The sequence below is a fragment of the Festucalex cinctus genome, chromosome 7, assembly GCF_051991245.1.
Source record: "Festucalex cinctus isolate MCC-2025b chromosome 7, RoL_Fcin_1.0, whole genome shotgun sequence".
NCBI classification, from domain to species: domain Eukaryota; kingdom Metazoa; phylum Chordata; class Actinopteri; order Syngnathiformes; family Syngnathidae; genus Festucalex; species Festucalex cinctus.
Genome location: NC_135417.1, coordinates 22,281,402 through 22,569,759, shown reverse-complemented (window position 1 = coordinate 22,569,759; position 288,358 = coordinate 22,281,402). Strand labels below are relative to the sequence as shown.

The 288,358-nt window shown below is 39.4% G+C and overlaps 1 protein-coding gene and 6 long non-coding RNA genes across 7 annotated transcripts; 3 read left to right on the top strand and 4 right to left on the bottom strand.

Annotated features, from left to right (window-relative positions):
- The first annotated feature begins 94,833 nt into the window (after positions 1 to 94,833).
- LOC144022255 (uncharacterized) lies at positions 94,834 to 187,744 on the top strand. The gene is made up of 3 exons (XR_013284293.1): positions 94,834 to 95,826; positions 186,370 to 187,343; positions 187,620 to 187,744. It is a non-coding gene; the product is annotated as an uncharacterized LOC144022255 (long non-coding RNA).
- On the bottom strand, positions 159,440 to 209,426 carry LOC144022257 (uncharacterized). Its single transcript, XR_013284295.1, has 4 exons — positions 209,175 to 209,426; positions 191,924 to 192,065; positions 162,758 to 162,825; positions 159,440 to 160,017 (listed from the first exon to the last, which is right to left on the bottom strand). It is a non-coding gene; the product is annotated as an uncharacterized LOC144022257 (long non-coding RNA).
- On the bottom strand, positions 187,562 to 189,334 carry LOC144022254 (uncharacterized). The gene is made up of 3 exons (XR_013284292.1): positions 188,985 to 189,334; positions 188,536 to 188,622; positions 187,562 to 188,457 (listed from the first exon to the last, which is right to left on the bottom strand). It is a non-coding gene; the product is annotated as an uncharacterized LOC144022254 (long non-coding RNA).
- Positions 209,427 to 209,857: 431 nt separating the features above from the next.
- Positions 209,858 to 224,347, top strand: sall3a (spalt-like transcription factor 3a). Its single transcript, XM_077526922.1, has 4 exons — positions 209,858 to 212,047; positions 218,425 to 221,550; positions 222,143 to 222,483; positions 222,658 to 224,347. The coding sequence occupies exons 1-4, from the start codon at positions 211,966 to 211,968 to the stop codon at positions 223,087 to 223,089; spliced, it is 3,981 nt and encodes a 1,326-aa protein (XP_077383048.1). The 5' UTR covers positions 209,858 to 211,965; the 3' UTR covers positions 223,090 to 224,347.
- LOC144022256 (uncharacterized) lies at positions 214,796 to 229,211 on the bottom strand. The gene is made up of 3 exons (XR_013284294.1): positions 229,085 to 229,211; positions 228,903 to 228,993; positions 214,796 to 215,194 (listed from the first exon to the last, which is right to left on the bottom strand). It is a non-coding gene; the product is annotated as an uncharacterized LOC144022256 (long non-coding RNA).
- Positions 229,212 to 285,058: 55,847 nt separating this feature from the next.
- On the top strand, positions 285,059 to 286,313 carry LOC144022575 (uncharacterized). The gene is made up of 2 exons (XR_013284366.1): positions 285,059 to 285,284; positions 286,019 to 286,313. It is a non-coding gene; the product is annotated as an uncharacterized LOC144022575 (long non-coding RNA).
- Positions 286,314 to 286,860: 547 nt separating this feature from the next.
- LOC144022526 (uncharacterized) lies at positions 286,861 to 287,943 on the bottom strand. Its single transcript, XR_013284351.1, has 2 exons — positions 287,696 to 287,943; positions 286,861 to 287,248 (listed from the first exon to the last, which is right to left on the bottom strand). It is a non-coding gene; the product is annotated as an uncharacterized LOC144022526 (long non-coding RNA).
- Positions 287,944 to 288,358: the final 415 nt, after the last annotated feature.

The window sequence follows — 288,358 nt, the reverse complement described above, 5'->3', positions numbered from 1 at the left end:
TCTCAAATGAAATTAGTAATAAATATAATCAGCAAAAAAACAAAACAAAACAAAAAAAAAAACAGAAAAAAAATGACTTAGGCCATTATTTTAGGAAGGGGATAATTTGTCACAAACATGTAGATTATGATTATAAAAGCAACAATTTTACAAGGGTCAAGTTGTAATGTTGCTGTAAAAGTGCACACATATACAGGCACCTGCATTAATTAAGATGCAGAACCATATGCGACTTTGTCAAATTACATTTTTATGTAAAGTTCATAAACAATGAAATAATAGTTGGAACCTATTTTTCTAACTGAATAAACTTTGTTGCACCTATGGTTTGGACTATGTTATCCATCTTAAATTTATGATGATCTGGTAGATATCAAATTGACCTGCTCAGATTCAGGCCGCCACAGTGTACAGCATCACTGATTCTTTAATATCTCTCACTAAGTCCTTCTCATCCATACTTCCTGATTCTTTCTACACTGGTTTTGAAGTGTCCCTCCTCATCGCTTTCGACGCTGTCTTCCCAATGCCCATTCAATCCTCTTCGAACGTTGTCGCTCTACTGCTCGCTGCGTGGCCTCCTGTGGGGAAGGAGTTGAGTGGGCTTGTCTGGGGTCTCAAGTTGGGGTTTGATTGGGGAAGAGGTGGCTGTCACAGTGTCTGATTAATGACCCGTCTGTGGCGTGTCCAGCCACATTAGGACTCCATGTATCTACCAGCGTTCACTTGGGGCGAGGGGCTTTGTTCTGGGAGGAAATGGTGTCAGTGGCCCACAGCCGTTTGCCTATAAAAAGATAAAGATTTACTGTCATCAAAGGGCAGATTAAAGCCAACAATAGTGACATTGATTTTTTTTTTTCTTTCCCAAACCAAAAAATTCACATTTTGGAAAGGCCATTCCACGAGTGGAGAGCGATATGATCAGCTTATTTGGAAAGGATAATATGGAATCTTCTCCTAGAAAGAACTTTGAAAGAAGTAAATTGTAAATATTGATTTCTAGAATAAAGTGTCAATCTTGGTTGGGCCAAGATTATTCCCATCATGTGGCTCAACCTCCAGCACCAATAAATTCAAAACTGCTGACAAAGTGGAGTGTATAGGATTTCTGTTAGGAGCAGTCGGCAGCGCCTTACCGCTTGGCCGGCCTGAGCCCCTGCCGGTAATGGCTGTTCAATTTTATCAGATAACAAAGGAGATCTCATCAGAGGCGAAAAATGAAATGAACTGTGACTCTGAATCAGGATCCCTGTTCTTATCCCAGCAAAAATCATCGGTGTGGGGCCCAGGGCTTTCCATTATTTCAGGTCACTTCATTACGGCCCTGCACACAGGACCCAATTGCTACAAACAAAGCAGGCCCTTCCTGTCTCACCCAGGGGTCGAATGTGAGGGGCACTTTGATAGGCTCTTGACGTGTCCAGGGTTATCCCATTACCACTTAAGAGGGTTGCTGAAAGGCAGCAAATCTCACCCACTTGTTTGTTATCCTTTCTCACCCTTATGTATCATGAGAGGTTTTATTGCTCACCTTTTGTCTCATGCTAGAAAATAATTCATTTTTTCCAATTGTGGTTCAGACTGGATTTTGTTGTCAGAGTGCTCTTTGTCTCATTTTTCCATATAGACGTTAGTGTTAGTGAAGGTGAGGTGAAAGAAGGACAAATACAGATGAAGGACACACCATATAAAGTTGTTTTGCTGCTGAGATACTATGGAGCCTGTTTTTATAGTAATTTAGTAAACTTGCATAGCACCTTGAAATCACTTTAAATTACCTTTCTTCTTTTTTTTTTGGGTAGCAAACATCAAAGTTTTCTTTTTCTGTGTGCATTTCTATACCTTTATCCTTGCAGTAGTGAATGAAATAAGTTACCGCCAAGGAATTTGGAGCATTGTGAGCCATTACAGTTTTTGTTCCAGCCTCCAAAGGCTCACTATTGATCTCCAGGAGGAGGGTGGTCGATACACATGGGGGTAGGGGCATTTGATAGCTACACGGGAGAAAAATGATGTAGATCAAGCAGAGATATTTGTAATAAAGTAAAGACTTAAATGAAGGAAAACAAATGGGGCTTCTTATTCTTTGAAAACCTCTGCATAGAACTTTGCTAAAATAATAATAATTAAAAAAAATCTTTCCAATTGAAAACAATATAGTTTTCCTATCATGGTATATGATGGCACCTTTAAGTACTGGATCCTTCGTTCACAATCCAATTATGATTTCACAAGGTTTCTTTCTCTCAAGGGTTTCTTGTCTTTTCATCTCCATCATTTCACAAGAGCTTAGAGAAAATGTTCAACCAAGTGAAACTTATCTGATCTCCTATGAGCTCCAAGCCACTAGATCCATACATTGACCTATGTATACAGTCTACAGTTGTATCCTGTACAGGTTGCTCTTGAAAGGATATTTTACACTGCACTTGATGTTCTTGGTGTTTAACACTAACCTTGCTCTCGCAAGATGAATTCTCACGGTATTTGTGAGTACACAAACTTTCCCACGTTCCTGCAGATAACTGCCGTTCGGACCAATCACAGAGCAACATTGTGTTTGGGGGCGGGATATGCAACTGTGACGAAACCAGGAAGCCAGCGCCAACGCCGGTGCTAACAATCAAACCCAACAGGGACGAATGGACACTACAATTAATTCTGTTCTCGCAGAATTACTCACCGTTTCCTTGTTGAATGTTGAACAGCGAGATGCGCTTCGTGTATTTCTACCTGGTAAGATGGTCGTGCTTTTCCCCCTCTTCGACAAGAATGATTAACGGACACAAACACATTTTCATCCGTGGTTGTGATTGGTTAAAACAAACGTGTAGAATGCCGCATCGTCCAATCAGCTCGAATTATTGTACAGAATGTCCCGCCTTTTCCAGACGAAATTACTGTGAGCGGTATCTGGCTATTGCCAGGTTAGTTCAACACAGGTAAGGGAGCAGTGACGACTTAGCCCCGGTACAAGCTTGCTAATGGAATACAGTGGCGTGTGGTCATATTAAGCTATTAATGCGGTGCAGCCCTTCAATAAAATCATTGAAAATATTTATCTGTTTCTGAATGTGCGCCTTTTGAATGACAAAAAAGCTGTCAATAAAGGCTAGCATCATGTCAACGGGCGACTTGAATGACGCAAACACGCTTCTCTCGTAAGCACATATATATATGACAACTGACGTAATCATGCGCTTGGTGATGTGATGAGCGCACGGACTTCCATATTTTATGTAAGTCCATGGACGAACAGCGTTCGCTGGAACAGCTTTTAGGGATCAAAAGATACATTGTCAAGCGTACAGGAATGCTGACAGACTGTAACAGTGCGTTCTTTGCTCGTTGAGAAGTACCTGAACGCTCAAGGGAGATTTTTAGAAGTGCCAGAGCTCCGTACCGGTGCGTTCTGACCCACTTAAAACAAGGATTCAAGTTCAACTTGTTTTCCACTCCTGACTAGGGTTGGGCATCGTTTGACTTGAACAATTCTGGTTGCTCATTTTGATTCCGGTTCCAAACAATTCTCAATTCTGGTTCTTTTAATGCACAGGGGCAAATCAGTTTGCATTGTTTGAATTAGGGGTGTCCAAAGTCCAACTATCCATTTTTTAGCAGTCCGGGACATAGACAAAGATCACACTCACACTAGGGCCCTTTCTTTCTTCCGTACCGTACTGAAGCCTGATTGCCCTCCCCCTTTCGGAACACACTCACATTACTGTAACCAAACAGTGTCCAGGCCCAGTTGATTCCGAAATACACATCATCACGTTGATTCACGCAAGAAGACGACGTTATCATAGGGAGACTGTTGTTTAAGACGGCTCAGCAGCGTTATCTAGAGCGAACTCGACAACACGGTTGCACTTCATCATCAGGCCAACGTGAGCCATTTGCTGCTGCCATGTCTTTGCTTGGGACGCTCTGGTTGTTGTATGGTCAACAGTTCTGGTCACTCGCTATATACGTCGCGACTGCGCGCATGTGCGGCCAACTGTACCGTTCACTGGCCCAACTCTCCCAATTGTGCCAAATTGGGGATCCGAACTGTACTCAGGTGCGGGTCGATTGTGTTCACACTACCTATAGAATCCGGACTTTAACAGTAAGTGTGCTTGGGCACGGTAAAATGGCCATAGTGTGAGCGCGCACTAACGCCCAATTCTCACTGACTGCAGAACGGATGGGGTGCGTTTTCCGTATGGCATCCGCACGGACTGCAATTCACACCACTTGTGTTGCGTGTCCGGAAATCTGCACCCTCCAGACCACAAGATTACAGGGGTTCACGCTGGAGAGTTGAGTTCACGTGATAACAACCGTGTGTGTATATAGAGTCCTATTTGTAAGCAATTCCCACGCTTGCCTGTTGTCACATTGATATGCTTTTTGGACATTATTTCAGGGAACACTTGCGGAAACCTTCCACAGTGCCGCATCCGTTTCGCACAGCAGAAGCACCGCACTGCAGCTGGTGTGAATTGACACGTAGATGTGAATGCGATCTATTCTTGCGGCGTCCGTACGGAACACGCACCGTGTCCATTCCGCAGTCAGTGTGAATTGTGCGTAAGATGCATATTTGACACAGCCCGTGTCGTTTATCTGCACTGGGTGGCAAGCCCAGAGAAAAGAAGGTTGTTTTCAACTCTTGACTCCGAACCTCGAGCACCAGGATTGGGGAAGTCTGGTCTCCAGTATACTGCTGTCCATATGGTACACAGAGGCTACTTTACTGATCATGACTAGCATGTCAAAAAGAGTTTCTGAAGAGGTAGTCTTTCAGCTTTTGAAAGTTTGAGGAATTAAGTCTTTTATGTCCTGTGATGCTTCAATGTAATCACAAGGAAGACAAAATTGCACCTTATCTCATTTCAATACAAAGGAAAAGGGAAAAAAGTCTTTAAAAACAAAGTTGGCACCTTTGGTTAAATTTTAGAGCAGAGGGCAATTTACAAAGATTGAAATGTGGAATTAAAGTGGATTTGATGCATTTCAATTTGACAAATGGGGACACCACGCACCTTCAGGCATTATTTAAGTAATGTCGTTTGGCATGTTTGAGGCATTGGAAACAAGGGCTCAGAAATGAGGGATTTACCCTGATGACATTGCAGTGGTTTGGTTTTATCGCTCTTCGTACCCACTCCACTGAGTGAAAAAACAAGCAGACATACAAGAAGATTCACATTATACAGCCTCCGCATTTGAGCAGTGGATATTCGCTTTAAACAACACCTAAATCAAGCTGTTCTCAACGGACCTCATCCACTTCTTATCGAAACACAGGCAGTGCCAGATAACTTGATTTGCTTAAGGAAAGGAGGAGATATTAACAGCACTTGACTACGGCAGCGGGCCCTTCTGTTGTTCGTATTAAACCTATCCACCACTTCATTATACCTTCACTCTCTGGAGAGTCTCAACGTACAGTCCCTCTTTATCTCCTCTTTTCTCCTGTGTTTTTCCCTCCTTCTCTTACTCTCGCTCTCTGTCTCTCAACCTCATGATACCAGCAGACAAGACCATCATCAACATGCGCTGTGCGCCCGTGTCATGCAGATAGCCTCCGTGTTAGTAATGGAGGGAACAGCGATCGATAGGGAGAAGGAGACGGCTGCATCTAAGCGGGCTCTGTTTGGCTAGGCCTAATCCTGGTGACTAATGTTGCTGTCATATTAGAAGGGATAATTTAATGCTGACACTTTACTCGTGCTGAATGTGCCATCACTGACGTCGGGCTAAGTCGTGCTTCAAGCAAACATTTTGAAATTGTAATGTCTTTAGTAATTCAACAATGGTGTAATTCAAGAAATTGTTGTTTAAATGTGAGACACCTTGTTGTTTTTGAGGCATTGCATCTAGGGGTGCGACAGTTTCAGATTTGGGTGTACGATTATATTCGGAGAAAAAAAAAAACGCGGTTTTTACGGTTGTTCTTATAGACATAATATAAATAAATAAATAAATAATCACACCAGCATTCTTTGAAAATGTATATTTTTAACAATGAATAACTGATTTTTTTTTTTTTTAAAAGTAAATCAGATTAGACATATACAGCTCTAATGCTCTTAAAATAGGGCATGGGCACTATGTATAACAAGTGTGCCTCCTTTTCTTTCATCTTAAAATATCTTTTTCTTTCATCTTTTAATTTATTTTACTTTTAATCATGCTTTCAAGTGATATGTTCGTCCACAACCTTTAAAATGGCTATTTGTGCAGTTTACCGTCACATATAGACATTTTGCAGCCAAATGACGAGATGTGTTTCTTGTGAGTACCAAGATGGCCACCCCGCGGCTTCAAAACTCTCTGCCTATGGCCTAACCAGCGTGCGGCTGTGGGTGGGGGTGGGGAGGCCAGAACGTCCCGCTCCGCGGTGCCTCCTAACAAATCAACCAAAAATAGAAATGCATTTCTGGACCTATTGACACTTTCACATTTGATAGAATTGTTGACAAGACCATTAAAATATCTCCCGGTATTATTATTAATGTGGCAGCCCATTGGTAGTGGAAGTTGTACTTTTACCACTATATTTGCATGTACATTACCAATTATTTTAATAAAACATTATGAATTTTACCTAGTAAAGTAAAATAAATAATTGAAAAAACAAAAGTATTTTGCTGCATTTATTTTAGTACTAGTTTCTTGAAAGATATGTCTTCTTTTTTCCTGCTAAAATGATTTCAGTCAGTCACACTGGTTGTAGGAGATTTACATCTCCCATGTTTCCAAACTCATCCATTTATCCGTTTCCAGTTACTGGGCATAGAGATGGTTTGCTACTCCATACTCTGCAGGTCACACTGGGATCTTGTGTACAGCAAGTAAATGTATTTTGATTCAACTCCCTTATCTGAAATGTTTAGGAACAGAGTATATTTTTTTATGATTTATGGCTTGAAAGTCATAAAGTCTCTTGTTGACACATGACAGAAACACACTTCTTATCCTGGGCAGCATCTGTGTGACCACAGATGACTAGCCCCACTCCTGCACATTCTTAAGTCATAAAAATGCCATTTGGATTTTGTTGACAGGGGTTGAGTGCGGAAATAATAGAAAAGATAAAAACTCCAATTATGATTTTTTTTTTTTTTTAAGAATTGCTTCAGTTGGATAGACAGTTGTCCAAGATATGATGAGCGCCAAAAAGGTTAACTTGACCTTTTTCCAGAGATGCAATTGTTTTATATCATGATGACGTCCTGTTTTTGATGCAGGAGATTAAATAAAGTAATGTGGTGAGGAACATCTTCATCTCCTTTGTCGTCATTTTTACCGTTTTATCCAAAATGTGACATTATCTCATTTTGCTATCTGGTATTTAAATGGTGCACACATTCCCATCATAAATAAATTCACAAAGCTGTCCCTTGCTCTTATTTTGATTTGTGTACATACTGCCGAAAACGTACAGACCATTATAGCTAAAGCTGCAAAGGACCAACACAGCCAGTTGACCTTGGCAGGCCTATTTGCACCAGAGAGACTAAATATTTACCTGTCATTGTTGATGATACTCCAGGCCTGGATGCCCTTAACAGTTTTGATGGAGAAGCAGGGCTTTGCAGCAGCGGGGAGGTGGAATTACAAATTTAAGAGCAGTGAATTGGACTATATCTTTAGGACGATGTGGTCTTAATTCTGCACCTTACAACACAACTACCTTAATCTGTAAAAGGATGGAGCAAGATTGAGAGGAGTAGTAAGGAATTGTAATGAAAACAAGACACTGCACATTGCAAGTGTCTTGGTCTCGAAAATAGAAAACGAGCTTTGGAAAACACATTTTTATTACTTGTGAGTTGTGAAGAATAAATGTGTATATTTAAACCTTATAACGCCAAATGTATCATATTAAATACAAGACATTTTGAGCCCTCTATTTAATGAGTGTTTATTTTTTCCAAATTAAAATCCTGACGTATATGATCTGACACATGCATTGAACGGATAAGTATTGGTTCTGGCTCTTCCAGGTCATTTTTTTTTGTTTGTTTGCTTTTTTTTTAATTACTGCACAAAGTATTTTGATGTAAATATCGACTTTAATGGTGAAATTCCACTTAAGTCGAAATTCGGGTTACATCGCTAGCGTAGGAACAGAACTCGGCCCTAACTCAAGAACTCCCTGTATTTCATGGTTCAGTCGCTTTATAGGGTTAAGCATAGGATGAGTCTCTCTTTTTTGTTTATTTTTTTAAATGGTTTTGGTGCCCATTCTAAAAATATGAAAACTAACTTAAAACACTATTCGAAGCTACAGACCCTGTGTGAAAAAGTGCTTGCCATCTGTGTTAAATAATGAATTTACTGTGGCTGATCACATTAGTGGTGTGTGATACTGCAAATTTTGGTATCGATCCTATTCCAAGTAAATACACATACTGGCCCTGTATACTATACTGATACTCGCTGATACTGGCCCTGTAATCAATACTTTTTCAAAATTATGTCATAGGCTATAATTATTTTCTTAAATTAAGGTAGCTGTATCACTGAATTGCTTATTCACAATCAAATTTCAACCTTTAAGTGTTTTTGTGTTGTTTTTAAACAAAGGACAAAATTAGGACGACGTTTATTGATACATAGGAAATACTTTATCAATGTTTTTTTTTTTTTTTCCTCAGAAACATTCCAACTATAACAAAATAAATTTTTAAACGTTCTTAAACAAAGAGCACAAAGTGATCATAGGAAAAGAAATTTTAACAAATTTTTTCCTTTAGGCTTTTCCGTTTAGGGGTCGCCACAGTGAATCTGTTACCACCATCTAACACTGTCCTCTGCATCCTTTGCTCTCACACCAACTACCTTCATGTCCTCTTTAACCACATCCATAAACCTCCTCTTTGGTCTTCCTCTTGATCGTCTGTCTGGCATTTAGAAACTCAGCATCCTTCTGCCAATATAATTTGAACATATAAACAGATGAACAGCAGAGATAAGGAAAAACAAAACAAAACAACAACAATCAAAAGAGAAGAAAATCCCACTAAAATAATCATTCAATCAATCATAACTTACATGTTCAAAAGGGAGTAGGAAGAAGTTAGAAACTTATCTAGTCCTACCCCTTTTACTAAATATATTTAAACTTATTTCATTATACTCACTATCTCTCCTCAGGACATGCCCAAACCATCTCAGTCTGGCCTCTCTAACTTTTATCTCCAAAGCTTCCAACATGTGCTGTCCCTCTGATGTACTCATTCCTGATCCTATCCATCCTGGTTACTCCCAAAGAGAACCTCAGCATCTTCATCTCCTCCAACTGTCTTTTCCTCAGTGGCATGTGTCTCCAGACCAAACAACATAGCTGGTCTCACCATAGTTTTATGAACCTTTCCTTCTATCTCTTCTATCACACATCACACCTGACACTTTTCTCCACCCGTTCCAGCCTGCCTGCATACGCTTCTTCACTTCTTTTCCACACTCTCCATTGCTCTGGACTGTTGACCCTAAATACTTAAACTCTTCCACCTTCTTGGTCTCTTCTCCCTGTAACCTCACTTTTCCACTTGGGTCCCTCTCATTCATACACAGATACTCGGATACGGCTAACCTTCATTCCCCTCCTTTCCAGGGCAAACCTCCACGCCTCCAGCTTCTCCTCCACCTGTTCCCTGCTTTCACTACAGATCACTATGTCATCTGCAAACATCATAGTCCATGGTGATTCCTGTCTATATTTGTCTGTCATCCTGTCCATTACCGTTGCGAACAAGAAGGGGCTCAGAGCTGATTCCTGACGTAATCCCACCTCCACCTACAGCACACCTCACCACTGTCTTACAGTCCTCATACATGTCCTGCACCACTTGGAAATACTTCTCCGTCACTCCAGACTTCCTTATACAACACCACAGTTCCTCTCTGGGCACCCTGTCATAAGCTTTCTCCAGGTCAACAAAGACACAATGCGGTTCCTTCTGACCTTCTCTGTACTTCTTACTTCTCAATCAACATCCTCAAAACAAATACTGCATCGGTCATACTTTTTTTTTTTTTTAGCATGAAACCATACTGCTGCTCACGAATGTTCACCTCTGCCCTCAGTCTAGCTTCCACTACTCTTTCCCATAGCTTCATTGTGTGGCTCATCAGCTTTATTCCTCTGTTGTTGCCATAATTCTGCACATCTCCCTTGTTTTTAAAAATGGGCACCAGCACACTTCTCCTCCATTCCTCAGGCATCTTCTCACTATCTATGGTCCTGTTGAACAACCCAGTCAGAAATTCTACTGCTACCTCTCTTAGACACTTCCATACCTCCACAGGTATATCATCAGGACCGGGTGCCTTTCCACTCTTCATCCTCTTCAATGCCCGTCTCACTTCATCCTTATTAATCTTTGCTACTTCCTGGTCCACAACAGGTCTTCTATTCTTCGTTCTCTCTCATTGTCCTCATTCAAGTACTCTTCCCATCTTCCCATCACACTACTGGCATCTGTCAACACATTCCACCACCAGAATTGCCCGCTATAGGGACAAACGCATTTGGACACATTTGCAGCTCGTGCAACAGCATGCGCTCCTCTCCTGGAATTTTTGTGGAAAGCATGAAAGAAAGTCTCGAAGAAGAACGGAAGGAAGCATAATGACAAGAAGGTTGGTCAAAATGGAAGGAAGAAATCAATAAACTGAAAATGAAAACAGAAATTAGAAGTGAAAAAGAAGGAATGCAGAAAGTAGTAGTCAATAAAGCCTATCTGCTAGGTCAAAAATAACTTAATATTGGTATAAAAAATAAAAAAAATGTACCAGCCCTCGAGTTGGATCACTTTGATCCAAATTTCTGGGTTGTTTTGTACAAAACATGCCTATTTTTTTATTTTATTTTTTTGTATAAAACAACCCCAAAACTTGGGTTGTTTTGAAACAAATCAACCCAAAGTTGGGTCGAATACGACCCAAGAAACATGTCCGTCCAATTTCTGACCAAAATTGACCCAGTACTTTTAAGGGTTCTATTATAATTGTACAATTACTTTGTGCTCATGTACACAAAGAAAAAGCAAAAGTAATACTTTTTGAAAATCATAAATATAAGCAAACTAACAAAAGGTAGCTATAGCAATTTTTGAGTCTCTCTCTCTCGCTCCCTCACTCTGTTTTTTTTTTTTTTTTTTTTTTTTTTTTAAAGTGGTGGAGTTTCTCAGGTGGGTAAATTTCTTACACATCAAACTCCTTCAGGAACTAGGGCAAATTCATGCATTGGAGCAGATTACAAGGTGAGATTCAGGAAGAATCACAATATAGAGTTCCTCCCTTTAGGATCAATTAATTGAATAATTGATCCATAGAGTTTGCATTTAATGTGTGCTCTGGAGTCAAACAGATGCCCACCTGGTGCAAGCAATGGCCCCAATGCACAAGATAGTGTTTCTCTACTCCTTCGTCCATACTGTGGTGCTCTGAAGTCAGCTGCTTTTGAGTCTTATAGCCATGTACCGTGGGGATTGCTGATCCCCATTTCAGATAGGCGCCTTCAATCGCTTATCATTTACAGCTGTCCACCAGTAAACAATAAAACAAAACAAACAAAAGAAGGAAAAAATGTTAGAAACAAATGAAAAGGGGGAGTTAAGTCCTTTAATCCCTCTGAGGTTTGACACCCTCAGTACCACTGTTGGCCTCTTTATTATGATAGCCATCAAAATCATAACTGTTTACACTGCTGTCACTTTCTTATCCTTTCACCAGAAGTTTTCAATTCCAAGATTGATTTGCTCGGTCCACTTATCTTTCTCAACAAAGAAAAAAAGGAAGAAAGCTTTTTTTCATTAAACTTTTGATTGCTCCTCAAAGCTAAAGCGTTTTAAAGAAAGGCACAGAGGTCGAAATGTGATGTCTAAACTGCCCCTCCACAGTTGTTATTACTTCATGTAGAAATCTACCCAAGACACGACTGTTCTCATGGAGATGTACACACAGAATGGATTATTCAACAAAGAATCTGGCAAACATTATACGATAGTAATGTATTCCAACCCCTCTAATGACCTAAATCATTTGATTATTATAAATATTAGCTATCTGTAATAGGGAACACTAATTCCTTTGACTCGGCTCAGGATTCCCACCTTCAAATAAGCATGCTAATCTAATTAGAAAGGTAGCAGAGCTGAACGACTACATTTTCTTGTACTTAGCGTTGGAGGACCGCGGCTTTGTGGAGCAGATGTGAAATTCATTTCCTCTGGTGTAAACGGAGATGCTCGTCTCAATGTCTCTGTTATGAAATTTCCATTTCACAGATGATAACCTATTATCACTTTATTCAAGGCAAACGTGCTAATAGCCAGAAGGAAAATTGAATTATTCATATTTGCTCATTTCTATTCTGCACCGCGGCTCTGGCAGGGCCGCCCTGCTCTTTTCATGCACTGAGAAAGGGCTAATGTAAACATGACCAGAATCCTTGTAAATTGGCTTGTAGAGAAGGCTGTTAGCATAGTGCCTGGGGACTGATGCTGGACGGGATAACAGCTGATATCTGTAAAGTACAGGCTGTGCATGTCTGCTATTAAAAAAAAAAGGGCAATGGACGCGTGTCAGAGTGGGTAAGACAAAGTGTGCTCATGTGAACTTTTTTTTTTTTTTTGTCAACCAGGTTAGATAGATCCAGGTAGCAGCTGCTAATGGAAGCTAATTGGACCAGGAAGCAGTTTGTTGTAGGCTATCACAGGAACTTTTTTTTTTTTTTTTCCAATAACATTGCATATTATAAATCATCAATGCAATTTAAAAAAAAAAAGAAGCTTCCACAAACATTTTTAGTAACCACTTAAAAATTATTGAATGATTAAAATCTAAAAGTCATCAGAGGTCAAGAGTTATTTTACAAATAATAAACGAAGGACAGTCTTTGTTTCAGTTGTACGTCAGTTGTTTACAAAATATCAGCGAAAATATATTCCCTTATGTTTTAATGATTGGAAATTAGTTATATATCAACCATCATTGGAGCCATATAAATATAATAATATTAAAATGTCATAATTTGCTGAGGGTCAACTATTTGGGAACATGAAAATTCCACACAACAAAAAGAACAAAAAGAAATAGAATGAAAAAGAATGGCGGTATAAGGTTTAAAATGCATGTTGCCTTTATTCAAACCTCCCAAATATAACAGAAAACAAATTGTGCCATTTTGACAATTTATCATGTCATGTCATATCTCATATTAAATTCAGAATGTAATCATCATTGAGCAACACAGTAACATGCACACAGTTGTGGGAGACAATATTGACGAGTACAATAATCACATACTCAATGATCACTAGGTGGCACTATAGCACACATATTGCTTGATGTGAATATGCCTCTGAAAGATCCACATTGGAAAAGTATATGACGTGACCCGACTCTGACATTTTCACTTGACTTTTACAGAAATAATTGTAAAACTATTTTACGGTAAAAATTCATTGCTAGCAAATATATATATATATATATATATATATATATATATATATATATATATGGGAGTGTTTGTGCTACTAAACTTTGAAGAAGAGACTCAATCATACCATTGTCATCTCTAACATATGAGACTCCGTGCCCACAACAGTCCTCTATTATACTCCTGCTTAAAACAATCCATAGCAATCTAAATCCTTATCAATATCAATTTACTCATATCAATAAAGATCAAGCTCCCTCTGGATCAGTCCTCACACTGGCATCTGTCTGACATTGCAGGTCCAGACGACTCCCACACCTCAGCACAGCACACACACACCAGCACGCACACACTTGACTTTGGCGTCAATAAGGCTGACTGTCTTTGTGAGTGTATCGACAGTTATCAAAAAAAACGCCCTTGATGTAATTTCATGCCTGTCGACACACGCGGACCATATGCTAAGGATTATGGGATGCCTGTGTACCACATAAGGGTAAGAAACTGCAGAGCCACATGCCACCAGGGCCTTGGTCACTTTATAGGAACATTTAATGGCCTTAAGTGTTAGTGGCACAGTGGCCAAATACAACCAAGTGTCCACTGGGGGCTGCCGGTGTTGTCAGCTGTAGACCAAGCAGGGATCTCCCACCCCTCCCATGCGTGACACTCACCGCATTGTCACAGCATATGCTGATCCTCAATGACCGAGGCTTTAATGTCGCACTACGATACTCCATTCTCACAAATGCACAGTGGAACAGAGCGGAGCTTTTTATGACTCTTTGCTTCTTTTAAAGTGTCATTGCAGCAAGAAATGCAACTCTACAAAACTGACAATGCTGCAGTTATGTACGGTATTGTAGTCATAAATGATAACACGCAGCTGTTAAAATAATATGTAATAATAGGCTACATGAGTTTATGATTTCTGGTAAAGAGAAGTGTATCTATAATACAACTCAACTCAAAAGGTAATAAAATAAAACCTTCAAAATACACAAACAATTGTGCCTGTTTGAGGTGGTCAGAACTTCAGCGGTAACAACCTATAGGATTATTTAAGAGTAAAATAAATAAATAACGAAATAAATGGAAACAGTTGTTAGTTCCTGTGGAAAACTTGACTTTCTGGAAATATGTTGCACTAAATCCTAAAAGCTTTGAGGCACAACTGATGTTTATTTCCCTTTTAAAACCAGTTTAAATTCAACAAATGGTGCATGGGAGGAATTTGAGCATACCCACAGGCTGTATCGCGAGCAAAAGACAGACTTTGGTAGACTTGTGTGTATTTTACAAGACAAACAAACGACTTGTACATCGCTTGATTTTTGTATCTTTGCATCCTTTTGTTACCTTGAGTTCAATCAGTGCTCCTCCGTCCTTGTCTCTCTTTCGGCTTTGTTTTTCTGCTGCGGGCAGTATAGCTGAAACGCCTCTGCTGTTTTGTAAGCATGTGCACATCCTGATCTCTCATAATATTAGTTAAAATCAATGTGCTGCTTTTTTAATTATTGCTCATGGTACAAAGCGGGGAAGGCTCATTTAAGGGGGGATCGATATGGGAGAGCGATTGGTAGATGGAGGAGCTGTACATCAGGCTCCTTGATGTGAAAATCATTGGGGCCTGTGCAGACTGTGGCTCGCGCTGATCATCCTGGTTAGCCCCCCAGCTGGCTGCAGGGCCTGGGTAATGGGTGAACCCTCCGTGAACCAGCATCCTTAGCCTCCGCAACACCCCTCAGAGCTGCGCACGCCAGCCTAGAGACACTGCACAGGGCGACCATAACGCATCATAAACTCTATAGCAAATAGAATCAAAAAAAGTGAAGTAGCAAAAGTGCTTTTCTTACTCACCTTTCTTCATCTCTTCATTGATTATTTGTGCCTGGGATTATTCTCTTTTTATTTGGACTTGTTTTCTCACTTGGGCTACTCCTTTGCTGCATCCCTAGATACACCAGTGCATTGTTCCTCCAAGTGCACTTCTATTATCTCTGTTATCTGTCCCTTGACCACAGCGACGACTGACTGGAAGCTTGCGTTAGGCTGCTCTATGGCTTTTAAAGAGGTTAATAACTTGGGCCTGTGGGCATTATTTCAGCATGACCACAGAAATGTAACATTCCCGTTTCTTTTGCTTTAGATCCACCTTTGACCTCCGAGTCGTCTGTCCCTTCCGCACCCAAACCACCCCCCGCCACCCCCATGTCCTTATGGCAAACACAAGTTTGCGTCCTCTCACTTTCTCCTCATCTTTACACTTGTCTTCGGTTCCGTGAGAGGCCAGCTCCATTCTCCTTCATCATGCAGTTTGCCCCCTCTGCTGCTAAACTGATACAAATGACGCTAATCTGGGAAAGTGTGAACGGCAGCGTTTCACAGACTTTTGCTCTTATTTGTCACTATTTCAGCCTCCAATATGGCCCTGTTCTACAGACGTTGTAAGTGTGCAGTGTAATTGCTTTTTATTAAACTGTCACAATGTATTTATCATATATCTGTCTGTCTGTCCGTCCGTCCGTCCGTCCGGCCAACCGCCTATCCCACTCTCCTCATAAAACTTGGTACATAAATGTTATAACAAAAAATGTGCTAAATAAATTTATTACACCACCACCCAATAAAGATTTTATGCAACAGTAACCTATCCTAAATTAAAAGTATTGTTGATTACAAAAGTCCAAGCTTTGTTTCTGTAACACTTTATACACTGGGGGAATGTCTCAAAAATATTACACATGTTGAATGCTAAAATATACTTATATAATATATAATTACTCAGAGAAGCCCACTGAAACTGGTAGAATGTTCAGATCTTACTTAAAATAAAAGAGCCTGTATTATAGTTTCTCTAAGTTGCTTGGATACATTTCTGAAAACTCAACATTCACTCTTCATCATTTTTTGCCACTTGTGCACAAAAAGATGTTTGTCTGCATTAGATGAAGGAATGATCAACCAGTTTTATGAAATCGCTAGTGAAGATAATTGTTGTGATGTGGCGGGGAATTTGTGGCTCAAAGCAGTGTTAATTTTGACAAGAAATTTATATTTAATTTTAGTTGTAGTATTTTGACTAAAATTAATTAAAGTTTTAGTCATAATTTTGTCATCTGATTGTGTTTTAGTTTTAATCCAATTTTAGTCGACGAAAATAAAGTGCAATTTTAGTTGACGAAAAAAAGAGCAATTTTAATAAACTAAATTGACAATTTATTCATATTTTCCTTCAGCATACATTTCAACTATACAGAAAAATATAACACACCTATTTATAACACGCAAGAAACATTTAATACGTACAAACGTGTTGTTATTAATTATTACAATGGAACATGATGATAGTGACTTAGTTTTCACCTAATTTAAAAAAAAGTGCATAATTGCTAGGGATTAATCTTACAGCTGCACAATGAATGTAAACATGTTTGAACATTAAATAAATTGCAGTGAACACTGAACAGTTTCCGAGTGGTTCTTTTCTCCAACCCGCGTTTCATTCCTTCTGATTGGATTGTCTGAATTTTCGTCACTGTTGTTTTCATTTTCATTTTAGTCATTGACGAAATTGTCAGTCAATTTTAGTTATCGTTACAGTACAAATGAATGGCTGATATTTTTGTTTTTAATTTTCATCTGAAAAATCATTTTCATGATGAAAATTATGACAAATTAATCCTATAATCCGGACAGTGTTGCATGTACAATTAGATTGTCCCATGTTTACATTTCTATTTTTTTGTGGTTCCCCCCCATTTGTGCTATGCTATTCACCTTTTCCTTTCTGTTGAAAAATTACAGTGGCAGTCGTATAATAGAAAAAATGAATCTTGCCTAGTCTCTTGCAATCAATCTTCCATTAAAAGGAAGGAAACTTTGAATTCAGACTACGGAATTTTGTCATCAAAACGTAAGCATCAGTTTGCATCAGAACACAGACCATGAATGGTAAAACACAATTTACCATTACTACCGTTATTATTGACAACATGGCTATGAAATTTGTCTTATGACACAAAGCATTGTTCTGATGGCAGTGACATGGTTAGTGATGCAAACATTTACTTTAATACTAAGTACTAAGGATTGTGAGAAAGAAATGGCTTTTACAGGAGAACCATGATGTTTTGCTATTTGTCCGAATTTTTTATTTTTTTTGTTGCAATATATATATATATATATATATATATATATATATATATATATATTAGGGGTGTTAAAAAAAATCGATTCGGCGATATATCGCGATACTACATCGCGTGATTCTCGAATCGATTCAATAAAAAAAAAATCGATTTTTTATTTTATTTTATTTATTTATTTTTTTGTGTGTGTGTGAATCGATTTTTAAACTTCCATTTTTAATGGAAAAATATTCAACAAAACGTCTGACTTCGGGTTAGGATTCACACCTTGAGCATGGAAGAATGTTATATGAACGGAACATTAAGCCTTAATATTTTATTTTAATGCTGTTCAAACATGAAACAGATTACAACCTCTATAAGCCTGAAATTTCAGATAAATAAATAATACATTTTCATACAAATCTTACACTCTACAAGCTTACTGATTAGTATTTTCTAAATTTGAATGAAAAAAAATCGCAACGATCGACTTATAAATTCGTATCGGGATTAATCGGTATCGAATCGAATCGTGACCTGTGAATCGTGATACGAATCGAATCGTCAGGTACTAGGCAATTCACACCCCTAATATATATATATATATTTTGCCTAAATCATCTCCTCATGATGCAAATGGTTGAATTGTTTGTGTTTCCTGAAAAATCTGAAAAGATGAGTTAGGTGATTATTTTAAGAAGGAATGTACCAAAGCACCTGGGGAAAAAAAAATACTGTTATTTGTTTTGCTGAATGTTCTCTTATTCCCATTTCAGGTGGCATAATAATACGTGAAACAGAAAAAAATAAATCTCTCTTATTTTTGGAACAGAATGTAATTCCAGCACTGTGCATTTTTTTTTTTTTGCATGTATCCAAAAGGCACTGTCCAATCATTTTGCCCCATTGGCTTCTTTTTGACAAGTTACCAGTATGTAATATGTCCAATTAGGATTTAATAATGGTTAGATGGAGTGACCCTTCCATCTCTATTGCTTTCTAAAGCACTAATGTAATGGTTGTTTTTCATTTAGCTGATGATGGTTATATATCACCTGCATTGTTCTTATGCTTACATACACATAAAGCCCTGACACTTATTCACTCACACTGACGGGAGTTACTTAGGGGAACATATCAATCATATGTCCATAACAGAGGTTCATTTACTAATTAAAATCTTGAAAACAGACCGCAATTGACAAAGCACTAAATTCCTAATCACAAGTTTTGACCAGCGACTGACGATACAATCTATAGTGAGACATTAATCAGAGCAATGCAAATAGCTTTTATGAAGCAGCGTTTTTGTCTAATCACCATGGTCATTTATTTATTTATCCTCTGGTTTGCTTCTCTGTGCAAAACATTCAATCATTTAGATTGTGTTGTGAAGCATCTGCATCCTTTTCCCCCGCGATGATGCTGTATATTACATATATGCTTACAGTAAGTTTCCTGGCTTGTCAGTGCGGATGCCTGTCAAATTAGAGTGGTCCATGTGCTTTATTCTAATGAAAGAGGCGGAGAGTGCAACACTTTTTCATTCAGTGAAAATCTTCTCTTCGCCAGATTTAAGATGAAATGATGCATTTGGTTATTTACGATGCAAATGTCAAGGGCATCTAAATATGGATGATGTCTTTCTATCTTCACTGTACTAAGATCACATGCGCATAAATGTCATCCTCCAGTCAACAATAACGTGGAACAAGTTGCAGAAACATAAGAGAATATATCCTCTATTTGATTCATGTATACGTAATCACACTGAAGAGGTGCACTTTGATGCAAGAATGATTAAAATACTTACTTACTTACACACAAACTTTGTATTCTCTACAGCCTGTAATATTGTGAATGAAGTTGAATTTTGTATATAACATTATGCACGGTCATTCCTAGTTTTGTGTTTGATAAAAATGTTTTTGTCATTTATATATTTTATTAAACTAGTATGACCTTAACCTAAAAAAAAAAATCTAGTAGGAAATCATGCAAAAAGTTTCGTTTGAAAATTTATGACATGATGTCACTGCGTCCGAGCTATTTCCAGAAAAGTAAAAGTAGGAACGCCACAAAGCAAAAATTGCCATAAAATTCATCAACATGTCAAAGGTATATTGCAGCTTCATGGATAAATATTAAAGACTACTGAGAAGAACATAAACCACTTGAGTAAGAATATGAGAAAGTCTATTTTATTTTTAATTTTTTTTTAATTTACAGTAGCACTCTGACTCTTGTCCAGAACAAATGCGGGTAAAGTTTATCTGTGGTGGGTAGAATTGCCACTGTGACTAGCCGCATTGGTGGGTTGAATTTACATGCATTGTGGTGATGGGGCGTTATAAAGACAAGAAAGAGAGACTGTCTTTACTCCAATAAGCAATAGCTGACGCTTGCCACTATTGTGTATACGTGCAAAAAGGATCTACTCTCCTGCTCCAAAATCAAAACATTGGGGAAACACGACGGGCTTCAAATTCTCAAACCCTTACTGGGGCGCCAGGTCGGCTGGTGTGCTCAGACGACTTTGAACAAGAGGCATTTTTTTTGGCCCATGAGGACCATTTAGCCAGAGCTAGTCACAGTTATCCAATAACAAAATTGTGGAAAGGCTAGGCGGCTAGTACTCTGGAAAATCATGAGCCACAGTGGCTGGTGAGGAAAAATTATGCTGATTTTTCACAAAGAAGTTGTTTTCTCAACTCACTAAGCTGTGGTAATATTGTTTTTCACTGAAGATAAAGAATACATGCCTGTGAGTATTGTTGTATTGTCTGTATATGTCACTACAAATATGTAACTACACCGTTTGTGTTCAAATAACCATTGCTTAAAGCAGTGCTTCTCAATTATTTTCTGTCATATGCCCCCCCAGTAAGAAGAACCCCCCCGCGACTATAAATAGAATTATTTGTCTATAAAATTGTTATAAGCATACCTCTGCATAACACTGTATGCGTATTAAGGTATAAGAGAAATAAAAAAGAAAGAAATATGGACCAACTTACAACAAAGAATAGCTTTATTAACTGTAACAGAAAAGATTTAAAGTGCATCTGAAATTCAAAAATAAAATTAAATCCTTAATTAAACTATAAACATTTTTTGACTGACCATGTCAAACCATATGATAAGGAAAAATACAATTAAATAAAATCAATAAATAATAATGCATTCAAACTGATCACCAATATTAACTCAGGAGCACAATATTAAAAAAAAACAACCTTTAACCTGCAAAACAAAAATATATAAAATAATTTGTGCTGATTTTTTTGCTGTGTGCAAATCGCTCATGCTTTGCAAACAAAACCCCTAACCACCATTTTCTGAATCACTTATCCTCATGAGGGTGGCAAAAAATAAATAATTAAAAGTAAAATAAAATACAGTTTGAAGCCAACACACAGTTGTGAATTTCGCAGCAACCAACTAACGCTCAAAATTCTAATTTAAACCAAAATTAAACCATTATTCTCTGTAGCGATGTAATTAAGAAATTTCTAGACATCCATCAAAAGTTTTCTACTTTTTTGTATGTCATTTATACATTCATCCATATTTTTTTGTTAATTTTCTAGTTCATGTATTTATTCACTGTGTACATTGGAAGTTGTTGCTTTCTTCTTTCTGTTTTCTTCATTCAGTTACTAGAATGTAATTTCATTTTTAGCAATGTCAGAAAAATAATTATGAGACCTGTGCATAATTGTGTTAGTGTTTGAGAGAACTGGATGAAAAGTGTGTGCTACACAATCAAGAAGCAGCAACATAGTTCCTTTGAGAAAAAAACAACAACTTTATACCCATAAGATTGCATCTTTTTACTATTAAAAAAAAAAAATAAAAAAAAATAAATCCTAAAAAATACATTATGACTTTCACCTCGTAATTTCCTTTTTCCACTATTTAAGTGTGGCCATTTTGAAGGAAAAAAAAAGTGTCGTAACACCCCCCCAAAATTGTGTTTCTTTTTTGTATGACATTCTTCTAAATTGAAATGAGATAGGGCTCCCATATGTGTCGGTATATTGTCTTTGAGCGTGCACAAAATCGAGATCGGTGGTTGCTTTCATCCAGACTGAGACAGGTTTGTCTTTGATGGGAAAATGTAAATGTGTCATTTATACCTGTCTTGTCTTTTATCATGATAAAGCAGTTCATACTCTGGGAAAAGGGGAAAAGAGAAATGCAAGCAGGAGCTTCATTCATCGCCTGTCCTGTTTCATTCACACGCTTGTGAGTCTCCATCATGCTCCTCTCAGGAGCCGTCAAGAGGCCGGCTTGCATTGAAACAAATTTCTCATATTCTGCTTTTTGATTTCATTCTTCCCACTTGTCGTCTCCCCTATTAGCTTATTCATTCTTCACATGTGACTGCTGGCCTGTTAAGGTCATATTAAACCAAAGCAATCCACTTTAAATGGTTATCTACGACGTGCATTAAAAAGCTCTTTGCTGCCCTTTAAATATTGTGATTGGGTTATAGGGTGGGGGGAGGGAGGGATCGCTGTTTCGGAGCGCTGATCGCTCTCCCAGGAGCCTGCTTCAGAATATAAATTGAGTAATATTATAAAGGCGGGCACTCCAGAAGGACTGGGTAATGAATAGGATTCATGATCTGAGCAGGAATAGGAGGTCATGCAACGAAGTGAAATACACTAATAACTCCAATCCAAACCCACTCAGATGATGATACATTAACTGAGAGACCCTTGTGTTCCTGTTTTTTTTTTTTCTTCCTCTTTTGTCACACTCTGGAAGCACTACATCTATTACAAAGTCATTAAAATGATCTGGGTTGCAGTGCTATTGGTTATCAACCAGGCCCAAGTTCTTATTTTGACTTGGAGGTCACCTATAAACAGTAGGAGGTCAGATCAAATCTTGGCAAATCTTATAATCTTCTGGCAAGTAATGAATACATCAAAAACAAGATTTGTATTATATGACGCATGCAATATCAAATGTATCAAGAAGTGTACCAAGCAGATCAGAAAACAGATTACTCCCACTGGAGGCCTAAATACAAGATTTTAGATGTAATCCCCTGTGATTATGATTTATTGTTCTCTGCAAGGAATTACAGTTATCATCTCACATTGTAAGATGTGTTTCTCTGAGGTGGCCCGTGCAGTTTTGCATGTTATCCCTTCACAGACAGATCTGGTCTGAATCTATTGATCGATTGATGGCCCAACGCATCTCTGAAGGACCACACCAGAACCTGAAGTAGGACTCTTTGCATGTTATTTAACTGTGCTAAACTGATATGAATAGTAAGCTCCTTTGTCATAATTCAGTGATTCTGATATTCGTTTGACCCAGACTGTCATATCTACCTGTCAATCATTTGAAAATTTGATTTAGATTTATTTACTTCTTTTTGAGAACAAATCTTTACTATGATCACAAAGGAGTAAACTTAATGGTGATAACAATTTTTATGTGCACAAATCTTTATTTGTAACTTAGTTGATTATTTCCTTTAAAAAAAAAAAATGTCTTGATTTCCAAATAGTTCAAGAGAGACCACCATACAAATGAAGTTCCAAAGTTTAATAAATCCGGCGATGGCACCACACTTTTTTTTTTTTTCAACCAACATTTTTTTTTCATTAGTTACTTGGCTGAAAAAAATATTTCACATCACTGAAAAAAGGTTGATAACCACTGTCATAATATATCAAAAAATGCCCTTACTGCAGTATTGAATTATTTTGATTGGCTCAAAGTCTATTCCAGGAATCCAAGAAACATGCATGTTATGACAGTGTTTTGAGTTGGGTCATGTGGGGTCATTATCTTGTCAGTTGCTTGTGCAGTTACCATGTCCCTTATGACGGTAATGTATGATGATTATGTATTAGCCACTTTTCTCTGGTCTTATGCTGTTATTCTATCCCTTATGATGATAAAGTGATAATGTAGAGACTCTAAGGCCAAAACCAACTGAAGTCCCACAAGACCCACAAGTCCAAGTCTTTAGGTTCCAAGTCAAAATCTTGCTGGATAAAGTCTTTAAAAGCAAAAAGCTATAACAAATGGCAGAGCTGCAGCAACCTGTTTGCGCCCAATTTTCCGTACTCGTGATTGTTTGTGTGTTATTGTCGCATTTGTCTATTCTCCGTTATTAAAATTGGACATTGCTCAGGAGCATGGAAAGGTAGGTAGGTAGGTGGGTAGAGAGATGCACACATAGGCATTTGGAGTAAGGAGAGAAAATGAGAGCAAAAAAAGTCTCGGGTTTTTAGTTGTCAAGTATAAGTCGAGTTGCAAGTCAGAAAAGAGCAACTTAAGTCACTAACAAGTCTGAGTCCGGGTTGCAAGTCCCCATTTCTGAATAATGTTATCAATTGCTATGCAGTTGCTATGGTCCTGTTTTAGTCACTCTTATTTTGACTTGTCACTTATGTTATCATATAAGCCTTTATTCTGTCATATAGAATTGTGCATTACCCTAGCGAGAGTTACTGAATAACACTTTTATCAGCATGGTGGGGTTCCTTAGCCAAGGATTTTCTATGAATGTCGAGGTTTCCCATCCCTACTCTTCCATGCATGCTGTCCTTCCATGTGTTCAAGGTCGTTTCCATGCGTCCAGGCCACACAAGGTTCTTAGTCAAGGATCTTCCGTCCAGTTTTTCGTCGAGGCAATCTGAATCCAGCCCTGGTCTCTGTTGCTACTGTGTATTTTTGTCGATAAAAACTCATGTTTCCTAACTTGTGAGTCTTGTCTGCGTGTGAGCCCTTACTCAGCACCTAGCGCGACACAAAAAAAAAAAAAAAAAATGTTGAATTACAGTTATTTGTGTAAAGTCGTGCTCACTGAAACCAACATGCCACTTCAGTTAGATAAATCTTTAAAAAAAAAACATTCATAGATGTTGGTGCTCTATAAAAATTAAAGCAAAGATATGAATTAAACAATAGCAGCATATATGAGACTGTTTAGCACAAAAGACTTTCATGCTTGATAGCGTGCATACTTTTCCAAACATATCCCTGACTAAATTGTCACCTAGTGAAAACAAAGAGATTCACGTATGTGAAAAGTCCATTTAGAAATTTAGGGCTGAGGAAATTAATGACACCCTGTCCAAACATGCCCTGCAAAAAAAAAAAAAAAAAAAAAATAAAAAATTCTGCTAAATCATACTTTATTATTATTATTATTATTATTCTTATTATTATTATTATTATCATTATTATTATTATTATTATTATTATTATTATTATTATTATTATTATTATTATTATTATTATTATTAATGTTTTTAATAAAGCCGGGTATATGTCAATGGACTTGGATGGAGTGTGGGAGTGTTGGAATGAGGCTGGCCTCTTGCAATCAGACACAGGGAAAATGGTTAATTCCACTTGTGATGACACCGGCACAGCAAGCACAACAGTTTTCAAGTGCTGACACTGACCAGTAATGACTCAACGAATGGATGGAGAATAGAGAAGGTGTGTGTGTGTGTGTGTGTGTGGGTGTGTGGGTGTGGGTGTGTGTGTGTGTGTTTCGAGGGAGACGGACGAAAAAGGATGAAGGAGTCAAGAAATGGAGACAGTGTGAAAGTATGAGGGCGAGAAAACGGGGGACTAAGAGAGACACAGCTGCTTCTGCACAATCTCTTTTCAACATCTACAGTCCCGAAGCAAAATACCATTAATACATGTGTCAGAGGAGTGAGCAGAATCAGCCACAGTGTGATGGCATTGAGTGGCTTGAGAAGAAAATGCCCGGGTTCCTTCAGAGACGTGACACATCCAACGCGACCATCGATTCTTCTGGCTCTTTTGTGCTGCTGCCTCCTTGTCCATCCTCCTCCTTTTATTTTGTGCAAAGATTAAATTGCACACAAGCTCTATATATTGGGCCCTCTCCTTGTGGCAGGTCGACGACCTCCGTGTGGCTTACATAATAGATACATCCTCTGTTTGTCTTGTGTTGAAACGCAGGTCCGCCACAGTCCAGTAACCTTCCATTGTCACACCGTCTGAGGCAATTAAGGAAAATGGTGGCTCATTCTTCAGTGTGTACATGTAATATTTATTACATGATCTTTGTGAAAACCTATTTAGCCACTGTATCTAAAATGATCACTATTGTACAACTGCGTGTATAATGTACACTTGCTGTAATATTCACACCGCAGTGTGATGCTCCAAGAGAAGGTTTCAAGCATTTTACGTACACTGTATACATTTTCTGATTGTTACTACAATTATCTTATCTTAAATTAATAACACAAAATACAGGAGACACCATAAAACACTGAATCAATTATATTAATAAAATAATATAATATAAAATTTAAATAATATAATAAGCAAATGCAATAAAAATACAAATAAATAAATATGCCCTATATAAAAAATAATTTATGTACTGTACTGTACTGTATGTAATGTATAATATCCTGCATTATAAGAGTTTTACACAAGAGTTTTTATGCTGAACTATCAGCATTTGACAACAAAGTTGTCATGATCTGTGTTTAATTTGGTTTAGTTTTGGTTGTATTAGTTTTTATGTTTTCTTTGTGTCTCTCTTTGTGTCGCATCAAGTTTGACTATGTCCACCTGTGCTTGTCATCCTCGTCCCTCGTGTCATCCAATCAGCTCCCTCAGCCACGCGTATCTTGTCCAGGTGTCTCTCGTTAGTAGGTAGTAGCCAATAGTTCCCTGCTTTCTTTCGGTTATTTTGGGTTTATTGTTGATGTTCGTGCAATATGATATTAAGCAACACCCCAGAATAAAGGTTTACTTTTTTTTTTTTTTTTTTTTTTTTTTTAAATAAAATCCAATTAAATGTCAAGTTACAAATCCATATTATTCTACAATGTTTGTCTTCATTCAGGTTGCATAGGTTGTAGCCTATCTCAGCTGTCTATTTGCCAGACAGTCACAGGGCATAGTTGACAAACAATCGTTCACACTCACATTCACGCCAATGGAAACTGGAATATCTGAAGAAAATCCATGTAAATCAATTTAAGCACAGAGAACATAAAACTTAACAGAAGACAGGGGTTGTGCCCTGGTGCTGCCGCGGCTCCCCTCTTTGGTTGAGGTTTTCATGCATGCCACATCCACCACACCCCTTCCTTCCTTCCTTCCTTCCTTCCTTCCTTCCTTCCTTCCTTCCTTCCTCTCTTCCTTCCTTCCTTCATTCCTTTAGTCTTTCCTCTGGTCTCTTGAGCTCTCCCTAATTGGGAGTTTGATGTTTCTGGGGTTGGTAAAAGATTCTGGTTTGGTAACTGTGGGTGGTAGCTGGTGTCTGGTTGGTGCTGACTTTGTTTAATCTTTCTTTCCCTTGATCCTTCCTCTGGTCTCCTGACTTCACATCTCTGGCGGTAGTCTGAGGTATCCGGTTAAGGTGAAGGGTATGGGATTTATAACAGGTTTCAGATTAATTAAAGAACACACAGGCACAAAGGCTGCCAAATTAATAATACTGAACTCTCAAAAAACCCCAAAAAACAAGACGACAAAGCAAAGAATCAAAGGACCCCTTAGCAGAAAAAGAAAGTTAGATATCCTTTAACTCATTCACTCCCAGCCATTTTCACAGAAGCAGTCCCGTTCGCTCCCGGCTGTTTTACTGGATTTTGACTGATTTTGCAAGGCCCACAGAATATTGTGTTCTATTGCTATAAAAGCATGGAAATCAAAAGAAAGAAAGAAAGATTAAAGTCTCTTCTTTCATCAGGAAAAAAAAAGGTATTTTTCTATCTGTTTCCGTTTTTGCCGCAATTAGCATTAGAAGAGAGCTAAGTTTCATCAGTTTTCACAAATCTATTCAAAATTGTAAGTAATTGAGCTTTTTTTCTACATGGCCCTGGTTGATCTCCTTTGCTCTGCTGCCACCTGCTGGCCGTTTGTGTAATAACTGCCATTTCTGCAACCATTCTTTGCAGTTTAGAGGCTGCATCAAAGCCTTCTGTATGCTCTAGCATAAAAACAAAACAAAACAAAAAAACGTATAAATACGTCTTTGGGACACTTAGAACATTAAAAAAAACGTATTTACACGTTATTGGGAGCAAATGAGTTTTAATTACAGGAACTGAGAAACAAACTAATGCCTGTATACAGTGATAGGTCCGTCGGCACTGACCGGTGACAGACAAAAACCTACTTCCGTTGATACGTAGTCTGTCAGATTTTTATTTCCCCCCCCTTTTCATCATTCGTCAGCAAAACAGGCATCTCAGTGACGGACTTTCTGTCAGACTGACAGAATGCCCGCCGCTGTTCATTTCCAATGTTCTTGTTCATTGAAGTTATATCACCGAGAAAGGCGGGAGGGGGGGGGGGGGGGGGGGGGGGTGGTTGAAAGGCCTGTCATACACCTTTTCGGTTATTTTTGATTGAAATCATATTGGATCATAACATACAATATTAAGTATTTAAAACGACAGAAAGTGCCCACCAACTGGAGACAGCTTTACCTGAAAGCCCTTTCCACTGCAGACTGGAACCAGGGGCACCAAGGTGAAGGACACATTACAGTGAATATTCCATCATCCAAGCACTCACTCATACATTGATTCTTGTGTGTCTGGAGCTTGGTTTTTGAAACCAACTTCCTCAAGTGAGAACCAGTCTGCTGACAGTTTGGAGCCACCCAACCCCTCCACCTCCACCATCTCAATCCCCCACCACCCAATTTCTCTCTTTGTCTCTCTTTGTCTCTCTCTCTCTTTCTCTCTCTCTCTCTCTCTCTCTCCCCCTTCCCTCTGCTCTCTCTTAATTGACTTCCCAGTTTGATAACACATGCCTGTCTGATTGGAGCCGGGCTGTCTCAGTGATGCTCAGAGGAACGTGCCTCTTCAATAGCAGATCAATTAGTCTATTAAGGTAACTGGGGACATAGGTCCTCTTCTATAGTTCCTCTTGAAAAGGTACACATTTTTAGGTAATTCTCTCCAAAAAGAATTCAATCGGTAACAATAACAATAGTGACTGCATTTTTATATTAATATCTTGAATTCATTGCATGGTATGTAAGACCTCACAGATCAATTTATTTAACTAATGAGATCAATATCATTTTAGAGGTGTCATAAAAATGTTGCATTTTTTCTTTCAATTTCAAGTGGTATGCATTACCCTAATTGTGTATTAATGCTATGCGACACTGACAGATGGCCTGTCCCATATCATTTTGCATGCAAGTGATTCATCTTGTGCCAAAGCAGGTGGCTCAAAAATCATTTTGAAGATTTCCTCAGATTACTCCCAAGCAGTCGCAATTCTGCATGTTTCCTGTAAGATTTTATGTAAACATATGCAGGTCCCATCGGCCGTACGTTTGAAAACAGAGAACATGTGTTTGCAAAGGAGAGCCAGTAGGTATCTTTAATGTATTTCTGATGTCAGCATGATGACCGCCATGTGATCCCTCCGCTATGTAAATGTGGGCACTGCAGCGAATGATGAGCAACGGTTTCTGTTAGTGTTGTCACAGTGCCAACAAACTGTTGATACAAGAATACGGCTGTGCCATACAGGGCAAAGAGTAAGTGTTCCTCTTCTACACAATAACCAGGACAAATAAAGGATAAGCTGATGCCACATCATTTCATCAGCGCCTCATCAGGGTTTCTCACCCCTGCCCATTGAAGCAAATCCAACAATTGGGTCCTTCCTTGAGTTACTTGGACAGCGGGTCACAGAAAGCACCCAAGCCCAGAGGTCAGGGGCCAGTGTGCTGATGGCTTATAGGGTTTCACCACGTCTGATGCTTGTTGACAGGTTTTATTGTTTGGGAGGATGAGCTTGTATCCCTTTATATAATTATTGTATTAAGGCCAGGTGGCCGTGCCTTACTGGCTCTTGTCCCCGAATCAATGTGGAGATAATTCCAGAAATGAATTGTTAGTATCGACCAGCCCGCACCATGATGGACAGGCCATTGTAGATCATTGAGCCATGCTCATTTATGACCTCTGTCATAGATGTGTATTTTTCTCTCTGTAATATTGGCTCAAGTTACAGTGTATTTAATTTAATTTGCAATGGATTTCACTTTCTGAGTTCACTGTGTTCAGTGCTTCATTTTCTGCTACACAGGAAGTAATACATCACTAGTGTTTGCATTTTTATTTTTTGTTATTATCTCTTATTCTCTGGTTGACACCAGAGACCTGGATGGTCTCCGAGGACGGGTGGGAGGAACAAGTAAGCATCAGCATTTGGCCTCGGTGAGGGATTGTGGAAGATTTGGTTTCGACAAACAACCTGACCTTCGGGTCCGGTGTTTGTAGAGGGGGCAATTTGTGTTTTTGTTAAGTAATGGTCTTCATATTGTGTGGCTAAAAAAAAAAGAAGAAGAAAAAATGGTATTGCATGGTATTATACGCCATGTCCATTTGCGTATACCAAAAATAATGAGGAAAACATATTGCCAATCATCACATAATTTTGGATGCCATTTTGGTTTGAAGGGGTAAAGACTCTGTGGTGTCATGTTTCTTCTTTTCCCTTCTTGTCTTCTAAATGGTGAATGACAGGATGTATCCATCAAAGGGCTGGAGCTCGATTTCAATAGCAGCTCACAGGGGCTCATTCAGAGAAATGTAATTTACTCACTATTGGTCAGTTTGACCTCTGACCGCAATCACTTGACATGGTTTCCATAGAAACCACTGTATAAAAAAAAAAGAAAAAAAAAAGAAAAAAAAGAGAGCATGAGTCAGACACTATCATATTTTCTGCTCATCCAAAACATACACTAGGCTCCCACACACCCATCATTACATAATTACATCAACACAGCTATTTGTCATAACTGTCAGTGTAATCATTCCCCCCTTTGCTGACAGATTAATTACAGCCAATAATTCCAGAAGTGCTCATGCAGTAATTAGTCATACAGCTACACAATGTTAATAGCGCAAGGATCAAAGACAGCAAATGACTATCATACATCATTTCTATTAACCGGCAAGATGAATTAATTCTCACGCTGTCATTTTAATGCTCCCGGGGAGCTTAATATGATAAGGGATACCCAGAGGAGAATTTTCATTTCAGTGACTGTAAACCAAGAGCAGTCATGCCAGGAATATGTTTTTTTTTTTTTTTTTTTTTTTGTAACTAGTAATGTGTTACTATTTCCAGACTAGTAATCAGATTATAGTTATCTATCTATGTCAATCAGCATTCCTATTTATAGATTCTTCTGTGAAAGTTCATTAACAAGGTTGATTTGATTGAAATAAAAGTGTCTGCTACTACATAGACCCATCTTGCAAAAATGCAAAATAGTACATTGCATTTGGTAGGACAGGCGACTACGAAGCAACAATTTGATGCATAGTCTTGAAATTAAGTACAATTTTTACTATTTGTTGAGTGATTGATGAAATACCACTGTTTCAATCAGATTCATAAAAGTTTGACATGTGGGTATGCGTGACGAGGAGAATCTAGTGGTAGCCTCTGCTGCTGTTTGGCGTGTAGCGCCATCTAACTGTGCGAAGGGATCGGCTACAATACGCTTTCCTATTTTTGAAGATGCACACAGTTTGGCGCCGATGGCTTGGGTGTGGGCGTTGTGGGCGTGATCACAGGCGACTTGCTTCGCAGACAAACTGTGTGCAGACAAATTGTGTATTCACGTAATATAAATACAAAATACAGTAATATTTGCAAACATTGATTAAATGCATGTACGCAATTGGATGCATGCGTCTACTGCTGGAAACGCAACAGCATCATATCAATTGGGTGCAATTCAGCAATTATTAATTAATTAAACACAAATTACTTTTGTTTTATCTAAAGTCACGTCGGGGTGTCTTTAAAGCAAAAATTTTACCACCGAGCACACCAACTGGAGTCACCCCGTTCATCTTGGAACAACAGGCGTAGGAAAAAAAAAGTGCGATTAATATGCGTTAATACGTGATCAATGCAACATTTTCCTGTGATTAATTAATCTATTAACGCTTTAACTTTGACAGCCCTAATATATATATATATATATATATATATATATATATATATATATATATATATATATATATATATATATATATATATATATATATATATATATATATATTATATTTGGTAATGCAGTTTAACAATGAAATTAAATAATTTTGATACAGACAATACTGTATTAAAATCTATTATTTTGGAAAATCTTGACAAAGCATCCTCATGCCATGCCTATGTTATCAATATTATCATTACGCTGCTTTTAGCCGAAACAGCAGAAGCAGAATTTGTTCGTCCATGACAGTTGAGATCAACGCTGAGCAAGGCCTTCCATCAGTGTGCATGTGCAACTGAACATTCATCAAGTGAAGACAGGAAATGAAGCTTTTACGTGGCTAATTGATGAACCTGCCAGCTTATATTTCTAAGGTCAGCTCTTTTACTAACATCAAATCAAAAACAGCAAATGCTAATTGACGAACATCTGAAAGACCTTTCTGTATTCCTGACCCCAAAAGAAAATTGTATTTGAGATATTGATATATTCACCTGTGAGGAAGAACCCATCTGCACAAGAGGAAGACAACAGACCGCAGGGGGCAGGACCACGACCCATCACAACTTCCTATGCTGAGGTTTTCCTTAGAGGAAACTGAAGGATAATAAATAAATAAGCTTTAAAAATATATAACAATCAACTCAGTCAAAACTGAAATGATTTCAAACCTAAATAACAGACCACAAACTATAAAAACGAAATAACGATAAAATACAGTGAATTATAATAAAACATTCAAAATGAAATCATTGAACTGGGCGTTGACCTTTGAAGTGAGTGTGACAATGATTTCTAATACATTCGCCATTGTGTAAAGTTTGAGTCATGTCCAATGTTTGAAGCTGCAGGCCACAGTTCTCCACTGCCTAATCCAACTCAATATGGCAGCCACACTCACTCTTCATTTAAACAAACAAAAGCAGCACATAATGATCAGCACTGCCATTATGGCCGATTGATTTGATCTGGTCCAGGGCCCTGTGGATTTATTTTCTTTTATGCCTGTATAGATGTGTGTCACAGCCTCAACATGCATCACAAGAGTGCACGTGTGTGTGTGCATGTGCACACGTTTGTCCCTATCCAAACAAATGGAGGCGGTTAGGCCTAAAGAGCCTGGAGCAATGCCCGTCCTTTAATTGCCATTTACATACTGGCAGAATCATTAATTTCTAATTCCCCTATTATTTGTCACCTCCATGTCCCTCCTCCCCCTTTTTATCTAACACTTGTGTCAATGTCAGGGTGTGTCAGTGTCATCTGTCCTACACTCTCTGCTCTATCTCCCTTGTTGTTGTCTCTCCCATTACTGCTCATCACTTAAAGTTATTTTGTCAACTATATAGCTGCTTTTGAACAATGAAACCAATGGAATAGAAGAGCTAAAACATGAGCCTTGAAAAAGCTAATGTTCATTTTGGAGTGACATAGGCCTATGAGAGCTGTATATTTACTCATTATGATAATCATAATGATGATTCTGATGATGATCATTATTGTTGTTTGAACTGGTTAAAGGCATAGTGTGTAATAATTAGCACCATCTAGTTGAGAACTAATCATTCATTTTAAAAACCCACTATTGATTTCAATAATATGCAAACAAAAAAAAAGTCCTATGTCCACATCAATATACATTTAAAAAAAAATATATATAATCGTAGGTCTAGTAATGAGTAATTGTTACATGGCCTGCACCTTACAAGAGGCTGACATATTTCGCTGCAATCGTCCTGCTACGGATGCCCAAAAGGACAACTTCGCAAATGTAGTTAGCCCTGCTTCTAGCTAGCGTCGGACTCAATGTCCCTTACCTTCCACAGCTGGCACCTGCAGGTGGTCGTCGTTGAGTCCCATGATTTGGGCTTCCGCCGCTTGTCGCCGTCTGCTTTGCTCTCGAAAGCTTTTACTAGCTTCTTCTACTGCTATATAAATAAAAATGACTTGACAAGCCGTTCTTGTTAGCGGCTCGATCCAGCCTATGCCTCGGCTAACTCTAACTTGCCAATTTTGTTAGCTGCTCTGGCTAACTCCAGCTCAGTCTTTGGACGTCACTTGCCAAGTCGCTGTCGTTCGCCGAGATGTTTCTTCTCTCACGCCATATAATAATATTGGTGGTAGGCTTGCAAAGTGTAATCTCTCTGTGTCATAATGAAATGCATGCGATTTGGCTGTATTCTATTGTTTGGCGACATCTAGTGCTCAACTTTTACATACTGTAGCTTTAAGACAGCATTTTACACACCTTTCAAATATTGTGGTTGCCTAATTATATTCAGAAATTAGTATACTAAAAGTTCAACTATGTGAGGCATGTATGGCATTCAGTGGGAGGAAAATATAGCAATACAGGATTCCATTTTCCTTTTTGATATTGTTGAATACTGATTTTGGTGGCAAATTTAACAGAATTTTAGCTGCCCTATACCCTGTGCATTCGGTCTTCTATGATAATGACAGCAATGCTCGAGAGTAGGAGGTTACCAACTAATATACTGTCCTGGGTTGGATATTTTGTGTGCAGTGCTCATAGAAGCATTGTTGACATTTTAAAATTGCTTTCAAATTTTCAATTTTTTTTTAAGAATCCAATTTTAAAAAGTCTTTACATTGAGCTTATTGCGCTGAAACTTATTGTCTCAACTCTCACTTCACTCGATCCCTCCCTTCAGTTTGCTTTGGGCTTCAACTGCTCCAGAGAGGATGTCTTCCGAAGCTTGTCTCATATGGAGCAGAAGAAAACAAACACATGTGTGAATGCTGTTTGTAGACCAGCTCAGCTTTGAATACGGTCACCCCAGCACCTGGTGAGGGTGTCAGCACCCTCCTGTGCATCTGGCTGTTGGAACGTTAGTGTGCGCGAGTAGGGAGCACCAGCTCGCCTCAAGGATGCGTCTTGGGCCCGCTCACTCTAATGACTCATAACTGTCAGACTAGAACATTTTCACAGTTGTTTAGGAGATTCCAAGTATGCTTCTTCAAAATGTTGAAACCAAGGCTAGATAACACTGCCACACCGAAAATGAACCAGGGCGGTTTCAGCATCATGCTTTGGGGCTGTTTTTTCTTAAGCTGGCAGCGGGCCCTGTATCAAGGTAGAGTGAATTGAGAACAGTTCCAAAAACAGTCAGCATTAGCACAAAACCTCAAATTCATTTGAAGTGAATCAGAGGGACATCAAATGATGCCAGGTGTGTGCTGACTCCAACTTAACATGATGTTGAATGTGATTGGTTAATTCTAAAAATAGCCACATCCACAGCTACAAGGGTGAATGTATGCACATACTTTTGTAGGCACATTATCTCAATTGTTTATTTTTAATTCCCCTCTTTATTTTTTTTTAAATATCACAACTACTTGGCAGACATTACTCTGTAGTTTTCTGTCTGTCTGTCTGTCTGTCTGTCTGCCCGTCCGTCCGTCCGTCCGTCCTTGCTTCAATAACCAGGGCCTGGATGTGAGCTGGGCCATGTGTCTGTCTGCCATGAGACCTGTAGGCTGTTAGGTTTGCGTTTGTCACGCCGCCACCAGAGTGGCGGTTCATGCTTTTGTTTTACAGTCATGTTCCTGTTTTATTTTGATAGTCCTGACTCTACTCTCACCCCAGGTCACTTACCCTTCCTGCAGCTCAATGATTACCGGTCCACGCCCATGATCAGCACCACCTGGTTCCAATAAACCCGGACAATAAAAGCCACCTTCATTCGCCAGTTGGTTGCCGAAGTGTCACAAATCTCAGTGCATGGAAGCGTCCTCCCAGTCCTCGTACCACAGTCCTTGTTTGATGTCTTGCCTTGCCTTGCCTTGCCTTGCCTTGCCTTGCCTTGCCTTGCCTTGCCTTGCCTTGCCTTGCCTTGCCTTGCCTTGTCTTGCGCCTTTAGTTTGCCCTGGTTTTCCTCCCTTGTGGAGCGCCTTTTGTTGTCCCTGTTTTTGAGTGCCCTTTTTTGTATCTCCCGTTTGGAGCTCTTTTTGTTCAGCCTTTTTTCCCTCCTTGAGAGGCGATTTGAGTTTCGTGCGATTAAAGCTGCAGCCTTGTTGGCCAACTTACACTCTGCGTCTGAGTCCTACCTCCTCTCGTCGTGTCAGTGTTATCCCTTTAGGCATAGATAAATCACCTGTGTCACAACACAACTTGTAAATATGAAGACACCAGCTATAGAGCAATATTATTTCTCCCTTGTACATTACTACAAGAATAAAGTCATAACCTTATGAGAGAAAAGTGCCGTTTTTTTTCTCGCAAGACAAAAATAATATTGCATTTTTTTTTTAAATTGAAGAAAAGCAACTGAAATTAATTACATAATGACCTTCAGTAAAAGAGGGTGATTGAGCATTTTGTGGCAGCCGGGAAAGAATTCATCGAACTAAATGGGGCTGTTTGGATTTTTACATGATGCTCTTTTATGGAGTTGTTTATTAGTGACAACAAACTATGAGCACAGAAGTCATTAAAATCTGTGATGCATGCTTTCATCAAATAAAATGAAACACTGATTGGTACGTTAAAATAATAATTATATGTAAGTCAATGACACAATGTAAATACTACAACTGAGTGTGAGTATGGAAGGTTTCTAGATTTGTGTTTTAGAACGAACAAAAGTGCTGCGTGGAGACATCCTCGTTTGGACTGTTGCTGGCATCAGAAGGTTAGCAATTACTGCTTGCTGCAAAGTGTACCAACGAAATAGTCTTGCTTTTAAACGACATATCTGTAGATATATGTGAAGTTTTTTATTTTATTTTTATGTTTTTTTAAACTTAAACATGTTTTGTGTGTGTTGAACACAGAAGAGAAATCCTTATAAATACATGGCAGCAGCAAAATTAATAACTGATGCTGCAATGTCAACATTCAATATGAAAATATTGTTTTTGTCCAAATCTTGTTTCATACAGATGGCATAAGCAGGCTGTTATTAAGTCTTACTCTTTTTGCACCACCGTGCTTGAGAGAGATGCAAGTCGAAGCCCACTGGGTCATTTCTACTCCTCAGTGGACAGACGATTAACTTTTTGATTGGCAGCTCAGCTGACACTACTTGTTCATCATTGAACCCTGTCGATTCCACAGGACGTGGAAACAACCCATAATTCAAAGGCCGTAGTATGAACAGTATGCCTCAGCATCCGAGTAAAAAAAAAAGAAAAAAAAATATGTAGCATCTCACTGACAGTGATTTCCTTGCTGGCAAAAACAAATGAGTTGGAACAGTGCAGTAAAGGATACAGAGTGCTGACAGTTCTTCTTAAGGTTGTTTTGGTCATTTTTTGCTTTATTTCTAAATCTATCAGCTGTTGACAGGAAATAAAGTCGCATCTGAAAACGGGATGATTTTAGCAACTACTTTAGAAAAATGGTGACGCCTCACCTACAGTGGGGATATTTAAGAGATAGAAACTTTCCGAACCTTACTTCAGCCCTCACTTTAATTACTTGTTAGTCTTTTTATTGTGGAAGGAAAATATGGCTGTCGAGCTTTATGGTGGGGCAGGAAAAAAAAAAGGGCTGACCTGTTTTATCTGCCCTTGCACACACGCACCAGCGTAATGATGACAAAACGGGATGTTAACTAATGATTAGTAGAAATGGTTGCAGTTAATTAGTTGGCCCTTCGTTTATCGTTCCATTTGCACATTTTGGGGAGCAATCGTTATTAATTAGAGCCATCATGCCGAAAGGGTTGAGGTGGAACCCTACAGCCAAGTTAATCAGGCTGCAATGAAAGCTCCATTATCCTGCTCCGTCCTGTTGGCCTGTGATCTATTAGCATTATCTAAAAGCTGCAACGGGATCAGCGACAAGCTGGGAAAAAAACAAAAAAAATCAAAGGGACGTAAAAAGGCTAGCTTTGATTGGCCCAGTTCTGGGGTCACTGATTATATGGGAGAATCTCACATGATATTGTGTGGCTTTTTGTGTCATTGCATAAATCCAGGCTGATGGTATTGAGTGGACTAAAGTGGTGTTTCGTATGCTCAGTAAGTGTGACTGTGGCTGTGATGCAGCTGAGTTTGAGGGGCAGAGTTTAGTTTCGGTTTTGGAGTGAACAGTAAACGGATGGTTTAGGGACATCGATCTGACTGATGTACTTCCAGTATGTATTTGCAATGCAATTACTTATTAGGTGGCACTTTTTTTTTTTCATATCATAGCAACTTAATTCAAAGGGTCACAATATGCGATATAAAACCCAGAAAATGAATCTAAAAAAACCCCCAAAACAAAACAAACCCCCCCCAAAAAAAACAAAAAAACAACAACATATCAACCGTTACCTAATTTTCGGCGTCGAATCAGGTGAGTAATTTGTATGTCTGTCCCCATGCTCACATGGGTTTTCTCTGAATATGCCAGTTTCCTCCAATTTTTGCAACACATGCACGTTAGATTCATTGAAAACTCTAAATTATAAATGATGTGCCCTGCAAATGGATAGTGACCATTCAGTTTGGATACCCTCCAGTTCACATTGCCGAGCTCAGACTACACAATTATTATTATTTTTTTGTCTTTCACGACATATATATGATATTGACATGTTGAAACCCCCTAGTTGTGAGAAAAACGTGTTTAAAGCTTTGGTCCTTGCATCTTTCAAATATATACATTTGGAAAGAGATTTCAACACCAAATTTTCAGAAACTGTTAAAATGTATAACTGGAAAGTCAATTCAATAACAGATAAGGCCATCATTTGAACCCTTTCACAGTTTTGGAAGTTTGACCTCTCAACAGATGAAATCAGCCTCAACTTTCTCAACTCAACTCAACTTTATTTATAAAGCGCTTTAAGAACAGGCATTGCTGCATACAAAGTGCTGTACATAAACATAAATATCAGTTTTAAATATCAGTTAAACAAGAACAAAGCAAACATTTTGAAGTGTGACTACAAGTTTTTTTTTTTTTTTTTGTTTTTTTTTTACAAGATCACATTACGCTTACAATTTATCTTCTGAGTCATCACCCAAAGTTTGGTTATTTTATTGTTGCTCCTTGTTGAATCTTCTTGCTTAAATTAGGTCATATTACCGCAGTGAGAAATTTTGTTTTGTGTCAATTAAAAGATTATTTGCCATTTGGTGTGGCCTGTGACAAGTTGTTGATGGATATGTTATCATGGATATTATATTTCAAATGTTATGATTCTTCAACACCGTTTCTTTTTTTGTTTGTTTGTTTTTGTTTTTCGTTGCTACAATTACACACACCTGGATTAGCTGGCAACCAGTTCAGGGTGTACCTACTGCCCGAAGCCGTCTGGGATAGGCTCCAGCACCCACGCGACCCTTGTGAGGACTAAGCGGTTAAGAAAATGGATGGATGGATGGATGGATGGATGGATGGATGGATGGATGGATGGATGGATGGAAACAATTACACACAGGACATGGTAGAGTAAGCAGGATGGTGATTTGTTAGAAGAAAAATAGACAGGACTAATGAAATACAGGTATAGAAAAAAGATGGAAAGAAACAGGGAGTATAATTTTACCATGATTAAATTAATGTGAAATAAGCTAAAAAAAATAAGAACAATTGCTAACCTCTCAGCCTTAAAAATATATTAAGCGCAAATTACACTGGTTATATGCTTATATTTCGTATAAACTGTGCAATCTAAACAAATATCGGGCTCATTTATTACTCTGTAGAACATCTGCTCCAAAATGTCAATGTGCAAATATTAATTTCACGCTACTTATTTGAAGAGCATTGTATTTTCATTATTTTTTTTTGAAATGCAAATGACCACTGATATGGTTGAGGCAAGGTTACAAAAAAAAAAAAAAAAAGAGGATGGCGAGTGTCCTTAGAAATCAATAGAATAAACTTGAGAAATGATTTAGATAGAGCAGATATGAACAATGAAATAAACAAATGAGCTTAAAGGAAATCAATCATATAATTTAAAGAGTAAAAGGCCTGAACCAAGGTGATCTCCCTCTTGGTTTGGACAAATGGAGGATTTTTAATTTCATCATTGATATTATGCCAGACTGGGAGATTTTGCAGATGGCTGCAACTAGGAGGAGGGGAGAAAAATCAATTGAGTCTAGTTCTGCGGTCTTAAGAGATGTTAGATATTTACAGCATGGAGGTATGTGGAGCTTGGTATAAATTTACATTTTAAGAGATAAAGGACCTCTGTATTTTATCTTGTTATTGATAATAGAAACTGTCGACTTTTATCCTGTCCCATCTCAGGGAAGCCTTGCTGTCTGGCGAATGTGTTTGTGTACGTGACGGAGACATGGGATGAGCGGGCGTTTACTCGCGAGGAGGGAGAAACGACGAGAGACAGAACCGGGGTCTGAAGGCAATTTCAAGCCTTTATTTTCTTGATACACAAAAGCTGCGCTTTGTGTGCTTTTTATCCTGCTTCCACGTCAAGGCAATCGAGGTGGCATAATTGCATCAGAGGTCCAGAAATATAGGCTTGCAATTTAGAAGGAGCCTGAGAAGAAGAGGAGGAGAATGAGAAAAGAGAAAGTGTGTTCGTCTGTGTGGGGATTGCAAGAAAGGCGACTCAGACAGGTTCATTTATGGCCAAAACAGGGACAGAGAGGTTAAGACATTGTGACAAGAGACAAAGTAAATGTATATGTAAATGTGAGAGGTTGTTATCACTCCTAAAGTGCGATGGAGCTTTTCCACTCTTCGGAGACCAAGATTACATTTAGGCCACGTAAAAACCAATTGTCCAACTGTGACCCGCTGCTATGCAAATAGTTCAGGTAATTCCTAAAACACTGCGCTGGTGGCCAAACGGTCAGAGCAAATAACAACAAAGTGTTTACATCATTTGAATGATTTCGGACTACTTGCTGCAATCACTTTAATGGACTCTTGTGTGCTGGCTCAGACTCGCAGCTTTTCCTGCTTCTCTCTGCTGCTCTTCCACCTGCCGTGATGCACTTGGAAAGAAAAGGGGACGTGGATGTGAAATCTTGAGCTCACCTTGTATCATTTTCATAAAGTATATAATGATAATGATGATGTGATGTGACTAACCTTTCTTAATTAACATTACACAAGCTGAGAAGAGTTAACAACATGGCACTAACTAGAAAACCATCAGTGGTGAGTAGTTTTTTTCCGACCTGGGGCTTCAGTGGGTATTTAAAGTGCCCTAATCCACCTCGTCATAAAACCATCATCAAAATAATGTTAAAAAACAAAACTCTATCTAACTATATGTGACATTGACAAAGAGAGTGAGGCTGTGGTGACTTTACCCAGGATTCAGGCCTACTCGTCGTTTAAAAGTCCAACTTTTACCATGCAACAGGTGGCAGGCTCAACTCATTACTGCACCCACTCTTGACAAATGAGGTGTGAAAGCATCTATATTATATCCACAAACAATAATTATACACAGTTCATGTTCAACATTAATCCAAGCAGTACTTACTTAAAAAATAAAATATTCAACATATATGTGTACTAGGGGCGTAAAAAGAAAAAAAAATAACTGCGAGCGCATCGAATTGAACAGAATTGCTCCTCTTGATTGATCTTAAAAGGAAATGGCACATTTATTTACAGTACTGACAGGCTCATTCAAATGTATGTAAAATGACAACAAAAAAGTCATTCCATCTACCCTCTCGAAATGAGCTGGACCATATTGAATCAAATCGTAATCCCACAGCGTCAGACCGAATCAAATCATTTCACTTTCAAATTTAACTGTCCTTTTAGCTGTTCATGATAATTATTTATTAATATAAAAATTTTAATTAAATACACTGTACTCACCTCAGGTACTGATACTAACACAGTAGACCTTTTTTCTTATCCTGCCTGTCTGTGTAAGCTAACTGTCACACTCATTTTTACTGCTCAGAAAGTGCCTAAAAAACAATCACGGCTTTAAATTAAATAAGCCGGCCCGCAACAGTATAGATTGACCTAGCCTCAGAAAACCAGTTTTTCTCCCCCCCCCCCCCCCCAAAAAAAAAACAAAAAAAAAAAAAGTGCCTTGAACATGAATTTCTAATTATGTCTGACATCATCCTCATCAAGCTTTCATGCACATTTTAAGCTCAACCATCAGGGGAATGAACATAGATGAAGCGTGGAACTCCGGAACGCGGACTAAATATTTTTGACTGACAAACAAGGTTATTTAAAGAAAACTAACAAATTAACAAACACAAATAACAACAACAACAACAGCAACAACAACAACAACAACAACAAAAACATTTTCATGAACAAAATAAAATAAAATTATAGTGAAAATGTCTTTCATTTTAGTCTTTGGTAAATAATTTAATGCATGAGGCTTTGGGGTTGATTTTAAATGGGATTTTAAGTATTTATTTTGATTATACCCAGAATAAGGATGTTTGAAAGTGTGTCACACAGAAGTGACGTCATCTAACAGCAGCCAACTGAAAAGCACCTTCAGATGACATCGCTCCGAGGTGACAATTTTTGTTCTTCACTTTTGGCTCCAATGGCTCGCCTCACCTACTTTTACATTTAACTTAGCCGAAATGCAATCCTAGGTAAGAAATGTCATTTTATCATGGTGTTTAATAATTATTGGACACAAGAGATACATATTGGTTTTAAAACAAAAACTACACTACAAACTAAACTAACATGAAGCATTTTTTTTAAACTAAAACTAATAAAAAATTAACAGAACTGCCCCGAAAACAAATTAAAACTAACTACATTTACGTTTTTGTGTGTATTATATGTTCGACACCAGCACTCAGGAATATAAAGGAGTTGGGCGACTACTATTTGCATGGCAACGCATCGAAGCTAAAATGGGACTGGACAAAAACCTGGACACAAATTAGTGTAGAAATTGCACAGAAAAGACTGATGGAAATAATGAAAATTTGAAATGGGAGTTCATGTTTCTGATAGTGTTAGGGCCAGCAGAGGTCTCTAAAGGCCCTGACTGCATGCCACTTGAGAACAATTTGCTTGTATTCGTCAACCCTCCCATCCCAAACACAACCACATTAATAATTGGATACCTCTTTCTGTCAATAAAGGCCATCCATCCATCTTTCCATCATCCATCCATACTGTTTATCCTCTCTTGGGTAGTTTTTTTTTTGCCCCGAACCTATAGGCAGAATTGTTTTGAAAGACACTCTTGTACTGAACGTCATCAGATTGTGCAGGTCTTTATAATGTTTGGTGGCATGTCCTGACACAACATTTTGCATGGTATTATCACCACATCTTCAAAATGCACTATTCATATTCTTCCTCAGGTTGTCTTGTTTTGCATCTAAGAAATTTGGGGTGTTAATTAGCAAACCAACAGGCTTCCATTCTGTTTCTCTCTGCTGGCCATTGTTTTCTTGTTCCCCTTGTTTTGTGAGCATGCAGACAAATTCCTTGTGTGTTTTTCATACTTTACCATTAAATCAGACATCCAAAGCAACACCAATTTTTTTTAATTTTAAATATCCATCCATCCATCCATCCATCCATCCATCCATCCATCCATCCATCCATCCATCCATCCATCCATCCATCCAAAGCAACACCATTTTTTTTTTTAATTGTAAATGTCCATCCATCCATCCATCCATTACCATTACGCACAAGGGTTGCGGGGCTGTTGGAGCCTATCGCAGTTGAGTTTGGACACCCTGAATTGGTTGCCAGTCAATCCAGGGTAATTGTAAATAAATACTATTATATGCATTTCAAAGTAATTGATATTTGCTAGAAAATAGAAAAAAAAATGCTACAATAAAGATTACAATTTTTTAATTATGTCACTTCGTCTCACCTAAAACCGTGATGGGAAGAGCGCCAGTGAAATGAGGTCATTTGGGCTGCTAACCATTGTGCTTTTTGCGTTTCCACCCCAGTTGAACTGCTGTTAAAAGAGGTGTATCCAGCCACCTCTTGTCTGCTTTAATTTTTAATTACCATCTTATGCTCACCTTTGTTGTAGTCATGGCACGCTTGTGTTAGAATGTGTAAAACATTCAAGCAGATTGGAGGTTGGGGTGGAGGTGCAGTGGGGGGCAGGCTTGTTCCTCTGAAGAGAGTGGCTGGATTATGCAGGCAGACGCGCATGTGGGCTGAACTCTGGTACTAACATGTGCCCTCCGACATGAGATCACAACCTGTGCTGGCTGACAGGCAGACTGGCGCAAATAAAAAAAGAAATATTTATCTAATGGTTTTCTTGCATTAATGGTTAGTTTTGATAAATATTGCCAATGATCTATAACCTTAACAATTTTTTTTTTTTTTAATTATTATTATTATTTGCAGTGATGTAGGGCTGCATTGCCTTCATACTAATTTTGAGCCGCTTTGGTGTAACTAAATAACCTAATCAACCTACAAGAAGCATCTTTCAGTTTGATGCAGTGCAGTTCTACACCACGTAATTTAGCATGCGGATGAGCACATCTTGCTAAGCATGTATAATTGATATGAATTGATCTCTGCGTGCACTGCAGCAGCAGCCAATGACTATTATGTGTGTGTTTGCATAATAAATATACACACACAGCACAGGGAAGTTTGGAAGCGAGAGATGTAGCAGTAAACTGCCAGTAGTGCCAGCTAGTTTGATGGAGATGGTAGTTGATGGGTCAGCATGTTTTAGAGTGGCTGCTAAAGCTCCACTAATTGTCATAAGAAGTTCAAATTGATTGGCCTGCTGCATTAGCGCGTTCAAGATTGATTAATGTTTTGCTCGAAAATGAATGTGTGTAGTGGATGGGGTTGGTGTGTCACTTCGTTTATTGCATTCATTAATGCAAGCCTCAGGACAAGAGTGATGCCACTGGCCAGGGGTCTGTGTGGGTGTGTGCGTGTGCGTGCAGGACAAACCAGATCACTTGGGTCAAATTTTAAAAAATGAGATAAATACTGTACATATTGTGAACGATTCAAAATGCTTTCCAATGATGTACAAATTGTGTAAATTGGGTCATATTTGGTGTCAATTTAAAGATCAGGAATTTAGTAGCTGGAGAGCAGCAGATTTCAAGAATGCATTCCTACAGGAGGATGCCATATTCACGCCGTATTTTTTTTCTTTTTTTAAAAGAAAGAAAATTCCATCATTGTTTCGTAAATGTCATGTTTTAAGGCTTCAATTACTATGAATAAAATATTTTTCTTCCATCTCTCTCTCTCTCTCTCTCTCTCTCTCTCTCTCTCTCTCTCATATATAAATATATATATATATATATATATATATATATATATATATATATATATATATATATATATATATATGTACCTATGATGTTTTCACAAAATCAGGCGTATGTTACGGAAATTAGTTTTCAGTCAATGACAAATATACATCATTTGGACAAAAATGTCAATTGTGAGACTTTGCAAAAAATAACCACCTTAAGGTCTCAATTTTCATGTTCCAACAGCAGAAAAGTTTAAATTGTAGTAGAAGTTTATAAAAATAAATAAATAAATAAATAAATAAATAAATAAATAAATAAATAAATAAATAAATAAATAAGCAATTAGTGAGTGATATCCATCATAACTAGGCATATTTAGCCGAGCTGCGAGCTAGCACGTCTCTGCAGCACTAAGGTACTGGTTGCTATGGACCTTTGTGAGATGTAGGTGCCCAAAACTTTAAATATCTTTTTCTCAAAACGAGGAATTTCAACCTGCCAACGTTGAAATTACTCTAACATCGTCAATGCCCCCTGCAAAATTCTGTTTTTTTCTTCATACACCCTCCACAACCCCACTTGCGTACTCAGTGCTCCAATCATGAGATTGCAGTAATAAATTTACCATGAATTGAATTAACAGACAATTGGACATGAGTTCAGTTTTTGGACAAAAGACTTAAATCCTTCTATACTACTATACTTCTGTACTGTATATAATGTCAGTCAATAATGTAAAGTTTAGGCTATGATTGGAGAATTGTTCTTCTACTTCCTGACTACTGTCATAATACCTTGAAGCAAGGGACTGACATCCCTCTCAGAAGGATACATGATGATCAACACTGGACTAGCTCATTTTTTTCCTGTCAATTCAATCATTAATGATGACATCTTAAATGTTTCGTATTTAAAACAGATGAAAATATGTGCTAGAGCCTAAAAACTCGGTTTTATAGTTAGGTTTTATAGTTAATGTGGTCCCTTGGACCACCACAAAACCAGCATGGTGATGGAGATTAAGTGCTTTAATATAGTATAAACACAAGGGTCACATAACTGCAGATGTACACACTTGTCACCGAGGTGTTTCCAGGTTAGGTTTAATCCAAGTCATTATTACATTTTACATAATTTACTATAGACTAAGAAAGAAGAAAAACAATTCTAATGTGCATTCTGTGTGCAAACTATGGCCTGGGATCCATTTGTGGCCCACCGTCCAACTGTAAGCGGCCCGCTGCATACAGTGTTCCCTCGTTTTCCGCTGGGGTTAGGTTCCAAAAAATACCCGCAATAAATGAAATCCGCAAAGTAGTTAGCTTTATGTTTTACAATTCTTATATATGTTTTAAGGCTCTAAAATCCCCGACCGCACAATTTATACACTTTTCTCATTGAGGCATTTACATGTTCTCACATTTCTCTCTTGTTCAAACTTTGACAATGTTCAAACCTTCATAAATTTTATAAAATGGGTATATTACTGTAAAAAAATATGCAAAATCGCACTTAAAAAAAAAATCCGCGATACAGCGAGACCGCAAAAAGTGAACTGCGTGGGAAGACTGTATACTAAAAATGACATTTGCAACTAATAAGTTTGTTTTATTTACTGTAGAGCTTTTCTACATATGCAAAGATGCAAATAAATTATTTTCAATTGAACAGGTAACAATGTTTCTCTTCAAAGCACAGTATAATTAATGAGGAATTTTTACAAGGGAAAAAAAAAAAGGTTAATTGTGAACATATCACATGAAGGATTCCCAAGTTAATTCTATAAAAATGGCCAACTTGCTCTAGTTTTGGTTCTGAATGTAGAGATGGGATTGGACTGGTGTTCAGTGTATTGATATTTTCTGCTGGGTTCTTAGGGTCTCTGGCCTCTCCCAAATAAGGTGAAATCCTTAACTGTTTGCGTTATAAAAAGCTGTTCAAGTAGGCGTTTTTCAAAAGACACTAATACAATTTGAACAATATGCAATTGCTTGACTGACTTTTAGTACGTTGATGAATTAAAATTAAAAACAAAAAGTCCAAGCGGCCCTTGCATTTCTGTTTTTTTCTGGATGTGACCCTCAAAGGGAAAAGTTTGGGCACCCCTGGTTTAGACGAACCCCATCAGAGAAGTTTCTCATGTTGTGCTCATGAAGCTAAATAAGTGCGAAATAGTAATGTAAATATTGTTCCAGTATGATTCAGTGCAGTTACAACCTGTAAACAAATGATAAATCAAAATGAATTATAATGCAGGTGAAGCTTATTGTGTGGCCCTTGAGTATGATGCAAATATTAGACACACAGATTTTAATATTATTGAAATATCTTGGCACAGAGCTGAAACGGGCTGCTGAAGGGCTCCCCTCACTAGTACACTGACAACAATTACATCACATAGTTTGGTGACAAAGTGTAACAAAAAGGAAAAAAAAATAAAAATTCTTCCAAATGACTTTGTCACTGGCCTTATCAATGGCACCAGAGAGCTACACCTCTCTCAGGTGCTCCACCTATTACATCAGAAGTGTAACACCATAATAACGCCCTCTTGTCTTTGGACAAGGAACCGATTTGTATGCATCTGTGTTTCCTCTCCACACAGAAGCATGGTCGGACGCTCTATTAATCTTTCTATATGAACAGTTACTGGCGGTGATGAAATTGGGCCCAATGAGGCGAGCCTCTCGTGGCCGGGATAGGCCCCATTCATCTTGATTTGATTCGCATGCTGACACAGGAGCACTCTGATGACAGAGGTTAAGTCAGTGAGTGGCCGTCGCCTTCTTGTTTGCTCTTTCAGCTCGCCACCTTTAACCAGCCGCTGCGCTGTAGCACTGAGAGGTGGGACAAGCTGAGGGTGTCTCGTGTCAATTTTACGGGGGCACAAACTGGAACATCCGATAACTCCTACATGGCTGATTTCACCCCCTGTCACCAGCCCGCACATCTCCAACATATATATAAATACAGCAGCGACAGATCTCCTTGATGGTGCGTGACTAGGACAGATCGCACAGAGACGGGAATAGAATCAAGTGCCGGACAAGGGGCACCTTCTCCCATCCACCAATTTCACATGTCATTTTGGGATTATTTCATTACTCGCCATGATCCATGACTGAAACTCATTTTGGCCCTGAGTGCTTTGAGAAAGTGTGTGACATGCAGCTGAGATGAAGTGTGGGAAGGTAGCACGAAGCAGAAAAAGAAGTGGGGAAAGAACCTCTTTTTCTATTGAGCAATTTGAATAATTACATCTAAACTTCTGGACGCATTCAGAGGAAAACTTTTTGCAGTCACTATATATTCTTTGCACAAAGATGCTTGCTTATTACCTCCACCAAGGATGTTATGTTGACACAGATGTGGGTTTGTTTGTTTGTGTGAGGCAGAAAGTCATATTTTGCTTTTAGTATTTGTAAGATAATGCAAAATTCAGTAGGGCTGAGAAGCTGTTGTCACGTTTCATGCGATAGTATTACAGTCGTTGCTGCTGTGCAAATCAAATTGTTTGTTGGTATTGACGAATTAAAACAGCTGCTCTAAAGTTCCTAAATTTTTCCCTGAAAAAGAAAAGTATGAAAAATCCAAGGAGGGAACAGTAATTTTCCATTCTTCCAGAATCCAGCTCAAACCCATTGTCTCACATCTTGCGAGATTATGATTATTATTTGTTATTTTTTTATAACCAAACTGATCCTGCTTTCACGTGCTATGGGAAAGATTGACCTTACCACTTGGGAACTCCTAATTACGGCCGAGTTCTGTTCATGTGATTTTGTTGTTTTAGCAAAAAAAAAAAAATAAAAAAATAAAAAATACACATGGAATCTGACGTACTCTTCCTTGTAAAATTGAACAATTACAGCAAATAATGTGTTGTAAAGGACAGGACTTTTAATTATGTATGCTATCTAATTGTAAAGCTTCTAAACCTGCTAGCGGACGATAACGCCCTTATAAGTGTAAATATTTCTTGCCGTTCACGAATCCTTCTGCGCGCTCCAATAATTTTCTCAGCTCGGAAACTCGGGTATCAAAATAAATTCCCAGTTGTCCAGTGTAAAATACGACATGAGGGGGCGTTCACGTGCAATTTTCTACTCAACATGTGGTATTTACCATAATTTCAATACCACATGAAGGGAGCATAAGAGCCCATTACAACAGAGTTGCACAACTGCATGAGGAACAAATAAATTTTGCCACCAGAAGGCACGGATTTTAGCACAACATAAACAAACATTTAGCAAAAATTTTTTCATGAAGGAACGTTTCAAAGCTACTACCAAGACCTTACGCCACAAATGTCAATCTTAAGGTCGGGGTGCCAGATCTGGCCCACCACATTATTTTATTGGGACCACGAAAGCAATTCAAGCATGTCCGCTTCCATGATGTTTGCTAAAATTTGCCCCAAAATTTCAAATTGTCACATCTAATAAATGATCATGTTGAGATTTTGCAACCAGTTTCTTGTTACATTATTAGAGTAACTTGAACAATAGTTGAGCAAACTATTATTCTTGACTTCTGATTTCAAAACTCATCCGTCAATGAGTTATGTGCCGTAAATTTGATATGAGGAAGTGATTAAACATTTATATGATTTCACAGTTATAAAGGCTCTCCAAGGGAAACTGTTAACTACAATGTGACCCCTACAAAAATTAGCTTTGACACCCCTGCTTTACTCCAAGGTAAACAAAATCATACTGCATTTGAAATGTGCATAATTTGTGTGCTCAGTGTTAAAATGTACACTGTATAAAAATTCTGTTGTTTTTACAAGGAAAGGCCGACAGCTTTGTAAAGTTGTTTGCATTTCACCACTGTATTTTTTACAGAATTTCCCTGGTAACCACAGCTGCCGGTCTTTCCTCGTAAAAACAACGGATTTTTTTTCAGTTCAATTTGAAATTTTGGTGTGATGTGTTTGTGCTTGCTGAGTGGTAATTTAAGTGATGTGTGCTCTTTGTTTTTAAATGTGAACTGTTAAGGTAAGGGTTTAGAACTTTGTTTAAAAAAAAAAAAAAATCACTTTATTTCTGTAATGTGATTGTATTGTATTGTAAGTCAAAATATACTCCTAAAAAAAAATTAAAGGAACAAAGTGTTCCCTAAATTCTTTTGAGCAGTGCATATGTTATGTATATATGTACTGCAAAAAAAAAAAAAATCAAAATAAATAAATAAATAAATAAATAAAAAAAAAAAAAAAAAAAAAAAAAAAAAAAAATATATATATATATATATATATATATATATATATATATATATATGTATATATATATATATATATATATGTATATATATATATCCATCCATCCATTTTCTTGACCGCTTATTCCTCACAAGGGTCGCAGGGGCTGCTGGCGCCTATCTCAGCTGGCTCTGGGCAGTAGCCAATTGCAGGGCACACAGAGACGAACAGCCATCCACACTCACAAGCACACCTAGGGACAAAATATATATATATATATATATATATATATATATATATATATATATATATATATATATATATATATATATATATATATATCAAAGCAATTAACGGAGCACTTTGTTCCTTTAATTTTTTTGAGCAGTGTAGTTGCTATTATGGTAAAGGCATGGGGAGGGCAATGTACATTGGGCAATGTATTTGCAAAACCCCAATTTTTGTGATAAAGGAAAGCAAATGTAACATTTCGATTTTGTTTGACTATGCAAATCAAAACATTTTTGGGTTCGGACCTTTGCTCTGAGATAACCATTGCAACAGAATTTAAGTTACTTACTATATAAGTTTCAATACACACAACCATCTTTTAACCAAATGGAAATACGGACTACTTTTCAATAAATATGCGCTGATTTATATTATACAGGCTACCCTCAGATATCTTATACTATAGGGCAGAGATTCCTAACCAGTGTGCCGCAAGAGATCATCAAGTATGCCGCGGGAAATTACCCATCAATTGTTTTGACAAAATATATTATTTTCCAATAAATAACAGTTTTTGCTAATTCATCTGTGCCACCCACATACAGAAACAGGCAAAACGATCAAAAGTTCTTCCACTAGATGACAGAAGGTACATAATTAACCTGTATATCTACTTTTTGTGAATTGTTGAGCGGGAACAAGGGACCTCTCCGTCTCAAATTCCCAGGCTGAATTTGTGACTCAGTATGCCTGATCCATGCTAAAGCAGGTATAGGTAAATCCTCACTCTGACTGCCTCTTCTGCCTCAGGGAAGTGCAAGAGCTTGATTATGGTTAGTAAAAGCATAGTGGGACTCAATGGGGTTGGCTCTGGTCTTCCCACATCCCTGAGAAGAAAATAAGATACAGATAATACATGGACTGTATATCTGAAATCTGTTATGCACGTCCAGTATTACTTCTTGAGGTGATAAATGGTAGTTTTGTGTTCTTTTTTCCCCCTTTTTTTTTTTTAATAACTGTATTGTATTATTAAGCAGCTAAAATTATACTGTAGCTGAATCCAGTTAATGTAAGCAAATTGTCTTAGTCCATGCTTGATCAAGCCTAGACCATCCGTTCAGCCAGTCCTATGATGTCAGAAAGATCAGTTCCAAAAGCCCGAGGGTACATGTAACACTTGACATTTACAGGTTCATCTCAGGTTACTGAAGGATTCCAGGCAGAGGATCCCAGGCAGGAAGTGTTGGTGCATTGGCCCCATTGGATTAATTAAGAATGTTTGATTTCTAAAATGGACCATGAAATGGAGACATGACTCACAACCACGCTGCCAGACAATCTTTGAATAAAAACACCTAATGGTTCTGCATGTAGAGTGGAGATATGGTACTTTCCTTCTCAGTGCATAGTACTTAATTACACTGTATATAAAATAAGACAGTAGCTGCAATCCCACATGATCTGCATGGGATCTTCAAAGGACCCACACTCCACAGATCATTTTCATTTTTGTTCAACTCTTCATACATTCATTTTCCTAACTGTTTATCCTCATGAGGGTCGCAGGCATGCTGGAGCCTATCCCACTCATCCTAAATCAGAAGCGAAAAACAGGACCTCTATTGGCAAGCAAGTCATTTACATATTACATTTCTCATCATAGAACTCTTGATTATTGTAAAATCTCATGATTACCGGTACTCAATTTTTCACATTTTATTGACTAAAGTTCCTAGAGGTTGAAAAAAAAAAAAAAAAAAAAAAAACATACTTACCTTCCAACATGACAGTTAATGTCAATGTTACAAACATATGTAATACAAAATTTAGATAATATTTATGGCTAATTATTTATGCAATGGAAAATCAGAGTCAAGAGTCAGATAATGTCAATGTGAAGAGGTTGGAGATGTTGCATATAAAAATCACATGCCAGTTTAAGAACCATTGCTGAATGTGAACCATGCCTTGAAAAAAAAAACCTCTTAGAATATCTACATTAATGAATTGTTAACTAGAATGAAACTGGAAAGAGTCACAAATGTATCTTTAAAAGTATGTGAAGTCCATAGTAAAATGCAGCCTTAAAACTGTAGGCCGATCCCAGGACAAGTAGGGGCCGGAGTCCTGCAAGTTTTGGATCTTTCCCTGCTCCAATGTCCTGATAACAGGATCGTTATCGGGCTTATGCAGAGCTTGCTGATGAGCTTCAGGTGTGTTGGCGAAACATCCAAAAATGGAAGTGAAGGGGCCCTGGATTTACTTTGCATACAAGTATTTAGCCCTCCTGATGGTTGCAGGCAGCTCTTTTTCTGGCTTGCGTGCTGATGCTACGTGGGCCCCAGTTTCTCTAACCTTCAGCAGTGCTCTTACCTCTGATTTCAACCATTGGAGACATCATCAGCACATTTTGAGATGAAGCCCAGGACAGATGAACTACATTCTCCTTGGTCCACTTCTCCTTCCTCAATAGCTGCTTCCCTGAACATTTGCAGTTTGCGCATTGAAATAAGTCTTAAAGCACAGGATAGAATCACTGGGCCACACCTTGACGTTCCTCGCTGCGTCAATCATTTTCCCATTACTTTGTAGGCTGGGGCCAGCAATATGGAGAAGTGGTTGGAGATGCCGAGGTGAGATTTTAGAAGATGACTACACATGGATTACATTTTGTGCATTTGACATAATCTGGAGGAGGTAACTGACTGTAAGGTAGTGGTAGGGAGAGTGTAGCTAGACAGTACAGGACGGTGTGTGCAAAATAACCCTGTTGTTGGTGAGGAAGATGAAGAAGGCAGAACAGAGATCCATATGGTGGAAACTGAGAAGGGAAAAGAGTCATTTGGCTTTTCAAGAAGAAGTTAGACAGGCAGGAGAGTACTTGGAGTGTCTTCTGGTAGGAAAGGGGATAAGGAGACTTTGTGATGCGCTCAGAAATTGCAGGAAAGCATACAACAAAAGAGGTTAACTAAGTCGTCGGACACTGAGAGGACTGAGGAGAGGAGACAATATAAAAAGAGGTGATGGACAACAGTGAGGTGGCAAAGGCCAAAGATCACTGTCGCTTCTCTTTCTCGGAGTGGCCATCCCGTAAGAATGACTGCAACAGCACATGCCAAAATTGTAAATGTGCACCCCTGGTTATAACCCTGAACTGAGATATTTGCAGTATAATAAAACAGGTTTACAAAACTCTTAACAGTCCCCTTTGGCAGTGCCATTAAAAGTTTTTCGAATCAAGATTTGGTCATCACTTCACACATTTTTGTCTTCTGTGTTTGTTAAGATATTTTTACCATCTGGTCACCATGTTGAAAAGAGCTGAGCCAAAGCCAAAAACAGAACACAATATAGAGGGTGGTGCTTCAAGGGAGGCCAAGCGCAAATTGCACAGTGAGAGAGGTTATGATCGTCGTGTTGCTCAATCTTTCAACATACAACAAATGTTGAACAAACCATGTGGAGGGGTGTGACAGCTTGGCAAGCCACACCCACTTTCTTGAAACTGGACAAGACGCCTTTGACCGCTCAAAACGAATCGTGCCATCAAATTTGTTTATTTGCAGTGACGTATTCATCGTGAGTAATGTCATTCTTTGGCGACGGAAGTCCATCCTCGTAACATTTAAAATTGCATGCGAGAGAGATGATAGTTTTCATTCAGCATTAAACTCCGTTTTAAATGACCAGAAACACATCAAGTCATTAAAAAACCAAGCAGCTGGCTTGACGTGTGTCAAGACCATGGATTTATATATTAATTGGACTATCAATGCCGCTTACTCGCAGTCGCGAGAAATGAAGCAGTAGGCGGCCATCTTATGTTGCCGCACATTAAGGCTGCCCAACTTGAATACATTGATGTCTCCGCGGCTTGTTCACATTATTGTCATTCCCGAAGGTGAAAATGCCACCATGTACGGCTAATGGTTGTACTAAGAGTGGGAGAAGCGGCCATAATTGTTCACCAACTTTGTCAACAACAACTATGTCAAAATATGTAGGAAACGTCAGTGATTTGTTCTTTCCACTGTCTGTTTGGTCAGGTTTGCCCCAACTCCAGGTATACAGCAATGAGTCTGGTTACCAGACTTGACACATGGGCCATGTTGAACTGATATCTATATTGGTCGAGATGTGGATAGATTTACTTAATTAGAGAGTTTTATATTTTTCTGGACTGAATGTGACCGTGATAAGCTACTAAAATGTGATGGTGTCTTCAATTCAGAAAATGATGTATTTGTCCTGCCAAATTTTGACTCACTTTATTGACTTGAACTTCTTAGACCACCCTTCCTTTTTTGAAAAATGTATTAAAAAGATACATGATTTATGTTTCAAAAATGCACTCCAGATTTTTATTGTTGTTAACTGAATTGGCAGGGGAATTAGTCGTAAATTATCATTTTATGATGTGTCACCAAAATTGGGTTTGGGATTAGGACACCACATGGTTTGTGGTTTAGTTAGTTGTGAAATGAGTGAACTTGAATGCCCTGGCTCCCAAATCCACAAGTTCATCTGTTGCTATTGTTAAAACAGGAGTGGTATGAGTTTATTGTGGGAGTCCAGTTCGCTTTTTTGTTGGCAAGTGCTAAAAGCATGCATCAAAATGTAGCCTACTGTAGTAAGCAGTGATGCAGACATGCCAGAGAGGGAAGTACGTTTGGCAGCTAGATTCACATTTGAATTGAGTTTTCACATAAAACCCTTGTTTAACTGTGACACATGCAAGGTCCAAAAGGCATGCTTTGAAAAATGACTCTGTTCAGTGTTTTCTTTGTCATTTCAAGTTCATTTTAAAGTAGATCCAGTTCACTTTAAGATCAGATTGGACAGTCTTGAATGTGGAAATAATGCAAATATTAACACATAGTTTTCACAGTCTTTTTAAAAACTTATCTCAGTCCTTGTAAAATGGTAGAAGAAATTGATAGTTTACACATTCCCAATAAAATCGAGTTATCCTAGTACCCACTCTGAAGACATTTTCATCCTCGAGTATGCTTTTTATTCATTCCTGAATGTTGTTTGATTATGCTGGCGGATATTTATGCAAGGGCATGTTGTATCTGTGAGGCAATTATTTGTGCGTTGGTGAAATGCATGAGCGTTTTGTGATGTGACATCTGGGCCAGGAAAGGAGTGAATGCTGGCCCTTTGAGGTTTTGCTGTTCTGACTGCACTGGGCCAGATGGGGATAATGGAATGTCATTCTGTCAGCTCCTCGGCTGATTAGGGAGTGTTTGTTATTTATTGATTGTCTTTCATGGCAAATTATCTATGCACAGGTCAGCACTAGCGTTTTATTCTCAGAGCTCTGATTCCCGTCCACACACAAAATCAATGAGCACAAATAAAATGGAATTTAAAAAAAAAAATACAAGGGGAATTAGCAAACATCCCAGCATGGCTGCTGTCATGCATATGTTAGTGGTGATCCCATGCTGCCTGACACCATGTCTTTGGTTTCCACCAAAGTACACTCTCACCAAGTATGTAATTATAAGAGCAATCATGTCTCATTCTCTTTGTTTTCCATCTGTTGTGCAAGGTTTTGGATCACAATGTCATCATGTCTAAGATTAATTACAACAGTCTGACTTGGATCAACTGGTAATTTATAGCATTACTTTTTTTTTTCCCCTGGTGTCCCTAAAAGCTCACAAAAGACACACCATCAGAGTCCACAAACAGTTTTTTTTTTTTTTTTAATGCCTTCTCCTCAGTGAATGGCCTCATGTAATTGCACTCTATCTGCAATCCTCTCGTTCTTATTTGGTTCATTTCTCATCGACATAATACAGTGACTATTCCTGGTGCTCGATTCAACAACTGTCACACCCGTGTCCCCCCCATCCAAACATCCTCTTCTTTTTTTTCTTCTGTCTTGTGTTGTTGCTGATGTTTGTGGGCTTGACGTGGTTTCAGTCCTTTTTATTAGATAGCATCAGTCTTTTGTCAGGCCACTAGAATTGCACAGTGGCGGCTGTCTGCACCGCCGCAGTAGATTTCACTTCAGCCCCTGAGGCCGATTGCTCAGAGGCTTTTTGTTTAACCTGGCGGCCATGTGATGGGCCCACTTGGCTTCGTCATCCCAAACATAAAAGACGTCGGTGCACGGCCCTCTTCTCTGACCAAACGGCTGTCCGAGCTGCATTGACTTTCTGTCAGTGCTTCCATGCGTATTGTTTGTGAGTTTGATTAAAATGAAAAAAAAAAAGAAAAAAAAGAAAAAGGAAGGCGAAAAATGCAATTACTCAAGTTGGAGGAAACTGAATGCAGACCTCATAGAGATAATCACAGACTAATGTGACATTCCTCCATCACCACAGCAACCAGAGAACAGCCTACAAGAAGCACAAAAGTAGTGCTGGGTGGGGGTGGCGCTGTTGTAGTGATGCAGACAGATTTTCTGTGAAGTGGTTTTGCATGTCCTTCACTGTTGCAGGAGTGTAATGGCTTGTAGTGAACAAATGGATCTTTATGAAGCATCACAGTTACATCTGCTTCATTTTGCATCTATTAAGTCGAAGCTACAACGTTGTGCGCCACATCTGGACGCTAAGAAGCGTTTTGACTTCATGACTGGAGACGCAGTAAAATCAGAATCATAGCTTTCTCTTGTCAGCATGTACACAATCTTGAACAGTAAAAGTGGGTAGGGCAATTAAAGAAGAAAAAAAAAAACACGTGTCTCTTACTCATACTCTCTTAATCCGGTGACTGTGTGTGGTATATCTGTGCATGGTGGATCTCTTAATTTCTGCAGAGTAAACAGCTTCCAGATGTAGGTTTTCTGCTGGTCCCGCCCCATCCAGATGCCCAGCCTGCCAGCAGAACCTGCCTCAAATTGGGCACGTTTAAGCAATCATTTCTTTCCTATCTTCCTGAAGGGCTACTTTTATTAATAAAGCCTTTTCATCTCTCCACGTTTGATTAGAGTGAATGATGCTGGTGTTTGGATAGAAATGAATAATGGTTTATCCCTGCAGGAGGGAGGGGGTCACTGAGGGGGGTGTTGTTTTATAATGTGTGCCATAGTGGAAGGAAACTGACGATAAGAAAGAAACAGGACATCCTCTGTTGTAAGTGGTTCCAGGTTATCCAGCCCACATACTTAGTTGAGCATGTTGCCCACAGCCACAAACTCAACAAGGTCCTATGACCACAGCCTCCTATCATAGGCTTGAGGTTTTAAAATGTGAAGTTGGTGTATAGGAAAAAAAATACATCTTTGTAAAAGCAGACCTTTAAAACAGCTTTTGTATTGGTGCTCATTAGATTGTAAAATTAGTCATAAGATGGTTAGCAAGGACACAGATGGGAAGATGGGAGCATTTCAGTGGCTTGATGCTCGATAAAAGAACCGGTTGGCCATAAGTAACCGTTGTGTCAGCAATTTCCATTTTGACCTTCTGATACTGTATGTTCAAAGGACATAAAGTATACATTATTGCATTGTTTTCCAACATTACTATAGTGTTTGTGCCACACTTGTTTCAGCCGTGAAATTTGTGTACTTTCTGCCCCACGTGGTTGTTAAATCAGAGCAAGTTGAGAGCAAAACAAACAGTAATGTGACTCAACATCCAGCATACATGGCATTTGAGGAATTGAAATGCACCACAAAGCTTTTTGTATCACTGTTTTCCCATATCTAAAGAATGTGCGGATTGTGTTACAACCTTTGGCGCAGAAATGTTCATACGTAGGTTTTTGGCCTCATTTTGATCGTACGCAAGCTTTATAAATGAGGCCCTTGGTATTTGGAGCCAGAGGGTCACAGGTTTGACTCCAGCTGTGGACAAAAATGATGCTGAATGTTGGAGAGATTCTAGCCCGCATATTGGACTTTATCGAGGTGATCATGAGCAAGGCACTGTCCCCAGTTGAAGCCTCTTTCAATCTCTGTGTAAATTGAATTTCCCTTGAGGAATTATTTGAGTTGAATACATTTTTAAACATCATTGAGAAAATAAATTGTAACCCTGCAATGTGTGCATACTGTATGAACCTTCTCTATTTAACCAATGGAATATATTATGCAACTGTTGACTTACCTGCAGTGCCTTTTGCACAGCTGGTGAAAGCATTGCTGACCATAATGCAGCCCATTGTAAATCAAACTGATTACATCTCAATTTCCTTTTGAGGGGTTATTAATATATAATTAAAATGATATGTGTATGACTTACAAAGATCATAATTACTCTGCTCCAGGGAAAGAGGCTTTACACAGATTACATCCATCATGTTTTGTTTTTCCCCTTGAAGGCCACAGCATGGCAGAGGGGGACATTGATTAAGATGTGCTTAGTGGATTATAAGATGCTGTTCCTTAGGCAAGTCATAAAGAATAAAAACAATCTTTGACCTTTCTGCTAAAGCCTCCTACAGTTTTGAAATCATAGGAGGCCAGGAGGTCTTGACTCACATTAAAGGCATACTTTACTTATTTAGCCATTTTTGGCAGTCAAACATTAATATTTTGCCTATAATAAATTTGGTATTTTCATTATTTTTCATGTACAATTAGTACCTTTAAAAACACATTTTGCAACTTGCTGTCGACTGAAAATGACATCACAAGGGCTCAGGTAACCAGTCACAGCTCAGCTTGTGAATGTCACATGACCAAACCTAGAAAACAGGTGAACTGTGATTAATTATCTGAGCCCTTGTGATGTCATTTTCAGTCGACAGCAAGTTGCAAAATGTGTTTTTAAAGGTACCAATTGTACGTGAAAAATAATAGTATCAAATTAATTATAGACAAAATATTAACTTTTTACTGCTATAATGGGCTAAATAAGTGAAGTATCCCTTTAAATGAATTATCTAAATATATAAATACGATGCGCTGTATGTAAAATAAGTTTCAACAGATAGCGATGAAACCCTTTTCATCATTCATTTTGTGAAACCCCCAGGTACTGCCTATTGGTAAATGTCTAGACAATGTGAATATATTTTGTTTCTTATAAAGACCCCTTATAATACCCCAACGCCAACAGCCCCTTGAGCGTATTTCACAGGATTTGACAGTGTTTCTAACCAAAATGAACTGCTTCATTGTTGCTGATGTTGTTTTATAACTCAACAGAAGCCAAATTTAAAAAGTACTGTGAACTTCTTTCATGGTAAGTTGACAAGGGGAAAGCACATCAGCAGTTACCAGTCAAACAGAAAATGGGAAGTGTCAAGCAGTACACCAAATCAAGACAGATCCTGCAGTGAAATGTGTTTGGGCATTATACCAATTTCACTTTACCCGTCTCGCCTCTTTTCCTGCTCCCTGGGCCAGGAGGGGAGGAATTAGGCATTATGATGGCTCCAGTTTGCCATCTCCACTGATGGGCAGGGAAGTCTAGCCCTGTTTTCGTCACCTGTCTCAGCTTCTGGGATTTAACACGGCTTGGTGTCTGGCAGCAAACAAGGCGAGGCGAAGGACATGTGCAAGGGGGAGAAAAACAAACAAACAAACAAATAAAAAAAAAATTCAACATGCTTGTGAACAAAAGAATTAGATGTGTAGGCGTTGTGAGATTGCTTTGCTCTCTGGGACACGTTTTGACAAGCAGCATTTTGCTTGGTATATATTTATATATGTAAGCCCAGGCGGCTGCCTGTATAGGCAGTGAAACTTCAGTATGCTTGTTGCGGTGGAGCAGAATTAATGTTCCAAGGTGTCGAATTGATCCCCTCCACCCCCTCCACTATTCAGCATGTAAAGGTCACTTTGATCAATGCTGCAAAACAGGGACTGTATAAGGATCGCATTGGGTCACTTTACAGTTTAATGATGAAATATTAAATATTGGTGAGCTAAGATTGCACTCATCAGCGAGCTCTTTCATTTAAAGCCATTTAATTATTTGAACCTGACCCCCGCTCCAATACTTTTGACTGTGCTCACTTAAAAGCACTCTCTGAAGAAACCACAAGCTCTTAGCCAATTGGATCCACTTACCTAACACACACCTCACTTTGTTAATGGACATGGGAGAATACTATTTGCACTTTAGTAAATAATATACCTCTAATAATAGGATACTGGAAACCCCAAAGGCAAATCTTGATTATGATGAATTGCATCCTGTGTAGCTGTTTTTTTTTTCTTTAGCACATCATATACATGTATCTGTGTTCTATAGACTTATTTATTTATTATTCTTTTGCACCGTCACTACAAAGGATTTATTAGGTATTTCAATGAGAAGCCAGACCATGTTAAAATCATAACATGGCGCACTCAAATCGAATTTGACTCCATATTGCCACCAGACTCTCATTTAGTTTTTTCCCTGTCTTCATTATTAGCCATGATTAGACATAAAGACAATATGTGAAGAGTCGTGCCATTGTGTAGATGAGTGCTCTTCCTGTAAATGACTAGCAGTGGGCTGCTAAAGCAGTGTGAGTGCTTCGGTGCAAAGGGAGGACAGTACGACGACTAAAAGCACTTTAATGACATGGCTGGACTCGTGTTTCCTAATGATGCACACAAGATTAATTAGGCTTCGCGTATGGGTCATAATTATACGAGCACTGATCCTCTCCACCGGCTATGGTCAAGCACTCTCCATTCATGCCTTGAGTTTCAGATAATCTATCTCTGCATTAACATATTCCTTTCATTATGTGTGTTACATATGTCATGGTTATGCATTCATATGTTTGACATAAAAAGAGAAAGGCAATATACGATACTGAAGAGCATTACATTAGCATTACTCACTACGTTGACTCAATAAATATAAACTCTTTAGTTCTCTGGTGCTCAAACATCATTAAGTTTGTTTCCTCTAAATGTCAGTATTGGTATAATTGACCACATAAAAGATTTACAAAACAGTCACAAAATAATGCGCATCGTACTCTCGCTTGTAATGAGGAAAATAGTATCTGTCATTATTCTAGCAATCCTGCATTATCTTTAGAAGTTATTTGAGAAGACCAACCCCTTACATTTGCTAGTGTTATATGCATATCAAGATACAGAATTATAATAAAATATTGTGTTGCATTGTGTTAGTGTCATGTTTCGGTTCTGTGTTTTTGCTTTTTCTTTGGTTTTGGGTGTACTTGGTTTTTGTCCATGTGATCTGAGTTTTGTTATGTTGTCCTTGTGTCTTTCCCCTGTCTCGTCAAGCTTTATGTGGTCCACCTGTGTTTGCCTGCCCTTCCTCGTGTGTCAACCAATCAGTGTCCTCAACCATGCCCAGGTGTATCTCGTCATGTCAATTAGTGTTGGTGTATTGAGGCCCCGGCCACACGAAAGTCCGTTTCAATGTATCCGCACAAGTTTTTTACCGTATGGGCAGTTCGTCCACACGGCGGCGCGGTTTCGGAGCTTAAAACCGATAAATTTTGGAACCGGGCTCCAGAGTGGAAAGATTTCGAAACGCGCCCTATATGTTCCGATGTGATCACCATAAGTGGGATACTCCTACAATGATGATGTAATTCTCGCGTTGTCGTCATTTTGCGCAACCCCCTTAGCTTGTTTATGCTTTTACAGCAAAATGTTTTGTGTGATGTTGTTGTACTTGAATCATCCGGCATTGTCATCTCTCCTGTGTTTGTCTCACAGAGCTGTATATATAACTGGATAGCCGATAGCCCATACACGTCCATGCAAGCCGTTGAAGCGACAGGGCAGCCATCTTACTCCTCCCATCTCGCAAGCAGACTATTGTTTAAACTACTTTGAAGAACCTCTTTTCTTTTATCGCTGAGTTGCTAGACCCCTGTTGTTTCTACTAAGTACTGTCTCAATTCGAATTTCGATACTGTAAATGTATAGGATCGTATGCCGAGAAACTTTTCTTGGGAGGAGTAATATGGCGGCCTCGCGGCTTCAAAAGTTTTGGTATCTTTCTTGTCCTTTTGCCAAAACCGGTCACATTAAATTTGTTATTGAAAGATTCCCGTTTCCGTATGACTTAAGTTTGTCACATGCAATGTTGTCTTGAAATAGTCATAATGCTGATGCAGGGCGTATTTTTGCCGAAGAAGTGTTCTTTAAATTTAAGTAGGGACTTAAGAGGATGTACCAAGGACAGGAGGCAATTTTCCCTGCGGTAAGAGACAGTACTTGATTTAATAAACCTCTATGAGATGCTCCCATCTAGGATCTTGTGATAACAGAACTGGTGGTGTTGAGGGAGCGAGTGGTGTGTGCGTGTGTGTGCGTGTGTGTGCTGAAAGGGATGACGGTTTAACTGGGATGTCTTAATACCTTGACATAAACATACACACAGATTAATGAAGCCTTGGGAGATTGCAAGGAAAGGGATAAGATTGCTTATCGATCCATATCAAAATTTTCATGCTAATCCCTGCCAGGAGACAGCGTGTCTTGTATCAGAGTTAATAATCTGATTTCTAGGCTGTCTCGGACAATTCCAGCCAACGTGAGGCCCTAATCACAGCGCCGTCTTCCCATTTGAAAGCAGCTGCCTTGGTCCTGCAAAACGCCCCCTCTCTTATACGTCCCACCATCCCACCCGCTTGGCCCTCTGGCCCCTGCCACCAACTCGGACAGTGATGGAGCGCATGATAGAAACATGTTGACAAATTAAATTTTTGAAATTTCAGAGGAGATTTGCAGAAGTGGGAATGGTTGGGGATGGCGGTTATTTGGGAGGTGCTGATAGAGGCATTGCTGAACTTCGTCATGACTGTGTTCAGAGGATTTTCTGTGCATTTCCACCATCTGGTATTTGATCTCCAGAGCAGTTGTTGGTAGCAAACTGGAAAGTTACAAAGTCTGCCCAGGATACAGTGCATTCTCATAAATTAGTTTAGTTTTTGTCTAGAAATACAGTAACAGTGTATAGAGAATATGTGCAACCATTCAATTATAAAAACTATTTCCCATAGGTTTGTAGCTTAGTCTGGAAGGACTTTGACTTTGGAGTCGAAGGACTCTGGATTGCATCCCAAAATGGATGACAAGATGGAGAAAAAAAATGGCAAACAGTTGTGGGAGAGATGCTTGCTGGTTACTGTCGAAGTGCCCTTGACCAAGGCATCCTTCTTGCCACCCCAGCTCAAGTGGTGCAGCACTCCTTGTTCTTTCACTGTTAATCTTTCCTTGCATGCCTGGTTCTGGTTCTATGTGTGGCATGCCAAACAATTGTATACGTCAAACTGGAGTGGGAGTTGAACTTCTCCTTGAGGGACACCAATATGTATGTTTTAGTGCAGGTGTGGGTAAATAATTTTGCGAAGGGGCCACATGAGAACATGTACAAGTAATGCTGAAGAGGACTAAGCCAACATGCTAACCTCAACTATGAGTCTGTATTTAGAAAAAACATATCGCCTTGTTTCAATAAATTGCTGCATGTGTATGTGTTGCTATAATTAGGAAATTCACACGCATCCATGCGTTTATGATCTGAACCACTTATCCTTACGAGGGTCACTGGCAGTAGGCGGGGTACACCCTGAACTGGTTGCCAGTCAATCGCAGGGTACACGCAGTCACACTGTCCTTCACACTCACAGGATCACACTAGGGATCAGTGTTCATGCATGTTTTTATGAATGTAGGAGGAATCCGGAGTACCCGGAGAAAAACCATGCAGGCACCGTGAGAACATGAAAATTCCACACAGGAAGGCTGGAACCTAGATTTGATCTCACAACCTCTGCACTGTGAGGCAGACGTGCTAACCAGTCATCCAAGAAAATACCCATTTTAAAGAAATGTAAAAGTGGTCATTAAAAATTATTTCGTGCACCAACCACCAGCTCATTGTAGCCGGTCCTGGTTAGGAATTCTAAATATATACATAAGTGACCAGAGGTCAGCATCCTGTCAGTACTGAGGTCCGTAAATCCGTGAAAAAAGAAGAAAAAAAAAAAAATGACGGGCAAAATTTACTGACACACCCACCGCTGTTATTGCCTATGATGTTTAATGAGAAAGTGATGACCCAATACGTATAGTACATGAAACTGTATATTTGCATTCAGTATTATCAGGCCCAATCCTCTTGGCTCGTCCCTCCACCTTGCAGGAAATAAAACGGAACACTATTGTCAATTTTGCTAGTCTCTTTTTGGGACAAATTGTTGCCAGAGGGGTCAGAAACATCGCTAAGTTGGGAAGTTAGCTTAGTTGTGCACAGATAATATAAAAGTGCTTACCACTGCTTTCAAAATAAAAGCAGCACATACAGTACTTTGTTTTATTTTGACTTCATGGTCATAAAAAGGGCCGTCAGCTACTGTCGGCGGGACATATTTTGCTCATGTCTGTTATTGTTGCACGCTTGGCAAATATTTGTATTTACCAACTATCATATATAAGCCAACCACCATTGCGCTCCTTCCATCTCACAAATGATCTTGTGTGGTGAAAACCTCGTACTGACACACTCAAGGATTTTGTCAAATGTTTTAGAACTACAAATGAGGAAATGAAATAGTGTCCATGTGGAGATTTTTTAAGTCGCTGCTTAGTGAACAATTACAATCACTTAGAATGCAGAAAAAAAGAACATAATTTTTTTTTGTTGGATGTGATTCATTGTATTCTATCCTCAGCTCCAAATGTTTTTTTTTTTTTTTTTTTTTAAGTCTCAGTAACATTGGAATCAGTTCTGAATCAAAACACTAATTATCATAATAATTATGGGCATGTTCTCCATTCATTAGGAGAAGTGTCTGAAAAGGTTATATACATGAATATACTGCTTGATTAGCATTTCGGCTGTTTCGCACTGGTCATAATAGCCTCCTGCTGCAATAGTACACATGAGGAGATGGGGTGGAGCACCCTGAGGAGCGCTCACTGATGTATCTCAGTTAGGCTAATATCATTGTCTCACATTTTTCTCTATTAAATCTTAATCAAGGACTTGTCGAGTGTCACTTGACATTTGCATTTTCGCTGAGCAGAGCCGTGATACAAAGTGTTGGTTGGACAGCTTGCTTCCATCAGGTGCTTTGTTCAAGCACCAGCTCTCCTCCGCACAGAGTCATGGTGACTGACCGACAATCACAAAATTGTTTCTGCTGTTCTTCGTTATAAGTCAACATAAACATGGGGAAACCTCCGTGAGATGATAAACTCCAGCAATTGAAAGCATGAGCACTATTAAGCTCAGCAAGACAAAGACGTGTAAAGAAGCAGTCAACACTGTTTGAACTTTTCTCAATAATCAATTTCCTTGTCTTGATGTTAACAAAAAAAGAGTCGATAAGTAACGCGAGCTTTGTGATTGGCTTTGATTTCTACCTCCAGGCCAAATCAGACATGATTGTCTATTGAGGGTTATCTTCTTTTCTGTATGACATTGATGATGGCTAACATTACAAGGACTTTCCACATTGATCAAACAGTCACACGTATTGCTTTACTCAAGTCAAACACTTTTGTACTGGAAAGGCTGATAAAGAAAAACGCTTGGGGGAAAAACAAACAACAAAAAACTGCTGATGTATCCAGGAAGGCAAAACAGTTCAAGAAAAATGACAAAAAATTATACCAGTCACAATGATTATCCAGTGTTTTATTTTATTTATTTTTTTATAATCTTTGTGGTGTAAAATTGTGGACTAAACTAGATGTGCAGAAATTATGTGCATTAACTTACAACAGTTTGTTTTACATTTGTTTTTCGAATCCTCCTTGCCCAACAAAATCCAAGTAAAAATGGGCAAGCTGCCTTTTTTGCAGGCTACTTTTGTTGGTCAGAAATAACAGTGATTTTGAAAGGTCTATTTTGTCATTAATCTTAAAAAAAAACATTCCAAATATAAATAAGATGTGATCTGATTGGCTCTCTGTGTAAATCAGCTCTGCTCTGGTTATTTCCCAATATGTGGCCATCTTGTGCCCACTGTGTCTCTTCAGTCCACCATCAGGTGGCCATGGCAGGACGACGCCTTGGTCCCCATGGTAGGACTTTTTTCCCCCTTCGCCCTCAATTGTAACACCACACAACCTCATGGCCATACAGTGAGCACTCTGAGGGGTACTGAGCAGCGTCACTTAGCGTCCTGTAGATGATGATGTATCTCTATGAACCACGATTTTGGCCAAAAATCTGGATTAAAAGACCAGCACCCATTACAGTGAATATTGCTGTGGCTTTGTGCCCTTTCTCACATCTGATGATGAACCTCATCATGATCACTTCAGCACTAGAGTCTGACTTGACATATGAAATACTTAAGGACATGACGGAAGTAGTGAGTGTCAGGAGGCATAAAACACCCAATCCGGGTTTCTTCTATTCCATTTTACATGGATGCTGCCTCTGTTACATTGAAATTGAAAGGTAGCTTTCTTCAAACCCCCCACATTCCATGTTGGTACCTTTCACACGGACCAGTGACATGTAATAGAGGTTTGACATCAGCCACAAAGAGTGAAATGGCAAAAAAAAAAAAAAAAAGTGATCAACTCAGATACATGACAGTGATAATGAATATATTATTAGGCACGCAAGACTAATGTTTTATAGTAAATGGTGTTGTGCGGTAGTGTGGATGGTTGTTCGTCTCTGTGTGCCCTGCGATTGGTTGGCAACCAGTCCAGGGTGTCCCCCGCCTACTGCCCAGAGCCAGCTGAGATAGGCGCCAGCAGCCCCCGCGACCCTTGTGAGGAATAAGCGGTCAAGAAAATGGATGGATGGAGGGTGTTGTGCGGTTCTAAAGGTCCACTTTTGTGATAATGATAGTCTATTATGATGCATCAAAAACATCAAAGGTTAAATCAATAAATCAATTTGTGGCATGGTTATGGCTTTGTTATGTGCATGTGCTTTTTACATGAATGGAATTTCTCCAGCTGTTTGTGTATTGTTCAGTGAATGTTGGCATCTATAAGTGTGCGTCTGCATATCTGTGTGAGTATGCAATGTAGTTGCGTGTAAATAGCTTCCTTGCAGTGGCTGCCAGTATGAGCAATAATTTGACAGTAATGTTGCCAATAAACAAACAAAACCCGGCCTCACTTATCTGAATCTGTTTGGGAAAGCATAATGATGTGTTAGCATGGCCTGGTTTTTCTATTGTGCTCCGGCCTTGTCATGGTGGCTCAGGGGAAGACTTATCCATATGAGAGGCTTAGCGAAGCCTGTTCAGATCCGCCAGGATTAGGCCCAGGCTAATACACTGGGTCAACAGCATGGTTCTCCTAATGAAACAGGTGTACAGTACTTAGGACTGTCTCTCCACATAGAGGAGGCTCAAACAAAAGCTGATATCATCCCTCTCGGATTAGACCGACTCGTATGATTTCCCACTGTAGTAAATTCAGTAGCTGTATCAACCTTCATGCAGACATCCAATACGCTCAGAGGTGTTCTGGACAGCGCAGTGCAAAAGGGGGATAGGATATAAAGCACGGGAAAAGAAGCATTTAGCCTTTGTCTCTTTTAAAGCCAGCTATGCATTAGCACACCATTACAGGCACAACCGGGAACAAATGGAATGCCTGCAAGCTTAGCCAAAATGAATTTCATTCACAACAAATCCACTTCCATCCATATGTCATGTATTAATGATGTCAATGACAATGTTCTCACCACTATCCATTAGAGATGTCACGATAAGGGCAATATCGTGATATCGTGATATTAAAACTGCCACAATGTCGTTGTCATGTTCACAATATTTAAAAGGAACACATCTGTTAAAAAAAAGTCAGTTTGATTTCCATTTGTGCAGATATAGCACCCTCTAGTGGCTATTTTATTAGTGCAATTTAATTCATTAGGGATGTTTTGGCCTTCTATGTTTAAAATCTATGGTAATTGTCAGATGACAATGCTTGTGAAGCGATCAATGTGTGCTTGCATTAGCAAATAATTGCCTCACTATTGTTATTAGAGATTGAAGATGGTTTATATGCATTGCTGTTAGAAGCTCAAAACAAGAAAATTGAAAATGCTCTTTATGGTCAAATTGCCCAGTTGACATAAAAGTGAACTAAATGATTTTACAGTAATTGAATATCAAACAGGGCGGCACGGTGGAGACTGGCTAGCACGTCCGCCTCCCAGTACTGAGGAATCGGGTTCGAGTCCAGGCTCTGGTCTTCCTCGGTGGAGTTTGCATGTTCTGGGTCTTCTCCGGGTTCTCCGGTCTCCTCCCACATTCCAAAGACATGCTTGGCCAGTTAATTGAATGCTCCGAATTGTCCCTAGGTGTGAATGTGAGTGTGGAGGGTTGTTTGTCTCTGTGTTCCATGCAATTGGCTGGCAACCAATTCAGGGTGTACCCCTCCTACTGCCCAAAGCCAGCTGAGATAGGCTCCAGCAACCCCCGTGACCCTTGGGAGTTATGAATAAGCGGTCAAGATAATGGATGGATGGATGGATGAATATCAAACTTTATGTGGCAGCATAATCCACTGTTGGCTGCTTGTGTTTCATTCTGGACAAAAATGAGTTGAAATGCAAGCAACAAGCAGCGACCCCGTTTTCAGAAATCTGTTGTCCTCCAGGCATGACGTAAGCACTTGACAGTTGCATCTCCCCAAATCTTTAGTGGCATTCATTTTAAGAAAAAGAGATTCAATACCAGTGAGTTTTATCACCCACTTTTCATTGCCTCACCCTTTCTTCTTTAACACCTCCCCCTTAACCTCTCCCACCCTCATCTCCACTCCCCTGTCTGCATGTCAAAACATTTGCAAAATCCTATTTTCCTTTAATAAAGTATTGCTGTGTCCCGCGGACAAATGTTTGGATAACATGTCATACTCTGTCCTTGTTGAGAATGGCGCTCCGCTGATGTTTTTAGGCAGTAAGAAAATTGCCTTATTGAAAGACGTTGCTGGGAGTGAATATAATGCCATGCTGAGGGCCAGCATTATGCACATGACATATGCAGGACCTTGCCGTGGAAAAACTATGAATATAAAGTAATCACTGAAGGCACCTACATGTTCTCAGCCATGATAGGTTTGCTTTTCCTCTAACCTTTGTCAAAAATGATGATTTCATGATTTCACACAAGCAATGCTGTCTAACCTTATGCGCGCGCACACACACAAACATATGCATACTAGAAAAGGGTTTTTAAAAAAATTATTCATCAAATCAATTGTTCTTTCCATAGGCAAAGAAGGATTCATAAAACCATAAATTGATCCTTTTAATTTGTGTTTTTCACCCGAGTTCATGTGAAAATATTATTTCATTTAAAGTGAATATACCTAATACCTAAATGGGTTATTTTGTATCTTGCTGTTTTCTTGAAATATACTATTCATTTTCTTACATTTACCAAAAACCTGACTTAACGTGCTTACAATGCATCATCTTTTTAATTTATATTTGCAATTATTTGAATAAAATACATTTAAATTAATAATGAAATTTAAAATACATAAAATAAAATAAAAGATGTAAAATATAAATGTTTTTCACATAAATGCATGAAATCTTTAATGGAATCGAAAATCAATCTAAGTGATTTGTGAACTGAATCAAATCAGGCCACTGTGAACTGAATCAATTACATAAGAAATTTGATCACTGGGTATAAAAAAAATTATGAGGGATGTTCGATACCACCTTTTTTCAGACCGGTACCAGTACGAGTATTCAACTCCTGTGTCACCGATACCAAGTAAAGTACCGATATCATTACGCCGCGTGATACATAATATTTAAAAAAAAAAAAAAAAAAAGACAGATCATTTTAAACAGAGACCTATACATCCCAATATTAACAATTTTCCTTAAGAATGCATGCAATTGACAATTTTACTTTTCTCGAATCTCTAATTTCTAGTTCCAGAATTGTAAAATGGTCACAAGAGGGCGAGTACCTATGACTTGAAATAATACCAATTAAAAAAAAAAAAGACAAAGACAAGTTTAAATCATTTTAATCAAGGTTATTATAAATGTCCAAAAATGATATCATGTTCATGTGCGTACAGATAATGTTGCTATAATCCCACTCAGTCCAAACACTTTGAGTTTAATGGGGCAGGCGGTGTTTATGTGTGATTCAGCGTGCATGTGTGCAAGAGAGAGAATGTTCTGGGGAGCTGTGTAAACAGAAAGTACTAAGCTACCCCAAGAGTCTACTTCCTCTGTGAAGTTAAGAGTGAGTGCACATGTTTATTACAATTTCAAACAAAATGCAAATGCCATTAAACAAATGGGCTTGTGGTAAATTACCCAGGAATTTAATATTCACCAAGTCTATGATATAGGACACGCTGTTACGAGACAGTGAGCTGAAGTATCCGTCATGAGCTGAGCTTTTCATCCCGCCTGCTCTCTGGAGGATATTTGTAATTAGCATCATTTGCCTAATACTTCAGGTTAATTAGAATATTTAATTGAATAGCTCTAATCTTCGGAGATGACTATATTATAATCAAATTAGCACCGCCACTAGGCTGGCTATTGAACGTGGCAGACTGCCTGGCTCCTGCTCTGTTATCTGCTCCATCTCCATAGAGCATTCTCACATACTTAATGGTCCATTTGAACCATGCTATCAACATTTGATTATTCCTGAACAACAAAGCCAGCCACAACCAGTAGGCATAAAAGAAAGGATGATAAAGAAAGGCGCTATGGCTCCCATATGGCAGGTTGGGGAGCGCTCGCTCTGTGTGAAGCAGCAGCCGAGCCAGGCAGCGGGGCCTGCAAGGCCATCAGGGAAGGGAGTCGAGTCAACTCTTACTTGCCTCCATCCGCCCCTCATCTACCGTGCCAAGTGTTTTCCAAGATAAGCAGATGAGGAGACATATGCTTGAGAGGCTTCTGGAGAACTATTGAGAGACTTTTAGTAGTTAAACCAGATGAAAGGCGGTCTGGAAGCCTGCGCTATTCACGCTACTGCGTACAGTAACTGTGCATTTCAGCCGGAGATTGGGTTTGAATTCCAGACTATGGAACCAGAAATGACTTTCTTTTTTTTAATGTATCCCAAACAAAGTGCTCAAACAGCCATTAAAGGCTCCGCGCAAGTGCTGATTGTAAATCAGTCATCCACAATTTTCATCAAACTCCAAGCAGCCGGCTTGCACACAATGATTTCTCTCTCACTGAGCGAAAAACAAACTAATGAAAAGCTAAATATTACAGTGTGTTCAATTGCCACAAGCAGATGGCAGCTAAATTAAAAGAAATCACGTATACATTATCTTCCGTTTATTGCTTTGCTCTAATTGAGACGATTATAACTCCTACCTTTCTACTCTATAATGAAGTGAATTAATTCATTTTGCTGGAACGTGTTGAAAATGTACTTGCCAGTATTTTGTGTGCAGTGTCTAAAGTGATCATTTTTGACAGTGCCATATGCTCCTTCGGCAATATTTCTTATTGGTTGAGTTTTATTACATAATTTTATTTGTCCCTGTGCTGATTTCTTTATATATCTGCAAATGAACTCTTGTTGCAAATAGGTAGCCATATGCCATGAGGATACAGAGAAGAGGATAAAAAATATTCCTTAGGCCTTCTGCTAATTTGTTTTTTTTGTTTGTTTGTTTTTTGTCCCGCTGTATTACATCTGAATCTGCATGTTGGCTATATAAAATGATAATGAATAGATGTATCATTAATTCAACTACATCTTCAGTAGAGTCACTGAACAATTGCCACAAGGAGGAATGAAAACATAATCGTGTCTTTTCACACACTGTTGGATTCAAGTGACAAAAAAACAAAAAACAAGTCACATCTTTTTATAGGGCATACGTTTTCATTTAGTTTCTTCTATTACTTCTCTAGTTTTATCTCATTTCAACTTTATTTTGTGATTCAAGTTTACTCACCTATTCTACAGCTTGCATGTATTCATCAGACTTTGCTAAACAAGCACAATCTACTGAGCTCCAACACAAAAGTGTTTTTCTTTTCAAATAGGATTGTAACTAAAGTCATATAATTAGTAGTAACTGATTATTTCATGGCCTTTAGAAACTATACTTTATGATGTACTTAAATTACTTTACATCAGATATAAACAAAATATTATGACATCATAGGCAGGGCATGTTGTAATATGAATATATGTACTTAGAAAGGTCTAACTGAATTTAGTTAAACCGGTTTAATTTTGTTTTTTTAATATGACTTTCTGCAACTTATATTTGTGATTTATAAGCTTCAGATTCAGCACTTAAGACTTTTGACCAGTTATAGCAATCTAAATATCTGAATATATTATATATATATATGGGTTAAAATGCAGTAAAAAAAAACAAAACAAAAAACCTCAGTTACAGTGCTCAGCATAAATGAGTACACCCCAACAGGTTTGTAATAAACATCTTTAGTTTCCTTTCAGAATCAAGATTTTCGATGTGATACTATACATCAAAAATACTCCCACAAATGTGGGCTATTGATTGCAAACATGTTTGTTAATTAGTACACACAAAAAGTAGTTTTCTTAACAAATGTATTAAGGAATATTTTGTACTTATATGTAGACCCCGAAAAAAGATTGACATGTTCATTCCATGCCTAGCAGACATGTTGCTATCCATAAAGGTCATAGAGGTAATATAAAATACTAGATGTAGACATTTTTGTTGTTGTGGGATGTATTAATTTTTTTGCATTAGTTAATTTGATAAACTGATGAAACAAAGTTCCATACTCAAATTATCTCCACGGGACCTTGCAAATCAATTCTGCTGGAGCATGGTGTTCATGAGGAGAGCTGAACCTGAAAGCAAGAATATTTGAGAATTGTTTCTATCAGAAGAAAGATGCCCATGAAGCTGAATCAAAGCTGTTTTGTTCTACAGTTGTATTTTACAGGAAGACAATTGTATTCAAGGATCAAAGAAAGCAATTCACATGTCAATCAATCAATCAATCAATCAATCAATCAATCAACTTTATTTGTGTAGCACATTTAAAAATCCACAGGGGAACCAAAGTGCTGCACATAAAATAGGAAAATAAAACCAGACTAAAAAAAAAAAAAAAAAACATACTTAGAAATCACCAAACACATAAAATAATCTAAACAGATTCATGCCAGTTTATATTTGATTATTTTACATTCATTCCAAGACTTACTAAAAAAAAATATATATATATATATATATATATATATATATATATATATATATATATATATATATATATATATATATATATATATATAAGTATGAATGTGATTAATTGCGATTTAATTGTGATATTTTTTTTTTTTTTTTAACAGATCAATACCAAATATTAATACCACTGGTAAATACAATTTCCGCCAAAAAAAAACAAAAAACAAAACAAAAAACAATGACAGATTTTTTTCTTTTTTTCTTTTTTCTGACCAGACACCACCTACTACCCACAGTTGCAAACCAAAATATTTCACCAACCCCAGAAACATCTAAATTCCAACAAATTAGGGAGACCTCAAGAGACCTGAGGAAAGATTAAAGAAAGGAAGGAAGGAATGAAGCAGAGTGAGAGCCACAAACACCAGCCTCCACTGATTCAGTGGGATAAGCAAATTTCAGTAGATGCTGGTGTGGTGGATCTGGCATGCATGACGACCTCCACCAAAGAGGGGAGCCGTCGACCACGGCCAGACAGGGCAAGCAGAGCCCCCAGGGCCCCCCAGACCGCGGCAACGCCACGGCACGACCCCCGGGCCCCGTTGGGGTCAGCGGCCAAAGAGCAAACCCAGGAGCCCGAAGTGCCCCTTACACCGACACGGCCCGCGCCTAAAACCCAACGCAGCACAACAGGAAACGGCAGGCCCACACAGAACCCCACTGGCTCACAGCCACCGCTCCCCACACGACCCCCTCTCCCCCAACCCACACCTGCCACCTACCATAACCGAGCCCCCGCCGCCCCCCTCATTTGATGATTTTTACATTCACTCAAAGAGTTTACTCAACAAAATATTTGATACAAACAAAAGAAGTACAAAGATGATTAATCACGATTAATTATGATTTATTTTTTTCCCCCCAATCTATACCGATACCGCTGGTACATAAAATTCCCGCCAAAAAACAAGAACTGATCATTTAAAAAAAATACCTATAAATCTCAATATAGTATTTTTCCTTAAAATTGAATGAAATTAGTGGCAATTTTCTATTCTTCTCATTTCTAATTCCTGAATGTAAAATGGCCACAAGATCGTTGCGAGTACCGATACCTCCAAATAAAGCTGATAACAGTACCAATGCTGATACCTAGTATTGGTACTAGCCAAGGTTATTTGTTATTTTATTTTATTATTATTTATTTATCTTTATTTTTATTTATTTTAGTTAATTAAAACTGCCGAAAAAACTAAAATTAAAAAAACAAATTCGTTAACGAAATAAAATAAAAACGAAAATGCTTTTTAAAAAATGAAAACTGAAACTACATTTTATGTTTACAAAACTATAATTATAGCAAAAATGTCCTTCATTTTCGCCTTTGGTAATTAATTTAATGCATGAGCCTTTGGGGATGATTTTAAATGTGATTTTTAGTAGATTCATTTTGATATTAACCGGAATAAGGACGATTGAAAATGTGTCACACAGAAGTGACGTCCTCAAGCAGCAGCCAATAGAAAAGTACCTTCAGGTGACGTCTCTCGCATGGTGGTTTTTGAATATTGCGCACAAGTAATACACATTTAAAAAATAAAATAAAACTAATACTGAAAATAACTAAGCTTTTATTAAATAAATAAAACTAATACAATCTAACAAAACCACACTGAAAACTAATTAAAACTAAATTACAAAAAAAAGGAGAAGCTCAAAACAAAATAAAGGCTAACTGAAATGAAAAATTCCAACCCTGGTACTAGCCCATTCCTTAAACTAAAGTCAAGTCAAGTCAAGTTTATTTCTATAGCCCTTAATCAAACAAAAGTCTCAAAGGGCTTCACATGCCCACAGTTGACAAATAGCAACGACATCCCCTGATCAAACCACAAACCGTCGTTATATCAGCCTGTCATCGACGGATGCCCATTTTTCAATGCTTCTGTATTTCCTGCGAGCACGCTTTATGATGCAAAACCTCGAAAAAATACATGGACTGAGAAGGGCCGTCTGTACGGACCCGGATCGACGGATGTAAACCTGCTGCATTGGGTGCTCAAGTCCAGGTTTTGTGTTATAAAGCACTCGCTCAAAATGCAGAAGCACTCCTGGAAAGGAGTGACAGAAGTGCCCACCCGTGTTAATTATATTTGCATGAGATTGTACATGAGAATTTTATTGTAATTTGTAATATTGAACAAATTTGAAGTGAACGACTTGTTTGAGTTTATAAGTTCCTCAGAATCATCACGAATACTTTTTGCCTTTGACAGATTTGTTTTCTGGATGTTGGCAATTAACTCATTTTTGTTAGTGGTTGCGGAAAAACTGTTTGTCGCCCCAAGTGGTTGGATGAGGAAAGGTTTCATGTCAACATTTCCAGAGGACTGCCAGTGCGATAGTTGCAGTCATATCCACCCATCTAATACTCTTTTACTGTCCATTATTTTATTTCAGGTAGCAATGGTACATAGCATGAACTAGCAAAACTACTCAGCATAGTAAAGGCCAGTGAAGCTGCTCATTATCTCTCCATTAAACTGTAAAGGTAACTCAGTCAATCATTTATAATGACTATTAAACATATGCATGCAATATGAAGTTAGCTAACATAAATTGGTGCTATTTCTCTCAAGAATGTTGAGTAAAAGGCAGCTGATGGTTTGAAGCACATCTTGACTGTAAACTTTTTTTTTGACCATTTTCCTGTTGACATTATAAACCCTCTCATTCTCACACCTTTTATATTCTTCCCTCCGGGTGGAAATGACTAAAACATACACATGAGCTTAGTGTGCGTCCTTAATTATTCAGCGTAATTATAATGTTGCTTACAGAGTGGTGATCGTTCCCACAAAAATGCCATGTTCTTGCATACATCTCAATTTTACAATATCTGTGGGTGATTACAGATGATTAAAGTGAGCACCAATATTTAACTACCTACAGTTTTATATGGAAATATGGTATTTTAAGTTGAGAGGTTGAGATCAAAAGCCAAGAGAGCCTTGATGCCACATGTTTTTATATGAAAACACTAAATAGCATGGCAGCTTAGCAGCTCCAAGAGTGTTATTATGTGGTTGAACATTCAGCACTTTGTATTTGTGAAAGTCAACCCTTCAAGCCCCCATGCCCGTGCTTTAAAGTGTGCATGCTTCAATATATATACACGTTAAAACAAATAACCCAGGATGACTTCAAAAGTTAGTTGAGAACTCTTCTTCCAGAGAAAGGTGTGAAAAAGTGCCCTTTGTTGTTCTTTATTACGATTGTTAACAAAAAAAAAACATACAAAGCCAGCACTAGCCTGCTTTGTGATGTCCGAAGCAGTCAGACCCCAGTGTATGGTCAGAGACGCTTTGATGCTGGGTTTGATGGAGTATGTCAGTCCAATCAGCCCGGCTTCCAGAGTCTGATTGGGTCTGCCAGCCACAGAGGCGGCCTCGATATTAGCTTTACAGCCAGCTGACAGCCAGCATCGAGCGTGGCGATACGACACACAACAAAAAAGTCAACACACTGAGGGAATGCGCTTTGTCTGGCCCAGTGTAAAAGATAGAGGACTTAAAAATAGGAGAAAGTGGTTTTCAAGAGCTGAATGTAAGTTGGAGTGAAATAAAAAAAAACACAATTTGCCTCTTTGTCCATCCTCTGTACTTCAATATGCTCCGTTACAGCTTCAATTTACTACCACAATAAAAGACATTATACAGTTTCATGCATATCATAAACAGTGTGGGGTTAATGTGTTGCAACACCATTACCATCCTGTCTGTAGGACTCAAACAGAAGTTTTTTTTGTTATGTTTTTTTTTAGAGAGCATCTCTCTCGTGGTAGGTGGAGATTCGGAGGCTTGGAAAAGTTCTGGGGGAAATTTTCTCCAAGGTTTATGAGCCATAGCTGATGAGTAGATGACCCAAGTTAATTATTATTGAATTTGTTTTCCCTGCTTCACTGATACTTACCTATACTCGGTGCTCTCATTAAAGCAAAGGATGTGGCTTTTATTGGGAGAAAAGCTTTATTTATGTACAAGGTAACATATATACAACTATCCTGAGTTATAGTTTTATATAAAAAATATGACTTTCTGTTTGATTAAGCATTTCATGCCCTTTGAAAACTCCACTTGAAAATGTAATTAATTGAAAAAGGTTACATTTATTTAAATAAATGTCATAGTGAGACAAGTAATGAATATGAAACTATACCATAATTTAATCCTTGGGAGCATGCACATGGCAGATATATTTATTCGGAATATTCGATGCTACTTTCTTTCAGAACAATACCAGTATGACTTCTCAACTCTTTTTTTGAGTATAGTTACCGTTACCAAGTATACGTTTAGGAATGTAGAACTAGTACAAAATAAACATAAAAAAAAAGACAGCTAATGTAGCATTTTACCTTTAAATAGCATAAATTGGCAATTATTGATTCTTCTAATTTCAAGTTCCTGATCGTGAAACAGCCGCAAATCCTACCGGTACCTGAAATCAGTCCTCGCCCACACCTAATATTAGGGATGTTCGATACCACTTTTTTTCAGACCGATACCGATGCCGATACTCAGACCCTAAGTACTCACCGATACCGATACCAACTGCCGATACCAGTAGTACATTTTGACAAATAAAAAAAAAAACATCACGAAAAGATATTTTTTAAACAAATATATTTCCTTTCATTTTGACAAAAAACAAACAAACAAACAAACAAACAAAAAACAGCACAGTCACTCTTCAATAGTCTTAACGCTCAAAATAAAACACAAAAATGCTCTTTTAGTTTAAGATTCACAATTTTGAAGTCTTTCCAAACCGGTGAAGTTTTGGTGAAAAACTGCTGCAAGCTAGCGCCAGTTACAGGCAAGGAGGACTCACTTAACGTCTTCCCCCTCTGCCATCGGTCGCTTGTACTCGTCTGCGTCACGAGTACTCGAGTACTTGAAAAAAGGCTGGTATCGGCCCGATACCGATACCTGGTATCGGTACTCGCCCATCCCTACCTAATATGTAGAAATTGTTTTACAGTTATATAAGGCCACCTTTCAAAAACTAAAACAGTTCAATCCAGCATCATGACATGCTTTATAATTTACATTTGTATACACAAGTTTGAGTTAATAGGATTAAAACTCTTTGACATGCGGATTTATCAAACGTTACATAAATAAAAACAGTGATTTGGTATTTATAACATTTGTGAAAAGTATATTTTGGGTGCCCGTGGTGTAATATAACAGTCTTATATATTTGTTATACACTTTATGAATTCATTGAAGAAAATTGGAAATGAGAAATGTTTGTACGTTAGGTCTAAAAATGTGGACAAATACTTTTGATATTATTATGCCATTCTAACACCATCTTATGAATTAAATTTGCAGATTTTGTGGGTAATACAGTGGCCACATCTAATATGATAGACGTGCTGACGTATCACACGCAAGCATCCACCCTGCTCAGGCAAGGTTGGGAAAAAAAGAAGAAGAAGAAAAAACGATTGTCATTTTAGATGTCAAAAGGGAGTTGTGGCTCCCGTGTGGTCGTTTCTGTATGAAACCAGTTGAAATGGCACTTACTATCATGGTAATGATTGACATTATAATATGTCCCTCCTCACTTGCCTGAGTGTGTCTATTTGTATGTTTGGCTTGAATTATTGACAAATGCCATTCGTTAGACAGACATAATCTTCATTACATAATGCTACACACAAAAAAACAATATCAACAATATCTTCCATATAAAGCCCTGACAGACTGTTTAGATTAAAATTGTCCATCAATCAATCAATCAAAATCACATTGTTTCTTCATATATGTAACGTCTTATTGATAAACTATTCTAAATGAATATTTCTTAACACAAAAATAGCTACTACAATGAAGCACAATGACAATTAAATTAAAAAAAATATGTTATTTTAATTCATGCTTCAAAAAGTGTGGATAAGTGGAGGATTAGCTGGGCAAGAGCATTTTGTTGGGCTGTCATAACCCCCAAAGTCCCACCCATAGTGAAGAGTGTAAATCTGAGCTACCTCCAACATCCTGGGTCAGATGTTTTTTTCAAGTCATTAAGTGTCCTTCTCGTCCATCAAGTTTTCAGTGATTGTACCAAGAGAGGATTTATTTTAAAAAAAATAATAAAAAAATAAAAAGGCCCTTGAGAGATATGCTCAATACCGTCAAAAAGTTACTGATAGTTTGGCTCAGAACTACACGTTTATGAGTGCTCAATAAAAACTTCCTGCATACGTGTCACAAATCCTATGTACTCCCGCGGTAGAACAGTACTGTAATTTGATTTGTTAACTGTGCAAAAATAATACTCAAAGTCCTCCATATTTTTTTGCAGAGCAATAAAGAAAATCATTAATAGTTACAGTATGCTAACATATTGGTTAGGACTTCACACACCTGCCCAGGCTATTGGAACCAATTGCCGTGCTCTATTTTGTCTTTTAAAAAAAGAGAGAGAAAGAAGAAGTGTCTTTAACACTCTTCTCTCCACCTGCTTCCATGTGTCCTCCACACATCTTGGCCCATGTTTTTCTCACATCTAAACATCATTCCTCTGTATTGCGCCTTTGCTCTGAGACAATATGTGGGTGCGTTTGTCACGGGTTATCAGGAGGATGATGTATAGTCTAGCCTGCAGAGAAACATGTGTTGCGCTTTAATCTCCAGTGCATAGGCCAGTATTCATGGCCAGCAGCTGGAGAAAATCACAGGAGACGAAGAGTCCACCGTCGAGAGAGGAGACATACAGCCTGCCTGCCTGGCAGATGCTGGTCCTTGTTATCAGCCCTACCGATGCCTTATTTATGTGGCACTTAGAACCGTAGCCCGCACACCACACAGACACACGTTTATATGACTAGGTACCTGTTTTGTTGCTCAGGGTCAAAGGTTGCCTTGCTAACACTTCATAAAACTATATGTTGTGGCCAAATATTTGCATATAATTGAGGTTAAGTATGCACAACTGTATATAATAGCTCACGTCAGTTCAAATGTGAGTGTGATTCTTTGCCCGTTGCTCGTGGACAAAATTACATTTATGATAATAAACTGTCAATCTAAATGGTTTGACTGATATTATCTCAATGGTCTAGCATGAGTCAGTTTTGATTTCGGGACTATTTGTGGCCTACACATTCTGAAAATGGACGATAGAAACAATTTACCTTGTGGACATAGACTACTACAGTATTTATTTATGAGCATTTAATTATAAATTATGCCACCTTAGAGAAAATATCAACCATGAGAATTGCAGTAATAGTAATAGTCATGTCATTATGGACACAATGAAATCGTTACATTACCTTGTTTAAATCAAGAAAATGAATACCATACAGTAATTAGCCTGATTTAATTTGCACACGTTAGCTAACTAATGCATGCTGTGTATAAAAAAAAAAAACAGTCGCCATTCACAAAATGTATTAATGCTCAGTTTTGAATTACACTCTCAGAGATATTAATTAAATGTGTTTAATCAGTTTACTCTGACGTCTCAACTTGCATGCTGTGATATCCTGCAACATGTTGATCAGAAGTATTCAGCTGTCCTTTTGATTTCTACTGACCATTTCTCTTTCACGTAATGGCATTCTGCTTGACATTATTATGATTTTTATCCATCCAACAATGGTGCATCAAACTGAGATGAGTTCATAAGGGTTTGCCCCATTTGAAGATTTTTCCTCTCTCTCGTGGGATCTATATATCTAGATCTAGCTATAGTATCTCACAAAAGTGGGTATACCGCTCACATTTCTGCAGATATTTTGTTATATCTTTTCATGGGTCAACACTGAAGAAATGACACTTTGACACAATGAAAAGTAGTCATTGTACCGCTTATAACAGTGTCGTCATTGCTCTCTCATAACTACAAAATACAGCCAATAATAGCTAAACTCCTGGTAACAAAAGTGAGTACACCCGTAAAAATGTCCAAATTGAGCACAGTTAGTCCCTTCCCCTCCTCACTGTATCTGACTTAGTATTACACCGCTTCAGGCGTGACCTCCGTAACATTGACTAATTAACACTTTAAAATCAGACTCAAAACACATCTATTCCAGCATTCTTATTTAACATTGCCCATATCATTAGCTAATTTTAATTGTTTTTGTGTAGTGCTTTTTCCCCTCTTTATTATGTTGTTATGTTGTATGGTGACCTTACGTGTCTTGAAAGGCAAATATAAATTAAATGTGTTATTATTATTATTATTATTATTATTATTATTATTATTATTAGTAGTAGTAGTAGTAGTAGTAGTATTACTATTCATCCATCCATCCATCCATCCATTTTCTTAACCGCTTGCTTCTCACAAGGGCCGTGGGGGTGCTGGGGCCTATCCCAGCTGGCTTTGGGCAGTAGCCGGGGTACACCCCAAATTGGTTGCCAGCCAATTGCAGGGCACACAGAAACGAACAACCACTCACACGCACACCTAGGGACAATTCAGAGTGCCCAGTTAACCTGCCAAGCATGTCTTTGGAATGTGGGAGGAGATCACAGTACCTGGAGAAGACCCACGCAGGCACGGAGAGGACATGCAAACTCCACCCAGGAAGGCCGGAGCCCGGACTCGAACTTGTGACCTCAGCACTGGGAGGCAGACGCGCTAACCAGCCTCCACTGTGCTGCCTATTATTATTATTATTATTATTATTATTATTATTATTATTATTATTGTTATTATTATTATTATTATTAATAATAATAATAATAATAATAATAATAATAATAATAATAATAATAATAATATTATTATTATTATTATTATTATACTGGTCACTGAAAGTTCAAAATGGCATCTCCGCAATGAACTTGTTCAAGATCTGGGGAAAAAAAATGGAAGGTGGAGGATCATAAGGTCCCAAATACCTGCCATATCCATGATGTCATCGTCGAGCAGTGGAAGAGGATTCCAGTGGCAACCATTGAAGCTCTGGTGAACTCTATGCCCAAGAAAGTTATAACCGTGTAGGATGGCCACACAAAATATTAACACTTTGAGAATTTTCACTTAAGGTTGTACTCACTTTTGTTTCCATGCTGTTACAATAAATTCACATTGTTATATAAGCTGCACCATGGCTACTTTTCTTGTGTCAAGTATCTTTTTTTTTTTTTTTTTTTGTAGTTTGGTTTTCCATGAAAAGACAATTAAACATCTACAGAAATGTGAGTAGTGTACTTACTATTGTAGATAATGAAGTAATAATATCTATTGGATAGACGTAATCTGTATTTTGGTGGTCAGGGAAGGTTTAATATCCAAACTCTCCAGTGGCTTCTTGTCTCTGAAGGAGGAAAACATCTGCTCTCATCTCAGCCTGACCCATACATAGTTTGTTTTACACCCTTGTTTTGTGCTGGCGCTATCTTATTGACAAGCCCCTACCGTGATATTTATGTCACATATTTAATATGGACATGGGAATGATTATCAAATCCATAGTTGCCAAGAGAGTCCAATCGTCCTTAAATAATGGATGAGCAAAGATGCGACTCAATTTGTGAGGCTGCACGGAAAGACAGGGCAAGCGCCGCCATCGACCCCCTCACCTACCTCATCACTTTCTCCCTCTCCGGAACGTCATTATCACGGTCGATTTTTTTCGGCCCTCGCTTGACATTATTCATTGTAATCATCCTTCAATAAAAAAAAGAAAAAAACCTGCTTGTAATAAAAGGAACAACCCAGGTCAATACAGCGAATATGGAGAAGGATGACCCTGTGCTTGGAGACGGCGTATAAATGGAGCTCTTCATCAAAGCGGATAGCCAACTGGTGCTTTAACAGGAGTTCGACCATGGCTAGAGTTATCATTACTGTTACCTTTTGTATCATTGGTGTTTGTGCTGTGTGAATATGAGGAAGAATGATGGTTGCATTAATGAATCAATGGTTTAATGAAGCAGCCATTGTGTTAGTTTATTGAAATACACGGACGTAAATTGGAGACTTCTGCAAGCATTTCTGTGATGGCGTGGGTCATTGCTCACCACCACCACCACAAAAAAGACTACAAAATAACATTACCATTTTATATAAACTAAGTAACTTGGATATATAACATCTGACAGTAATATTTTAGTAAGATGTACGTGCATGTAGAGTCGTGACAAGGAGGGATATAAACACATTGTCGCTTCTTCAGCGACATACAAACTAATCTAAAGGCACTATGTGTGGACTAAGGATGGTGCGAGGGTCAAATTAACTGTCAGGGTAATTTTGTAAGGACGACATGCAGAGCTGCTGATTATCCCTGAGCTGGCATCATTTTTGTTTATCAAAAAATGTTAATTGCCTGTTTTTACGAGTGGGAAGATTAAAAGTTAATAGAAGAGACTAAATAAACACAATGCAATTGCACAAGGCTGTAGAAGATGGTAATTAATTTGTGGCCACCCCTGAGCTAATTAGCTAATATAAAGCAGGAAAAAAGAAGTTAATGAGGCTTAATGTAACTGATACTCTGAAAAGTTTAGACTAATGGATTTATGAATGCATGAGAAATCAACTGCAGGCTCGTGCCAACTTTCACGTTGTGCGGCCCCGCTCTTTGATGGGAAACGTTGTTGGGGTTCTTCAACTTGATCACCTTGAATGTTCAAGTTTAAGAGTACTATAGTGTTGTTTTAAAATGTCATAGCTCTGTTTGATTCAGAAGTACTGACTCCATGCCGAGTCAGAGATGGTGGACCATAGGAGGGCTCCTACCCTTGCAGCAGCGAGTTTTGTTTTGTTTTGAATCTTTAAGGGTGTAGCTGGTTTGAGGCTACAGCTGAAGCACATAAATTGGGAGGTGCAAGGAGGCCAGTCTCCCTCAGATAGTATGGAAAATAACCTTCTGCTAGTCTCACGTGGGGGTACTTATGGCGAAGCTGGTCCAGTGGGGTTGTCAAGAACATCAATGAGCTTTAAAGCAGTCTGTGTTGGCTCAGTGTCTTCTTGCATGTTTCAACTCCATTACCTCGCTCTATTCTCATGTGAAGCTGGTTTGAAGAGACACCTTATTATTGCACTTATGACTGTGACAACGCAGACGACATTACTTACACTCAATCGTCTCACAATGACATTTACTGGTGACACTATGGGTGAAGGTTCATGGGTAATTTGAATAAAATTATAGGGGCGTGATGAATCCTGTGATGAAGTGGCGAGGTAATCAGGTAGTTGCAGCTTTCATAAATGTAATTTATCAGGAGGGCAAAGACCAGCGTCGGTAGCCGGCGAGTGTGCACGCCTTCAAAGACTGACCTGCAAAGCTTTCACCTTGTGACATATGATTTGATGAGCTCTAGGGAGAGATAAAGGTGCTAAGGTAAAAATACCTGTCAAAATTACTGTCGCATTACATAAATCAACACCAAGGGCTTATTTCAAATAAGGTACTTGGTATAGAGATGATTTATTTATCACCTTTGCTATTCCATCCATCCATTTTCCTGACCGCTTATTCCTCACAAGGGTCGCAGGAGCCTATCTCAGCTGGCTCTGGGCAGTAGGCGGGGGACACCCTGAACTGGTTGCCAGCCAATCGCAGGGCACACAGAGACGAACAACCATCCACACTCACAAGCACACCTAGGTACAATTCGGAGCGCCCAATTAACCTGCCATGCATGTCTTTGGAATGTGGGAGGAGACCGGAGTCCCCGGAGAAGACCCACGCGGGCACGGGGAGAACATGCAAACTCCACCCAGGAAGGCCGGAGCCTGGACTCGAACCCGAGTCCTCAGAACTGGGAGGCGAACGTGCTAACCACTCGTCCACAGTGCCGCCCTACCTTTGCTATTAATGACTATAAATGTACTTGTGTCACAGGTTATATTGTGGTGCTGCAAATTGAGATCTGATGGATGAGTGACTGTTATGTAATCAGTACATCATAAAAGCATACAGTTTTGTTGTCATGGAGAGATAATTGTAGTTTACAATGATGATACTCGCAACACAAAATGAGGATCACGGTTGAGCTGGAGATGACTTGGATGAAAGATGATTTTGATTTATTATTATTGGTTATTTTCCGACCTAATGTTTGAAGCAAACTCGTAAGCTTTGGCTTTGGGCTTCCTTTAAAAATTAGATCTGGTCATGATTGGAAGTGCAGTTTCAAGTTTTTATGATATGCCATTTTGTTCTCGCAGCCTGGCTAAGTAAGGTGCCCACTTGCCCATGTGAGGGCAACGTTCCCATCAAAGGCGGAACCATAAATGATGTTGGCTGATGCGGATCCATGCATGGGGGCAGAAGAGTTTAATGGTAACTCCGTTTAACATTGCATCATGGTGTTCAAGTCTTGTCCTGCTTGTTAGGTGGTTTTGTTTCAACCTGTGCTTATTTTTTTAGTGTTGAAATGGAATGTTTTAATTAAAATATATCTCCATGTAACATAGTTCTTTATAACCTATTTTTGTAACAAGCAATTTATAACAAAATATCTTCAACAGTCAGTTTCAAGCAAACAAATAAGCAACATAGGGACAAATGAACCCAATGGCTTAGTGGGCAAATAAATTGAATAATTTCTATCCTCAGTGTGAGTCTGTGGTGGACAGTGAGAGCATCGCAAAGTCTTTCATTATATGTCACATTCTGATTTCATACGAGCCTCCTACACAAGACTGAAACATGATAGGTCAAATACAGGTCTAAATGCCTTTTCCAGTTTTCTTATTTTTCCATTTCAACATATCCGCCTGGTGTCCACGCTCTCCCGCTTCTGTAATGGAACACTATTCCAGAAGCATTTCTCTGTCAGACGGTGTCAAGAGGTCATCACTGATGTCACTGTCAAAGTAACCAGTGGCAAATAGGTCCTGACATGCACTCGCCAATGAGAGAATGAGAGTGGACAGCTCCTCTGGCTCGGCCAACTGATAAGCTATATAAGCGAATATGTGAGGCTTGGAGCATTGTAGCCATGCGCTGCTCCTTCCTTTTGAGAGAGTCAGACAAAATGTTTTAATTTTTTGCCATTAAAGTATTCCATTGTACCTAGGGCCTGCCTGGCATCGATTCTAATTTCCCCAATAGATTCGATTTCAATTCACAAGCGTTCAGTTTGAATCATTATAGATTTTTTTTTTAAAATCAGATTTGATTTGATTCAAACCGGTATTGATTAATTATGGCACAACAGTTCTTCTTAAATGTCAAGGACATAATAAAAACTCCACAAATATTACATTTTGCGGCGGCAGTTACTGGTCAAATGATGTAGTTTTATTAATGAAAGTAACACATGTTATCACTTACGTGTTACACAAACATTGACATGGATGAGATGAACATATTTCATAATCTAATTCATCAATTGTAAATATTAATTAAAATCATTCTCAATTGTCTTAAAGTTCAATAAATCAGGTCTTTCATAAATCCAAGAATATACTTTTAAATTCATGTTAACTGTAAATTTCAAGAAAACAATAAGGTACAAAAAATGTCCATTAAAATTCAATTTTCTTAATTTATGGGGAAAAGATATATAAAATAATTGATTCATGGTTTTATAAATCGATATTGGACATGAAAATTAAAATCAAATCGATATTAATTATTCCATTTTTTTTATTTTTTTTTTAAAGCAGGCCTAATTGTTTACACACATTTTCACACCATATCAACCCGATCACTCTCATAGCATCTCAGGAGTGCAGTGTTAGAGCGAGACAAATTCTTCTTGTTGCATGTCATGTAATGCAGCCCTCGCAATGCATGTCGAGTTCTGATTTCCACGCTTATTTGTTTTGTACGACCTCACAGTGTGACACCGTCATGCTTATCTGTCTCCTGTCAGGACAGAATTTAAATAAGGAGTGGCATGAGATAGAAGAGAGGAAGAGTTAAAACATAAAACTATACTACTCATATCAATCTGACCTTTTACTGAGAGCCCCAATTCTTGTTCCTCCACTAACCCCCATCCACATCTCTACTTGACTTCCTCTCCCTCTTTCTTCCTCTCCACACCAGTAAGTCTGACAAAGGATGACTGAATGAGCAGGAGAGTGGCGTTTTCTGATAGAGTTGCACACCACAAATGGAGTCAATCAAGGGCCGGGCGGGGGGAAAAATTCATTTTCTGGCAGTGGTGTCAGTATGATTGTCAGGCCTCCATGACAACAAATCCATAGCACTAAAAAGAAAAAAAATGTGTCGGGGAAAGATGGAGGAGTTAAGAAGAACTGAGAGGGCAGACGCAGTGTGAAACAGAAATCCTTGGAGTGTATTCACAGTCAATCAGAGCACTTACCTTTCAGCTGTACATCACACTATTTCATAGCAATTATTACCCCCAGTGAGCAGGTGACAGCGCCGTGCAAATGTCTGGTAATCCTGAAATGACGGATTGGGAGGGAAACCTTGCAGTGAATTGTGACAAAGTAACCCAACGTGGACTTCTGTACTTAGAAACGTGAGAGTAGTTTGTGTTCATGCTTATGGGAACGTTCAAAGTTGATTTGATGCAAAGGTTTTAGTCCATCAGTGCCAACAGTCGGACTTAGGCTTTTTAGTACTATTCAAGTTCTAAATTGAAAAAGCGCTCTAGGGTGTCAACTGCCGGCTTGCAGTATATTATTCAATATATACAGGTGCATGTCTATAAATTATATGGTGGAAATTTTTATTTCAGTTGTTCATCTCTTACATGATATAGATTCACTTAACAGATTCAAATAAGTCATAGCTTTTTTTTTATTTTATTTTTTTTTAAATATCATTTATATGATTAGAAAGGAAACCACAAAATTACTCTCAAGCTCAAAATCTCGAATTTAGAATATTACACATTTGTGTACGTGATGTTTAAATGAATTCTTTACTCTTTTAATTTAGGCTGATTTATTTTTAAATCTAATATTACTGTCTTTTAGTTTTTGGCTGCTGTTATTGTTATCTCTTAAGTTTGTGCTCCAAAGGGCATGAGGGGCTCTGCACCATGTCAAGGGTCTACCCTGGTCCATCTGGGCCGTGGGTGTCTGGGATGTTGGCGCCTGGGCTGTCCTCCCTCTTAGTGTGGATGAGCTCACCTTGGGTTCTTTTCCTTACATGGTTTCTCTGTGCCCCCACCATTTTTTTAAACATAATTCTACAGTGTGTGTGTGTGTGTGTGTGTGTGGGGGGGGGGGGGGGGGGTATGTAACCCTAACCCTTCGTGATGTGGGGGGGTGCAAGAAGAGAGCCAGAGGGAGGGATTTTTCATGTTCCCGTAATGTGTGCTTGTGAGGGCGGGGGTGGGGTATTCTTTTTTTATTATTATTATTATGTATTCTGTATGTTTTTTTTTCATTGTAGAAATCTTTGAGTTGCATTTTTATGTATGAAAAATGGTTTGGTATAAGGGCCAGTGGCCGCAAATCGACGTCAAGTCAAGTCATCTTTATTTAAAGAGATACTTTACTTATTTAGCCATTTTCGGCAGTCAAACATTAATATTATGCCTATAATAAATTTGATATTTTCATTATTTTTCATGTACAATTAGTACCTTTAAAAACACATTTTGCAACTTGCTGTCGACTGATAATGACATCACAACTGACTCAGGGTTTCAATCACAGCTCAGCTTGTGACTGTCATATGTCCAAACCTAGAAAACAGGTGAGCTGTGATTGGTTACCTGAGTCCTTGTGATGTCATTTGAGGGTCGACAGCAAGTTGCAAAATGTGTTTTTAAACTACTAATTGTACATGAAAAATAATGACTATCAAATTTATTATAGGCAAAATATTACATTTTTATTGCTATAATGGACTAAATAAGTGAAGTGTCTCTTTAAACAGCGCTTTCAAACAGCCTTAGTTGTCACAAAGTGCTTTACAGAAACACAACAAAACATAACATAAAACATTAACAGCAATACAGATAGATGAAAGAGGACAGAATCAGTCTCCTTTCAGCAGTTGATCAGACGTGATCGTAACATGAATGACGTCATACACGTTTGCTCCAAGCTAAATTTGCTTACAAGCTAGCTCATAAACAAGCAGCTCCTGCGTCCGTGATGAGCACCATACACGCAATACAATATTACAATTACCATCCAGTGCAATTACATACAGTATTTTTATAATAAGATACAATCAAAGTGATGAGTGTTTTTAATGAATGAAGACGAGTTCCACTTTTAAATTTGTTCATTGAGATGCACCCGTATAGTGCTTAATTTAGGCCAAAAAAACAACAACAAAAAACTACTTATTACCATCTGCCACTATTGGTGATATTGCGATAAACTTTGTCAAATGTCAATGAAAGTACAAAGGTCATATGTTAGATGTTTGATCGATGCCACTTTTTTTCAGACCAATGCAAATACGAGTACTCTTAATTAGTCACCGATACCACTAGTACTTTTGATACATAAAACTTCCCCCCATAAAAACATTGACAGATAATTTTAAAGAAAGACCTATATATCCCAATATAGCATGTTCTTTAAAATTGCATTAACTTAATAGCAATTTTCTGTTTCCTTAATTTCTAATTTTTAGATGCTGATCGTGAAGTGGACAGCGATACCGTTATCAACCACTATCACAATTCCCAATAATTTAAAATAAGGCTGGTATCAGCATAGATATCAGTACCTAGTATCGGTACTCACACATTTGCACTATGGAGGCATATAAAATTTTGTCCATGTAGGTCATCGCACCTCTGAGTGCTATTCTAGTTGCATCTTGTTGCATTAAAATTACTGCTATAGTACTAAAGCAGAGGTACATACATAAAGATGGACACATTCCTTGTTTGTTTACCCATAGAACTTCAAACGTCTCAGCTTCTATGATTCTTTTCAAACGTCCTTTAATCCTAGAGCTCCCACTCGTTACATTTCCTTTATGTCAATATGCCACCAAGCTCTGCTGGAGCAGGATGTCAACTTAATGCAATTCCAGGGTTAAGAAAACACCATCTTTGCGCTGACTGATAGCCTGTCACCGCTCAGACAAAAAGTTTAGAAATTTGATCCACCTGTCATCTCGCCTGTGATTATGAATCCCTTCCTCTAGCGACTAGGCGGCCCATTCAAATGCACTCGAGCCTGGCCTCCCTCACGCATTTGTTACATGCATGAGAAAGCAAACGTTAAATCACTCCAAATGAGGGAATGAAAGAATCCGGCTCATCTTAATGTAAACAAGTGGCCTCAGTGGTGAGCCCACCAAAATAGACTGCGTGGTCTCGCTTGTTTTAAGTCAAGGAAAAAGATTTGATTTCACTTCATAACATGCAGCAGAAATTTGATTATGGTGATGACCCTAAGGAGTACTATAACATTTCTTTTTCTTAAAAAAAAGAAAGAAAGAAATGATTGTTTGCTTTACTCCTCTTCATCTCCTGAAGACAAGAAGGCAAACAAAAAGGAAGTGTGTTTTTTTTTCTCTCTCTCTCTCTCTTTAACCTCTCAGCGAACTATAGATGACCTTCAGAGTCAAATGTATTAGCTTTGGGGTGGTCAGACTAAAGATGTTTGTGTTGGGGTGTGTGCGTGTGTGTGCGTGCTGGGGGGTACAAGAAGAGAGCGAGAGAGGGGATTTTTCATGTTCTCTATTACAGCTGTTTGGGTTAGAGGGGTTAACTCAATGAGGCTAAATATGTTTGAACTGTGAATCACAGCAACAGACTTGAGCATACACTTACACAAATGTATGTTGTGACTGCATGACTTCATTCAAAAGAGCTTTCCCTCTACTTCTGTTCCCAGGTCGGAGTTTGAGACAGATTTATTGTAGATTTTCTGTGTTTTGATTGTGAGACTTCATCTGCTCAAGATGCTTGAGAGTTCTGGGAGCCCCCCTGGCTGGTTCAGCCAAGCAGGCATGCACTGTGAAGGCCGCAGTAGGGGGTTGGTGGGGGTGCAGAGACTGGGCCAGAGAGACCAGTTGCCTTCAAAGGTTTGGCTTGAAGGAAAAGGGAAATGGTTACGTGAGCACGGTTGCTACTAAATTAGACTTTTTATTTTTAATTTTACTTCTGGTTGTGATATGTTGTTGATGCTTGTTACTTGAGCGTCCACTTATAGCGGTTGTTAAAAAAAAAATAAAAAACACCTACACACACACACGCACACAAAAGTGAATTTTGGCCTTTCACCCACACCAATTTTGGCGTAAATACGTTCTGTTCAAGTGATCATAGTTGTGGAGCTTGACAGCGTGTGAGCAAACGACATTCCATACTGCAGATGCATCATGCAGCCATGACGACAGACTAGCAGAAGGACCCTCATTAGTAAGTAATTCATTTGGAAGCTGTGAGACCACAGTATCATTAACCCACAACAGATTCTCCAACTTTTAGCACATTCTGCGGATTGGCCGACTTTTGAATTATTATTATTTTTAGTTGATCATACCATATGCTGCATTGGGGGAGGTTTTATATTTGAGTACACAATACTGTTTAGGCCTAAAAGACACTAGTCCATTCATGATGAAATATTAGACTATATACATTACCTCAATGATTTAAATTACCACATAATTCTCCTGTGTTTAAGATAGATAGATAGATAGATAGATAGATAGATAGACAGACAGACAGACAGACAGTGTCTATGCATACATAAACATAATGCATTTTCGTGTAAGAAAAGTGGATCAGCTTAGAAAGGTGAAACAATCATTCAAAGGCGAAAAATTCCAATTTAATTCAAATGTCTACTAATGAATGAATGAATTCACGTGACTACCCTGGATGATGCCCTGCGATTGGCTGGCGACCAGTTCAGGGTGTACCCCGCCTACTGCCCAAAGCCAGCTGGGATAGGCTCCAGCACCCCCTGTGACCCTTGTGAGGAGTAAACGGTCAAGAAAATGGATGGATGGATGCATACCCTCAATGAGTACTAATGCTGCTTTTGTAATTATGATCCAAGTTATATATTAATATAGGACTGTTACTAATAGAAATTACAATATATTCATATCAAAAAAGAGGAGTGAGAAATGAATTATTGGGTAAATAGCAAAACAGTTTGTTTCCCATCTCTTTTGACATTCTACGTGCTCCTCCATAACAAGCAGTGCTCAAGCACAGCAGCTCCCACCGGGAAATGGTGAAATGTAAGCGATCAGGTAGGACACACGGAGAAGGTGGGATAAAATGCCAAACTAGTCCCTTTAACTTTTTAAAGACTTTTTCAGCATTTGTTCTGCACACTTACCTACGCAAACTCCAAGGGGCCTCAGTGACTGGGGTCCCATTTCAAGCCCAGCGTGGAGCCGGAGAGCTCCTCAGCTGTAAAATGAGAGCGCCGGAGCGCAGTGTGAAAATGGATTAGCCTTGCTGAGATAAGGGGAGCCCTCAGCGAGCACTGCACACTTTCGATGGGGAAAAAGAACTGCTGTACAAATTGTTTTTGGTACATTAAGTACCTGTTACTTTATTTCACAGATGGAAAACAATAACACAGGCTCTGGGGTTGGAACCACCGCTGTATTGTGGAATGTGAAAGGTTCACCCACCCCCACCTCTCCAGAGTTTGCCCCTTTTTCTTAATATGTAAAGTGATTTTTGTGAGCGCTCGTGACTGAGAGAATTCAACAGATTGACAAACATAACATATGATGATAAATGACAGACAGCCAGGTTGGCTGCCAACAGGCCACTGAGGGAAATCATACCAAATATCCATGTTAATAGAAATAAAGCAAAAAAAAAAAAAAGGTGAATGTTCCCACTCAGCAAACTGTGCAAGGATTTTTCATTAATAGTGCCGCTGTTGCGCCAGACCCCCTAAATTAAATGAGTGTGTCAGATCCTGGATGATTTATACATTTGGACTGATCTAACAGCTCAGTGGAACAGCTATGACACACTGACACGTCAACAATGGATATGAAAAATGAGCCAATACCACACCACTAAATTTCAGACTTTCAAAGCCAAATGCACGCATACTATCTAAAACTCTAAGATAGCTGCAACCATAATGAAAATAAAGTGGGAAAACACACAGTTTTAGCTAAATCATTTTGTGTTTATATAAAAGGAGTGATGGAGACAAATTGGTCCAAGTGGACTTGGCAGTGCTTTGTACTTTTTTTTTTTTTTTTTATGCATTGCATGAAGGGAATGTCACATTACACGTTCACGAGTGACTCTGGCCTTCTGCTTACGTTCAACTTTATAGAAGTCATTTGAAGGGGTTTAGACACCTTATTTATCTGTCAAATAAAATAGAAATTGGTATATTTTTCTGCCCTACTTTTACAAAGAAGCTTTTGGAAGCCTTATAGTGCCTGAAACTGAAGTCAGCATTTCTTCTATGAACATGTGACACAAGCTGTGTTGATAATGTTCTGTGGAAGGCAATCGGCCGCGCTCACTTGTTTGGTGAAGTGATAAAAACCAACAATTGTGGACAAAAGCATTTTTTGCTTTTCTTCGTATTGTCCTCTTAGCTTCTCATTCTCTGCCTGATGAAAAACTGCACTCAGTGTTCCTCTGAGCTCAGCAGATTTAGAGGAAACAATTACCAGTCCGGTGATCTCTGCTTCTCCAGCCCCACCGATAAACGCCGAGTGCCCTAAGGTATGGTCAGAAAATGATACAGTTTTAAACGGGTCAAATTTCATTGCTTCTGCTGCCCCAACCCCCGCCACCATTCTCCCCATTCCCCTTCGCACCCTCTGAGGTTTTATTTCACAAAAGTGTGGACACATTTTTTTGTCGATGAAGGCAAAAAAAGAAAAAGAAAAAAGAGAGCGAGAGACAATAAAGAATATGAAAAGCCCATTTTCACAGAACATTAGACATCGCAAAACAACCCAAAGCTATGATTGGATATATCAAAACTGACAAGTAAAAGTTGATTGCTGGGTGGCTGCTGATTGAGCTATATTTCTTTGGAAGAGCACAGCATCATTGTAGTCTGCACATTGTAAGAAACCAACTGCACAGCATCTTTTAATACAGACATCAATAGAAAAGAAAAAAATCTAATTCGCTTTAGAATGTAACTTAACATTATAGTCACGTTTTCACATCTAACAAAAACGATAAATATATTTTTGGTTGGCTTTTTGATAAGGTTTTAAAGTATTACTCAAACTTATTTTTTTTTTATAATTAATTGCATTTTATTATAAATTACACATTGATAATGACTAATCTCTTATGTGTATGAAAAATTAATGTGTTTTAAACATGCCCGTGAGAACAACCAACTCACATATACATAAACATGTATGTATGTATGTATGTTAGTGCTGTTGATTACAACTTTTGAACTAATTAATCTAATATTACATAATTAATCACAATTAATTGCATTTTTAACTACTATTTTGTACTAAGCTTGTAGCAAATATTTGCTTGAGTAAATTCTTGGAATTCATATATAAGGTATATTTAGATTCAAAAATTGTTCTAATAGCGTTATTTGGTCCTTGAATACAATTATTGTCCTGTAAAATACAACTGTTGAACTCAGTTTTACAGGAATCTTTTATATATATATATATATATATATATATATATATATATATTAGGGGTGTCACGATTCGCCAACTCCACGATTCGATTTAAATTTCGATTTTGGGGTCACGATTCGATTTTTTTTTCGATTTTTTTTTTTTTTTTTTTTTCCGCTCCCCCACTTTATAACACAGAGGCATATGCTTCTGTAGGCTAAGGCTAGTCTATGATCATTGGTTCTATTCATTGTACAGTAAATCTTATTTCAAAAGATCGGCTACATATAGGTGATGCAATTTCCATATTATTTTTGTGTAAATTTATGTAATATATGATAATTGACATTAGGCAGGAATGATCAAATTCAAAGAATTTATTTACAATATAAAGTTAACCGTCTTGTTCTTACTGAAGTGTAAAATAAAAAATAAAAAAACAAAAACAAAAAGTCACAGTGGGTGCCTGCCATCTATTGACTGTTTTTGGTTACAACAGTGTGCTGTGCGTTCCTCTTAAAATAATGTGCAATGTGCAACAACAACAAAAAATATATTGTATCCAAAGTCATGGAACAAATACAGCCTGAACAAACTATATCCCAACATTTACAGTTGCTGGGCATACTGTAGCGTGGTTCAAGTACACTAATTAAATGTTTGAATCCAGCGTTTTCCAAGGCTGCAGGTCTGCTGCTATAAATAGACCTATGGATCTGGCGTTTCGCGCGAGCTGAAGTGTGTGGAAGTTTCACTGTAAATGAGGATGAAATAGTTGGTTGGACCGTTGTTTTCCCACTTCTAGTTGAATTTGATAAATCTAAATCTTTGTGATGCCTGCGTAAATGTCCCGTCATGTTTGTCGTGTTTCCCGTTGTTATAGGCTGGCGGCTCGGGCCCGCCGCCGGCTCCGCTCCCCTAGTATGTATGTGTGTGTTTGTGTCGGCTGGTGCCCGTATAATAGTACTTCAGTTTGAATGCGCCAGCGCGACACTCTGATTGGAGGACTGTGCCAGCGCGACACTCCGATTGGACGACTGTGCCAGCGCGACACTCCGATTGGACGACTGTGCCAGCGCGACGCTATTGTGTATCCGTGTATTATACCCCTATTGGTTAGTTGTTTCTCCTCCGTTCTGTCAGTTCTGTCAAATGCGGTTATTATTTGTTCACCTTCCACTTTCACTCCCTTGTCAAACCCCTGCCTGAAATTTCAATTAAAACTACTCCGATGTTAAAGTCGACCCGTGTTTATCTACTCTATATTTTCTGTTATTGTGTTACTTCCCTTCCCCTTGACGAGCCGGGCGTAACACCGTGGCCGAGTACAGTACGCGCACATAGCATATCTTGCAACTGTGGTCTTTTTTATCGACAACGTGAACGTTGTCGACATAACTCACCGGGAACGCAAAATGTTTCCAAACTGGTGACGAGAGAAGCGGGAGCGGCTTGAAGCACCATTGCTGTGTCTGTCCGCGCTTGCCATCATGACTGCAGGAGAAGTCAGCTAACAAGTGCCGTTAGCTAGTAGCTGAATGGCTGCGTCTCATTTGCTTTCCTGGGAGGTGGCGGTGGCGGCGGTGGCGGCGGGCGCGGGGGGGGGGCATCGAATCGTGTGTCCTCTCTTCTATTTCGATGCTCGAAATCGTGACGTAATTTCGATCGATTTCGATAAAAAATCGAAATCGTGACACCCTTAATATATATATATATATATATATATATATATATAGTTTTTTTTCTCTAAATTTATTTCAAACATGTATAAAAACAAAGTAATAAGAATACATATAGAAAAAAGGAAAACATACAAGACAGATAAAGCAACAAACACAACATTAGAACAACAAAAATAACAATTTTGCAATAATTCATCCAGTCATTAGCTACATATTTACACATGTTCGAAAAGGAGTAGGAAGAAGTAAAAACTTATCAAGTCCTACCCCCTTAACGTCCATTACACAATAAGTAGTAGATACATATATACATACACATGCATATACACACATACACATATATATACACATAAAAGAAAAAAACTGCTAATATACAGCTGATGTATCTTGATTATTAATAACAAAAGTTATTATAATTATTAATAATGAACACATTCAATAGTATATCATGTACATATATTCTCATACTTTTACATACATAGATATATACATACGTACACATATATATATATATATATATATATATATATATATATATATATATATATATATATATATATATATATATCTCATAGAAACAACTCTCAGGAGCAGTTTAGCACCTTCTCCCCATGTTTTGAGGCTCACGCTCTGAGCAGGTGACTCCGGTTCAATCCCTGTGCCGAGCGGTCCTCTCCTCCCTGTCATTTCTCTCTCTCTTTCTCTCTCTCTCTCTCTCTCTCTCTCTCTCTCTCTCTCTCTCTCTCTCTCTCTCTCTGTATAAATGAGATGTACATTTTCTTTAATTGAAGATTTACTTTCATTTTACTATATAGCAAAAACAGACTGATTGGCGGTACTGTAGCGGAAGAAAGGTGCCCTCCACAGGTTTTCTAGTTTCTATTTGATGGTGTCACATTTACTTATGATGGACACCCAGTGATATGATCATTTGTTATTTGTGTCTTTATCCCCCACAAGTGAGCGGGAGAGACAGCAAAAAGGAAGGGGAATGAAAAATAGGAGAGATGCTGACAAGGAATGAAACGCTTGAGCTGTAGAGAAGGCCAAGTGGAGCGAAAGCAGCGCAGGCCCGGAGTGATTGAATGATCCCATTCTGGGTTCTTTGTTAGACACTAGGCAGCGATGTATGAAGATTGATACACAAGTGCTCCACTCGCTTTGTTGGATCATCAAACGGATTGATATTATACTCCAGCCAAGGATGAAGACAAAGTAAGTGTTATCATACTCAATACTGGGGCTTGTCAGAGGCGGGAAATCATCCCGTGTCACTGGTTATGGGAGCATTTCGCAGACTGTCATGTGAATTTATCTGCGAGATGAGGAGCTCTGGTGGCAGCGTGCAACTGATGGCGGATGGCCTGTAAAGATCTTAGCTAAAGATTGAATTACAACATCATGCTATGAACTACAGGTACATTTATTTCATCACTATCATGTTTGTTCCCCGTAGACAGTAAACCCCGGATCTTATCGGGTTTCCATTTATTCTCCCTCAAATAACAGTATTCACATCATTATTTAGATAACACGGAATACAGAAGATGAATTGTTTGCCTTGCACGCACTCCCCGAGCTTGCTTTTGGCTGTGCATCATCATGAGTCCTGGAAGCAGCAGGTGCAAAGCGATTGGATTAATTAATGATCTCTCAGGTGTTTGGTTCTTCCTTTGGAGCTGTTTAGCAAAAACTTAATCAGACAGACAATAGACATCAAAGGGTTTTATGATCCAAAAACATTATCCAAATGGTACTTCATTTGATATGACACTTTAACAAGGCCCTCAAAGCGCTTTACATTAGACCAGTCAGGACGCAGCATCAGGTGGATCAATATCTCCGACATGGTCACAATGGGATGGGATAGAACCCACAACCTCTGGGTTGGGAGACAACCACTCTACCACTGACCCACACCACCCCTTATACAAATAGATGATATGCCACTGGATCCCAAGTTGTCAATGCAATGAGCATGCCGCGGACCGTACAAAGCTAAGTGACTAAGGCTGCATTCACACTGCAGGCAAATGCAACCCAGATCAGATGTTGTTTATTTTTGTTTTGTTTTGTTTTTAAACCCAAATGTACGACGGCATATTAGGGTCACGACTCTCCGACAAAGTATTCCGACAAATTTAGAAAGTGGCAAATGTGCAGCCTTCTAAAGTGGCAAATTTGCGAGTTTAAAAAGTGGCAGATTTGTGAGGGAAAAAAAAAACTCAGAAACTTACAAGAAATACAGGTAGCATACTACTTGAATGTTTGCACCAATACTTTTCGGTTGGGTTTTGAAATAAGGAGATGTTAAGCATTCGCTCGTTGAAGCATTGGGTACGGCCAGCGACAAAGACGCCTCGCTTTGCGAAGGGTCACACCCTGAGGATCAAGCATTTGAGTTAATTTGTTAAAATGTATATTTACCTGTATTTTATTTGTACATTTATGTTTCCAGAATTATATTGACACATTCATACATTTTGGTATTTTTTTTGTACAAGCATCTATGTTGATATGTCGAATCTGCTATTCTCCGTCATTCACTTACATTTACCTAAAGTATGCTAGCTTCTGATTGGTTTGTGCTAGTCAGCTGATAGGGGATCATGAAGTGTTGTCGCTCTATGACGATTAAAGTTTAAATTAAAAAATTAATCGGTCACAATCCTGCATTTTCATTTTATAAACAGTCCTATTAACCGCCAACAAATCCTCAAATGATTATAGATACGCTACGTGCATTTCTCATAAGTTTCTGAGTTTTTTTATTCACGCAAATTTGCCACTTTCTAAAGTTGCAAATTTACAAGTTTTTTTTCTTGCAAATGTGCCACTTTAGAAAGTGGCAAATTTGCGTTTTTGTTTTTTTTTATTCTCGGAATATTGTTCTCGCCCTCTAAAAATCAAACATATTTGCCCTCGTATGCCGTCGTAGAAATGCGACCTGTATCTGACTTTTTTTACGTCAGTCTGAACAGCTCAATTCCGATGTGTTCATATCCGACCTGGGTCACTTTCATATGTGGTCCTAGATCCGATACGTATCCGAATTTTTGCAATGTGACCTCAGTCTGAACGGTCAGGTCGCATATACACTCTGTCATCAAAAGTCCAAAATGCGCTCCCCACAGGTGCAGGGGGCATTGCTCGGGAGAAATATGTGAATTGGCAAAGTTGTTTCAAGTAACAGTTATTACTTTATATTTGTCTTAAATCTAATCCCACTTGAAACATGAAGCATAAAGTTGACATTTGTGGTGATATTAGTAATTTTGACACGCAGACGACTCATTTATAATGCAGGGCAATGACGTGACATCGTAATGGGGGAAAAAGGAGGGGTCTCTGTGGGATGAGGGACTCGAACAGGGTCGCCTTATTTTCACAAAATATTATTTCGACCTCCTCCTGCATCACTCCTCTATAGATATGAGATGGTAAAAATATGAGCCCCGACGACAAACTTATAAAGGTTTATGGCCTGACATGCTGGACCAGATGTATTTACTAGGGATGTAACGATATTCAAACATCACAATACACCATTATCACGATATGAAGGTCACAATATGATAATTATCATACTAAAAAAAGCACAATATTGTGCTTTTGTACATAACAGCAATGCATATAAACCACCTACAATCTCTAATAATAATATTGTGGCACTTACTTGGTAATGCAAGCACACATTGATCGCTTCACAAGCAAATTAGGTTCCCCTTCATTTGACAATTAGCATAGATTTTTAACATAGATGGCCAAAACATCCCTAATGAAAATTGAATTGCACTAATAAACTAGCCACTAGAGGGTGCTACAACTGCACAAATGGAAATCAACCTGACTTTTTTAACAGATGTATTCCTTTTAAATATTGTGAACATGACGACGATATTGTGGAAGTTTTAATATCATGATATCACAATATTGCCCTAATCGTTCCATCCCTACTATTTACTTCTGCAAACACAACGTTGTGACGTTTTATCTTCTTCTGTGCATAACTTTCACAGCAGACAGACTGAGGCCGCAATTAATAGGTAATGTGAACGCTTACTCAAAAAAAAACAAAAAAAACAAAAAAAAACAAATTGATTTCACCAAAAATTCAGAATTGAGCATTAAGACCTGCAGTGTGAACATAGCCTAAATACATCCAACTTCATCACAAAACATGTCAGGGCTTCTTTTCTGGAGCAAGAAATGTGTGAACTCTCCTTTGTGTTCGTCTGACCTTAGAGCAATGGGCAGAAACGTAAAGATCTGTTTCACGAAACCCACAGTATCAAATTGCAGTGCTATTCTACTTTTGCATCAGCATAATTCATTGGCGGGAGATCTGAAGTGAAACTTTATGGGAGAGTTCTGGCAGGCAGTTTGTCATTCATTTGAGAGCAAGACTATCTTCTCTGTATGGCATGCCATTGTGGCTTGTATTACATCATTGGTTTTACTATCTATATGCACACAAGCCAACACAAACACACACAAACACTCCAACAACACTTCAGCAACAAGGATACTTGAGCCACGAGGTGTTTGCTGTTATTTGGCCTTGTTAAGCTGTTAACCCAGAATAGAGAGGATTGCTTCTGTTGTGTATGTGTCTACCATCGCATGTGTGTTTGTAGGTGATGGGAGAAAGAGGAGGGGTGTCCTAGCTTTGAGTTAAGGGGTCTATCAAGGGACAAACTTCTGTGGCTCCACAAAGCCACATGATCCATCTCCCGTTTTAGCTGGTGTCAAGACCAGTTTGCCTGATGATGATTTGATACTTGGACAGCAGGTCTGCTTCCCCCCCACCTCAGATTGAGCTATGATAGAAAGCATTGGGACCGCTGTGCGGCACACAGAATAGAATTGTCCCTCAGCTCATTGTCACACAAAGACAAATCCCATTCTGCTGATTTTTTGGTTACTTAATTTTTTTATTTTTTATTTGCCAGAAAAAAAGACATGCTCACTTTGTAATGACTGAAATGTAAATGCAGTAATACTATTTATGAAATAAAGGCTGCCATTTGGCTGGTGAGCAGTATATCCCCCGCACCTTGTCTGAAATCAGCTGGGATAGGTTCCACCATACCTGCAACTTTCATGAGGATATGTGGTATATTACATTGATATTGGGATGATATAAACACGTTTGTTTAAAAAAATTGAATATTTCATTTACAACCGGGCAGAGAGCTGCTGGATTAAGAAGAAAATATTAATCACAGTTAATTTGATAATACAGTAATTGCAATCCCGATTAGGACAATCATTTTTTTTTTGGTTTAAAACAAGAAAATCTTCAAACATGTAATATACACACACACACACACACACATATATATATATATATATATATATATATATATATATATATTAAGACAAATACATTTTGTTGAAACAGTGCAAATTCTTTTTGTATCAAGCAAATAAAAAAAATACATAATGTGCAAATGTATAAATTTAAACTACTCAAAATTAGTATTAATAATCTCTTGTTTTTGTTTACGATTACAGTGTTCCCTCGTTTTCCGCTGGGGTTAGGTTCCAAAAAATACCCGCAATAAATGAAATCCGCGAAGTAGTTAGCTTTATGTTTTACAACTCTTATAAATGTTTTAAAGCTCTAAAATCCCCGACCGCACAATTTAGACACTTTTCTCATTGAGGCATTTACATGTTCTCACATTTCTCTCTTGTTCAAACATTGATAATGTTCAAACCTTCATAAATTTTATAAAATGGATATATTACTGCAAAAAAATATGCAAAATTGCACTTAAAAAAATCCGCGATACAGCGAGACCGCGAAAAGTGAACCGCGTTATAGCGAGGGAAGACAATCCGTGTATGATTCGTTCAATTGTTTTTCCAAACTGAACGGGAAATGGAAAAACGAAAAAACGACTTGTTTTCTCAATATTCGTTCCAAAACGAAAATGGAAAAAACGGATAACGACTCGTTTTCCATTTTCCGATTTTGTGCACAAATGGAAAATGGAGAAAACGGATAAAGGGCGATTTGGACGTTTTTTTCCACTGCGGATATTTGACTTGACGCAAGTTGCGTGACCCGGAAGCGACTGTTTGGTTACGTAACACGTTGATCTGCCAACACGTATTTTATTTACTTATAATTGACTTATATTTGTTTTGAGAATTATTGTTATATTTGTTTTGTGAATTATTGATTTTGGGTTTTATTTGTATTTTAATGTGTTGACGTGTTTTGTGCACTGCGCATGTCATGAGCGCAAGGTGGAGAGAGAGAGAGAGGTGTAACGGAGCGAGCCTCGTTCAGAAACGGAGTTGAGTTGAATAAAGGACTGGCGTGCTTGAATCCTTTGGACGTCTAATTATGACCCCATTTGGACCATGGATACGTGACTTTTTTTCGACGTCACAGGGATTTAAATATAAAAGTTATTGTTATCAATATTATTTAATCAATTTATTATTATTTGTTATGTGATAAAACTAATGTATTGCTATTTTTTATTTTATTTTAAATTATATATCTAATGCAGGTCTTCACATAAGAACATGACAAAACTTTTTAGGTGCTTCCGGGTGGTGGAGTGGTTACGTCACTTGCCTTCAATGCAGGTGGTGTGGGGTTTGCTTCCCCGTCAGGGAGATGATGTTTGTGTCACACACATAAAGTCATGCAATAAATGAGCCTTCAAGAACAGTCTAAAATTATTTTTATTTTAATGATCTAATTTGGACTTACATTAGCCCTCATTTGGATGTCCTGAAAACGTAAATACGAAACGTCCAAAACACGTAAATACGGAACGTCCAGAAGACGTTGAAAAAAAGACGTCATCTGGCGTCACAGTCGGAACTTTCAGCGGACCGAGATTGGACGTACAAGAATTACCTTAAAAAGACGTCCTTTCAACGTGTCTTTGCGCAGTGGGTAGTGGTGTATTTTTTATTTTTTTTTAAGTGCTTATTTTGTATTATTAAAGTTTGTTTAGTAAAGTAGTTTTTCATTGTAAATTTAATATTGACCCTTTGCTTTTTTTCTGTATTTCTGTTTCATAGTTTTCACTGTGTTTTAAAATAAACCACCCGTTCCAAACTCTCCACCATGCCACCATGCGTGATCATTGATGCCAAGGGCAGCTACAGATGTCTAAATGGTCCTTAGACGTCTAGGCTAAAAAAATAAATAAATAAATAAAAAAAAATAATATAAAAAAATAAAAAGTCTACAAATGGTCTCAAAGTGAAAGATTTTTAGATGTCTGTTTAGACGTCTTTTTAGACGGCTAAAAATGGTCTACAAATGGTCTAAGTCAATTATAAGTAAATAAAATACGTGTTGGCAAATCAATGTGTTACGCAACCAAACAGTCGCTTCCGGGTCACGCAACTTGCGTCAAGTCAAATATCCAAAGTGGAAAAAAACGTCCAAATCGCCCGTTATCCGTTTTCTCCATTTTCCATTTGAGCACAAAATCGGAAAATGGAAAACGAGTCGTTATCCGTTTTTTCCATTTTCATTTTGGAACGAATATTGAGAAAACAAGTCATTTTTTTCGTTTTTCCACTTCCCGTTCAGTTTGGAAAAACGATTGAACGAATCATACACGGATTGAAGACTGTATGCCAATCTTGTATTTGTGGAGAGCAATCATTGAAATTGTAATCGAATTCCGATTACTTGCACAGCCCCAACACAGCATACTCGCTTGGGTAGATTACACTTCTTTTTTCCCGATTTGCAAGAATCTGTCAAGTGTGCTTTGTTGTCCTAAAAGGCTTTACATTTATATATATTTTTTGTTATTATTACTTTTCTTTTCTATTCTGCTGTTGTGTTTGGTATTCTTAGGTGGACTGTATGATTTATCATCTGCTCAGTAAGAAAAAAAAGTAATTAGACATATTGGCAATATTTACATTTATAAAAAAAATTAAAATTAAATTAAAAAAAATTCTAAAAAAAAAAACCCCAACATGTTTATGAATGAAAAGTGTGTTGCATTGGTACTACTCTGACAACTAAAATTTTTCAAAGGTTACCCAAATAAAAACAATAGTGTAAATGGAGCCGGTTAATACCCACATCCGCACACTATGCATGCATGTCAGAAATTAATTTTTGTTATTTTTTCTACACGGTTCAATGGGCATCAATGATATGGAATTTTTAATAATATATAATTAATAATAAAGGGAAATGTGTTCTCCATGTGATGAAAGGAATGGCAACCTGTGCATAACATATTGATGATAGATAAAACACATCATTTATGATGTGGCTTTTACACAGTCTACGCTATATTTGTATGGCCATGCAATTGTGTAATAACCCCCCCGTACAATAGCGAGGGAGGCTGTGTGTGTTTAAATGAGAGAGTTCTGCTACATTAGCTTCATAACACTATAATCCTCTCTCCATAAAACATTACATGCACTGTATCATTTCTGATTTATGAGGGGTAGAGAATCAATGGGGAAAAAATTAATGCTCGCAAAACGTCCCTGGGACAATATTGAGCAGATTATAATTGTGATTCCTTTCAAGTGGCTGTTAGCCAGATGATGAATGGGAGCCAACCTTCCACTCTGCCAAGCTCTTTAATATGACATTTAAGTGTCAGTTTCATATTTTAATGTATCATTCTGTCAATTTCATGTATATTATTTCCTGTCTATCCTATCATACCAATCCAGCTTTTATCCTCGGCTAGCGTTTTTCAGATCTCACCGTCTCCATGCAGCTTTTACACAGACTAAACTGGGAGTCCAGTTTATGCAATCTCACAGCACTTACTTATGTTTTATGACACACAATAAATCAGTTTTATGCTGTTATTGATTACGCCCTCCTGTTATTACCCTCTTGTTTAAATCGACACAACCCATTTTGGCTTTTGCTCTCTAAATCTTACTGCTCTTGTCTTGCTGTGACCTTGCTTAGATGACCAAGACAGAGAAAGTACTAAAGAAAAGGGGGGGTTGTGTATATATAGTGGAAGAGTAAATGCACACGTGTGTGCGTGTGTGTGCGTGCGCACCCGCACATGGGGGGGATTTTGCTTTCTTTTGGTATTTTCGCAGAAACGGCTGCATGAACACAGCCTTCTCGCCTTCAATGGCAGAGGCTCATTTCATTCCCTTTAAATCAGCATGTAAGAGGTACATACTGTATAGTTTGACATTACGGAAGCAGAAATAGACTTGCTAGAGACCATGCAGAAGATCAAAGAGTGCAAAGTATGTTTATAAAGAATTGCAAGCAGACCTCCGCAGGTAGATGATGTAAAGTTGGCCAATGGCCAGGGTGGTAACAGATCGCCGGCATGAAGTGGGCAGTTGGAGATCCTTCCAACCAGATCGGTTGTGTCCATGTTTGGTGACCCACATGGAGGATGATTTTTTTTAAAAATGCAAAAGATGTTGTCAAAATGTCATATTTATGAATGACATCAAATTGAATGAAATTCAACAGAATTGCGTTACTCAACCTGCACTACAACTTAGACCTACTTCCAGCTGGTCTAAAGTTTATCCTACTTTCTTAGACTATCTGTAAATCCAGTGGCACAACAGACATCACTTGAAGTGCAGTTTAAAGTACAATACGTGAAAATTGCATGTAAATCTTACTGAACTAGTCAATTTAATTAACAGTGTGTTTATGTTAATTTGGCTGAAAAGTATGGAGGACCAAAAATGTCAAAATAAATAAATAAAAGTGGAAAAAAAAGATATAAAAATAAAATTCAAAAATTAAATACAAATAATAAATGTAAATGTAATAAAAACAACTATATATATATATATATATATATATATATATATATATATATATATATATATATATATATGCGGGGGCATGGTGGTTGAGTGGTTAGCACGTCCACCTCCCAGTGCTGAGGACGCAAGATCGAGTCCGAGCTTCGGCCTTCCTGGGTGGAGTTTGCATGTTCTCCCCGTGCCTGCGTGGGTCTTCTCCAGGTACTCCGGTCTCCTCCCACATTCCAAAGACATGCATGGCAGGTTAATTGGGTGCTCCAAATTGTCCCTAAGTGTGCTTGTGTGTGTGGATGGTTGTCCGTCTCTGTGTGCCCTGCAATTGGCTGGCAACCAGTCCAGGGTGTCCCCCGCCTACTGCCCAGAGCCAGCTGAGATAGGCTCCGGCACCCCCTGCGACCCTTGTGAGGAGCAAGTGGTTCAGAAAGAACAGGTGGCAGAAAATAGATGGATTTTGATGCAAAATATGACCATTCTTTAAGCTTTTCCATTTTTTTGTTTTTCTTGACTAGCAAAAAAAAAAAAAAAAAAAGTTTTTCTTTTACTTGTGAGTTTGTCTGTTGGGTCTATTATGCTTGAAATAATGGTTTTCTTTAGTTGTTTTCATTAATTTGTTCAAGTAAAAGAAAACATGCTTTGGAGGGGATTTCTGATTCACCTTCATCATTGAAGTGACACTACTCCTGGCACGTGTATTTATTCACAAGTGTCTGTAAACTGTGCCAACGTGATTGAAGGCCAAAATTGTCTTTTATTGTGTTCCAGGATTCATCTTCAATAGAGTGAAACATAAGTGCAAATAATCAGCAACAATGAAACAATGAACAAACAGTTAAGGCAATGTGTGTGTGTGTGTGTGTATAACAACGAGTGATAATTAGACTAAAAAAGGTGAACATCAATGAACAGGAAACAGACACAGTCCTTCACAGATGACTAATACACTACATTGCTTTAAGGAAAAGTACACAACTGGTAAGTGCAAGGGGTTAAATGCAAAGAGAGCTGGCTTGATCGCAATCAATTTGTCCCCCAGTCTGTTGGCAGGTGCCCAGACTTTGAGTCCCATTGCCCAGAGTTGGCTTCAACAGGGCTGCCGGCAAAGAGCAGCATCAATGTGACCATTTAGAGAGAGATGTGTGCAGATGCAGTAGGAAGGTCAGGCCATTGTGTGGCCGTCTTCTCTCTCGCCTCTCACTTCAAGCCTCTAAGACGCCGTCCACATCAAAGTTGTTATTGAGGCACCCCAATCGGAAATCCCGGTTTGGCAAGGAGGTAAAGAATTGAAGAAAAGAATGAGGTTCTTGACCCATCATGGGGACGTGTGAGCAGTTAAGAAGATTAATTATTGCAGTGCTTTAATCCACAGTAATATACAAATATTACATAAGAACATGATAAGACCATTTCACTTTTTACAGTCAGCTTTTGTTCACGGTAATATATTTTGCGACATTGTAATCTAATCTGTACCATGACTGACAGGAACTCCTGTGGAGCGAGTACTGGGGAGGTGAGTGAAGTACCAGAGATAACCGATACCACTGTGGATCAATTCAGATTTTGTTTTGTTTTGTTTTGTTTTTGCCCATATGTGACATTATTCTGTTTTTGTTTTTGTTTTCCAAGCAACGTGGACAGCACAATTCAATTATTATTATTTTTTTTTTTCAAATCCAACGTAGGCAGTATGGACGCTCAGGTTGTGCCCATCCGACCAATATGTCGTAAAAAATAAATGACATAATTTTTCAACAAAACATACAACAAGTGGCAAAAAGAATGTGGAACTGATAAATGTATGGAGGGTAGCAGTTAGTTCAAGCACAAAAATGCTTGTGATTGCCACAAATACAAATATTTACTTCTGCGCCACTTCACGTCATGTTTGTCACTCAACAACGTGTTTTGTGCACATGTATGTCACTTCACAGACACATTCCATTCACATTAGACGTTGCATTAGATTTTATAATGTGTATGATATTATACATAGAACGTACGGGTTACATTATATTCAATGTACATAAACGGCCCAAATAACTAAATAAGCATCAATATTGACACAATTACTTGCTAATGCATGCACAAATTGTGAATCGAGTGAATTTGTGGAGGAACTCTTGTGTGGGTCTTTAACAGAGGTGGCCAAAACATGCCTAATTAAAATGAAAATGCACTAATAAACTAACCACCAGAGGGTGGTGGAACTGCACAAATAAAAAAATACCTGACCTTTTTAACTGATGTGTTACAAATAATACTGTAACATGACGGGGACGACGTGGCAATTTTAATATTGCGATATCGCCGTTATGGTTACATAACTACATATCTAACAAGCAACTATGACAAAGATGTGACACATCCCGTAAATACAGAGGGTCCTTACCTAATAATAAGGGTACCATTACATAAGTGCTGTAGTACCGACCGATGACAGCTGTGCAAGTGATGTGGGGACTGGAGAGTCATCAAGCAAAGAAAGTGATCAGTAATGTGGTAATTATGATACAACCTTGAATATATGACGCAGAAAGTCCGTGAACACTTAAAGTGTCTAGTGTTGTGATATATTGATCAATGACACCTATACATACATGTAGAGCGATGAAGCTACAAAAATCAATACAGTTGTATTGTCACACAGGGACGTGCAAAATTGGCAAACATTTGCAAGATGCCTCTATGGAATTTTAAGTCAACTGTTTAGAGAATTTTATTCAAGAGGAGCTATTGGAATATCTGCTGATTTTAGTTTGCATCGTTGGGAGAGGTACTGACCCCGCGTGGAGGGTCCGAGAGGATCCTTTTTTCTGTTTTTTTTTTGAGAACTCAGTGGTGTTCATTCGACAGTCTTACCGATTCAACATGTCATCATCATTGCTCTCTTTGTTTTGTATGTGTGCGCATATGTGTGTGTGCGTGCGTGTGAGTTTGTGCTCATTAATTCACCTGAAACATGAAACCTAATAAAAATCCCATACCCTTCACCTTAACTTCAGTCTCGCCAGAGTCGTGAAGTTCATAAAGTTGGGAGACCAGAGGGAAGTACAAAGGGAAGAAAGATGATGCAAAGTGAAATCCAGCACCAACCAGATACCAAATGCCACCTGCATGGTTACAAAACCAGAATCTTTCACCAACCCCAGAAACCTCTAAATTCCAACAGATTAGGGAGAAATTAAAGACCAGAGGAAAAACTAAAGAAAGGAAGTAGAGATGAAGCAGAGTGAGATCCACAGACACCGGCCTCCACTGATTCAGTGACCAGTGGGAGGGAGAAGCAAATTTTGTTTGAATTTCAGTAGATGCTGGTGTGTAGAGCTGGCATGCCTGAGACTTTCCATCAAAGAGGGAAGCTGTCGAACCCGGTCTTAGGTGATTTTGTCTACCCTTGTCTTGGTTCAAGTCCTCAAAAGTGTGAAGTGAGGTGTACTGTCCATTGTAGTCGGATTTTGTCCTTTTTTTGTGGCAGTACTAAACCAGTATGTGCTGGAGAAACACAGTGCTGTATAGAACTGTCTCAACAGTGCCTATGGCTGGCCGTGCTTCCTCAGTAGCTGCAGGAAGTACATCCTCTGCTTGGGCCTTTTTCAGGTTGGAGTCAGGTCCTGGGAGACTGTAATTCCCAGGAACTTTAACGTCTCTACGGTTGACACAGGACATTTGGACTGTGTGAGGGGCAGCTGTGGCAGAGGATGTTTCCTCAAATCGATCATCTCTTCAGTCTTGAGTCTGTTCAGCTCCAAGATGTGCTGGCCAAACCAGAGCTCCAATACCTGTCGAGATGCTGTGCTCATGATGGTGGTACTTGGAAAGCCATGTATTTTATTTTTTTTTTTTTTTTTTCGGAGTTACTTTGTGTATAGAAAGATTGAATGTCTGTTTAGGTGGCCACAAAAGAAGCCAGGACTGCATGAATAGCAACAGGTGGATACACAGGTTTGCTGCATCGTCTGTCAACATATGTAACTAATACAGACTTTTGTACATAATACTATATTATTATGAATTAAGTGTAATTAATAAATAAATAATTTTGGAAGAAATTGCACCCTGATTGGGAATCCCTTGTGTAGGATGCATTTGTGTTATTTTTCTGTGGAGTCCTCTCTCCAACATGACAGGAAAACGGTTGACATATTGACAGTGTGTGACACCATGACGTCAATGGCCTTGAAAATAGGATATTGATCACCCGTCACACAGAAATACCGGTGTTATTTTGTTGTTGAGATATCCTCGAAAAGTTGAACGATTTCATAATTCAAAAAGTCAAACTTTCATAGATTATAGATTCAGGACCCACAATTTAAGTGATTTCAAGTATGTATTTGTCTTTACATTATTTGGGCTTCCAGCTCAAAAGACACATGGAAACAGGATGTCAAAAAAATAGAATACATTGAAGAAATCACCATGCATGCTTCCCAGTGTTTTGAATGAAAAAAAAAAAAAAAAAAAAAAATTTCAAAATGACATGTCAGTCTTCAGTAGTTCGTTTCCTTTGCCTTAATCACTGCCTCGGTGCACTGGGGCATTGAATTGTGGCCCTCATTTTCAACTTGTAATACAAGTCTACCAAGAGGAAAATGAGGGCCACCAGAACCAAAAACAAAGAGCTGACAGCAAGCATCAAGAAAGCTTGGGCTTCCAGGACTACCAGGCAATGCTACGGCGCATCGAGGCAGTCCACCCACCCATCCATCCTTTTTCCCCATGTAAAACACTGGGAAGTAGGCTATGCATCGTGATTTCTTCACAGTATTCAAATTTTCGACATCTTGTTTTTGTAAGTTTTATGAGCTGGAAGACCAAATAATATAAAGATAAACAAATAAATACTTGAAATCACTTAAATTGTGGGCTCCGACTATAATGCATGAAAGTTTGACTTTTTGAATAGAAATATGGATATTATTCAACTTTGAGGATATTCAATTTTTTTTTACCAACATCAGTATATGAGACTGCATGATCAATCTCGATATTCAGCAAATGAACAAATCATTGATTACTTGGAGTCCTCAGAGTGTGGTACACAGTACATTAGTAAGTAAATTTTACTCTGAAAAAGACTATATTCGGTTCCAGTCTAAACAGAGTAAACTCATAAGATAGTAAAATATTATATATAATTAATTTAAAAAAAAATCACTTAAAGGTTCAGGAACAATCCCACAACCTTCAAAATGGGAGACAGGCACTCTATCACTTGAGCTATGCCACGCCTACTGTTGGACAACATTGCGAGTGTGTCCAAAAGGAGACCAAAAATGGTCAGATGTAAGATGACTCCATCTGACACCAGCGATACACTGACACACAATAGGACCAGCATGGCACAGCAAATTGATTGGCCATCCCCCAACCTAAAGGTTCTGAGATCATTCCTCAACCCTTGAGTGTTTTTTTTTTTTAAACATATTTTACTCTCTTACAAGTGTAAAGTTTATTCTAGTTTAGACTGGGACCAAATATAGTCTTTCTAGAGTAAAAATTACTCTACCAAATTTACTGTGTACCAGGTATTATATTTTTCACAACATATTTTACTAAATGATCAGGAGTCAGCATTTGGAAAAATAACCAAAGAATTGGGCTCATTATTAAAACCATGCCCACATTTTTAAACAAGCATCACTTAACAGGCAAGATTATAAAGCAAAGACAATTGAAAGGGTGCTTGCAGAAGGTTCAATTCCTCCTCTGTTTGTCTTCTTTTTTTTCATCTGATGTGGAAAAGCATTTGAAATTATGATGTAGATTGACGTGCAGCAGCTGTCCCTTCTCCTGGGTCCTGTCCGTCACCTCACCGGTCACCGTTGACAGGACTATGATGGATTAGGAATTGTCATCCAGGACGTTTGTCACTTGTTTACAAGTCGGCCATCCCTCATCTCTCACCACAGGCCTTATAATCTGGCCGACACTCCTCCAACCCCACCCCCTTCCCCAACACTGCTGCCAGACACGCTACACAAGACAACACCATACATTACAACAGTTTTTTTCCCCTCCTTCTAACCTCTCTCTCGATCTACCCCCACGTCCCTGGGCTGAACACAGTCAACACATTTAATGCATTAATATATGTGTTGTGTTCGCCAATCTCCTGGGGACCAGGGCGATGTCTTCTCCTGTCAACCTCTACCCCTGAGAACTGACTGGATTTTATACAAACATCCCAGAGGGAGGAGGAGGGAGGCTCAGATTTAACTTGCATTGTTATTTGAATAACGGTTTTTAAATCTATTGCCCAAAACTATGAGATACCAGTAAAACTCAGGCTTTTGTTTGCAAGTAGATAGAAAACTAAAAACAATCCGTCTCATAATATACACTTGTGCTTGTAAGTTTGCACACAACAATATGTTTCTAAAAAGGCTTACTGCCCATAAAATCAAACATACTGTGGCAATTTGATATTTTCAGAGGTTGAAGTGGACATGAGTAGTATATGGGAGAACTGGAGGTTCAAGACCCAAGACGGCAGACACCACTGAAAGTTGCTGCCACCAACCAGGCCAAGACCTTGTGGGACTTCCAGATCCAGACTGACAAACTGGTCATAGCCAAGCAGCCTGAAATATTGGTGGTGGATAAATATCAGAAGACAAAAGCTTACACAAGAGCCATTGCCTGTTTGCCTTTATGGCGCCAATATATGTGTTTTATCACACGTGTAATGCACATGATGATGTTCAACATTCTGTCCAATATATTGATAGGATGTGCGTAAAAAGTGACTCAAAGTATCAATCAATCAAGAAAGGAATCAAGAAAGTACACTGCCGCTGCCAACAGTGGGCAGTGCTGCACTCCATTGGTGCAATGTGTAGAAGAAGGCCATAGAAATACATAAACACTAGAGCAAGCTTCAGCTGGTTGCGGACGTGCAGTCTTAGCGGTCATCTTGAACCGGGAGTTCCTGGCGATCTCTTCGATTCTCTTGTATTGAGAGAAAATTCGTCGGATTCTTTACTGAATTTGACACTGATTGCTTTGTTAGGAACATCAGACATGTAGCTATGATGCAAAATACTTGGCTAATTTTTGGGGTAATGGGGGCTTTCATAACATAATAATTATAAAAGTAAATTTTTTTTTATTATTTTTTTTTATTATTATTATTTTTTTTAAGGAGATCAGCCAAAAACAACAACAATAACCATCTTTCTTTCTATAACATTGTTGAACAGTGTGGTATTGATTGGAGAATAATTTACAAATTTGAAAAAAAAATACTGGTAATCAATTAAATTTTTACTTTGATTGCAACATCTATTTAAAGCAATTCAATTAGACTATAATCATATATTTTGGGATCGACTTTTTATATACTTTTTACTTTTATATACTATTAAATAAAAGAGTGAGTTATTAAATAAGTGTAATATGATGCATATAGACTGAGACTGTGTCATAATGTATATCCAGTCGAGATGGAGGAGTGATTATTAGGGTCTCTATTGTATCTGTAGAAATTCTTCTTTTTCTTCAACAGGAAGTCCGCCATTTTGAATTGACTTTCACATTTTTTATCTGTTTTGGCCTCTTATAGGGTCACATTTGAAATAACACCTCCCACAGATTTTATCCGATTGACTTGAGTCTGTGGGTGTTTCATCTAAAGATGAAAAGTAAAAGCAAAACTTTTTACTTTGCCACATACTGTTGCTGTGGCTACGTGCTGAGCATCTAGTTAGGTCCCTTGGCAACACACCACGGATGCAATGTATTCTCTCTCTCTCTCTCTCTCTCTCTCTCTCTCTCTCTCTCTCTCTCTCTCTCTCTCTCTCTCTCTCTCTCTCTCTCTCTCTCTCTCTTTCTTTATGTGTATGTATAGATAGATAGAAGGAGAGAGAGAGAGCTCATTAGATTAATTTTAGTGACTAGTTTGGTGGTAAACATTCAACTCTTTCTTTCTTCTCTACAGTTTGTCTCAGTTGTATCCTGCTGTGGAATTGGGTGAGTTTATTTCCCAATGCAGGCATAGTCCAAGCTGGAAAATGTATTAGCCAACCTGCTTTTGCTTGGACTCAACGATGCCAGCTGTGATCATGCAGAGCGAATGAGGGGATGCCATCTACCTTGTACTGCTGGGACGCTCCACACATTCCCACTGTGGCCCTTGAGAGGAGCCATAATATTCTCCTATCTGCGTTAATGGCTCCCTCTGTGGATGCTGAGATAGCAGACGTTGTGAGTGGGAAGTGGGGGGGGAGGTAAGTATTTGGCGTGCTGAAACCAATAAAGAGCATATTGTAATTAAATTGAAAATTTCTGAAGACTCCCTTGCTGGTAGCATAACTGCTGCTGTGAGAGCAATCATAATTGGCTCTCAAAACATGCATAATTGCCTTCAGATGGCATTCTTTTACAGTTGACACTGTTGATGCAGTGAAGGGGCAATTAACAAGATGAATACAGTGCCTATTTCACAATAGTTTTTAAAATGAAATTTTACGTGAATGTTTAGGATAATCTTCTGTAGTGATCTACATCGGTGACTTTTGTTGATATTATATTTCAAACTTGTTTTTTTTTTTCTCATTGCTTCTATGCTTGTCAAATTACACTAAACATACTACTTTTCACTGTAGGTCAACTTGGGATAAAATACTGCACACCTATATTTAGCATTTAATAGTTGCATCTTTCAGACTTATGTCCTCTTGAAAGTTACTATTTTTCAAAAAATAAATCTGTCTTCAAAGGGTGAATGCTGTTTCAACTCTAAAGCAACTTGATGAAGATGTTCTCATGCATTGGTACCCCTTCACTTTCCTTTCCGAAGTTCTATTGTAAAATATTTCCCAACTGCTGTAGGGCACTGTTGGATGACAAGAAAACTGCAAAAAATTAATCAATCTTTACTTCCTTTACACAAAGTAGACTCAGTGGTTTCAAAATTGCTCAGGTAAAAACCTTGCACTTTGTCGTTAATCTACGGCTCCCTTCAACATTATCTTATATTTAGCTATAAACATACACACAGTGTAGCCAATAATATACAATTAAAAACAAAGATCATTAAAAAGTTATTGGTGTCTGCCTAATTACTATAACTTTACCTCCTTTATAATGAACGTATATGGGTATCGATTTGAAGCAAATCTCCCTTTCCTCCTGGAACATGCAGGTAGTTACTTTGTGTTAAATCATTAATATAGTAATGATTTTTCCAGAACACTCTCAATTAAGAGTAGAACAGAAAATGACCCTGGGGACTTGCAGCTCATGCTCTTGTGTGATGTTCTAAATATATGCTGGCTTCTTTCACAAGAGAATATGGATATATGGCTGTTGTGCATTTCTGTGTAACTTTTGTACGCTAGGATATATATATATATATATATATATATATATATATATATATATATATATATATATATATATATATATATATATATATCATGACTATTGACTGTTTTCTGGTGCCCCTCCAACTTCTCACCCACCTTGTCAAATATATATATATATATATATATATATATATATATATATATATATATATATATATATATATATATATATATATATATATATATATATATATATTTGACATATATATGTCTCCATCCATCCATTTTCTTGACCGCTTATTCCTCACAAGGGTCACAGGGGCTGCTGGCGCCTATCTCAGCTGGCTCTGGACAGTAGGCGGGGGACACCCTGGACTGGTTGCCAACCAATCGCAGATATATATATATATATATATATATATATATATATATATATATATATATATATATATATATATATATATATATATATATATATATATATATATATATATATATATATATATATATATGTGTATGTATTTTTTTAACTCTCAGCAGGGAAGTTGGAAGCTCAGTCGATGAGGCAGCTAATATTGTCGTCTGCTCTCGTCTCCGACTGGTGTTTTTCGCTCCCTTTGGAAAGTTTAGGTGTCATCATGAAATAGGCCACTACTAAGTAACAAAATAAACTCAAAACATCGGTTCAGGCATAACTAGGGTGACCAGATGTTTCATCTTGGCCGGGACAGTCCTGGTTTTGAGCCTTGGGTCCTGTGTCCCGGCGGATTTTGCCAGCCTCATTGTTTGGTCCCGATATTACACAGGCCCCGGCGTCCAGTTTTTTTTGTTGTTGTTTTTTTTTTTCTTTTGTCATGTTGTGTATGTCAATCACATATTTGTCATAGCAATTCATATAATAAACCCATTAAAAAGGGAATTTAACCATTAAATTCCTTCCTATGTATTTCCAAATTCACGTTTGTGTTGTCATTTACATAGCAGGCAATAGGCATTGTAAGGCTGCATTATTAATAGAACTTAAATATGGAACAAAATCCAGCGAGTAGTGGGACTTTATGAGATATTTTTAATGCTTTTTTTCATGACGTTTAGTCGGCATGTTCTCCAGTTCCTCCAACATCATAACACTGTACACATATAACGGGGTACATGCCACAGACTTCAGGGTTTCAACACATCAGCGCTGTTTCCGGCCACTACTGGCCGCGTTCCAACACTCGCACACCCACTCCTGCGTGCCCGAACCGCGTGCTCCCGCTGATTGGCTCACAGGGCGTCTTAGCTCCCTGAAGTGCTTCGGACAACTGAGACAGACACACCACTCACTCGCACCCGTCGATGGGAACGCGCAACCGAGGGGCACAAAGTTGGAAGCGCAAGAACTGGGACGCAGCTTAAGCGTCGCAAACTGGAACTGGAATCAAAGCTGATGTGTGAAAACCTGGAAGTCGGAAGTCCGGCCTCCTCCGTGGCAGGTACCCCACAGTGACTCAACAGAAACATTTACATGGGTCTAACTATTTTATTTTTTTCATTGATGAGGATGTAACTATACCGGCAATATTGTGATATTGCGATATTAAAACTGCCACAATAGATTGCCCTCATCACGTCACAATAAACGCAGCACATCTCTTAAAAAAAAAGTCAAGTTGATTTCCATTCCATTTGTACAATTCTCGCACCCTCCGGTGGCTAGTTTTTTTTAGTGCAGTTTAATTTTCAAAAGGCATGTTTTGGCCCTTATATGTTTAAAATCCACGCTAATGGTCAGATGAAGGGGCACGTAATATGCTTGTGAACTGAGTCAATATGTAGAGGAACTCAATATGTGCTTGCATTAGCAAGTAAGTGTCTCAATATTGTTCGTAGATATGTCGGTTGTTTATATGCATTGCTGTAAAGTACAAAACAAAACACTTTTTTTTTTTTAGTATACGTTTTTTTATTTTATTTTATTTTTTTTTATTTGTATTTTTTTTTACACAATATTGTGACCTCTTTTTGTATCGCCAACCTCCCCACAATGTCATGATTATTCATGATTATTATCGTATTATGACCTTCATAAGTGGATATCGTTACATCGCTATTAGTAATCCATGTGCATGCTACCAAAATGTGCTACTAGTGTACCAGACTGAAGCAATGGCTTCATCCGTTTGCAAATAATGCTTCCGTTAGGTCATAGGTGTGAATGTTTGTGTTTAATGTCAACCGGACAGGGTTTTTCCTGGCTCAAATTGAGGCAGAGGTGGTATCACCCTGACTGTGATGGTTATTATTGTGATGGTCTTATTTTAAGGTATCGGTACTCGCCGCAGTGACCGATACCATTATGGGCCGCATCAGGAACTAGAAATTAGAAATTATATGAATACAAAGTTGCCATTAACTTTTCCAGTTTTTTTTTTAAACTACAATCATTAAAAATTCATCCACCAGTACATATTAAATGGTAAATATAGTTCAGCGTTGTTGTAAAACAACTATTGTATATACTGTGTTTATGACTTTGTCGATGGTTGGAGCGCGCCACCTCTGCCCCAGAAACGGGTTGCTCCATGATCTGTTTCTTCTTCAGTACATTAAAATAAAACAAAAAAAGAAAAAAAAGAAAAGTAAATAAAGGCTGTTTCTTCTTCGATTGTTGCTTCAGGTCTTTCCGGTGCACTCCTGTTGATATAGCGCCTCCATAATGGTGCAACACTGCAACTGCAGTTAACATGCGTTCCTGTCGAGCCCAATCAACACAGCTGGAGCGCTGTGTTGAGCGATATCAGTGACTCAAGCTGGAGGTGGCCGCCTCTGAATTTTGTACAAAGGAAAAACCCTGTGATTGACTGGTCATCAGTCTAGGGTGCACCCTTAGTCATATGGGGTAGGCTCAAGCCCATCTGTGACTCTGAGCAGTTTACATTAGAAAAAGGATGGAGAGTTTGGTGAACGTTGTTAGTCTTATATAATTCAAATATTACTACTGTAACAACTATTGCCTAGGTCCATTTCACCCTCTAATTTTTTTTTTTAAGTTTGCTTCTCCTGAAGCAAATTCTCTGCAGTGCATGAATATGCCAATGCCCAGACAGGATCCAGCCTGGTCAGCTCTACAGGTGGTCCTTGCCACCAACAAAACTCTTTTGAAGCCGCTGACCAGGTGACAAAGGAATTCATGCGTCTGCCGAAGGAGTGTATTTCAAGCAGTCTGCTCGGAGCCCGAACAAATGGCTCCAATGGTTTGGAATACACAAATGACCGATCAAAGGAATGTTCATGACTTCTTATCAATCACAAAAGGATACTCTGGCGCCTCGCCCTTCCCGGAACGTCTAGATGGAGCAACAACACCTCCAAGTGGCGAAACTTGGAACTATCCTTAGTGACAATTCACATAAGTAACCGCATTTTACACATTTATATCATGATAATTCTTGACAGACAACTGAACTACGAATGATTCATGTTATATCTTTGTGTGTATGAACATCCTATTTCATGTGTACTCCATAAAGAATGAAAGATAATCAATGTCTCTCAGTTCAGTCAGATTAGACAAGTAGAAGTTACCTCACAAGTTAGTTTATGATGCATTAATTACAATGTGTGTTAAACGGGTTGTGTGGGAAAACTGATTTGCCAGACTGACCAAATTTAATGCCAAATTATTAATCTTTTTAATAATTTTCCTCTGAGAGTCTGCGCGAGCGAACAGAAGGGTGTGCCTTCACCTGCTCGCCCCACCCAGAGACTATAAAAACACGAGCAGACCACTGCCCGCTCTCTTCTTTTTTTTGCCCTCCTGCTCTCTTGCCTGTTCCGGCTCTCACAAGCCTCTTCCAAAAACTCTGGCCCGACTTGCAAGTGGGCCAGCCAGGCTGCTCGAACCCTTTGTCTAAGAAACTTGCAAACCACGTGGCTTTTTCTTTCCTGGCAGGATCCGTTAACGAGATCGGATCCTCGCGCCACGCCACGCCAAAGCAAGTGCAAACTGCAACGCTGACTAAAGACTCTTTCGTTTTTTTGTTTTTTGTTCCACTATCGGTGCTCACCCGCCCGACCTTCTCGGTCCCGGGTACACTTGCAACGCACCGCCGGACTCAAGGTTGTGCACCTAAGCCGCGCACCGCACCTGCTACTCGGTGGCGCTCCGCCGCAGTGCCAACGCACCTCCAACGGCTGGCCTTCCCCGTACGCAGGCGCGTACTGACCGAGCTGCAACACCTGAGCTCGGACAGCTGCCCAGCAGAACCAACCTCGGCGAGGATCAACCTCGCCGGATCACCAACCAATCAAGGGACGAGCCGCGCAACTACGTCAGGCCCCTGGCGCGGCTCCCTCGCTAACCTGTGGAATAAACCTTTTTTTTCCTTGCATTTTTCAACGAACATTGACTCTTTTTTTCCCCCTTGTCAAAAAGGCCGCCACTTCTGTTCGTTGCTACGCAACTCCAGGGCTCGTAAGTGCGCTTGATTTCTACCTCGGCGTATCCACTGTGTGCCACTTACGTTTGAAACATCACAAATCTGGCAGGTCAAATTTTCTCTTTTCCCTGTTTCTTTATTCATTCGCATTCCTTCCTTATTTTCATTCGCTTTATTTTATTTCTTTTCTTCTGACGGTAGAATAGTTAGATAGGCAGTATTTTGATTCTGTAGTGTAGCAATCGTGAATAAATGCATGTTTTATAAACTTTATTCCGCCTAAGTCATCTGTGTTTCCGAGTGGATTATTATTCTTTTGTTAGTACAACGAACCACTGAATATCGAGTGTGGCGACTTTAGATTATCAATGACTGATAAAAGAAGGATTTTGGTCGTTGTTTGCTCCTGTTAATACGAAGCAAAACAAACGTGGTGCCCCAGAGGTTATTGAGGTAAATACAATTTACCTCTGTAACGTCCAGATTATTAATTCGTCCAAAAGACGACCCAATTATCGCTACATAATGGTGCCCCGTGTGAGGCTACAAAACATAAGAAGATCCACTCGAAAATACAAAACTTTGGACGTGAAAAGTAAAACACATTTCACGTAGTGTACCTAATCATTTGTCTCTGTGTAAGAAGGTAAACATTGCTTCTTACATAGAACTGCACTGGACTTTCCCCTTCAGCTTTGAATCGAGCGTCTGGTTAGCCGCCATCTTGCGTGTGTTACCACGGAGTGACGTGCTATAAGTAAACGAGAGTAACGGGATTGATTGTTGGAATAAAAGTAAGAGCCGGTCACCGTTTGAAAAAAATAGTGGCTTGTATTTGAAAACGTACGTGATAGAGCTCGAGTTGTGCAACTTTTAAATTTCAGCTGGCTGAATTTGAAGTTGTTTGTCTTTGTATTGTTGTGTTTCCGGAAATTGTGGGAAGTCACGTGACAGCCTACGTGCGTCGCGTTGATCCGACTCGAGTTACGTGCTTCGGAGTAGCTAACCGCGAGCAACGTAAACGACGTCCGAGTCACTTTCCCCGTGTTCCTCCTACACCTAGCTTGTGGGAGAAGTTTGAGTCGTGACTGAGCTTTTGTAGCCGCCGACTCAAAGTTTCAGCTCGTGGCGAGCGGATTAACAGAGCGCTAAGACGTTAGCTGCTTACCTGTACCGTGTACGCATTTCCACAAGGTGGCGCCATAGTCCTTGTGAAGAGCTGTGTGGCTCGTGGAGGCGTGGTTGAGTACCTCCCCCTCCCTTCTCATTGGCGAGTTTGAGCCACGCCTGTAGACGCCCCGAAAGGGAGCGGGTCTCGCAGGTTGTCAGCTGTCAGACAGCGTTTGAGCTGTCAATAGACAACTGACCCCCCCCCCACTGCTGCTTTAACGCCGGTGGTCCTTGCTCCGCGATAATTCTGATTCAATGTCACTTCACATTGCTTTTTGAATTGTTTTCCGTGTCGAGCGTTGTACTTAGTGAGTGTCGTCACCGTTAGTACACAAGGATAATAAAAAATTTATCCACGTCCGATTAAACGCAGTTGTAGGTTTAATTGACTGTTTGCGTTTAAGGATTATAGTAATAGCTGACCGCATTCTAGCCTTTTACGCTGCCTAGCGTGAGAGTAATTACGGGTGCATCAACAAAACATACTGCTGGGTCAAATTAATACAAAGGAACTATTTACACTATTGTGTTTTTCTTTTTTTTCCTCTTTTTTTTTTCGTATTCCCTTTTATCCAGTTTCATACTAGGCTAACTAGCTATATTCTTGACTTAACATTCCACTTAATTTCAGGTTTTGTGTTTGTTTAGTTGGTTTGGTAGACCTAGTACTATTATTATTATTTTCTTCCCTTTTATTTGTTTTCTTCTCATTTTTATCAATTATTTTTAACTTTGTTGTTTTTGTTTGTTCTTTTGTTTTTGTTTTTCGGTTGTGTCTAGTTAATAAGAAGGTGTGAGTTCGAATGAGCTATTATTAGAGAGGCAGCTCTAATATTTCTGTATAGTTCTGCAGTTTTGTGTCCCAAAAACCCCGTCCACAGGACATTTGCATGAAACTGTACTGACACTGTAACCAGTCATTTGACTAAGACTATTAACCCCTTTTAAGTTTATTTCCCCCTTTTTCTGTTTTATTGTTTATTTAATTTAATTTTAATTTCAACTTTTAACTCGACTTCCAAAAAAAAAAATTTTTTTGTTTGAATTTTTTTTTTGATTTAGCTTTTGGGATTGACCGCTGTAACATTTTAGAGTTACCCTGTCCCTCGTTTAAGCTATTCTTTGCTGAGTGAGTCAAGTTGAAGTTAGTATTATTATTATTTTATTTTATTTTATTTTATTTTGCTTTATTTATTATTCTATTTTTTATTGCCGTTTGTTTTTGTTTGTTTTAATAACTGGAATTGATTTCTCCCAACTATAGTGTAAGCTGTGGGTTGCATAGCCCACTACAAATCTTTTGCTTTTGTGGCAATTCCCCTTTTGATAATTTGAACCCAGTGTGTATTGTTGACGATAATACTTGATAGCGGTAGTTAGCTAACTGCGTACGCTGATTAACTAACTATTAAACGCTAGTACAAGTGTGATCGTTTAAAAAGCTATTGACAATATGGCATCACTCCGAGAGACTCCCAGCCCCTGTGAGAACCTAGATACCTTGGCTCAACTGGTGCAGAAGCTGACCAAGGACTTCTTACCTGGATACGCTGAGTCTATTAGGGATGCGGATGTCAATACGCTAAATGATAACCTCGCGCAGCTCATGAGTGACGCTGAGACCAAAGCCCCAAAGGACAAGTCACTCATTCGAATGCTCGGATGTCTGACTTTGAACCTTGCCGCACACTTGAAGCTGAGCGATGCCGAGGACTGTCAAGTGAAACACCAACTTGACATGGCACAACAGCAGAGCCGTGATGCCACGGCACAGCTTGAAGCCGCCCACGACCGAGTGAAGGTCGTGGAGACCCAGCTGGATGACGTTAAAGCGCAGCTGGATGAGGCAGAAGCCCGCGCAGATGCGGCGCTAGCCGAAAATCTGGGCAGTGATGCAGATGAGTCTGCTTTCACTCCCGACTCCCATCAAAAGATTGGTGAGTTAACCCAAGCTCTCGCGACCGTCGAAGAGACAAATCGAGAGCAAGAAAAACTGCTGAGATCCGCGGCAAATGAAATTCACAAACTAAAAGCAGAGGTGACTGACTTGACTGAACGACCGTCAAAAGACCAACTTCGGCTAGCAGAAGCTAATTACTTTCGGGTTAGTTCGTCGCTAGCTCAGTCAACCGATGAAGTGAAGCGCCTCCAAGTTCAGGTACAGACCTTTAGGGAGGAACGTAATGCCGAAGTGGACCGCTCATATGACCTGCGAACTAAATTAGCATTGACTGAAGCCGAGGTTACCCGCCTCCGACAATGCCAGCAGGAATATGAGACAGAGTTAGCTCATATTAAACATGAGTTACAACGCGCGCAGCAGTTGCATGAGGTCTCCCGAGGAGCCTCCCGGCCGGGAGCTCCACCCCCACACAGACCTCCTGATCCCAGAGCCACAGCACCACAGCTCAAACTGCCACCTGAGTCCGGAACCGCCTGGAGGACGCCGCCAGTGACCACCGCCGCTTTAGGCCTGGCACCTCCAATGGCCGCCTCCCCACACGCTTTCGGGCCATCAGGTGATGACAGTTTCCAACGTGGACCCATGTCGACTCCCCCGTTGGAGGGACAAATGGGCGTGGCCTGGAAAGATTTGGACAAGCTGGCTCGAAATATAACCAAATTCGAACCGAAACCAGGGGGGTCCCACAACACAACAGAGTACTTGAAAGACATCAACTATCATCTCCAGCGGTTCCCAATGGCAACCGTGGAAGATAAGTTGTACTTGATCAAAATGACGTCCAGCCGAGCAGTCAACAGACTGCTGGAACGGCAGCCCGCTGATGTGTTGTCTGACCCCTTGGCACTGCACCAAGCCATCTCACGCGAGTTTGACGGTTCTCCTGGGTTGTCGGGCATGGAAGTCGCCATGTTCGTCAAACAGGGAAAGCAGGAGGCTCCTCAGGCCTTCTATAGTCGTCTTCGCGATGCCTATTTTGGGACTCGTAACGTGCCCAACATGGAGGAAGATCCTGGTTTTAAAACGTTATTTGTCCGAAACCTCCAACAAAACCTTAACCACTACTTGGGATTGGCTTTGTGTCCTGAGACACTGAATAGCTCGCAGCTACGTGACTTAGCAGCTAGGGGCTATGCAAAGCTAAAATTATCCGCCCCCAAGGTAGGCGACGCAGGAATTTATAAAGTGGACGTGGGTCCTCCTTCAGAGCTGGAGGGAGCTTGCTCCTTTGCTCCGAGGGAAGACCAGACTAAATCAAAAAAGTCAAAACAGTCCCGCGCCCCGCGAAACCGGAAACCGCGCTCCAAAACCGACTACTCGCGTGACGAGAAAGCGGACGGAGAAAAGCAAGCTGACGACCGCCGGCGCTCCAAAGTTGCTAAAGGAAAGCCCGATTCGCGCTATCATCCAAAACGTGATAAAGTCGAACGCGTACCAGCAACCGATTCCTGCCGCGAGTCCCGGAACCGCCAAGCCGACTCCGAGACTGACCACCACGCAGTTGCCAGCGGCATATTGAAGGCACTCCTGAAATTGTCAAAAGACTCGTCAAAAGACCCGCCTTTATGACTAACCGACGGCCGGATGCCCACTGAAGTGACCCACCAGCAGAGGTCACCAGAGGGGCCTCCAGTAGCCGACACTCAGACACCTACTAAACTGCCTTCTGACTCAACAATATTGGTACTGCAGGCTGATCCAAATACAGCAGACCCGCATGTATCGCGATCAACCGATGACGTGAGACCGTTCCAACAGCTTTTAGGTGACCTCACCACCAGGGGGATGGCTCGTAAATTCTATCTGAGCGTCACCCTGGAGCGAGCTCTAACCTACGAAGCCCTTGTAGATCCCGCCGCGGACATCACGGTGATGTCCAACACGGTGTTCGAACAACTCCGCGCCGCGTCACAAGCTAACAGTCGACCGCTCCGCCTACGGCGGTGCCCACTCACCGTTAGCGCTTTCTCACCTACTAACACAAAGCTGGAACCTGTCGCGATGGTACACTGGTCCATTGGCCCCATGGAATTCATCCATCCAGTCTATGTGGGACCCATTGAGTCAGTCCCCCTTCTTATTGGCCAAGACCTGTTGTTCCGCTTCCAACCCATCATAGACTACCAGAGACTCCAGATTTGGGCCCAGGTGCGGCAGGCCCTGCCGACATTTCCTTCGGGCCCTGACCAGGCTCAGCTCTGCACTGTGACTCGGGCGCAGCCACCCCACGGGGAAGCAGATGCCCCCACAGGGAGCTGGGACACGACACAGTCCAAGGCAGGACCCCTCGCGTCCCCGACAAAGGACCGGCTGAGAAGCCACGACACCTTTCTTTGTGACCTTGACCCACCCCCACCTGATGCAGGGTACGCCCCACGCATCATCGGAGGTGTCCACGTGCAAGGTGCACCTGTTCTTGACGCTGTCCTCGCCTTGTGGGCTGACAAGTCAGCCATTTCTGCAGCATTCGCTGACAACTTGCGAGATCTCGACCCGAACATTCTTTTCGTCTCCAAGTCTTGCCGGTTTCCGTTGAACACGGAACCTCCTCTTACAATAACTGCAGTGGGCGTGTGCGCCTTAAACCTTCAGTGGAAGCAGCACTCACTGACCCACTACTTCTTGGTTGTCCCGGACGCGCCTCACACCCTTTTTGTGGGTGCAGATTTGCTTGTTCGTCTTGCCGTCCATGTGGACACCATCAACAACGTGCTTTGGTCCCTCACCAACTCGGAACCTCTAGCTTGTGTTCCCAGTCTTCCAAACATGAAGTCCGGACAGACCATCCCAGATGCTTGCGAAGTCTTAAACGAGGATGAAGTGATCGCTCCGGCGACCACGATCAACATTCCGGTTCGCTTGGTGGCGCGAGCTAACCAGGTCTTGAATGCTAACCCCGCTTTCTTTCAACCTTCATCGGAATTCATGAACCTGTCGTTACTCTTGGAGGCCACGCCCATCGTGGACGCCTCCCTCACCACTCTGATCTTGGTTCACAACCCCCTTTCGTACGACGTTCGCATACCAAAAGCGACCCGTCTGGGCCTGCTCATCCGTTCCGACTTCCACGACTTCACTCTAACGGTACCTGTGGTTGGACACATCCCATCGGACTTGTTCTTGACTGAAGACACCGGTGGCCGAAGACTCACCAGGCCATCTCAGCTTGTTACGGTCAACCCTGCCGGTCCCACCAACGATGAAGACATCGTCCGGGTGGACCTGGGGACAGACCAACAACTGGTGATTTATGCCTTGAGCGCGTTGCCTCCAACGCCCTCGAGCATTCCCTCTGGAAACCCAGAGAAACCTCAACCAACCACGACTCCAAATGGGGACCTTCAACCGTACCCAGAGTTCGAGGAGCACCTCCAAGAAGTTCTGCACCGCGCCGACGCGCTCCGGTCCGAACAGGACCGCGAACGTTTGCGCACCGTGTTAATGAAATACACACCGTCTTTTGCCAAGGACTCCTTGGATTGCGGGTTGACGGCACTACATGTAGTCCGCATCCCGACTCAGCCCGGCGCTCCTCCAACTTTCGTGCGCCAGTACAAGATTCCAATAGCTTCTTACGAACCAGTACAGAAGACTATCGACGCCATGCTGGAAAAGGGCATCATTCGCCCCTGTAACAGCACCTATTCGGCTCCATTGTGGCCAGTCTTGAAGCCAAACGGTACATGGAGACCAACCATTGACTATCGCAAACTGAACCAACAGGTTCCTCTTTCGCGATGGCCCATGACACAACTTGAACAGGAACTTCCCAAGGTTCGAGATGCCAAATTCTTCACCACCATCGATGTGGCTTCGGGGTTCTGGACGATCCCAGTAGATCCCAGGGATCAATACAAGTTGGCATTCACCTTTGGCAACAAACAGTACACTTTCAACCGGTGTCCTTTCGGCTACGCCAACTCGCCAGCCGAATTCAACATCTTCCTCAACAAGGCGTGCCCTGACGCCGCCGCCAGGGGCAACCTCATTTATGTCGATGACATTATGATGAGGAGCTCCTCTTTGGATGACCATTTGATGGAAATCGACCACGTTCTTGGACGGCTGTCTTCTGCAGGTGCCAAACTGTCCCTCCTGAAAGGTCAGTGGTGTCGCACGAAGGTCAACTACGTGGGGATCTTGGTTGGGCCGAACGGGATTGAACCACAATCCAGCCGTATTCAAGGCCTTCTTGACATCAAAACCCCCACCGATGTGTCAAAATTGCGCAGCTTCCTTGGCGTGTGCAACTATTCGCGCCAGTTCATTGAACACTTTGCTGACATAGCACGCCCTCTTACTAACCTGCTGAAGAAAGACACGCCCTTCGATTGGGGTGACGAACAAAACAACGCGATGAATATGCTAAAACAAAAGCTGGGCTCCGCTCCCTGTCTCGCGTACCCCGATAGCAACAAGGAATTTTTCTTGGAAGCAGGATTCTCCGACCATTGTTTGAGTGCGGGTCTATACCAAATGTACGACCAGGATAAACGCGTCGTGGCGTACGCCAGTAAAACGTTGAACGGCCCTGAGTTGAAATACTCCGACTGCGAAAAAGCCCTGCTTTCCACAGTATGGGCAATCAAACATTTCTCAAACTACATTGGATGTCAAAAAGTAACGATTGATACTAACCATCATCCGGTTACTTTTCTTAACAACCAACGCATTCGAGACGGTGTCGTAACGAACGCGCGCATTGCCGGCTGGCTTATGGCGTTACAAAGTTACGATGTTCGAGTCCGGTACGCGAAAAACGCAAAGTTACCGCTGGGTACCGATCTAGCGATTTGCCAGAACTGTGTGTCAACTTCCCCGACCCCGCCGACAGACGTCGCCGTGGCACCGATGCCGGAATTCACGCGTCACCGCTATTTTGAGGAACATGTCTGCAAAGACATGCCTACAGCTTACGTGGATGGCTGCTCTTACCACCACCAAACCCAGCTGCAGGCTGGGGTGGGCATCGCTTGGGTCGACGACACACCGTGCAAACCACTGCTATTCCAATTGGGCCCCCACTCTTCTCAATATGCGGAAATCGCTGGCATCCTGATTACACTCAAATTAGCAGTTGAACACGGTGTCACGGTGCTGGTTATCTGCACTGACTCAAACTATGCCCGCCTCGCCTTCACCTGTCATCTACCGGTGTGGCGTCGAAATGGTTTCCTTACGTCAGCGAAGAAACCCGTTAAACACCGCGACCTCATTTTGACATGCGACCATTTGGTTTCCTCCAATGATATGCATGTCTATTGGAAAAAGGTCCGGGGACACTCAAAAGTCCCAGGACCTGACAAACATTTTAACGACCTAACGGACACGTTAGCCAAACAAGGGGCCCTCAACGGGACTCCTTGGACATTTGATACAGCTTGGCTGCCCACCCAGCCCACCCTGGAGGTCCACGTTCTCACGCGCCGCCGCGCTGCGGCCGCCGCTGAGTCTCGCGACGCCCCCACACGGACCCCTACGGGGCCCGTGGCGTGCGTACCGCCCGTCCGAACCTCCGACTTGGTCGCCCAACAGGCCGGCGACCCCGCGCTTTTCAAAATAATTCAGCACCTTTCTGATCCTGTCGCCAACCCCGTGTCGCCTGACGCGTTGAGTGACGACAGCGACCTCAAAGACTTGCTCTCCGTGCTGCAAAGGCTGCGTCTCGTTAAAGGCCTTCTGGTTTATGACTCCGCGTCTCCGCCTGCCCTGCGGTTGGTGGTTCCACGGAGCCAAAGGGGGGTCTTGCTAACATACGCCCACGACGCGCCTTATGCAGGCCACCGCGGATTCAAGGCCACTGTCACCGCACTACAACAGGTGGCATACTGGCCGCGCATGCATAATGATGTAGCAACCTACATCAAAGGATGCCTGGTTTGCTGCCAGTTTCAGCCAGCAAACCCGAGTCACCGAGCACCACTCCAACAGAAAGGAGTCAACTTCCCATGGTCTGATCTCCAAATTGATTGGGTGGGACCACTGGTCAGATCTCTGAGAGGGAACAAATACTTTCTTACAGTAGTTTGCGCGTTCACCAAGTGGGTAGAATGCCTGCCTGCTCCAAACGACACCGCACACACCACTGCATGCCTGCTGATGAACCACGTGTTCTCCCGTTTTGGGTTGCCCTCACGGGTTAACTCAGACAGGGGAACCCACTTCACAGCCGAGGTGATGCAACAACTTTGGCAAATGCTCGGAATCAAGGCCCAGTTGCATATTAGCCATCACCCGCAGTCATCAGGACAGGTGGAGCGGACTAATCGCACCGTGGTAAATTTGCTGAAAAAGTTTGTTGTTTCCAACCATCGGGACTGGGACACCCGACTCCCACTGATCCTCATGGCAATTCGAGCCACCCCTCACGAATCCACAGGGGTGGCCCCTTTTGAAATGATGACCGGACGGCGAATGACGCTCCCCCTGCACCTGATGTACCAGCCAGGCGAAACAAACCTAGCCACGGCATACACGGCCTCCCAGTACGTGGAGGACTTGCAAGCCCACCTCCGAGCCACGTTTGCATTTGCCCAACAACGGCTTAAGCAAAGTGCAGAAGGTCAGAAAACCTACTACGATAGGAAAGCCTCACAAACCGAGTTTGAAATAGGTGATCGAGTATGGTATTACTTGTTCGCGCAACCAAATGCTAATACTCCGCGTGCCCAGAGGGGCATCGCCCGAAAATTTCTTCCCCGGTGGTCAGGACCACATGAAATCGTCGACAAACTGTCACCCGTCGCCTATCAAATTAGGATGAATAAAGGACGTCAGGGGGACCAACTGAGATGGGTCCACCGAAACCAGATCAAAAGTCACTGCGGGTTTGAACGTCTGAGAACGCGATCGAGCGAATCTCAGGACCAGCATACGTGCGGAACTGACAAAGGGGGGTCACCAGCCGACTCCGAGTCAGCGACCCAACCGCCACCCTCGACAGACGCGCCAAATTCCGCCGACCGACCTCGCTGACTACGATGTTTGAAAGTATCACACGTGCAAAAGGGGGGTCAACACCCCGCTGCACCTACCGAACCCCTCAGTGATACCATACCGAGCGACGCTAATCCCCTTTTCTTTGTTGATTGCGAGAGGTTAGCATACTGTGTTTTGCTACTTATTTGCAGACGCTTGGTGCAACACTTAAGGATACGGTCCTAGCTGTAACACCGATAGCATTATGCAGAACTAGACTAGACAACTACAAAATGATTTGCAACTCAAATTCAAAAGATTATGTACACTCAAGGTGTTATGATACTTATGAATGGTATGCTGCGTGAAATCAGTTTTTGCTAGCCATAAAAAGCTCCCCCGTACTTAAGGCCTTCAAAAGCAGGTCAGAGTACTCTTTTTAAAGCGTTAGTGAGTCTAGCTAATCTAACTAAGCCCCTTTGCCTTCCTTCCCTTAGTCTAGCGCGACTGCCAAGGATACTCTGATTTTTTTTTTTTCCTTCCTTTTGCTCCCTTTTCTCCCCTCCTCCCTTTCTTTCCCTTTTCCCTTCAGTTATTCTTGGATAACGCACGACTTTTGGGGTGTTTAATTACACCATAGGAAGACGCGATAGCTAAGTACCTAGCAACGATAGTGTCGCGCTAACCGACCTAAGACTTTTTTTTTTTTTTGACGAACACCCCCAGGGGTGGAGATTTGCACCGACACGCAGGTGCCTGAGACAACCTCCCCGTCTTTATAAGAGAGTTATGGCCTGAGTATAGTCCCGGGTTTTTGAGTTTTAGAAGGCGACAGCCTCTTTTCTCGTTCTCTCTCTCTTTTCTTTAATTTGCTGTTCGTTTCCCCTAGTTACTCATAATATGATACTAGCCTTATAGCCTTAGGAAAAGTTTTCTTCCTTTTCTTTTGTTTGGAATTTCGCGTCTTGCGTCTTTCCCAGGCCCGCGCCTGTTTTGGGACCCGAGTCCCTCAGTTAGCTGACACAGTACCAAGTTAGACACACTGTTAACTGAATACACATAGAGACACATTGAAAACACACAGACGTACCCTGCACACACATAACCAGGCAGAGGTTAGGGAAAAGTGGCACCAGTGGTATGTCTTCAGTGTTGCAGCAGAGCGTGAGTGGGACTCCGGCCGGCTGACCGTGGCCTGGACCCTGGCCACGCATCATCTGGACCCGCCAACCTGGACATCCTGAAGATTCATCCCGCTTGACGAAGGGGGGTCTGTAACAACTATTGCCTAGGTCCATTTCACCCTCTAATTTTTTTTTTTAAGTTTGCTTCTCCTGAAGCAAATTCTCTGCAGTGCATGAATATGCCAATGCCCAGACAGGATCCAGCCTGGTCAGCTCTACAGGTGGTCCTTGCCACCAACAAAACTCTTTTGAAGCCGCTGACCAGGTGACAAAGGAATTCATGCGTCTGCCGAAGGAGTGTATTTCAAGCAGTCTGCTCGGAGCCCGAACAAATGGCTCCAATGGTTTGGAATACACAAATGACCGATCAAAGGAATGTTCATGACTTCTTATCAATCACAAAAGGATACTCTGGCGCCTCGCCCTTCCCGGAACGTCTAGATGGAGCAACAACACCTCCAAGTGGCGAAACTTGGAACTATCCTTAGTGACAATTCACATAAGTAACCGCATTTTACACATTTATATCATGATAATTCTTGACAGACAACTGAACTACGAATGATTCATGTTATATCTTTGTGTGTATGAACATCCTATTTCATGTGTACTCCATAAAGAATGAAAGATAATCAATGTCTCTCAGTTCAGTCAGATTAGACAAGTAGAAGTTACCTCACAAGTTAGTTTATGATGCATTAATTACAATGTGTGTTAAACGGGTTGTGTGGGAAAACTGATTTGCCAGACTGACCAAATTTAATGCCAAATTATTAATCTTTTTAATAATTTTCCTCTGAGAGTCTGCGCGAGCGAACAGAAGGGTGTGCCTTCACCTGCTCGCCCCACCCAGAGACTATAAAAACACGAGCAGACCACTGCCCGCTCTCTTCTTTTTTTTGCCCTCCTGCTCTCTTGCCTGTTCCGGCTCTCACAAGCCTCTTCCAAAAACTCTGGCCCGACTTGCAAGTGGGCCAGCCAGGCTGCTCGAACCCTTTGTCTAAGAAACTTGCAAACCACGTGGCTTTTTCTTTCCTGGCAGGATCCGTTAACGAGATCGGATCCTCGCGCCACGCCACGCCAAAGCAAGTGCAAACTGCAACGCTGACTAAAGACTCTTTCGTTTTTTTGTTTTTTGTTCCACTATCGGTGCTCACCCGCCCGACCTTCTCGGTCCCGGGTACACTTGCAACGCACCGCCGGACTCAAGGTTGTGCACCTAAGCCGCGCACCGCACCTGCTACTCGGTGGCGCTCCGCCGCAGTGCCAACGCACCTCCAACGGCTGGCCTTCCCCGTACGCAGGCGCGTACTGACCGAGCTGCAACACCTGAGCTCTGACAGCTGCCCAGCAGAACCAACCTCGGCGAGGATCAACCTCGCCGGATCACCAACCAATCAAGGGACGAGCCGCGCAACTACGTCAGGCCCCTGGCGCGGCTCCCTCGCTAACCTGTGGAATAAACCTTTTTTTTTCCTTGCATTTTTCAACGAACATTGACTCTTTTTTTCCCCCTTGTCAAAAAGGCCGCCACTTCTGTTCGTTGCTACGCAACTCCAGGGCTCGTAAGTGCGCTTGATTTCTACCTCGGCGTATCCACTGTGTGCCACTTACGTTTGAAACATCACAAATCTGGCAGGTCAAATTTTCTCTTTTCCCTGTTTCTTTATTCATTCGCATTCCTTCCTTATTTTCATTCGCTTTATTTTATTTCTTTTCTTCTGACGGTAGAATAGTTAGATAGGCAGTATTTTGATTCTGTAGTGTAGCAATCGTGAATAAATGCATGTTTTATAAACTTTATTCCGCCTAAGTCATCTGTGTTTCCGAGTGGATTATTATTCTTTTGTTAGTACAACGAACCACTGAATATCGAGTGTGGCGACTTTAGATTATCAATGACTGATAAAAGAAGGATTTTGGTCGTTGTTTGCTCCTGTTAATACGAAGCAAAACAAACGTGGTGCCCCAGAGGTTATTGAGGTAAATACAATTTACCTCTGTAACGTCCAGATTATTAATTCGTCCAAAAGACGACCCAATTATCGCTACACTACTGTGTGATCGCCGGTGCTATTCAAACTCATACATAGCCCTCTTCAATCGTCCCCTTCTCCCAAATTAAAACAAAAACCCTCCCACAGATTTAAACCATCTCAACACATGCAAGAAAAGCTGTCTCAATTTCCCCCCGACCTTCAGATCAAATTTTTCTCTGTGGGTACACCAAGGTACTTGTTCCGTGTTTCTGCCAGAGGGTTCTGGGCACTGCCATTCCAAAGTGCATTGTTTCTATGCCAATAGTCTGTGCCAGTTGTCACCCCTATAGCATACAATATTTGTACTGACACTTTTTTTTCCCTTTTTTTTTTAAATCCATTTCTTTGAGCCTTTCTGGGGCCCCTGTGCAAAACAAATAGCATACAGGGTTCAAGTGGTGATATACAAAACCCATTTTCCTTTCACTCAGGCCCACAACATTCAGGAGGATCAGGCGGGGCTTGAACAAAGACCTTTGGAAATGGGCGTGGATTCACTATCCTCTCTGTTACCACAGTTTACAACGGCTTCCTTTTGAAATGCTTGACATTTTACTCCCTTTTGTAGATATAGTTGTCTGGTACAGTGCGTCATCTTTGTTTGACTTCATCACATGCAAAGAGCCATTTAATGTCATTGCCAAGGTAACCAGTAAGATTTTGGTAACAATGCACCAAACGGCCAGTTTGTCAATGGAATGTGCAAAGTGTCAATATAAATCTATCAAAACCCGCTGGCTCCCATTCAGAAGATTATTTTTCATATGTATATGAGAAGTTTGGTTGTATTACTTTCTCACACATTTTGGACAGCTAGTGACAATTTGACAAACTGGAAGAGATCTCAGGAGACCAGAGGGTGAAGGGTGTTTTAATGGGGTGACTGTGGGTTAGAATCTGGTTAAAATGGCAGAAGAAGCTTTTACAGTAGAGTGCTCTGTTGTTCTGGCATTTGAGTAAATACTTTATGGCAAGAATAATGTACACTCAACAAATATCCAAACTCACAAAAATACCAAATGTCTGGTCTAAAATTAGGGTCTATGACCTGTAATGATTTTTAACTTGAGGATCTGTGACATGAACGTGAGATTCCTTGGTGTAGATGGATTTGATAGCTGAAGACAACTGTCACAGCAGGGCATTTCGGCTTATGTGACATTCTCAAAATGCTCGTATGACAGCACACCAATTATGAATCCTGACCAGAAAACATTTTGCAAATTGTTTTTTCTGACTTGACCTTTTACTGAGATCCTACATTCCTCCGATATGTCCCGTCTTGTGCCATTTTGACTTGGCTCATTTTGAAATTCATAGTTTTTTTTTCTCCCTGTTCCCGTCCCAAGGTAAATCCCATTCGGTAGATGTTTTGTCATGGAGGCTTGTGAACGTCTGTGATGCACTTGTGTTATTTATTGTCTGCTGACAGCGTCATGAATTCTGAGTCAAAGTGAAACTCATATTGTTATCAAAAGCATAAAACTCCTATCACTTTAGGTGTCACTGTGGATACAAGAAAATGAAACGGGTACTCATAAAGGCAGGGGGCATCATAAATCAGCAGCGGGGCTAGTACAAGGAGATGCTTGATTAAAAAAAGGAGAATTAGGTATTTTTGTAAAAGTGGCAAATAACATTGATCTATGCCCCTGTCAGTGGTGGGGCTTGACACTGTTGTTTATTCCTTATGTGTATTTATGGTATATCAATCTCTCTGTGTAGCTGACAGAACAATATAAGTGAGCACAAAGCTGCTTCTCCGTGGCCTCCCATGGTTCTGTTGATGGGAAAAGGACATACACAGGATCACAGTTAGACTTCTAGCACATTCCCAGCAATAGAAACACATTTCATAAATGTATCAGTGTTTTTCTAGGGTGAACTAACAGAATCAGGCTGCTGTTTTTCAACACTGCCATGGGCATTATGTTGTAATTTGAGGTCATTCAGAGCTCACAATTTTTTATATGTGTCTGTAAGGTAGAGTTAACTCAATTTTGAATCAAAACCCCTTCCACAAAACCATTTCTGGATGTCTACCAAGTGGAAGGAATGAACCGAGCTATCATGAAGTTAATGTCACCTTTTATTTGAAGTTTATTGCACGGTTCACCTTGCACTGTTGCACATTGGAGTTGCAATTCACCTGTATTTCCACAGAAAGATATGAAACAAAGAAACATTCTGTAAATTCTGCTTTATTTTAAAATGTCATTCTTACACATTATCCTTGAAAAACTGAGACAATATTTTTAGACTTCATGGGCTCTCTTTTTGTAGAGTGGCACACATGCTGTAACATGTTATGGTTTGGGCAGAGCACAGTCATGGACGGGCACAACTAGATAGCTAATTAGTGAGCAAAAATAGGTGTAATGTCCACTTGTAGCCTACTCACTTTATTAAAAGACAACAGAAAGATGTTTCTGGGCGCTATTATGCATCACAAATAAGCGTACAATTTTATACACAACCATTCACGGTCCATGGAAAAAGTACAATGAAAGGCAAAACAAAAAAGTGGTGCATATCTGAGAACAAAACAAAGAGGCGGTGCCATACTACGGCTTGTTACAATGCGCTCATCTTAAAAATGGGTGCATCTCAATTCCAGTGCACCAAGTTGCCGCACCCATCAACACCGCCAATTTGGTCACAAAAAGTTGTCTAAGATTTTAGACTCAGTAAAATAAGGTCTCTGTCGTAGCGCAGATAATTGCAATCACAAGGCGATCCCTCTGATTCACACATGTCGTGAGTGCGTTGCATTTTCCAATTGACTTTTCGCAAAAGCCCCGCCCCCCTCAGTTGACACTTCCGGTCCGACATCCTTCTGGACACCTACAATGTAAATAATCGTACCAGCGCATTTCTGTGAGTGTGTTGGAGCAATACAATCACAATATCTTCCAGATTGATGAAAGGATTCGACTGTATGCAGTGGAAAAATATAATATTGAAAAAGTTCACAACTATCGAGGCTAAAGCATACATGTCTCAAGATAAGTCCAAGGTAAACAACGGCAAATCTCTGTCAGCATGGAAATTGTAAACCTGCAAAATAATTCACATTTTTAATAAATGTTCCTTTAAACTGTTATTTTTCTCTAGACTGTAACAGAATGATTGTTTGCTCTCAGGTAACGCAAAAAAAAAAAAAAAAAAAAAAAGATACATGAAAGATGAAACCATGGTCCAAAGTTCCTGTTATGATGCTATGTTCATTTTGTGTAAATCGATGAAACAACATATGAGACCTAGCATAAAGCTGCTAGGACGTAAAATTACCTAGCTACCATTAATGACATTGATCAAGATAAACTTAGCGAATTATGTATGATGCAAAGACTGGTAAAAATTCACGGACTGAGCAAAGACTGACGCAGGATTGCATCTGTTGAATGGGCTAGATGGTCTTTCTTAGTTTGTGTATTTTTACGAGGCGTGTCTTAAAAAACTCGCTGAAAATGGGAAAACACTCGCAGGCCTCAGTGATGAATGGCCGATGATAATGATATCCTGATGATCTAGAATATTAAATAATCATAAGTATAACTTTGATGTCCAGTTTGGTAGATGAACTTGCCTCTAGAGCTAAAGTGAATTTGACAACAGAGCTAAAAGCTACTTTTAGCTCGCTCAGTTGCTAATTTAGCAACATGGTTTTAGCCTAGCTAGCCCATACTTACCTTGGAGCAAACGTAGGAATTAGGGATGTCCCAATCACACCTTTTTGGACCCGAGTCAGAGTCACCTCATTTTGAGATTGGCCGATACCGAGTCCCGATCCGATACCTTGACATTTTATTAAGAATATATATATTTTTTTTTAATTGTTGTTGTTGTTGTTGTTGTTGTTTAAACAAAACTACCCCAAATACATTTTCTATGGTGAGTGGAACAGTGGTTAAACTCAGTAAAACATTTAAACCCCCATTTTTTGGCACATCTATGAATTTTTTCACAAGAGCTTTATTTTTGCAAACCTACTGTAGTTTTAAAGCAATTGATGCGCTAATCTAATGTTTTACTTTTGGAAGAAAAATACAGTAATATGTGTGTGAAACAAGCGCAGATGCAGCAACATAGGAATTGTCATTGTGGGTCCGTTTCTCAGCAGATGTGGGGGCTGGGTGAACTCTGGATGACCTAAACAAATAATTGGTAATAACTGCAAAACACTAGAAGCACAAACTAAACTTTTTATGTCACAAACGTAACATACTATTCCCAACTTCACAACAAACAAAAGGCTGCGTTTGAATGGCAAGCAAGCACAATGTATTTAATCTTACCATATCCTGACTCGGGCGGCATGGTGAATAACTGGTTAGCACGTCCACCTCCCAGTACTGCGGACTCGGATTCGAGTCCAGGCTCTGGACTTCCTGGATGGAGTTTGCATGTTCTCCCCGTGCCTGCGTGAGTCTTCCCCGGTCTCCTCCCACATTCCAAAGACATGCATGGCAGGTTAATTGGGCGCTCCAAATTATCCCTAGGTGTGCTTGTGAGTGTGGATGGTTGTTCGTCTCTGTGTGCACTGCAATTGGCTGGCAACCAGGCCAGGGTGTACCCCTCCTACTTCCTAAAGCCAGCTGAGATAGGCTCCAGCACCACCCGCGACCCTTGTGAGGAATAAGCGGTCAAGAAAATGGATGGATGGATGGATGGATATCCTGACTTTGGGTCTGTACTCGCACCAGGCTAGACTGCCGGTCTGGGTGGGATTGGTGACCCAGCGATGCATGTCCAACTCTCCGGATTCGCGCTAGGCTAGGCTAGGCTGGGCTAGGCTAAGCTAGGCTAGGCGCCGTCGTCCCTTCGAAGGGTGACCGATGCAGAGTCCTGACAGGCGCCTCAGCTCGATCCACGGGGAAGACCCGGAGCACGTCCAGAGCCAGCGCCTGATGTGGCGGGGCTGCCCGGCTGCCCCTCAGTGAAATGTGAAATGCAGCGCATCTATATCCTTTCCGCTACGCAAAATGCTCACTAGTTTTCACACGGTGCAAGTTGCACCATCTCCTCTTTCCACATGAAAGATTACTTATTAACAATCAGATATTTCCTTGTCCACTGACCACATCATCCGCAAGGGGAGATCATGCAGTTTACCTGCCATCATGTCATGCACGGACCCCTGCGAGTCTATTTCTGTTTCTGCAATGTACTCGGACGTACTGCGCTCCAAGCCGCCGACCAGCCTGATTTTAATGCAAATGAGGGATGCTGCTACAATTTGCTGGGAAAAGACCCATCCCATCCCATTTGTCCCGTCCCACAAATGCACACAACGGTACAAAAGTCCCACTATGCCAAATTCTCTAAATGTATGATTTTAATCATTTTCCTGACTATTATTTTGTGGTGTCTGCATGGCTGATGGGATCAGTGAACTCTGGAGAGTGGGGTGATGACCTTCCACCTCATCCATCACCCGGTGATGGACATGGGAAGCGGGTCTCTGACAGGTTGGTGGGTGGAGGTAGGCGGTTTGGAGGAAAAAACGGGGTTAGGGACAGGGTCGGAGAGGGACCTTGGTGACCGTAGCATGGTAGAAGAAGGGAGGTTTGTCTGTCCAGGAGTGAAGTGAGGCATTTATTATTTTTGCTACAACCATTATTTTACGGTTAGCATATTTTGTGTGACCACAGCAACAAATCCACCTTCAAGCAATCTGTTCAGATTGTTTCCATGAATAGAGTTTCACATTATTACTCATTTAGCTTATATTTCACTCAGTTCAAACTGTCAAGAAAAGAGACCACAAATCCAAGTCTTAGGCCTAACTGTTCTCCAAAGGCCGCTTGTTTCTTTACACCCACTGAAATAGCGACACCTGTCATTGATCCTCAGACGGTCTTTCTGACATCTGTGGATTACTTCTCTGGAATTTGTTCCCCATATTCTTGTGACACATGATGCAAGAGTGAGAGTGAGTTGTCGTTGCTGTACATGCTGTGCCAACAATGCAAATCAAATTTTCAGCTGACACGGCGGTTATTGAGTGACACCACACCATGGAGCAACAATGTTTTACTCAGGCCCATCCGCACATACTCATGCGTGACATGGGTTCAATGTTGTTCGATCCAGCTCATCCAAGTGCCTGTCTACACTATGAAGCATTATTTTGTGCATGACTCTTGTAATCAGATGTTCCTCTGTCTGGCCTCAACGCAATCATGTCTAGACAGCAACGTCTTCCTGCTGCATACTTATATTGCACACATCATGTCAAAACTTTTTTAGGAACTTCAGACATGACCCCTTCCTCTCTGCTGACAGACACTTGCTCCTGCATAGTGAAAGCAGGAACTAAAGATGGCTGAGCTGTTGTTAAGAGTTGATTTTCCACAATGAATTTAATTACTTCCAAAAAGGATGACATGAGTTTGTTTGCATTAAACATCCTTTCTGCTATTTTGTGTGCCCAGTTACAGTAATCATGGTATTCTATTCATGGTGCTCAGATGCTTCAGCCCTTGCTACAACCCTGAATGTAATAGCCTGTATATACAGTAAATATCTGCCTCCCAGTACTGAGGACGCAAGTTCAAGTCCAGGCTTCGGCCTTTTTTTCTGATCACTGCTTTGCAAACTCTTGGCATTCTCACCTCTGGGAACTCCTTCAATACTGTTGGAAAACCATTTCAGGTGACTAGCTCATTAAGGGAATGCCAAGAGTGTGCAAATAAATAAATAAACAAATAAATAAATAAATAAATCATCATGCATGTCATGATAATAAAGAAAATGCATTGCATGACAAGGTGTGTCCAAAATTTTGGCCTATACTGTTTATATGTACAGAGAAAGATTGTATATTATTATTAACCATTACTCTACTATTTGATTATCTGTATTCTTCAAACTATAGTGTTTACAACTATAGTCAAGCAATAAGGAAGCTACCATTGATCTAAATTCAAACCAGATCATGATTTGTATTCTGTAAATAAGGATTGACTATTATTAAAAATAAACGGGTTGACACATACTCTTCTAATCTTCAGCAAGATTTATGTTGTGTATTCTGTTGTTGTAGACTCCTTCAAAAATATTTGCACACAGATGAATATGCTTCCATTACATATGGCGGGTGGGTTTGATCAGTACACATTGGTAGCACATATGTATGTTGTTTTCAATGAAAAAGCATTCTGCCCTTGCTTGTCATTTGCTGGCCAGGACCTCAGTGGGATGGGTATTTTGTGAAATGACAGGACATACCAACAAATTGCATCGCTTCTGCTTCTGTGGCCGAGGACAATGGGCCACCATATGTCAAAGTGAGGAAATGAATGGAGCTCATTTGTACTGGCACCCAGAGTCCCTGCTCCATTCGACCCTGTTGGGGCCACTGTGGCACTGAGGGCGACACAGACACACAAGTCCACCCTCTGCCATGATGGCAAGTCAAGGATTTGTTATTTGGTTTACAGAATCTAATTTAAAATAATAATCACAAAGACGTGAACGTGTAATGTGTGTAGAGTATTACATAAGAAGTAATGGTAGATTTGTCTTTCTGTAAAATCAACCTTTCATGTGAATTTGTGTCATTCTGTTACTGTGTGTTTGGTGTTTGTGTGTATGCAGGCCTGGGATGATAGCAGATGATTAAGGAGTGGCTGCTCTGTTGACATGAGATACTAATGAGGATGAAATGAGAAGGTCAGGGCTCGTCTCCAGGAGGGAGACACTGCATACGCCCACCATTACCCATGCAACCTCTCTACTCACACAGCCACCTCCCTCTTCCTTCTCTTACCCCCTACTTTCCTCCCTCCTCAGATCGACAGATAATGCTACTCTTCATCCACACAGACCAATATACACTAACTCCCCCGCGTAGACATCCATGCAGAAAGAAACACAAATACATTGAGCTGCTTCTGATCTTGTAGTCTGCAGCTTCATAATGGCAGCAATTAGTTTATGATTTGTGTGTCTTTGTGAGCGTATCAATCTGCCTTCTGTTGCAAATCAAGTCAGCCTGGTACCAAAGCTTACATCATACTGGATTCATTCAGTCATATTCCTTGCAAAAAAAATTCACTTAGTGCAACCAAAGTTAAAAGGAACCTCGACTGTAACGACAAGTTTGCTCCATATGATTCATTTGGTTGTTACGAATATAACTGTGAGATTCTTTTTTTTTTTTTCAAAAATCATTTCCAGTTTAATACATTTTGTAAAAACTTTATTTTTACGTGCGCCAGCATTGTTGTTTACGTGCCAAACGCCTTCTGCATAGTGACGTAGAATGATGCTTGGCTCTCTGCTGAGCAATGCAAAACAGGTAGAAAGAAAGCAAGGTAAGCCTTGTAGTATTCCTAAAGAAACAATCATGCGATAGGGAGAGTCACCCTCCGTGCTCTCGATCGCATGGTGTTTCTTTAGGAACACTACGAGGCTTACCTCGCTTTCTTTATACCCATTTCACAATACTCGGCAGAGACCCAGCCGTCATTCTACGTCACTGCGCACTGAATGCGTTGCAACATAAACAACAATGGCAGCATACGTACAAATAAAGTTTCTACAAAATGTATTATGTTTTTTGAAAAAAAAAATGAATCTCACAACCAAATAAATCATATGGAGCAAACTTGTCATTACAGTTGGGGTTCCTTTAAAGGGTGTGACATTAGTTGTCACGGGTTGGTGGTGTGGTGAGAGATTGTGGATCCAAATGGAAGGGAAGCACAGTACAAGACAGGGATGGAAGTAAATGTGAAATGCTTATTTAAACCAAGACAAGGAGGTGAGATGGCAGCGGTGACCTGACTGGACTCAACAGAACTGGACTGCCCTCAACGGGATGCGACGGGATGGCACTTGACATGGCTAGGCGTGGCTGTGAGATATGGCTAAGCTACAAGACGTGGCTAGGCCACAGAACGAGACATCCAACATACGACACGTAACACCAACAGTAAGCAACAATGCACCGACACGGACTGAACAAAGACAGCATACTAATGCTGCATTCGAGGATGGTGGTCGGAACTCTGACTTTTCCGAGTTCAAACCACGAAGTGAATACACACTTAAACTCGGAAATTCTACTTGCGAAGTCGGGAAAAAAGACGACCCCCCCCCCCCTCGATCACAGCACATATACACATGTGAACGTTCACATTTTGTTTTGGACTGACGGTTAACCCGGTCACCCACCTAACCTAAACCTAACCCTGCAAACTGAGATATGTATATAGAGAGTAATATCCCACAAGCACACAGTTCTAGTGTGAATGCTAGTACATGTAGAGGTACAAGTTTTAAATGAAGACAAATGTGATGGTTGTCCAGCGATGCAGCAAAGCGACCTGTGTGAGTGCAGGAGAGCTCTTATTAATGGAGGTGTGTGTTGGTCTCTATCAGCATAGTGAACTGCTGACCCCGACAAGAGGAAGGAAGTGCTGGGCCAGCTGCACGCCATTTTTCATCTCTTTGGTAGATCTCAAAAGAAAGGCATAGGGTAGGTGGGGGGAGAGGGAGAGGTGGGGATAGCCGGGCTGGGGGTGCAAATAAAAAGAAGTTAGTCCTATCAAGTGTGGTGAAGTGTTGTATGGAGTCCTCCTAAACCGGGTCCTTGTGTGTCTGTCTCACCTCGTTGATCAAAGGTTGATTTGTATCACACGCACACACATTGTATATTTTGTCATTTTCACAGAAGCTGACGGGAAGGTAAGAATTATCTGTTTGCGCCCGAGAAGACAGTCTGATGCTTGGCGCAACTTTATTTTACTCTGCAAAAAAATTTTAAAATAAAAGACACATTTTTAAATAATTATGAAGCAGACTAACAACATACTTTATAAGATTTTGTGTAAATCATATGCATGTCCGAAATAGATACATGCAGCATACCCTGTAGTAATCTCATTTTAATTCGGTGTGATTGTGCTGGCCTTCTCTGTCTGATCCCCAGCAAGTGAGCCAGAGGAAAAATGAGCCTGCCAGTGGTTAATTGAGCATACAGATTCCTAATGTGTCAGGTGGTGGCCTTGCAGATGAGCAATGGCACTTTTTCTCAGTGCATCTTCCTTTGTTTCCTCTTTAAGGCTAATGAAGTCGGCCTTCCAGTTACCACCTGGACGAGAGTCTCTGCCACTTGAGTCACTTCCGTGTCACCATTTACAAAGTCCACAACACGTCATCATTTTGCCCCCACTTGCGCACAATGCACATATGCAATGTCTCATAGATAGACAATGATTGCACATATCGCACAAGATTATTAGGTGGACACTTGTTAAAGACATTTTGTCTGGGCCAATGTTTACAGCAGATTCAGATTCAGCCGCAGACAGAGTTTATTTTTACTGTCCTAAAACAGCAAGTATCCATTATCCAAAGATTTTTTGCGTCTCAGTTGTCTTTGTTTTTTTTCTTCATGCGTTTAGGTTACACACTAATGAGCTTAGCACTGAGGAAACATGGAAGCGATTAGATGGGTTTGGATGTTAAAAAAATTGAGTCATGACATTGTACAATTCATTTATTAAAACAGAAACAAGATGGTGGAAGGAAGTGACACTAACTGGATTACACAAGTTTTATTATATAGTTTACAACTCGTTATTGTTGTTTGGCAAAGATCCAAGCCTCCTTCTGATAGACTCCTTTGTGTCTTTTCACTGACATCACAGGAAAAGAAGGTCTGCGTTCAAGGTGCTCTGTTGCCATATGTTTGCTCATTGGGGAATGCAGCAGGCAAGAGCTAGACTCTTTGACCTTCACCCAGGTAGAGCAATGAATACTCCAGGCTGTGCTCACTTGGGTTCATGCCAGGTGAACACAGTAGTCGGCCATCTCAGCCAAGCACTAAGAGCCCAGCGCAGGTCGGTGGCTCCAATAGGGAACAGGCAACATGAGTGTTTGAAATACAACATAATACAATACAATTTTAGAACTCATTTGCGGGGACGCTTCAACACACGGCGAAGGTGACTTATATATTATCCACAAAGTAATTGACGAGTAAGTGCATGAGGAAAATTTCTTTTGTCTGAGGAACCCAAGGATAAACTTTTAGGTCATAATTCCAAAAGGTATTTTTGGCGCAAACACGGTATCGCTTATTACCAAAAGAACACCATACTGCAGCTGCAGTGAAGAATGGTGTTGGCAGCATCATGCTTTGAAGCTGTTTCTCTTTATCAAGGTGCAGGGAATTATGAACAGTTTCAGCTGAAATACTGTCATCACTGGGTCATGCCAGGGTTAAGTTTGGGTGATGCACGGGTTATGTTTGGGTCATGACCGTGAGGTCAAGTGTCTGTTTTGAACTGATGTAATCGGCATCTAGTTTCAACTGCTCTTAAGCTATGTGATGTCAGGAGCTATGTGATGTCAGGAATCGTTAATCTTTTTATCTGGTCAACAGCCAATCAGATAATTCCATGTCAGTCCTGTTACCCACATGTCTAGCCACAACCATTCTGATCGATTAACTGTCTATATAAGCCTAACTGAGAAGTGTGTGCTTTGTCGGATTATTCAGATGGCCACCTGCTCCTCTTTTCCTCGATGCCTTCTCATTGTTTCTGGTCAAGTCAAGTTAGTTCCACGCCACTTGATGTTATGCGAATAAAGTGTTAAACTCTTATTTGTGTCTGCGTTTTTGGGATCCAACCTCAGAACATAACAAACACGTGTCAGTGTTAGCGTCAGTGTTAGCTCAAAACCTTCAGGCCTTTGCAGTCTGGCTAAAATTCAAAACACAGCCAGTTAAACACAGTGTGAACACTTGAACAACCACATTATTTCAGTTGTTATTTTTTACTCCTCTCTTGAGTATAATTTTTTCCCTTTCTTTTTATTAGTCAGGCTGATTATAGATCACATGGTGGATAAGGTTTTGAAATTACCGTAAAATCACCCGTATAATGTGACCACTGTAAAATCACCCTTTAAAAAGCAGTTTTGTTTTGTTTTGTTTTTTTCCTGTACTTGTCTATAATACCGTCTTCCAATTTGCTGTTATCATTTACTATCAGAGTGAATAATGTGAATACATAAAGATTCAAAACCTACAATAAAAACCCAAATTATTTTTTAATCCATATTAAAAAGTATGCTCTTTTTCCCATACTTATGGTTAAGGTCCTTCAAGGCAAGGCAAGGCAAGGCAAGTTTATTTGTATAGCACATTTCATACACAAGGCAACTCAATGTGCTTTACACAAGGAAAGACAACACATAAGCATCAAGAAACAGTAGTTAACATTCAGAGGAGGAAAAGTAAATGAAAATAGGTTACAAACTAACAATCTTAAAACATTATTCAACAAACTTTAAAACATTTAACATAAGGAAATTTAAAATAATAATAATTCAAAGAATATATATGAAATTATGTTTTGGAAAATCTCGTTCTTCCACTTGTTTGCTCTTTCAGTCATTTTAGTCAGCTTTTTATTTTCTTTACCTTGCTTTTATTCTCTTAAACTGGAAATGTTGGACTTTTAGTTACAGTTATGTGTAGCATCCTGAGTAATGTGGTGTATGAAATGTGCTATAAATCAGTGATTATATTTTTGTTTATAAGGCAAGGCAGTTTTATTTGTATAGCACATTTCATACACAAACGTAACAGTGACATTGAGAAGCAAAGCAGAGAAAGACAAATATTTTTTAACACTGACGAGGTTAAACGCATTAACAGAAAAGTTAAAAACATTTAAGAAAAATAAAGAAATAAGAGTACAGTAGTTCTCTCAAATAATTAAAAGAAAAGGCATGATTTAAAAATGTTTCATCAAAGGTATCAGCGTAAAAGCATTTACATTCTGGTCTGACTTCACTTCTGTTGGCAGCTTATTCAATTTGTGTGCAGCATAACAGCTAAATGCAGCTTCACCATGTTTACTTTGAATCCTGGGCTCCACTAATTGATCCCAAGTCTGCAGATCACAGAGCACTACTGGGTTTATATATTCAATCCGCATTTCTTAAATGTATTCAGTATCGAAAACATTCAGTGATTTATAGAACAGTTGCAGAATTTTGAAATCTATTTATAGCTGACTGGGAGCCAGTGTGGTATGTTTTGATCTCTTTGTTTTGGTCAGAACCCGTGCTGTAGCATTCTGAATGAGCTGCAACTTTCTGATGTTCTTTTGAAAGTCCAGTCACAAAAATTAGGTACTGCCAAGGGAGCTACTGGTAAACGTCTAAACCAACTGAATGCCCCCGTGACTAATTCCCCCCACACCAAAAAAAAAAAAATAATGTTTTTGCTGTTTTACAAGCCCAAAAGACTCTTGATAGACTGATAGAATTGTGGCACTCTCCAGCCCATACCAAGTTTCTCATCTAATTAATGTGCATGTTTTCATTTCTTATAAGCCCCTTGTATAATGCCCCCGCTCAATTTTAAGTGTTTATCTTGGTCTCTTTTTTATTTTATTTTTTTTATTTATTTTTTTTTATTTATTTTTTTTTTACCATAATGAAAATGTAGCACCTTAAGAGGGATGTGTCCACTTTTTACATCAGCAGTATTTAGATGTTCCAGTTTTGAGATTTCTCTTTTTCTTCTTACTCCATTTATTTTGTGAGAATAAATATTTCTGCTTGAAAACAGTCATGAAATAGCTGCTGTTGCTGACATACAGACCACCGCCTGTGCACACACAAGCGCACATACACACACACTCCACGGTCCCTGATTTTGGATGGATAGATGGTTGGGAAAAGAAGGGGGCTGAAATACATAATCTCCTGAAAAGAATGAGGCCCTCTGGGACTTTCTCAAAAGTGGCCCCACTCCGCACTGTGGCTGAGGAGGGAGAGAAGGCGAGTCCTGGTTTATGTGGGAGGAGCCTAAAACAGAGCTACTTCACACTGTAACCTGAGCTTGAAGAGGACCAATCTGTCAAATAATTAGCTGTTGCCAAGCACAAAGGTTTTATTTGCAGGAATTTCATCGGGGCAGGATTGAAGAATATGCTTGTGTATTGTCTGGGGTCATGGGAACGTCATCTCTGACTGGTGGGCCATAAAAGATGGCTAAATGATAATGAGAAAAGGCTCTAGTGACTCTTGTATTGGTTTCCAGCTTCCTCCCCCTCCCTCATTTACCCCCAGTCACTCTGTCCTATTCTATCTACTCACTTTATTGCACATCATACTGATGTAAGATAACAAATGGTTGTTGTATTAACCTGTTTTTTGTTTTTTGTTTTTTTGTCTTATGTAAAACTAAAAAATGTATAGCAATTAATATGGTAGATTAGTACAAGTCGATACCTAATAAACACACTAAGAATAAATAATGCATATTTTAACAAAAAAACTAGTACTGGAATTAAGAAAAAAAAAAAGGGTAACCATATGGTTTCCTATTTTAAACCCACTTGCTCAGTTGTCTTTTTTTGTATGTTGACCCTTAACCCCTGAGAGCAGCCAACCAGGAAGTGTATAGTGTTAAAAGGGATTGATTAGTCTGTGGTCTATAGATGATTGTTTATATCATTCCATAGTGCAGGTTTGACCCGCAGTGACCTCTCTGTGGACCAATCTGCTGCAAACCATGACCTGCATCCATTTGCAACAGCACTAATTAGCTTTGACAGGGTCTCCGTTTGCATCTGGGTTGTAAAATGAAGCCCTGCAGTGCCCTGATTGAGGGAAGACGTGGCCCAGCGACTCCACCATTTGCCGAGCATTTCCTCCTGCCGAATGTCAAACACATTAAACTTAATGTACCAGCAAATCTTACTCAATTATTTGTATGTCGTTGAGGTATGTGTGAGTATATGTTTATGTGTGCGTCAAATGCTGATCATATGTCAGATGCATGTTGCTGTTCACATGTAAGAGTTTGCAATTTTACCGGCAGATCCTCGTGCGGTAAATGCGTTCACCCAACAACACATTGCACAGGGATGAGGAAAGTTGCTTTTAAGTAGAATAATTGGATTATTGCTTCCTGTGATCTCGCTAATTATAATGAAAGCAAGCTTACAATTTCCCAATTATTATTCTATGCCGACTCCGCTCCTCCTCTAATAAAGAGAAGCACTGATGCAAAACAAAATGCCACAACTCCATTTCCTGCTTATGCCTTCGAGCCATTTGGAGATCAAGGGACTGCACACCCTTCAAATATTGCTGCCCCACACCCTCGGAGCACACACAGGATACTCATAAAATTACATACACTTGTATGCAGAATCACATCAATGATATTCAAAAGTGAGTATAGTTTACAATTCTTTTAATAGCTTTTATTTCCAATGGGAACACCGTGTCTTCTATTCAAACTTGGGTCATGAAGAAAAAAAATATATAAAAGTTTGCTATTCATAGAAAGTAGGGATGGGTGAATACCGATATCAGGTATTGGTATCGGGCTGATACCAGGCCTTATTTCAAGGTATCAGTACTCGCGACAGTGGCCATTTTATAATCAGTACATGTCTGACAGATGCCCATTGCGATGTACAAGTTCATATTTTTATCGGGACTTGTTCTGGCCACTGAATTATTAGTTGTATTTATTTATTTATTACAATTCATGTTTTTGTGTGTTCTATACAAAATGTGTTTTATGAACAAATGGAAAAAAAGATAATATAGAACTATCATTAATTTAATGCAAATTTAAGGATTTTTTTTTTTAATGATTTTCTTTAGTTAAATGAATCAAAGATACTAGTGGTATCGGCACTTGGTATCGGTATGGGTAACTACTCAACAGTTGGGTACTTGTACTAGAATCGGTCTGAAAAAAAAGTGGCATTGAACATCCCTGATAGAAAGTGAAGATATAGCAAATGAATATAAGGCTGTAGTAGTGACCCAAAAATGACAATCTTGCTTTCAACAGTCCACAAACTATTGTGCTATTTTTTGTCCTGTTTTTTTTGCCTGTTTACTTTTATTTTATTTTATTTTTTTGTAGACATGTAGAAGAATGTGTAGTCCTATCGTCGTAGGCTGAAAGACCGGGTGCCAAAATTTGTCGACTTCATGCAACAAAGATATGAAGCACTTCTCAAAAATAATGGTTAAGTTGCTAAATATTTAGTCAGCGATTCACAGAAAAACTCACGTAAGATGTAGCAGGTGTAATTGCTTTGCTTTACACAGATTGTTCCAACAATGATTCAAAACAAATCTCCTGCCCGCTCAGCTCCTCCTCCACCAGGCACACACTTGACTCTGTGTATCAGTCACTCATTCACCTCTCATGCCTGGACTGTCAGTCGTTCAACAAATTCCCTGTATCACAATACATCTGACAGTATTTCATCTTGGATTTGAGGATAAGTGAGAGGATTTCAGTTCAAGCTCAGAGCTTAGCATGAAAATGCCGCCCAGAGTGAAAAGCTGAGGATTTACACAATGTGGGATCCCCCCCATCTCACACAGACCTTTTTTCCCCCTCCCGAATGGTACTCCCTCACTGCTTCTTTCTCGACTTCCCTCTTTGCAGAGTTTTGTTGATTTAGCTGTGACTGGCTGCCTAACACAACATTGGCCAACTCCTCAAGGAGCTAAATACAGCTAAACCCGTTGCAGAATTATTCTATCACTGGACTCCAAGGGGAGCACAAAAAGGATGTATTTTAATTAAACAAAACCCGGGGGCTTCGGCATTACTATAACTTTACTGAGGTTGCGATGTTGAGATGGAAGGGGGAAAAAAAAGAACAAATGGGGATGTGTTCAGTGCAGATACAGAACAATTATAACATCCGGAATCAGGTTGCTTTATGTATACACTACACTCAAATTCAAGAGATTACATAACAGCGGAATTTGTCTGACCATGATTCGACACGTGATATTGTGACCTTATTTTGTTTGTTTGTTTTGGATTGAAGGGACTTCATGAATTTATCATATTTGCCCAGCTTTGCTTAAAGCAAATGAACTCAACTTTCAAGATATCTTTAAAAGGAGAAACTAATCTACAATAGTTCTGGGCCTGTGGACAATGAATGTACCTTGTCGCAACAATGCAACAAGCTTTTAGAAAATCAGAAAGCATAATTTCTGGTTATACCATTTACTTGGCAGATATTTATGTGATGAGTTTTATTATTTATATATTTACAGATTTAACAATATTACTGTATATTATTATTGTTCTTGTTGATTGATTGATTGATTGATTGATTGATTGATTGATTGATTGATTGATTGATTGATTGATTGATTGATTGATTGATTCATTCATTCATTCATTCATTCATTCATTGAACATGTATTTCAAACATGCAGTAAAAAAGTCATAAAAATTACTAACAGGGGTCAACAAGCTTTTTCAAACTGAATGCTACTTCTTGGCTATTGATTAGCATGATTGGGGTATCAGTTTGATACAGACTTCCGAATTAAAAAAATAAATAAAAAATGCTCAAATTACCATTTATTATTAATAATTAATGATAATTTCTGTCAAGACACTGGTTAATGATTTCACATAATGATTGGGAGACAAATAAATACCAGCATGCATCACTTTTATCAACCTCTGCCAGTGTTAACATTTTCAAACGATCACTTATCCAACATCTACTCATTCCTTGAACTTCTTGAGTTCTTGTCTTTACTAGGGTTTATATGATATTCCTAGGAAATCACAATTTACCCCATCACCTATAGAACATTATGCACACTCTGGTACTCTAAATAATTATCAACATTCCTTTACCATCTCATCTTATCTCATAAATTCATTGTAATTATTTTTGATAATTTGTTTTTGCATATTTACAGTATGTTGGTATGATCACCGGGCATTCTTACGGTGAAGTGGTTGTTTTACTGATATAGCATAGGTACTGCAGCAAACGTCTAATAGACTCTAATAACAGGTGAAGGGCTTGGTCTCTCTCTCTCTCTCTCTCTCTCTCTCTCTCTCTCTCTCTCTCTCTCTCTCGCACACACACACTTTCTAGAGCGCAGGTTAACCCTGGAAATAAAAAATAAAAGCAATACATTGAGAACATGAGGGGAATCCAGAATGCCAGTTGCTGGTCGGAAAGATGGATTGCCTGAATTCTCCACCAATCACCAAACAACACATCGGCCGCAGCATTGATTGATGAAGTATTTAAGTCGTCAATCTCCCATCACCTTCTTTTCTTCTCTCTCGTTCACACAAATGGCTGGAGAAAAGCTATGCTGTGTCTGCAGATTGGAAGAACCCTGACCCATCAGACCCTTGTGAGATGCCGAGCTTCTCGGTTTTGAAGATCGAAATAAGAAGGGTTGCTGTCCAGTTTAGTCATGCAAAAAGACAACTTGTTTGAAACAGACTCAGTGTAATCTGAATTTTAACCTGTTAACCAAACATGACACCTTTGTGGTTGGTGGATTGATTTGAGTAGTACCATATAGAGAGTGTACAGTATGTATTTACTTCAACCCACACAGTCCAACATAACAGGCCTCCGTGTATAATAACTAAGCCCAATAATATTGATTTAAAAATCATGATTAACAATAATGGCATTGATAAAAATGGAACATTAGCCCTCACCTTTAACCTTATTTGTAGACATTTTTGTACTCAGTGATGTATTCAATATCATAATCATGCTTGAGTACACTTTGCTTGGAAAAAAAAAAAAAGCAAAACATTGATTTGAGTGTGCAAATAAGCGGAGCGAGAGAGAAAAAAAATCACACCTGCATTATATTGTGTTGACAGTGCATTGGAGAGCAAACACATCACCGGGCTCTTGTGGAGTTATGGAGATACCATTGATCCAGCAGTTAACCCATTTTCCTGCATTGGTAAATGCACAAAGCTCCTTCCCCCGCCCACCTCATCCATTGTGTCCCTTTACTAATATGATACCCCCCGAAGGTTCTCCAAAGACCTCATTTCTAATCAATGCATGTGGTTGGTGGGATCATCCTGTCTCTGCAAATTAATGACTTCACTTTTTTTCCCGTGGTTTCATTCCATCGATTTGTTTTATTAGCCCATTGATCTCCATGCACCCACCATCGCCCTGAAGCTCTCAAGCCAACACTCTGCTTCCTATTTGTTCACTGTACAGAACAGAATATCTGAATAGGTATGCACTTTACTTTTTAAACTTAAACGTGTTACATGCCTGTTGTGAGATTTATTGTGATGTCTTTTATCATGTCTGGTTTGATCATATTCGCATTCTGACCTGCATTTAAACTCATGATTTCAGTGAAGCACTTTGACCGAATATCTTGATGTTTTTCATTTTTACTTGAATTGTCATGGTTTTATCCATACCGACATTCAACTGGCCAGAGCTCGGTGGTCTTATTACCAGCCATATCTAACGCTCTCCCCTTTAATTCCCTTTGAGATGTGAACAAAAGGATAGGAAGTGCTTTACTCTGACAAGTCAGACTTCACTTCACAAGAGGAATTACTGCTTTTCATTTTCTGTCACTGGAGCGTTTTAGTGAGGTGCCCCACGACTAGCGTAACGATGAACTTTCTCACTTGTTTATAACTTCAACCATGCACAAAGGCTTGATTCACAGTGTTTGAATATGGAAAAGAAAAAAAAAGTTGGCATGTGTACGGGCATTTCATATTATTGATGCAGAAAAAAAGCACAAATAATTACTGTGGAAACTTTATATAAAACATGTATGCTATATAACAGGTCACCTATTAAAAACACATTCTAAATTCTGTCTGCTTGTTTTATTCCTATGTCCTTAAAAAGTCAAAATGCAGATTGATTGGATATACTTTATATTTTTCATTATCAGGTTTGAATTTTCCTTTCTCAGGCTGCAGTTAACTGAAATGACTTGTAATTGACAGCATTCCAATTTGCTATAATGCATATTGACAAGCCACAATGCTTCTGGGGAGATGCTGTTTGGATAGATGAGACAAAACCGGAGCTTTTTGGCAAGTCACACCATTGCTATGTTTACAGATCAAAATTGCAGCATACAAAAGAAAAACAAACTGTACCTACTGTGAACCGTTGGGAGTTCAGTCTGTGCTGGTTACAATGAAATCGAAAGACTATCGAGGCATTCTGTTGTGAAATGTGCTGCTCAGTGAAAGAAAGCATGGTCTTGGCCACAGGTCAGGAGTCCTCCAAAAAGGATACAAATCGAAAACCCAAAGCTAAAAAAATAACCAAAAATGACTCAGACGAAAACATCAGATTCTTCTGTGGCTTTCTCTGAGGCCTGATCTACAAATCTGATTCAACATCTGTGGAAGGAGCTGAAGTTTGGTGAAGTCACACTTCAAACTTGGGACAGCTAGCCAAAATACCTCTTGGCAAGTCGAAGGATCTCATAGATAATTACAGGAATCAATGCAATGCGGAGTTTGCCTCTAAAGGTTGTGTGACAGTGTACCATCAACAAAGAGTACCATCCTTTTTGCCCAGGCCAGTTTTTATTAGTCCAAGGCTCGAAATAAGTGGTTTTGCACCGCAATCTGCGAGCCAAAATTAGCATCGGAGACCTGGAAAATAGCACTTTTTTTTTTAAACACACAATTACATAATCCTATAAAGGGGGTACTTCTGCGTTCGGGTAAACAGATTGAACCACTTTGGGTGGTTTGGTGCCGCTCGCCTCTGGAGTGGTACGTCTTTTTGATGTAGGCTATTTTTTTTACCATGTCTTTTTCAAAACGTGTGAAATTACAACTGAGACAGAATCCAAATTCTGACTTTTGTTGTGCCGCAATGTGTGATGTCTGGAAGATTCAGTTTCCATCATTGCCAATTTTACAATCAATACACACAACAGTGTGTCGTCATCATAACAATAGTAGCGATATGTGGTGGTCTTTCTTGTCTCTGGGTTTTAAGTCATAAAGGTGGTTAAAAACCAGGGTGGAAAGGCCCCAAACGTGGATGAAAAGCTGAGTACGCCATAGAATGGACCAATCACAAGCGATGCTACGTACCGCCATCTACGGCGTGCGAGAATTGTCGACGTGTGCGCTGCACCCGGCCACGAGCTACGCGGTACTTCAAATTCATGACCGGCGTAGATCATTAACAAAAGAGCAAACGCAGGAGTATAAACCAGGATTAAGTCTGTATAAAAATAAATTATTTTTCTATTGGCACCAATGACTGAAGGTTTGAAAATAATTAGTAGAAGAGAACTCTCTAATGAAAAAAAAAGATTCAATTATTGCTTAAATTAAATATGTTATTCTACTTGACAAAAGTAAAGCAATTGATGGGTGATCTATCATGGCAGAATACCACCCTCACCAAAATTCAGTTGGGATAGGCTTAATCTCAACAGCGGCCGCCAACAGGATGAGTGGTACAAAATGAATGAGCGAATTAACTGCTTTTGTGAAAACGACCATAGGACAACAGAGCTTATCAGAGGGGTGAAACACTTTGCACAACACGGGAATCCTTTCGGGGATTCTGGCACCATTTCCCAGCCCTTTCATCTGGCTCCCTGATGGTCCAGCTATTACTGTACTACCCCAGTGTTTGAGAGGATTCTCCGTGCCTGTATAGGCCTGGAGGCTGCTGAGATCTGGGAACACTGGCACCATCAAATAGCATTGGGCAATTAGATGTACACTCAAGAACAAATGTGGTAAACATTAGACACAACAAGGCTCTTCATGTGAACAAGTTAGAGGTTAGAAAGCAACAAACGTTAGAGTATCTATCTTCTGAGTTCAAAATTGGTAGCCTAAATTCTTGATTAGTATTTGCAAGTTTAATTATTAAGCTATAGCAGCATATTATTTAATTTGTTTTTAATTCAACTATGATTTCTGTTATTTGTAGAAAATTAAACACATAACAAGAAGTGAAAGTTGCATATGCATAAAAAATAATTCAAAGAGTAGCATATCATACATTTCAACAACAAAAAAAGCACTTTTAGTAAGTTGTGTATCCTGTTATGTTTATAATTAAATGAGCCTATTTCAATACTTAACTTATTACTGTGACGTGGCACGTGGCGTTTTCTCAGTTGTGAGAAACATGACAGCGGCGGTTTCTCATGTAAAGGGAGCACGATGAAGAGGCCCCATTCTACTTTTGTGGTGAAAGGTGACATAACCCATAATTCCACTCTAACCACAATGTTCTTTGATCGGATGTTCCTCTGTGATGCTGGGAAGGGGTTTCACATGACCGAAAGGGAACCAATGATAGAGCATAGATTTGTAGAGCTTTAATATCCATCCGTCTGTTCATCCATCCATCCATCCAGCTCGCCATCCATTATCTGAAGCGTTTATGAGGGTCGAGGGTGTGCTGGAGACTATCCCAGCTGTCTTCAAGCAGTAGGTGGAGTACACCCTGAATTGGTTGCTAGCCAATCACAGGGCAAACACAGACAATCATTAATATTGTAATTGAAAAAAAAAACTGATTTGATTTTAGACTGAATAATAAAACAAAAAATGCAAAAGTAATGCAAAATATACAATTACAATTTTGATTTAATCCTCTTAGCTGTAGATGATGAGTTGGCCTGTGATTGGTTGGAGTTTAAAGGGATGGACCCTAGTGTGCCAGGTACGTAAATAATTACATTTTTAGATTTATAGAGTGGTTCTTAACCTTGTCAGAAGTACTGAACTCCACCAGTTTTGCATTCACCGAACCCTTCTTTATTGAAAAGTCAAGTCAAATAAAATATGATAAATAAATAAATAAATAAAAAATAAATAAATAAATAAATAAATAAATAAATAAATAAATAAATAAATAAATAAATAAATAAATAAATGAACAGAGAGGGCGGCACAGTGGATGTCTGGTTAGCACGTCCCCCTCCCAGTACTGGAGGACACAAGTTCGAGGCCAGGGTGGAGTTTGCATGTTCTCCCCGTGCCCGTGTGGGTCTTCTCCGGGTACTCCGGTCTCCTCCCACATTCCAAAGACATGCATGGCAGGTTAATTGGGCGCTCCAAAATTGTCCCTAGGTGTGCTTGTGAGTGCGAGTGGTGGTTCGTCTCTGTGTGCCCTGCAATTGGCTGGCAACCAGTTCAGGGTGTACACCGCCTACTGCCCGAAGCCAGCTGGGATAGGCTCCAGTACCCCGGAACCCTTGTGCAGAACAGGCGGTTAAGAAAATGGATGGATGGATGGATGGATGGATGGATGGATGGATGGATGGATGGATGGATGGATGGATGGATGGATGGATGGATGGATGAAAAGAGAGAGTAGCCTTTGTAGGCTTTTCATCAAATATGACTCTCTTCACCTTGAATTCAGAAAGTATTGTGTTCTTGTATTTTCCATCTCCATACAGCTTAAGGAAGTGTTCCTTTAGTTTTGCTAGATAGCGAGTTGTGCTAAACTGGAATTGTTCAACTTGGCATTGCAAATCATGCAGTTCACAATACTCAACTATTTCTATATAGTACACTTTAAAATAATCACAACTGTTTTCTTAAGGTGGAACCCAAGGGCAGCAGATACAATGACAAAAGCAGAGGCCCCAGAATTGAACCCTGTGGAACGCCATACATTTCGTGATACATGTAAATTCATATTGTACATATTCGTGTGACTTCTTTCTTTTTATGCCTGACATAGTATGATCATGTGTTCATAATACATATTATAAATTATAATAAAGAAATCGCACGACGTACCATCACAACAGCCACAAGTCAACTACTGAGTGCACCAAATTCCCTGCAGCACAGATAAGCCATGCAATGTAGTGTGATCACAGGCAACCAATGACGGCCAAGCAGGGTATATCATCATGAATCATTTGAGTGGGATGTGTCTTGATCTCGGCTCAACCGCTGAGACTGACTCACCGTATCCCTGGGATTAAATCGAACCCAGGTTAAAAACCAATGTTATAGAGCTACAATGCAGATAAAATTTTACGTTTACCACAGGTATCAGTGGTCATGGAAAGGGGAGCAGTGGAAAAAGCAAAAATGAATGATTTTAGCTCTCAGGGAAAAAAAAAAAAAAGCAAGGTCCACATTAGCTTGAATAGGAGCACAAAAGAGAGAAAAAGGCAAACAAGACACAAAATAACATTGTCAACAGGACCCCTAGTGAGGAATTCCTATTTCATATATTTAATTATCCCTGTCAGATGGAAAAGAAGTGAGACAAAGCTGTCTTTGTTCTCCCTCTTCATCCCCCGTATGTCTGCCAATTAATTTCAGCATGTGAATATGACTAATTGTCTCTTTGCAGCCACATAAATAATCATTTTGGTCCATGCTGAAGAGGGGGTGGTATGTTGATGTGCCAATTTATGATATTTTAGCACAATGGAACATGCACAATTCAGGTGATCATGTTAGCAGAGTGATGCAACCTCTTTGTCGGCATTGCCCTCTGCCCCAGTCTTGCAGTGAGCATAATGCTTCTGTACTTTCCCTCTTTTGTAAACCAGGGGATTTGGAAATGTTCTTTGTTTGGAGTGGCGATATTAGCATCATAATTACACAGAGAGATTTCACTGACAACATGTAATGCATATTCATGGTTTTTTTTTTTGTTTAAATATGGAGCTTGATTAATAGAAAAACATCTCTGAAACCCAGAGCATCCATAAACCATAGCACAATTTTGAAGATTGCTATGTGTATAGTTACATGGTTTTAATGAAGGCCTCTTGTACTTGAATGAAAATGGTTGTAGCAAGTAAACACTTTTTCCTTTTCCTTTATACTTGAGTGTTTTACCCACTCAACAAACATCTTTAGAACATAAAAGTATTGCACTAAGGCTTGATTGATTGATTATATATGAATTTAATGATTGTATAATTAATTAGTGTCCTATTCACTTGAAGAGGCCTTGTTTTCTCCTTTATCTGGAGGAAGGTCAAACATATGCAGTCTTACTGAAAGGATGTTACCATTATTGACATGGGAATAACAAGCCCTGAAAAGATAGTTCTTTAAGTGATGTGTGTTGTTTATTTGAACAATTTCTGCACAACATTGGCCAAAACGAAAAACAATGGGCTCTATATTTGTAGACAGTGCAGCTGTGCTCGAGCGTAAAAACCTGATTTTTATGTCGACGCAAGGCTCAATTCCACTGTTTTTGGAATTTCGTTCATCTTCCTGAGCCATGATGGCTGTTTCCTTTGACATGCGCCCTGACAATTTGGTAGCTGAAAGTAGACTAAAGTGTGCCTTCTGGAACAATGTCTAACTATTGGCACAGGGGATGTAATACGATTTGATTGAGCTGCAGGCAAGTCGGGGTTATTATATTTGCTGCTTCTCATGAATATCCAAAATGTGCTCACAGTGTCTCGCCAGTATTGGGTGCATGAAGAGTGCTGACGCCGTGGCTCCTGTGCCGTGTATCGCCGGACATAGAGGTAGCTGAAATGCGCAAATGGTGCGGTGCTGCTCTGCGGGGTTGTGGCAGAGAGGGGAACTACAGTGCAGTGCTGTAACGTAATGTATGATGTGGCACACACTTAAAAATATTAATTTACGAGCGGAATATGGTTTTTATGGACATCAAGTCAGCCCTTGTTCGTATCTACGAATGTTCGTAACTAGAGGACTACCTGTGCTTAGACGAACGTTTAGTGAATGAACCCTGATGATTGCGTCGGCACAAAAAAATGAAAAAGATATTCCCATGGAGTCAATACTTCATCATGACCAAGCCACCAAGCCACACTTGGAAAATAGTGTGCAGATCTGTGCATATGGAGCATGCAGCACACTCATCGCCAAACACATCTACACAGGCACAACAAATGTCTATGATAATTAGCAATTGGAGGGACCATTGTATTCTCCCAATAATCCAAACAATTATCATTTCTATAACCAAAGAAGCAAGACTTGAGACTTGATAAAGTTGAAAGACACAAAGTGGAAAAGCTGCTGTTCTCAGTAATAAAAGACCGAATGCACAAAATATGTGCAGCCAGCCACTTAAATCCAAGAGTTCTCAAAACTTTCCATCCATGTACATTTGCATTTTTTCTCAACAGTCAAGTGTCCAGAAAACACCAGAACAAAAGGAGTTAAAAAAGAAAAAAAATCAATTTGCATTTGGTGTATAAATAGTTCCAGGACAAGGGCTGTTAAGTTTGAAATTAACATGTAAACAGTTGGAAAGTCTGCCCTGCTAGCCCCTATCCCTTCCCTTAGCCCCCCCTCTGCTGAATCCCTTTTAGTGCCTTGATAAATATACATAAAGCCTCACACAAAGACCGTCTTGTTCCTTTAAATGGGATACTTTTTAATGGAGACATATATTTCCAGGATTATATCAGCATTCACTTGCAAATTTCCAGTTTTAATACTCCGGTTGAGGCAGTCTATGAATAAGCGTATCATGTGAATGCAGGGAACACCTGGTCCTGAGGGCTGGGCTATGAGAGGGCTTCAAGCTGACCTGGTGACAGTGCCAAGACTCCACTTGTTCCCAGCCATTCGCATTCTCCCCAACATTGCCAAACGCTGCAGACTGTGTACATGTAACTATGCTGCCATTTGGCACAGCAAAACGGGAAGATGACAACAAAAAAGGACAAGACACAAATAATTGTACGTTTTACACATTTTTGAACAAAGAACAGGTTAGTGTCATATGGAAAATAGTTTGTGTGTAGATGATTACTTTTGTCCGCATTTGTGTCTGGCCTACTGGTGGAGGTGACACGAGTTTAGAATTCAGTATTGTAACAAGGAAAACAATTAAGTTGCAGAGAGTTATTTTATACTTACTTGAGTAAGACGGGGGAGGGGGAGAAAGAGTTGTACTATTTGGAGGCAGAGGAGGAGAGAGGAAGGGGCACATGGGCTATTCGTATGCACCCCACATCCACTCGACACACAATCAGGCCTGTATTGCGTTTTGCAAATTTATACCCAGGATGTTGGTTTAGAGTGTTTCCCTGAAAAAAAAAAAAAAAAAAAAAAAGAGAGAAGGACTTTTTTTCAAGTGTCTGCTTTCATGACTAAGAGTGATTGAGGCACACAAACAAACCTTTGTTCCGAAGCTCACAGATGCAAAGCATGAGCTCGGACTTTTTGTATTCCACCACAACTTACATTTGCACGTTTTTTTTTAAGTAATGTTCTGAAATCAAAAGAGGAGAAATCAGAAAATAAAAAATGGTATGTATTTATTTGGGAATTTGGTTAACTAAGCTTACGCCCCAGGTTATAAGGGTATCTTGTGTATGTATTAAAATAAATAAATAAATAAATAAATAAATAAATAAATAAATAATAGCAACCAGTAGTTACCCTCTGCAATGGTCATTTCATTCATTCATTGAGCCCTTTTTTTTTTTTTTTTTTCAGAGGTGCTTAATATTGGGCAATGATGATGTCAAGCATGAGATGCTTGCAGTAAGTAAATTGTGGTTGCAGTTAAGCCATATTCATGTCAAATATCTGGAAAAAAAATAAATAAAATATATTTAAAAAAAACAAAAAAAAAACATTTCTGTAATAACATCAGCGATCAGCGTGTGCCAGATCAACACGTGTGAATGTCTTAATTCATTGGACTGCAGTAGTTTCCAACAACTTGTTTATGTCAGTTCTAATTTAAAGATTAGAGCACTTGACATTGGGAAGGAAAATCGCATGCAATGAAGTTTTCATAAATTTGCCATTTTACTCTATAGGTCGAGAGGGCGCAGAGTGAGTGAGAAAAAAAGGTTGAGGAATTATAGGACCCGTGTGTGATTGGCAGTTCTCTCAGCTCCCGAGGTTAGAGAGTTCAGAGAAAAGCCGATTATTCCTCTCCCTCAGGTCAAACCTTCATAAATAAACAAGGGGGACCGCCTGCGGCACAGTGTTTTAGTATGATTAGCATATCATACAAGCTATCGACAAGACACTTATCATATTACAGCACGGCATGCCGCAGAGCACACAGAGGTTACATGTACAGGGCAGCTGATCATACATCTCTGTTCATTAGAAAGGTCCTCGGGGAGAGAATAAATCATATCAGCACGTGGCGATGCCAGGCCAAGCGTTTGGCTTCAGCTCCGTAATGGATGTTAACAAGGGCCTTTCATAAACTGCAAAGGCGGCAAATTGGCTTGGTGCCTTGTATAGTTTCCCTTGGATTCAACACATCTTCATTATTGGCCAAGAAATCACAATTTTTCTTTTTCCCCCAAGGTGGACAAATGTACATTTTCTCCAATATTTAACCAGTTTTGGTTTCTGTAATAATAATAAATAAATAAATAAATAAATAAATAAATAAATAAATAAATACTATCTTCTACTAGGGGTGTCAGGCGATTATATTTTTAAGCGTAATTAATCGCATGACTTCAATAGTTAATTCACGATTAATCACAAATTTTATATCTGTTCTATATGTACAATAAAATGTACAATAAAAACATATTGTTCTATAACATAAAAGTAGAAATAAGTGTCAAACTAACACAAATATGGCTGCATCTAAAATTGAGTTAAAATTAAAAAGATGTACTGTACTGTAAAAAAATCGAGTGTGATATTGATTTGTGTTGTCCACTTCTCTGCCACTAGATGGCTTAATTGCATTTGTAAGACGGTGACAGCTCAATTATTTTTCTTTTCATATTAAGAGCTATCTAATCTTTAACATGAAGTTACTTGTGAAATTCTGTACTTTTTTAAAATTGTAAAATACAACTTGATTCCAGTCTCCACAAACATATGCATAATTATTCAATTTATTTCTGCTAAATTTTGACGTGGACGTGCCTGGTTTTCCAAATAAGGGGCGGTCATTAATTGCGTGTTAAAAAAAAAAGAAAAAAAAAGAGTGCCGTTAAAGGAACTTTAAAGTAACTCAAAATTAACACACTTATTCTGACACCCCTATCTACTAATCAATTACATGAAATAAAGAAGAAATGGTCCCAGTTTGGCACAGGCAGTCGGCAGCGGTTGATGAAATGAGTCAAAAGTTACAATTCCTTTCCATGTTGTGTCGTATAACTGCTTCATGGCAGTCGTCCCAAATCTCTGACACGCTACTCAGATTTCAATTTGGGCAAACTTCTCCCCATGGCTCATCTCACCAAGAACCACAATTAGTAGCCAACCACTCTGACCAAGGAGGAGCAGCAAATGACATCCACACCTAAGCCCTCCTAAGCCAGAAGAGTACCAAGCAGCCTCAACGATGCCGCTTGCAGTCAAGCATGGCCTCTTTAGGTGGCTCATATGCTGGAAATTGATATGTACTAACTGCTTTGAGCATTTTATTACCCGCTGGGAACCAGACCTGTAAGGGGTGACCAACTGGGTGAAAATACAGTAACTGAGATCAGTTTACAGTGCAAGAGTTGGATTTTGGGGTTAATATGTTACCTACCTCTCGGACCTTCCTGGGTGGAGTTTGCATGTTCTCCCCATGCCTGCGTGGGTCTTCTCCGTGTACTCCGGTCTCCTCCCACATTCCAAAGACATGCATAGCAGGTTAATTGGGTGCTCCGAATTGTCCCTAGGTGTGCGTGTGAGTGTGGATGGTTGTTCGTCTCTGTGTGCCCTGCGATTGGTTGGCAACCAGGCCAGGGTGTCCCCCGCCTACTGCCCAGAGCCAGCTGAGATAGGCGCCAGCAGCCCCCGCGATCCTTGTGAGGAATAAGCGGTCAAGAAATGGATGTTACCTACCTTGGTCACAGTGTTGTAGCCCAAAACAGGGATCAGACTGAAGATCATTTGGCAAAAGGTGAGTCATCCTAAATGGAGGGCAAAGGTTAAAATTGATGTAAATTGTGTGTGCGCACCAATCATTGCTATTCTCCCATCACTCCACCGCCCATATACTTTTCCAAACGCAGGTTTCTCATTGCCCCTTTTGATGCCATTCACCAAGCTCCCACCCACTCTGACACCCACCCCCATATTTCCCCCTCCTGTCGATGCAAATTAGAACTTCACACGTCGTGACAATCTGCCGGGTACTCTGTGATTTTACACGACCAATTAAGGCCCACTTGGCAGTTGTGTGAACAGTTTCATTAGAGGAGATAATATTGCAAAGTGAAATGATAAGCAATCATTATGATTAATGCAGAGACATTACATTGCCCGTTAATGAGGTGTAAATGATCTCATTATTTTTGAAAGAGTACAGATTAGATTAAAGCGGAGTGGACAGCACGCCTCTGTGTTCAGACAAGTTAGTGTTAATTAGGCCCAATCTCCAGGAGCAAATGAGCCGCAACCCTTTGGTAAACAATTAGGCTTCCATTGCCCAGGGCAATATGGCCAAGGATAGGCAAGCTAATAGATAGATGACTGCAGAGAGCCAGTATTAAAATCTAAATCTGTGTCATTGTTACAAATTCTCATCGGAGTTAGATAAATGATCTTGGGGATGCAATAATTATCGAGAAGATCATGCTGCTCAAAAACCGGTAAGAAGTAGCGTACCTACACAGGCCTAAATACTCTTCTTATATGAGTAATGCAGTTAAACAAAACTACAATGCCAAAACACCACATGCCTTATGGCCATTTTTATTTTTTTTGATAATCAGCACATCCAAATAAAAGTGAAATAAACATTTTCCACTTATTAAAAGATTTTCTTGTCAGAACATAAAGGGCCACATGTTGATTCTTTCTACGCATTTGGTTTTAAGATAACTGTAGGAAAAATACCATAAAATCCAGGGAATAACATCCGTGTATAAAACGCCCCACCCCCTAAAAATCATCCTTATGAGACATTTATTTTCACTGTACTTGTATATGATACGGTCCCTGATTTGTTGGTAGCCTTTACTGTCAGACTGAATAATATGAAGATTCAAAGAGTGTAAATGCTTTTAATTGCAGTGTGTTTTGAAATCAGTGTATCTACTGCCTACAGAGTAAATATCTAAACAATGTGAAAAATAAATTGTGTTTTATTACGTGCCCTCATGTGAGTGTTTCTCACAGGATTTTACAGTAAATATAATTTCATTGGGCATGACAAGTCTTAGTGGCCAACCAGAGCTGAGGGAAACCACATATGGTTTGTGTAGTACTAGTCATTAACATGAATGACATCACATGGATATTTTGACACAAGCAGCCAATCAGTGGATTGACTGACACATAAATTGGCCAATGACAATGCATGACCTGTGAGTGAGAGTCCAAACAATAACAGCATGAGAAAATGTGTAAGCCGGTACGACCAAAGAGAAACTGTTGTCTTTCTTTTGACTTTAGTATAAAATATGTTTAAGAACTGTATTATTACTTGTGAAAATCAACAAGATTTGATGCCGGAATATTGTTTATGGAAATGTATTTTGTTTTATTTTATTTTGCAGTCAGTTGGATGACAAATGCCAAGGAAATATTTCTTAATCCTGATCTTGCAAAAGAGAAATCCAGCTCTAGCTTCTTATGCTCACAAAAATAATAATAATAATAAAATTGCTGATTTATATTTAATCGAGTTGGTCATGCATTTAATTTGAATGTCTTACTTGAAAGTTTTTTTTTTAACCCCCCTCAAATCATGAAGACTTATTGCTTTGAATAGTATTCCTGTATCTAATCTGCAGACACATTGAAATAACATCAGTGGGAAATGTTTGCCTGTGACAACATTGATTTTACCTTGCTCTTGCTTTGTCTGAAGAGATATGTTAAGGTTATTCAAGAAAAAGTGATGCTGTAATCCTTGGAGTTATGCTTTAGAAGCATAGGCTCTTATCAGTGATTGATAACGCTTAACTCAAAAACATATAGAAGCATTAGGAATGTCAATATTTTGCTGTCGACTGAAGGTGACCCCTGGTTCCTCTGTTTGCTGTGTGTGCACGGAGGGCTTTGATGGTAAATTTGTAAGGGTGGTTATGTGGGGAGGCTATTATGGATTTGCTATCTAGCCTCAAGTGTTTGCGGCTGATTATGTGATTAAATCAATAATAATTTCTGTTTGGGCTCCTTTGCTCCTCTGCTTCATCTTCCTTTTCCTGTGTAGTTGAGCAGAACGGTGGGTGGGAACACATGCGCTTATATACGCATGCACCGAAATACATGCACAGGTCATTGCATTCAAATTTTCTGTATTTTGAAAACTTTGAAGGTGTAGTCACCTTTCATCCAAAATCAGATGGGATGGATGGATGGATGGATGGATGGATAACAAATTAGCAAAACTCAAAGATTCCCACACCTTATCTTGGGATCTTAATGTCTTTCTATTTTCGTTCCACTGTCTTTACGTAGCCTTCATACTTGGTTTGGTGCCAAAGTATGCCAACCATTGAGCCGCACATGCTTGCCTCTCCTGTTCTGCCAAGTTGGATGTTATGTCTAGACTGCAGGAAATGCAACATTACATTTGTTTACAACCAACAGGAACTAGAACCAGAAGCTGTTGCGAGATTAAAGGGTGCTACCCAGAGAAAATGTGTGTGGCTCAACCCCCGGCTTTGTCAACAATCGAGCCAATAAAGGGGAGGCAAAATGGAGGAACGGAGCAGAACTGCTGTTGCTATCTGTTAGATGAACAGTTTATGCTCAATGTCGCATTCTCAATCAAGATTGCAGGTGATGAATGAATGTCAGAAGTTGCGTGTTTTTGTCATCACTCCATTCTCGGTGACTTTAATTTATAACGTACACTCAGTTTGTCTGTGGCCACGCGTGTGTTGAGTGATTGTGTGTGGCTGTGTTAACTCAGAATCCCTCAGCAGCCTCTTAAATCTATACCCAATAAAAATCAGAGCAGGCTTGAAAAACAAAACTCAGGGAAACATCTGTAAAACATTGATTTTGCAGATTGCAAACCAGCTGCATGGCTAATGAGAAAAGAAATCATTTTTGATTAATTAAGCCAAAAATTGGAGACTCCGCTCTGCCACAAGGGAGATGACAAGTGCTACAGGCTTGATCACACAGGAGGAGGCGGACACGCCGCAGGAGCAAAGGAGCTGCCGCCTGCCAGCTTGCGAAGGAGAAGCAAGAAGAAACATGGCTTCTATTATGGAGATCAAAAAGGGGTTAAATTTTTTCCACTCGGTGACAGAAGCCTGTTGACCCATGGAATGTTGGTGAAACATTGAAGATTACAATCTTTAAATTGTAGTCGCTTTGTCTACTACAAAATGGCAGCCTCATTGGTGTGACCAGACAGCAACATAACATTAAAGTATTAAAAATACAGATTTATATACAGATACAGAAACACAGATTTTTTATTTTATTTTATTGTTTTTAATGACCAGTGCTAATAAATAACTTCAAAATACTTTTGCTGGTAAACAGTTTTCGAGCGTGTCTCGTTTTTTTTTGTTTTTTTTAACAGTGTTATTGGTACCCTTTGCAATTTCTGTAAACGGAAATGGAAATAGTAAGCTACTTACCATACAAAACCGCACTGCTTTATGGGAACTGAGCTTTGACTAACCACCCTCAAATCCTCTTCTATGGTATTGTTCCGCTCCGTGTCATTGTTATTGTCGTTGTTGTGGCGCATTTGTGGAAAACTTGACTTTTCACTAAAAGAACATTTATTTCAACGTATGATTTTGTACTGCAATGTTTTCTGTTGTTAATATGCTTTTATTAGCTTGGCTTCATTATCTTATAATCGTGTTAGCATTATTGATTTGTGAATGTACATTTCACTAACATAATTGAGGGGGAGGGGATTAATTGACTGGCTGTGACCCCAAATGAAGAAGCTTTTTGCTGGGAAGTGTGTCTTTTTCCTTGACTTCTTTGAAATACCTCCTTAACCAAGCGTAAAGCACATCATTATTATTGTAAATATTTTGATTTATTCATTTGATTTCTTTTTTGACAAATATATTTTCTTTGCCTTTTTTTTAGTTAGAAATATGATACAAAATTTTTTTTTTCTGGATAAAAGATCCTGAACCTTAAGTCAACAGTGCAAGATCTGTCATTTGTCTATCATTTCTTAATAAAAGAAAAAACTTTAACATTTAATATGTATATTTATGCTGTTGCAACTTTTGGCTTGCCCGCACGTACTTACTTGTACAGTTTTTACACCGGATACCCTTCCTAATACAATCCACCTTTTTATTTAATTAAATCCTTCTTCACCTGCATGAAATTCAGCAGCACTTACAACCATTCCTATGGCCAAATCGATATGCTTATTTGAATTATGTAAAATCCCATGAATAACAGTCAATTTAAAAGAAAAAGAGAAATGATACCAAATTAAGAGGGCTTAATAAAATAAAAATAAAAAAAGAACGTTTTTGTTTTTTTGTTTTTTGTTTAGACATTTAGTAGTACCTAGGAGTTGTTAATAATAATAGTAATAATAATAATAATAATAATAATTATTATTATTATTATTATTATTATTATTATTATTATTATTATTATTAGTAGTAGTAGTAGTAGTAGTAGTAGTATTTAATTAAAAAAACACAGATTTATGCATAACTCAATATTCTTCATATACTGAAACTAAAACTACAACATCTAAAGTCTACCTGTGCAGGCTCAGAAAGAGAAATATATATGTTTTATTAAAAAAAAAAAAAAAAAAAAAACTGTATCCAATCGTGGTTTGTTTCACTGGTTGCATTCAAGCATGCTTGTAATAGTTCTCGGAGCGTATTTGTTGAGAGGCCATGACAGCTACTGCTCGCAGCCATATGCCACTCACCGGCGAGGGGCGAAGTCGTGACATCACATCACCCCGTTGAATGCCGTCTCCCCTCTGACTCCCTCGATTAAACGCAGCATTTTTTATTTATTTTTTGATGAATCTGAGTCATTCTCGCAACTGTCCAGAGTCAATACTCATGGAAGGTCCATCAATCCCTAACAGGTGATGCACGTTTGCTGATGAACGACATGAGATAGGAGGAGGTTTATCCCGCTGCCTTTTTAAAAACATAAGCTAGCATGCATTGTAGCATGTTAGCCGTGTTAGCGTGAAATCATGCTCCCATATGTTTTAAACTAGCGTATGTTTTACCATGCCTGCTCCCAATAATGCGCCTTATGTGTGTGTTAAATACAGAAATAGCACACGTAACTGAGACTGTGCCTTTTAATACGGTGTGCCTTATGGTCGTGAAAATATGGTAAGAATTCTCCTGCTATATGAAAGCCAGAAGCTGGGCCGGATTATATCCTTGCCGTTTAAAGAAATAATAAATACATAATTAATGGAGTCAGGATGGCAGGCTTGCATCTCTAGGCTAGTAACTAATGAGTGTGAGTGACGACCTGTCGATGACGTGACGTCACATCCGCCCCAAACATGGTGACGAGCATTAAAATCAATAAGCAGAATTGTTTTGGCAAAAACAAGACTAGACACAAAAATGGGAGCACCGGGTATTTATCAAACTTTAAAATATATGCTCCGTTTCCCCATCAATACCTTGAAATGTTACTCTGGAGGTACAAACATAGTTAGATAATTAAAAGCAAAGAAAATAAATACAAGAAAAAAAATAGCTTACTAAGGGTGTATTCAGACCTGCACTGTTTGGTCCAGAGTTCGTTTCCCATGCTGATCCGGACCTTTTGTGCAGATCTGAATACACGCAAACGAATCCTGGTGCGGACCAAACAAGCGGACCCTCTGTTTCCAAACACGCTCGGTGCGGTTCGCTTCGCAGTCTAAGTACAAATCACGGCTGATCCGCTCCAACTACAGGACAAAATCACTCCCACACGTTATGAAAAGCCCATATCTATAAATTGAAAAGTAGTTAGTTTATTTAAATCCTGTATTTAAAAAGTGCATTTTCCTGAGTGAAACCGGCAGACAGGGACTTTAAAAATACTTTGAGCTTCATCATCAGTATGGAAAAAGAGTATAGTTTTTAACCTGAATTTAAAAGCATTTACACTTTATTTGTATCTTTTAAATCTTTATTCATTCATATTATTCAATCTGATAATAAAGGATACCAGCAAATGGGGGGACAGAATTATACACCCGTTAAGAGAAAGAAAATGCTTTTAATTAAGGGTGATTTTGTATTGTTAAATTGTTCTGCCTTTTGTGGAGGTCTGCAGTTGAAGATGAAAATGGTGAAATGGACATTGTGATCACAAGTTAGAGCCAATCAGCTAGCTCAAACTTATAGAGAGGCCACAAAAGCACACACGCGTGCACACCCCCCACACGCACTATAAGTAGCTGAAGTGCACTCACGACACACCTATCTCTTCAAGGCTATTAAATTCTTGTTTTGCCATGTGTTTTATTTGTTTTCAAATGTAGTAGAGGCCATGATTAGAATAGAATCATAGTGTTTATACATCAAAAGTCTGTTGGAGAATCGTACTTATTCTCTGAACACTGTTTTTCTCATCATGCATTGCCATCTTGACTATTCTCTGTCAGAAAAAAACCTCCTACCAACTAATGTCTTAACAGAATATTTGTGAATAAAGCGAAATTGCCACTTATTTACCGCTACTACCATCAAGTTATTTCACAGAATGTGATGTGACTCATGTCACATAATTATCAGTCTGACGTGACTGATCAATGTCAAAAAGGAAAACAAATATATCCTGATTCTATTTTTGATCAGCAGTTACTTGAGTATTTTCAGGTAGTTATAGTATAGCCGCAGCCTCTAGCAATTGGACTGCACATTTAAAACATATATGTATTGTAATTGTAAGGTGCTAATTCAAACTATTTACAGTATGTATCTGATTTTTTTTTCTTCAGCCAGTCAGTAATTAATTCATTATGACAACAGACTTTTCAATACTTAATACTAAAAACCACAAATGTGCAACAGTTTGTTCCATGTAAATGAGACATTTCATTGCCGTTGTGCTACATGTTAAATTCTTTACACTGTCGGACTTGGGTGGTTTCTTCCTTAAGCATTCACTGGATATAAACACACATAAACTCTGCTGACAGAGACTACAACATGCGCTCATAAACTGTTGCCTTTCACAGGAACTGCCCGTGATCTACACACAAATATATTAAAGATCATAAATCAGCTTCATAAAGGATGTCTGGGAGATTCAGTGTCTTTTTGAAAAATAAAACAGCAGAGAGAAACCTAAATCCTTGTGATTCATGTGTGCCTGAACCCTCACATAGCCATGGTAACCGGGGCAGTTTGCCATGCCATTTCGAGGAGCCCGCCACTGACATAAATGTAACAGTATTTAAGTCTGGCACCTTCCTTTGTTTCGGGTGAAAGAAAAATAAAGCTTCAACATCCAAAAAGAAGACAACATTTTCAACATTCAGAAGAACATAAGTTGGGGAAATGTTTTATGTATGACTAAAATTATATCAGTTTCCATATAAAATGCTATTTTTATACATACCGGCTGACATGCATATGGATGAGAATTTTTGCAAATATATTTCTAATACTATCTACTCACAAGAGATTAATAAATGTTCCATTATTTATTGAACAATCTTACAGTGAACATTTAGACCCCTGACTCCAACAATAGGCACAATTGCACAATGCATCAAAATAAAAAAAAACAAATAATGAGAGTTGTAAAATATTGTGTGTGTGATTACTAAGTATATTAATACGACGGCGTATTAGGGCCACGTACAAATATATATATATTTTTTGAGGGCGGGGTCAATATGACAAGAAAAAAAAGTGGCAAATTTGCCACTTTTTAATATGACGAGAAAAAAAAGTAGCAAATTTGCCACTTTTTTTTTCTCACGGCGCGGCTGTTTGTGTCGACAGAAAGGAAACGCATATGTCACGCTACACAAGTCACAGTTTGCAAAATGTCTACGGAGGAAGCACTCCTTAAAATGCACTTTTCAAACAAGGAGATATTAATTGCTTTAGCAGAGATTAACAATATCATAGTTGCAAATTTGCCACTTTTTTCGCGCCATATTGACCCCGCCCCCTAAAAAATATATATTTGTACGTGGCCCTAATACACGGTCGTATATTAACATAATATTTCACAATACTTTTAAAATAAATACATAAATAAAGAGGATGAAGGCAAGTTTTTTTTGTTTGCTTTTGGCAGAGTCTGCACAGATTTTCCCATCCCATCAGCTTAACTGACTTTGTCAATAACACTCACGAAAAAGACAGAATGATAAATGTAGTGTACAGTCTTACCAGCAAAGAAGGAGAGACAAGTTGAAAAATATTGAATAAATATAAAGATTCGTTTTGTGTGAGTCGTGAGAGCAAGTGTTACTTTGTTTTCCTTTTATGAGGCTTCAAAAAACCACTTCAAGCAATTCAGCACAAACATAATCAAAATAGTCTCACAGGATTGGGCATAAAAAGCTCATCACTTTAAAAGACCTTCATGTAATAGATTTTCTTATGGTTATTACCGTCAATTGTTTCACTTGAGCTTGGTGTGATAATATTTATAAAGATTTCAGCAATAATAAAAGTCACTAAATTACAACTAAATAAGCCTAAGCATGCAATTAACATAATTAATTTCACAAAGATTTCACCTTTCACGTGCACCTCTGACACGTGTATGATTATCCAAACTTTGAAGCAGCATAATCAAAGTTAGAGCTATTTTTTTAATCAATAGTAAAGGTAAAATTAATAAATAAACACATAGATCTCAGTATTATGCACTTAACTCTTTCCGGTTTCCTTAAAAAGACAAAAAATTCTTGACTGTTTGCCACCAAGCTCAATTAAAGAAACGGTGGAGAGGTGAGCATTGATTTAAAAGACGCTATTTCAAACAGCACCCAAGAGTACAGAGTCGAGTTCTCACACTGATGACACCGATTCTTAAGGGAAATTCATGTTAGTTGGTGTCTAGACATTTTATTACTTAGCCAAAGCACCAAAGAATGTCTTCCCTTTCAAAGACAGTGCAAAATCTTAACGGCACGCCGATGCCCAAATGTCATCTGACAGTCGGAATCAAATAGTAGATCAGGGTTGGTCAATTGATTGATTTATTGCTGAATCATTCAAAATAATACATAGCTTAACATTCCCTGTAACATCAATATTCATATTGTACTTGATTAAAATCAAAATTACCATTGAATGTGGTGAAAAGATCACAGTTTCAATTTATTTAAACAAATATCACAACTTTACCTTGTCTAAAAGCTATTGCTAACGCTATACTTTTGGTCACCAAATTGCGTGATGGGGAGGCGTACAATAACAATCCAGCAGCATTTAGTAAGCTAACACTGCACTTCCTGTTAGCGCTCTTGTTCTTGCTCTAGCGGTTGCCAGACTGTTTTAGAGAATGGTAGGAGGTTTTCCCAGCATGCTTTGGTGCAGTTAAAACTAACACCTGTGACTGCAGTATGTTTCTTTCACGTTATTTTGTACTTATAGGGGTGTACATATCTCCAATCAAGACGATTCGATACGTATCTCGATATATGGACGGTTCGATTTTAAAATGGAACGATTCGGTTCGATTCAGTAGGATTACGATTCGATTTTCAATTCAGTGGTATAATTTGATTTGGTTCAATTCGGTATAGCGGTGCAACGATTATTTGATTACTCAACAATTGGTCAATTGAAAAATTAATTTAGAATTATTTTGTTACTCCATTAATCATTTGAATATCTTGTTTAATTTAAAATGATCGAAATCTTGTAATTTACACATTTGCAAGCCGTTTCAAAAGCTTGCTTTTAAATAATATTCTCATTCATCCATGACAATTAATTCTCATGGCATTCAATCGATTGCAACTGGACTGTTTTGATTGTTATATAAGACAGTATTGAGCAGCTGTATCAGCAACTTGGAACCGATTTATAACGTCTTGACTGGTCGTTCAAGCTATCTTTAGACCGCATCGTTAAACTCAAAACCGGATTTCCAGTTCGAATCGGTTTTGTTACACCCCTAACAGACAGGGTTTAATAGAGTTTTGAGTGGTGTTGTTTCCAGTCATGTTTTAAATTATTGTTCCACTTGGTATTAAATGATTGCGACTTGGTGACCCCCTCAGTAACAAAGGTAATACAGACAGCGCTATATGTACATAATATAATGGCTAACTGTTACCAATTATTGTTTTAGTAGTACATTTAACACGATAATAGAATCAAATGTTGCGAACACACTTTATTTGCTGATTTCCAAACAGATCTGCAGATAGGAGGATATAAATGTTTGGAATGGAGTCCCGGCCCACCGGGAAATTGCAGGGTTGTCCAGATTACCCACTCTAGCCTGCTTCAGGTGAAAGGCGGCCAACACGCTTGATTGGCCACCAGTAAATCACACAGCAAAAATAGTGACAACTCACATTCACACTCTGCTACTGAGTGAGAACTTGCTGCCAACAAGGAAAATCAGCCAACATCACTAGATACCATCACCCTTACCTCAATAAGGTACTGTATACTCAATATTTGGATTTAACAAATGACTCACAAAAGGTCATTTGTCACCCACTTGGACAATATAACTCAAATGACTGCAAAACAAGTTTTGTAAACAAAGTGACTCACAGAATGCATTTGCACTCATTTATCTTCGACAACAGAAGAGATGCGCGCACACACTTGAGTTGATTAGCAAGTGCTCTTGTGAGTGTGTCATGTTTTCGCCGAAAATTATAGCTTTTCAAACAATTCCTCAGTAGGAACCCCATTTGGAAGTGGATTTATTTGAAAATCACAATTATTGTGTTCATTCTCTATTTTAATGGGCACCCCTGCTGGTCTGATGAATACACTTGTCTGTTCATAAACGTATTTCTGCTGGGGAATCATCAACTTTTCGTTAGTGGCTTAGTGATGGGACAACATTCAACACTTGTGTTTTTAGGCATATATTATAACATATCAGTGAGAAAACATAATCAAAACCTTTTTCACTCCCTTTTTGTGTTGATCTTAGTGGAAGGCTTTTTGGTAACGTGTTTATTTATTTAACCTACGATAAAGACAAATGTTGGCTGAATTTCGTGAAATGCATGACAGTAGGAATAACAAAAACATTTGATGCCACATGGTGGTTGGAATAATTTTAGACAGTTTACTCAAAATTTACAATGTCAATTTGGGATAGGCTGATTATTGGCTGGACCTAATATTGGCACCGAAATTGTGCGTTTCGCCGAATATTGGTATCGGACTTAAAAAAAAATTGACGACTGATAAAAGATCAATTTAATACTGTGTTTACCTCAGGGAACTATTTATTTAAATTTTCAGTTAGCGTTATATGAGATGCTGCTAACCCTGGGAATTCGCTGCACATTTTGTTTTTGTTTTGGAATTAACACTAGGATAAGTGAAAATTCAACTTTTCAGATATTTTGAGATTTTGAAAAACGTTTTACTGTCGAAAACAATAGGGAGCTATTTATTTATTTATTTATTTATTTATTTATTTATTTATTTAGTTATCTATTTACCTATTTATTTATTAATTATTTATTCCCTGAACTTTTTGTTAGCATTTTAAAACAGATGTATGTTGCCTAACATAACAAAAAATGTAATTAATATTACTTTATATATATATATATATATATATATATATATATATATATATATATATATATATATATATATATATAATTATTATTATTTTGTAATTATGATGCCAATATTTTTTTCCCTTTTATTTAGAATGAATATCGGCTCCAAATATCAGTTATCGGCCTATTTGACTACTAATTGTAACTATCGGTCTAGCTCCAGTGTCAACTTAATAACATAAGGCTAAAGAAAGTCAATGCATGAGGTGATATGTTAGACATGATGCATACTCTGATCGCTGGAGAAGCAGTCGGACAGTTTGCACAGATGGTGGCAATTCTTGGTCAACATGAGAGAGAGAGAGAGAGAGAGAGAGAGAGAGAGAGAGAGAGAGAGAGAGAGAGAGAGAGAGAGAGAGAGAGAGAGAGAGAGAGAGAGAGAGAGAGAGAGAGAGAGAGAGAGATAAAGCGTGTCTGTCTATCAAGTGATTCGATGGCGTGAGAATGCTGCCCAGATAAAGGGGCACATGTAAACGTGTTTAAGTAGGCAGAAGTTGTATAGGAGGAGAAAGTCGAGTCGCTATTCACCGCTTGTGCAATCCTTTCTGCCTTGTTGAACTTTATTAAATTCTGTCGTTTCTCTCCTTTCTGTTTGCTTCCTTTTGTCAGCTTGTTCTCATGCGTAACATACTTTTTTTCTATTTCTTTTAAAGAGGTGTGGTCGCGGGTGCTCAAGCGGAAAGAATGTGTGGGTAATAATCATACAACAGTAAACCAATTTGAATCCAACTGAAAATCACTGTTGTAAATTTTAAGGAGGGCATGGCTGTCTAGAGAGTGGCTGTATCTTTATATTGTGAAAAACAATGACGGGCGTCATCTTACTGCATGTCTAAACAGCACATTGCACATCTGTTGATGAAAATCTTCATATCAGTTTCTCAAAAGACAGGCTCCTCAAGGCCTCCAACCAACTTTGTGCTATTATTCTATTGTTGTCTGACTTTAAATATTTACATACATGACATCATTATATTATAGTAATGAAGACATCCATATAAAAAAATAAAATGTTAATTGACATACAAAATCTGCAAAGAAAAGAGAAATGATTTATTAATTCACATGAATGAATCTCTCCATCAGTTCAATGTGATTGCGCTCTAAAAGCTCTCTAATTAGGATGTGCTCACAATATGTGCCATGCTTGAGATGTGATAAAATTACTGTAATACATTCACTGATCCTGCTGTTTAATGATAACTACCACTTGCACAGTGATGCAATAAACAGAAAGACATTTAAACAAAAATCGAGATGAAGTAATCCACAAAGTTAAAAAAAATAAGTCTACACTATGCCTGGTTATAAATGACAGTATAACTCCACAAATTCACGGCGCTTATTGACTGATGGAGTCATGGCACACATCATGAGGTTGAAGTCTATTATTCCGATTATGGAGCTTTGACTGCTGGCCGTCACTGGGCAAAAGAGGGAGGCAGAATTGCGTCCCAAATTTAAACAGTAACAAACTTTTCAGACAGTCTCTGCTTGTACTTTGATTGTATTGTTTTATTAAACATTACAAGCCATCAAATTGCAGAGAAAACCTATTTGGTCACCAACATTTATTGAACATCTGATTTGTTGTCATCGCTGTTTTTATCATCTGTAAGTTAACTGTGGGAATTGGGACAGCTTCCTGAAACAAATTTCCATCAGCAAAGGCTTTCCTTATGTTTAATCAAAAGGTAACTCAGATGAAATGACCACTTACTTGCAACCTTTTTCCTAATTTGTTTGACTGGTTTGGAAAAAATTGGCTGATATTTTGCTTTTTTACTGACACTTCACTTCCATCTTTTTTGCTCGCCCAGCCAATTATTTTCTGGTAAATATAACAGCCTGAACGCTGCCTGTGAAGCTTAAAATGAATGACGCAACCGTGGATTTAGTTAGGTGTAAACATATCTACAAATATTTGCGTCAAAAGCCTCATTGGTGGAAAGTAGTGAAATATTACTCATCTTTTGGGTTCGACTTCTGATCAAGGCAGAAAACAACTGGCTGTTGTATGCACAACACTGGTCGAGAGATTGCCTAGTGATATTTTCTGAATATCTCATTCTCGGTATAATATCAATATCAACATTAGATAATAATAATTGATTTTTTTTTTTTTTGTTACACACATATTAACAAATAGGCCATTGGTGTCCAAACTATGGGTCCGGGGGCCATTTGTGGCCCGCCAACCATTTTTCAGTGGCCCGCGGCATATGATATGATAAAAAACTATGGGGCATATTCACTAAGAATGCGCTGCGTCCTGTAATAGCGCGAAATATTGCACCACAACTGCACCCGCAATCTGCGCCCAGTTACCAACCTATTCACTAAGGATATTGCTCTAATCATATACCGGCGCAAACACGCCCACAAAACTGACAGCTTGGAGGAAATTTGCACCTGATTTACCACACATGGCAACGGATTTGCGCCAAGAACATGGTTGTTATAGTAACAGTTGCGAGAAAGATGACATTATCAGAAAGCGAGGTTGGACCGAGAGGAAGCGTTTAGAGCGCCATTAAACTATACAGAACAGAGAGGACGACAACGACGTCATTCATTCATAAAGTAAAAATTATTGTTGCGATCGTATTTTAAAAATATATTTTCAGAGGTTGCCGTGGGCGTACGGTATGCATCTGGCACTTACAACTGATCGTAAAATGCCTTCCTGTCATTGCCGATCAGCCCGGGTTACGTTATGTTGTCCTAAACTAACACGGAAATATTTCCTTCTCTCTCTCTCTCTCTCTCTCTCTCGCTCTCTCTCGCTCTTCTCTCCTCTCTGCGTGATCAGCCGCGCATGTTGTGCGGCAAATGGCATGCACTGCCGGAGATCGAGGTGCGTCAGGTTAATACATGCGTTCCAAAAACATTATTTGCGTCACGCAAACGTGGTGTTGCTATTTGCGCTGGCGTTAGTGAATTAGACGCTGCATATCAATGAGTCTCATTTGCATTGGGGTGGGCATATTTTGCGTCAAATGTATGCAAATTACCTCATTTACATACGCGCAAATAACACCGGCGCACCGTGACGCAATCTATTCGGCAGAGCACTTAGTGACGGATTTCCCCATCTGCGCGTGTTTAGTGAATTAGGCGCTCCTTAATTGCTCCATTTTTGCCGGTTAGCGCGGTGAAAAGGCGACGCAAACCTTTAGTGAATAGGCCCCTATTTGTACAGTTGGTGGAGACTACCACTACTAGTATTTAATTCATTTTAGATTTTCTATGAAGAGGTACAATTGAACTATTTACAAGAAAAATTGGAACATTTATCATCCTAACACTGAGGTGAATAGTTGATAATTCATTTTTAGACGCAAAAATTGTTTCTCCCAGTTGTAAACCTATTAGATTAATTAATTAACTGCTTTAAAAATGTTGTTTAAAATATTTATCCCATCTCATTTTTTTTTACAATATATGTTTTCAAACTAACTGTAATATATAAACAATAGACAATTGCTTGACTGATTATGGTGCAATTTAATGAACTAAAGTTGAACATTTTTAAAGCGGCCCTTGCATCCTTCGATTTTTCTGGATGTGGCCCTCAGAGGAAAAGGTTTGGACATCCCTGAAATAGGCTTATTGTTATGGACTTAAGGGAGGGGGTTAGAGTTTGTTTTGTTTTGTTATCAGCAAAATTCAACAAGAATGTATAATAAATAGTTTTATCACAGAAGATATGTTTAATCAACTTTGTTTCATATCTAAAATGCATATTGTATATAAAAAGTCAACACTTGTTTCTTTGAAAATAGCTACATCGTATTGAATATATTTAAGAAGAGCATTTTATGGAATAAATGTGTCCTACCCTCCGATGAATTACAAGGCATTAGATATTTTAATTTGGTCTCACAATCATCAAAATACTCAAATTTAACCTATAGCGGTGTTGCGTATATGGTATTGGCGAGTACCAATATTAGCCTTATTTTAAGGTCCCGTATATTCCGCACTATGAGGTGCACCTAAAAGCCTTCAATTTTTTTCGGTGATGCGCATGGGCAGATGATCCCACCATCTTTGATCGCTAGCTAATACTAATACTTTACCTCAGAGAAAATAACAAAACAGCTGTTTATTCATTTTGGGAGTGAATGGAGTTGTCAGAAAGCTGGTTTGTAATCTGTTAATAAAGTTTGACTGACCTAGCTGACTGTTTTGTTGACATTCCCTTTAGCGCAGCACCATCTAATGGATGCATAACGTAACGCCAGCTTCTACTGTAGTGCCTTATATATGGAAAAAGTTTTAAAATGTGTCATTCATTGAAGATGCGCCTTATAATGCTGTGCGCCTTATAGTGCGGAAAATACGGTACTCATGGCGACATGCCGATAACAACCACTGATATTTCATGCAAACAAAATGTGACATCCAGTAAGTCCTCCTCAGCGGTAGTTGGCACTATACTACAGAAGTTTGACACTTTGGTGAATCTGCTTCAGAAAGAATGGCCTTTGTTTAAAATATATAAAGTAACATGATTTTTATTTTTTAAGCATTTGAAGTAAAAACTGCTATATTGGGATTTATAGGTATTTCATTTACAGTACAAGAGTACAAGTACAAGAGGTATCAGTACTGTATGGGTGAGTACTCAAAGAGTGAATACTCTACTGGTATCGATCTGGATAAAAAGTGGTATTGAACATCCCTAGTATTGTGTGTCTATTTTATTAAATGTTTGTCCACTTTGGCCTTGAAGAAGTATGTCTGCAATCGGCCATTCATCACAGCAATTCCAAAGCCAGCCTAATGGATATGAAAGTGCGATCAATTGGCCAGGAAAGGGAGATTAGAGAGGGATGAGTCACCTTATTCCTCCTTCTTGACAACCATGGCATGCCTTGCAGCCTCTCTTTGAAAGGTCGCTGATTGATGCCTATCTTTCAGCGGTTCAGCTTTAATCTCACATTCGCATGTCATGTGATTTGTCATAATATGTGCCGAAAGCTAAAGTTATGCATCCGCTGTCTCACCTGTGCAGCTGAGTATGGAAACGAGAAACAAAAGGTTGCTATTGGCTATTGACCACATTGTGAAAAATCAAGCGGAAATAAGACTAAGCTAGGAAAAAAGCATCTGCATAAAGCAAACAGTGTAAAGTGCGAAGAGCTTACTTCTCTCTCTCTCTCTCTCTCTCTCTCTCTCTCTCTCTCTCTCTCTCTCTCTCTCTCTCTCTCTCTCTCTCTCTCTCTCTCTGTCCCTCTCGCTCTTTCTGCTGGTGCCGTTCAAACAAACAAACAGAGGGTCGAGACAGAGTGCCATCGCTGACCTTTGTTCTAAGAAGCTGTCTAATCTATTTTCACTTTACTTAATTAGCAAAAGCAGAGCGATATTAGCAGTGCTAATGGAAAACAACTCACAGGTGCTAATTAAAAAGAAAAAGAGGGGGAAAAAAACAATTGTGTCACTTTTAGTCCATTATTGTTTATACAGTATTAATCTTCAGAACCTTGTCATGTTCAAAGACATGTTGTAGATATTTACCATATTGTGTTGTACAGTACATGCTGGGAATGAGCTTGGTAGCATAAACGTTTTCCCTCTCTGGCTGATGGCTTTTCCTCACTCAAGGCTACAAGGTTTATGCAGACAGTGATTAACCACTGCTTTACAGGATACACAAACCTGCCATGTGTGCCCTTGAGGTGGCAAATACATTCATTTCCTCTTTGACTGTGACTGTTAAAAGCACCAAGCTGCTCTCCAAAACTGTGTTTGGTGTCATATAATCTAGTGAGCGTTTGATAGATAGCAGGTGGTTGTCTGTGCGTCATCAGGGGAAAACATGTCACAATTATCACCATCCTCTTGTAGTGCCGTATTTGTTTATTATTAACAAATTGTGGCGAGCAGCAGTTTCTGCAATCAGCAGCATTTGCCCGGACTAGAATGAGACAGCAGATTTACTGCGAAATGCAAAAGGCAATCTGTGTCCTGCTGAGAACATGTTACTACTTGTGCACATTGAATGGTATCATAAAAACATGGTACCGATACCATTCAATAATACCTGATCTTATTTCAAGGTATCTGTACTTGCAATGGCATTCTTTTTTTTTTTTTCTTTTTTTTTTTTTACAGCCAGAGATATTGTTTATCATTGATCTTCAAAGTTTACCATAGTCATTGAGCAAACTTTAACATAAATAAAATATTATGAAATAGATGAAAGTCCTTAGGAACTGCTGGCATGAAGGGCTGCTGGCATAGCTCTCAGCCTCAAATGTCTGTTTTGCTTCCCTTAAACTGAAAATTTGAGATTAAATTTAATTTAAAAAATTAAAGCATTTCAGTTAATGGATGCATGGTTCATTATGAAGCTTAAACCAGTCCTGACATGTGGGCATACTGTAGTTCCAACAACTGGAAAATCAATTTTTAAACCATGAAACAAAACCTGGCAAACTCAATTCCTCATTCTTCAGACTCATCAGGTGAAGAACAATTCTGGCATACGTAAACAGAGCTGCCAGAGGTGCATTTTTCATTGGCCCATTCTTTGCATGTGTGACAACAAACCCCAAAATGACTGAGACAAGTTGCTCCCAAACTACAATGTTGGGTAATTTTTGCTCTATAGTTTAAAGTTAGCTTAAAACAGAGCAGTGACTGAGGCATGACAAGATGCCTGAATCTCTCCTCTAATGAGTCCACATGATTGGCTGCGTGAATTTGTCTATGCACGACGCCTGTTTTAAAATATATCAAGTTCAAAAATTTTATTTTTGGTTGTGCACAATAGATAACTGGCACTCATCTCAGCTCACAATGTGCTCTTCTTTTTTCAGAGAGTACACAACACCTGACCATTTAAAAAAAGAAAACTAGTATTCCACTTTTTCGCTACGCCCTCTGGTGGAGAAGAAAATTGCAACGTGACAACTTACGCGAGAAACAACTAGCCCCGGTCTCCTTATTCAACTCTTGAGTAGTCACCGATACCAATACCATGTACGGATACCACTAGTGGCTTTGATGCATAAAATTTCCATCTAAAAACACTGACAGCTAATTTTAACGAAATATTGCAATATTGCCCCTTTTCTTCAAATTGCATGAAATTAACGTCAAATTTATATTCTTCTAATTTCTCATTTCTTGTGCCTGATCATAAAGGAACCACATTAGGTAGCCAATATACGTATCGGACACCGTCGTGACAACGATACTTTGACATAAGGGCAGGTATCGGCTCACCCATTCCTAAGAAACAGCTCCCGAGAGTTGAATTTAAGAGCTAATTGAGAGATTTTCCAAAATGTTCTTGACAATGCCCAAAATCACTTCATAAGTTTTTACAAAAAGCTATTGCATTTTACTGCAAAAAAAAACCGCAATGTTTTTAGGCATTCCACGTTTTTTTGTGTATTTTTGTGTATTTTTGTGTATATTCCTCAGCACATGTGATAGCATCTTTAGCCAACAGCGTGTGTGTAAAGTGCAAAAAATGTGTTTTTAAAGGGATTATTTGTGCTTAAAAAAATACTGAAGTTTATCAAATTAATTCTGGACAAACTATTAATTTTTACTGCTGAAAAGGGCTGATTGAGTCAAGTATGCCTTTAAAATTATCTGTCATTGAGTTATTTGGGGGGGGGGATTGTATGTATCAAAAATACTGGTGGTATCTGTACTTAGTATCAGTGACTACTCAAGAGTTGAGTAGTCATACAGCTATCAGTCTGAAAAAGTAGTATCGAACATCACTCGTATAGACTACTGTCCATGCAGACGTTTGTCCAGGTTTTATGACACGGGGAAAAATACTTTTGTTTAATTAATTCTACTCCCAATATTATTCATTGTAAATTAATTACCGTATTCAATTTGCCTATTTTAGGCCTACTGTTCTAATCAGTTTTTTTTGTTTTTGTTTTAATTGTTGTAATTATGGCATGAATTACGTGATTGGTTGTGCTGTGTGTGTTGGATTGTTAAATCTGTACTGGTGCAGATGAATAAAGTGAATTTGATTTGATTCATTTTTTTCCCCCCAATATGAATACATCCATCAGTGTTCCAGAACACATTGTGTTCACATTTAGAGGTTCCATTTTTACTGTATGGGCCCACTGGGACATATTGACTGGGAATGTGGCTTGACATGCGTAAACATTGTGCATTTATTTTCTCTAACTATTCACAGCAAAAAGAACAAATGAAAGAATAATAAACAGAATTTTCTTCTTGTATGATGCATTGAACCCACCCAGTGGCTGATGAACTCAGCTTCAGGTTATGCCCCTTCAACAACATCAAAGCCCCTCTTGTGCAGCCAGTGTGTGGTCCGCCTCAGCAGGAAACAAATTAGCTTTCTTGACCTTGGCCCAAGTCCTCCTTCCACCCTTCAAGCCCCGCACCCCCACCACTCCCTTCTTCATCCGGCCACTTTAAGGGTCAGCTGAATGACAAGTCACCTCTGTTCTCCTCCACAGTGGGGATATATTCAAACAAGCCAGCACATATAGGCCTGACGTGCATTGTGGGAATCAAACTTTATGAGATCTATTTAGATGTGACGTCAGCTGGAAGTGGTGAGAATGAATACCAGTCATATAATTGTCTTATAATGGCAAGGGGGGGAAAAAACAGTAATTGTGGGAACTGAAAATACAACAAGTGGGAAGAGATGTTTATCATTTTAGAGGAAAACAAGCTGAAGAGAAATCTCTAAACTCCTGACAGAAGACAGCTAGATTAGATGGGAAGTCTTTTGCAACCTCAGTCCTAAAATAAAGATTGCTGTCGCGCATGCACGCACGCACTCTTCAAACAAACGTCTTGTTGAAGAGTAGGATGCTATTTTTGTTGTGATAGTGGTCGCATCTGAGTGCAAAACCTATTGTGGTGGACAGAATTTATTTCGGTATTGTATAATCTCAACAGAAAAATATGATTCTCCCACAGGACGAGAACGCACGTATGTGTATCAACGTTATAGCTGGAGGCTAAACAAAGATGGTGTGTTGTCAAGTACCTACACTTTATTAATGGCCATACACAGCATTGATCTCTGAGGGCTCTTTAATCTTGTGGTGGGCTTCCTCCAACATATACATCATAATGTGAGCCATACAGCATCAATAATGCTGCTAAGGGCCTTCATGTCTTCATGCAGGCTCACAGCACTTATTGAGTCCAGCATAAAGTAAACACGTCTTCAACACACGTTACTTACCCTCAATCAAAATAGAAAACCCCAAATCCACTAAAATGACGATAAAAATAACATTGAACATGACAAGTTGTTGATAACTAACAGAGACCACAAGAGAGGTTTAACATTTCTCTGTGGTAGCACAAGTAACACAAACTTGGGGCTCTTGTTGTTTCCTCTAAACCTATGCCGGGGATGATTTATTTTACGGTATGATTCAGCTGCTGTTCTGGGAATGGTTGACAAAACATATGTACAGTAAAATGACTCAGGGGCACGGCTTTGGTAGTGTACCAAATTGACCATATCCTCATGACTAAACGCTAGCTTTAGCCAAGGCAATTTCCTCTTCTTTTTTTTTTCCCTGCAGGCGACCATGTAAAAATGATTATAGTGTGAGCTTTGAGTAAGGTTCAACAAATATGACTTCCTGACAGCTAACACGACTGCACAATATTGTAGTTTTTTTTTTTTTTTTCAAATTATGCTTAGATTATAGCTTTATTTTTACTATTTATAATTCATGCCCAGATGCTGTATGCCCAAGTCAAGTCATGACATAGATTCATTATTGTGTGACCAAAGTGGATTGGCTTCATTTTGATGTTTGATTTAACATTTTAATTTGTTTAGCATCCATCCACCCTGTTGCCCACTGCTGGCAGAACTACCAGAGCCATGTCGAGAGGTGACTGTGAGGGCCCCTTCAGACAGAGCACTTTTGCACAGTCTGTCGTCTCACTTCAGGGATGTAGCATCCGGAATAAAAATCACTCTTAAACAAAGAGAATCACCCACTTATCATACTTTTAAAACTCATCAACAGGCTTAATTGCACAATTTTGACCTGTTGTCTAGCAATGCATGCGTACATATACTGTATGTATGCATGCTTGTTTTGAATGTGCTTACCATGTGATATAATCACGAAAGCTCTCAATTGCATATAGTAGGGTTTTCATTTTTATCTTTTATATCTCAACAGCTCCTTGGTCATACCCAAGCACCGACACATCTGGACTTTCTTAAAATTTTTAACCCTCGTTTATTCATTTGTAAATAGTAGAAACTACAGCACGTTCAAAATATGGTATGCACTTTACCATTGGCACGTAACTCATTCACTTCCAGCCATTTTCACTGATGCAACCCCCTTCATTCCTGGCTGTTTTACTGGTTTTTGACTGATTTTGCAAAATATTGTGTTCTATTGCTATAAAAACGTGGAACCTATCAAAAGAAAGATGAGAGTCTCTTTTTTCATCAGGAAAACATGTATAATTCTTTTTCCGTTTTGCAGCAATTAGCATTCAAATGTAGCTAAGTTTCATCATTATTCACAAATCTGTTTAAAACTGTGCGGAAAACAGCTACTTGCAACATGGTCCTGTTTGATCGCTTATACTCTGCTGCCAACTGCTGGCTGTTTTCGTAATAACTACCATTGATTTAACCGTCCTCTTCAGTTCAGAGGATGCATCAAAGCCTGTATGCTCTAAAAAAATATGTAAAAAAAAAAAAAAAAGACGTATAAATACGTCTTTGGGGCACTGTTAATATTTAAAATAGAACTTGTATGAATATGTTTTTTGGCAAATGATCAAATTAGTTAATAAGGCCTTCAGAATGTTTAAATGTGGAGTTGTGAATTATTGCAGGATTTTTATTACTTGTTGATATGTTGTGTCTGTTTTTTTCTGTCAAGGGAATACAAATGTAAGTTAGCTGTATGCTAACTTTGGCACATTTTTTGCACCAGTTCATCAATGTGCATTGTCCATTTCAAATAAACAATAAAATGAAATGAAATAAATCTATCCATTCATTTTCTATTCTATTCTTTCCATCATCAAATTGATGGACAGCCATATTCAGACCAATGGACAAACAAGAGTCTTTAATTTCCCAAATATGCATATCGAAACACCATATAGAAAGGTCTGATCAGAGATTTAAACCCGCAGCATTTCACTGTGTGGCAATCTTGCAAGACCATTTCCACATGTTCTATTCAGTTGTCATAGATTTGATCTCATTTCCTTGATAATTTGTGCAATTTGCAGTGTGTTGACTTCCTTTTTGAAGAGTTGACAGAAACAGTAGCTCTTTTTGTAGGATGTATGCCTTTTAAAAAAATACTGTTTTCCAACATGCCCTCTCATGATGATTAATAAACTAAAATGAAAAATGATTAAATGTATATATAGAAATATTCTGTATTTACTACATGAAATAAACATATCAATTTGAAACTACAATTTTGAGTATTTGACTGTTCCAGTGTAAGCACATTTTCAATTTAAAAATCTCAACCAGCCGTGTATGGATGGAAAGCAAGAAAGCAAGAAAGCAAGAAAGAAAGCAAGAAAGAAAGAAAGAAAGAAAGAAAGAAAGAAAGAAAGAAAGAAAGAAAGAAAGAAAGAAAGAAAGAAAGAAAGAATAGTTGTTTCATCAGCACAGTGTGTGTGCGCATGTTTGCTTGTAATTGTGCAGACCTAAAAAAAACAAAAAAACAAAAAAAAAGGTCACATGGTCAAGCAGACTCCAAATTCCAGACAGTAGGAAGTGAAAGTGTGACCCCAGCCACAATAGGTCGCTTGCACGTGTCGTCACTTCCGCCTCGGATTTCTCGTAGTCGCCATGCTGGGTGGCCTCCATTTACGTAGCGATTCGGTCTAACACGTATCTATCACGTTTGTTGTCTGCGTTTAAAATGGTACATTGTTGCTGCATCGTTGGCTGTTCGAACAAAGCCCAGGGGGAAAATGGTCGGCCTTTCTGCCGAATTCCGAAAATAATTAGGAACCAGGGCCTGGAGACAGAGGAGTGCGGACTCCGGAGGGAAGTCGTTACTTTGGGCTCGTGTGTGCAGCGATCACTTTGTGAGCGGTAAGATTATTTACCTTTATTTAATGTAATGCATGAGGATTAATAACGTTTCGACCGCGCATATATGGGCAAGTTGCTTATGTTTTGGATTCATGAGCAAGTAAGTTCGGTAATACAAGCTGGCTAGCGGACGTTAGCCGAAAGCTAACATCGAACATTTTCACCCAAGTAGTGCCAGTGCAAAGTGTTTACTGCTGAAATTGGATTGATTAGTCTTGGGCTCTTAATGCCGATAACATGTTTTTTGGTGGCAAAATGTAAACTTGGAAAAAAGAGACAGAAGGGGGTGATGCAAGTAAACAGACCCCCGGTAGCCTACACATCATGCTAAAGAACTTATTCGGTAGCCTACACATCATGCTAAAGAACTTATTCACGGCCACCCTACTGCGGCAAAATAACCAGTCTTTCCATATTTTATTTGTTTATATATTTGTTTATTTTAACAGGTCGCCCTGCGCCCGTTTTTCTGTCCAATCATCCCGACTGGGCTCCAACATTAAAGTTGGGTCCCAAGTTACATCTATGTCTCAGCCCAGTCGGTGCCAAGATATGAACGTGCACAGGAGAGACAAGCAAAGAAAAGACGACTTGAAGTGGCAGAGATTGTTGCAGTTATGCAGCCAGATGGCTCCAGTAACCTGTACCCTCAAGTACTGCTGACATCATTGACTCTGGTATGCCACTCAGAATTCATTACATGATATATTGTATGCATGAGTGAATGTATGTGTTTATGTTTGTGTGTGTACATGCACCTTATATTTTAGAGGCATTTGGAAGTGTTTATAGAAATAAGTATTTGCCTGTAGCAATGTTCATACATTAAAAAATTCAACAAAATGTGTACATTTCTTTTACACTGACAAAAAAAAACTATACTACTGTACTATATTAAACCTATTACTGGTACCGTATTTTTTTGTGATCTTTTTTTATTATTATTTCTTTAGGGATCTCATGCCACACCGACTTGATTGCCAATGACATGATGGAAACGAAGGCGAGCATCAAAGCATTGGAGGAGGACAACATGCGACTGTTTGTTTGGAGCTAATAAAGGCAGCGATTATACAAATTCTATTGTTGGGTTTGTTTACAAAGCTGTACATAATACAAATGACAGGATTTGACTCAATGTGCAATATGGTCCCTCTTAAAGTAATGGCATAAATCTTTATTATTTCTAAAAGCACAAAAAATGAAGTGAATAATGATTAGATGTAGTAAATTCAGGGATAAAATTGAACTGTTAATTAATGTAGTTTATTTTAGCACAGGTGTCTACCATCCTGAGATGACGGTATGATGTAATGTTGATGGGGTACGCAATGACTTTCATTATGCTATGTACAGAGGAAAAAGTTGCTCTCTTTTAAATTTGTTTAATGTAAGACAAGTACCAGTACTGTGTTAGTTTTCCCAATAATCCTTGTTTCACACTTGTCACAAAACCACTGTCCTTTTGGCAGTCTAGATTGGCACACTTCAAGTGATATCATTTTATTTTACAATCTGCTGCAGCACAAAAAACTACTTTATTCCGCATCTTTGAAGTACATGAGCAAGTGGTAGGTGACAGCGGCTGAGCAGGAACACTGGAAGTCCACTGCTGATCTAGTAAATGCTCTCCCGAGCAGTTCAGGTAAGGAGGGGATTTTGGAAAAAACAAACAAACTGGCTTTTCCAGCTGGCCAAAACGAGCGATCTGGGTGGACTCGCTCAATCACACTTTGTCCACACCACAAAGTCGCAGAAGTCCCGTCCAGTTAAACTCATCTGTGCCTGAATCTGAAAATATTACAAACATTGTAATGAAAATATGAAACCTAGCATTAAATAAACTACAAAAAGTAAAGCCATACATACCTGGTAATACTATTGGTGTTGTCGTGACAAGTGATGGGAATTGTTGCCATCCGGCACCAGACAGAAATTGGGTGTTGTGACAGCCTCCTTAACCGTGAGATCATAAGAAAAGCTGTCAGTATGCTCAGTAGTTACCATGAACACGTTTTATTGTACTGGAAACTGAAACTAAAAATACGTCCTCTGAGTGGTTAACCTTAACCATTTAGAATAAGTTGATTAAGTAACATGTAACTAGTGAAAGGGTAGCATTAAATTTAATTAAGCCACGGGGAGGCTGTGCAGTTACTTTTTATTCTTATACGCTCTGCCATATTTGCCTGTTATAAAATTATTAGAAAAACCACATCAGGTAAACCCAGCTGTGCATGTAAACACAATAACAGGAAGCCTGAGAACAAATCAACATTTTTGTGTGCAGAATTACCAACACCATGTGGTTTACTTACGTGCAACAGCAACCGTTTCTTCTGATGCGATGTTAAAGTTTACACTCTGTATCCACCCGCTTACAAAATAATTGTAAGCCTCCAGGGATTTGTTGGCGTGTTATGGAGCATGTTGTCAACACGAGGTAAGGAAAGATGTCCAGAGACGTCACATTTGGCCAGCAAGCTTTCTCCATCAAAAAAAAAATCACCCTTGGTCAGGACGTAATTAGGATCAATCCCGCCACACAGAGACACCTTCTGCCTGTATCGTTGTTTTTGATCTTCCAGTAAATCGTGAAAATACTGCGAAAATGACATCAGGTTGATAAGCTCTACCTAACTCGCGAGTGTACCTTGTGAACCGGCGGACACCCAATATGGCGCCCGAAGAAAAAATTCCCATGATGCATTACGATGTGCAAGCGACCTATACAGTCCAGATCTGTGGTTTTCTGCAGTACAGAGCCATCACTCTTCTCGTTTTACTCATAAAGCAAACCAGAAATAAACACAAGCCCTAAATCATCTATGCCCAAAGTGAAAGTGTCTGGCTGGAAATGACACAAAGCGGCATGAATGTTTGCTACGTTCTAAAGCATTTTGGTAAATGTGGTATAATCTAGAGAATTCTAATTAGCAAGGAATTAAGAACACTGGCAATGCTCGTATTGTAAATAATTATTGATTTTTCTAGAAAATAAATAAATACATAAATAAATAAATAAATAAAAGTTTGCACATTTTATAGACTTTTTTGGCATTCATTCATTTGCAGCATGAAGAAGTACACACATTGACCTAATACAAACACAGAAATGCTACTGTTTAATGATTGCATACAAATAGTCAGTTCTTTGGGGTGCTTGCCCACCCATTAATTATTAAAATAAACTACCAAGTGAATCTTGTAGTAATTTGTCTATGAGCGAGTTGTTTGGCACTTCCTTAAATTAACGTAAAAAAAAAACAAAAACAAAACATAACTAACAACACAACGGACATAACCACTTTGACAGTGATTTTGTCCACCAATGATTTGGCAGGGGTTTGGCCAAGTCAAAGCCAATGGTGAGCAGAGAGCTGTGTTAGCAGCGATTATGATTAGCTAGCAGTGTATTAGCTTCTGCAAATCAATCAATGAATCAACATTTATTTGTACAGCACTTTTAATAGATCATTATGCAACTGAAGTGGAGAGTAACCCAATCCAGCCCACTGGTTGTCATGCGAACAAAAGGCAGCTTGCCATTGATTGGCCCAGCAGTATGTGGGAGGTATGAAGGTTGGCACATCACATGAGACAGCCGCCCCTAAAAGGATCAGATTTCACCATGCCAAAAAAGACACTGTTGAATATGTCAAGAATCTTGATAGTTTAATTGAAAACATGCCACAGAGCCACCTGCAAACTTTTTTTGTTGTAAAGTTTAATATCTCCTTTAACTGAACATAAGTAAGCTTATGTTCAAAGTTCCAGCCATCCATCCATCCATCCATCCATCCATCCATTCATCCATCCATCCATCCATCCATTTTCTTAACCTCTTTTCCTCACAAGAGTCGCGGGGGAGCTGGAGCCTATCCCAGCTGGCTTCGGGCAGTAGGCAGGGTACACCCTGGACTGGTTGCCAGCCAATCGCAGATGTTCAAAGTTATGACTATTTATCCTGATGTAAATATTTATCAGGCATAAATTAAGAAAGTCCATCCATCCATCCATCCATTTTCTTGACCACTTATTCCTCACAAGGATCGCGGTGGGTGCTGGAACCTATCTCAGCTGGCTCTGGGCAGTAGGCGGGGTATACTTTGGACTGGTTGCCAGCCTATCACAGTAAATTAAGAAAGTATCTTGTAGAATTTGAAGAGTTCAACTTTTTTTTGTTCTATTTGTTTGTGGTAAATGACAATTATCTGCATTGACACAGTTTAAATTGATTTATTTTTAGTTTTTTAATTAATGATAGAAGCGAATTTATTTTAAAAAGAGAGAGAGAGCGAAGGCGAAAAGAGAAAGAAACACCTTGGGTGATGAGATTTTGAGTATCTGTATATTCTCTTCATTTCTCACATCAAGAGGGTTAACAGAGAAAAATACAAATAAAAGAAAAGGGAGCGAGCTATTGAAGAAAAGTATCAAAACAGCCTCACCCTGAAAAAGTTGCTCTAACTCAAATATGTTTTTTTTTCGTATCAGCGTGGGTATTCAATTTTAATTAGTGGTTGAAAGAGATCGTTTCATCAAATTGTCACTCATCTTTCTTCCCTGATCTACATTCAAAAACACACATTATGGTAATGACCTGAAACTCTATCGCGCAAAAAAGAAGGACAAAAAGCTGTTATGGAATACAACAACAATTTGTCTTTTACACACATTATCAAAAAGCAATGAGACAAAACCATTGTCCCATTTCATTACATTTTTGATTGCATTTCCTAAGGGTAAAGGTAATAATTAATTTGGCTCAGGGTAACACATACAATGGGGGAGAGGGACTCATCCTCAACAAGCACATTCCAAAATGTTAAAATGGTACTTTTGCCTTCAATCTTGCCATGGTAACTGTTGTAAAATACATGGCGGGAAGGTGACAAATAATTCATCACAAACTGAAAAGAAAACAGACTGCAAGCCTTATTTTATTAAAAAAAAAAAAAAATTAAAATACATCACAGTGTATCTTAGTGTCCAATTTCATATAGATTAATTACAACAAGCTGTAATATAAAATTGGCTCACATTGTTTGAGCAATTTGAAAATACATTAATAACGTAAATAATGATCAACTAAAACTACCGAAGTGTGCTTAAACAATGAAATGCAATTCTTGGTACTCCTGCTGCTGCACAACAAAGCAACTTGTAATATTTCTCCCCTTTAGTTTTGTGTGCACGCTGTGGTGGTTATCCTATCTCCCCCTTTCAGCAGTACCTCTCCTCCATTGTTAGTCACCTCGTTTATTGGCTGCAGCAGCTGCGGCGTACTGGACATCATCTGAAAGTGCAAACGACAGGATGCAATAAGCTGGAGAATAGCAGCAATCTGAGGGAAGTTCTCCATTCACCAGAGCTCCCTAACTCTCTGTCTTCTTATCCTGAGAAGAAAATAAAAAAATCAATACGGACTCACAGGGCTTGATAAAAGTGTAACACCGAGAGAGCTACAATTCTGAATAGAGTAAATTTAGGCGATCAAAAAAAAAATTCCAGTCGCCTATATAAACTAACAAGTCTGTCGCCGCAACTGTCCATCATCCTACACCTACTAACTGATTTTATATATATATATATATATATATATATATATAAAAGTGTCTGGCCCTTGATCCTAGCTATAATCGAAGCATTTTGTAACATTCTTGGTCTCTTGCATATGCAGGTATCTGGTCTCTTGTTGACATAAATTACCTTCATGTATCAGATATAATTGAAGATGAATAGAGTTCATGTTTGCTTTAGAACTGTAACCTTTTGAAGACATTCAACAACTTTATTTGTATGCACCAAGGCTTAAGTCAATGTAGACATCAGTGGATCCTTCCATTTTTAAAGCAAAAACAGAAAATCCGAATGAAGGCAATAATAAAAATGATTTGTTCCAAAATTTGTACCTGGTATTTTTGGATTTGCATGTACTGTTTGTATAGAAACATTTTTGTAAAGGAACAGGTTCTAAATACAGTATAACCACTTATATAATCATGTTTCAGTTTAGAACTTGAGTTGTGTCAATTCCGTCAAACACACTTTCAAGTGTATATTTTACTCGTTCTTGACTGGAGTGGTGTTGTATTTCCCATTAGTTTTATGATTATATCTTCAGCTGGGCAGAAATCATATTTTTGCATACTTTACATGAAGCACATAATTATTTATTTACAGTACTTATTCATTTAAAATCTTAATGGTCTGTAGTTTTTGGTGATACCTAGAGATGAAGAAAAGAGCAATAATGGATTTAACAGAATGTAACCATAATGTTACATTTTTACACATTGTTAAATGTTAAACATGTTAAATGATGACAATAATAAATTATTATTTTTCTGATATCAGAATGAGCCCTTCATAACCACATAGTAGTGGGTCCCTTCACAATCGTCACAGTGTCAATATTCAATTTCACATGATGCTCTTCTACTAAAATCACCACCCTTCATTTAATATAGTTCTGTAATATGCTGTGACTATACCGTAAATTTTGGGAAAGTTACACTATAAAACAGTCTGTGCATATTCTACAAGTCATTATTGTAGTGGAGACAAATTTTAATGATGCAAATGATAATATATTTTCACATTAGAGATTAAAGGGGATGTTGTCAACTACGTCAGCTTTCACATCATCTCCATCAGGCTGAGTTGACGTCTGACCAAGTTGACAGTACGAAATGTAATTTTCCGCTAATCCATCCATCCATCCATTTTCTTGACCGCTTATTCCTCACAAGGGTCGCGGGGGCTGCTGGCGCCTATCTCAGCTGGCTCTGGGCAGTAGGCGGGGGACACTCTGGACTGGTTGCCAACCAATCGCAGTTTTTCGGCTAATCCGTATACCTAAATTCAATTCAGTGCTGCTTTTAAACAATATTTTTAAATGGATAACGGCGTTGACATGTTCCAGCTGTGACTGTAGTAGTACCATTGTTCATCTAAAATATTTTTTTTTAAAAAGTAGAACTTGCCAGAGGATTCAGCACAATCAGCAAGAGGAAAAGATGTCATCAGGGAAATAGCTATTGTCTGATTTAGTGAGGATTGTAAATAAATCTGACGCCGTGGACACAAACTGAGGACACAACTTTTAAGGAAAATATCGCTTGAAATTCACTTTGTGTATTGTTTTATAAATGCATATATGTTCTTTTTTATTTAAAATATATATTACCACCCCTCCGACTGACCAAAGCGGTTAACTCATTCAGTGCCATTGACGGCTATACACGCCCATTTTTACTGGGCTGGCAGTGAAAGAGTTAAGAGAATGGATGGATGCATATACATGACCAAACTTGTGGAGTTTTTTTAAAGTTTTTTTGTTTGTTTTTTAAAGTTTTTTTGGTCCTTTTGGGTGTTTCAATTTTGTGACCTCATGCAGAGGACAGGTTGAATAACACAGAATAACATGACCTCCTAACTACAGACCAGACAATCATATGGGTTACACAAATGTTATAAACCTTCCCCTGAGTTTCTGTGAACTGGATCCTTGATGAGGTCTTCACCTATCGCGTGCCCAACCTCACACACATTAATTCAATTACAGTAATTCCAGCAGCAGCTGACCCACTCAGCTAACACAGCCCATGCCAGCCCCACATCGGGCCTCTTGGCACCTCCTTAACCTCAGGGATTAATTGGGATTGGCATCTGAAGTCCAGATTTGTGGTGTGTGAGCAGGACCACAGAGTTGATGTGATACATTTACTCAATACAAACAACTGCATTTTGGTAATGACAAGGTGATGAGGGAGAAATTGTTGAAATTAAAAGAATGTTTTCCTAAGGTTATTTTATAATTAATTACAAAATAAGTATTGAAAGCAAATAATCACACCTTTTTTTTTTATTAAATAAAATTTTTTGAAACACATTAGTTTACTGATAGCAGCACAGTGGATTGTGTGGTGGTTAATATTCTTGCATCATGGCTCTGAGGCAGAGGGTTCGAATCTCGGATGCGACCTTCCTATGTTGTTCTGGTTCCGGCTTCCCACCACATTCCAAAAGCATGCATGTCCATAAATTGTCCATAGGTATGAGTAAGTGTTACGCCCGGCTCGTCAAGGGGAAGGGAAGTAACACAATAGCAGGAAATAAAGGTAGATAAACACGGGGTCGACTTTAAGATCTGAGTAGTTTTAATTGACGTTTCAGGCAGGGGTTTGTCAAGGGAGTGAAAGTGGGAGGTGAACAACTAATAACCGTAGTTGACAGCACTGACAGAACGGAGGAGACACAACAATAACCAAAAGGGGAATGATACAAGTATACACACGAGCACAAAATGGGTTACCCAGCTCACGGGTCTAGCGAGTGTCTCACACCAAATAGCAACACGAAAGAGACACGAACGAGGCGAGCTGCACTGAGAAGTTCCAGCCGCCCCGAGGAGCGGCAATGCAGCGCTTTTTATTGTGGAGCAGTCCGGCCAGGTGGTAGTCGGCGATTGGCGGAGAGGGCTGGAGCTGCTCCACCGAGGGCGTAGGGGCGGACGACCACCGCCCAGGACGTCGCGCTGGCACAGGCGTCCAATCAGCGCGTCGCGCTGGCACAGTCGTCCAATCAGCGCGTCGCGCTGGCACAGTCGTCCAATCAGCGCGTCGCGCTGGCACAGTCGTCCAATCAGCGCGTCGCGCTGGCACAGTCGTCCAAACAAAGTGTCGCGCTGGCGCATTCAAACTGAAATACCATAATACGGGCACCAGCCGACACAAACACACACATACATACTAGGGGAGCGGAGCCGGCGGCGGGCCCGAGCCGCCAGCCGTAACACTCCCCCCCTTAAGATACTAGTCAAAGTACATCAAATAAACACCGTGCAACAAAACATACCTACAACCTGGACAGGGCATCAGCAAAAACGTTTTCCGACCCCTTTTTATGGCGGATGGTGAGGTTGAAGTCCTGTACTAGCAACGCCCACCGCATAAGTCGTTGATTGTGGTGGTACATGTGTGACAAAAAAGACAAGTAGGTTATGATCGGTATGCACAGTAATCGGCGAAGAGCTGGACCCAGGGTATACCTCCAAGTGTTGGAGAGCGAGCAATAGAAACAGCAATAGAGACACCAAGCAAGGCGAACTCCATGCACTAAAACTATGTTTGGCCAATCCATTTTTCAATAGGTATTCAGCTTCTTTTTTCATAAGAAGGCGTTTGGTGGGATTTACCCGATAGGAACGTTGACGGATAGGTTTTGCATCCGGTACGTCGATATGTTTTGGGGGCGGGCCACTTTTGGCCGCTTCTATTTTGGGTTCGCGGGAATTATATTGTTTTAGCATTTTTATGTGGCATCTACGGGTTTTTCGTTTCCGGTCCGGCGTACTAATTACATAGTCAGTTTTATTAAGCTGTTGTTGCACCATGTAAGGACCGGAGAACTTTGCAGATAATGCGCTATTCGAAACAGGAAGTAACACGAGTACTTTATCACCTACCTTGAAACTACGGTTCACAGTTGTTCTGTCAAAACGACTTTTCATTTTTGACTGAACGTTTGCAAGGGAGGATTTGGCTATTTCGTTAGCCTTCAGGAGACGAGTGAATGTTGGAGATTCAGCTTGGTTCTGGGATGCGGAAGTCGACTTTTTAGAATCAGGTTTATGGGATGAGTCAGACATGGTAGACGCAAAAATACTATCACACAAATCAACATCAGGATTTTTACGGGCTTGCGCGCGCGTGAGGGCACAGATGGGGTATAGTTCTGGGGGACCCTCATCGTTTCTTTGAGGCGAATTTACCACCTGCAGGGCTGGAGTAACTTTACCCCCGGCTATATCATTTCCCATCAACATTTGTATTCCCTCGATGGGCAACTCGGGACACACCGCAACTGGGAAAAATCCGGAAATGAGATCGGATTGTACGTGAATGAGGTGAACAGGCTGAGGAATATATCCCATCTCTATCCCTCGCAGTACCGTCCCATAACCACATGCTGACTCGGGAGAAAAAGGCAGTGCGCTGGCTAAAATAACTGATTGTGAACCCCCGGTATCTCTAAGAATATGGATGGGGCGCTGGTCAGAGGCTTTTCCCGAAAAAGAAACGAATCCCTGAAAAATAAATGGTTTAAAACAAGGGTCAGGATTTTTGGTGGCGTCGGGAACTAAGGTGCACGGGTCAGATTTAATCAACCCGACGCCTTTTGGGTTTAAAGCGGGCTGACCCACTTTACGTTTTAGCGCGGGGCAGAAAGCGATGACGTGCCCAGGTTTGTGGCAGTAATAACACTCTCGGTCAGTGTTTTTGACTCTATCGGCAGCGGGTTTCTCAGCAGAACCCGTAAATGGAACACGAGGTCTGTCAACATGAACATTAAATACATTTTTGTGTGTCAGAACAAACTCGTCGGCCAAAACAGCGGCTTCGGCGAGGGTTTTCACTTTTTGTTCGTTTAAGTATACCACAACCCGGTCAGGGAGATTTTTCTTAAAATCCTCAAGCAAGATCAGCTCCCGTATAGTAGCGAGAGTATCGGCTTTGGCTGAGTAACACCACTTGTCAAAAAGGGTTCCCTTCTCCCTGGCAAACTCGACGTAGGTGCGGTTTGGGGCTTTTTTGTAGTTCCTAAATTTTTGACGGTAGGCTTCAGGTACTAACTCATATGCGCGTAAAATAGTTGATTTCACCGTTTCGTAGCATAAGCTATCTTCCAGTGGCAATGCAGCAACCACTTCCTGCGCTTTTCCCTGTATTTTGCATTGTAACAAGAGAGGCCAAACTTCACGCGGCCACTGCAGGGCCGTTGCAATGCGCTCAAAAGCGAAAAAATACGAATCCACTTCGCTTTCTCTAAAAGCGGGCATGAGGGGAAGGTATTTGCCTACATCGAAAGCAGAGCAGGGTTGAGAGGTGGAAGGCGGGGCTGCAGCAGGACCGGGGCTCGGGAGGCCACGCTGAGCTTCAAGCTCCAGCCGTTTAAATTTAACAGCTTTATCCGCCTCGATTTCCATTTTCCGAACCTCCAACTCCAAATGGGCTTTTCTTGCACTCTCCCGTTCCTCGGCCTCTATTCTGAGGCGGGCTAGGCGCACTTTCAGCCGCGCCTCAGTAGACGAGTGGCCGGTTGTCCCACTGGATGAGCGGTCTAATCGAGAGCGAAGGAACGGTTGATCGGGCCGTCCATCACCCTCGGACTTTGCCTCAGCCATGGGGGGGCCCAGGACGGGCCTCGTACTGTCCTGAGGAGGTGTTGTAAACCCTGGGTTGGGTGGAGGGAGCGGTTCCTCTGCTGGCAACGTGCCCAATTCCACCAACCCCTCCCTGACAAGGGCTTTCAATGCATCTTTTCGAATTTGGCTTGGAACAAAAATAGAAAAATGTTCCGCAATTTCTATTAGGTCCACCTTCCTACAATTGTGCAGATCCTCCATTGAGGGATTTAATATAAACTCTCTTAAATCAAAAGACGCCATCTTTGGCCTGTCTGGTTACAATTAATATATATATATATACACAATAATGGTTGTCCCCTACCCGGAAATTAAATCTACTATTATTATTGTCGCGGGAGTTTGGCTCCCGGACGAGCCCCCAATGTGTTACGCCCGGCTCGTCAAGGGGAAGGGAAGTAACACAATAGCAGGAAATAAAGGTAGATAAACACGGGGTCGACTTTAAGATCTGAGTAGTTTTAATTGACGTTTCAGGCAGGGGTTTGTCAAGGGAGTGAAAGTGGGAGGTGAACAACTAATAACCGTAGTTGACAGCACTGACAGAACGGAGGAGACACAACAATAACCAAAAGGGGAATGATACAAGTATACACACGAGCACAAAATGGGTTACCCAGCTCACGGGTCTAGCGAGTGTCTCACACCAAATAGCAACACGAAAGAGACACGAACGAGGCGAGCTGCACTGAGAAGTTCCAGCCGCCCCGAGGAGCGGCAATGCAGCGCTTTTTATTGTGGAGCAGTCCGGCCAGGTGGTAGTCGGCGATTGGCGGAGAGGGCTGGAGCTGCTCCACCGAGGGCGTAGGGGCGGACGACCACCGCCCAGGACGTCGCGCTGGCACAGGCGTCCAATCAGCGCGTCGCGCTGGCACAGTCGTCCAATCAGCGCGTCGCGCTGGCACAGTCGTCCAATCAGCGCGTCGCGCTGGCACAGTCGTCCAATCAGCGCGTCGCGCTGGCACAGTCGTCCAAACAAAGTGTCGCGCTGGCGCATTCAAACTGAAATACCATAATACGGGCACCAGCCGACACAAACACACACATACATACTAGGGGAGCGGAGCCGGCGGCGGGCCCGAGCCGCCAGCCGTAACAGTAAGCCTGGCTGTTTCTCTACCGTATATGTGCCCTGAGTGTGTCATTGACCGGCATCCGGTCCATGTTGTAACTCCTGCGCTAGGTCAGCGAGGATAGAGTCCAGCTCACCTGTGAAGCTAATGAGGAAAAAGTGTACAGAAAATATATGGATGGACAATTAACTGACAAATACCTACATCAGAATATACAGTGTAGAATTCATACCCGTGAGAAGACTGACACAAACGCATACAATCTGCGATCTCTCTGTAATCAATTTTACATCACCCATCATGAGGGTCTGTGCAGCATTTAAAGGACATGAAAGGAGTCACTTCGATTCATGGCAAAACAAGTAGGCTGTTCCTACCTACAGCACCGCAAAACGCACGGGTCTATAAAAATTAGTGCTGTCAAACGATTAAAATTTTTAATCTGATTAATCACGCTTTTTCATTTTGATTAATCACGTTTAATCAGCTAAATTACTCGCGTATTCGCGTAATATGAAATAAATACAAAACACCGAATATTTTGACATAAACGCATTTTATTATCTGAATGTCATTTGCAAACATTGATTAAATGCATGTACGCAATTGCATGCATGCGTGTATTGATCAAAACGTAACAGCATCATATCAGTTGGGCGCAATTCAGAAATTATTAATTAATTAAACGCAAATTACTTTTGTTTTAGCTAAAGTCCCGTCGGGGTGTTTTTTAAAATGAAATTTACCACCGAGCACACCAACTGGAGTCACCCCACTCATTTTGGAACAACAGGCATAGGGAATGCCGTGCATTGACCTAATCACTGACCTGCGCAGCCCTCAATGTAACCATCCGCGGTTATGTTCAAGGCTCAAGTGCGGTCGAAAAAAATAGTGCGATTGATTTGTGTTGATACGTGATTAATGCGACAATTTTCTGTGATTAATTAATCTATTAACGCTTTAACTTTGACAGCCCTAATAAAAATACCAAAATTCAGTCTAGTCTGCCCCTGCGCAGCTGAAACCTCACTTCAACTTGCACTGGACACAAGTATTGGACTACTAAAGGATGGACCACTAAAGTAGGTGGTCAGGGTTACCATGACAATGACAGAGACACTGTGCTACTTAATGCGAAGCAGTTTAATATCAAGATGACTGTGACGCAGTTCATGTTGCTTCATATACTCTATGCTGCTCCAAATATACTGTGTTGCTAAAATACCAATTGATACTGTGTGTGTGAGTGTGTGTATGTGCAAGTGTTCATGTGTCAAGGATCAGCTTATAAGAAACTTACCACCTGGACTGGCCCATGTTGTGCCCTAATATGCCGTTGACCTGGGTAAGACACCCAGACAGCCTTGAGACATTTAAAATTATCCGTAACACGGGCAGTATGTTCCATTATGTTCTGACCTTAAAGCAAGTACTGTATAACCAGTTTTAGATAGATAGATAGATAGATAGATAGATAGATAGATAGATAGATAGATAGATAGATAGATAGATAGATAGATAGATAGATAGATAGATAGATAGATAGATAGATAGATAGATAGATAGATAGATAGCCATCGGCCAAGATAGCCATCGGCCAAACTCTGCCTGTCTATTTCTATATGTATATATTTTAATCTCATTGGAAACGAAAAGGCTTCCAATTACAAAGGGCAAGAGTCAATCCAATTGGAAAACAGTTGGCAGTCCCGTGTTTAAAACCTTAAGAAAAGATTAGAGATGGGCCATCGCGTGCATATTCGGAATGCATTGACTTAAAAGCATCACTCTGGAACTATTTGCCTAAGTGTTTCTGTCAGAGTTACACAGTGGCCAATTAATTGCAGGTCTTTACAATATGGTGTCGAGCAGTTCAGGGAAGCAGCCATAAACCGCCTAAAGACGAGCAACAGTGCAGACGAGCAACCTTTAAACACAAGTGTGAAGATTAGGATTAGTCTACTTAAAGTTCAGATAAACAAACAGATGAGAGGCAAAACAAACATGAAAACATTGTTGGGCGTCTGGTTTAAAATTAATAGCGCTTCCTTTGTTATAATTCTTCTAGTTTATAAGCAGCTGGCACATGACTTTTACATGGCCAAGTGTGCACAGTTACAGCAGTTGGTTCTGAAGCGTTGCTATTACACATGATCGATGAATGTGTTGCCATGTAAACACACACACAGACACACCCGAGTGAGCTTCATTTTGAAAGGGTCTTTAATCACACCTAAGATATTGACTGATCAATGACAGTTATGAGGAACAGCTGTGGAATTCTAACAGAACTACATTGCCTTTATTTTGCTCCATTTTTATCACGGATTATATTTCACTCATTGTTAAGAGGCTCAATACTCCGCTGAGGTATTAATTAAAATACTAAATATTGATCGATACGTTATCAGGGCATAGCAGTCGGTCCACAGGCTATTGATCCAGCCTGTGATTTATTATCATATTTAAGAAAAATCATTTTGCGTGATTATACAGCGTAATTGATTTTTAGCAAAGGGTGTAATTCTTTCTCTTTGTTTGTTTTGTGTTGCTTTTTTTTCTTTTTAATTACGCTTGTTATGTTTGGGTGCAGTAGATTGTATTCGGAGATCACTGATATCCTTGGTGTTGCTCCCCTTTGAGCCCCCTTCCAACCCTGCCCCAGCCAATGAGGGGGCCGGGTCTTGTGTAAGCGAACGATACTACTCTTGTCACTGGGAATAATGGGTTCTGGGATTACCTCTTTAATCACAACAAAGATTAACAGATGGCATGAGAACAGTTATTAGCAAACATCTTGCACTCATCAAATCAATAAGATGATTTGTAATCAGGATGTCGGCGCAAGCGAGTGGGGAGTTGGGCCGCTCAAAGTGAAAGATACTGGCAATCACAGGCTCCTGTGTCACAATTACCTCGCCTCAAAATACTTGGAGGTGCTCTTCTGTCGCTATTTGGCGGTGCTCCAAAACTGACAACAGACTGGAAGCGACATAAGACATTAACAAGGCAAAACACATCATGGGTAGCATTGATCAGCCGTTAGGTTGGTGAAGCTTGTTCACGGGTTACCAAAATAAGTCACTGTAGGGGAAATGATGAAGAAGTAAATATTTGCGCTTCAGATGAAAAGGCTTCTGTACAGCTTAAACAATAATATTTGTACAACCACAATTCTTAAACACCTGTTCGCTTCACTTTTCTTAGACTTTTTCAATGATGCCATGGCATTACCAGAATATCATAGCACTTAGTAAGCGTCCAATGATGTCATATTCTAAGTATAAACCAGTGGTGTCCAAACTACGACCCGGGGGCCATTTGCGGCCTGCCGTCCATTTTTTAGTGGCCCGCGACATATGCTAAAAATGGCATTTGACTCAGTTCAAATAAAATAAAAAACAAAATGTTTGGAGATGGTCAAAGTAAGAAGGGAAGGTGTTGAAAAACACAGGTGCTATTAAAGGTTATTTTAGTTAACTAAAACTAATGAAATAACTAACTAAAAAAAAAAAAAAAGTAGTTAACAAAAAAAATAAAAACGAAAATGCTTTTAAAAAAAATGAAAACTAACTGAAATGACATTTTATGTTTACAAAACTAACTAAAACTAATTATGTCCTTCGTTTTAGTCTTTGGTGTGATTTTTAGAAGATTTATTCTGATATCAACCGGAATAATCACATTTGAAAGTATGTCACACACAAGTGATGTCATCTATCAGCAGCCAACAGAAAAGCACCTTCAGATGACGTTGCTCCCACGGTGTTTTTTTTAAATATTGCGCACAAGACTGGTAATGCACATTAAAAACAAAAAAAACAAAAAAAAAAACAACTAATACTAATACTGAAACTAATTAAAACTAAACTAAAACTAAGCATTTATTAGATAACTAAAACTAATAAAAACAGAACCACACTGAAAACTAATAAAAACTAACTAAAATGAAAAATTCCAAAACTATAACAACCATATTACAAATATTACAAATAAATTGGTTTATATACTGTAGCATTTTTCTAAATATGCAAAAGCACAAATAAATTATTTGTACAATTTTTAGGACTAAACACAATTTCCCTTCATAACATTATGTGGCCCTTGCATCCTTCTGATTTTCTGTATGTGGCCCTCAAATTAAAAAGTTTGGACACCCCTGGTATAAACCAATGCATGTTTTCATGGTATTTAGGAATTTTTATATGGTGTGATGCATTAACTAGTGCATCAAACTTTAATTTGTATTTGAGCTGTCAAACGATGGCATTTTCTAATCATATTAATCACATCTTACAATTTTAATCACGATTGATCACTTACCGTAATTAAAAAGACTTTTTATCAACATTTTTGCCCGCCAAATTTAAAGAGCACATTATATGTTAATTCTATCCACATTTAATGTTATGAGAACTTCGTCAACATTTTTTTTGATCTACTGTACACTCTTAGCATCCTCTTCATCAGTTAATTATTTACATAATTTAAAATGAAAAAAAAATGCAACCTCGGTAGTTTGGCATGAACAAATATTCTAAATGTCATATGCAAACATTTATTAAAATTCTAAAAAAACAATAACATTAAACATAACTAAATGCATTAATGCAAGGAGTTATGTGTATTGCTCAATCACAACCTGTGCTACTTTTAATGTAACCATCCGCAGCCAAACTAAAGGATCTGTGGTCAATATTAATAGTGCGATTAATCTGCATTAATACATGATTAATTAGATAATTTATTGAAATTAATTAATTAGTAAACGGACAGCACCAATTGCATATTTCGATGAATAATGTGGCATTTTTTGTTACATTTCTTTCAACACATAGGGCTCTATTTTCCTGACTGCCACAAGTCTAGCGTTGTGCACAGCACAAATCTGTACGGAGGAATAATAGACCGAGTCTTGATATTAAAAAAAAAGAAAAAAAAAAGTTTTTGCATCGTTGTGGGTGTGAACTCAGCCAACTCCATTTGGCACAAATCAAAACAGCTCTTCTCGTTCTCTTTAAACTCTCACATCTCACATGGACACATCTCAGAGCAGAAAAGGACGCAGCGATCCTGGATCCTGTGTGACTGGAACATTGTCACTGCTCTCAACTCAGACATTCATGTGGCTCCTCCAATAGCTGTATTGAATTATTTCAAAACTCTAACAATGATGATAATAACAACAATGCGTTCAATGACTTGATTTCTACAATGGTTTAGAGCATGGGTGTCCAAACCTTTTCTTTCGAGGGCGTCATATAGAAATATATGCTTTTATTTTTATTTTTTTTATTTATTTTTTACTTTTAATTTATCAACCACATAAAAAAAACAGTCAACAAAGCAACTGTTTATATAATACTGTGTTGTTTCTTTTTAACTGCTACATAAACAGATTTCTTTAAGGGAAATAGAAGATTCTGGAGTGGTGAGAGAACCTGTAACTCACCAGAAAATATCAGCCCCTACACTAAACAGCAGCCGAATCCTAGATTAAGAAGCAAAACAGAAGCAATCTGCAGTTACTTGAGATTTATTCATGTGCTATGTTCACAATTTGTACCTTGACACAGAGCAAAGAGTGGAGGAAAACAGTCTTGCTTGTAAAAAAAAAAAAAAAATATTATCTTTAGTCACTACAGTGTTATAAAGAGAAATCGTGTTACCGGTTTAGGTATTTGCATCTTTGCATATTTAGAAAAGCTCCACAGTAAATAAAACAACTTCATTAGCAAATGCAATTTTTAGTATATCCCGTGGGCCACTTAAAAATTGATGTTGGGCCCCAAAATGGCCCCCAGGCCATAGTTTGGACACCAATGATTTGGAGTGTTTGTTGCCTGATGTTAACATATTTATGATTGAACTATGATGACGTCTGTCTGCCCATACACTAGTCAAATTCACGATCAACACGTTCAACCAATTGTGCCAACATTTAGACATGGTCTAAGCAAACATAACTTTAGACTGGTTTTCTGTCAGTTGTAATTCTGCCAGCGATATCTTCAAGGACACGCCCCTGCTATGCTGGAACGCCCAACATGCTGATAACAGGTATAATTTATTTATTTATTTATTTATTTATTTATTTTACTTTTAAATGTTACTTTGAAATCAGGTCTTGCCTTTCATGAGGGTTTCTTCTCATCTAGCGCAGACCTTCATCAGAAACAAGGCAGTATATTTGATATTTGACATTATGTACAGTACAAACATTAACACAATACTTAAACGTAGGGGAGGAAACTTCAACAATAATTCAAATATAATGTAACACGTGAAAGTTAAATAAAATTTGTATCTCAATAAATGTTTGAAAACAAATACTGTAATTGAAAAGATTGAATGCAAATGTATTTTTATGTATTTTAATTTTATTTTCAGTTCAATATAACTGAGCTGTACTGAACAAATAGAATGTACTGGATTTAGAAAAACAAAAAAGTTTAAGCCACTATAAAATTATGCAGTTTGAACATTTGATTCATCATTTTTTTTCATATTCATGTTTGTAATATTAGCTGCTCAAAAATGCAAAAACATATTGTATATTCTCAGAACTACACAATGCAAAAATATAACAATAATAATAATAATAATAATAATAATAATAATAATAATAATAATAATAATAATAATAATAATAGCTATATATGATAATATAGTGCAATATAGCTTTTACACTGAATCTCAATAGGTTCTAAAGGTATGATCAAGCTGGTGAGATGAAATAAGACCCCAAAATATTCACCTATAATACAATATATATAAAGGCTTAATTTAAATTAAGTTATTCAGTATAAGTAGTAGGTGCCAAACACATCACACAACACTCACACAAATATCCATAATGAACAATTGCTCCCCATCTTGCCCATACTGGTAGACACAGTAACAATGCAAACAATTAGGCTATTCAGTAGTAGCAACAGCTTAAACCATCACAAGAATCTTACATTTCTAAGATTCAGCAGACAGATCATATAATGCATGCCCGGCATCCTTACACTTAAAGAAACAGAGTTCAACACTGTCACTGATCTATGCACTTACTGGGATTAAGAAAGGCAAACAGTGCCAAAAACAATGACAGTATAAAGTAACTGATGCTGTTTAAAAATGCAAAGGCTTCTATTGAACAGACAGTGTGGTACACATACAGTATCAGAGGGCCAAAGAAGCCAGCAGTTTGAACTGCTTTCAAGAACATACACAGTACGCATGTATGCGGATATATGTTCAGCCCTAATGTGAACCTGAAATTTTTGCAACACACACACATATTCGTCCGATCACATAATTGCAGGTAGACAACACACACAAGTATGGACACACACTCAGTCACTTGTCAAGTGGCTAATATCTTTCCAAGGTCAAACCTGACAAGGAATTCCAATGAGATTAAGTGTCATCAGTGTGGCTTTAGTCCTTTTTTTCTCATTGCTCTTGGAAATGGCATTAAAGCTGCAGATGACCGAGGCCTTGGGGTAGTAAAACACTTTCCTTTCCCATGCGGGTCAAGTCGCAGATCTATTTAATAGAGGATATCCCATTCAAACATTAAATTGTCATAACTATTGTATGGGGAGTCTACAAAATGTGTTCATTATATATTGAGCATATCAGTCCTGCTACTGTAGCCAATTGGTTAAGTAAGCCCAATTTTGCCTCTTCTCGCTGTAAATGCTCATTTCCTTTTCTTTTTTTCTCCCCCAAAAATATGCAAGTACACAAAAGATAAATGCTGCTGTGAGTTGGCACCGAGCGCTTGATGCTGACAGCTTATTTAGAGATCATTACAGAATTTGAGACGGCCCGGATGATCACCTTATTGCTAAGTAGCAGGCTTGTCAGTGTGTCAGGCAGCATTTGGTGCACTGCATTTCGCACTAAATTTGACACTCGGGCCTTTGGTGGCAACAATGAGGATTTTGTCATCGCCTCTCAAGTGCCAACTACATGTCCAATTACGCTCCAGCTTCTAATTTAATTACAGTAGCAGAAGAAATAGGTTGATTCAATTCATTTCAATTAGTTCAGATTGGGCCAGTCAGATCAAATTGTGCCCATCTCAAGGTGGGAGCTATCCGTCACGTCTTATTTCCACTGAAATAATAAATGTGTCCGAAATCCAATGTTCACGGAGGAGACATGAGCAGATGATATTACACCTCCTGATCTTTGACACATCCTTTGCATCTTTAAAGACCACACACAACCTTCAGGGCAACTGATACAACTGGTAAAGTAGTACTAATTCATCATGTCCACTATGCGCAATATGTAAGCACTGCAGGTGACTATGTTTTCAGTTCCTCTATGTCACAAATCAACTAGCACACTACAATCGTTAAAAAGACAAGGGTTTCATCTGTACAAATTATAATAATGTGAGTAAAACATGTTTAAACATGAAACACTTTTACTTTTTTGCATGTAAAAAAGGGACGAGCAGCAACCTCTGAGGAAGGCTACAGACCAGGAAAACTACAGAAAAGTTACTGCGTAATGTGCTTGTTTTCCTTCCAATTTAACATCGGTATAAATCCCAAATATATTGTAATTTTCCAACTATCCTTTTCGTACCTTGGCAGTTTAATGTAATTAATTTAAATGTATTCGATATTCATTTAATTATTTACTTCAAATGTTAAATCAAAATTATAACACAATTTAGTAATCTTGGAACATTAACGTGAAGCTACTGAATTAGAACTTGTTACCCGGCAAAGTTTATCTAGCTCAATCTTTATTGCCCCATTGACCAATGACAAAATGGCAGTTTGATGTCAAGCACAGTCAGCTGTTTGAAAGGCTGACAGTTCTATGCCACTTTACTGACACACACCAATGATATTACGACACTTAAAGGACTATAAGATGTAGTTATTTGGTTATTTACACATAATTACACAAGTTTGTTATTAAACCACTTTTCTATATGAAATATAACATTTAAAAAAATATGGAAAATATATCATTGAGACAGTAGTACATGATAAATCTGATTTGAAAAAAAAAAAAAAGCAGCTGTCTCTGGTTGTATCATCTAATTTGATACACTAGAAAACCACTGCACCCGATAAAATACAACCAATCAGAGTCAGAAGCAGTGATTTAAATGTGTCATTCATTTGTCACATACATGCGGGCACACACGTAACGGGCACACTCCTCAATGAAAACAAAACTTAAAACAGGGGCTCTATTTTTGTGCTGAGTGTAAGTCTAGCACAAAGTAAAGTCCAACTGTGTGCATGGGTGGAGTTTTTTCTTTTGGCATTTTGGTAGATGAGTGTTTGCACTTTGTGGGAAATTCATTTCAATGCAGCGCAGGTGAGACGCGCTGTTTACATGATGGAAGTAGAATCGGGCTGTCTGCGCCTAGTTCTAATCTACTCATGTTACACCACAAGCGCCACAATTTAGACCAGGCGCGACCTGGTCGAAAGTCTAGTCCACTTTTTGTCTCTGAATTGTCAGGTTTGTCAGGGTCATGTAAAAAAAAAAAAAAAGTTAAACTAGAATTGAAAATGAAGATGTGCCACTTTTTAATCTGCATTCCGAATAAGGTGCTTTTCTGGGGTAGCAAGGTAACACACCATCGTGAGGTCACACGGGTCTTCCACGAATGTGCGACAAATAATTGGCACCTCACAAGTCACGCCTTCAGTCTCTGATTGGTTGTTTTTCCCCTGACCTGGTAGTTTCATGTATATCAAATAAGAGGCATAAGATAGCTGATTTTTTTTTTTTTTTTTTTTTTTTTTTAGTCATTTATCATGTTCTATTGTTGTCAAGACATGATTACAGAAGTATATTTTTTTATTATTGCCAACTCCCCTTGTAATGCATCTTTGCCATTGGATTGATGTGCATCAATGAGACAACTTGCGATGAAATTATGGAATGTGTGTGCACGAGTTTGTTTGCGCGTGGAAAGTGATGAAACTAAGAAGCTATGTCATATTGATTCCAAAGCAGACTGCTCTGATTGGTGCTGGTGTTGACTCAGCACTGTCTGGGGCTGCTATAGGCTGCAACAGTGGGGTGTGTGCGTGCGGCGTGTGTGCGCGCACGTGTGTCCAAGTGTCATGCACGAGTTGCGCGAATACATCTCAAGCGCGTACATGAAGCCGTCAAACTTTTATGTTCTCTAATCTCTGACAGTGGTATTAAAAATAAATAATAAAAGTAAACAGTCTATCATTTACCTTTGGTGTCTTCTTTACTGTCGCGGCCTCCCACCTCGGTCTGTATCCTCAGTGGAGGAGAGACAAGCTGACGCAAACTGCTGCGCCGGAGAGTGAAGAGGCGACTCAAGAGAAGCGAGCCAGTGCATTTTGAGGTGGAGAGCGAGTGTCTGCACAACCAAAGCAGATCGTTTTAGCAAACTCTACGCTTCCAAAGCGGGTGAAAATGGGTAAAATGTTTGTTTGCGTGATTACACGTTTTCCTCTGCTCCCTCTCTCTCTCTCCTTCCAACTACTCCATCCTACTTTCCAACCCCCACCTCATCGGAGTGCAGCTTCCGTGATGGGATTTTGTTTATGCTGCAGTCTGCTTAAAGGTTTGGAATATGGATTTCTGTGTAAACCACATATTTTTACGATGTATTTATTTATTTTCGGTGCGTGATTACGCAAAACAAAACCAGTACGACACGTTATGACTTGGGAAACATTCTCTTCCAAATCATGCGCATCTCCAGCGCATGTTCTCCACCCTCCTCTCACGCTCCTTCTCCGCTGCTCCACGTGCGCGTGCGTGTGGCCCACCCCGAGATGAAATGGCACCTCGTCTTGAATGGCAACGTCCACGTTTCCCCTCTCTTCTCCTTTCATCATCAGCAGACTCACGATTAGGCCCGCGGAGAAGATTGTAAAAGTGAGTAAAGGATCTTCATTCCTCCCGCCTTTGTGATGATATTGATGACGATGATGGCCAAGTGGACAGTTTGATTTTTGTGTGGCGAGCTAGTTATAAAGAATCAATAATATATCAAGGGGGTAACTTTGGTGATAAAGGACTTCAGCCACTCCGGCTATTCATCATAAGTCTGTAGCAAGCAGATAGGTCAAAAGAAATTATATTGCTCTAAAGTGTGTGTCTCCTTATCTCTCGGTAGCAGGGGAGAGGAGGACAAGCCGATCGATACAGTAGCCGCCGTGGACTCTTTGCAATTATCAATAGCTGATTTTGTCTTCCTGGGGCTGCATCTATTAATACCAGATAATAACGGGCTTTTGGACATAACTACAGGGATGATCGAATGAGTGCAGAAAGAAAAGTTTGCTCCGGACGACCTGGTTGCCAGCAGATTTGTCTCTCGCATGAGGTGGAGACAGGGGGAGTCAAACAAACAAGGGGGGTGCATGCAGCTGAGCCCCGCTCAATGAAAACGCTCACATTATAAGAGTTTTTGAGAATGCTTTAATAATACGTCTGATAATAATAATGATAAAATTAGCTTTTTGTTTACGGTAAATGAATTAAAACAGACCAATTATTCCCTGTTAATTACAAGTATTGCTGTCATGTACATTTAATAATTCAAACTCATATAGACTGTCATTTCCTTCTTAAATAAATAAAAAACATAATCATGCATGAAGGCCTAAATCCAATTTGAAAATTTGTTTCTATATTATCAATGCAATTATAGGACAAAAGCAAGCACATGCAAGATGTGCACTTATTAGTCCTGTGAAAATGTGATGAAAAATCACATCAAAAAATAAATACTCTTCAATCTGGAATTCGTCTGGCAGCCTGACAGGCGTTGACTGGTAGAATGTGCCGGGGCGTCATGGGATGGGAGGTCAAATCAAATGTGGGTGTTGACACGGGAGGGTGAGGACGCTCCATTCAACAGCAACGTGGTGGTACATCCTAGCGGCCGCGGGAAGCAATGGGCTGAGCCTGCTGCCTTGGTGGGGGTTAAACACTCACTCTCGCCGCTAGTCCCCATGCACTCACACACACGGAGCCCGCCCGCGCGACCCTCCGCAAGACCGGTGGGCCGCTCCGAGACAACTTTTCAACGGGGCCTCGACGCGGAAAGTCTCCGGCGGTGACGCTTTATCTTGGGGGTGGGAAATTAGAGGCCCGGCGAATGAAAGAGACTTTAATTTTTGGAGAAGCGAAAAAAAGGGAGCAAAACACTTGGAGTGGAGAAGGAGGAGGGTGCGCTGTCTTCGAAACCATTCAGATCGAACTTCTCTCTTTACGAAAGCGTTCCGGTCACTCTCAAGGGAGCATCGTGGGACTTTTTTTTTTTTCCTCCCACTCTTAAATCCGGAACTTTGGACAACTATATGGTAACAATTTGTCAGTAACTTTACTCGCCTATCACAATATTAACTCGCTTGAAAGAAGTTACAGCTGCGCACGAAAAATCAACTTGCGAACAAGTATTGCCAAAAACAAGTGTGAACCAAAGTGGGGAAGATGAAGAAAACATAGGAGCGCTTGTGTGTCAGTGCGCTTCGAGGAAAGAAGACGAGGAAGAGCAGCCCATGCAGAAGACCCCCTCCCTCCATCCCAAAGTGGTGGGCATAACAAGAGATTTGTGTGTTGTGTTGTGCTGTTGAGGGGGAGGTAAAGAGAAAAGCGACGGATAAAGTCCGAGAGTGAGGCGGCTAATTGCTCAGTCGCTCCCTCATTAGCATATCCAATGCGCGTCCGCTGGACTCCAGCCAATCCTCCCCACCTTCACCCGGTGCCACTCATCTCCAAGCATTATTCACTATCATAATTATTATACCGACATGCGCAATCCCACGCAGGAGAGCGGCTAATTCCACTGTTTGCCCCTGCACTCCGCCTGCACACTCTTTTTGGAGAAGAACTTTGGCAAGTCGAGCGACCGGTGCGCGCTGCGCTGATGTGTCTGAGCCGCGCGCGCACGCACAGCCCCGGGAGCCCCAGAGCAGAAGCAGCGTCGGAACCGACGCCGGGACGGACACCGGTGCCAGCCCTACGACCAGAACCAGCAGCAGCAGCATGTCCCGGCGCAAGCAAGCCAAGCCGCAGCACCTCAAGTCGGAAGACGATGCGCCGATGAGCGGGATCATTTCTCAACATGGTGAGTCCAAACTGGACCCCCCACTGCAGTCCAAAACTGTGCCCCCTTTTTTGTTTTGTTTTTGTTTTTACCCCCCTGCAGGGTACTCTGATATCGTTTAATATTTTTTTTTTCTGAAGGTGCTGATTGAAACAATTCAGGAAAGTCCAGTAGTATGTTTGTAAATTGAAAGGCTCTCTCCGAGGAGACGTGACAAGCGTCGCGTCGGATTAACTTATTTGATTCATTTTCAAATAGTTTTACTCTGCATCACGTTGATGAACTTTTCACATTATTTTTAAATAATACAGTTTATACACACATTACACTTCTACAGGCCTTTTAAAAGGCCTTTGAAATGCAATAGAACTAAAACAATTGTCTGTGATTTCACCAAACGATTATTACGTGATGTAATATTGCGTGCCGACTCTATTTTATTAAAATGATGAATTGATATTCACAAGCACATTAAAATACATGTGCATGACTAATAGATTAGAACATATTTGTGACACTCTTTCGCACTTTTTTTTTTAAACCAAGCTCTAATAAAGCCACCATTTAATAATTACTCTTTTAAAATGTGATGCATGAGAAAGTGTGTTGTCCCTCTGCGGCTCTCTGTCTTTACAAGGACCGCAAAAAAAAAAAAAAAAACGCTCATTCCGGTGCAGGTTGAAGCCTTGTTTTGTCATGTAAATGTTTTTTGTTTACCCCCCTCACAGAAATTTAGCACACTTGATTTGTTTCCTTTTCTCTCACTCGGCATTACAGCTTGCCTGGGGGGGAAATTGACAATCACGTTTCAAAAATAAAAAATAAAAAAAATAAAAAAAAACTCTAAAAACGTCTGTAAATGACAGAAATTCTACGTTTTAAATTATGTGAAACAAATCGTCCATATTTAAACTCCTATGTGTTACAACATAAAATGTGTCAAATTTAAAGCATATGTGATTAATTTATGATAAATGTAGACCAGCAAATGTGTATTATTTATCTAATGAAACTAAAAAGAAATAAATAAAATCCACTTAAAGCTGATTATAATCCTATTTTCCAATAAATTGTCAAGTATGCACATTATAACTGGAGTAGTTTTGTTGTAAATTCTCATTATTTTAAAGTGCTGCACCCCTTCACACTCCCAATTAGTGTACAAATGTGTGCTATAGTCGTGAGGAAAACTCTCATGCATGTGTGCGTGTGTTTTGTGATTGTGTCCTCATTGCTTTACTCCCTCGTGTGATTTATACTTATGATTTCAGAATATTTTATTAACAGAAACATTTGTTCGCTTTGAATGTGCAATGGTGGCCCTTGGAAGTCTGAAATGTGTAAGGACGAAAAAGTTGCAATATTTGAATCGAGTTATTGAATATATTCCTTGCAGATATTAATGTGCAAGTCCATCTAACTTAGATTGCAAATCCCTGTACTGGCTTGTTCCTACCTAGTGCGACACTGAAGTGAATCTGTGGTTGCAAAAGAGGGACACACGTACACACATGCATAGACTAATAGAGTCTGCCATTGTTTTTAGTGGCGGTGGAATGTTCCTCACTCTTCTTATTTAACTAAACTGGCCCTCTTGTATTCATGCAAGTCAAAACATTTCAGAAAAACAATCCCAAATGTTTTTATTTTTTTTCCCCACCACTGCAAACTGAGGCTAAAGCTCAGGACAAAATTTGAAGCTACCCTACAGGTGACACGTGACTGAAAAAATAAGTCAAACATCTGATCTGGTCTTTTGTTTTTTTTTGTCTATGGAGACAAAGACTACAAGTAAAGAATGCAGCTAAAGGATTGTCAATCTGTTGTCTCCTTGATTATGTGTAACTTGTGCAAACATGGCAAAAGTAACCATCAAGTGTCATCTAGCACACGTGTGGCATATCATCTGCCCTTCGGGCCTTCTGGATATTTGCCCCACCCCAGGGGTTTTAGGGATTTTGTGCGTGTGTTAGGATTGAGGGGCGGGGGGTGCTCAGGAGTGCTTTTTAAAAGCTTGCTGACTTAACCTTTGTCCGGCCCAGCCGAGCAGGTCCTGCAGCTGGGTGTCAAGATCCTTAAACAATTAGAACACGGATGCCGTTGACCTTGGCCACACGGCCTGCTGGCGTCCGAGAAAGTGTGAACAGTGACAGGCTGTTCATCTTGTCGCCACTTCCTGTGCAGACAGCGGATTTGAAAACATGCATGTGCGTGTGATGTGTGAGGGCCGAGGGCACGCTCGGTGAATGCAAACACACTTTGACCCCACTTGTTCGGAAACTTCTGAATGCGATCACCACAATAAAGTTAAACGTGGCTACAACATCCAAGATTGCGCTAAAATGGCGAACGAAAATCATACTGTACTCGCCATTTTGTGCGCATAGCAACACATTCCATTGCACGCGTTGCACATTCCGTGTCAAAAATCTCCCAAGTAAAAATGTGAAAACTTTTTGTAATACGTGAAATATTGAAGAAGTTCTGGGATACAATCAGTATAATGGAGTGAGAAGACCCCTGCTGACAGTGTTAACATGCATGTGCCCCCCCACAACAACCCCCACCCCTGCAGTGAGGCTTTGTTTGGCTTTTGTTTTAATCTCCTCTCACCGATGGGTGCAGGCTGGTGGACCACCCACACGGAGTACCATAATGTCTTCAAGAAGGCACTTAAATATGACTCACTTTAATACAGCTCATTTTAATTACCTTTGCATACAAAGAGTGCATACAGTATTAATACGTAAAATCTAGCAAAATGCGCTTATTGCTTTCATCCTTTTAACATTTAGCTTGTTGATGACGGTGGTACTCATTACATTCTTATAAAAGGCCTCATCCAAATCATTTTTTTTTTGGGCTTGCAGAGGCATATCATCCATGATCATAATTTCTTCCATATCACACAACTTTTTCTGAGGCAGAAGAGAGATGTTGGATTCTATATTGCAAATGCTTCCATAAAGAAATTGTTCATGTTTTGGCTGTGCTGCATCTGCAGCCTATATGACAAAGGCCTCTCTGTTAGCGCAGATATGACTGTACCACTCTGCAGTTGAGCTGACCAGGCAAATGGCACACGCTTGAGCTTCTGCTGCTTTGAGGATGCATAACTCGTTCGGCGAGATGCTTCGTGTGTGTCGATGTAGTCAAGAGGTCACCAGACTAGAAGTGTTTAAGAGCAGAAATAATGAAGTAGTGGGAAATTTGCACATTATGCAAAAACAAAACAAAACATTAAAAGTACAAATATGTATAACATAAAGGGAACAAATCACAGTAATTAAATACCATCATTTATTTAATTAAAGGAAAGCAATTTAGAATGTACTTTTTTATTTTTATTATTTTTTTTAAATGAAACGACACTCCTTATCCAGACCTTATTTTGAAACTTAGCTTAGCTGGTCACCACTCTACAACACTGATGTACATCTTTCGTGCCACTAACCAATCCTCAGGTGTCTTCACCTAACGTCTTTCAAATGCTAAACGGGAGAGGCACTTTTATGAATAATTAAAAATTACAATTATTTCCATGTACCTTTCGTTAAATTAACTAACCCTAAACCCAACCCAAACCCAAGCCCTTTCATGAGATATATTTAGAGTACCTAATTTTACTTAAATAGGCAGCACATATTTACCAATGTATTTTTTTTCTGTGCATATTAAGGGAATTTGACTGGTTAAGAATGGCAGCATTTGTAATTGTTCAATATGCCAATGCTCCATTCAGTGCACAGCACTGTGGTTTTCATAGAATCAGTGGAAAGCATGAATACCTCATCTGATATGTCAGATTAGTGGTTTCACTTAGCATGCCAAAGATTGTTGGGCATGATAGCACACACACATATTCAATGTCCACAATCACCCTATTGACTGCGTTCTGCTTAATATTTGCATGGGAGTAAATGAAGACTCCGAAAGCTCAAATGTAAAACGTATTGCAGCCCTGTTTTCCCCCCAGCCCTTGCTTTTTCATGCTATAGGAAAATCAATACATTAACACACAAATGTGCACAAGGAGTCTTGTACGCGCAGCCACAAAATGTCGCCTTCACACTGTGAGCCAATGGCTTAACTTCTTTTTTAGAGCGCTTTAACATTTCCAGCTGACGCACAAAGCTGGCGTCTTGCATGATATGAAATACATTCTAAATCACAGTGAAATGAAAACATGGACACATATAATATAGCAGAGAACACACTTAGCCTACATCAAAGATTGCAAGCTTTTTTTTTTTTTTCTGTTTTTTCCTCCTTTATTTTTTTTTACTTTCTACAGTGCTGGTGAAAGGTTGGTAAATTGCATAAACGTGAGGTGTGTGTGATACAAGTACGAGTTGTGTGTGTATGTTTGCGTTTATGTCTGTGAGAGGTTACAGGAATACAAAGCTTTCCACTTCTAATTGTGTGAAAGAGTAAAATAGATTGACAGTAATACCATTCTAATAACTAATCATCTAAACACAATGCCTACTCATTTGTGGTGACCTTTCAGCCTCAATTATGGAAATGGATTCTTTGTCCGCTGAGGGGCTAAGGAGATTTTCAACCTGCTACCTACCATGTGTCACTGTCTTTTCTACTTGTCCCTTCTTACTTGTTGATAATATATATATATATATATATATATATATATATATATTATTTATTTTTATTTTTTTTCGCCTAAAATTTTGAAAATCTTGTTTCAAGAATTCACTTTTGATAAAATGTGTTTTATTATTATTTATTTTATTTAGGTGTTTATTTTGTATATTTACAGACTACATTACAACAGATATAGATACACAACAATTAATCTTGTACCACGTGAGCATATACATGCAACACCTGACATTTTAGAATTCTATTTAATTAAGTTGTAAATATGGAGTATATCCGCTCCCTAAGACAGCAAATTACAGGAACTGTTAGTGTGTTTAATCAAAAACTTCATGTCTGCCTAACTCCACAATGATAATGTGTAGGCAGCATGCTAATTCCATTGTTTCTGACCAAAAGTATGACATTTTAATTGCTGAAATTATTAATATAATTATTAATATGCATGCACATCGAATATATATTTTAATTCTAGAGCGCTTTAAAAACAAATTCAGCTAAACACAGTGGTGAGCATAAATACAAATGGAACACAACACATTAGACAAGTGAACATAGCATAATTCAAAGACAATAATTATTTCACAACAAAAGGGGAAAAAACAATTACGAACTAACACATAAACAAAGCCTTATGCTATCCTGAAAGCCAAGAAATAATAATAATAATAATAATAATAATAATAATAATAATAATAATAATAATAAAAAAGGTTTTAAGGTTGGCTTTACAATTGAAGTGAGGGTGCTTGTCGAATGTGGAGGTCATTCCATAGAACACAGAAATGAAAATTGTGCAGGATGCAACGGCTGCATTTGAGCAGAGAAATACAGTTAAGGATAATGGCGTACATTACACCAACCGACATTAGATTTAACAAACAGATAACAGAACAAATATAAACAGATAATAATGGCTATGAATCCAATGGTTTTGATCAGGTGTTAAATGGGTCAAAGCATGAACTGGCTTGTTGGACTCGACTGGTCGCATGAGGAGGAGGAAGTGGCTTGCTGTAACTGTGATTAAACATGTGTAACTAATCAGAGACTTTGCTGCCTTCACACTAGCATGTAATTTGTTGAGTCTGGTTTAGAGAGCATGGGAGAGGGGGAGAGAGAGAGTGACAAAACTACCGTGAATGTCTTACAGAAAAGCAAATGCTTGGTTTTCTTTTTGGCTATTATTTAGAGGTTCACATCATTTAATTGTTTAAAAGATGAAATAGTTTGTATTTTGAAGTACTTTGGCCAAATACGTTGCTCTGCAATACACGCTGAACAGGCATAGGCATTTGAAATTCAGCAGGAAATTCAGCAGCCTGATATCAGAGGGGAATCCTAATAGGGCCATCAAAGTCCTGATTTGTACCCAACAGACGAGGCAGCTGTGAATTGTATGAAATATTGGAAATCGATGGGCTCTATGGAATTTCATTAAGCGGCAGTATCCACAATTGATAGGCCCTCATAATTTGATGGATTGCACAAAGAAAATTATTAGCTGGCTCTTGAGACAGGGTGTGAATGCACAAACTCGGGCTTGACAATTGGTGAACTGGGACAATTTGTGGGGAGTAAAAAATATATACATGCATGTATTGATTTTTTTTTTATGTTAAAAGAGAGAGTGAGAAAATCTCAGGTTAAATCTTTTCAGCACTGTGCTGCAAAATATATGTGGTTTCTTTATTGATTTTCTTATTCATGAATTCTCCTTTTTTCCCCCCCTTCCCCCTCCTTCTGTATTCCCTTTAAAACCCCTGACCTCCTCCCTTCAGCTCGAGGTGATGTGCTGGATGATGCTGACAGCGGGAATGAAAGCCGCAGTGGCAGTGAAGAGACTCATGTGTGTGAAAAGTGTTGTGCTGAGTTCTTCAAGTGGGCAGATTTCTGTGAACATTTAACGAGCTGCACCAAAAACCCACTGGTGCTAATTGTAAATGACAATGAGGAAACACCTATACCCTCCCAGGAGTACCCAGAGCCCTCCCCTGTGCCCAGTTGCCCGAGTGAGCAAGCTGACAGCGATGATGCCAGGGAGGGCAACCATACGCCTGCTAGTGAGGGTGATGATGTCCCAGAGATGACCACGTCAAATGGGGTCAGGATCCTAGAAAAGGATGATGAGGAGATGGAGGTGGAAGTCTCCTCTGAAAAAAACATGGATCTTGAAGAAAGAGATGTGGCATCACCTGAAGCAGATGGCTCCCTACCTCAGCTCGATGATGTTAGTCCACCAAGTGTTACGAGCTATACCATGCCAAGCACTAATGTTACCCTCGAAACTCTGCATAGCACCCGGGTAGCAGTTGCCCAGTTTTCTCAGAGTATTAGGGCGGCGGCAGGCAGTGGAGTGTCTACCATGGCTATCCCTATGATCTTGGACCAGCTGATGGCCCTTCAGCAGCAGCAAATACACCAGCTGCAGTTGATAGAACAAATACGAAGCCAAGTGGCTCTGATGAACAGACAGTCTGCGTCACAACCTGCACTTAACCACCACAACACCGTGACTGGAAACCCCGGGCCAGTTTCTGCTTGTGCTCCCCCCTCAGTTGCAAGTCAACTTCAGCTGCACAACTTTATCACTCCTCCCGTCCATCAGCTGCCTGTTAGGTTGCCGGCCTCTCTCAACAGCCAAGGTTCTACACCTCTGACCTCTGCAATAGAAGGGCCTCACTCCCAAACAACAAGTAGAAGTCAACCATCCAATTCATCGGTGCCCAATACATCCTCCAGTAGTTCATTGTTTCCCCCACCCAGTGCCTCTGGACTGTCAGCTCTACTTCCCTCCTGCTCATCATCAGTCACCAACATAACCATGAGCAATAGTGTGATAGGAAGCGGTGGAATCAGCAGCAGTTCCACTCATCCCAGGAACTCCAACACGCCACCATCGATCAGTCACAACAGCCTTCTGAGCTCAGCTTCCAATCTACCGCTGATACCTCACAGCTCATCAAGCAGCGTTATATTCCCAAACCCGTTGGCTAGCATAGCAGCAACAGCCAATGCACTCGACCCCCTATCTGCTCTGATGAAACATCGCAAGGGGAAGCCCCCAAATGTGTCTGTTTTTGACACTAAGCCGAGCTCTGAAGACCCTTTTTTCAAGCACAAGTGCAGGTTCTGTGCCAAGGTATTTGGCAGTGACAGTGCACTACAAATCCACCTGCGTTCCCACACTGGAGAGAGGCCCTACAAATGCAACATATGTGGTAACCGATTCTCGACCAAGGGAAATCTGAAAGTGCATTTCCAGAGGCACAAAGAAAAATACCCTCACATTCAAATGAACCCCTACCCAGTTCCCGAGTACTTAGACAATGTTCCTACAAGCTCAGGCATTCCATATGGTATGTCTCTGCCCCCAGAAAAGCCTGTCACCACATGGCTTGACAGTAAACCTGTTCTCCCTACTGTTCCCACCTCAGTTGGGCTCCAACTACCTCCCACCTTACCAAGTATGATGGGCGGGTTTGGTGATTCTGCGAGCCTTACTCCCCTAAATAGGTCACCTCAAAGGCCATCACCCCCATCAAGCGAATGTGCGTCTTTGTCTCCTAATGTTGTTACTGACTCTGGAAATACCACTACTTCAACATCCCCAAAGCCCACACCAGGGAGTGATGTACCTCCTATCCTGAACCCTGAAGGCATTCTCCTGCCCCCAACCTGCCCAAGTCGGCCAGGGGAAAACACCACTACCACAACAACAGTGTCTCATGTGGTTCTCTCCACTGCGAGCACCTCCACAACAATGTCTACTAGTTCCCAGGTTAGTGAACCTATCAACAGCCCAAACCCAGTGTCCCACCCCGTTCTTCCCATGCTCTCTGATCAGTTTAAGGCTAAGTTTCCCTTTGGAGGCCTCCTCGACTCTATGCAAACATCAGAGACATCAAAGTTGCAACAGCTTGTTGAAAACATTGACAAGAAAATGACTGACCCCAACCAGTGTGTCATTTGCCACCGTGTTTTGAGCTGTCAGAGTGCTCTCAAGATGCACTATCGCATCCATACCGGCGAGCGACCTTTTAAATGCAAGATATGTGGGCGGGCATTCACCACCAAGGGTAATCTAAAAACTCATTTTGGTGTTCATCGCTCCAAACCCCCACTACGAGTCCAGCACTCATGTCCTATATGCCAGAAAAAGTTCACAAATGCTGTTGTTCTGCAACAGCATATCCGTATGCACATGGGCGGCCAGATTCCAAACACTCCTGTCACTGACAACCTTCAGGAAATGGACACAGACCTATCATTTGATGAAAAGAGTATAGATGCGATGAGCAATTATGATGACGATCTTTTGGATGAAATGGAGCAGGCGCTAGATGATGAAGTTGATTTAAAAGATGGTGAACTGGACCCATCAAAACCTTATTCACCTGGAAGTTCCCCACCAACTTCCATAATGTCTAGCATTGCTGCTATGGAGAATCAGATGAAGATGATTGACTCCACTGCAAAAATGACCAGTCCATTTAGTCTAAAGCCGAGTCAAAATTTCTGCAGCTATGGGAGAGAAAATGAAAGTTTTCCTACTGATTCCCTGTCTGCAACTGGGGATGCAGAATCTCAAAGTATAGGCAGCCCTGCTCTATCAGAGTCCTCTGGGTCTTTGCAACATTTGTCTCCAGCTCACAGCCACTGTGAGAACCAGCGACCCAAGTCCCCAGTTACTCTCAATAATCACAACAGTGCCATGGCAATCGAGGAGAGCCAGGAGAACAATGGAGCCGGGTTGGCAACTGTGAAGTCTGAAAAATCTGAAACCCCGTCTCCACTTCCTGCTACAGAAGGGAATGGGGCCCTGGACCTGACTGCCATTCAACCGAGCAGACATTTTATCAAGGAGGAGAGCCACTTCAGTATGCTGTTTCTAAATAGAGATCGAGGTGCGTATGAACTAAACCGAACAATGCAAAAATATATCTTTGCAAATTAAGTACAATTTTGTTTTGTTAAACAGAGGTGGGCCCTTCCAATGGTACGTTGGCCCGTTGTTGATGGATACCCACCTTTTTGATGAGTGCTTCCACATTTCCGGCAGGTGTTTTTTAATGTAAAGCTTCGAGAAAAAAATAATAAAAAAATACACAGACTAAGCACCGATGGAAGCAGGTTTACGTCCGTCAATCCGGGTCAGTACAGATAGTCCTTCTCAGTCCGTATATTTTTTTCAAAGCTTTGCGTCATAAAGCAGTCCCGAAATTTTGAAAAAGCACATCAAAAAGGTAAACATCCGTTAACGACGGCCCGACGGATGTGCCCACCTCTGTTATTATATATATCAGTATCATCTTACAGTGTTTAATATACAGTAATTCCTGATTCCTGTAGTGATTGACAATTCAATCTCAAATACAAATATATTTAAAGAGTCAAAACAGACTGGATAAAATGTGATGAATGGATTTAACCAATTACATTTAAACATTGATTTGGTGAACCATTTCTCATAATTACTTGGGCTTTTTTTTCTATTAGGTCTAAACACTCCTAACTTGGCCAGCACCGCATCAAATATGATCAAAATGGAAATGAACGGGCACAGCAAGCCGATATCTTTGAGCGACAATTCCCACCTACCTGTAGGCATCCAGGTTCCCGCTGCTGCAGCTCCCCAGACCACCCTGAGTCCTGGCACCAACCCCATGTTGGCTCCCCCACCCCCACGACGCACACCAAAGCAGCACAACTGCCACTCTTGTGGGAAGAATTTCTCTTCTGCCAGTGCTCTGCAAATCCATGAGCGCACACACACTGGAGAAAAACCTTTTGCCTGCTCCATCTGCGGACGGGCTTTCACCACTAAAGGCAATCTAAAGGTATGAACGGCAGTTGGTGTATTATGGCATGGCACAAGGATCAAACATACATGAAATGTTGTAAAGTAAAATATAAATTTCTTGGTGTCAACTGGTTTCCATCACTAAAATGGTTCTGGTGCCTTATGAGCATCATAATTATTTGTACTTTGTTCATGTGTTTGCTTATTTTAGGTCCACATGGGAACACACATGTGGAACAATGCGCCAGCACGCAGAGGGCGGCGACTATCTGTGGAAAATCCCATGGCCCTACTAGGTGGGGATGCAATTAAGTTCAGCGAAATGTTCCAAAAGGACCTGGCAGCTCGGGCCATGAACGTTGACCCCGGTTTTTGGAACCAGTATGCAGCTGCAATCACCAATGGCTTGGCCATGAAGAACAATGAAATCTCCGTGATCCAAAACGGAGGTATCACCCAGTTACCCGTCAGCCTCGGTGGTGCAGGAATAACTTCACTGCGCGCCATGCCGAGTGCAATGGACCGTCTGCACACAGGCAGCAGCCCTCCTATGACAGGAATGGAAAAAGCTACACTGGAGGTCGGGGCAAGCCGTCCCTTCTCCAGGTATATGGAGGAAAACAAAGAGATTGGGATCAATTAAAGAAAGACAACTGTCTAGAAGCAAAGACTAAAAGTCTAACATGAAAAGAAACTGCTGATCCAGTCTAAAACTCGAGTTACTATATAATGTACAGATTAAATATTTTTTGCTTTTGGAAATATTGTATTTAGTGTTGATTAGAGGTTTTTGCCTTCCACCCATCCCCTGTTCACTTGATATTATGAAAGATACTTTGTCTCTTGTTTGGGAATACAGAATGTTGTCTTGCAAGATTTGCATGATACAGTTTTTATCTGTATGTTTGACTGCTTTTATGAATTCATTTTAAAACCTGGATTCTGCCTTATTTACAATAGGCACACATCTTGGACAGGACTACAACAGAAAAGAATGAATGTTTCTTCATAGGCATTCAGTCGACCTTTGCGAGTGCTCTTTTAGACTGAAAAAGAGCCATGGATAGACTGCAGTATAGTGTTTCTGTGCTCGCCTGATTTTGTTTCTCATGAACTAGAAAACTTGAAAAAAAAAAAATGTTTTAACTATTTTAATCTTTACAGTTAGTCTCCATTGTCTTATAATATTGTCCTGTGTCTTTAGTATTTATGATATTGACAAAAATACAAAACAAAAAAGCGGGTATACAAAAATATATTTAATGGCCCACACATTTTATTGATTCCATTGTTTTTGTTTTTCAATCTACAGGCTTCACTGATGAATATATTGTTCAATAAAAACAGTAAGTCATTTGAGTTTAACAACAGAGAATATGCTGAGGTTTTTATTTGGATATCTGGTAAAACTCTGTATCTCAAATACATGAGGTGATGTTATACGAGGCTGGAGAAGTCCAAAGCTGCTATGACCATTACTCTGTTTTTAACCTTTGTAAAAAATAAAAATAAAATAAAATAATAATAATAATGATTATAATAATAATAATCATCATAAAAATAATAATACAGCGAGAAAAGAAGCGATCCTTTTGAAGAAATATCTATGTATAGAAATACAAACAAATCTAAAACAGGTATGCATATTTTGTATAACATAAAGATAGACATCATGAGTTGAAAGTATTTGTCATGTTTGTGAATGCACTTTTTAAAAATAAGACTTTTTTTTTGTCTGTGATACTGTTAACCTTTTGACTGAGCTATCTATATGTGCTGTTTTCATTGTTTTCGGCTTATCACTCCTACAATTTGCAGTTGGTTATTGCATTAGTGCTACTCTTTGGAGTGCAAACCCATAAGTCAATCAAAAACCTTCGTAAATAAAATAATGACTACAATGGTGTCTTTTGACGTTTGTTCATCCTTTGCATCACAGTGCCCATTTAAATCGGATTTCATCACAAATAAAAGGCAATGTAAAATGCTAAAAATGTAAATGTATTACATTTAACAGGCTGGATTATTTATTTACTTGGCTTGTGTGTGTGTGTGTGTTAAATATTATTTTTGTTCTCATTTTGTCAAACGTTTTTGTCCTTGTTGATTTCTTTGGACTACATCAAGGTAAGGACAAAACAAGACATAACAAAAATCTGTGTGCATGTGATCAATCTGCCTTGATTTACACACGTCAAGAAGTGTCTTAATGTTCATACAATGTTTACAAATCGATAGAAAAAAAAACTCATACCAAAAACATGATGATTAAACACTTTTTGATGACAATGTAGTTCATGCAGTGACATGCACAAATTGCCACAGAGATTATTTTTTGAGTTGATGCTGTCATGTCAGAATGCACACTGATATTACTAGTCATTGTGTGTGTGTGTGGGGTGTGTGTGTGTGTGTGTGTGTGTGTGTGTGTGCGTGTGTGGTAGAAAGATGATAGCTTCCTCCCAGCTGTGCATTAAATTTACACATGGTTCACATGTGTGAGCACATACAAACTCACATGCTTTGTGTAAGAAACAAAACATCCCTTGTCTTTGGATCGCAAATTTACAGTTTAATTATCTTTTGGCATATGTAAATATAAAAGAAATGCTCATAATGCATTCATGACTTATGAGAGACACTGAAAGATATTTATCTGCTGATTACATTATAGAAATACACTTGAGGAAACAATCTTTCTCGCTCACTTTACAATATGATGTAACTTGATGTGAAAATGCAATATCAAGACTGCATGTTCTCTGAACAAATATTTCTCCATTTTCTATATCTATATGAATGTAAGTTTGCCATTACATTAACATTTTGTCTGTTTCGCAGTTATACAACAACTAAATATTTAAACAGGAGTTTGTCATTTTACTTCCATTTGAAATTATATTTCAATACAGTTCTTCAGTAGTCATACTGTAACCATGGATAATCCTGCTGATGACTGACCGGTCTGTGATTGTGCACTCCCAAGGCAGAACCGGTAATATGTGTTGCCTTTTAGAGGCCCTTTTGTTTGACACTGCCATGTCAGCTAATGGCACAAATTCAGTCAGTGGGATTGTCAAGTAATGAAGAAATTTCATAGGGACTGTTTTTCTCCATTCAGACATTATCGGGCTCATATTTGAGAGGAAACCAAATACATTCCACCCATTCTCCAACTCATGTGCTTGCATTTAGCGAATGAAGACAACCAGTATAGGTTTATGTACAGACTTTTGTCTCACAATTTAAATGGCAATTCTTCTCAAATTTATTATATAATTTAATAGACCGGAGATGCACAGGGATATTTCATAAAGGAGTCCTGTTGAGGCCTAATGTGATTCAGTTATGAGGTCTTCACTGTTACATGAAGACATCTTTATTACAATGAGGATAATGATCAAAATTTCAATTCCCAGAACAAAAGCTTAAATTTATTCAACTTTTTTTCTAATTCAATTGTAAACATCGATCTGAATGAGCAACTAACTAAGTGGGTACAAACTTCTTCTTTTTTTTTTTTTTAAGTAAATATGTACCCCACCTACTGGCCGAGCCAGCTGGGATAGGCTCCAGCGTCACCCCAATTTTAGGAAAAAGCGGTTATGAAAATGGATAATATTTCATTATTCATAATATTTTTAGACATGGCAAATCCTAATGTAATGTCTTTTGTGGTGTGCCCGCGTGTGCGTCTGTGTGAATGAGGGAGAGAACTGTGTTTTAAGTGAATATGTGCTGCATTTGGGCATGGCACAGTGTGAACAGACAAGGGCAGGGCTTTCGGCTGTCCAGGCTGTTTGTTTAATGCCCTGCCGACTGAGAAAGTCTCTCTGAAACAGGTGCAGTAAATATCCCCATTGATCCAGAGGCAGGGGGCCCTATGATGATGTAGTGGCAAAGAGCCACAGGAGTAAATCTCGCCGACAGTAATCCAATCCCATTCTCAAGGCTCTGGGATCTGAGATAGGTGCTTTAAATCCAAAAGTGTGTCTTTTTGCAGAATTTCCTTTCATGTTGGTGCTGCTTCTCTCGTGTTGTACCTCATGCCTCAGCTCGAGAGTCAATAGCTTGCTGAGGCGCTTCAGGAGCTATTCTTTATGCCGGTTTTAATTTGAAAGTCTATGATGAGGATGCTACAAATTAACCCTCATGTTGATCGTACTGTCAAACTCCACCACCAAACTAAAACCTGCTCGTCTCAAAACAATGCACTGCACTCCTCATGAATTAATATAGATTAATGTGCTTTTATCACATTTTGTTTAGTGAATATTGATGGAATAGCCTACTAAAAAACATAGCCTACACTAGAGTACCCAATAGTTTGTCCTTTAAAATTGACCAATCTTGAAGACAAATATAACTGTACAACTCAAAAATTATAATTCCAGACCATTCTTCAAACTCTTAGAACTTAATAAAATCACTGCAAAGGTTCTTTTAAAATCTATAAATCCAAGTGAGGTCCATAAATTCATGCAAGGAACATGTGAGCCCTCAATGCCATCCAACACTCTTGGGATAAACTTGATTCAAGATTATGATGAGTGACCTCTGATCCCAGAAATGTATGTTTTGATTCACACAGATAAAGACTCATAAGAGGAGTGAAACCAAACTGATATTTCTTGATCTAACCTGGCAATGGCCAGATGGATATGCGCTTCACTCAAGTGAGTTTTCCTCAATATCCATCTGGTACCTCTCCACGGTAATTTGATCGGGAAAGGCGGGACATTCTCTACAATAATTCGAGCTGATTGGACGATGTGGCATTCTACACGTTTGTTTTAACCAATCACGGCCATGGGTGAAAATTTCGTCTTCGTTCTTGCCGAAGGGGGGAAAAGCACAAACATCTACCAGCTAGAAATGCACGAAGCGCCCCTCGCTGTTCAACATTCAACAAGGAAACGGTGAGTCATTCTGAGAGAACAGAATTAATTGCAGCATCCATTCGTCCATATTAGGTTTGTTTGTAAGCTCCGTTTCTTTTTTTTCCTTTTTTTTTTTTTTTACTAGTGAAGTGAGTAAGAGGAGCGACCAGCTGCGTTCCATGGCTTCCTGGTTTCATTACAGTTGCATATCCCGCCCCCAAACACAATGTCACTCTGCGATTGGTCCGAACCAGGATCGGCAGAAATCAACTTGAGTGGTGTAAGATGTATTCTCTGGAGTTTGTGCTAAGTCTAAGTCTAAGTCTAACTCACAAATACCGCAAGAATTCATCTTGTGAGAGCAAGGTTAAGCTTGATCTCCAGTTGGTTAACATTTAAGAATAATAAAAATATACAAAGTGCTGTACATAGAACAGAAATCGGTCATGCCGTAAAGAATAAGATAAGTAAAACAACAACAAAACAAAAATTGTAAGTAAGTATAAAAGTGAATAAAATTGACATCAATACAATTAATAACAATCCACCAGCACATCCTGGCAATGATCACAGCACAGGGAATGGAGGATCAGACGACAGCCTATGGATCAGTGTCATCAGTGCGGGACACTGGGAAACATGGCTACTGCACATCACCGAGGTTGTGTATATATAGATAGATATATAATAGATCAGGTACATGCTACAATGATGTAGCCATATTTTTATTAGTTTAACATTTTCCCCCTCTTTTATGTTAACATGGAATGAAAACTTAGAAAAAAAAATCTTATTGTACATTTAGAACAGATATAAAATTTGCAATTGATCATGAGTTAACTATTGAAGTCATATGATTAATTCCAATATAAAAATTTAATCGCCTGACACGTACCCTAATATATAGAGGTGCTTTAAATTTGTTAGTGAAAGGTAGTTCACTCCCTCACCATGCAACTTTGCCCAAAAACAAAGGAAATACACATCACTGCCTGCTGCTACAGAAGTTAGAAAAAGACAGAGTTGCCTCACTCCAACTGATTGTCAACAAAACCGACGTTTTTTGATCTTGTTCCTGTCAAGCAGGGTAAGAATGAATTTATATTACATCATTGTTTCAATGATTTGTTGGCATTAATAGTAAATAGTAAGTCAATAAACATGTGGGAGGTTAGCTACCCAGCGCTATCGTTAGCCTTTGGCTAAAAAAAATGATGGACCTCAGCATGATTACCTTTCGCGGTAAAGTCGGAAGTCGGCTATGTTCCTTCTCACAATGGCAGAAACGCCCACTTAATTCTACTAGTACAAAGTCTAGGAAAATACCAAAAGAAAGAGAACTCCACCAATGCTCACAGTTAGCACACCACAACTAGGCTTGAAAATAGGACCCACTGGGTCCTATTTTCAAGCCAGTAAACTTGTACCTTTCGTTCGGAAAACAGTAGTCAAATATTTTTTTTATAGTCTAAATATTATCATTTGAAAATAGGACACATTCAAACTGACCACATTTCTGAAAATATGTGAAAGGAAGGAAACTTCACTGCTTTACATTTAAGGTGTAAGTACTCACTGCTCTGGAAGTCTAATTAATCAGGAAGAGGTGCAATGAAGGACATATTGTTGGCATGCTTGTAGAGACCTCGAAGTAGGGGTGAGTTTATCTTGGGTCCATAAAATGAGAGAAAGGTTACCCAAGGAAAGTGAGCGTGTTTTGGTGAATCAATAAATGCATGGAAGATAGCGGTGGTCTACCTGAAGAAGAACAAGTCATCAATTAAACAAACTTGGCAAAGAGGGCCAATTCATCAGAGTGCGGCATGGATCAGCTATTGGGTCCAGCTCGACGTGACAAATGCTGGACCTCCTCTGTGTGCCCAAGGTTGCAAATCGATAGAGATCATCATTGTGATGTGGCCTTTTATCTCACAACCTGCTCCTTCAAGCCCTTTATCATTCTCAGCAAATACATCTCAAAGGATGGGGGAGAGTGTTTTCCTCACATCATATGGGCAATAATTGTTAGAACTGTTAGCGTTGATTTTGTTGCTGAATTTTTTTTCCCCCAAGCAGATAATTTTGAGTGTTTCATAGGACTCTCCATCTGTTATTAGCCAGTCATGCCTATACTCTTGTTAACATGGTGTTGCCCACGGTGGAATTGAATCCTCTTAACACCATGCTCACTCCCAGTCCGAGGTACTAATTCAAAGTGTCAAATCTCTAGGACAAAAGCCTCCTGGCCGGCTGGTATTGATCTGTGTCATTATGAAATTCCACGCCAACAAGCAGTGATGACTTACTGTAACAGTCCAGTGATTAGGAACCACTTCACTCACGTGGAGCCCTTCCACATTATCACAGGCCAGTCTGAGAAAATCAAGTCTTCCAACTGAACAATGCAGATATTAGAACTGTCAAGCGATTACATTTTTTAATCAGATTAATCACATCTTAGAAATTTGATTAATCACGATTAATCGCTTCAGTAAAGGCTTTTGACCCCAATAGTTTGACATGAACAAATATTCTGAATGTCATACGCAAACACTTATTAAATGCTTTAATTGAATGTACAAACGATACAACCTTTAACAGAGCCATCCACTGTGAATCTGTGTTAATACATGATTAATGCGATAAGTTTTTTTGTAATTAATCAATGAGTTAACGCTTTAACTTTGACAACATTAGCAGATATCTACATTACCAAATTCTACTATAAAAGACAACTTTAAAACATGTTATGAATCTTTTGATTTATTAACACTCATGCTTACCATATGGCTATGTGCAATCAAAAAAGTGATTTGTGATCAGTGATGATGTTGAAAAGAAAAGCTAAACAAGTTGTGGACATCATCTTATGGCATTATCATGTCATCCTACATTCCACATAATTTGTCAAATCAGTTCACTTGTAAGTGGTGAAATTGTACATCTGGACACAATAAACTATCCATATGTAAGGTCCACTCATCACTTACTTTGTACATGCGTTTGGCCTTTTGGTAACACAACTGCCTCATGTTTTAAAAATCAGGTCTGATACCCAAGGATCATGGTTTTCTGTTGATTTTAGTCAAGCTCATAGCTTTCGTATGAATGACAAGGCATTACCACAACTGTAACTTATAATTGTGAATTATGTGAATTATGATTGTATTACATATGTAATATATCATTTGGTCTTTCTATATTTTTGAGAACACCATAATGTAATTAATTCATCCATCCATCCATTTTCTTGGCCGCTTATTCCTCACAAGGGTCGCGGGGGTGCTGGCGCCTATCTCAGCTGGCTCTGGGCAGTAGGCGGGGGACACCCTGAACTGGTTGCCAGCCAATCGCAGGGCACACAGAGACGAACAACCATCCACACTCACAAACACACCTAGGGACAATTCGGAGCGCCCAATTAACCTGCCATGCATGTCTTTGGAATGTGGGAGGAGACCGGAGTACCCGGAGAAGACCCACACAGGCATGGGGAGAACATGCAAACTCCACCCAGGAAGGCCGGAGCCTGGACTCGAACCACAGGCCTCAGAACTGGGAGGCGGACGTGCTAACCACGCGCCCACCGTGCCGCCAATGTAATTAATTTTACAATTAAATATAATAAAAATGTTAAGGAAATTTGATTATTTCAATGTTTTAACAATGCATCTTAGTAATAAATTTTCCGCTGTTGGAAATTCCCTTTAAATGGTGCCTCATTTGTAAGGAACGTGTATTTATGTGAGGTTCGTAGTTTGATAAGTTTTCACAATGTGGTAAGGACAATGCTAATGCTTTGCTAATTGCTGCATCGGTAGTGTATCATCTTTTCGCAAAGGAAAAAACTTGACAAGCAGAATAACAGAAGTGCACCTCAAAACCATTTAATTAAGAAAAGGTGCCACTTTGGTCCCTTGAGTCATTTAATATTCCGATGCTGCCTAAAGCTGCGTTCACATTGCAGTTCAATTCTGATTTTCTTCACAAGCATCTGATTTTTTTTATGCGGTCTGAACAGTACATTTCCGAGTTTTTCACACCCGACCAAATTGGAGATGTATTCGATGCGTCTGCACTCAGAACGTTCATCCGCTCATATCCGATCTATAGGCCTACATCATCAAAAGCCTGATATGCGTTCTGTGCAGGCGGAGAAGAGTGCTTGGAATGGAGATTACTTGACACGTCTGTGAATATGCAAAGCTTTTTTGAGTAACAGTGTGAACTTTTTGTCTTTAATCATACTTGAAACATGAAGCATAAAGTTGACGTGTGGTGATTTTAGAAATTTAGCCCTGCAGACGGTTCATGGCGTTGACGAGACTCCATCTTCCATAAACGTCTCAATGAAATGAAGTTGAAGAGTGTCCACTCATTTCCCCAAAATATTTCTACCTCTTCCAACTTTTCTACTCTGGCGATATAATAAGAAAAAAAAGAGTCAGACGGATTTATGTTGCTGTTTAGAAACACCGCATTCAAAATTGATGCTCGAAGAAGCCGCGGACAGCAGCCAACCAGAAACGAGCGCGGAAACAGTCCACCAAACATGAACGCGGGTGTTCAAACAGCTGAATTTGCATAATTGATGCAGGCAAGACACATGAATACAACTTATAATGTCCATCAGTCCACCATTCCACCAATGAGCAGCGAGTGTTGGCATAGCTACATTTGCATATAGCACTTTTGATAGTCGCTTGCCTCAGCGTCGTCGGTGGCCTGGCTGGAGGTAAAGCATTTGCGAATCTGGACCATATTCTGTAAACACTGCAACGATGACGTCATTGTTTTGGGTGCACGTCACTCGGCGTGTGCTCTTCGCGTGCTCTTCGCGCATGCAAGTCAAATCATAGGCACATTGCGTTTACATTATAAGTCACATTTGTTTTTGTAATGTAAACAAGTACATAAAAGATCGGATTTTAAAATCCGAATTGGGCATCACGCCCTGCAGTGTGAACGTATCTTAAATGTATGTAATTCATTCTGAGGTCTGGAATTGGAAGATTTCGGTTGTCACAGAAAGTGATTGACATGATGAGAGGATCAATGCAAAAATCCTTCCTGCCAAGCAATAATCCATCCAAAGTGATCACGCTTAACATTACCTAAGGATATTGATCACCTCTACAGAACCAGAAGTAATCTCAAGGGAGTTTGCAATCACAATCAAGATGCCCAAGTAGGCTTCCACCAATCATTAATCATGAAAATAATTTTAATTAACTTCATAGCATAGCCATGGAAGTACTTAACGTTCTACTGCCAAATAATTTGCCTTTGTAAAGTTTCACACACTTGCATTAAATCCCAGTTGAATAGATTTTGCATGGAGGATGTGTTCATGATTAGAGAACTGTTAGACACTAGAGAGCACTTCCTGAAGCTGCTAGAGATTTATGAATAATGCACCAATTGGTCTCCTAGTCAAAAGATCCTAAATAATGCACCAATTGGTCTCCTAGTCAAAAGATCCTAAAAAAAAAGATCCAACTACTGCGGTGTATTCATATTTTACAAACATAAGAAATTGCTAATATATTAATAACTTGTTTGGGATCCAGCCATTCAGGTCAAGTCTCAAGAGTGAATATGTCAACTTTTATTCTCACCCATTGATAGTTCTGCAATTAGTGTTTTTTTTTAAACATAACAGCAATGTTATGTTAAAAGGATATTAGACTCACTGAGCCATTTTTTTTAGCAGTAAAAAAATATTTGGTCCAGAATTAATTTGATAACTTCATTATTTATCACAGTCAATTAATACCTTTAAAAACTTTTTTTTCCCCACTTGCTGTCGCCTGCAGCTGACCTCACTTGTGCTGAGAAAGTAAGGAAAGACCAATCATGGCTCGGTGTGCTGACCAAACCCAGAAAACAGGTGAGCCATGATTGGTCGTGACCTACTTCCTCAGCACAGGTGATATCATCTTCAGTTGACAGCAAGTGGAAAAAATAGTATTTAAAGATATTTATTGTACATGATACATGATAATTGTACATGAAAAATAATGAAGTTACCAAATTAAGTCTGGACAAAATATTAACTTTGTACTGCTGAAAATGGCTCAATAAGTCAAGTAACCCTTGAAATATTTTGTCTGGATGAAACTATATTCCTTCTCAATGAAATGAGTAAAGTCCACCTACATGCTAACTGAATTATTAAAGACTTGTTTAGCAGTGTGCATGTTCCCAAAGGTCAAAAATGCAATTAACTATAAACTAAAAGAGCCCATCATCATTTATCATGTTGTAATTACAATGGAAATTAGCACGGTCAATCATCTACAAATATATTGTTCACCATTCTCAAAAAGATAAAGTAAAAGTAACATACATAATATGCCTGCTTTTCTAGCTTCACTGTCCTAAGAGTCAACCTCCATCCACTTCTCTCCTCTCTCCTCTCTCCCAGCTGTTCTCTGGGCAAAAAAAAAAAAAAAAAAAAATCCATAATGACTATGACATCCAGGGTATCTTTTTCACAACAGTCTGCTCATGTCAATCAGCAAGATGCTGATAAACATCTGTATTTTAATTAAATGTGTGCAAACTGCCCTTACTTCACACAAATGGCTTTGATGTGTAACCATCTGAAATCATATAGGACGCTGCGCAGCGCAGAAACAGCCAATCAACAGAGATGATTTCATAAAGAGGCCTATTGGGTTACAGCGGCAAATAGAAGTCACAGTGATCCCATATTTTTGGACTTCGTTCATTTGAGCTAAGGCTAGAAAGAGGGGAGTTGTGACAAACATTGTTACCGTGGCTGACAAACCTCTCTTGCTTGGCTTTTTATGTCTTGGCAGCTCTACTTAAGTGGTCCAAGAGATCATGCTGTGATTTCCCAGGTTGTTCATTTATTCACCTAAATGTCCACATTCACAAGAATACATAGAAAATGAGTTCTTAGTATGATTTTTGCCACATCATTATTTTACACACAATTAATGCAGTGAAGATTTGATTTTGGTTGTCTTTATTCAATGGTGAAAATGACTGAAAAATACATGTGTAGCATGGTGACCAGGTGGTTAGCACATCCACATTATAGTGCTGAGGTTGTGGGTTTGACTCTGGGCTCCGACCTGTTTGTGTGGAGCTTGCAGGTTCTCCCCGTGTTTGCATGGGTTTTCTAAAGGGGACTCCATCTTCCTCCCATGTTCCGAAAACATGCTTCTTAATATAACTGAAGACTGTAAACCGTCCCTGGGTGTGAATGACTGGTTTGTCTAAAGGCCTCGATGCATCAATCTGACGTCGGTAGTCGGAAAGAGTCGGGCCGTCGGTATGTGCCATCTCATTAACTCATTCACTCCTAGCCATTTTCACAGAAACAATCCCGTTCGCTCCCGGCTGTTTTACTGGATTTTGACTGATTTTGCAAGGCCCACAGAATATTATGTTCAATTGCTATAAAATAACCTACCAAAAGAAAGATTAAAGTCTCTTCTTTCATCAGGAAAAAAAAAAAAAGTATGTTTCTATCTGTTTCCGTTTTGCAGCAATTAGCATTAGAATAGAGCTAAGTTTCATCAGTTTTCACAAATCTATTTAAAATTGTAAGTAATTTAGCTTTTTTTCTAGATGGTCCTGGTTGATCTCCTTTGCTCTGCTGCCACCTGCTGGCCGTTTGTGTAATAACTACCAATTCTGCAACCGTTCTTTGCAGTTGAAAGGCTGCATCAAAGCCTTCTGTATGCTCTAGCATAAAAAAAAAACAACAACAAAAAAATACGTATAAATACGTCTTTGAGACACTTAAAACATTAAAAAAAAATGTATTTACACGTTATTGGGAGCAAATGAGTTAATGTATAAATTACCGCCGTAACGCGGATGAACATTAGTGATGGAAAGCTGGACCATTTCGCTCATTTTGTGCATTATCATCATTCACATTTGGACGTAATTATAGAAACATAGGATGAATTCATCACCATGGTTCAAGAGAGACCTGCATTGCATAACATTACCGTTTAAAGTATGACGATCGAGTAATGAAAGCCAAAATGGCAAGACATCGTACCATAGTGGAGACGCAACTAGACATACGAGGTAGGATTTCTGTTATATTACGATACTCTGTAATATTTGATGTCTGATTGTGTGCTTTGGGCGGAAATACATTGTGAATTAATTAGTGAAAATGACTGTGGTATGCTTTATTCACGTTTTCTGTCCCGACCCCCGAAGGAACTTCCAGTTGCCTCTTTCTAAAAATGAGGACTAGTGAATACCGCCACCGATGTTGAGGAGAGGGGGATGGGGGGGTGGGGGGGTTGGGTGGGGTGGGGGGTTGGGCTGTTACTTCTCAGTTCTCACGCATGCACTGAATGTACTTAATAGTCTGGTGCGGTGTGTATTTCCGTCATTTTTCCAATTCGACGTGCCGACGGCCAGGCCGACACCACAGGGGGTAGGCGTTGGTCACATTTGGCCAAGGTCGGATTGGTGTATAGAGGCCTTAAGTGTGTCCTGCGATTGGCTGGCAATCAGTCCAGAGTGTGCCCCACCAGTCGCCCATAATCAATTGGGATAGACACCAGCTGACTATTCCTGGCGTCAGGCTAGTAAACTGTGCCCTCAGTTTAAACTGGGGTTGCATATTACGAATGAATGTACAGATGAATTAACTGAGGCTACATATTACAAAATTGAGGGTACAGATTAGTAAATTGAAGGTACAATTTACTAAACTGAAGTTACAGTTTAATAAACAGAGAGGGTACAGATTACTAAATGGATGGAAAAGATTAAAAAATCGAGGGTACTGATTATTAAACGGAGGGTATGGATTACTAAACTGAGGGTACAGATTAGTAATAACTATTATTTTTCTGATACCTGACACAAGGGCGGCTGCATTAAAAAAAAACACCAAGCAAGACTTACTCAAGTTTACACTCCTTCCATTTGATTAACAAAAATAATATCCATTTTTTCATTAACAAAAAATGGATATTGTACACGATATGATTTTACCACCTACATTTAACATAGCTGTTACTCATCGGATTAATGAGAAACAGAAGACTTTTGCATGTGTGCATTTACTGTGGTTTTGAGATGTAATAAAAGGGAAATTCAGATTGACCCTTTGCAGCAACAGCCCCCCGCCACCAACACCACCACACCCGCACACACATGCGCACACAACTCTCCTCTGAGATCCACTGACCTATAATTGTAATATGACATTTGATGGAAGTAATGGGTTTTGTACAGATCAAAGTACACATGTACACAAGCCCACTTTTTTTTTCCTTTTTTTTTTTACTCTTACTGGTGCCAATAAATGCATTGCTGTCTTAGCCACATCCTGCTTTCTCAGTGACTTATGTACCCATTTGAAATGACTTAAACTGGGGAATAATCCCATAAATAACTATTCCACACTTCAAAAGTGTGTTGGTCACAGCAGCAGCAATATTCTCCATGCCTGAGTTGTAAAAGTATAACCTATGGATATTATATAAAAAATCAGCTGTCCATCTACATGGCTATCTTGCCATCTTAAGTGGCTGTACCCTGATACAATGGAGGCTTGAGTTTCAGGACAATGCAATTCAATACATGCAACAGAAACTCTCATCTGTCCTTTCATTTTGTCTCTTCCCTTTCCAAATCTTTTGCAACAGGTTTCCAAAGGAGGCCAAGATTGTTCTCAGCAAAGAGGTACGTGCAACAAGATTTGCCTTATGACCACTGAGCTTATGGTGGTTTCTTGTAAATATTTAACTCAAAGTTCAAAGCCGTCATTCGAAAGATGTAGTAGCATGCATAATTTTGACGTTTGATGTTATATTGTGTATGTATAAAATACTTTGAATAAAATTTTTAAATACATTAGGAGGAAATATAATGGCACCAAGAGGGAATTTAATGAGTCCCTTCTATGGAGACATGGCCAGATGATCAGCCGGGTCGTAATATTATCCGTGTCTGATATTCTCAGACTCTGTGGCAGAATTATTAACAGCTCATCCTCTTAATGCATTCACAGTATCCCCTTTTACTCAGAGACATTCAACCAACTAGATTACTTTTTTTTTTCTCTCTAGGTATATCCATCGTGAATAAACCAAGATTGGTTGGCATGAGCCACTGTGAGTCGTGATGGTAAAATGAAGCCTCTCTTTGCATTCAGGCACACTTAATGCTCTGCTCGCTCTGTCAAATTTAGGCATGAGTATTATGTATATGAGCCCTAATTCTGTATCATTAGTGATACTAATTATATTATGGTGGTCATCAGTTGCAAAAACGATCTCAAAGTGGAGGTATTTTTGATACTAAGTGGATTGTGCCTCTTTTTGCAAAGGAATAAGTCTTCTCAAGCCTGTACTAATTACATCTATAATCAAATGCATTTTGTGCCCCCTTGTTAATGACATTGATCCGTAGGAATATCCAAGCCTATATTCTGTGAGATTATTGGATAAAGTGCAGGGCGAAGTCCGTGTGACCTCAGTAGGAAGATGTCGTTTCAGACATAAGTAGGTATTAAATGGATATAATTGACAGTGACCCTTCCTGGCACCCGGCAGCGCTGAGGCCTCCGGTTCATGGATCATACAGCAGAGAGGCCAAATTTGCATGAGTAAGAAATGGCAAAATTAAAATGACGAAAAGGCAAATGAGCAGGGAGATGGATCAATGTTGAGCCAGTGGGCTTATACCTAATAGGGTTCACAGGAGCAATGGTCAGAGATTCACTGATGAAATAAAAGTCAGAATCATGAGACACGATTTGCTCAATTTGGGAAGCCATCAATCATGCTTGTGTTTTAAGTTTTCTTTAATGTTTGTATGAGCACTGAGCAGCTATGGGTGCATTCTAAGAGGCCATTGGCTATTTTTGCTTATTGATCATTTAAAAGGTCATGAACTTACAACCCTAATCAATATGATAATGTTGACAGATGATTTGGGGGTAAGGTGAGGCCAACCTTTCACCATATGATTTGAGTTCTGCCTACTGTGACATAAAAGCAATTGTTATGCCAAGCCATAGGCGATGTTTATAAATGCATCTAACTACAGAGCTTCATTACGCTGACACATTTATCATGTGATTGCTCCACCCACCCACTGCACCGGTGGGTCTCACTGTGGTGTGTAGCCTGTTTGGATTTGTGCTCTACTGTTGGCATGATGAGGGTAATTGGAGTGTTGGTCGAGTCTAGTGAATCAGTGCCAGCCAGCGTGGGTAGATTGCATATGATGATCATGTTCTGACCAGATGGCAACTTGGCACCGGAGCTTGGAATGACTGGGCATGTTACATATGTTTAAATACACGTGGAAGCCCATGGTATGCATGCATCTACTAGGCTGTGATTAAATGCGTTAGAATAGTGAACAAAAAGCATGTTTAGATTATAAACTGAACTTTTAAATTTGCTTTTGGTGACCCTACAAGTGGTCAAGATAGATCATACCATTAAAATCAGAAAATATGATATATGGGTCATTCTACTATTGGAAGACATTTGGGCTTCAAATTATTTAAAAATAAACTTTCACTTTTCTTTTTTTCTGCCTCATATTCATAAATAATAGGTCGTTAACTAAATAATAGGTCATAAGCTATCAAAGGCTTGATTAGCTCAACTTAAAGATCAATAGTCTTATCACAATCCTGTTAATTAGTGCAATCTCATCAATCTAATCACAACAGGGTTACAGGTAAAAGTTGCAAATCTGGATGAATGTTGGCTTTCTCTCAGGACTAGACTGTTACTGCTGACCAAGAAGATGAAATTCATTTTTTTTTAAATGAAAAAATCATTGTCTTATTCTGATCATATGCCTAGCAGGGTTGCATGAGGTTGTCATGAGCTGGAGGATGGATCCCAAAATGCAGACACAAATAAGATTTTAACTATTTATTTACATTGAGAGGCATGGAAGAAACTTCACTAGACGAGAAACATAGAGAGTTGCACAGAGAGACGGTGATAACAGAAGTAATAATCCAACAAAGACACACACTTCTCAGGAGGCTTATATAGACAAGGAATCGATCTTATTGGTTGTGGCTAGACATGTGGGTAACAGGACTGACATGGAATTATCTGATTGGCTGATGACCAGGTAAAGGGATTAAAGATTTTTGACATCACATAACATCACATAGCCTAATACCAGTTGAAACTAGATGCTAGTTACATCAGTTCAAAACCGACACTTGTTACATCAGTACATAACAGACACTTGACCTCACAGTCATGAACCCAACTTAACAGGTCATGAACTCAAACTTAACCCTGGCGTGACCTCAGACATGACAGAGGTAGAGTGAGCCATTCAATCCAGGCTAAGTAACTATGTTATAAAAATCTGAAAAATAGAAAAGATAACATATCATTGCTGTCTGCATTCTTTTGGAAAACTGTTTGATGATGTCAAGTCCAGCCATGGGCACAGATGGCACTGGGGTCAGGGGGTGCATGTCCCCCTCGGTTTCATAAAGACCACAATCCGTCACCTTCACTTTCGAAGTTTTTGTGTGACGTGTGAAGACGGAAATAAGGCGTAGAATCCGGCGAGCACCCATTTTGTTGCCTCCATACTCAGGGCGGCTTGTTCCCGCTGTGGTTAATACTCTCCCAGACTAGAGGAGGCAGTGAAGAGCATCTATGCCGTATGAACTAGGGCTAGGTTTAAAATATCAACATCGAATCGATATTCCTTTTCATAGCCCAATATTGATTCATAAAACCAAATGAACCGATAATTTTAATTCATCTTTTTCCCCGAGCGAGCGCGTACTCTGTTAAAAACTTGGTTGTTTGATCGTTGTTTAAACGTGCCCTTCTGTTATTCAGAGGATGCCAAAAGCAACAAAGTGCTTACAAAGAAAGGAAACATCTCAAGGATGAGCTGCTCCGAGGTGCTGATTGCTGTATAACATTAAAATTTGGCTGAATTTTAATGCAAACGGATCGCATCGGGGGTCTCCCTCTCGAAAAATACACACATGCAAACACACACTGTTTAGACAGATGCAGGTTCTGGTTGGATGACACTTCCACTATGGAAAAACTTTTATTTTTGCAATAGTTTTAAATGGCTTACCTTAACTAAAATTCTGGGTTACATTGGAGCCAAAGGTAGAATCCTGATCAGATCCTGCACATCACTGTCTATAAAGACTCGGTTCCTATTGTTCACATTGAAGAGCCGTTCAAATGACTCATTCGTTTGTCACTAATAAACTCAACGCGGTTGAAAAGACAACCAAACCAGCATCCGGTTTAGGGTTGCGCATGATGCCTGACACATCACTGAAAATTAGGACTGTCCGCCCTAAGTCCGGACATCTGGCTACCCTACTTTTTATTGCGATTGGAAGGTACTTTTGGTGCATTACCGGGTGGGTTAGGGTTAGGGATGACTGGAATTCTGTTAACCCTAACCAACCCTGTAAATGTGCAAAAATGGGCCAAAATCAGACATTCAAAAAAATCATATATCACTTCCTGTTCTTTTTAGCATATGGCTCAAAGAGTTTGTTGTTAGGTCTTGGGGTCCTTCATATACCTCCAATTTTTTTTGTAGATCTTGCTGAAATTCACAACTGGGGCTGCTTTGCTAAAATTTCCCTAGGGAGAGCGAGTGAGGCTTTTTCTTTTTTTAAGTCTCACTACACATAAAAAAATATTGTTCATTTTGCCAGCTGTGTGCCAAGTTTCATGAGTTTTTGTGCATGATTGTTTTACTGACAAACAGTGCGTTTCGCGAAAACTCACAAACTTCATGTTGTAACATCATGAACTCTTCTGAGCAAATATGAGTTAGATCTGGTTAACCTGCTTGGAGAAACATGTCAAAGAAAAAAAAACAACGTATTTATTTTTGCCAGTAAGTGGCGCTACCACTATGATGAAAGTTAGTAGTTCTTCAGAAGCAGTCTGCGCATGAAAATGGTGAGCAATTTATGGCGCTATCAGTGTATGCAGTGCATTTTTAGTGGATTTGGCCCCCAGAGTGGAGTCTATATATACACGTCTATGCTTAAATTGTGATTGATTTTGTAACAGTAAAATTTCAAGATTAACTGTCACTGTGATATCTATCATATTGTGTTCTCAAATTAATGCATGACAAGCATAACGTTTAATTAATATTTGACCATCTATTGTTGAGCCTAAACTGTCAAAATACCGTAATCTAGTATTTATCGCGTCTTCACAGTTCACACAGCTAGCTTTCCTGCATCTGACAGAACGAGGTCAAGGTCGTGGATGTTTTGTCCAGTACAAAGTTGCAAATTTTGTACGTTACCCTTTTCTTTCCGCTTTCATCAAAAAGGTAATCATTGAAACCAAATACCTTCTTCTTTGGACTGTCCTCTGTGAGTGACACTTGCTCAACGAGTTTGCCTCAGTCCTTGTCAGGGCATTCTGGTGGCTGTCATTGCTGGGGTTACTAGATTGGTGGCACACATGATGCAAAAAAAAAAAAAAAAATAGCTACCGGGCATGGATTTAAAATGTAAACATAATGCTTTATCAAGTCATGGAATTCAAGTCAGTCAAGTTGAGTGTTACGGATATCAAATCAAAGTCTTTGAAAAGTTTTTGCCAAACAAGTCGTAAGTCCTAAAATCAGCGACTCTCGTCATATGACTGGAGTCCACCACCTGGATATGCTGTACAGTATTTGAAATTATTACAACAGCAGAATGGAACTGCCAAAGGTTGAGCTCTATCTATCAGAGCAGTGATCCAGCAGCAGGCCACCCTGGAGTGCTCCAACTTCTGTTCTTGTCTTAAATACAAAGCACCTGATAAATGTATTACTTTTGAAAATGATAAATTACCCCAGCAAAGTTTTGCACATGAGACTGGATAAAGTTTATCTTTGGGGCATGTCAACAGTATTGAAAAAAAAAAAAAACATTTAATATTTCCGCTCAGAATCTCACTTCTAATTTCTGCACAGGGGGCTTGATGAGAGACAGACAAGAGGTGTTTTTGACACCCTGAGGAAATGGTCACAGTGAGTGAATGGTTCTTTTGCCACAAAGCATGTCTACTGTGGCTCCTGTTGGCTGTTTCTTTAACCTCTGCTACCTAATTCGAGGACTACACAAAGGTGACATCTCCTAGTTAACTTGCCATTAACTGCAGTTGGGGGGGGTGGACCCACCATTAGGTAAAAACTGGCAATAGCCTGAAGCCTTGAGATTCCCCCCAAACATCTCATCAATAAAAAAAAACAAAAACAAAAAACAAAAAAAAATTGATTAATAAAGTTGTCTTTGATTCAAAGCAATTACTATAAGGAAATGAGAGGAGTGAATTAAAATTAATATGAATGATTAATTAAAAAAGCAAAGCGGAGCAGGGTGAAGTAGTTTTCAATCAGTGTTCCTGCCCGGAGCATAAAAAGTGACACACATCCACAGTTGACAGCAGAGGTAAAAAAAAACACAGCTATCAAATACAGAGTAGAACAAAGAGGCTCTGCATAGGTTGGCCTACTGCTGCAGTGGAACAGATTGTGCAGGATTGAGTCATCTACTTGAGTTAAAGGAGACAGCTGGTAAGATGCTGCTTTATGATCAAGAGAGTGGTTAAATATGGGAGATTATTCACTGTGGCTGGCTGAGTTACTCACAGCGCTTTGGATTAACTATTGAGTGCCCGGGTTGCTTAATTAGTATTGTTGGTTGCAGTATATTTATAAATGTATGATGTTAGTTGCTCTTTAAATAGTATATATGCTCAGGAAAAAGATTAAATTAAAATGAGGTCATGATTGATCAGTTAATTTTAATTTAGTAACGTAAAAAAAAAAATCATGAAAGGGCTGTAAAAGCATTTACATTGATGTAAAAATACAAAGTTAAAATAGCAGTAACAGCTTATTTATATTTGTGTGGAGAAAGTTGAAATGAGTAACACTTCACGTGATTCTATTTGTGTGTATTATGTTTCTGTTATATTGTACTAACAGTTGTTTATTATAATGCTTGTGATTTTTTTCCTTTAGTTTTTTGCTCAGTCCTATAACTACAGATAAAACTAAATCTAATTCGAACACTAATGCCGAAGCACCCAATACACTTTTATGGTCAGTAAGTAATGCAAATTTTCGATGAACTGTCAAATGGGGTATTGCCACGGAGGAGGCGGGACTTCCGACTTCTGTAAGTCGCACACCGACGCTGTTTCCGGTTACTGTTGCGATACAAAAGGCCCTGTTCCAATACTCGCACTTCCACCATTGTGCCCTTTAATTGTAGGGTGCCTCGGTTCTCTAAAATGCATCGGAGAACTGAGACACAGTACACACTCACAAGCATCAACCGGAACACGCAATTGAGGGGCACAAGGGTGGAAGTGCAGGTATTGGAACGCGGCCTATATGTCACAACAGTAACCGGAAACAGCGTTGGTGTGTGACTTACGGAAGCCGAAAGTGCGTGGCATCTACCCGATTGAGTGCCAAACTAAAAGAAGGAAAAAGCAAAAGTAGCTTGTTGATTGAATGAAAATCAAATGAATTATTTTAGATGAATAAATCTCTTTGAAGTGGTGAAGCTCCCCATTTACAGTAACTTGTAAATTATTGTTTTAGTCTAAGACAATTATGACTTTAATCTAAATTCACACTTTTAAAACACATCAAAATTATTAAAGGGATCGTTCGGATTTTTTAACATGAATCTCAATTTGATCCTCACCTCCCGTGTGTGCGATCACTGCCACTGCAGCCAGCTAGCTGATCCTTCCGCCTTCGAAAGGGCAAACAACTTCAGGCGGAAGGATCAGCTGGTAGCAGTGTGTCAATTCGCTGTCTACAGGGCGCCGCGCAGTGATACGAACGAACAGAAAAGTAGTGGCTGGCGGTAATGGCTTTATTCAGGAAAGAGTATTGTGATGGAAATGGATCACGCTTTTGAAAACAAATAGTTTTTAGAAGAAAAACGCTTTCTTTCCGAGACCCCAGCCAGCTTGCTGAACTATTTTCCTCTCGTCCAACGCCGGACCAGAACTGGTGTCACAGAACGCTGTCAGGGGTAAGTCAGTGCTGATCGCACACACGGGAGGTGAGGATCAAATTGAGATTCATGTTAAAAAAGCCGAACGATCCCTTTAAGTATGATGTAGGCCAGAAAAAAATTAGCCTCCACCAGTGACTGTTCAGATGATTCATTTGGTGGATAATAATCAAGAAACATTTAAAGGACCTTATATAGCTTAGGAATTGGGAGGATGGTTTTAAATTCCCACTTTTTGGTGATGATGACGGACATCTTGACCTTACCAGATAATAATGCGCATAGTGCCTCTCGCTGTTCAACATTCAACAAGGGAACGGTGAATAAATCTGCAAGAACAGAATTAATTGCAGCGTCCATTCGTCCAAGTTAGGTTTGTTTGTTTGCCCTAAAGAAAAACTTGAACATAGTTATAGTATAGTTATTTAGCCCAGTTCTGTCATTGACATCCTCATGTGCTGCCGGGGTGCCGGGAGACTTAATAGAGGTGTAATGGTGTTAATGTTTTATTTTATTGTTATGTTTGTTTGTTGTGTTTCTGTAAAGCGCTTTGTGACAGTTCAGGCTGTTTGAACGCGCTATATACATAAACTTGAGTTGAGTTGAGTATATGACAGAAACAGTAAAAAAAATAAAATAAATAGTACATTTACAGAACAATTTATAGTACATTTCCGTATTTTTGGGAATTTCCGTAAATACGGCAATGTACTGTATATGAACTCTGTGACTGTAATATGGTTTGGAAAATGGAATAGAATGGAACTGTATAGGCTATTTCAGCATGATTCTGACTTTTTTTTTTTCATTTCGAAAATGTGTTACTTAAGTCATTGATTAGATTAGCAAAGCATGTTGTCATATATTAGGGGTGTGAATTGCCTAGTACCTGACGATTCGATTCGTATCACGATTCACAGGTCACGATTCGATTCGATACCGATTAATCCCGATACGAATTTATAAGTCGATTGTTGCGATTTTTTTTCATTCAAATTTAGAAAATACTAATCAGTAAGCTTGTAGAGTGTAAGATTTATATGAAATTGTATTATTTATTTATCTGAAATTTCAGTCTTATAGAGGTTGTAATCTGTTCCATGTTTGAACAGCATTAAAATAAAATATTAAGGCTTAATGTTCCGTTCATATAACATTCTTCCATGCTCAAGGTGTGAATCCTAACCCGAAGTCAGACGTTTTGTTGAATATTTTTCCATTAAAACTGGAAATTTAAAAATCGATTCACACACACAAAAAAAAAAAAAAAAGGTAATGATGATAAGACGTTGAATCGGTAAGACTACCGAATGAACAATTCTGAGCTCTTAAAAAAAAAAAAAAAAAAAAAAAAAAACGATTTTTTTTTTATTGAATCGATTCGAGAATCGCGCGATGTAGTATCGTGATATATCGCCGAATCGATTTTTTTTTAACACCCCTATCATATACCCAAAATCAGTAAAGTACAAAATGGAGGATACAATTATTTAAAAAAAAATTGTTTCTCTTGTTTGGCCACAAGAAAGAAATGGGATAAATGTCTACAGTTCAGCCGTACTGATCCTCGCATCCTATTAAAAATGTATAAGCTACATTGAATAAGTGTGGAAATCCCAAAATATGTGCAATCTGAACTGAAAGGGATTAAATGTGTCATTGTGATTGTCAATAAGGGTTGGTGATGACATGGCAGTATCACATTGACCCCTGCGTATTAATACTCGGTGTCCTATTGGGCCATCAGCTGATTGTTTGCAATGTAAATGATGGTGCTGATGGCTCCGGTGACTGATGGCTTGAATTCCAATTAATCAATTGCTTCATCAGTTTCCGTAATTCAGATCAAATATCTCCTGAGTGCACACTCTTCGTTCAGTGGTATTAGAGGAAATAAATGCTTTCTAAGTCATTTTCATCAATCTCATGTACATGTCAATATCCCTCACGGGCCCAGTCCACCAAGTGGTCTTAATGTCTTAAGTGTGTGTTTGTGTGACTGTGCCACTAGGAGAGGGATTTGCATATTCAGGACCAATATGAGCATTTGAATATATTTGTGGTGTGGAAAAGAAAGAAGTGTTTTCTTTAATTTCTTCCGGTCATCGTGAACGTTGGATGACCACATTGCAGATGTTTCATATCCTGTGTCACACACAAATATTTTGTTTTCTGGTTTCACTACGTTAAATAATTTATTAAGCCACCTTTTGTCAGCATTCACTCATGCACCGCTTCAATTTTAGGTACACCTTCACAATGTTTCACAATATGTTTTGTGTTGGTTGGTGATTGATAATTGTTTCATATTGTTTTCAGATTCATACAGTATGTAGTAGTGATAAACATTTCTGCAATTGTATTTATTTACATTCACAATTCTTATGATAATGTACATTTATTTATTTATTTATTTATTTTATTTTCCCACTGTGGAAACACCTCTAATGCGTTTCAATACCGTTCTATAGCACTGCAAACTACAACCCAATGATTATTATTTTTATAGTGGCATTCCTTTTCTAAATGCCAAAGTAATGCATGAATTGACAACCGCAACACTTTTATATGTACCGGTAAGTATTTTATAGCAGACATTTAAACATAATGCAAATATTGTATGCGAGTAGTATAGAAAGGACATTGGCGATAGGAAATTGCAAACCTTAAAACCATTTCATAAATTAACAGTTAATGACTTATTTTAATAAACTGTTTTAAACTGTTAAACTGTATTTATAGTGTGCAATTAGCACAGCTTTACATAACAGTCATGGTGTTGTTCTTTAAATCAAACTTGTTGAGATTGCATCAGCACATCAGCTTGATTCATTGATGTACTGCACTCCATTTTGCCTCAATTGTTTGTAGACACAGTAACTCAACAGTCACAGGGAACTGGAGCCAATCCCAGCTGACTTTTGTTGAGAGGCGATAATTAGCAAACAATAGATTAAATGATTATTATGCCCTCCCTAATTATTCTCTTTGCAAAAACTGAATTATTGTACCAATTTTTTTTGTGTGTTGGATCTGTTTAGAAAGGTGCATGTGTGTTTGGTAAGCTCTTGAACTGTTTTTTGTAGCAGGCTATGACAGGCCATTATATTCCACTGGGAAGCAACTGCATTGAATGAACGTGATGTGAGCAGACGATAAGCCTTGTCAATTGTGCAAAATCAAATCAACTATTCATAGGGAGGCTGTAATACGATATTGGCTGACAGATTTAATAATTCAGTTTTACTGAGACTTAACTGGTATTAGTTTGTAGCTAATGGTCGCCTTTGTAAAAAAAAAAAAGAATGCGAGAGTTTAAGATACACATAAGTAATACTACTTCATTTACTTTAGCCGCATTCCACAAAAAGAGACTTTAAGAGTGATCAGCTAAGTGTACAGCAGGTACTGTAATTTGATTTATGAATTTGATCCCACCCCCTAATTTAATTCATCAATATTTCAGCAGGGGCAATTATGCATTGTGCTAAAGCTCTTCAGAGCTCCATTATTCAGCCTGAATATCTTTGTCAGAGGGTGTGTAATGGCATTGCTAAATATTCTATAATGGCTAGACAAGGACTTGTCCTTCACACTCATTATTGGCTGTGCTTCTATGCAGGTTAAACTTTTTTTTTTTTTTTTTAATAATGACTGCTGACAGAGGCAGAGCACAAGGGCAATGAAAGCATACGGTCGAGTGACCTATGCTGTTCTCCCATTGCTCTAAATGTGTATCATTAGTATTAGCATGACAAAACCAAAGCCATGTGTCACTTTTTTCTATGGGCTTCATGTTTGTTTAGTGAGCATTGATACATTTCACTTGGGGTTTTAATCTTTATTCTATTAGTCAACTAAACGCTCGAACCAGAACATAAATCAGATAGTTTATGTGCATTTGTTCTTTATCTCACATGCAAAAAATAAAATGAATACATGGTTCAAATTAATTTGTCTGGCAAAAGGCAACACAATGTAAGTAGATCTTAACAAGGAGAAGCAACACAACCACCTTTTCTCTTCCTCAACAAATGCTTCCCGATCTTGAACGACATCGATCTGGGGTATAATTCTCTATGAAATTGATGAATGGGGGCAACCATTGACAGAAAGGGTAAGGACCACTTTGAGATGTCCCCTGTGTATAAGTATGATGGAAAATAGATTGTTGAAGAAGATTTATGTTTGTGCCCCACTGCCACAAGAGAACCCCCCCCACACACACACACACACCCCCCACACACACACACACCATCCCACCCATCTGATCCTCTCAACTCTCTTCACTTCTGACCAATCAAATGTGACTGTAGTCTCCTTAAACTCAGCACTTCATTTCAGGTGCCAACTTAGATGGGACAATCGCGCTGGTCTTATTTTGGTTTTGATATCTGGAGTTTTTGTGTTGCTGCTTGTGCCTTTCTCCTTTTTTCACCAACTCGTTTGGGCAGTATTGCTTTTCTTGTATTAGGCCCTGCCTTTTCAATATAATGGAGTCAGATAGCCACATGTGGAGCTTTGTTTGCATTTATTGAACCAATGATATATGAGATTTTCTCACTCTTGGCCGATCCCAGACCAGTTGACAAACATGGGATGGGGGCGGGCTGACGGGGCTAATGTTGGGTTACTTAAACTCAACACGGCTGAAAAGGCGGACAAACCAGCGTTTGATTAGGGTTACGCATGACGTCTGACACATCACTGAAAATTAGGACTGTCAGCCCTAAATCCGGACGACTGTAAAAGGACATGAGACAAAATCACCTTAAAAGCATTTTTAAGAAAGTCTACGAGTACAAATCCATCCATCAATTTTCTTAACCGCTTATTCCTCACAAGGGTCGCGGGGGTGCCGGAGCCTATCCCAGCTGGCTTCTGGCAGTAGGCCGGGTATACCCTGAACTGGTTGCCAACCAATCGCAGGCAAGTACAAATAATATGATTCAATGATTGCTTTGGTAAAAAAAAAAAAAAAAAAACATCCTTGTAAAAATTTGATATTTTTTTCATGCATTATGCAAGCCATGACAGCTCACTGACATATCTTTTTTTTTTTTTTGCTCTGTGTGTGTGTGGCAAGACTAAGGAGTCGTCTTCACTTTGAAGCTGCTCATCATGAGCTATCAGTAAGTCGGTTGCTCTGTTTTTATTTTTAAATTTAAGCATCCTCACAGGACACAAAAGCCAAGCACGTGTACGTTTTTTTTTTTTTTTCCTGTTGCTTTATTCTGGTGCCGGGCCATTTTGATTGTTTGGTGTCTTGTAAGCCCATGTGGGCTGGGCATATTGTTGTATGCATGACATAATAATAAAAGTGTAAAAAATGTCAATGTAGTAGTGTTTAATGCATAAACTGGCAATGCAACGAGACGGTAAAAATGCAAATTAATGGAAAAAAAAATAGATGAATCAGGAGGAGATAAAAACACATGCACAAACAGTTGCTCGTAACATGGTTTTATTACGTCATATTCCGGTTTGGTGGCTGGGAAGATTTTCGCCGCGTAATTGAGAAATCATGAAATACTTTTTTAATATGTATTGATTCGAGGAACTGTTAATTTTGGCGTGTAATGGAAATGATATTGTTTAGTAACATATTAAAATGTGTCCCAGAGTGTCCCAGAGACTTTAAACTGCCATGGTGAAAGTCTTTTCCCCTTTTCCTCCATGGATGGATGGATGCAGCTTTCCAAGTGCCTGTACACTCTGCCCTCCTTGTTTCTCGTGTCCATACTTCTCTTGTGGCATGTTGATGCAGCACCAGGTATAGCTCTTTGGCAGCTCAAGGCTCCTTTTCTGGCTCTGTGTCTGAAACCTCTATGCCTTTTCTCGTTTGGACTGGATGGCTGGAACAGCTGCCCTCGTCAGCTGTTCTCATTCTGATAATCACCTATCCACACCGGCCCGGTCAAGGAGCTAATTTTCCCCGATGGGTCTCATCCTCCTGTCCTTCTGGTCGGCCTCCAGAACAGCATGACTTAATGCATCAAATCAGATCAAATCATACTACGGTATTTATATAGCACCTGTCTTAAAGTGCCGAACAATTAAAACATCCACAATGAAAAAGCCACTCCTCCCCCCCATGTCCCCATTATTGTACCCACAGACACACACACAAACCACAACATAGCGGGGCACAGAAGAACCCCGTGAGGAAAGGCACCCAGGAGCGGTTCATCCACACTGAACCATTCTGTAAAAATCTTGATTTACATTAATGAAAATGTCTCTTGATTGTAGATTTTGGTAATGATATCCTCCACAATAACAATGCTTGACGTTTGTTTTGTAATTTTTATTAATCCTCTTATTATTATTGAAATACTTTGAAAATGGTTTATTTAGTTGGTCAGCACAAATTTACAAATTATAAAAGCTTATTTTGCGCATTCAGCACATGAACCACCATATTCCTTCACTATGTCTAGCTCGTGCCCACTCTTAATGTGGAGAAGAGTTGTTTAACTGCCAGCAGTGCAATCATATAGTACCTCTGAGAGGTCAAAACAGTGCAATCTTTAGTTACAGATTTCTGTCACCTTTAAGAAAAACAACCAAGAGAGCCGTTGACACCATTTTTATCATTTCCTGGAGTTATAAGGGCTTAACGTTAAATACTAAACAAACTATGTGTGAATTGCTTGCAGCAGAAAATGTAAGGGCAAGAGCAAGTTAATACTGGATGTTATTGAGAAGTCAATGGATTCTTGTCTGCATATTAGAATATGTAAATGTGTAATTAGATAATGTTATGGGTTAATAAAATATGCATGGTGTGTGTTTCACTGACATCAACGTACGGTAGCTGTGTTTTTACATCCGTAGCTAGATAATTGCTGCTTTACTTAGGTATGCCTTTTCTGTCTCTTTCTGTTCAGCTTAAAGAGAACAGGAGCAACATTCCTGACCTGAAACGGTAGGGGTCACCAACATGGTGCCAACAGTAGTACCCTAAAACACTTGTAGCTCAAGCGTGATGGGACATTTCCTTGTAATGTTGTAGAACTGTTGATTTGAAAATGTAAGCATTTGATTTATGGAAATGAACATACCACTTTTAGAGGATAAACTTGTAAGGTGCATAACTGCATGCGTTTTTGATGACTTGTAGGCCCATGTCACAACAAAATTCAAGCAGAAGGCTCAGGGTTAAAGGGAGAATCAATAAGATCTTCTGAAGTAAGAACCTGTCACTTGCTTCATTTCCTGCTGTTGAGAGATGTGTGAGACAATGACTATGTCCAGGTGGTGAAATGAGCTGTCACAAATACCCATCATCTTGTATAAAGGAGTAACCTGAGCCATTGTAGGACAGCGGTGATGAAAAACAAGGAGCATCCTCTTGCTGACGGCGCTTTATTCCCCTCTTCACACTGAAATGACATCTTTGCTTTGCTGTCCCAAAGCACTTGATTAGAGAATTAAAGTTTTAGCCGATTGTTTGATGACAGACTGGCAAAGCAACAGAACTACCAAGCTAGAGTTCCTTGTGTTTTTTTGTAACCAGTCATATCATATTGGCATTGCATCCCTCTTATTTTGTTTCATATTGAGTACATTACCGATCCAATAGCCATCTAGCTTCTTGTCTCGTTTTAATGTGATCAGCTAGATTTATGATGGGCCATGAGGTTAGTGGGATTTTCAGTAATTGGAGTTAGGTTGAATTGTATTCACAGGTCCATAACACTGTAAAGAAGGGCGTTTACATTTAATTACTTTTATCGAGCCCTTCTCATTTTACTTGTAATGAAGTTGGTGCTGTGATTAAGCGAGTGAATGTATGTTATATAATTATATCTCTTGATCAGTGATGAACGATTGTTAAAGCTGCCCTATGTAACAATTTGCCCCGAAATGTATTTACAATAGCCTTTTTATTTGATCATTTATGACATAAACATATTCGCCTTAGCTTTTCACAATGGATATTCCTGCAACACTCTGGCCAATAGTTTTCAGACTAGATACAAGTTCAAATTTCCTGCCCTCTGTCTGCGGATGTTACATCGTGCATTCTTGTGACGTTCCATTCATGCTAAATGTCGTCCTATTTTCCTCTGTGATGATAGCCTATTGTTATCGTAGCTACAGCATGCTAGCAGAACATGAACGCTACTATGCCGAGAGCATGCACGGTCGTATAAAACTTTTCCTACCTCTGTAAACAAATTGGTTATGATGATTCCAGTTTCTGTGTCACACTTGCCAACTTTGTGTTGTGAAAAAAAAAAAAAAAGTAGATTTTTAATTGTTTTAAAATGTTTTCCCATCGCCGTGCCAGGGCCGGAAAGGGGGTGTCGGGACTGACCAGCGATTACTATTTGTCATTTGTCACTGCGAACTGTGCACGGCGGGCCGGTGACATTTGCCGAGTTAATATTTAGTGACTGGGTGGGGGGCCGGCCACCGGGCCGAAATGAAATTCCCGGCGTCTGGTCGTTTCTTTCACTATCCATACACTGCATGCTGTAGTCCCCTCCCCTACAGCCCCCACCTGCTTTCCCGATAGAATCTTGGATGTCTGATGGGTACTTGGGATTAAGCTGTGTTGTGCTCGGCCACCCTTTTACTCATGCTTGCTGACCTCTGTTGGAGCTCTGTGCGGGCTACCAGGGGCCGATGGTTGCCTCCGTGGAAGATGTGGTTGAAATTTGAGAGTCTCCCACTTGAATTGTGAGAGTTGGCAAGTATGGACTCTATGCTGAGTCTTCAGGAATAAAGTGGCGCTCGTACGAATGTGCACAGCATGCACTTGGAGAATTTTGTGTGCAGTTTTATATTTTGACCACATGTGGCAGTAGCGATTTGAAATTCAATTTCCTCCATCGAGCAGCTTTAATTAGAAAATTAAACATTTTAGGATAACTCAACAGGCCAGGGATTTGATTCCTATTCAAATGTATTGGCTGTTTATTCTAGAAAGGATTTTCATTTTCACTTGAATTAACAGAGCACATTAATAGCAGAAGGATCAGTGTGAAGAGGTTTATGTTGCTTAAAGAGGAAAAAACATAATTCTTCAGTGCAAAGCATGTTTAATTTGAGGTACAATTGTAATCCTTTGCAGTGGGTCGTAAAACTTTGATGCCATGGTTTTGTCAGCCATGGTTTACAGCTTTGTGATATATGTCAGCAGTATTGGAATGGTTGTGTGTGTGTGCGGGTGCGCAAATTTGTGTCAGTATGTCTGAATCTGTGTGTCCATGGTTTGGTTGGACTTGTTAATGAGAGGTGTCCGGATCATCCGCAGGGGGCTGTGCAAGATAATCTTGGCCTGTTCTGCAATGAAAGCTCTTCTGAACGTAACTGTAGAAACTCACTCAAAAGGCAGAGGTCTTAGCTAAATAATTCAGCATTTCCAATCAATTTTAAACCCCCACCTCATCGTGACACCTCCCTGGTCTATAGGTGTGTCTGCAGATTCATCATGGGAACGTTGACAATTCTCTGTACAATGCACTTGCTGGCAACATTAGATTCTGTGAGAGCATTGAACATTCCTGTGAGTTTTCAACTAAGCATTTTCAATTTTCACAGCCAGTTAGTACATTCATTACGGAAGAGTATATTTTTCCATGTGTGATAAGACTGGACTGGACTTGCAGGTGTCAATTTTCAAAAGGTCTAATTCTTCCTTGTTAGAACATGGTGGGAGTTGTTTTAGAGGGGCTATTTGGTGCAGTAGTCAGCTATATTCTATACTCAACCTGCAGTATAATCGTCCTGAGGATTACCTCAATTGCAGGTGATAACAGACAGGCAGCGGTGCAGACAGGACTGAAACTCGACACCCACTCCTTGTGTGGGAAGCCATATGAATTATTTCTTGTTTCCCCACAGACTGTCAATGACGGGCTATGGGGCAGGTTATGAATGGAAGGCAGGGATGCTATGACCCACTTGCTATGAGTCACTTCAACAACTCAATACTTTTTGTCCATCTCTTCCTCAGATTAATTATTAAGATGAATACAGACAAATGCCTTTATGTCCATACTGGAAAGTAACAAAAGTCTAAATTGTAAATTTATTCTTAAATTGTTCCGACTTAGTGAGTGTCAGTCAAAGAACATATCTTAAAGACATTGTCTAGTCCAACAGTTATTGAAGACTCTTTGTCAATGGCAGACACATTGAGCAAGATGATACCTGGTTGAAGCATGATTAAATTGACACCCCATAGAGTGTCTCAGATGCGTGTTGGGCTCCTGATACTGTGGTAGCAACTTATTCACGTCTCACATTCAGTCTCACCTGTTATGCTGCCATCATTGCATTCCAATTACAGAGAGAGAGGGAGAGAGGGAGATACTTGCTGCATCACATTTTACATCATCGCACTTTACTTCAACAAAGTGAGTCACTACAGAATCCCGAGTTTTGAAATGAGACTATACAATGTTAGTCTCTGTGGCTGTTGGTGTCTTAATTATCTGGTAAGCCAAACATGAAAAGTTCATTTAACATATGTTAACATTAGCTTGTGAATTAAATGGGAGATTATTAGTAGTGTAGTTCTCCTCGCTAGACAAAAGACACAATTTTGTATTCGCTTTTGTCCATTGACTGTTCAAATATGTGGTCATTCTGTACATTGTCAAATATAGTTTATTGCTGATGTAGGAATATATATGCTTCATTCCTCCGTCCATTTTCTTGCTCTTATCTGGTATCTGGCCACAGAGGTAGCAAGCAGTGAAGCCCAGACAGCAAATGCTTTAGCCACCTCATCTGCCACCTCTCAATGCAAAGGAGCAGCGACTCTATTCTGTGTCCCTCCCAGATGACCAAGCTTCTCACCCTATCTATAAGCGATCGAGAGCCCGAACATCCTGTGGCGGAAAGTCATTTCGGCCAATGGTTGCGTGTTATTTCTACTATGACCACCAGCTTGTGGCCATAGATCAAGAAGTCTATATTGACTAAATTCTTGAACACAACAAACCAGTGCGGTGATCTCCTGCTCCATTCTCTCACTCATGAACAAAAACCCAAAATACTATGGGGCTGGATCTTCTACCTGATCTTCTACCTTCTACTTGACCAAGAGAGGGCACTCCATCCTTTTCAGGCCAAGGTCCATGGCATCAGGTGCCGATTATCACCCCAACTGACTTTACCGTAAACCACGCCTGCATGACCCAGTAAACCAATTAAGACGCAAGACGTCATGTCTGCGACGGCACGTGCAATTTGCTGTGGACAAACAAAAACAACTCAGCTCCCGGTAGTGCATTGCGTGATTATCCAAAGTCAAGACAAAAATAGCAATAAAAATGGTTAAACACTGTAGTCACGGCTTGTATAAGAATGATAGTTGTTATTCCGATCGACTAACCGGCGTCTTGTGGTAGTCACGGCTTGTGTAAGAGAGACACAAGAGAGACACTCTCCAGAAGGATTATTCCCTTCCCTAAACCCTCAAACAACTACGAAAAATGTCTACGCTGGATCAAACTTTATGGAAGACCACACACACGACCAGTCGAATCCCTCCAGAATGACCAGAAAGTACTATGTCTGCACTAAGGTAATGTTCTCCATTGTTATTTTTAGCCAAAGGCTAACAAAATCTCCGGGCAGACACGTATTTAGCCATTTTTGGGGGTGCTTCAGCATATATGTAGATATATTTTTACTGTGTTCTTTTTAACAAGCTAGAAACTTATAGCTATAATATAGATAAACCATAGAGTTTAAAAGTCATATTTAAACATCAAAACTACAGTACACCCTCCATTTGATTGAAAATGGTTTGATCCACCTTGACCCCTCCTACCTTTGTTTAAATGAGAGCAAAACATGCACTATTTGCTTGGCTTGTCAATGAGCAAGCTTCTTTCAGACCCACTTCTGCCTTGAACTGCTGAAGTCACATGGCCTTGCAGTCTAAAAATAGCATTCGTGCGGTACCCCAATGAATGTCATGGCTCCGTAAGAGAGGGTTTTGTCATGGTTTAGATTTAGGGTTGTGTTTGGTTTGTTTTTTTTTTGTGTTCTTGTTTACTTTTGGTTCCATTGTGGTTTTGGTTGTGTTTTCCTTGTCTCCCTTGCCTTATGTGTCATCTTGTCCACCTGTGCTTGTCTATTCTCCCTCTTGTGTCAGCCAATCAGTGCCCCCAGCCATGTGTGTCTTGTCCAAGTGTCCTGTGTTTAATTAGTGTGTATTTATTCTCCTGTTCTTGGTTCAGTCTTTGTCGGTCCATTTTTTGTTGCTGTTATATGTCAAGGTCATGCCTTGTTGATCCCATCTTGCCACACGTAGTTTTTGAACTTTCTTTTTGTTTTACTGGACTTTACCTTGTTCGCCACCCCATTTTTGTTCAATTAAAGAAACCCCTTTTTGTTGGACTTGACCTCTGCCTCCTGGTCTCTGCTTCCCTGCAATTGGGTCCTCAACCACATCAATCCATAAAAGGTTGAAGTACTGAAATTCACTTTATAGTCAACTAGTCCTCCCTCAATCATTTCCAGTTGGTGCAAAATACTGCTACTCGTCTCCTAAATGGTGATGTAGGAGAGAGCACAAAACCCCAATTCCGACCTCTCTTCTGGCTGCCTATGCAATTCAGTTTATTTTAACGTTCTTTTGTCTTCAAATTTTTAAGTGGTCTTTCTGCATTGACTAAGCGGGCCTGGTTTGGAGGAGGACCCACTTCTCTGATGGTGTCTTCTTGTTGTGCTTCAACTCATTAGATGGACTCTTGCACTTTTGTAGTTAACATTGTATAGCACCAGATATTGTATCCATTGCGACCTGGTCGTCCTGGGAAGGGGATTCCCACATTTGCAGCCCCTTCTCAGTGTTTCTTATTTTTCCTCTGATGTTTATTTATTTATTTATTTATTTTAACGTTTCCTTGCCCTCTTGTGGTTAAGATCAAGGGATGTCAATATTTGTGATTAAGGCCTATATAGGGTAAATACATTTGACTTGACTTGCCGCACCTTACCTTTCTGAGCTCCTCCACCTGCCCGGTGCCTCAAGTCAGCGGACCAGACACTACTGGATGTACCAAGAAATAGGCTCAGAGGAGATGGATCCTTTTCAGTTGCTGGTTCCTCCCTTTGGAATGATGTTCCGTTAAACATTAGGCAACCCCCCTCTCTATCCACTTTTAATGCTTATCTTAAACCACATCTTTATTCTTTAGATTTTGACTCAGCATGAGCCTCAGCATTGTTTTATGGTGGCTGCTGTATTTTGTGTTATTAATTTATTGAAATGTATATTTAATTATTCACATACCTAATTTGTGCGTTATTTTATTTACTTAGTTACTTACCTAAACCAACTTATAAAACCTAATTTATTTGGTGTTATTTTTGTTTTACCTGTGTTTCTTGCATGGCTGATTCTTACCCCATGTAGCACATTTTGTAGGCACAGCATGGTTGTTTTAAAGCCTTTATAAATACATTTGAGTTGAGTTGAATGTGAATATTTGTTTGTCTATATGTGACCAATGACTGGCTGTCAACCATTCCAGGCTGTACGTTGCCTCTCATTCATCCCAAATCAGCTAGGATCAGCTTTAGCTCACCCATGCCATGAATGAGGACAAGAGGTAGAATGGATGAATAAAACACTGAAACTTGGGCATTGTTTGATTTCTTTAGAAACTGGGTTTGAATATTTACTTTAGTTGGATTTATTCATCTTTATATGAGGAAAAGTATTATATTAGCCCTAATGGCGGCTGGAGCCCACAATCCAGTAACTCAAACATTTGGTTACATTTGGAACTGTCGTGCGATAATACAAATGTAGATTCGTATTAAAAAAAAAAAAAAAAAAAAGGGTGTTTTTCATTATAACACAGTACAGTGTGTCTGATATTACCCTAAAAGAAAATATGACAGAAGTGGTTTTAATAGTATCAGCACAAAATTAATCAATGTATGGCAGCTCTTAATAATGCATTCTTCTTCAAAGTTATCTGTGAACAGCAAAGAAAAGAATAGAAGGCTAACTTCCGGAACATCTGCTCCCAAGATCAGAGCTGTCTGAGACTGTTGGTATTTGCAGTTGCTCTGGGGTTTAGAGTTCATGCGCTGCGACAAATTTATTGTTTAAATAATTTAGATGCTGACATAATTTATTTTTACTTTGTTCCTTTGAATGTCCCACATTTCTACTCAGGCCTGTGGAGGTCCCTCAATGTGAATATTTTGTGGTGCTGGAGTAGTTTTTCTTCTTCTTCTAATTTCTTTAAGTGTTGTGTTTTTATGATTTGTTGGGACGATTTAGAGGATAAGTCAAAAAGTGGAACTTTGTTCATAGCCATTTCTTTTGGCCTCAAGCAGAGTTGAAAGAGTGTTTCCTATAACTGATTCATGCCGCACTCCATTAATTGTACAACTCACATCAAATGTCTGTAACTGTATACTTGAAAAAAGTCTCTAGTAATAGACACAGATTAAAAACAAAACAAAACATAGTTTAGATAAGCACACACGCTTAAGGTTCTGTCTGAAATGTATTTCTAATTGAACTTAACAGTTGACAACAGATGCTTTCTAAATATGGACAACACAACCAAACATTCACCACAACTTAGTTAACACTTACCTCTGCTTCAATTTTGAACCCTGCAGTTTCCACGTGTGTGGCCTCCTTGTGTTGTCATCATTTATAATATGTTTGGGACTTTTTCACAACAAACTGACCACAATGTATTAGGTTTGAGTGAGGGAAAAGTGCAGACATGGCCAGGGTGCTCTCAGCTTTGTTTAGCTCTCACCAAAAGTATATGTACAAATACGTAGGGCCTACATATGCATGCACATTTACACACACACTATAAAGATTTTTATTTTATTTTTATTATTATTATTAATTCAATCTCTGGTGTAATAACCTTATTTATTGATTGATTGAATTGTTATTTACTTTTTGATTTTTATTATTATCATTATTAATTCAATCATTGGTGTAATAACCTTATTTATTGAGTGATTGAATTTTTATTTATTGTTTTATTTTTATTATTATCATTATTAATTCAATCATTGGTGTAATAACCTTATTTATTGATTGATTGAATTTTTATTTATTGTTTTATTTTTATTATTATCATTATTAATTCAATCACTGGTGTAATAACCTTATTTATTGATTGATTGAATTATTTTCTATTTTATTATCTGTGCTCATTGCAGCTAGACATTTAAATTTCTCAGAGGGAGCCATCCCAAAGGGATCAATAAAGTCGTCTAAGATATTCCTCTAAGTTAGTGCAAGCTAGTTGTAATCGGCTCTAGCTCAACAATGACCCTAATGAAGGCAAGGGAAAAAAACAAAACAAAAACTGGATGGATGAATGAAGTTGCTGCCCTCTGTCTTGCATTTGTCCTCATGCAGCTGTGGGGAACACCTGAGCTGTTTCCATATGATGCCAGCATTGGACATGTGCGGCTGTCTTGCTAATGGGACACTTAGACGTCTGGGCTTATGTCATTCAGTCCCAGTGCGCTGCATTCAATCGCCCCCCTATCGCGGGGATCGAGCTCTGCGACCATCGATCTGTGGCTAGCCTCCTCCATTGCGGCGGTCACGGTGCAGGCAACCGGAGCCGGCAGGGTCCTAAGGAATCCCTCTAACCGTCTAGCTCAGCTTTGGGACACACAAACACATGCAACACTTTTCCATAGTCACGACAACTTCTTGATTTTTGACCTTGATCGACATTTGACACACAAAAACACACCAGTGGTAATTAAGTAGTAGAAAGATGTGACCTCGACTCAAAAAACTGTTTTCATGCCCCACGCAAGTCTGGCACGAAGCACGATGTAAGTCTGCGCAGGGGCTGGTGTGGCAGAATGTAGGTATTTTCGCAGATCTGTGAAAGCTGGTGCAGTGTAGTGTGTTTTACGAAGGGCCATGAACACAACCGGCGAGGGATGAGCCGGATATACAACACGAGAATCCGGCATGGATGATTTATTTTTTTGCAATACGAACATAACCTAAATATAATTCCTTATTATCCGTATCTGATGCTCCAGCACTCCTCTGTCAATGGTAGAATGGAGGCTGCTTCTTTTTGTCTCTCTCTCTCTCTTTTCTCAGCAACGTGATGCCCACTAAGTCACACACAGCCCATTTCCCCATCCCCTACAACACGACAAGGTTTTGTCTCTCCTTAATGTTCTTCCACTCACTCATATTTCCTACTGAGATAAGCCCCACCTATTTATGATCAAGCCACGGCCACTTCCGGTTTAGGCCACGCCCCTCTGAGTACAGATACAGATAATTTAGACAGTTGAACAGATACAAATAGTGTTGTACTCGCTCATCCCTACAAACAACTCGCATCGCTACCAATGAAAGTGGCTCCTCATTCTCTCTAAGTAATATGTGAGAGGTGCACTGAGCCCTTGACATGGCGGAAGAAAACACTAATTTGCTTGAGTCCTGCAGCAGGTCGAGGTGCGAACATTACATTTATGAGGAATGGCAAGCAGACCTCCATGGGCAGACGATAGGCAGATGATAATAATTTATTGAATTAATTGATTTCATCAATGGTTCAAGGGTTCCATGCATGCTGTTGTCATATTTATGCATGAAATATAATTCCATCCATTACAAAGGTCAACGGAGCTCAGAATACTGTATGTCTGCCTGCACCTCCAACAAATTCACTGTGCCAAGAGACGTGATTCCAGCAGGCGTAAAGTTTAGTCTACTTTCAACCAGCTAATTGTCAGGTGATGTGGGGAAAATGTCCTAGATAACAGAAACTCCCAGAATGGTGTGGAGAAATGAACAAAATTCCCAAATAAGCACACCGAACCTTGAGTTGCCATGAAATTCAGGATATGCCCGTTTTTACGCTCCAGCGCAGCTGTGCTTTCTATGACTTATAGAGTCCACATTCTTAAGAAACTCATTCTAGAAGTATACTGTACATACTGTACAGCTTACTGTACATTTCCGAAAACTCAACTGGCAAAATAGAGAAAAGGACAACCACCGCAGGAGGCAAGATATGGGCTTTAATTAATTTAACATACATAAAAAAACAAACAAACACGTTTTTAAGTATTTGCAGTTACATATTGTCACACATGAAAACTGGGGTACAGCTTACTGATATGTGAACAGTGAATCATAGCCAATAGCCATGGCAGGGGTCGATTATCCAGGCTATACACATAATATGCTTTTTCTTAGTTATATAGCAATATGATGATTTGTATTATTTGAGTTTACTGCTCAGAATTATTTTATTGTTATTTTTTAAAGCTAGTTCTCACAGATGCAAACTGAATGGAGAGGTGAAAGGAGCTGGTTTTCAAAAGCAGTCAGTGTTACAAAGACTGCAACTTTTCTGACGAGTTTTGTAAAACGTGAGAAATGAGTTTAAGTGCTGCCCCATGTTCAAATCCGAGTCAGTTGTTCTGGACATTGACAAAGCCCATTTAATGTTGATTACTTCACGACATGTTGGAAACTTTTAACCCAGGGTATGTGCTTCAAAGATGTGAACATTTGAGATTGAATTGCCTGTATAACTCTACATGACAAAAGAGTGTGTGTGAGAGAGCTAGAATGGGTGCTGTGTTAGCCAAGCATTTTGCACACATTTTATTCGGTTTAATTATTGAACATTAACATATGTTAATTTACTATTAATTTGTTAAGAATCGTGTTTTCTGAGGAAGTAGATGCAAATAAATGCTGGAAAAAAAGACAGAGATAGAGCGGAACAAATATTTGACAGCAGACCCTAGAATTGATTCACTTATATTTGAAAATCTGCTCAAGTGCACGTCATTTTGTGCACAGATTCTGTAAAACAAACCTCTGCTTATAAAGAAAACTATTACAAATGCCGAGTGCAGTGAGATATTTGTTTGCAGTTTCATGTACTTTAATATCTTCGTGTGCAGAGTTCTCCTGATGCTTTGTGTGTGGTCCATTTTGGTCTGGTCTGCAAAGCGGACGAGACTGCATTTTTTACTTCATTCTTCAACATTGGCCAGTGATGCTTACAATAAACCCAGATTATGAAAACATTGTGGAACTGTGATGAATTCAAATATCAACAAGGAGATATGACAAAAGGCCCCTTAAAGTGCAGTGTGTGTGTGTGCGTGCGCGTGCACCCATGCCTGCGAGCTTGCGTGTGTGAGCGTGCATTAACAGCCTCGGTCACTGAATCACAGGTTATTCATGTTTTGTCATTCTCTTTTCGGGTTTGTTCTGTAAACGGTTGGAATTGCAAGGATTGAACGATGATGACGGTTTTAAGGTTATTCAAGTGTTTATCTTTTGTTAGCTCTTGGAGAATTATAGTATGTATGAAATACAACACTTATGGACCTTTTTATTGTACTTCAACAACATGTTTTCATTCATGTACTTCACAACGTGCAAAGAACGTACTGTCAGTGTTCCCATACGCTTGAAAATGCATGTTTTGATCCCAAAACGCTGCTCCGCCATGAGTCGCTCATCTACGGATTTATATATAGTATGTGCTCGATGGTGTGATGAGCGTACGATCTTGCCAAGACTCTAGTACCCATACAGATTTGTGCTTCACGAGAGAAGCATGACTGTGTCATCCAAGTCACCCACTTTCAATGTGATGCTAGCTGACCCAAATGCTCTTGACTTAAGAAAATAAAAACTGTACCATGCTCTCCTGGCTGGCGCAGCAAGGAGCAGCAAGGAAGTAAAAAAAAAAAAAACCTGGATTGCTCATACCGAAGCGAGAAGCAGGCGGTGGCCATCATGTGTTGCCAAACACCTACGGTAAGTTGAATACATTGCCTTTTCCGCTGTGTACTATTCACATTATTTTCATCCTCTACGGCGCATATACGACAGTACGTGGAGTGTGTTGGGGGATGAAGCTCTGAATGCAGATTTCATCGGTAAGAATGTGAACATAATTTTTTTTTTAAGGTATTTTCCAAGTGCTATTCAAAGATTGGTCTGCACCAGGTGGCAGAACCATTAACAATGAAATGAAAGCAAAGCACATGAAGAAATAACAATCGCTGTGAAATGTAAATTTAACTTCTGCAAGTGATGATTCACGGTAGTGAGATACTCTGAACAGTTGATGCAAAGAATGAAGTTCATTCTTTGGGAGGCTCTCATTACCCCATACAGGAATCCTGGCGTAAAACACTCACTGATAAGCGTTTTCAGCGAAAAAATAAAACATAATTTAACATCCTAGTTCGTTACTGAGCATGACTGGCCAGAATTACCGTAATTGCCGGACTATAAGCCGCGGCTTTTTTCACATGCTTTCAAGCCTGCGGCTTATACAATGATGCAGCTAATATATGCATTTTTTCTGACGGCCACCAGGGGTGCTCGAGCAGAAAAGGTAAGATTGAGACAGGTGGAATATGCGTTTCGAGGAAGACACAAGTTTAATGTAACTTTGCGCTTTGTGCATGACTAAAGTTAGCATGAACAGACCCTCATCATGGAAAATACAATAAGTCTCAGTCTCAGTGATTTTTACCGGTATGTTATTTTTAACCAGCCCTGTTAGTTACTACGGTTTTGCTGCTGTGTTACTATCGCGTCAAAGGCACTGTTTGGAAAGAAAAGCTAAGGTACATTATTAAACCTTTGAAAACTCTTTCTGTGTACCGTCTTTCTTTGTAAATATCTCATGTTTCAATGTGGGCACATGCGGCTTTTGTATGTACAAAATGCATTTTCCTTGAGAAATATACTGGGTGCGGCTTATAACCAGGTGCGCCTTATAGTCCAGCAATTACAGTTATTAATGTAATTGTAAAACAATTAGAATTTTTTTACACTATGTCCAAACTTCATTGGAATCAGATTTTTTAGTCACTGTTTCCTATTTCAATTCTTGGTAATATGAATATTTATGTTGTTGCCCTTTTAATGATGTAGCTGTGATATATTACAGCTGCTCACAATTAAACCATGACTCCCCTGGCCACCAGTGCTCCCATTTGTAAATAAACAAATTAACCTGGAAGGGTGGGCACAGCAAGCTCTGAAACAACATGACTGATTTGGACATCTGCTGTGTTAATCGTGTCCCTTCTACACATTGCCATAATTACACTTTATTTCAAAGGAACTTGTATGGATAATGCAAGCATTAATCAGCTAAACAGGTGGACAAAACTAGCGAAACAATGAATGAACAAACATGGATGATGGAAGTAATTGATTAATCGGTGTGTACCATACGCATACCATCCTACACCATACCATTGTTATTGCCATTTGACATTTTTGCTTCATTTAATCATAGCTCACGCTGTTGCTCGGTAGGTTACAATATGTTTGCTTTTTGAATTAAATTTATGAATCTAATGCATTCTTCTTTTGCTGTGGCTGGGTATATGAGCAGATTTGATGATTCAGTCATAGACTTTCTCAAATGTGCTTGCTTTCCAATCTGCTGTTTCATAAATGTAGGATTGTAATTCCGTTAAAATGTTCAAAACAGTGAAATTTATCTTGCCTGGCTTGGAGCTCAGCACCACTAAACCTCTCTGAGATATATGTATATCATTAAGACTTCTTTACAAACTTGCCTTGGAAACAGGAGTCAGGGAATTAGCTAAAAACTCTCCAGTCCACTGATCAGTAATCAATCTGTTTTGTTGCATAGTTTTGTAACCTTGACTTTTAAGATAAAGTTGCACCTATCTATCGGAAAGGTCACAAGCTTACATTAATTAACCAAGAGGGAAATGAACTAATGGGGGCTCGCGAGTGGCATTTAATGTGACACCTAATCCCATGGAAAGAAAAGAGTCACAGTAACCTATCCGTTGTTTTATTTGGTTTACAGTTCCACAATGAGTCATGCTAGTTGATCTTTTACAGTCACAACTAATATTGCAACCCAAAATATTCTCATTTTTACAATTGACTATTTTTAGTCGTCTATATTTGTTCCCAACTCAGACACAAGACTGGAAGGTGACAAATAGACTTTACTCATTGCCTTAAAAGTTTAATTAATGAGGCCTAACTGAACTATCCATACATCCATCCATTTTCTTCACCACTTATTCCTTACAAGGGTCGCTGGAGCCTATCCCAGCTGGCTTCGGCAGTAGGTGGGGTACACCCTGAACTGGTTGGCGGCCAACCCAGGGCACACAGAGATGAATAACCATTCACAGTCATACCAAGGGACAATTTTAGAGTGTTCAATTAACCTGCCGTGTATGTCTTTGGAATGTGAGAGGAAACCGGAGTACCCAGAGAAAACAGTAATTAATTATCTCTTGGTCCTAACTTTCTACAGCACACTCGTATTTAGTTTTGTATGTTTGTCAAAGTTACGTGGTGAACCAGGTAAAAGCACCTACACACATGCACAGCTGAACGCACTACAAATCTCTCTATATATATATATATATATATATATACACACACACCCCCACACACACACACACGCATGCACGTTCGGACGTCAGATGGCAACGAATCTTTAAAAAAATAAATAAATAAATAAATAAATAAATAAATAAATAAATAAATAAATAAATAAATAAATAAAAAAGAGAGAGCAATGATGATAAGACGTTGAATCGGTAAGACTACCGAATGAACAGCTCTGGGGAGAAAAAAATAAATAAATAAATAAAATAAAATAAAATGGCAACAAATCTGTATAATCAGATGCGGAGACAGCACCCGAAACTGTACGCCGACAGCCAAAACAAACGGAGACCAGCCGCTATCAGCTCCAAGCAAACACAATCCTCGGTAACACAGGGCACTCCATATGAGAAAACAAGCAAGCGGTGGAAAGAAGTAACTGAGTCTGTTTTTATTACAATTTAAACTATTTGATAAAAAATTGCACTATTTCAATTAAAACATGTTCAGAAAGTTTAGTTGGCTTAAGATGTCTGTTTTTTTTTTTGTTTTGTTTTTTAGGCTTTTATATAAATTTTAAAGTTCAGAAATGTGAAGATTAGTCTAAAAATATATGTAAAAAAAAGAATCATGATAAAATCGGGATTGTGATTTTATTTTTAAATAATCGTGGTATGACATTTTTACCATATCACCCACACCTGTTAGGTAGTCCATCCATCCTTTTTCTTGACCACTTATTCCTCACAAGGGTCACTGGAGTCTTTCTCAGCTGGCTCTGGGCAGGAGGCGAGGTACACCCTGGACTGGTTGCCAGCCAATCGCAGGGCACACAGAGACGAACAACCAACCACACTCAAGCACACAATTCGAAGCGCCCAATTAACCTACCATGCATGTCTTTGGAATGTGGGAGGAGACCGGAGTGCCCGGAAAAGACCCACGTGGCCAAGGGGAGAACATGCAAACTCCACCCAGGTAGGCCGGAGCCTGGACTCGAACCCGAGTCCTCAGAATTGGGAGGTGGACGTGCTAACCACTCATCTACTGTGCCAACCCCTATTAGGTAGTACAGTATAAAAGTTAAATAAACATTGAAAACAAAATAGAAAGAAATATGTGTTGCTATTACAAATCTTGTTTTTTTTTCCACAACGCAAGGTTTTATTAACTCAAGACAGTAACACCTCAGCGTAACATCGGGTCAAAAGTCAGACCTACAAAATGAAAGCAAGCACCACACTTATCATATCATAAAAAATGCGACAAACTTTGCCTTATTCCCTCATTTGACTGGGTCACGTATTTGCCTCAGTGGCCATAACAGTTTGGGGCAGTACTTAGTGTTGATTTTGAACTTGTATACAAAAGTGTTTACTCCAAAATCTCACATCCGGTGTACACAGGCTTTGAAAACTAATGTAGCGTGCAGGACACACATCCTCAATAGACTTAGTTTTAAGTGTCTATGTCACAGTGGTCCAAATTTTACATGCCATTCTTTTTTTTTTTTTTTTTTTTTTAATTCACTTGGTTTGAATTATTTTGTTTTACCACAACTCCACCAGCAACACTTGTTCGCATAATTTCTCTTGATTTTCTCCTTTCAATGCTTTGATCCTGTTTTTTCCTATCGTCCCACAACCCTTCCCACTTATGGCTCTTGTATCACCATCTGGTACACATTGGGGACTGCCACTGTCATCTGCTAATAATTACTGTCACCTGCACATTGCATGGTGCGATAAACACTTGGCAGTTGGCATTACCAGTGGTGAGCCTGCATCATTGCACTTATTTAGACGGCCTTAGAACAAGTGGGGGGAAACTGGGAAGGAATACACTCATATCATATCAACAACATATACTTAAAATGCAGGCTTATGACTTTTTTTTTTCTCTACATCACCAGGATAAAAGTGGGCCCGTTTAAAAGTTGTGAGTCAACCACATCCTTTGTTTGTCATCGTTGTCACGAAGATTAGGTCAAAGCACTGAGGGTTTCCCCACTTGCATGTTTAGACATCTAATTTGGTGACCTTTACTTGCACAGGAAATCTGCACTGATATACAGCATTTCCATGATAAATACTTGATTTTAAATATTTATAATAGGACCAGGAAGCTACAAGAGCATAATAGTTTAAATTAAGCCTATCAAATGCAAGTGGCTTTTAAGGCAATATCCATTTTTGGACTCCTTTTTTCACACACTGTGGTGGGTATGGAAAGAAAGGAAGAAAAACCTTCAGGAGTGAAGGACTGTTATTAGAATGATTTAATGATGGGCTTATCCTCGCTGCAGTACAGTGTAAATCTTACAAGCCGCAGAATATAGAGTTGTCCCCTCTGGTGGTTTATTCTTCAACACTTCACTCTCTAAATCTGCTAGTGACACAGACAATTATTTGACACTTATGAGAAAGTCGAACACTTACAGCAGATTCATGAGTTTTTAATTAAACATATTACATTTTTGAGGATTTTGATACATGGCCTGACTTCCTTTATGTCTCAATTATCATAACACATGGTGGTAATCCTTTTCAAGTCAAGTCAGTTTTCACTAATAGTGTTGTCAATTACAGTGTTTTAATGTTTTAGTATTTAGTATCATTTATGTACTTGTGAAATTAAGTTTTCTGCACATGTAAAGTTGGGAGTAGTCAAACATCTATTTATTCTTTATTTGTGTATTTTTACAGTGAAATCAGATGCCATTTAATCAGGTGAGTGCATCAATGAATTTTGAGCCTCCGTCATTCGTCAATTATCAACAGTCGGGATACTCTATCATCATTGTCAATCCTTCAAGATTTCAAGCCTAACCACATTGTAATCGTTGATCCATTATTTGTCTTTCCTCAAAGAAATGTGCATTTGTCAATGCTGCCGTCATTTGTGATACGTTTTGTTATGTCAGTGATTTGCCTCGTTGCATGTACAGTATTGCACAGTAAAGAACTGCAGACTTGTTAAAGACACAACACAAGAGGCTGGAGTCTATAATCGTGTGGACCTAATCCACTTTGGATTGCAGTACAAATGGACCCGTTCTAGTGACGTTTTACAGTACTTGCAATATTTCGGATGAGATAGCGGGACCTAGCGGGAAATGCTGCTGGGCCTGGCAGGCAACGTAGGCGCATAAGTTAACATAAACAAAGACAGGGCACCGAGATGAGCTAAGCTAAATGCTAACAAAACTCTGCAACCGAGCCTCTCCACCTCTCCAACATGCAGACCCTTAGCACACAATACGGGTGATGATCTGGAACAACGCTGACATGTGTTTATCTACTTGTTTACTGAAGCAGAAAAAGAGTGGCTCGGCCCAGTCCCAGGTAAGAAGTGGAAGTAGGCCTACTCTGCGGCGTGCAGGACAAGTGGGTGCCGTACCAGTGCGTTCCGGCCCATAATGAAAGAAAAACCTACAATGGCCACTGAATTCACTCAAATATAAAAAAATCTGGAATATTTAACAATCAAAATCTGCCAATACATCTGAATTGGCCTTTTAAGATAAACTAATGAAAAAGGCCTGGACAAAAATGGAAGACAAAGTTGGAAGACCAATGACCTGTGATTAAGACCAATCTTTCCAACACTGGGCAGCACATCCAGAATGCCTTGACAGTCTTCAGATTTCATTACAATAACGGAGCCTCTTCCGTGTTTTCACAGTGGGGGATAGTGTTCTGTTCTTGATATGCTTCATTTTCATTCGTTCATTTTCTTCATGCATTTGCAGTTGCATTTCTGCCATCCATTTTCTGCACCACTTATCCTGTTGCAGACCACAGGGATTTGAAGAAAGTCTTGGTGACTTTGGGCAAAAGGCTGACCTGAGCCTTATCACCAAACACAGACAACTGACCCCACCATGCCTACATGGAAGTCAGGTGAGAGTGCCACTTCTCTACGAGTCCACGACAATAAGGTATGTCCTTTTCCTCACAATTAAAGCTGCTGCAAAATCTCTTTACAATAGCCTTTTAATTTGACCATTTATGACATTCAAACATCGTCTAATTGACAGATTAACACCTTATCTGTTCACATTACTCCTGCAAGGCTCTGGCCAGTAGTTTACAGACTGGATTCAGGTTTGAATTTCCCACCCTCTGTATGTGGACGTGGCGTTATGTGCATATTGCGTATGTGACGAAGGGAGTGTGCAGTTTCATTTTTCTGACACATGTGGCAGTAGCATTTGGAAATTCAATTTTCTGCATTGAGCGTCTTTATGAAGTTTACAAATTCCAACTGTCTGTGAGATCATGAAGTCATTTAGTCATTAGTGTTGACTAAAAAAAACAATCTGAAGTTGTCCACCTCTAGTGGGGAGAGCATGCAAATGTCGCACAGAGTCAGTTAGGTGTTACGAATACGATTGCCTGGAATTGAATCAGGGATCTTTGTACTCTGAGGCAGCAGTGCTAACCACAATTGAATGCTGAGGAGAACATGTTCCTGATAGGAGTTTCTAAACTGTCCCTAGTGGCTTGTGAGCAGCTGATAATTGTGAGCAGGATAAATGTGTATATCAAATAGTTTACAAAATGAAGCCAGCTGTGTTTCTCATGCATACTGTGGCTTCCTGACACGCACCATTAAACCTTATTAGCTACTTCCTCGAACTGAGATCCTCCTCACCCCATCTTCCACCCCTCATATTAAACGTTATTCTACTCCTTCGACTGGAAATTATTTGCTTTATTGCTGAGTGTCAGCCTCGCACTGTAGTTTTGTGACACAACATAATGAGTACTTCGGAATATAATCATGGATGAGAGCTGTCTGATTGTAGTCTTTAATGCTCAAATTTCAGTATCATTTGGTTCTCATTCACCCCCACCCCCCTCAGTTTCCCTGTGCACGCAGCTTATCTCTGATCCCACTGCCAGTCTGCTTGTCTTCTCCCAAAGGTCCTCTTGTCAACGCACCACTCACAAACCATTAGCTTTGAAATGATTCATAAAGAATCAATTGAAAATGATTACAACAGGGAGGGAATACTACATGGGCCATGAACAGATGTCAGCATAGGCATGAAAAAGACTATAGAGAGACATTACCGGTGCAGCCAAATGGGGCTGATAATTGCATGACACTGGCTTGGTTTACATAGATAGCAATATGCCAAGCAAATGACCATAATTTAAGTATGGCATTAACATGAGTCATTTATAGAATATTCCATTCATAATCCAGTCAATCGAGGTTTTCTGTAGTGTTGCAAAAATAGACAGAAACTCATTTTGTTCATATTTAATAAGACGTTTATTACAGCTTTCAAATTCTCTAGTAGACTGTAGTAGTATAAATATAGGGAAAAAATATATATGTAATATAGTATTCATACCCTTTTATTTGTATAAGTTACATGACATCACCTGACAATATTCTGATTATTTTTTGTGCTCCTTATTTAATGCCCAAAGATGTTTCTGTCATACAGCCAAAGCAGAAGAAAAAGAGTTATGATGCTCTGAACTGAAGTCTAGGTGAAGTTCATCCTCCTGGATGCAGTTGTCCTCATAAGTTTATATACTGTCTAGGCGGGCATAGGTCTCAAACTCAGGTCCTCGAAGGCCACGGTCCTGCATGTTTTAGAGGTTTCCCTTCTCCAACACACCTGAATCACGTTATCACGTTTCTGCCGAGCTGCCGATTAGCTGACCCTTTAAATCAGATGTGTTGGAGCAGGGCAACCTCTAAAACATGCAGAACTGCAGCCCTCGAGGACTGGAGTTTGAGTTCTACGATTCAGGTGTATGTAAACATAGGAACACAACGGTACAGTGATCAAAATGCTTAATGCCCATAAAATCCTAAATACTGTGACAATTGTTTTGATATTTTCACGAGTTGAAGTGGGCATGAGATATGCATGTGAATTTTGGCGACACATTTTCATAGCATTTTTGTGTCATTTGTGCCAGTTTCACTCAGGAAAATGCACTTTTTAAATACGGGGTTTAAACAAACGAACTAATTCTCAATTTACAGATCGGGGCTTTTCTTAACATGTGGGGGTGATTTTGTCCTAAACTCCCACACCCCCAGCCTGTATTTTGCCATTTTGTGTTTGTTTTGTAAACAGCAGGACGTTTCTGTGGAAAGACCGTGTTTACACCCCTCCAGCCAATCGCAGAGCGGGGGGTGGCGTGTCGCAAATGGGGCCGGGCGAACGTGTCAGCTGTGTGACGTCACTCCCGCGGCAATTTATGGGGACGGGTCTCGAATAAGCTTCGGCTTCTACCCGTCAGCCCTTCTTTCGGATGTCAATGTTGCAAATGATGTGATGTGATTGATGTAAGCTGTAATGTGTCCGAAAGGAAAAAATGAATAAACTAAGAAAAAAAAAAAAAAACTAATTTGAAAGCATGCACAGATTTATTTTTATTTTTTTCACTCACTCAGTCACAGAAGCTTACGTGTGTGAATGAGTGAAAAAATCCGTGCGTTCTTTAAAATTGCCGCGGGAGTGACGTCACGCAGCCGACACGTTCGCCCGGGCCCGTTTGCGACACTCCACCCCCCACTCTGCGATTGGCTGGAGGGTTGTAAACACTGTCTTTCCACAGAAACACCCCGCTGTTTACAAAACAAACACAAAATGGCAAAATACAGGCTGGGGGTGTGGGGGTTTAGGACAAAATCACCCCCACATGTTAAGAAAAGCCCCAATCTGTAAATTGAGAATTAGTTTGTTTAAATCCTGTGTTTAAAAAGTGCATTTTCCTGAGTGAAACCGGCAGACTGCGTCTTTAAGCAATGACTTTTGTACATGTACAATTGTGCTCATAGAGATGTTTACGCATGTGAATTTATTAGGGATGTAACGATAATGGGAATATCATGATATTGAGTTATTAAAACTAACATATCGTTGTTGTCATGTTCACGACATTTAAAAGCCACACATCAGTTAAAGACAGGTTGATTTCCATTTGAGCATTTCTAGCACCATCTGGTGGCTATTTGTTTTAGTGCACTTTAATTTTCATTAGGGATGTTTTAGCCTTTAGCTAATTGTCAGATGAAAGGGATTGCAATATGCTTGTGAAGCGAGTCAATATGTGGAGGAACTCAATGTGTGCTTGCATTAGGTGAGTAAGTGCCTCAGTATTAAGTGTTATTAGAGACTGTTTTTTTTTTTTATATGTATTGCTGTTATGTACAAAAGTACAATATTGTGTTGTTTTTTTGTTTTTGTTTTTTAACACATTGTGATCTTTTTTAAAACCTCCCCACAATATCATGATAATTATCGTATCGTGAGCTTCATATCGTGATAATATCGTATCATGATATTTGGATATTGTTACATCCCTAGAATTTATTAACACAATATGTATGTTCTAAGATGTTTTGTTTTACACTTTGAATTGCATTTGAATGATGCTGCAACTGGTCAATCAAAAATGATGTTTCTGAGTATCAAATGATATCCAGCCGCCGTTGCCAAGCCGTACCAATATAGTATATGTAGCCGAGTAAATATTTTTGTTTTATGATATTTTGCTATTTTCATTTTGTGAACATTCTCAAAACTCATTTTCTGATTCAAAGTAGTAGTTATTTCTGTATACTGTTAATTCATATTGGCTATTTTGTAAATAATTTTGTTAGTTTCACATTTGTTGTAGCAAGGGGGGCATTCATTAATGAGGCACAATAAGAGCTCATATGACGTAGCTGCGTTGTTCCGGCAAAGCAGAGGCGGCTTCTGTACGGGTAAGACGTGTTGTGATGCTCTCTCCATTGTTTTAAGCTAGTTAAACTGTTCTAAACTGCAGAGAAATGTACTGTGGATTTATATGAATCTGTCACTGATTTTTTAGTGTTGAGTTTTGGTTGGTAAAAGTGACACTAAACTATAATAAATGTCATCTAAGCTTTGGCTTTATCTGCACATTATGTATCCGCTGCAGGGGCGAGACCTCGCCATTGCCTTTGTATGACTTTTCCCTTGCTACATCACAGGTGTGTTTTGACTTGTTAATTTAATATTCTATGTTGTACATAAACTTAACTAAATGTGGTAGTAATAATGTAAAAATGTACATTTGTCTTGCAAAGTTTGGTTTGGAAAAATAAATTTTTTTGTGGATTAAAAATGATTTACATTAACTACAAATTTATTTAGGGTTGTTTATTTGCCCAGGTAAGTACACGGTATCCATCCATCCATCCATCCATCCATCCATCCATCCATCCATCCATCCATCCATCCATCCATCCATCATCTGAACCGCTTATCCTCACAAGGGTCGCAGGAGTGCTGGAGTCTATCCCAGCTGTCATCGGGCAGTAGGCGGGGTACACCCTGAACTGATTGTCAGACAATCGTAAAATAAAACAAAATACACGGACAACATTTTTAACACACTTGTGTGTCAATGTTGAGTCCAACGAGACGTGAACGTAACATGACATGTTTGTATACTAACTCAGTGTTTCTCAACCCTGCTCCTCGGGGCACATCATCCAGCCTGTTTTTCATGTCTCCCTATTCTCAATGCAGATGCTTCCAATGACAGATCATTCGGAAGCTCTGGAGAAGCCTGATAACGATCCTCACCTGCGTTGAAATCGGGAGACATGGAAAACAGGCTGGATAGTTGCACCCCGAGGACCTGGGTTGAAAAGCACTGTACTAACTTGTCAGGCAATACTTCAGACATTTGACATGCGTGTATTGAACAGTTCAGATGTGAGGAGCCAACTATGATTACATTTTACGTTTTTCTGAAATAAGGCATGCCAAGCGTGTGACATTAAACAAAACACGGTGCCAATTTAGTATTTTTAATGAGACAGAAGTGAGAGCGGATCAAGCCAAGGAAGGATCTGTGGCAGCAGTTCAGAATTCTTCTCTACCTTGAGAAGTGATATTCCACATCTTGAGATTCAGCTTCTGTAGCTGGAGAGCAGATAGCTAACAAGTGCACCCAGCCCCTTGGCATCTCCCACAGGTAGTGATCCCATGCGAAGGGGGACCCAAGTTGCCTCTTTAGGGTATTGCCCACCAGGGGCCCATGAGTGCAGGCCAGGCCACCAGATGGTCACCTTCGCCCTGGGTGACCCCATCAGGGTTTTGACCAATCACGGCCACAGGTGAAAATGTCCTTTTTCTCGCCGGGGGGGGCACGAACATATTTACCAGCTAAAAATGCACAAAGCACCTCGCTGCATATCACGCCCAAACACGATGTCTCTCTGTGATTGGGATTGCCGGAAATCAACGGCCTCGGTACAAAATGTATTCTCCGGAATTTGTGAACTCACAAATACCACGAGAATTCATCTTGCAGAGCAAGGTTACAAGAATAACTGGGTTCTACAAAATTAAGAAACAAGGGGCAAAAAAAAATCTTTCATTCTCTCAGAGGAGTTTGCTTGTCCTTGAAGCTTGCAAAGTGTAATTTGTAAATTAGACAGGCAGGTATAACAGACTTGGTATTTCTCTTAGTGCCATGTGATCAATTAAAGTGCGGCAATAATAAATGTATACATTTAGAGGTATTTCACAGCAGTGACAAATGATTTTACCCTTGCGCTATTGACATGGTCAGAGAATAAGCTGTGTCCGTCCCTGTTGTGTATTCTGTCTGTGGGTCCCTTCCTCTGCTTAGGGAGTCTGAGGACATGGCAGACATATTCATCATTAACATGTAAGCGTGCACAAAACGCGCACATGCACACACTTGCATTTTCACAGGTGGCCTTCTCTGGTCAAGACAAAAGTTAGATGTAATCATTGTTCTTACTTATAATGGGGTTTAGAAAGAAATATTTGTGTGCTTCTGTTGCCAGCTGATACAATCATCAGATAGGGGTAATTGGAACCCCTGTAGTCAACTGAATGATGATTGTGAGCTCTCTTATTAAGTGGGACAAGGAAATTGGAGACTCTGTGGTTACATGTTCTTTGTTCAAGGTGGTGACATTCTCTCTACTCATTAATTTCTCAAGTTCTCAACTCACTTCTCTTTCTCTTCTGTTTGTTTCTCAAGCTGCATACTTTTTTGTATCTAACATGAAAATTGCAAAGTGTATCTTCTGGGCCCCGTTTTTGGATTTTATTCAGTGCTTTGGTGTTACCTAGTTCGTATGATTGATTTGTTGGGAGCAGCGATGGAATCATAGTAATGGAAGTCATTAACCCAGTTAGGGGATCTAATATTACCAATCTGCGAGGGTCTGAAAGATCCATCAATAGGTGAGATATTATCTCACAGGGAGGTGGGGTGAAACATTTAACATATTTCAATAACGTAATTTTCATGTGGGGCAGGTCACATCGGAGTACAAAGGGCAATAGCGTTGGACTTTGTGTCTTGAATTGCCGCGTATGCTAAGCAAATCAATAAAACATTAAAGGTATCATGCAGAGAGAAGCCCATTCGGTACCTGTCTGCCAAGGGCAATGGCCTAACCACTCAGAGAGGAGAGAAGGATTGGAGTTGCTGGGCTTAAAGAATGCTCTCGCACTAACATAATTGGAAGGTAGCTGCCTTATGACTGCAAATTGGGTTTTTGCGCCTCATCAATAGACATTTTGACAAGCTGCGTCCATCACTGTGCATCTCACTCTTGCTATGCCGAGCAAAGAAAGAGTCTTAATAATTACATTAAACCTCTGCCTCTCACCAGCCCCAGCAACCTCCACTATTGTTGGACACGGAAAGCAATATGGAATAATTAGGTTTGAATGACGTAGTGACGTAGTGGTAGTGGCGATAGGAAACGGGGGTTTAGATACGTTTGTAGATGAGGGAAGTTACCATAGTGACTTTTCTACTATTAAGGCACATGAGACATGAGGCATAGCATGCACAAATGTATCCACTGTATTTTCTGATGTGCCAAAATAAGATAGTGGTAACATGCCATAGTGGTAACATGTGGTAAAACATGCCATTAAAACTCAGTTGTTTGTCACATTTAAGACAGTAGTGTGTCTTGTAATTGTCACTTAATAACTTAAGACTGTCTGCCATTGTCATATAAGGGTGTCAATATTTATTTATTTTTTTTAAATCAGTTTTTAATTATGAACATTAGGCTTTTTATTTATTTATTTATTTATTTATTTTGAATGGTTTTACATTTGGGGTGGCACGGTGGTCAGTGGTTAGCACGTCCACCTCCCAGTTCTGAGGACTCCGGTTCGAGTCCAGGCTCCGGCCTTCCTGGGTGGAGTTTGCATGTTCTCCCCGTGCCCGCGTGGGTCTTCTCCGGGTACTCGGGTCTCCTCCCACATTCCAAAGACATGCATGGCAGGTTAATTGGGCGCTCCGAATTGTCCCTGGGTGTGCTTGTGAGTGTGGATGGTTGTTCGTCTGTGTGTGCCTTGCGATTGGCTGGCAACCAGTCCAGGGTGTCCCCCGCCTACTGCCCAGAGCCAGCTGAGATAGGCGCCGGCACCCCCCGCGACCCTTGTGAGGAATAATCGGTCAAGAAAATGGATGGATGGATGGATGGTTTTACATTTGGACAATGTGTGTAAACCAGGGGTCTGCAACCTGCGGCTCTGGTGCCACATGTGGGTCTTTAGTCTTTAGTCTCTTTATCTCTTTAGTCTCCTGTGGCTCCCTGTTCTCTTAAAAAAAAAAAAAGAGTCAAAATTAATATATATATTTCAATTTTTTTTTTAGATACAATATTTTTCAAATGAATGAATGATTTAGAAAAAAGTAAGTAGGTAAATATTCCAAAAATGTCAGAGTCCAATTTTTTTTAGTTGTCAGAAAAAGGATGAAAATGTTTTTTAAAATGTACCTTAAAAAAAAAAAAAAAAAAAAAAAGTCAAAAAATTGATCATAAAATGTCCAAAAAGGAAGAGGAAAAGTAGAGATTTACGAGAGAATGTATTGATTTTTTTATTTAAAAAAAAAAAAAAAAAAAAGGCAGAAAAGAAAATCTTCAAAAAGTAACTATAAAATGTCCAAAAACAAAAGAAATAATGAAATAATAAAATATCCACGTTGCCAAAAAGAAATGTCAATTTGCTAGCAAAAAATAGGCAGAAAAAATGTGTCAAAAATAGCCATAAAATGTCCAAAAAAAGGAAGTAGAGAGGGAGAGTCGTATGTCCATAAAATTGCCAAAAATGTCAGAAATTTTAGAGAACCGCAGAAAGACCTAAAAATGTATGAAAATTTACAGAAAACTTCCAAACACTAAAGACGAAAGATAGAAGAAAATAAATGTCAAAGTATTGGGTGCTGCATATTTTTGTGTTGTTTGTGCTGCAGCCCTAACAACTCTCTTGGGCACCCAGTACATTAGACTAACACTAACATAATGTTTTCCTCATCACAATCTTCAAATGTTTTGTGGCTCCAGACACATTTTTGGTTATTTATTTGGTGTAAAATGTCTCTTTTGACAGGAAAGGTTGCTGACCCCTGATGTATACCAATGAAACATACACATTTTGGACATACACTAGATCAGGGGTGTCAAACATACGGCCCGCGGGCCGGATCAGGCCCGCAAGTGGGTTTAATCTGGCCCGCGAGTTGTTTTGTAAAGTTAAAAAAAATAAATAAAAAGAATGTAATGTCTAATTAATCAGCCGGCCACAATCAAAACATACAAATTTGTAATTTCACAAGCAGTCCTCAGATGAGTAATGCAACTTGAACGGGGAATCGTCATCCTGGATGTCTTTATTTTGCACTCAAACTTTTTTATTTTATTTTTTTTAATCATACACAGACATAAATGTGTTAAATTACTGGTAACACAAATAGATATGACAAGGATTAACGTGCTTATAACATTATTAACACCCATGCAATGCATTCTGGGAACAATATATATTGAAAACAGGTCAATTTAACACGTCCGGAATGTATACCGGCAAAGTGTTGCCGCATTCCATTTGCATCCGTCTTATTTTTCGGAACAATATGATTACAGATGAGCTCCGTAATTTAGGGCTGGTCCACGAAAATATGCGTATCAATTATGGCAATTGTTTTTAAGTTATATACCGTTATTTTCCCGATTCGGCCCACTTGATAATATATTTTCCTCCATGCGGCCCCTGAGCTAACATGAGTTTGACACCCCTGCACTAGATGTTTATATAAGTCATGGACTATTCATGATTGAATGAGTTCCAGTACAAGAACTGCATTGTAGATGATGATTTTAAAAAATGACAAAAGCTGCTAAATGCTATTTTAAGGGTTGGTGCAATTCGAATGATGAATGTAGGATTTTGTTTTTTGTGTTATTTGTTTTCATGCATATATGTTTATTGTTTAGTTTAGCCTTGTTAACTTTGAAACATGATGGAATGAGAATAAAAGCTATTGTATTTCATACTGATTGGAAATCAGTGAAAAGAATATCTATTATATATCATACATACAGTAACAATGTATTTTAATGATAAACCAAACAGGATTGTAAATTTATTTATTAACAGACTATATTGTAACAGTATCTTACTGTTGCTCCACCATCTCCAACATCATAATCGCTGCCTGCACCCACACACAAAATCCACAGCTGAACGCGACATGCTAACACAGCAGGGTGAAAAGAATAGTATTCATTATAATAAATTATAAGTTCTCAAGATGTAACCACTGCACTGAACATTACAGACTGATAATAAACGACTTGCATAAGATCAGATGAAGCCACTTTTGAAGCAAATTACACATTACCATGTTCGTGCTGGAGGACCACTTATAATAGAGTCAGATGGAGCCGTGCATACAAGTCGGTGCTGTGATACAAAGACCACGATTATTGCCTTCATGTAAACATACTCAATTTGGTAGCTGAAAGCTGACCACATTTTATGCCTACTGGAACCACGTCCAACTCTTGGCGCAAGTGGTGTAATGTGATTTTGGTGAATTTAATCGTGCCACATCTCAAGAAAGGCTTCGTCAGTTCATCCCACAAGGCTTGATTAGAACACACTACTGTAATTTCCTGACTATAAGCCGCTACTTTTTTCACTTGCATTTGACCCTGCGGCTAATACAACGGCGCGGCTTATCCACCAGGGGGCGACGGCGCACTATAGAGGAAGCGCAACAGCACCAGGCAGCACAAAGAAAAACAGTGAGCCCAAATAAAGTAGGAGAGAGCGAGACAGTTTGCGCCCTCATTATGGAAAAGAAACCGAGAAGTGCATATATGCTGTATGTATGGACATATAACGCCGAAGGGTTAAGTTAAGGGAAATTGACCTGTTTGATTCTGACACTGCTGAAGAGGAAGAGGAGTTTTTTTGGTTTTGAGAGCGACAAAAAAGGAAAGAGACTGGCTGACTGGGGCCATTCTGGGCCTGTTTGTTTATGACACTGAGGGAGAAGACTTAAAGATCTCCTAAAATGAGCTTTGCAGCAATTACACCAACCATCCTCTGGATGCCCTAATACTGTACCAAAAGAAATTTTCATGAAATTACACCTTGTTGTAGAGTTGCAGTCTCCACTTTAAGGTTTACTGTTAGCCTAGCATCAAACGAGCGGATTTTGGTGGGCGTGGCCAAGGCTCACCAGACTTCCGTGTGTTTTTGACTACAAAATGAGTTGGGCGTGTCCAAGTCTCATCTTTTCCGTGTGCCCCTGTTTACAAACGGAGTCTTCACTTCTGGACCTGAAGTAATATTGACACATGCTTTTGCATGCTTTAGTTTCAATAGTTGTTACCAATCCCGGGGTAAGTGAAAGATGTTCTGCTAATCCAAGTTTGTATTGTCCCAAATTCCTGAAGCAGTCGTCAGTAAAATGTTTGCCACAAACTGTCAGGGCTGCTAACCCTCCTCACAATGCACATTTTCCGGGTACAGCTACTGGGATTGAGACCCCGTACCGGTTGTACCATAAGTTCTACGAGGAAAATGAACACATCTCTGGAACCGTCTCTACCTCGTCTTTCCAGTTGTGAATGCCCGTGCCGGTACGACCTTCCCTTCCCCTTATACAGGGGGTGCACCTCAGGGCTGCTAACCCGCCTCATGATGCACATTTTTCGGATACAGCTACTGGGATTTACATCCCCCTACCGTTCGAACCATAGGTCCTACGGGGAAAACGAGCACATCCCGGCCCTCCACGACCCTCCGGGCCGGAGATAAAGGACCGCGAAATTGGCCACCCGACTCGCGGAAACTAACACACGTTTTGGGAGTTGCTTGGGCATATTTAATGCATAAATAAAGTCAAACCACAAGCCTTTCTGAGGCAGAAAAAAAATGATTTTGTTGTCCTCTGTACATTCTGTTTCAGAGCAGTTCCTATGGGGTTGTTTTGCTGCCATGCTCTCCTGTTGCTGCTGCTGCTTTTTGATCGTGTGTTGGAAATCAACGGTGGGGTGAGGGGTTGAAAATTGTGAGGGTGGAGTTCGCGCTGAGCTGGTGACGTGTAAAACCGAAAAAGGTGGGGTTAGTGACGTGTAAAACCGACCTGCTGAAACAGCCCATTTGAGAGTGCTGTTTGAGCTAATGTGATACAAACGCTCATAGGAAATGGAAACATGGGTCGTTTATTTCACAGATTTCGGAACTTAGTCAGGCTATGGTAAGTCGGGGTGTGCCATCCAAGGCACCCCACAATTCGATTCGAATAAGGGTGATACAATTTCATTATTGAACGATTATCACGATGATCGTCACGATTGTCACGACTTTTGATGCATCTTTTTCTTCCGTTTTCAGGATTTTTTTTTCTTACTTTGTGGCTACTTCATACTTTTAAGGTAGGCCTATGTTTGTCAGTGTTCATTATTAAAATAGCCTAACAAATGTATGTCCATTACTTTTTATTTCCAATCACCAAATGATCCAACAGGAACGATGAAAACATGCCCATACATCACAAAGCTTAAGCTGCTCTTTTTTACAATTCTTTCAAAGGCAGTACTTTTCAAAAATAGATTTCTCTGTTACAATAAAATAAAATTTACTCTGGTGGAATGAATTCCACATTTTCTAGAAAATATTAAACATAAAGTGTCTTTACAAATAAATAAGATTTCTTTTAACCAAAATACTTTGTTTTCACAGGTTTCTGTACTTAAAAAAAAACAAAAAAACACTTCACTTATTCAGTTCAGCGAATGCAGTTTGAATCAACAAAAGATAGCTTATTCCGCAATAATATTAAGACTTCCAAACAAAATATTCAGTGAGAAGCATAAATCCCTCAACAAACTAAGCAGTTTGCTCTCTCACAATCAAAACGGCTTTAAAACAATATTCTACAACATCAACTGTTTTCTTAACATGTAATGTAAATGCAACATTGAGGCAAATCATCTCCTACTCATTATCATCATTGCCACAACCGGCGGATTCTTCTCCTCTAACCCGGGAGGGAAACGTGAGAGTTGCTGTCACATGTTAGTAATGTGTTGCGGGTGGTGAAGATCTGCCTGTGTGTGACAGAGTTGAGACGGAGAGAGCGCAGTGCACGTGCGTGGGTGGAAGGGGCGGAAGAGAGAGAGGGCGCCACGGTACGAAAGAGTGGAGAGTGATCAGGATACGGAACGTAGGAGATCAAGTGTGTCAGAAAATCATAATAAAGAGCGAATTCAGTGCGATCCTCTGTCTCCCGGTGCCTCCTTTTTGGCGACATGCAACGGGAGTTACCCCTGGACGCAACTCCGGCCCTGGAGGAAAATCTATGTACCTCCTGACCACGGTCAGGGGGACCGAGCAGGAAACGGTAACAAGTGTTACTGCTGTACTTAATCCTGGTTTTACACGTTCTACATAATGAGCAACTTTTGTCAATGCCCTTTCCGTTGTCATGTTGATTCAAAAACCGAAATGCTTCCAAACGAGAGCTATTAATCCTGAGGAGAAAATCTGTCGTTCAGTAAATTCCACCACTGCTCATCCTTGTCAGTGCGTTAGGTGACCGGGCGGCACTTTTTACTTTCTTTCCGAGAGCAGTGGTAGTGTTCCGCATTAAATTATTATGAAAAATAATCGTGTTTCAACATTTATGAACCGTAATCTAATCGTCACGCGTCAAACCGCGATGAATCTAATAATCGATATATTGGCACACCCCTAATGGTAAGGCATATTTATGATCCAAACCCCCAAAAAAGTGAACATTTCATTTCAGGGGCCCTTTAAATAGTATGCAGGAGGACGATGATGGGACGAGAATTACCGGTAATGACTGACTTTTTGTGCTATAGTAGGCTGGTTATTTTGTGTTACAGTAGTGTATTTTTGTACAGCCGTGTTTTTATTAATGCATACTGCCGTGTTGCTGGCAAGCACTTTTAAAAGCAGACTTCATTTAGCCATTTGATGTTATTGCCTCGTCAAGCGCTGTAAATTGTGTTCTGTTGTTATACTGTATTAATTCAATTCAACTTTATTCCAGACTCTTGAGTCCAAACAAAACAAAACAACAGAGACACACACAATCAAAACAATTTAAAAAAACAAAACAAAACAATAAAAACAGGGGACGGTTAGGTTATACAGTCATCAGGCAGTCATACCAATGTTTCCACATCCTAGACTGATACCGTACAGCACTATACTTAATATCAGTCAAAGACAGCACAGCTTCGTTCATAGTCCTATTCAAGCGACAAATAAAACTGTATATAAACTTTCGCAAAGTAGCTTGTAATACGTTTATTCTAGCTGTAACAAACAGCTCCTAAGGAGCACCCGTAAAGCGTCATTGTAGGCCACCAGCAGCCTTTGCAAACTTCCATTCTTGTAATTGGACCACATGTGAGCTGTGTATAGCGGTGTACAGTATGATTTAAACAAACCTGCGTGCCAGTGTTTGCTTGTGCGTATAATGTCCTACATTGCCTATTCAGATCTTCTGCTAATATATGTCCCAGATACTTTTTTTTATTTGTCACATGAATCACAATATTAGACAGATAAAAAGCAGGAAATGTCAGACCTTTGTCCTCCCTTGTTCGACATATCATAACCATACTTTTAGCTGCATTGTACCTGATGTCATGCTCCAAGCCATAAATTGCGCAAGTGTTAAGCAATTGTTGCAACCCACCAGTACTCGGGCTGAAAACCACCAAATCATCTGCATACATCAGATGATTTAGCAGCAAATCACCACTGTAACAGCCAGTATTGCATGCATTCAGCCTTACTTGACAGCTCATCCAAATATAGGTTAAAAAGAACTGGGGATAATACTCCCCCTTGTCTAACTCCATTTGGAGTGTGAAATGGTAAGGAGACATTTAATTCTCATTGTTTGCAGAGCATACCAATAGGTTAAAATTCGAACAATATAATTTGGCACACCCCTCTGTGTCAACTTCATAAACAGCTTCCTGTGATTTACCCTGTCGAAGGCTTTGGATGCATCCAAAAAGCACATAAAATGGATGCATTTTGAGCTTTGTATTTGCCAATAATTTTTTTAAGAGCATAGATTACTATTACTTATATTACTACTACTGTGATAGCAGATGATAATAAATGGGATGCTTTGTGTTCCCAAACAGTCATCTCTGTCCCTACAATCCCCTCTGTGGTAGTGGGAACCCTTATATACCAGTGCGGTAACATTATAATCAGGTGTGGCTTATACACGGACCAATCTCAAGTATTCCCCCAAATTAGCTAGCGCGACTTATAGTCAGCTGCGCCTTTATAGTCTGGACATTACGGTAGTCTTGAGTTGGTGTGGAAAACTCACCTTTTTAATGCTCCAAGTTGGAGGCATGCACCACCACTGGAAATGGCATCATTCTCTTCATGCAAATGACCATCGTGAAAATAACCTGATGACTGTCTTATAAGACAGAGCAGTCAAGTTGTGATCAATTCAGTGCACTGAGAAAGAAAGGAAAGAAAGCAATTAATGAAACACGTCATTATTATTAGCATCTTTATTATAATTTTAAAATCAGCCCCCTGGCTGCAACACAGCAATGGGGGGAGGGGTCACACACGGACTCCTACTATCCAGGCGGATATGGCGTTAGATTTGTGCCACAATTCCGTGCGTAACAAAATGTGTTTCGTACGTACAAAATGTGTTTCGTACGTACCAAAAATGTGTTTCGTACGTACAAAATGTGTTTCGTGCGTACAAAACAGTCCTCGCGCACGCTTGCTACGTCTCTCCTCAACACGTACGAAACTTTGATTTACGCTTGCGATGCAAGGGTCGAGGCGTAATATTTGTGCCACAATTCTTAACCAATCAGGAGTCGGACAGGAGAGCAAATCCTGATTGGCTGTTTAATATCCAATCAGGCAGAACTTTGACAACGTGTCGTCACGCCGCGTTGCATCATGGGCGCTTCTTCAATTTTTTTGTTTGTTTTGTTTTGTTTACTAGCACTCGGTGCTTTCCTGTTTGTATTTTATCTGCATTTCTGCTGACTTTTATTTACTTAACAAAAGTTTTGTTATATTACGGGGTGAAGCAGCTCCCAACTGCTTTCCTGCTTAGCGGAAGACAAGTTTTAGCCCTCATGGGACCGTTGGATGACCGTTGGGGGGGACCCTAACTTCCGAATCGAAGACTACTTTCAACATTTTCATAACGGTAAGTAGCATAAAAATAGCATCTTTTAACTTGGCCACTATCACACACAGGCTTCCAAGACAATCAAAATTGTATGTAATAGTTACATACACGACATTGGCAATGGATGTGCATAGTTCTGATGAAGAAAAAAAAATCGCCACCCCCTTTCTTTATTTTCTTATGCATTTTTAGTGCCTAGTGCCACCAAATGTATATCGTGTAACTAACAGACAGAAAAAAACATGGAATGTCCAAAAGCACTGTTAACACAATGCCATAGTTACTGATTTTTAAGTACGTTAGTGATATTGATTAGAAAATCGTGGAAAATTACGAGATATCAGCTCTTGAATTCAATTCACGAGTTAATTTTGTTGTCATTACCTGTATACTTGTGCACATAAATGTAATCTCAAACAAATCACTAAAGCAGCCTTTTACCACCTAAAAGACTTCGACCGAAGGGTTGCATGCTCCATACCAGAAGAACCTGACTCATGCTTTTATTTCCAGTAGACTTGATTATTGCAAAGGTCTTCTGACTGTTCTCCCTCAAAAGAGCATCATATTATAGCTGCAGAGGTTATGAAGTGGTTACCCTTAGTTGTACTAGACATTTAACATGAACAAGAAACTGTAGAAACATGGATGGTCACATTGTTTTCCCATAACTACATGAAGATGGATGGATATGATTGTTTCACGTTTTACAATTAATAACCTTGAGCTTTTGTTTGTTTCCAATTTACCAGGTAAACCAATCCAGATTGCGCATCGTTTCTATATCCGGGTCACAGTCATCAATACGATGTCTAAGGATAGAGAGTACAGCTGAGATGGATGGGACGGCGATGGATGGCTCCACAATAGCAGTCTACCATGCCTACTGTGTGTAAAACTTGAAATAAAAACTGCAAAGATGCACTGTAACTGAGGACGATTCATTTGATTTAAAAACAAAATGTACAGTTTGCTGTTTGTTGATCGATAATGCATCATTAAGTGTCAATTACAAATACAATGTGTAATATATTTTCATCTGTGGAACCTCTTGGGTCTTGCATTCTCAATACATCATCGTGAGTACAGTACTCTGAGGTCTTCTTGGTCAATGATGGGCAAATGTGCAGTGTGTGCACTTCCGCACTTTAATCTTGAAACCATAAATGTGTCATGTACTGCATTGGCACTGTACCTGTAATAGTATTTTGGTTATTGTTTACAGGTTGTACCGAATACAGTGTGTGTGACACTTTTTATTTTTCTAATTGTCAATGATACTGTTTGCAAGACACATTTAAATAAGTTCAGTAAAAGTGTCGACAACTTACAGGAGAAAAAATATTTTAAATATGTTTGATTTGGTATGCTGCAAAACAGGCCATTACAACTATTCGAACTTCAAATTATGATAGTCCAATGTTAATGTTGTCATTCTTCAGGAGCTCTTGATTTCTCTGCTGTCAAGCTCAAGCTTCACATTCTGACTCTTCCTACAGACATTTTAATGACTAAGTCAAATTGGTCTCATCAGCTGGCTCAAAAACGTCAGGAATTAGGGCTGCACAAAATTGGAAAATCATGCAATACGCGATTTTGCTGAATATAGCAATAGATATTGCAATATTTAATATGGATCTAAAGAAATGACTGATGATGATTTTATTATCTAATGAACAAATTATATTTCTCATGCAGTAAAATGTATTCAGAGTTATTTAATTGTAATGACTTCAATAATGTTCAACTAGTGGATGGTGGTGCACATTTTAGCAAGTGGCTGACTGGTCAAATTCAGATAAAAGCAAAAAATTCCATATGAAACTTATTGCATGTCTGTTATATGCATATTGCATGGGCCAATAGCGCGATATCAATATTTTTTCCACTCCACTTCTTCATCTTCTGCTTCTCGTGGTGTTTTTGACACTTCTGTTGTGGTGTCATCAGGTGCATTCTGGGTCCTTTGTCATCTTTGTTGCCTGGTAATAAAAACAAAACCCAAGGTTAGCGCTCAGATTTTTAATTGTCTATCTGTTGTTATGGAAAAATGACAAGATCAACCATGTTTCTCACATTAGTAAAACAATTATTTTGGGCAAACATGTTTATTTCAACAGCTGCTAGTCATGGTGTATGGTTGTCTTGTAACCAAAATGAATTCAATTCTTACGTCAATAACTATGGCATTGGACTGCCAAACACTTATGTATTCAATGTTTTCTGTTATTCACGATATACCTTTAGTGGTACCAGGCACTAATTGCTAAAGAAAAATGGATGGTCTAACATTTTCTTTTCTACTTCTTATACAACGCCACTCATGATGGCATGCATTGTTTAAGATTGTAATGATAGTAGCACGATCAAAAGAGGACAAAACTATAGGATTTACTGACTTAAATACAGTACAGTATTTTGTAACTTACCATAATGAAAACGTAAGTAGCAGGTTAGCCTCTTCTCTTTTTTTTTTCTTCTATTTTATGCCGTCATCCAACATCACCATGAGCGCTAAAACTTGTTTTCCCTCCTTCTTCCGCTAAGCAGGAAAGCAGTTAGGAGCTGATTCATCCCGTAACATAACAAAACTTCTATTAAGTAAATAAAAGTCAGCAGAAATACAGACAAAAATTCAAACAGGAAAGGACCGAGTGCTTGTTTAAAAAAAAAAAAAAAAAAATCGAAGAAGCGCCCATGATGCGACGCGGCGTGACGACACGTTGTCAAAGTTCTGCCTGATTGGATATTAAACAGCCAATCAGGATTTGCTTTCCTGTCCGACTCCTGATTGGTTAAGAATTGTGGCACAAATATCACGCCTCGACCCTTGCATCGCAAGCGTAAATCAAAGTTTCGTACGTGTTGAGGAGAGACGAAGCAAGCGTGCGCGAGGACTGTTTTGTACGCACGAAACACATTTTGTACGTACGAAACACATTTTTGGTACGTACGAAACACATTTTGTACGTACGAAACACATTTTTGGTACGTACGAAACACATTTTGTACGTACGAAACACATTTTGTTACGCACGGAATTGTGGCACAAATCTAACGCCATAGTATGAAAGCAGTCTCCAGAGCAGTGA

Bases quoted from the DNA above. Each gene is read 5' to 3' on its own strand.
- sall3a (XM_077526922.1), top strand. From the start codon at position 211,966: ATGTCCCGGCGCAAGCAAGCCAAGCCGCAGCACCTCAAGTCGGAAGAC. The intron at 212,048-218,424 runs GTGAGTCCAAAC...TCCTCCCTTCAG, and splicing joins CGGGATCATTTCTCAACATG to CTCGAGGTGATGTGCTGGAT. The intron at 222,484-222,657 runs GTATGAACGGCA...TGCTTATTTTAG, and splicing joins CCACTAAAGGCAATCTAAAG to GTCCACATGGGAACACACAT.